The sequence below is a fragment of the Mustela nivalis genome (assembly GCF_964662115.1).
Source record: "Mustela nivalis genome assembly, chromosome: 16".
In the NCBI taxonomy this organism is placed as follows: domain Eukaryota; kingdom Metazoa; phylum Chordata; class Mammalia; order Carnivora; family Mustelidae; genus Mustela; species Mustela nivalis.
The window spans coordinates 587855-876212 of record NC_139035.1 but is presented as its reverse complement, the minus strand read 5'-3'; the positions used below and the strand labels follow the sequence as shown (position 1 = coordinate 876212).

The 288358-nt window shown below is 50.1% G+C and overlaps 3 protein-coding genes across 11 annotated transcripts in view; 1 reads left to right on the top strand and 2 right to left on the bottom strand.

Moving 5' to 3' along the window:
* Positions 1–61847: 61847 nt before the first annotated feature.
* XCL1 (X-C motif chemokine ligand 1) lies at positions 61848–233992 on the bottom strand. 6 transcript variants are annotated; one of them, XM_082702822.1, is made up of 6 exons: positions 233779–233992; positions 231397–231482; positions 229883–230015; positions 65716–65936; positions 63152–63266; positions 61848–62195 (listed from the first exon to the last, which is right to left on the bottom strand). In XM_082702822.1, the coding sequence occupies exons 4-6, from the start codon at positions 65774–65776 to the stop codon at positions 62033–62035; spliced, it is 339 nt and encodes a 112-aa protein (XP_082558948.1). In that variant the 5' UTR covers positions 65777–65936; positions 229883–230015; positions 231397–231482; positions 233779–233992; the 3' UTR covers positions 61848–62032. The 6 variants fall into 6 exon arrangements, with proteins under 6 accessions (XP_082558948.1, XP_082558949.1, XP_082558947.1 ...); XM_082702823.1 differs by lacking the exon at positions 233779–233992 and adding an exon at positions 232992–233038; XM_082702821.1 differs by lacking the exons at positions 229883–230015; positions 231397–231482; positions 233779–233992 and adding exons at positions 81170–81372; positions 83773–83900.
* On the top strand, positions 120274–127013 carry LOC309849827 (uncharacterized protein). Of its 3 annotated transcripts, XM_082702827.1 has the most exons (3): positions 120325–120774; positions 124070–124311; positions 126096–127013. In XM_082702827.1, exons 1-3 carry the CDS (start codon positions 120734–120736, stop codon positions 126173–126175), a joined length of 363 nt encoding a protein of 120 aa, XP_082558953.1. In that variant the 5' UTR covers positions 120325–120733; the 3' UTR covers positions 126176–127013. The 3 variants fall into 3 exon arrangements, with proteins under 3 accessions (XP_082558954.1, XP_082558953.1, XP_082558952.1); XM_082702828.1 differs by lacking the exon at positions 124070–124311 and having other exon boundaries at positions 120274–120774; XM_082702826.1 differs by lacking the exon at positions 126096–127013 and having other exon boundaries at positions 124070–124566.
* A 22500-nt stretch (positions 233993–256492) lies between the features above and the next one.
* TBX19 (T-box transcription factor 19) overlaps positions 256493–288358 on the bottom strand; it is a 45698-nt gene continuing 13832 nt past the window's right edge. The window contains exons 2-10 of one of the 2 annotated variants that reach the window (XM_082702754.1): positions 278773–279451; positions 269956–270220; positions 268648–268782; positions 266095–266156; positions 264673–264734; positions 262861–263049; positions 260643–260778; positions 257493–257774; positions 256493–257230 (exon numbers count right to left, since the gene is read on the bottom strand). In XM_082702754.1, the coding sequence (XP_082558880.1) occupies positions 257227–257230; positions 257493–257774; positions 260643–260778; positions 262861–263049; positions 264673–264734; positions 266095–266156; positions 268648–268782; positions 269956–270220; positions 278773–278969 (1332 nt within the window). In that variant the 5' untranslated portion in view covers positions 278970–279451 and the 3' untranslated portion in view covers positions 256493–257226. The remainder of the gene's footprint in view (positions 257231–257492; positions 257775–260642; positions 260779–262860; positions 263050–264672; positions 264735–266094; positions 266157–268647; positions 268783–269955; positions 270221–278772; positions 279452–288358) is intronic. The other variant, XM_082702755.1, reaches the window with a different exon arrangement.

Below are 288358 nucleotides of genomic sequence, written 5' to 3'. Positions count from 1 at the left end.
TCCACTGTCTCTCCGACTAAAGCAGCAGCATCCTGAATGGGGAGTTCAAGATTCCCTGTGTGCGTGTGTGTACATGTATGTAACATTCTTATGATACACATTACTATGGGAGTGGTCCCATAATATCATATCATGTGGGGGGAATGCCTGTGTTTCCGTGTGCGTGTACGTAATACGCACACACACTGCTTATTTCGGCCAGGGTTCCGTGTGCAGGACTCACAAGGGCTCTGCGAACCCTGCGGCACGTTCGTGTGGAGCTGCTCTCACTGGCACCGTGGCCAGTGCCGGACCACCACGCGCTTTCCCATTCTCTGCTAATGGGTTATCGTCCTGGTGTCCAGTTCTTTACTTTGACGACGACACTACCCGGGACATCCTTCCCCGTGTCTCCTCGGCCGTGCGTGCCTAGGGCCGCAGTTGCTGGGTCACAGATGGCGAGGCTGGGGCCAGGTGCTTCCCGCAGGGCCAGTCCCAGGGCCCGGCCCTAGACTCCTGCTGTTTGAGGTCTGCACCACTATCTGCTTTTACCAGACTCCAGAATTTTAGTGCATGCGTTTTTTCTAGAGATTTTATTTATTTATTGGCGAGAGAGAGAGCACAAGCAGAGAGCAGGGCAGAGGGAGAGGCAGAAGCAGACTCCCAGGGAGCAGGGAGCCCGATGTGCGGCTCCAACGCAGGACCCCAGGACCACGATCTGAGCCAGAGGCCGATGCTTAACGGACTGAGCCCCCCGGTGCTCGGCAGGCATTTATTTTTGAGGCTTAGAGAAATATTCTGGCTCAAAATGTTGCTGAAAGTGAGGTATACCTTTTGAAAAAAAAGCTGAATAATTTGCCGTCATTGACTTCACACTTGAAGCCTCAAGGCCCTCTCTCCCCTGCTCAGACCCTCCCTCCATCACCCCTTCCTACTGAGGTTCCTCTCCGCCTCCCCAGCGCTGAGCCATGCCCCCCCCCGACGACTCTCCCCTCTCTCCTGCCTCCCTGACCTCGCTGACCTCCTCCTGCCCTTCCGGGCTGCCTGGGTGGGAATCCCGGCCCTTCTGCTCCCCGCCGGGCGCCTACAGACAAACTCCCTGGCCTTGCTGGGTCTCTGTTTCCTTCGCTCTCCCCCACCTGCTGCACCGAGCATTTGAGGTCAGGCGCCCGGCACAGGCCTGGCACGTGTTCGGGGCTCACTAATGCTGGGGACCCTCGGTGCCTCCGCCTCAAGTCTGCTGGGCAGCAGGCTCGGAGAGCCGCGTGCAGCAGGTTTCCTGGGGAGTGTCTCCGATGCCAGCGCCCTGCAGGGCTGTCGGAAGCAGAGCGGGCAGAGAAGCTCGCCACAGGACAACAACGGTCTCAGCCAGTCCTGCCAGAGCTCTGCAGCTGGACGGCCTTTCAGAGCCCCCCAGACCACGGCCCGAGGTCAGGTCTGTCGTCCCCCGCATCCACCAGCCCCTGGGTGTCGGTGGCCTGGAGGAGGCACAGCTGGGCAAGGCAGCTCTCTTCTGTTTGGAAGGCAGATGCCGGAGGCGGCTCCAGCGGACGGTGCTCGGCTGCGAAGCTCCCGGCTGCGGAGAGACAGGGCTTCCGTCCTAGAGGGAGCTGGGTCAGCCGTCCACCGCAGTACCCACTATATTTCTTCTGTATTTTCTTCCGTGGAAACTACTCATGTTAGTTCTTGCTTTTAAACTGTATTCGACTTTTTTCTCCTCTGTCACAGGTTGCCATACGGTATCGAAAAAACGGATGTCAATTTTGGGGACAAAAAGAGTATACTTAATTTGGCATTTTAGGAACTGAAATCAGTTGCAGGTTGACAGCTATTTTGAAGTTGGTGGTTATTGTATGGAATTAGCCGAAGTCTCCCGTGCTGTGTGTCTATGCTGTATTCATCAACAACAAACAGCGGGAAAACATACAGGCCTTCGGCAAAGCTGCCCTTTACTGATGTTAAGCTACATCAGTCTCCAGTGTGTCTTCTCCGTCAACCCCCCCAGGCACCTCAGCAAAGAAAAGGAGGGGCTACTGGCAGCCCATGTTCTACACCTGTCAAAGGGCTGAAGTTTACCTACCTCGAAAGACTCTGTGGGGGAAGGTACAAAAAGAAAGTCCAACAGAGAAGGGACCACATTCGGTACAAGGTGTTAAATCATCAAGCATGTGACAGCCCTGCCTTTATTGCACATTTTTAAAGAAGAACTTAAAAATCTTGGCAATCCTATAAATCCTCAAAACCGTCATGACCACCAGCACGGGGGGCGACTGCCGAGGCCCCTCCGTGTCGAGAACTTTCAACCACCAGACTCATGTACTCAGCCTCGTCTGTGAAGGGAAAACCGGATGAACTGTCTTTAAGGAGAGGGCGGTTTGGATTCACAGCAGGTGGCTGGGGTACCCGAACGCCGAGTGGGTACCGGCTGCTTGTAACCCAATTCACCCTGTTCGCTCGCGTTTTGCGCTTCCTAAAAGCTGATCAATAAAAATGGACTTTGGGTTTTCGTGTGGGATCACAGGCAATGCTGGGACATACTCTGCTCCCAGACATGCCCGCAGACTCTGGCTTGCCGTGATCTCTACTGTACCGGGTGCCGAGCCTGAAAATAGCCGGAGGCAGAGAGGGAGTCCTCCCCAAGAAGACAGCGGGGAGCCTGTGCGTGGAGGGTGGGAGCAAGTCGGTAAGGCGGCAGGTCTTCCAAAGACTTCCTTCTACAAACCCCTGTGTGAATGGTGAAAAACAACCATGGGACGATTTCTCCTTCCTCTGTCTACATTAACAGGGTTTCTGGACATCACTTTCTCCTGTATTTTTTCTCTTTTCCCAATTTTCTCTTAAGTAGAGAAGAAAAATAAACTCCTTTTTCAACAAAACACAACACGAGGAACTGACAGATCAGAGTTTTCTACCCAAGAGCCTGGAAGACCCCTTTACCTACCTAAGGAGCTTATACCGGCCTCGTGGACCGCTGTCCGCACCCTTGCTTCCTGTCACAGTCACAGCACTCGATTCTCCTCTTTCCTGCTCCTTCTCTTTGCAACTGAACCAGTCCAGCGTCTCTTTGCTAAGTCACAAGAGGATACAACCAAAGAAGAGGCAATCGATGCCGCCACGTTGCTGAAAGGAGCCTCCCTTCGCCGGTGGTAAAGCAGGTGCAGACGTGCCGGACGCAAGCAGCACAACTACGACCACATTTCAAGAACCTGCTGAATCGTGTTCTGTTCCCTGTGTGATGTCCTTGTGACCACTGGGATCCTTTCGTCTCCCTCGACCGGGGCAGAACTCTACCTGGACCACTTGTATCTCACCAGACTACGCTCGCTACCTTATGCGAAACCTGTCCTACGTTCAGATGTCGCCTGCCGGCTCTGCTCTCCCATTCGGCCTCCGTCTCCACTCTGACAAACACCCCTAGGGGACAACTGACAGTGACAGGCAACACTGTGCAGGGACAAGTGATGAGAACTCTCCTAGAATAATTTGTTGTCTCTGCAACACGTGTCTTTCTGTGAAGACTCGGACAATTCTTCTTAAAGAAATAAATTAATCTTAAGCCTCACAACTGTCTGTCCGTTACCATTTCACAACATAATCATGATAACCGTTCACGGGACAAGCTGGCCCGAGGTGGCCCACTTAGGAAGTGGGGGAGCTGGGGTCTGATCTCAGTCACTGACTCTAAAGGCCACGCTTTCCCCACCACATGCTTTCTCTGTTATTTGCTATCAGTACACGAGAGAATGTAAATGAAGGGCCTTGCACATGCAGAGCTCACACGGACTTCTCTTCCGCTCCCCTGAATCGTAGATAGCAGAAGAGAGACAAGAAGCCCCAAATGCTTTATGAAGGCTTAGGTGGTCACTGAGGTTAGTGCAGGGACACGTGTGTGTTGTTGCTTTCCATCCTTAAACCAAGAATGTATTTAACTTAGCTTGATGTCAGAGATTAATTAAGGAATATAATAAGGGAAACAGGTATTCCTAAATATTTGTATTACTTGTTCTCAGTGAGTATATAAGGAGCTTTTCTTCAAGGCCAGGCTTAGTCTGCTCCCCAGTGATGGTAGTGATCATGATTAACTTTACTAAGCATGCATTATGAACCAGCTACGTCTGAGACATTCTACTTACTGTATCCAACTTAACCTTTAAATAAAGTCCTATGGGATCAGTTGTATCATCCCTATCTTACATAAGCAAACCTTAGGACTCTATAAAGGTAAGTGTCTTGCCAAAAATCACAGGAGAAGCAGATAGTGAAGGTAGAATCAGAACCAGATGTGCTTGAGACCAAAACCTTTCTTCTGTCTATGTTCCTCTCCTGAACCCTACACTCCGCTGGCTCCGGCGGCACCTGCTGGGTGTGACACGTCAGGCGAGGCCACAGGGATATCAGACTGAGCGACACCGGTCGGACGCCGGCCCTCACCGATTCTTCAGTCAGGCACCAAACCCATATGACAGACGTCAGCGAACACTGAGTGAGGCAACAGAGGCATACGGAGTGTTAGGAGAACGTGATTATAAAGAAACATCTAACCTGGTTTAGAGACTCAACGAAAACTGTGCTGTGAAAGAAACATTTAATTTGAGCCTGAAGAATGAGTGTGAGACAGCCAAACAAAGGAGAATGAGATACTATCGGGGCTAAAGCAACAGCATGATGGGAGCCTGGAAGCAAAAGTGATATGGCTCCTTGGAGGAACCGTGAGACCCGTGGACCCGGGGCCCAGGACCGCTCTATCACAGGCACTGGCGGGAAGGAGTCGCTAGCAGGGAACCAACGATGAAGAGTAAGTAGACACGGACCAAATCACGTGCTCGTCAGCCACAGGAGGAAACCGGCTTTTATGCTACGGACATCAGGGTTTAGAGGAAGAGCAGCTATGTGCTCAGAGGAAGGGTGAGAGCGGACAGAGGGTATTGTACAAAATCACAGAAAAGGCGAAGACGTTTTTCTCAAGGGACCTGGACTTTAAGGAAGGCTCTAATAGTAGGTAATATTTCCTGAGACCCTCATGCTGTCCACCCACTTCCAGATATTTACTGATCCCCTGCTTTGGCTCCTGGCCCTTTTGGGGCACTGAGGAGCCAGCAGTGAGCAAAAATGCACCCAAAATGCCCATAGTCATGGCACTTCCATTTGAGATTTGAGTACCAGGCGCTAAGTACTTGACAGACATTAACTGGTGGAGCCTCCCCCCAGCCTACAACGTGGGCTTCCCGATTATTTAACCTCACAAAGATGCAGGTGCAGGTGCTCCGAGACTGCCCAAGGTCTGCCTGCAGGTCTGTCTGGTTCTGGAGCTGTGGGATGGATGCAAGAGACAAGAACTCAGGGAGGGAAGCCGGAAGCGTGACACCTAGAGGGGCTGTGGCAGTGGGAGCAACTCGGGGTCCCGCAGACACCGAACCCGCAAGCTTTCATTTTTCAGTCTTGCAAAAGGTGATCTTAAAGTTTTCCATGACTGGGATGATGCTCAGTCCGTTAAACCTCCGACTCTTGGTTTTGGCTCAAGTCATGACCTCAGGATCGTGATCTCAGGGTCATGGGATCAAGCCCCCCATCTGGCTCTGTGCTCGGTGCGGAGTCAGCTTGTCCCTCTCCCTCGTTCCCCCTCCTTCTTTCTCTCTCCCTCTTTCTCAAATCAATAAATAAAATCTTTTTTTAAAAAAACTTTTAATCATCTTTTGTCTTGTTTTGCAACAAAACCATCACTGCCTTATAGTATTTCTTTCCATCAGTAAATTCCTTCTTCTGCTCGGTGGAAGACCACAGACTCCGCGGGCTGGTTCAGGGTGTGGCACCGATGATCGGGGCGTGGAGGGGACAGGCTGGCTGGCAGGAGGTCAGCGCCCACAGCTGTGCACTGATTTTCCTCCCATCCTGTTCTTCTTTCTCTCCACTGAGGCTTTAATGAAGGAAACTTTACTTTGCTTTAAAATCAGGAACCAGATTGCCTGTTTGTTCTCCCCGCATCGTGAGCCCCTTCACGATCAATGCCTCTTAGGAAGCAGGATCAGGAAGGCATCTTAGCATCGGCTTCTGGAAGAATGGATTTGGGACACTTCCCTCAAACTCCTAGTGACAGCGAATGGGGAATCAGACGACTATTGCGTCCATGAAGAGGCACAACCTGGTCTGGAAGAGGTTCCCCCTCCAATCTTCGGGTCCCTTCCTCCCCCCATCTTTTGCCCAGCTAAGTTGGTGTGGATTCCCTGACTTCGTTCAGGCCCTTTGGCCATGCCATGGGGTACTTGTGAGATGTTTTCAGTCTCAGATGAGCAAAAACCACTCCCTGGTTTGTAGCTAAGGAAATGGGGGGACTAAAAGGACAGACATTTCACCCATCCTTGCTGTGTCAGGGACAAAGCTGTCCCCTAATCTCATCCAAGTTCCCGTCCCCTGGCCTGTTCCCTCCCATTCAACCGTCAGCTCTCAGCCCCGGGTTTCCCTGAGCCCAAGGGGCGATTCTCTCCAGACCTTCGCTCTCACAGTCTGATTCCTTTCCTACACAACCCTTGGCCCTCCTGGTGTTCATGCGCGTGTTGTGAGATCCTGTCATCAACTCCGCGTCCTTCCCTCACCAGACCATGACAGCAGAAGGGTTTTCCCTACGCCAGTGCTTGATGATAAGAGAAGCTCAAAAATATTTGTTGAATAAATGAACGAAACCAGATTGTCAAAATGGGAGTTTATTTTCCAAAAAAAAAAAAGGAAAAGGCTTTAATTGGTCATAAGAAATGGGCCAAACTCCATGGGTCAGGGATGGAAGAGGGTCTCCCACGAGAGTCTAAGGACAAGAGGTAAGGACTGGCCTTTAATACGATCGGACTTTCTCACGTTCCCATGTGTCCCTTATGGTCTCCCCTCAGTTCGTGGGGACCAGGCTCTCCACTGTTCCCCTCCAAGCCAGGACAGGTCAACCTATGCTGCCAACCTCTGGGGAAAACCAGTCTGATCAGTTAGCTCAGGCATCAGTAGGCATTTAGCACGGGATCAGGTGTCCAACAGCCATGGAAATCCTGAAAGCGACTGTAGAGAAAGCGTCCACGTAAACACCGCCCCCCTCTCAAGGGGCTCAGTACAGCAAGTGGGCTTTAAGTCCCAGTTGGTTAACTTGTAGCTGGTTGGCTACAGAGTGTCCCTTCGTTGGGAATACAAACCTGAAACGTTTATTGAACCTTCCTATCCAGCTGACCAGTGGGTCCCGGGACAGCACCACGGCTTCATCTCTTAGCTTCCTGGATTCTGTGGCTCTTTGAACAGCCTCGTTTTAGCATTTAAGGTTAATGCCATTTTGTGTATAAATCTTTTACATCAAATTCAAGAACCATCTCCTCCTCACAAACGTCAGCGCTAGCTAGAGCTGTCTTTGCTTTGCCAAACGCCTGACTCTACACAACGAAGCTGCTGCCCACGCGTGGGTCAGCTGCTCGAGCTCACCGTCCACAGGACACGTCTAGGTTCCTGAGAGCTGTGGTGAGACCCACTGACAAGGTTTGCTCCCAGGCAGGTCTTCTCTGCACCGGCGGTCCCTGCCAGTCTCGGCCCCCTCAGCAGTCAGACCCTCAGCTTTATGCCGCTGCCCACTGATGGCCGTACACCTTCGCCTCAACCCTAGCACCCAAAGCCTATCAGCAGGTTTGGGTTCCTCGACATCATCTTTCTTCCAGAGTCAACATCTCCATACTTTCTGGGGACTGGGCTCTTGAAGGGAACATGCTGGCATCCTTCTTGGGCAGACTATCCCACATACCATTTTTTCCAATTCTGCCTCTCCTATTCAGGTGGTACAGGGCCTGTTAAGAATCGGCTGGCCAAGCAGAAACCAGCTGAAGAATAGAAGGTCAATAACTTTCTTTCATGCAGAAACTACCGATCTTGGCAATTCTTGGACAGTCTCCGTTGACCTTGACTTCAGGGAGGGACGCCCCTCCCACGGGCTGGAAGGGCCAAGTCTCTCCAGGAACTGGGCATCCCAAGGTGACTCTTCGCTGCTCAGTCCTCAGACCTTACTATACTGGCAGAGGGAGGAACAGAGGTTGGTAGGAGAGATGGGACCTGAGCTAGTACCTAGAAAATGATCTGACAGACCCTTGAATTTAGCATGTCCAGCACTTAGAACCCTCCACCACCTTTTTTCACCTTTGGGCTTTAGCACCAACTCTGGACTACAGAAAAGTTCACTCCATGTCTGGTCACATGGGCCATCAAAGGAAGATCACATAATGCATGTGGCCTTGAGTGAACCAGGTAACTAGTGGATCTGTCCATTTCCCTCTGTTCGTCCTTTCTCCACTCCCACTTCAGCCAAGAATAACGTTCCTCTTTCCATGGCTATTCCCTCCGCCAACCTGACTCCTTCTCCTTCAGTGAGAAGAGAAATCTCCTTCCCCAGGATCCTTGACTTCGCCCTCCAGCTATAGCTAACGTACTCCCACCGTCAGTGAGTTTTCAGGCGGGCCGACCTGCTAAATGAGCCGAGTGAGCTTCTCATATCTCTCTCCACTCTGACCCCAATTCTCACCAGCTTCCTAATCCCATGCAACACTCAATCCTTTTCCATTTCACTTCAAATTCTGCTACTCATCAAAGACCCTTCCCTTGAAGGTCCCGTGACCTAACTACCAAATTCATTTTTCCCTTCAGTCTGTAGGAAACAACTGAGAAAAATGGATGTAAATATAAAGGCTAAATGGGTCTAAGATGGGGCTGAGGGTTACGGTATTTCCCAAACCTCCCAGCTAAGTGGAGATGAGAACGGGAACAAAAGTAGGTCAGGAAGAAACAGGGACAGGCCCTAGGGAGGTGTCCGCCCGACCAGCTGGTGCCGGACTCGTGGATGTGGCCAACAAATACGAGTGCGCGTGTGGGTCAGATGGGATGGCAGAATGAAGAGAAAAGCGTCCTTCCAAGCCCTCAGATTCTCTGGTTCCTGTAACTCCTCTGCTTCTGGAGAATATTACAGAGGTCAAAACAGGATGAGATGCCACTACTCTGGTGACTAGTCATCATTCCACATATTTAAAAATCTAAGAACTTTATATCCTTGAATTTTCCCTCTTTACGAAAAATAGATGCAAGAAGTCCTTGACCAGTGTTTCCTAAAGTGTGGCCATGATATATCCCTATTTAGCAAGCCTCCTAAGGGCTGCTGTAATTCCTAGTGCCTAGAAAAGTCCCTGGCTCAGGCACTCCAAACTCCCTGTCCCATGAATAAAAGAATGAATGTTTCATACCAACATAGATACCTTCTAGTGTTGCTGTTTTTTTGTTGTTTTGTTTTGTTTGGTAAAGTTTGAAAAAAAAAAAAACTGGGTTAAATTGGAGGGGGGGACTAACCATGAGAGACTGTGGACTCTGAAAAACAATCTGAGGTTTTTGGAGGGAAGAGGATGGGGGGATGGGAGAGCCCGGTGGTGGGTATGGTGGAGGGCACGGACTGCGTGGAGCACTGGGTGTGGTGCATAAACAATGAATTCTGGAACACTGAAAAGAAGTTAAAAAATAAATAAAAATTTTTTAAAAACATTTCTTTGCTGCAGAGCAGCTTACAATACAGGGCACTTCTCAAATGTTTTCAAACATAACACCATTTCTCCCCACACAGCCTCCCAATGTATACCTTTTGAGAAAACATTGCTAAATATTGCTGGTAGTGCAGTGCCAGGGCCAACACCCTTCCATCTCCAGTTCACCTCCCCTTCTCCCTCTGCAAGTGTTAAGGGGCCGGCCAGTCTCTGGAGATGACCGATTCTTCAGAAGTACACGAAACACAACTACACAAAAGCTAAAGCAGGTGAATTCGAACAGTTGACTAAGGCGCTATCAGAACAAGAGGGTTTACATGAACTGCCAAGCTGGAAGAACCAGATCTCCTTGTTTCACTCCAAATATCTATGTAATAATGCAGCCTTGGACAAGAGGCCACATACCATTGTCCTGCCCTTAGCGAACTGCCAGTTACCAGCGACCCCCAAGACGCTTCAGACCCTACTCCTGGAGACAGGCCTCGCCGACACTCTAAAGCCGCTGTTTCTCCATCAAAAGTTACCGGGACCCCCGCCTATCTTTTAGGGTCTTGTCGTCAGCAATCTGACCGCTTGTTGCTCTCCGCCCGCCCCCCATTCCTTTTAAACTGTTTTCAGGAGTCCCAGACACATTTCCTCACCAAAGAAAGGCAGTTTTGCAAGCTCCTTGAAGTAAAAATGGCCTCGATTCAAAAATACATCTCATCTCTGAGTTTAGTGTGTGAGTGTGAGGCAGGCTGGAGAGGAAAACCAGGGAAGAAAATGTGTCCTCGAGGCCGGCTGGCCTGCACGCAGCACGTCCGCCAACACTGCCTTTCTCCTTCCTGGGCTCTGCAGGGTCTGCCCTTCTTGAACTAAGACTGGGCGACACAGCACATCAAATGTGTGACATGTGCGACAGCTGGAAAGCTGTGGGGACGGGTAAGGACAGATGAGAGATGCGGAACAGTCTCGGGACGGTCAACACGAGGCTGCAGCTGTTGGATGGCTCGGGTCCCCTACAGGACGCCACGGGACAGCAGCACACGCTGGGACGGTGCCATTTTGTTCTTCTCCGGGCTTCCTGCCCCCTCAGGTAAGCGCACCCAGTCACGGGCACCGTCTCCAGCCGTCCTACACCGGAAACCTTTTCCTGGCCTTCCTTAACCTTTGCTAATAGTCTCAAATATCTGGCAGTAACATGTTATTCAAAATTAGAAAAGGAACTCCGAACATTCCCAAGTGGGAAGCTGAACTGAAAACCATCCAATGTCTCCTTCCAGCTCTAAGACACCATTGTCCTTGCCGTCAGATTACAAGTTGCTCACGCGGCAGGCCCTGGCCGGAGCTCGCGAATGACCTGTAGAAACTTCAGCGCCTCTGTCACTAGACAGAAAAGCCACTGCTGCATCCAGGACAAAGGGGAGAAGGCGTGTGTGTGTCACTCTGGAAATCTCCAGAGAGCCCAGGACTAGTGATGCCCACTGTTTATTCTAAGGGAAAGTCCAGCAAGGTCGTGCGCGCGCGTACACACACACACACACACACACACACACACGGGTGTACCCAGAAGAAAGCAGGACAAGCATGACAGAGAAGAGTGAAGAGCGTGCTCTCTGTCTTGTGTTGTGCCGTGTGCACTTAGAGAAAACACAAGCAGCCAGAGCCGGATTTCTTACTCTAGAAACCTCTTTCGTCACAGTTGGACAACTGTTAAGAACTGGGCAGCTGACAGATTACACTAGTGCCATCTAGCTCTCACTACCCCAGACTCACAGCGTGCCCCAGCCTGCGGAGAAGGTTAGGGTTAGTCACGGCCCAGTGAAACTCAGCTCTTTACCACTACATGATGGTAAAAGAAAGCAAAACCCTCAAAAGAGATTTATGTTTAATAATAACTTATTTCTAAATTATTTGTCTACATTTCACCCAAGTTTCCACTAAAAAGAACAAGAGAGATCTTCCTTATTGAACACAGGTTAAATGTTGCCCTCAGTTAGTTTTATTAACCAAACTTCCAAGGACTTAATGTCGATGACCTCCTATCTTCCTTGGAAAGCTGTCAGCGGACAGCGTGACTGGTGATAGCTCTAAAGTCAACAGGTCACTTGTTTTGCATATTCCCAGGGCATTTATGAAAAATCTCTAAAGGATGGTGCAAAAATTTTATTTTAATTCACCCACATTAAATAACAGGACTGGAAGAGATTATGCTGAGTGAAATCAGTCAAGCAGAGAGAGTCAATTATCATATGGTTTCACTTATTTGTGGAGCATAACAAATAGCATGGAGGACAAGGGGAGATGGAGAGGAGAAGGGAGTTGAGGGAAATTGGAAGGGGAGGTGAACCATGAGAGACTGTGGACTCTGAAAAACAATCTGAGGGGTTTGAAGGGGCGGGGGGTGGGAGGTTGGGGGAACCAGGTGGTGGGTATTAGAGAGGGCACGGATTGCATGGAGCACTGGGTGTGGTGCAAAAACAATGAATACTGTTATCCTGAAAATAAATTAATTAATTTAATTTAAAAAATATAAATAACGGAGTTTTTCCACACAGTGTTTGTGAGGAAGAAATATGGGGACACCATACAAAGTAACAAAATAATAAGTGGGTGTCATTCTTGCAGAAGATCAAAGGTCCTTGTATAGGCATTATCTACAAAATGTCTAAGAGACAAGTTTTACAATGCTTCCAGATAACAAATTCTTTTAAAAAAAGACTTATTTATGTATTTACTCTAGAGGGAAAGAGCCCACAAGCAGGGAAAGGGCAGAAGGGGGAGCAGATTCCCTGCTGACCACAAAGCCCAACGAGGGGCTCAATCCCAGGGCCCCAACATCACGGCCAGAGCTAAGACCACGAGTCAGACGCGTAACCAGCTGAGCCTCCCAGGTGTCCCCAGACAGTAAATTCTCTACTGAAGTAAGCAATTGCCGGGAGTCCTGCTTACTTCCCCTCACTCGTGCTGACTAGTTGGAAGAGGGAGGCAGGAGAGGGACACTAAAGGTCCAGGGGCAAGACCAAAGCAGCACTGGATTTCTTCCCCCTAGTAAGTAGTGTCATAGCGAAAGGAGCACGACCTTGGCCGGGCTTTACAGACTTGGAATAAAATATTCACACAGGCACTTTCTAGATGTTTGGGGAAATTAGCCTCCCTGAGCCTTCCGGTGTTATTGTGAGAGGTAGTGGAGATAACGTGTGTAAAGTATCCTAAACCGCGTTTTGGATAGTCCGTATGACTCCACATCGATACTATTAAAACATCAAAGAGGAACCCAAGTATGTACTGGCATCCTCCTAGGTGTCATCAAAGAGCCATTAGGATATTTGTATCTCTCGTAATCTGGTTGTGATTTGAGTCAGTGATTTATGAGGGGCAAAACGTTCCCTATCACATTACCTTTCCTGCGCGTCATCTGACTTCCAAAAATAGGGACAGTGCATCTTTTAGCAGAAACAGATGTCTGGAATAGCTGTTAAACCGTCTGAGTGTCAAAGTCATAAGTACGAGGTAAATTAACCTGAAATAGAGTTGTAGCAGAAAAGAGTCAAGTGACTGTCCTCGGCAGCGGCGATGGCGCTGACAATCAGAATTCTTTCTGGCTCCACAGGAGTCAGCTGGGTCGGGAGACAAGCAACAGATGGCCCACCCCAAGAAGCCCGAGATTGTCACTCAGCCTTTCCATTTACCAGCCGGGTGGCTAGAAACAGATCTTTTCTCTTGGAAGCTTAACTACCTTGTGTATAAAATAGGAATTATATTTTTACCACCTGTCAAGGATTGTTATAAAAACCAAAGATCTACAGTATCTGGAAGTCCTTCACCGACCTTGTTTCCCAACTCGGGGATCAATCCACCCCACAGAGCAGTGTCCGAGCCAGAATCCAGCAGCTTCTCTCGACTCTGGTCTCTCTCTCCCACCACGTTCCACCTCCCACCCACGTGCAAGGTCCATTCACCTCTAAACATAATCCACGTCTGTCCACTCCTTTCTATCTCTAGTGGTACCACCCCCAGGAAGACGCCAGCATCTCTCACCCAGCTACCACCACAACCTCCTAACCCTAACTGAACTGCCTCTTTGTCCTTTAATCTCACAAAAGAACATTGTCCAAACAGCATTCAGAATGAGCTTTTTAAACTATAAATTAAGGGACAACCAAACGCTACAGACTTCCTTCTGGAAATATTCAACCACTTTGTAAAATACTCTTGACAAGTAAGTTCAACTTCCACAGCCCTGCCCACTTCCGTAGTGTCCAGCTCCTTACCGCCCCCTGCTGGGCTCCAGCCTTCTCCGCCAGACCTAAGGCCACTAGGATTTTCTTCTTTCTCCTTCTGAAAGTTTTACAAGTTTAACTCTTACTCTTAGCCTATGATTTTCCATATCAAACTTATTTTTATTTTAACTTTTTTAAATTTATTTTCAGCATAACAGTATTCATTATTTTTTCACCAGACCCAGTGCTCCATGCAAACTTATTTTTATATCTGATATAAGGTAAAATTTGAATCTTTTTGTTGCATACAGATATCAATTACTTTCACACCACTTATTCTAAGATTATCCTCTTCCCACTGAATTCCTTTGCCAAAATAAATATCAAAAAATAAATTGACCATATATATGTGGGTCTATTCCTCGGGTCTACTGTGTTCTCCTTGTGCTCTGTCCTTTTCTGTATATATGTTGACACCAACTTGTCTTGATTATTGCACCTTTATAAGTCTTGAAATCTGATAATGTTAAGTCCTTAAGCTTTAAACTCTATTCTTTTTCAAAACTGGACCACTTTCTTGTACCACACACAAAAGTAAATTCAAAATAGATTAAAGACCTAAAAGTGAGACCAGAAGCCATAAAAATCCTACAAGAGAGCGCAGGCAGTAACCTCTTTTCATGAACCCTGGCAACTTTTTACTAGTTATGTCTTCTGAGGTAAGGGAAACAAACATCAAAATAAAAAGTTTCTGTATAGAAAATGGAACAATCAACAAAACAAAGGTATCTTGTGGAGTGGGAGAAGATATTTGAAATGACACATCTGATAAAGGGTTAGTATTCAAATACATAAAGAACTTACACAACTCAACACCCAAAAAAACACTATAACCCAATAAAAAATGGACAGATGATATGAATAGATATTTCTCCAAAGAAGACAACCAGATGGCCAACACATGAAAAGATTCTCATCATCGCTTATCGTCGGGGAAATGCCAGTCAGAACTATAAGGAGATATTACCCTATACCTGTCCGCAAAATGGCTAAAATCAACAACACAAGAAACAACAGGTGTTGGTAAGGATGTGGGGGAAAAGGAACCGTGGTGGGAATGCAAATTCGTGCAGCCACTGTGGAAAATAGTATGGACATTCCTCAAGAAGTGTGAAATAGAACTATCTTATGAGCTAGCAAATCTGCTACTGGATATTTACTGAAAGAATACAAAAACACTAATTCGAAGGTTTATACACACCCCTATGCTCATAGCATTGTTATTTATAATCGCCAAGATTTGGAAGCAGCCCAAGTGTCCACTGACTGATGAATGGATTAAAAGGTGTATAATTTATATACATATGTATTTATATATAATATGTATATGTGTGTTATTATATATTTATATATCTAATTTTTAAATCTGTTTACATATAATAAATATAATATATAAATATATATGTATATCTATATATAATATATAAAAATACAAAAACAAATATATGTGTAATATATTATCCAGCCGTAAAAACAAATGAAATCTTGCTATTTGCAAGAACACGGATGGAACTAGAGGTATAATGCTAGCAAAGTAAGTCAGAGAAAGACAAATACCATACGATTTCACTGATATGGGGAATGTAAGAAGCAAAACAAATAAGCAAAGGGTAAAAAGAGAGAGAGACAAAGCAGGAAACAGACTCCACATTGTAGAGAACAAACTGATGGTTCCCAGAGGGCAGGTGGGTGGGGGATGGGTGAGACAGGTGCTGGAGGTCCAGGAGCACCCTGCTGTGAGGAGCACCGGGTGGCGTTCGGAACTCGTGAGTCAGTGTATCGGGCGCCGAAACGGATACAGTCCTATATATTAACTAACTGGACTCAAAATAGAAACTTTTTTAAAATTAAAAAAAAAAAAAAAAGCCTTAAGGGAGCGCCTGGGTGGCTCAGTGGGTTAAATTCTCTGCCTTCGGCTCAGGTCATGGTCTCAGGGTCCTGGGATCGAGCCCCGCATCGGGCTCTCTGCTCAGCGGGGAGCCTGCTTCCCTTCCTCTCTCTCTGCCTCTCTGCCTGATCGTGATGTCTGTCTGTCAAATAAATAAATAAAAATCTTAAAAAAAAAAAAAGCCTTAAGAATCCCCACCTTCTGTGCATTCTATCATGGGATAAGCTGGAGACCAACGAAAGCAGACTGACACAGACGGTTCCTCCCATGGTGGGTCGGGGTCTAAGTTCTTCAGTGGAGAAACTCAAAGCGCAGGCGGCGCCGGCATCTCCAGCAGTGATCACCCACGTCCCTGCCGGTGCAGTCCGTACGCAGGGGATTAAAAGAGAGGGGTCTATAGAACTTCCTTCAGCAGGTGGTCAGCAAGTCCTTTCCAGTATGAGGGACTCTGATGTTAAATTTTAATTTGGCTGAATTGCTTCTCAGGGACTTCCATTAATATTTTCTGTGGTGCCCAATGATGGAGCGCTGTCAGGATAACTTTTTTTTTTAATTTATTTATTTGACAGAGAGAGAGAGAGAGATCACAAGTAGGCAGAGAGGCGGGGGGTGGGGGGAGCAGGCTCCCTGCTGTGTAGAGAGCCCGATGTGGGGCTCAATCCCAGGACCCTGAGATCATGACCTGAGCTAAAGGCAGAGGCTCAACCCACTGAGCCACCCAGGCGCCCCAGGATAACGTTTTATTTGGGACCCATGGTTTCCTGGTTTGATCTGTTTCCTTCTGCAGGAAAAGGTCATACAGTCCACCTGCCTGTGTCCCTGTTCCAGGCTCTGGAGTGTCATACACCTCTAGGTTGCCTTAGTTGGCTAAAATCGCTTGATTTTCCTCTGGAACTTCTGTGAAGATGCGGTCTGAAGCATGTATGTAATTTCTCTTTCCTGGGTATAATTTAAGAATTGGTGATTTCTGGTTTGTGTCTCAAAGAGCTGGGTTTCCCAAGGTACCTCGACAGGTCTTGGCCACGGACGCTAGACTGCCAATATTACCAGTCAGATTCTCTCCCTGCCGTTACCCGTCATCTCTCCCTGGGGCCGGATGCATCCAAGTCTATTCTTCTACCATTGCCTCAGCTCAGGGCACACTGAGAATTCAGCTCTTGTGCTTACTAGGATGTGATACGTACATCCCTTCACCCCACGTCTGACACGTAAGATGTTGAGGCCTGGTATAAACCAGAAAGAGAATTCATTGGACAGAATGCTTGCTAAAGACGTTGACAAATACGGTTGGGAGGAATGGAGATCATACGTCATCCTTAGATCTTACCCAAAGTAAGGCACAGTGGGAGACACAAAAAACGAGACTTGAGTTGCTTCTGGAGAATAAAAAGCATTACCATTCCCATAAAAATATAACCCAGGTAAAATGTGATGTTCTGAAAACTAAGGTCATTTTCCCACCACAGGCCAAGGCCAACACGCCGAAAGCTCCCCCATACTGTTTACCCCAATCTCCTGTTCAGCCCAGAGACGCAGAGCCAAACTCGGCTCTTCAGCCCCCCCGCCCCCTGCTCACATGGACAAGTAGGAACGGAGGATTGTGAGAAGAAACTGAGTTTAACCCACTCTATGCCAGATACTATGCTAAGAATTACAGCAGGAATACGGACACAGGGTCTCTGCACTGGAGACATTTACAGTCTAATGAAGTAAATCCCATGATTCCACTCGGTAAAAACAAACTGAGACCCAGCCCTACTACAGGGTTCCTTTTGCATACCCCAAACCTCACTTGCGTCGAGGCGTCCTGAATGCTTCATTAAAATGTGTACCTTCCTGAGCCCCATTTGAAACGTCTGATTCACACTCTGACAGATGAGACCTGGGAATCCATAATCTAACAAGTCGTCTGCGTGTCTCTTACACCTGTTACACTTGGAGAACCACCAGTAAATGAACTCCTGAGAATAAGTTCCATAGAAGAACCCCACATGGTCCGTCCCTCTTTTGATGAGAACGTTCATCAGAGAACGTTCCGCTATCAGTAACAGAACCGTCTTATGAGTTCTGATGAGTCCGATGACGGTCTGATGAGTCTACGGGAGAAAAGAGTGAATCTAGGGAAGGACACATGCGCACTGCAGGCCTCCGAATGGTCCTGGAGAATTCAGGATGTCGCACGCGTCTCTGGAGTGAGAGTGACAGCTGCATTTCTAAAGGCCCGGAGAGAAGGCAGGCTTCCCCGGGATCCCGCCCCCACCCCGGCGCCTCCATACGTGCCGCTGCTGAGGCCTTTACTCCCTTCCTCTGACGTCACTGAGCCGTCTCTAGGGTCAGCTGCACGCGTGTCCTAGCACCTGGGGCTTGTACCTGGGGGACCTGTTGCACCTGTCCCCCCCCCGGCCGGCCCCTGGCAGCATGATGAGTCTTGGAGCAAATGCTGTGTTTTTACCCATTTATATTTCAGGGTCTCTTATTCCTCTTTATGGCTGTTTTAGTTTCTCAAACTAAAAAGAGAAGTAGTTTGATAAAGGATTTCACGTAAGATGTTAGGGATTTGATGCTCCAACTTCTCTCAAGAACATTAAATTTCAAGGAGGTCAACTTGAAGAGCTATGAGGGCATTTTAGCCACTAAAATGTGAGGCTGGAAAGCAAATCTGGTGCTTCCCAGAAGACACCTTCCTCCACACTCGGCTTTGCAAGTCACGGCCACAAAGGGTGGTTTAGGAAAGTGGTGGGAAAAGACAGAAACTGGCCATCTTTTGGCACCTCGAGGAAATATTCAGGATCTGGTGTCAGTGTTTAAGCCTGACATCTAGCAGAGGCACTTGCGGTCTGTCTCCGCCACTGCCCCCCACTATTGTTTTGTCTCCTAGAATAGTCATGCCCCTTCCTCATCAGCCCTTCTCACGGGCCTCCTGCCTGGTTCCCATGTCTCATCCCCAGACCGTGGGGCCAGAAGAGCCAGGCGTGAAGGGGCTCACCGTCCGTTGGGGGCTGACCAGGTGTCTTTCCCACCGCAAGGAAAGGGTGTTGGAAGGGCCGGGTGGATTTAAAGTGTGGAAGAGAAAGAAATGAGCAATCAAGCAGGATCTTGAAAGCAAAGGAGCCTCAGGGCTGGGAAGGTGGGGGGCTGGGCTCTTCATCTAGTTGTGTGTCTGATACGTGTTTACTCAAGATGGGGTCTCTGAAGTAGATGCTTCCTTGAAAGGCAAGTCTCCGAAATCAAAGCTCAGGTCAGACATCTGCAGCACAGAAAAGAAATACGATAAAACTGTCAGGGCTTACACGCCCAAATGATAAATTTCATTAGAGGTCATGATCCTTTTTTGTTTGGCCCAAAACATTTGAACCATTTACTAAGTTATTAAAAAAAAATCTACCCACAGTTCCTGAAATAAAAATATATATATATACTGACTAAATAAATATGACTAGATTTGAAAAAGTGATATTCATGTAATTGAAAAGACACCAAAAAGGTAATATTAATAAACTCTTTGACTTTCAGATATACCTGAGAAAGCTCCAGACCTGTCGCTGTCTCAAAATAATGTACGTGAATCTGGAAAGCAGAATACGTGAGGAGGGGAGTCCACGAACGGGCCTCCGGGAACCCACACACCCCTGAGACTGGGCACAATTAAAATGCACGCGCGCTGTTTTCATCCACGGATTTCCTCTAATTCTCAAGAACCCGACTTAGATGTTCCTGAACATCTTCCTTCTGGGACCTCTTTGATTCCTCTTTTTTTTACTAATCTAATCTTTATTGGTCCTACTGCAGCTGAATTTCAGTCCTAAACCATGACGCTGCTCCCCACCCTCTCCCGCAGCCCTTCCCTTTCTCGTTTCTGCTCCCCCTCCCCCATCTCCCTCCTTCCTTTCTGGTTCCCGATCTACCTGTTTCTCCTACCTTCAGGTTTGCCCACCAGTGACTCCCCTGTTCCTCTTCTCCCCTGATTAAAATCTCTCACCTAAATCTCAGTCAGTCCTTCTCCTCCTCCTCCTGTACTTTGGTCGATCAGCTAACTCGCATGCCTCCCCTCCAGCAAGTGCCTGGAGAGTCACACAGTGTGAGTCACTGTGAGATTAATAATGTCCTTTGTGTAGGAAGATGATGCCACTAATCTCCCGTCAGCGGGCCCTGTGCTCTTGAGCAATTTTCTCTACGGTACAAATGAGTGGGCACTGATTCTTCCCACACCCCAGCTCAGTGACCCTAAGAACAATTTCAAGAATTTTCTAAGCTGAGATTTGGGGTACAGAAGTGGACCCAGAATAGAAAAAAGCCAATTTACTATCTCTTGAGGTTTTGATCCAAGGCAAGAAGAATCTTAGGAGGCCCATGGCCAAAACCAGAAGCAGTCAGAACACTTCAGCTGAAACTGATGTTGTTTATGGTGAGTTGGTTTTGATTATTCTTCTCATCAAAAAGACCAGGTTGCTGGTATTAGAGTCCTTAACAAAAAAACTCCTGGTCAGTGAGCATGGGTGTGTTACATCATCTCTAACCCTCAACTGCCCTTGGCAAACAAAAATTCCCTGAGATTAAGTAACTTGCAAAAGCCATAGTGCTTGGAAGAGATTTGGGACTCAATCTCCTGGTCTCTCCATGACACCACACTACCATGTGTTATCAGACCCACAGTTCCCCTACACTTAGATGTTTCATAACTTGAGCCCAGTTGTGGCAGAAGGTCCCAGTGGAGCTTAGTAACACACAGTCCTCTGACCCCACCTTTAAAGTCACTTTCCACATCAAATCTGAGCCTCGCTCGGTCCCTGGAGATCCGGTGACTGACACCGGCCCGCAGAGTTTCAGCCGTATGTCTTCACAACATGCTACCTTACCCCTGGTACGGAAGAGGGGTCCATATTTCACCCGCCTTTTTCCATTCTAATTACTCAGATCAGCGGTCAGAGCTGCCTAAAACCGCGCCCTTCCGTTCTGCCATGCGCGGGGAGCGATCCTTCTTGGCTGGAGCCCGCTGTGCTGTCCTTGGGCTCCAAGATCAAGTGAGGGCTGGTAAGTACCATTCTGGGACCACGCTGCGGCGGGTTCTACATGTCCTCTTCCCTACTGAGATTACGAAAGGGAAAGAGAGTTGTGTGCTAGCGGTGATGACGGAGGCCGGAATAACAAGGACGTGATACATCGAAAGCGTCATGTCAGCTGCTTGCGGCGTGCCACGCTGGATGCTGTGCCGTTGCTGAACTGGGATTCCAGAAGAGGCTACTGGCTTCAGAGACCAGAGACCACACGACCCCTCACGACTCCAGAGTGTTCTCAAAATTCTTGCAGGAGAAATTCGGGAGAAGAGAGAAAGTAGATCAGAAAGTGAACTCCCAGGGAATACTCAGTGAATTGTGCGATGCCCGCTACATCCCGGCTGTCCTGCTAAATGGTAAGAAAACTCAGAGATGGATGAAAGAAATTCTGAAATCCATCTCAGAGACAGACATGCGAGAAAAAAGACTTCCAAGATGAATGGGGGGAGGGAAAGGAGGCGGGGTAGCAGGAGCCAGAGGAAGAGCAGATTTAAATCTGACCTGCAGAATCTGGAGAGGGTTCTGGTGGAGGCCGGCATGGAACTGGTCCTGAAAGCTAATGACTTCTGCACATGGAGCCGAGAGGAAGGGTTTTCCCACACAGGGAACCCACCAAAATTATCAGTGATCACAACTACCATTGTTGCGCATACTCTGTACCCAAAACCATTCACATCCCACCATATATACGGATATACTGAACCCTGATAACCACCTCGAGGGTAGGTGTTCCTTTCTTTAGCTCACACATCAGAAAAAGTGAGGTTCTTAAAGTTGAGTCCTTTGGCTCGGTGCCTCGGTGGCTCAGGAGTGCCTGGCTGCCCGCCCCACGTCGTCCCTCTGCCCAGCAATGCCCTCACATCACATTCATGTCCTATTAGAGAGAAGTGGATGTCATCTTTGTAGATGGCCAGATCAATTAATCTGTTAATTTTTGTTATTTAAGTAATAGTTTCTTTATGGTCTGCAAAAAGACACAGAAACAACAAGCTGTTCAGCCCCAGGCAAGCCCTAATGATAAGATAACACATAACATTATTACGTTTTCTAACACATATTGAGCTTTCCTATCTGCCAGATACAGTCTGGAGTACTTTATGGGTTCGGATGCCAAGCTAGTTCACAAAACAACCACACCCAGCCCACAGAGATGAGGGCACGACACGTATCTACACATCCAGTCACGGGCTAACCTCCTATCTCATTTACTTTATGCAGGGTTTATTTGGGAGAGAGTACATTTTCCCTGAAGCTCAATTTATTTAAATCATATACAAACTTTACTCCTCCCCAGCTTTCTCCTTCCCTGACACCCCTCTTCCCTTTAACAAAAACTCCAAATTTGTCTATCTCTGAATCCAATCTATTAGTGTTCCTGGGCAAGTGGATTCCGTTAGGCACAGACCAGACTAGGCTGACCCAAGATTCCAAGGGTCCCTTAGTCCCCTCTAGGGCAAAGGGAAATGGCAGGACGGCAAAGAAGGACTGCCAGTCTGGCTTGGAACACGTTTGGAAGCTTCAAATACCAGTGCCGTGGAAGGCCGGCCAGCCGGACGAGCGCTGGCCGGCAGGAAGGACAGACACTGGACAGACACTCCAAAGACAGGGCCGGCTCCCCTGAACCCCCAGCACCCCAGCTCTCACCTGGGATTCACCCGGGGTTCAAAATAAGTTGCCAAGAGCTTCAAGAGTTTTGTTTGCTGCAAGAAAAAAAAAGAAAGCGAGCTTATAGCCCGGCTGAGCCGACCCTGAGCCTGGCTGGAGAAGACACACAACCAGGCTAACGAGTGTCCCTTTCAGTGGAGAGCCGCTAAGCTCCCTGAGGCCCTTGGTGGTGCGCTCGCATCCCATTACATATCTCTGGTTCACCAGTCTCTTCCTGTCCTGGACCAGAATCTCACACCGTCTCCTCCACCGAAACCTCCACTACGGCTCTTGTTCTTGGCTGATGACATTGATTCTTATTTCCCGTAGAAATTAGAAACAATCAAAAGCCTTCCCTATGCTCCACCTACCAACCTACCAGCAGCTCTACCTGGATGAGCTGTCAGCTTCCCTCACGGTCCCAGCTGAAGTCAGCCCTGCCACCGGGGCTCTGGGACCCATCCCTCGTGCTTTCTCAACGATCTGGCTCCTCCAATGTTTCATCTCTTTCCTACATAATGAATGTTCTTATCTGCACACAAACATACCATTGTTTATCTTATTTTAAACCCATCTCTCAACCCCACTTCTGCCTTCAGCGACTGTCCTATTTCTCTGTTCCCTGTTATAGCAACAGTCATCACGAGTTGTCGACACACGGCATCGTCTTCCTTTCCATTCTTGGACTCACTCCAGTCAGAACTTCCTTCACCGCATGCTCTCATCAAAACCCCAAGCACAACACACATGAGGCTGAATCTGGGGATCAATTCTCACATTTCGTGTTGCCCGACCTAACAATAGCACTTGACCATGAGGCTCACGAGCTCCTTCCTGAAATAGTTATTTTCGGAACATCATTCTTGGTTCCTTACCTTCTTCACTGGCTGCTCTTAATTTTCTTTGCTGGTTCCTACTCATATCTCTCCCACCCAGGTGCACACAGGTCCAGGGCTAACCCTTCGGGTGTCTTCACCATCTGTCCCCACTGCCGTGGTGATCCCGTCCAGTCTCATCGATTTAAATACCAGGTCTGTGCTGATGATCCCTGGTCTACACCTTGAATTTAATCTACTCTCTAAATACCAGACTCATAAATACAATTTCCAGGTAATATTCCCCTGGATTTTTTAATAAGTATTGCACATTTATCATGCCCCAAAATTAAACTGTTAATTTCCCATTCAATCCCTAAATCTGCTTATCTCATCATCTTCCCCATTTCAGTAAATTGTAACTGCATTGTTCTAGTTGCTTGGGCCAAAACCCAAGTGTAATCCCTGACCCCTCATCACTCATCCCTCACATCAGCAAGCCATGCCACCTCCTCTCTCAGTTTGTAGCCAGAACCTGATCAGGTCTTAGCACTTCCACTGTTCCCAGCCAGGCCCTTATTTTCACTACATCTGTATCTTTGGGGTAAATACCCAGAAGTGCAATTGCAGGGTCACAGGGAGTTCTATTTTTAATTTCTTAAGGAATCTCCACACTATTCTCCAAAGAGGCTACACCAACTTGCATTCCCACCAACAGTGGAAGAGGGTTCCCCTTTCTCCACATCCCCTCCAACACACGTTTCCTGTCTTGCTAATTTTGGCCATTCTAACTGGTGTAAGGTAATATCTCAATGTGGTTTTAATTTGAATCGCCCTGATGGCTAGTGATGATGAACATTTTATCATGTGTCTGTTAGCCATTTGTATGTCTTCATTGGAGAAGTGTCTGTTCATGTCTTCTGCCCGTTTTTTGACATGATTATCTGTTTTGTGTGTGTTGAGTTTGAGGAGTTCATTATAGATCCTGGATATCAACCTTTTGTCTGTACTGTCACTTGCAAATATCTTCTCCCATTTCGTGGGTTGCCTCTTCGTTTTGTTGACTGTTTCCTTCACTGTGCAGAAGCTTTTGATCTTGATGAAGTCCCAAAAGTTCATTTTCACTTTTGTTTCCTTTGCCTTTGGAGACATATCTTGAAAGAAGTTGCTGTGGCTGATATCGAAGAGGTTACTGCCTATGTTCTCCTCTAGGATTCTGATGGATTCCTGTCTCATGTTGAGGTCTTTTATCCATTTCGAGTTTATCTTTGTGTATGGTGTAAGAGAATGATTTTTATAACGGTGGTTTGCAAAAGCCCAGGAGTTCAAAAATGGGTTCCAGTGAGTTAATTTTGTTAAAAATAGTGTTTTTTGTTAAAAATAGTATTTTCTTTCCATTGACATTTTAAAAGATCAATCAACAAATTACTTAAAGTTTTTTACCACAAAATGGAAGCTTAAGTGATATTTAAAAGCGATTATAAGCAGTGAGTGTAGTTCCCATGAGCGCTCTGATGACTCGTTCAGCTAGTTCATCCCTCGGCAGAGCAAGACCAGCGACTGTGCAGGGTTTCACTGGTATATGGAGTCACATTTGCCAGTTTTTAGTTGTATATTACTTTATTTATGCACATCATTGTGGTATACCCATAATCAACCATCATGAGGACAGGCTACTAAGTCACGCTAGGGCTGGAAGCTGAAAGCATGTGCAGTCAGTTACCAGGCAGATACAGAATTATAAGTAGTTTGTGAATTTCCCCAAGATGCTTTTCACCAGGTACACATGGAATGATTTTGACCAAAATCCTCTTGCATTCCCTATCTTGCCAAATGATACGTCGTCCATTCCATCTTTGCACACAGAAACCTTCAAATCTTTAGTCTCTTCTCTCTCTCAACCCCCATATCCAATCGATCGATCAATCAATCATGTCACCAAGACAGTAGACACTCCTCCCTTAACACCTGTAGAATCGGATCTTTAACCCTCCTGCCCGCCTCCCGCATCACTCCCCAGTACTCAGCTGTCCGTGTAATCCTCTCCGCCCAGAACCACGCTTCCTCTACTGCTCTGATTCCAATCCTTTGAGAGTTCCCTTGAGTTTTCAGGGTAAAGCTCAAACTCCCAAGTAAGACTAAACTGTAAGGCTCTGAGTGATGTGGGTATTGCCTCATTCTGACCTTATTCCTCCTCCTTTCCCACTTCTTATTTTATCTCAAGCTGTTTCTGTTTTATTTCAACCTGTTTCAAAAACAATAACAAAGGCTTAATAGTGCAATCGCATGACCGAATACACTTCCCTTCACTGGAATTTCTTCCTCCTCCTACATTTTTAGTTAACTCCTATTTATCCACCAGAGCAGAGTTCTGGACTTGATATAGGCTTTGAAGTGTCTGTTTCAGATTTTGTTTCCACGGCAGGAGTTCGTTTGTCCTGACATGATCCCACTCTTATATCTGATCACTCTTGATTTAGCAGTTCACATGTTAAAAAAAAAAAAATAAGGAACAACTGAATGCTTCTTATGACAGAGAAGTAGGAGTCATACACTGGAAACTAATATAAGACTATGGTAACTACAGGAATTAAATTTTCAAATAACAATAAAGAACTGTGAAGCGGTCGGGGTGAATGAAAGGTGAGGCTCACTGGTGGACCGCAGAGCCACTACTGAACGTCCTACTCTGATAAGACGTGACATGGATTCTTCCTCACGCCCCTACAAAACAATGCTGTTGGCTACATCCTAATAAGGAAGAATACCAAGTTCCTCATTAAGAAAGTGTAGATATAATGGTGCACACTTTTTTTGAAAGATTTTATTTATTTATTTGACTGACAGAGATCACAAGCAGTCAGAGAGGCAAGCCGAGGGGGGGGAAGCAGGCTCCCCGCTGAGCAGAGAGTCTGATGTGGGGCTTGATCCCAAGACCCTGAGATCATGACCTGAGCTGAAGGCAGAGGCTTAATCCACTGAGCCACCCAGGCACCCTGTACACACTTTTAAAAAGTAATCATAATGGCACAAAATACACAAGTCAAACAATAAAGAACACAAAGCAATCTTGCTTTGAGAATTCAGAAGACACTACAGATCTTGTAATGAAATCACCAGACTGTAGACGCTCAGAAGATGTCGGTTGATTGGAAACCTCCGGATGCTGGAATGGCACCCACGTACAGTATCTACATGAACAACAACTCGCTCACCCCATTTCAAAATGCAGACCAAGATTCTCGTCCTCACTTCAAACAACGCTCACTGGACTCCTGTTTCAGCCCCAGGCTCTCCATTTTGGAGTCTGAGGACGTACCCTCTCTTTTCTGGCATTAACTTGGGAAGGAGAGAGGCAACATGCTTCTTTTCTCAATTCTCAAGGTCCATCTCCAATGCTGCCTCCTCCACGGGGCCTTCCGGGCAGTGAGCAGCTGATCAGTGCGTAAGCTCTGTCTGTGAGCGGGCAGGAGAGGAACGCCAATTCAGTGTCTGCCAGTTCTCCTGGTGTAAATCACTCCCACCATGGCCAGTCTGAACCCACCAACGGCCTAGCAGGCAGCAGATGTTTCAGGACGAGCCCTCAGCTGCGGGCTCCGGGAAGCCCCACCGTCCCACGGCTGCCAGGAAGCGCTGCAGAGTTGGCCCCAGTTCTCGGGCGCTCTGGCTTGCTCTTGCCCCAGGCAACCCCCACCCCACAGCTCACAGTCACCACCTTATACTCTGACCGGTTGAGACCCGCCTGAGTCCTATGCTCCTGGAAAACAACAAAGGTTCAGAAACTCCCCCACCCCTTGGTTCTCAGAAATTCCCTGCCCTTTTGGTTTCTAAGACGGCTACCTGCACAGGACCACCTGGCCCCCAGTGTTCTAAATATTCTCAGGTGAAAACGTTCTCACGACTCTCATGTATTCGCCTCCGTAACGCCAGGTCACTTTCCTCGTCTTTGAGACCTTGCTCAGGACCGACGCTCTCCCTCCTGCAAGCGCCTGAATGAAATCTTCTCATTGTCGGGTGTACTTTCTCCCTCGCCTCTCCCTGCTGTCACTCTGCCGGTATCCTGAACCCTCCTCCCACCTCCCCTTTGGTTTATACCATTAGGACGGCCCCTCGGCAGTGGGAAAACTCAGGGCCCTCCACGCCAGCGCCAGCTGTGGTTTAGGGACCTCTGCAACACTGCTTGTTCTGATACAAGGAAGGTCTCCAGGTGGGACAGCGGGAGGAGCTCGGGACCTGAACTGAAACGCTTGGGCACAAACCTTCTTCCCCTCACGTGGGATCTCCCCTTCACGTGGGTTCAGTCCCTCAGCTGGCCTGCAGTCACGGTGGTGGTAGTGGGTTGGAGGAATGGGGACAGGGATGGTAAGTGAAGACCAGTCGCTTTCCTCTTTTCCCGACACCCCTCTCATAAGACCTTCACCTATGAACTTGCAGGCTTGGCCCTTGCGGCAATGTCTGGATTTGCGACCAGCTGGTCAGCCTGGGATCACCTCTGCCCGACCACTCTTGCCCCCAGAGCTCATTAGAAATGCAGGATCTGAGGCCCAGATACGAAGAATGGGAACTTTCATTTTGACAACATCCCCAGTGATTTATTTGCACATTACAGGGCCAGGGGGTAGTTTCTATACTGTGTGGCAGAGGAAATACTGTGTGCGGGCCAGGTTGCGGACTGGGAGCTCTTAATCCACTCTGAGTGGCCTCCAGGCGATTCCCATGAAGAAGGGCCTCCAAACTAGAGCCTTAAGATCCTGGTTTCCTGCAGGTTCAAGGGGGACCGGACAAGTGCGGCTGGACCTGCAGGCCGTGCTCCGAGCCTGCTTCCTTCCCTCCTCTCCCCCTGCCTCTGGCTCTCGGACTCATGCTCTGCTCCTTGGCAGCGTGCCTGGCCATCTCAGGCACCTGACACTACTGGGTAAGGAGAAAACCCCTCTGGCCCTGTGAATTCCCCCTTCTTAGAATGGCTTCCACCCTAGCGGAGAGCAAGCTGGTCTTTGGAAGGATTCTTCTCTACGTATCTCTTGGATACAGGGATGACTGATGGCGTTATGAATTGTATGCTGAGCTCTGACTCTTGCGCACTAAATATAGACTGTGCACACGCTGGGAGAGCTAAGTTTAGCAGCGCTGGCTGGCAAGGAGGGGAGGGGCCGGGGGCTCTCCCAGGACTGGATGGAAGGAACCAGCCCTAAGTGAAGGCCAGCAGCTGCTCAGCCCGCCCCGGAGTGACTTATCGCTCCTGCCAGGGAAGGAGGCGCCCTGGAAATTTCATCCCCGGCTGATCTGTCTATTGGAGGGGTTTGTTGAAAGTCATTTTCCTGCTTAAAAAAAAAAAAAAATGCAGATCAGGAGGCATCTCTCTGGCTCCATTTGATTAGTTTTCCCCCTTTTGGGTTACAGCATGGTGCTGTCCTCCTCCGGCCGAGTTCTGATCTCCGGGTGGGTCATTTCTAATTCTGGCCCGTGCTGCCCCAGATCTCCTTTGTTTAGTGAGATGAGCAGGCTCTAGATATTTAGAGCGAAGGTCAGGACGAGAGTGGATCTCTAATGCTGCCGGACTGCAGTGCTCCAAACGGCCCTTTCTGGTTAGGAAAGTCCCCGTGGCCTGGTGGACTGTGGGGAAAGCCACTGAGCCGGCAAGATCTTCGTTCAGGTCGAGGCAAAGGAAGGAAGAAGAAACAAGATCTCTTGACCCTGCCCTTTTCCAGCAGTGTGAAAGGGAGCCTTCGGGCAGCACTTAGCCTCCCTGGGCAGAAGGCGGGCAGGCGATACAGGGTGTATTGGCTCAGGAAGAGCCTGTCGGCTAGCTCTCCATGCCCCGCATTCAGGCCGGTGGCCATGTGTGGGCAGAGAAGCCCCAGGAAACAGGAGTCAGCCATTCTCCCGTTCATGGTCAAGAGTCTGTGTCCCTTTCCTCTGGCAAGATAGAGAGCGCTCATCTGCATTTTGATTGCTGTCTTTGGGCAAGGACGACTGAAAACAGGCTCTGAAGTCCCCATCCCATGACCTCTCATCAGATTCACTCACATGGCCCTAGTAAGGAAAGAGGAAGGGAACCTGTCTCCTCGCTTGCCCACGAATAAATCGTATTTGATCGACTCCACAGAGTCTTCCTCCACTTCTCCCGGATCAGGAGTTGAAGAAGCCCTACAGGACGTATGTCACAGCAGCATCACAAACAGAGGACCGCTCCCTCCTCCATTTCTCTCTCAGCGGCCTCATTCCGGGGCGCCTCTGAGAAACCGACCGGTCTCACCTCCAAATAAAGGAGATGAGGAAGAGTCTGACTCCCTGATTGTTTAAATGTCCTCGTGTTCACAGTTTGGGGACAACACTCAAAGTGGTTGCTCCCCAGGGGCTCCCAATCCGTGCTTCAAACAACACAGCTAGGGACTAAGGGAAAACTCAGCCATGGGTTTCTAGGAGAACTTTCTAAGAAGTCTCAGTCATGCTGATGCTCAGTGTTTTCTACCACCCCATGATTACATCCCAAGGAGTTGAGGAAAGCCTCCTGCTTCATAGAGGCTGAATGTGGTGCCTGACAGGGGTCACGGACGAACGGCAGACAGTGCCCGGGGGAGCCAGGAAGCCTGGGGCGCTTTGCTCAGTGGCCTTGTGTGGACCAGCCCACGGGGTCCTCCGGGCCCTCCCTCTGCCCCCACAGGCATCAGGCTCTGTCTCACTGCCTTGCAGACTTGTGGAGCCATTCCTGTCTGGAACAAGAGTGAGCCTGCCGTAGAGTGTCCCTGAGAAGTCTGCCGGCAGCACGGAGCCTCTGCTATCAGCTGTCCTGGTGTCACCTACCATGCCGGAACGGTTTCACATCTGAAGGAGGGTGGCCTTGGTCCTGGGGACCCACACTGGTGCATAAGGTAACATCACCAATGTAGGTTCACCTCATTTTACACCACCCGCCGACAAATCTCTCCTCTTTCCAAAGCACAAAGTACTTTATCGTTAGATTTATCTTTAATTATTCAGGACTTTCACTGGATACTCTTCCAATGACGACCCGACATGGACTCACAGACTCTCTGAGGGTCACTGGATTCTGCAGAATGGTGTGTCTTCTGGTGTTTCTACTCACTAGACAAGCTCTGTAGGAAGACAAGTTAAGCCTTGGAAAAGAGAGTAAAGCAAATGATCCTTGTCTACAGAAATACAAGTGCATTTCCTTGGCAGAGATTTGGTTGACTTCCATCCTATAAATGAGTTAACCCCAAACACTGTATCTGACTGCTGACTGCACTCCGGACCTGAACCAGGGCTGCGTCCATGAGCAGATCCATTGCTCTGTCCCTGACTGTGTGTCCGTGTGTCCTTCAGACTGTCCTTCCCACGGACGCCGGCATCTTGCTCATTCCCTAACCATTAGTTCAATAAAATGTTTGAAATTTATTCATTTTTGCATTTGTATGGGACTCACAATTTTTGCCTTTTTGAAAACTATACGTTAGCATGGCTTTTTAATTATAGTGCTAAGAGCTATGATATCATATTAATAATCATTCCCTATACCAGCTTTAGTTTCCGTTTTCTTAAAAGAAACGTGGGAAAAGAAGGAAAAACTACCTACTCACGCCAGACTTAATTCTGTGGTACAGAATGTTAGTACAGAAGCGTTCTTCTGTTGTTTCCTGACTCACTATGAGTGAAAGGAGAGAGTCACATGTATTCACATTTATTGTCCCGGTGCTTTTATGTGCACCATCTAATTTTATATATCATAGAAACCTTGTGATGAAATTACTGTTGTTGTCATTATTATAAAACACTCGTTCTATATCAGCCACTACTTTAAGTTCTGTGCATATGTTAGGATATTTAATCATTATTGCAATGCTAAGATGTATGTAGTATTAATATGCCGACTTCCCAGATGAAGAAACTGAGGCACCAGGAGGTTCAGCAACTTACCCAAAGTCATACAGTGAATGAGCGGTAGATTCCCATTTAAACCCAGGTAGCCTAACTTCAGAGCCTGTGTTCTTAACCGCTTTTTACAAAGCTCAATTTTGCAGTTGACAAAACTGACAAGTGAAGTTACTTGACCAAGGGCACAAAGCAAGTAAACGGCCGTGCCAAGACTCACTCCCAGGTCCGCCTGATGTTAAAGGCCAGCTTTCTTTGCCATCGCAAAAAGAGTGAAGTTTGATAAGAACCTATAGCTTTTGTCCTATTGACAACCTAATCAGATTTGCAGAAATCAGACAAAATAATCCACATTTTGGTCCTCCAAATCAGCTGGAAGGAAAGAGGTGCTGCGCCCGGGGGGTTCAGTAGGCTGAGGGTTTGGCTCTTGTTTCAACTCAGGTCATGATCTCAGGGTCTTGGGAGTGAGCCCCCCGTCAGGCTCCGTGATCAGCAGAGAGTCTGCTTGAAGATTCTTGCTCTCTGCCCCTCCCCCGACACTCACTCTCTCCCTCTTTCTCTCTCTCTTTTTCAAATAAATATTTTTTAAAAGGAAAGAGATTTAAGCATTTGAACCTACAGAAAAAGGTATAGCACTTTGTATCTCCCTCCAGGTTTGTAGGAACCGTGTGTGGCTCAACGCTGCATTTACCTGGGCCCGGCCTACTTCTCACCACTGACCTGCAACACCCAGAGGGCAGGAACATGCCCGGAAGGGCCTAACCTGGTTCCTTGAGCAGAACAAAGTCAAATAAATCCTGTGGAATTGCAGCCACCTGATTGCCCCAGCCTGGAGGTTTCTCCCCAGCCGAGATGCTGACTGTCCCCAAACATGAGGACCCCAGCAGAGCTTCTGCCAGTTACCGGAGCTGGGTGCTGGGGTGGGCGGCTGTGGGCTGAGGCTTGGGAAAGTCCAAGATGGGGAGGAGTGTGGCTGTGGGTATAGGGAAGAAAGAACTGTGGGGAGAGGCCCCAAGAGCAACCATGGTATTAATCAGTCACAGCGGTTTGCCTGCCTCCCTCACCCGACAAAGCCGCTCCACCTCCGGGCTCCTCCCCTCCCTTTTGTCTCCTCAGCTCCCTCCCATACTGCGTGCCCCCACCTATGGTCACAAAGGGACCCCGTGAGGCAGCTTTCCCCGCCACCCCGCCCTGCCCCATGAGCACTGCCAAACCAGCCCCAGCTCCGCTGCCGGAAGCTCCTGGGCTCCCTCCCCCACCCCGGCTGCCGGCTCCGCACTGCGGCAGTGACAGAGCCTCCAAGCCTGCTCTCCGCCGGGATCTGCAGTGCGGTGCCTGCCGGCGGGTCCCCACCCCCGCGTGGCTGGCCGAGCTCCCTGCGGAGCCGCTCCCCGCCTGCGGGTTACATAAGCCCCGTGCACGCCTGCAGTGAATTCATCTTTTCAGTCATCCAAACTCCTGCACGGACAGGGGAATCTGAAACGCTGCTGGGCTGCCCCCCCTCTGCCCTCCCCTCTGTCCAAGAGCCAGAAACAGCAAAGCTTTCTGACCTCAGAAAGGCAGCAATAGGGAAGTCTTCTTCCTAAGGAAACAGGAACACTTGGAAAGGGGATCCCTGCGAGTGCTCTGACCTCTTTGCCAGCACAGAGCCCGGCCTGACCTGCAGGGACAGCCTGCGGGGGGGGGGGGGGGGGGGGGGTAGGCACCCCGCCCCAGGGAGAGCCAGCCCAGAGAAAAAAAGGACAAACTGGTTTGTGCTCACTCTTCTCAAACACCCCTTGGCTAACTGACGTCATAAGTGGTTGCTCCCTGCCTGACTTTGCTAGAATGTTCTACCCTGGAAACAAGAATTTTCCCTTGGGTAATAGGATAGTCCTAATTTCCTGCAGGCACGAGTGAGGGGCTCTTTCCCCTCCTCTCACCCTGCATCGCCCAGAGCCACTCTCCGCCACCCCGAGGAGCTGCTCGAATCACCCCAGGAAGCCCAGGCCCCAGAGAGCCTGCCCTTCACCATCATGGGGCCTCTCCCTGACCTCCGGAGCATGGGGCTGTGCTGCCCAGTTCACCATCCTTCTGCCTTTGTTAGATGTAGGCAGCACCACGGAAGGTCCTTCTAGTGAGGACAAGGCATCTTGCGGGGTTCACGTCATAACCCCCAAGGCAGCAGGAGGAGCTAATGCAGAAAACCCTCCATGGAAGGAGAACCAACAACCCCCGTTTATCCTGAATTAAAGGGAGAACGTGAGACTTTGGGTGGAGAAAGTTCCGGACAGACAGACAAGTTGGTGGCCCGAGGCAGGGGTAGGGGATGGCAACACAATCTTTTCCTGATGACCTGACTCTGGACCAAAAGGAATGTTTTCCTTTCCAGAGTACAGGAGAGAACATGTGCTCCTTGAAGAGACGCACTGGAGAGGGCATCTCTTCGTGAACATGTGGGAAGCCGAATAAAGAGAACTTGACTGGGATGTAAAACAGCAGAGCCGTCTGGGGAAGGTATCAAGAGACCTAATGGGCTAATCATGTTCAGGACATTTAATCTTCAGCTATGCCTTGTTTATGCCAGTTGGAGTGGAATAAGCCATAAAAACAGACTCCGCATCCAGACGGCGGGTGGCATCCCCACAGCCTCCCTGGCTCCCCCACCCCCCAGCCCCCGACGGAAGCTGGGCCGGCCGCAGCCGTCCTCCGCGTGGCATTTTCTGGGCATTGGATGTGGGTCTCTTGGAATCAGGCCGCTGCAGCATAATGGAAAGAGCCCTGGCCCGAAAGTCGGGACGCCTGAGATCTATTTTCATCCCAGCCCCCCCGACCGTATGACCTGGGGCGGGCACTCAACTGCAAACTGAAGAAAGTAGCCCCCGCGTCCTCCCCCATGGATGTGAGGAGGCGCGGTTGTGACCGAGCATCAGATGACTGGAGGCGCGTGAGCTCACCAGCCATCCCCGGGCTGTAGGGAGCCCCAGGGTCCGAGCTCACCCACTTTTGCCCAACGTCAGGACTCATCAGATCCCCTTCACTGGACTTTGTGCGCGTCCGTTCCTTGTTCATCTGCGCACTCTGAAGTAGGGTTCCTTGAGTGCTGAGGATGTAAGTGAGGTCTCCTTCCAGACAGGCTTTGACTGACTTTACTCACCTTTAACAATAACCCAGTCAGACGGACAGACACCCAGAGCTAGGGGTGGGGTGGAAGCCGGTCTAAACCAGTGACTGGGGGCACCTGAAGACCCACCTTGGAAGAATATCCAGGGTTCGAATCCCTAAAGTCTGAGGGCTTGAGTACGCGTGCCCTCTCGGCGACTGACTCTAAACTCAAGTTCATCACTGTCGTGTCGACGGTGCACAGACTGTTTCATCTAGCGTACTTCCTGAGAAGAGTACAGTGCACGAGTGCGGGGCTCAGGAGAGGGAGAAGAAAACTGAAAACAGAGATGGGCAAAAGGGCAATAGAGAACCCTGGCCCTACCCCTCGGGCAGCAGGAAGACATTCGCCACGTGGTTTGGGATGAGAAACAGACTGAAGACCTCTGGGCTCCATTGCTCAAGCTACTGTCTGTTCTTTGCTCGAGTTCACTAATCCACAAAACTCACACCCAGTCTTAACTTACATGGCCAGTAATTTACGAAACCATATTATCTTAATTTCCGGCTGCTGTACACTTAGTGAGATGCACAAGATACCTACAGTTCCACGATGGGACCCTGCCTCTGTAAACTGCCGCGTCTACCGATGTCTTTCTTTCCACTAACGCTCCTCAGCCTGTCCAAATCGGGTTTTTAATTTGGATGATGGAGGCTGTATTCATCGCTCGTCACGCAGACCTGCTGTCTCTTTCTTCTCTCTTACTTTCTCTCTCTGCTTCCTGATGTTTTAGCCCATTTACACTGTTCTTTCATCAAGGAAAGAACAGGAAACAAACTTGCTGACTCACAGCCCCCCCGCCCCCCCGCTGCATCTGAGTGTCTACGCTCAGACCAGTCACCGTGAGACAGAGAGGCCGGGCTCACCAAGGAAGCAAAGCAAGAGAGATGGCAGCCCCTGAGGTCCAGAACGAGTCTGCAGCATCTCTGAGACGACAATGTATGTCAAAGGAAAAGCAGACTGTAAGTAAGAGAAAGAAAAACAACAGGTTCCTACCCACGGCGCTGTATTTTCTATGTGAAGGAAGAGTACGGGCTTTCCAGGAAATAAGTGAACCGTGTCCTGTAAGAGCAAATGTTCCATCTTATACTTCTGTGCCCTTGGGGCAGGGACAGAACTCATCTGATGTTGAGCTGGAAATGGTCCCTCGGAAAGAAGACTGTATTTCCCACCCTCTTTGCGGCTGAACTCGGCCGTCTCCCCACCTTCTGGGCAGCGAGCTCTAAGAGCAAGGGGTGTGTGAAACTTGTGCGAAGTATCTTCTGGAACGCAGGAGCATGCCTTCCCTTTCTGCTTCCTGCTGGGTAGAACGCGGGTGCCAGCGTGGGAATAGGAGGCAGAATGACCCCGGTTCAGCGAATCTCATGCCAGTTGAGATCCTGCGGAACTCCTGATTGTTGCTACGACAAAGAGAAACAACCGTATCTGGTTTAAAGCACTGGGATTTGGGATTTGGGTCACCACAGCTCAACCTACTCCTTCGTGCTACAGCCCTACAACTTGTGGAAGAACTTCTTGCACTCACTAGCAGTTAGGATTGCCACAGTTATGGTCATGGACTAAGATATGTTGGGGATGTTTCTTTCCTCAGATTTGGAGATTTTGGTTTTGGAGCTTCAAGGATATATGTGAGACAGAGCATTGGCCCATGATTCACTTTAACAGGGGGACTGAAGCAGCCCGTGGGAAACATATATGTATATTCTGACGCATGTCATAGAGTAAGATGTGTATAATACATAATCTTATATATTCATATACACATAAATATGGGGCGGTGTCTCCACAAGGACAAGCAGAGGCAGAGCACGCGCACTGGGCCCAGGTGCAGGGAGCCAGGATTCAAGCAGGGGCACTACCACTAGCTGGTGGCGTAGGAATCGGTAAGACTGTGTGGAACCGAACTGCCAATACCTACCACCACTTAAAAATGCTTAGTTTCTCTTACATAGCAATTCCGTTATTGGGGATCCAAGGGAAGAATGTGACAAACAGCGACGCCCCAAATTTCCCCTGTAGCCTGGGTGTGGGGACCCTAACCGTGTCCTCTGCACCAGCCGGTTTCCGCGGGGGCAGGAGCTTCCCGGAGGGGAGTGTGGCCTCGACTCCGAGCGCGGCCGACGCGGGTGACGCAGCCCCTGCCCGCACCGGGCCCGCGTCCGCCCCCTCCAGCGGGTGTACCCGCAGCGGCCGAGGGAGCTTTCCCCAGGAGGCCGGAGCCGGCCAGGCCGCGGCCGGTGCGGGAAGGCCGCTGACCGCCGCGCCGCGCCCGGAAGGTCGGCCCGGGAGACGCGCGCAGGCCGGGGGGCGCCGGCGGTCCCGCGCGGGCAGGTGCTGCCCTCCGGTGGCCGCGCGCGGGGACCCGGGCGGGGCAGGGCAAGGTCCGCGAGCCGCAGCGAGGACGGAGCGCGGGCGGGGGCTGTGCGGGCTGTGCGGGGTCTCCCTCTCCCGCAGCCCGCGCCGGACCACACGATCTGTCCCCAAACCCAGGGCGGCACCGTCCCTGGGCATCTCATGGCCTTCCCCGCGCAGCCCCGCCCGCCCTGACCGTGGAAACTACATTTCTCAGGTGTCCTTGGCTGCGGCGGTGCGGACATCAGCAGCCGACGGCGCCTCCCCAGCCCCGCACACCAGGAAGGACGCACGGGCCGGGGCCGGCCGCGGGAGCCGAGCCTGAGCCGAGCATCAGCAAGCGGCGGGGAGCTGCCCGCACACCTGGCAGGGCCGGCAGCCGAGCTCCGTCTGACGCGCCTGTGGCCAGGCCTAGGGCTTCCCGCATCACTGCTGGCTTCCAGTGGGAGGTGTGTACAGGCGGTATCAACCTCACACTCCCCGAATGAGAGCCCTTCACCCTGAAAAATGTTGAGGGGCTTCTGCTTGCAAAACCAGAACCTGACGGATAGCCGTACAGTCTGATGTTTAGCGACCGGGCCCTAGGATGGCTCAAACTTGGTTCAACCCACATTCTGCACTTAATTTTAGGGAAACCTTGAGCAAGTTCCCTGACCCATATTTGCCCAATTTCTTCATCTGCAAAATGGGTTAATAAAATCACCTACCCCAAAGGACTGTGACAGGGATCAACTACATGATATATATTAGCATCAATAAACATCAGCGGTCATCATCACGGAATATCAAATAACCATCAAATCAAAGTGGCATAGTCATCAGTATAATAGCAGGTAGAAAAAGAGGAAAAAGAAAGTCCATATGCAGTATAATGTCAACGAACCGAAACACACAAACAGAAATACACCAGCATGGGGCGCCTGGGTGGCTCAGTGGGTTAAGCCGCTGCCTTCGGCTCAGGCCATGATCTCAGGGTCCTGGGATCGAGTCCCACATCAGGCTCTCTGCTCTGGCAGGGAGCCTGCTTCCTCCTCTCTCTCTCTGCCTGCCTCTCTGTCTACTTGTGATTTCTCTCTGTCAAATAAATAAATAAAATCTTTTAAAAAAAAAAGAAAGAAATACACCAGCATGTTTTCTCTCTAGGTGATGGGATTACAGGTGATTCTGTTCTTTTCTGTATATCTTTATGGTTTTTAAAAATTATCTACAATAAACATGTATGTCCTACTTTATAAAAGGGATTAACTTATAATATTATTAAAATAGCCTACAGGGAAGTTACTTAAGTATATATTCAATTCTCAGTGTTGCTCACCAACTCAGTGTCCCATGGAAACATATCTAAATAATACTGTCTTCTTGGCATCTAATATTCACTGTTTTTTATTTTTTTAAGATTATTTATTTATTTGACAGAGATCACAAGCTGGCAGAGAGGCAGACAGAGAGAGAGGGGGAAGCAGGCTCCCTGCTGAGCAGAGAGCCCGATTCAGGGCTGGATCCCAGGACCTTGAGATCATGACCTGAGCTAAAGGCAGAGGCTTGAACCCACTGAGCCACCCAGGCGCCCCATATTCACTGTTTTTAAAAGTTCTTTTCTCATCAACCCAGAGATAAGTAAACATTGTGATAAATCCAGATCTGGGAGCAGTGAAGCCCCAGTTCAGGAAATTCACAAAAAGGTAAACCCTGCAGGTGGCAGAAAAGTTTGTGAAATTATTCTGGGAAAACTGTTTCCCTCTAACTGCAAAGGGAAGAGAATCTACTTCTGGGTCAGCTGTTTTTCAATATCCCATTGGGAATAGATTTCACGGGTTTGGGGTGTTTTGTTTTGCCCTTAGTTTCCTTCACTTAGACAGCATTGCAGGACTCGGGCGCCGTACCCCAACTTTACGTCTGCTGTTGTCGCGGAGTGATAAGTAATGAGCGTGTTTCCTTTTACAGCCAGAGCATCTCAGTGTACACGACAGTGTGTGTGTGTGTGTGTGTGTGTGTGTGTGTGTGTGTACTCTTTGTAAGACCGACCCAAATAGCAGTGAGTCAGATTTTAACAAATGTCTGTAACTAACAATATGGAGAGAATTGCTCCTTAAGTTAACTATCCAAGAAGGACATCTGGGGGGCTTGGGGAGATTTGTTTTTTGTTGTTGTTGTTTGGTTTGGTTTTGTCTTTGAAAAATTTGCTTGGTTTTATTTTTACTGGGGTAATCAACATGAAACATTATATCATTATACCAGAAGCTGATACAATGTCATATGTTTCAGGGTTTGATGAGCTTTCTGGCTGGAGAAGTTACAGATCAGTCTTCTGGTCTACCTGAGAGCCCTATACTTTGTATGTTTCCTTTCTCCAGCTAGGGTAAGTTGGGCCCCAAGGGTGCCTCTTAAAGCCAGTATTTGATTTAAGGAAATAGTAGTTTCTTGTGTATCCATGTTCCTATTTAGAACCATAAAACAGCCCTCCCTGCTAGGAAATTCCAAGCAGTCATATCAAATGTAACCTTGTAACCACGTCCTATTTTTCTCTGCAACAGGAGGGCCTAGCAGGAGCACTTGGTAGAAATGAGACAACCCAGACTGAAAATTGAACTTGCTGTGTTACTGATAGAGATGATGGAGGAATCCATCACTTGGGCTTATCTAATCATCATTTCTGTGTACGTGGTTTTCCAATCAACTTCTTGAAATATTGTTTCGGTTGGAATTTTTATTTACTTTTTAATTTCCTTTTTATTTCTTCATGGTACTTAGAACAGGGTCAGCAGAGAGCAGATGCACCAGTGAACTGAGTCACCAGGCTGGATCCTGGTGAAGATAAAAAATCATGAACACAGAGACACCACGTGTGAATTAAAGTGTAGTGCAGAAGATGAAATATATACACAGCATGTTTTTGGTTTGTTGGTGCATAATCTTGATAACCTGCAACACGTGTCTACATTTTCTCCCTGCTAACCTGTGTCTCCTTACTTTGCTCTGTGTGAGCTTGTGGGCTCCTTAGCTGCAAGACGGAGTACAAATTTAACTGACGAAGACCTATTAATGAGGAGCTGTAGGTGAAGGAGACAGAGCCCTATCCTACAAAGGGCTCAGACACTCATGAAAAGCTTAAGGACAAGACATTCTGAATGGCAAGTGCCAGATGAGTGCAGTAGAATCTTAGAGGAAGAAGAGATGAGACAGGGCTTGGAGAGACGAGGAGGAGTCTCTGGCAGGAAGTGAGTGTGAACTAGCTCTTGAGATGAGCGAGACGACCACACTATGCAGAGAGAGCCTGGGCCCCAGCAGAAGTTCCGGGACCCTGAGTGGGACACAAAAGCAGCAGTATAATCCCACTGCTGGGGAGAAAAGGGGTAAACATGGACATAGATGCTGGTATGCTGGTGTGAGCCGAGGACTGGGGGGACCCTTGCCCCAGGGTGATGGCTTCATTCTATTTCTTAAGTAGACTAAAGACCAGATGGTGATGGCAGTGGGGGGAGGAGACACCAAGGTGACTGAGAAGACACTGCCCTATCCTAGTTGAATGGGACTGGAAATTAACATGGACTAGAGATTGGAGAGCAAAAAAGCTGGGTTTCTTGTGCACTTTTGTTTGCAGACGGAGCTGTGCTAGTTGTGTGTCTGCAACCTTGAAACTAAGGAACTCCCCACCTGTTCGTGCCCCGGCCTGGGAAGGGGGCGCCTTTGTCTCCAGAGCCATCATCAGTCCTGCGGTACCTGCGGCTTATCAGAGACCGACTTCCAAGGGGGAGCTGTGCACAGAGCACCATGGGTCTGGATGCTTTCCTACCGCCGAAGTGAACGCAGTACAAACCTCCACCCACTCCAACCGGAGTTGCAAAGCTGGGCGGCAAATCTCAGAAAAGCAGAGCGCATGACCTGTCAGATGGTTAACTCGTCATTTGCCTCAGCTCCCCCTGAACGGGGTGGACAGTCTTCCCTGCCCTGCTTAATTTGACATCTCTGTTCCCCTCATAAGTGTAAAAGAGGAAGTGTTAGAGCAAACAAAAATTTCTTTTAATTTCTTTTAAATTTTTTTTAATAGTGGGAGAATGTGTGTTCCAGAAATCAGCCTACATGTTGCTTTGATTCATTTAGCCTACTGGCATTGTATATATAATCATTCATTTTCAAGAATCAATATATATTCTTTGTTTCTAAGAAAAGTTTGCATCCTTGTATATTTATTTATTTATTTATTTTTACAGTATTTATTTATTTTTTAATAGTCCTTTTTTATATATATATTTATTTATTTTATAAATTTATATGCCTGCCTTTCTTGCCAAAACCAAGCCGGTTAGCTAATTTCCTCCATGAAGTGGTCCGCGTCATGGAAGGTGCACTCGCCAACAGAGCGGAAGACCAGCAGGAATACGGAGCAGACACGCACTCGGCAAGTGTCCTTGGGTGAGTGAATAAAATTATCAAAGTGTTAAGGAAATATCCTCAATGAATCAACATAGAAAACAAAACAAGTATGGATTCTGAAGTTGCGTTGAAAACATTCATTTAATACTTTTTACCTATCAGGATTGTCCTAACTGAATTAACTCATTTAAACCGAACAAACGTTTGCCTCGCTCTCACCTCACACGCGAGGAAACTGGAACAGGGTGAGGAGGCAGTGCCACCATCACTCAACACAGCCAAGACTTGAAGCCTGGCAGCTGGTCTCCAAAGCTCACCAGACCACCTAGTGCGCAATGTTACGCTTTCCTGTTCTTACCACACAGAAATGATAAATGTCTAAGAGCGGACGACTTTATAGTAAGAATGAAGAAAAATGGGGAGGAGCCCGTGTAGACTCATGACGATGAAGGAGGAACAGGGTCAGAACTTGGAAAGCTGTCAGGTGAGATAGCAGAGGGGCAGAGACCACAACGGTTTACCAGTCAGACTAACTAGGAAGGCAGAATGGACTTCACGTATGGAAGACCCAAGGACTGAGGTCAGTGCAGGAATTCCAACGGGATACAGTGCAACAGACCAGGGATTAATAACATCAGAAACCCGGTCTACCCCGACCCTGGAATGACTAAGAGAAAGCAGTATCTTGGCTTGGATTCGCTGCCTCCCACCGGAACTCAGAGCCCGAGACCTGCGCCTATGGGCAAATACAACCAACTCAAACAGTGAAAGGTTTAGGGGCACCGACACCCAACCCACGTAGTCAAAACTCCAAGTATAACTTCCGGCTTCCTAAAAATTTAATTACTAAATTAATTTTACTACTTTTGACCAAAAACCTTACCAATAACAGTTGATTAACACATACTTTGTATGCTCTGTGTTATATACTGTTCTCCCAATAAAGCTAGCTAAAGAGAAAGAAACGAAACAAAACGAAACAGCAGCAGGACCAATCTGTTCTCCAACAACATGTTGTGAACATCAGCCTGGGAAATAGGCCGAGTGTCTTCATAAATCCCCCTTTCTCTGGTCTACTCAGTTCAAGTTACCTAGGGGTCATTTTTCAGAAATCTCTTGGGTAGAGACAAAAACCTTGCCAAAATTAGAATTGTTGAATAGCAATTATGATTTGGCCCTCTGCCCAGCACCTGGAGGTCCTGCAACCCACCCACCATAGCCCCTGGCCAGAAGGAAGGCAAAGGGCTTCCAGTGCGCGGAGGCGGGGCGGAAACGGAAAATGTCAGTTTGCGTCGTTCTGTCTTACTCTGTTCTTTTTCTCGTGGCTGTCGAGGAGACTACGGAGTGGGTAGGGGCTAGTCTCTGAAAGAGGCTTCCAGTGTTGGCTCAAAGGAAAATTCAGCAGTAGTGGCTGGTTTGTATTCGCTATACAAAAATTGCATCTTATTTTATATGTATTTCTTCAGTCAAATTAATCAATAGTAAGATCTTAAAGGCAGCTTGGTTTATAAACTTTTATTAATTTTTAGAGTAAGGCACAAAATAAATATAATCCCAATTGAAATTTCGAAAAGTCACAGGGGCAGAGGGAAAGCCACACAGAAATGGCAGCCATCCCGCAGCCTCCGCGGAGGGTAAAACGATAGATGGTGTTTGTTTTCTCCTTTTCACTTTTGTGTGTTCTCTAGGTTTACTATTATAATAAGTTTTACCTTTGTATGTTCTGGGGGGGTAAAGGAATTTGTGAGTGCCCATGAGAAAAAGAAATAATTTAAAACCACAGACTCTAATAATTGTGGCATACTGGGACCCAAGAACTGACCGGGAGGATGGTGAGTGAGAGCCGACACCGGAGACGTTCCACGGTCCACATCCGAATGAACAGACGGTTCGGCCCCGCTGAACTGACAGTGATAGAAAATGCAATGTTCCTAGGTTGTCCCCGTCCTTCGCAGAAGTCCGTATGCCGGTTCTGTGACTTTCCCATCAGCTTGTGCGTTTGTGCTTCGATCAAATCCTGTCATCGGATCTGACAGAACAGAGGCACGAGGGATGGCTGGCAAGGGCACCTCCTTCGTGGAGAGGACAGCACCCCTCCCCCACCCACAAGCACCCAGTGATTGATGACAATGTCAACGGGCGGAGAAGAGGGGTGCGAAATTGGGAGAAAGAAGGAAAAACATAGAGCAAATCCACCCTTGGCCTGAGATACATGCAGAAATTGCCAGCGGACCCCTCTGTTTTGACGGCCATGGGGGAGAGCCGTCCCCGAAGTCACACTGCAGGAACAGGGGACAGGTCCGAAATGAGAGAAGAAAGTTTGCCGGGATGACCAAACTCTCTGAATGGGAGGGAGTCATGACGTCGTTTTAAGAACTGGTGCTTGGAACTCGTGTGAGCTCAGCCATCTGGACGGACGTGCTCAGGGCCTAGGAGAAAAGGGAGCAAACCCACTGCACCCCTTCAACTTGTCCTGGCTGAGCAGCCGCCCTCCCGTGGGGCCTGCCCCAGCCCCACACACGCAGAGGCCGTGTTTTCATTCCTCCAGCCAAAGAGCATCACAGCCAGGTAAGCCGCCTGCACCACAAGGTGACAGAGACAAGCTAGAGAAACGGGACTCAGCTCAGAGCACACCTGTCAGCTCCCCAGACCGGGAGCTCTGCTGGCCATGAGGGCCACTGAGCACAGCAAGAGAAGCCACAGCAGAGAGGACCAGGGCTCCCACTGTCATTTTAAAAGCTGTCTTGGGGATCTCCAGACATACTGGGGGGAAAGGGGCTTTTGCAAGGGGCCCGGGTGCTGCATTCACAACTGCGGCTCGAGAGCCAGCAGGCCTGCTCCTAGGACCACATCCTAACTGAAGAGCTCATGCTGCCCAACGCAAACCAGACAGCAGAGAAGCCTCACTCGCGGGTCTGTGTCCCTTGAACAGTTACATAACTTCACATACAGAAAATGCAAGTCTGTAGCCGCGGAAGAACTAACTTTATCCAGCCATTCCACCGTCCGAGTGTGCAACTCTAAAGTGACAGGTTTTTGGCTGCTTCGTGCATATTCTTGAGGGCGTGTGCATGTGAGCGTGAGCATGTGTGTTTCACCTCGTCCCAAGACATATTTAGGTCCATTCAAAACAGAAGAGAACATGAACATGCCTTAAAGGAAGATTCTAAGTAGCGCGAGTGCCAAGCCCCCTTGGACAGAAGCTAAGCTGAATGAGAAGTTGGAAAGTAAAACGTGCAGGTCTGGAGCCCCTGCTGACTCCGAAAAGGGAGTGAACATTCTCGGAGACCTGCCCTGGGCCAGCCACGTGATGGCCATTTTGTTTCCTGCCCTTCAAATGCAGCTGGTCTGCATTTAGCCCTTAGGGACATGCAAGTTAAAATCACAAGATTGTGTCCCGTCTACTAGAATGACCAGAATAACAACAACAACAACAACAACAAAAGTTAGGAACAAGTTTGGGTGAGGATATGAAGAAACCTGGACTGTACAATGATACAGTCACTTTGGAAAAACAGTCTTTCCCTTTCTTGTATTTTGTGTGTAAGCTTATAATAACATCCAGAAACTCCATCGCTGGTATCTGGACACCACCAGTGTCCATCAGTTGGTGGACAGATCGATGAAATGTGGCATATTCATGCAATGGAATACTCTTTAGCCCCCAAAAGAAGTAAACTATGGCCGCACCCTATAGCCTAGATTTTCAAAAAGAGAGAGTGCTAAGTGAGAAAACAAAGACTCGAAAGATTACATGTCATATGACTCCTTGTATAGGAAATGCCCAGGAAAGGGAAGTCCAGAAAGCTTGTTAGTGGTTGCCTGGGACCAGGAGAGAGAACAGGAATTAAGTGTAAATGGGAACAGGCAATCTTTTAGGGTGATGGAAATGTTCTAAAACTGCATTGAAGTGACGGTTGCATGAATCTACAAATTTTCTAAAAATATGAATTGTGCATTTAAAATGAATGAGGGGCACCTGGGTGGCTCAGTGGGTTAAGCCTCTGCCTTCAGCTCAGGTCATGATCCCAGGGTCCTGGGATCGAGCCCCGCATCAGGCTCTCTGCTCAGTGGGGATCCTGCTTCCTCCTCTTTTTCTCTGTCTCTGCCTCTCTGCCTCCTTGTGATCTCTGTCTGTCAAATAAATAAATAAATCTTTTTTAAAAAAAAATGAATGAAATGTATGGTATGTAAATTATACCTCAACAAAGTTGTTCAAAAAACGGAAAACAATTCACCAAATAGGACCATTTTTCTCACCACCTCTCCTACTAATCACCTCAGACACTATTTCTTATTTAAAGATTTTATTTATTTATTTATTTATTTGACACAGACAGAGAATTCCCAAGTAGGCAGAGAGGTAGGCGGGGGGGGGGGGGCGGGGGGGGGCAGGCGAAGCAGGCTCCCCGGGGAGCCCAATGCGGGGCTTGATCCCAGGACCCAAGGATCATGACCTGAGCCGAAAGCAGAGGCTTAACCCACTGAGTCACCCAGGTGCCCATTTCTTATTTAAATTATTTTAATAATCTGGCTGAAATTTTTGTTTCCATCCTTGACACTTTAGAATCTACTCTTCATACAACCGACAGAAGGAGCTTCCAAAATGTAAAACAAACATCCTGACTGCTCAAAAGTCTATTGGCTCCTCACTCTTCTCACAGTAAAATCCCGGGTTCTGTGGCCCACACAGTGCCACATGCTTTGCTCTGTGAGCTCCCTGACTCCCCCTCTATTACTCTCTCTCATCAGTCTCTGTGCTCTTCAACATACCAATCCTACACCTGCCTCAGGACCTTTGCACTGACTCCTCCCCCGCCTGCAATGTTGTTTACTGAGATCTCTTCAGGGCCACTCTCCTTTCATGCAGGTCTCCCAGAGAGTACTAGAGAAGACATCCCTGGCCACACACTATTTGAAGAAGAGCGCCCCTCTATCTCATCCCTACCCTTTCATGCTCCTTTATTTTTCTGGGTAGTGCTCATTACTTCCTGACATTCTGACTGGGCTGTGCATACGTGCGTGTGTGTGTGTGTGTGTGTGTGTGTGGCCTAGAAAGGGAATTCCTTGAGGAGGGGGACTCTGTCTCACATCTGTCTTGCTCATCACTTTATTTGAGCCCCACCATCATGTCGTAAGCGAGGTTGTCTTATTTCCAGGGCAAGACGGTGGAGCTCACAGAGGTTTAACAGTTCAGTAAAAGTCACACACCCAACGGTTGTGCAAGCAGGAATTTGAGACCAGAGCTCTCTGACTCCAGCGCTACGGAGTCACCATCATGACAGACTCCCAGGAAAAACAATTAAACCAGATCCCACTGAACAAAGTTTTATTTATTCTGCTTCTCTTAAATCAGAGTCGAGGGTCTCAATGATTTTGAATTCTTTGAGTCTGCATACATCAAGACTACATAAAAGTAAGAAATGTAGCTGTGATATCTTAGGTTTTTCACATTTGCTCCAGCCTGTAAAGAAGTCAACCTTCTTATCTTAAAAGTTGAAATAAACACATTTCAAAAAAATCAGAAATTCAAGCACTTACATAAATCCAATCTAACATCAAGATTAGAAGGGTAGGAACGTGTAAGATAGATGACACCAATTCACCACAGAAACGTCCTTCCCCCGGAGCGTCATACATTACACAGCGTCATAGCGATCCACGGGATTTATTAGTGTAATCAAGGATAGAGATTCCTTTTAAAATTGTTTTTTTGCTCAAAAGTTGTACACACGAAATGTAATCAAGGAAAGAATAAAATACTTATTTACATCTAAGCTCTTCTCAATGTCAAGAGACTGTTTTTGCAGTTTTCTTGCCTCTATTTCTTCCTTTACATCTTAGAAATATTCCAAATATGCAGATGTACTTGTAGACATGGTGATGAAACAGAATGTTTTGAGCATATTGATCAAGGCCAGGGAGAAAAGAAAGAAGCAGAAAGGACAGATGGCCCCTGCGCAACGGGAGCCACTTCTCCTCCAAGCCCCACAGGATGTCCAGCCCTTTGGAAGTTCTGGCTGCGGAGATGGTGTCATATAGAAGACAGCACGTCCTCCAAAAGCGCACCCAACACTCGGAAAGACAAGCAGGATTACGCCGCCCCGTCGTCTCTTCAGACCTCCAGGAGGTGAAGGAGAGGAATTAGCATCTGGCCTAGGCAGAGGCATGACCATGATCACCGCTACGCGTGAAAGTAAGTACCCTGCAGCCAAACGACCCCAACCCCGTCTGGGGCTCCGCACAAACGGAACAGGGCGCTTTTAAAAATTCACCTTGACCCCATTGTGGCCCGAGAGGAAAAACCTGATTAGAATCCCAGGCTTCTGTTGTATGCCAACACAGGGAAGCGGCAAAAGAGAAATCAGCTTTTTCATCCCACATCTGCAGCTTTCCTTACAAAACAGTTCTAAGTGCCTCGCAGTAAATCCCTACGCAAGACCTAAGGTTCCTGCCCGGGATCCGCCCTGAAGCCTCCCGGCAATCGGCAGCAGGCGGACCGGACCAACCCCTGAAACCTCCGCGCGTCTCCGCGGCACAGGACGGTGCAAGCGCCGCGCACTCGTGCCGGGGGCCGCACGCCGGCCTCCTGGGCCCCCGCCTCGGCTGGCTGGTGGGGGATGGGGGTCCCCACGCGGCTCAGGGACTCCTGGGCCGCATTCGCGTCATCACGGCTGAGCACGGAGCTGACCCGCGTCTTACCGGACGACGCCGGTGCGCCAGGGGCCGCAGCTTTGCTCGTAACGACTGAGAAGAAAGAAAGAAAGAAACACCCAAGAGGGAAGGCAAGACGGCGGAGGGGCGGAGGCCCAGGAGCTCCGCTGACAGCCCCGACCCCCGACCCCCGACCCACGCCCGGAGACGGACGGACGCGCGGCGGCTCTAGAAACAGGAACGACCGCTTTCCGGACGGTCGGACGCGGGGAAGGAGCGGACAGACCGCGGGGAGCGGCCCCCGTCGCCACTTACCGGCAGGGAGAGCGGCGGCCGGAGTCCCGGCGGCCGGAGGTCGCTCCAGGGGCGCCGCGGGGTGCGGGCCTCGCGGGGACCGTGTGGCCTCGGGTCGCTCGGGGTCGCCGGAGGACGGCGGGTCGGAGTCCGGCAGAGCTCCCGGGGCCGGGCGGAGACGGGCCGAGGAGGGGCTCTCAGCGCGGGGTTGCCGTAAGCCGCGGCCTGAGGCGCCGTCGGGCCACGGGTCGTCAGCGGGGCCCCCACAGCGGCGGGGCCGGGAGACCCTCCGTCCTCCTGCAGGGGGAGCGGCGAGGCCGCGCGGCAGGATCCGCGGGGTCTGGAGGCGCCGCACGGGCCGCGCCGGAGACAGAGCCGCTCGGTCACCGGCCGGGGCGCTCGGAGCGCGGCCGAGACCAGACCGGGAGAGGGGAGGGACTGACAGCCTTTGTCCGAAGTCGCGCTGAGGAGCTGCCGACCTCTGGGTTCCTCCGGCGGAGACCGGCGGCCGCCATCTTCTTTCCCGTCGTCCACCGCGGTACGGAAAGCGCTCAGGGACCCAAAGCTCCGAGCGCGAACCCGAGCACAGCTTAGCCCGGCCCCTGCCAAGGGCGCTGCGGTTCCGCCTGCGGCAAAGACACCTGAGAGTCCGCGCAAGAGGCCCCGCCCCCAGGTCAGCAGGACCGTCCAGCCGAGACCAAGGTCACCGATCAATGAGCTTCAGGAAAGCAGCACATAGAATTCATGGCTTTTATACCATGATTCTTTAATCTTTCAAAGTTAAATGTTTTGAATTTTCATTACTTTTTCTATTTTTTTTTAATTTTCCTCTTTCTTATTTTAACCATGTTATCTTGTTAATACCTTTTTAAAAATCTCTTTAATTCTCATTTTAAAGTTATATTCTCTCCCTTCATTGTATTTAACTATTATTTTATACACACACACACACACACACACACACATTTTTCTTTCTTTGAAGTTTTGGGATACAGTTTCTTCTAACAGACCAAAATATATCCTAAATCTAGTAAATGCCTTTGTTCTAATCTCCAGCCTGATCACATTCTCTCCTTTTTTTTTTCCAAAATTTTTTTCTTTCTTTTTTCCACTAACGTCTCATCCTATCATTTCCTTTTAAAGATCTTTTAGCTTTCATCTTTACAATCATATCCATCTGTTTATCATGTTTACGCTTATTTTTGTATACATTTAAGTTTATATTACTTTTAAAATTTCAGAATGCAGTTTCTTCCAACAGACCAAAATACATGCAAAATCAAGTGTGTGGCTCTGTTCTAAACCAGCCTACTCATATTTTTTTTTTTCCCTTCTCCCCCCCCCCCCAACCCCGGTTTTGGGTTCCTTCTGTTAGTGTATGTTTTTAGTGGATATTTTCCTAGGAACATTGTTACCCTTTTAGCGCTTTGTTCTCTCATTCATCTATTCTTCTCTGGACAAAATGACAAGGTGGAAAAACTCACCTCAAAAAAAAAAAACCAAAAAACAAGAAACAGTACTGACTGCTATGGACCTGATCAATACAGACATTAGTAAGATGTCAGGACCAGAGTTCAAAATAATTATAAAGATGCTATATGGGCTTGAAAAAAATTATAATTATTATAGCAGTTATAATTATAATTATATATATAATTATATAATTATAATTATAATAACACAGCAATTATAAAGATGCTATCTGGGCTTGAAAAAAAAGCATACAAGATACTAGAGAATCCCTTTATGGAGAAATAAAAGAACTAAAATTGAACCAAGTTGAAATCAAAAAAGCTATTAATGAGGTGCAATAAAAAATGGAGGCTCTTACTGTTAGGATAAATGAGGCAAAAGAGAGAATTAGTGATATAGAAAACCAAATGATGGAGAATAAAGAAGCTGAGAAAAAGAGAGATAAACAACTACTGGATCACGAGGGATAAGTGATATCATAAGATGAAACAACATTAGAATAATTGGTCTTCCAGAAGAAGAAGAGAGAGAGATGGGGGCAGAAGCTATACTGGAGCAAAGTATAGTGGAGAACTTCCATAATGTGGGGAAGGGAACAGGCATCAAAATTCAGGAGGAACAGAACCCCCCCTCAAAATCTATAAAAATAGTTCAACACCTGATCATCTAAGAATAAAACATACAAGTCTCAGAGATAAAGAGAAAACCCTGAAAGCAGCCCAGGACAAAAGGTCTGTAACCTACAATGGTAGAAATATTAGATTGGCAGCAGACCTATCCACAGAGACCTGGCAGGCCAGAAAGAACTGGCATGATATATTCAGAGCACTAAATGAGAAAAACATGCAGCCAAGAATACTATATCCAGGGGCGTCTGGGTGGCTCAGTGGGTTAAAGCCTCTGCCTTCAGCTCAGGTCATGATCTCGGGTCCTGAGATTGAGCCCCACATCGGGCTCTCTGATCAGCAGGGAGCCTGCTTCCCTTCCTCTCTCTCTGCCTGCCTCTCTGCCTGCTTGTGATCTCTCTTTCATATAAATAAATAAAAATCTTTAAAAAAAATAAAAATAAATACTATATCCAGCTAGGCCATCATTGAAAATAGATGGAGAAATAAAAACCTTCCAGAACAAACAAAAAACTAAAAGAATTTTCAAACACCAAACCAGTCCTTCAGGAAATATTCAAAGGGGTCCTCTAAGCAAAGAGAGAGCCTAAAAGTAACAGACCAGAAAGGAACAGAGACAGTATACAGTAACAGTCACCTTACAGACAATACAATGGCACTAGAGTCATATGTTTCAAAATTACCCTGAATGTAAATGCGCTAAATGCTCCCAATCAAAATACACAGGGTATCAGAATGGATTAAAAAAACAAAACAAAAAAACCAAAACAAGACCCATTGATATGCTATCTACAAGAAAATCATTTTAGATGCAAAGACACCTCCAGATTTAAAGTGAGGGGGTGGAAAATTATTTACCATGCTAACAGACATTAAAAGAAAGCTGGGGTGGCAATCCTTATATCAGATAAATTAGATTTTAAGCCAAAGACTATAATAAGAGATGAGGAAGGACACTATGTCATACTTAAAGGGTCTGTCCGACAAGAAGATCTAACAATTTTAAAAATCTATGATCCTAACATGGGAGCAGCCAATTCTATAAACCAATTCATAACAAAATCAAAGAAACACATCAATAATAATACAGCAATAGTAGGAGACTTTAACACCTCCATCGCTGAAATGGACAGATCACCCAAGCGAAAGATCAACAAAGAAATAAAGTCTTTAAATGACACACTGGACCAGATGAACATCACAGATCTATTCAGAACATTCCATCCCAAAGCAACAGAATACACATTCTTCTCTAGTGCACATGGAACATTCTCCAGAATAGATCACATCCTGGGTCACAAGATAGGTCTCAGCCAATACCAAAAGACTGGTATCATTCCCTGCATGTTTTCAGACCAGAATGCTCTGAAACTACAACTCAACCACAAGAGGAAAGTTGAAAAGAACTGAAATACAAGGAGGCTAAAGACTGTCATACTAAAGAATGAATGGGTCAACGAGGAAATTAAAGAACTAAAAAAAAAAAAAAAAAAAAAAAAAAAAAAAAAAAATCATGGAAACAAATGAAAATGAAAACACAACTGCTCAAAATCTTTGGGACACAGCAAAGACAGTCCTGAGAGGAATGTACATAGCAAAACAAGCCTTTCTCAAGAAACAAGAAAGGTCTCAAATATACAATCTAACCCTAAACCTAAAGGAGCTGGAGAAAGAACAGCAAAGAAAGCCTAAACCCCACAGGAGAAGAAAAATAACAAAGATCAGAGCAGAAATCAATGAAATAGAAACCAAAAGAATATTAGAACAGGCCAACGAAACTAGGAGCTGGTTGTTTGAAAGAATAAGATTGATAAAACCCTGGCAAGACTTATCAAAAAGAAAAATGATCCAAATTATTAAAATCATGAATGAAGGAGGAGAGATCACAACCAACACCAAAGAAATACAATTATAAGAACATATTATGCGCAAATATACTCCAGCAAATTTGACAATCTGGAAGAAATGGATGCATTCCTAGAGACGTATAAACTACCATAACTGAATGAGGAAGAAACAGAAACCTGAGAAGACCCATGGTCAACATCAGTTGACATCAGGGAAATACAAACTAAAACCACAGTGAGATACCACCTCACACCAGTCAGAATGGCTGATGCCATGGAAATGACTGATGCTGGCGAGGATGTGGAGAAAGGGGAACCCTCCTACACTGTTGGTGGGAATGCAAGCTGGTGCAGCCACTCTGGAAAACAGCATGGAGTTTTCTCAGAAAGTTGAGAATACAGCTACCCTATGACCCAGAATCACACGACTGGGTATTTACCCCAAAGATACAAATGTAATGATCCAAAGGGGCACGTGCACCCCAATGTTTATACCAGCAATGTCCACAACAGCCAAACTATGGGAAGAGCCTAGGTATCCATCAACAGATGAATGGATAAAGAAGATGTGGTATATATATAAAATGGAATATTATGCAGCCATCAAAAATGATATCTTTCCATTTGCAACAAAGTGGCTAGAAATAGAGGGTATTATGCTAAGCCTAATAAGTCAGTCAGAGAAAGACAAGTATCATATGATCTCATCAATATGAGGAATTTGAGAAACAAGACAGAGGATCATAGGGGAAGGGAGGGAAAAATGAAATAAGATGAAACCAGAGAGGGAGACAAAGCATAAGAGATTCTTAATCTCACGAAACAAACTGACGGTTGCTGGAGGTATAGGGTCGTTGGGTGATGGACACTAGGGAGGGTATGTGCTATGGGGCATGCTCTGAATCGTGTAAGCCTGATGATTCACAGACCTGTACCCCTGAAACAAATAATATGTTATATGTAAATAAATAAATAAGTAAATAAATAAATTTTAATCCTCCCTCGCCCCCACATCTAACCTCAGAAAGCAAAGGATCTGGCTGGAAGTAGAGATTCAATTAATTAGAAAGGATTTGTGGATTCTCTTCACTGTCCAGGGCACCCAGCATTCTGCTTCATAGGGAATGGACACTCAATAAAAGGTTGTGGCTGCTTTTTGTGGGACAACCTTTATTCTCATCTATGCAATAAATATCTAATGTCGAATACTCAAAGAACACAGAAAGACAGAACTGAACCAGAGTCAGAAGCTCTGGCTGAGCTATTACCTAGGCTGTGCAGCCTACATTCTTCCTCATTTGAAACATTACAATTCCCACCTTCCTACCCTATCTCACCTGTCTTTTTCTCTGAAGCTTCAGTGAATTAATGCAAGTAAAAGTGTTCTAAAAAAGACATTTGTAAACAGAGGCATTTGACATTGCTCCTTACTTTCAAGACATCAAGATAATATTCCAGAGGTATACATCAAGGGTGTCCTGGGATCTTTTCATTTTTATGCAATTTTCCTCTGCTTGTTGCTCTTGCTTTTGACAAGAGAGATGGAGAAACACATCACTGGTTAGGAGGAAAATGATTTCCAAATCCTTAATGTTTCCTACAATGCTCTTCATTATTTGAATCACACTCGTGATTATGATTAATATCATATCAACTCCATGAAATAATCGTTCAAGGTGAATGTGAGGAGAAGTAGGCTACCTCCTTCCACTTCTAGTGTCCTTAAACCTTCCGCCATTAGAACAATCTGCTACCTCCACATTTTGTCCAAGTGCACTCGTGCAAATTCCTAAGGAATTTCAGCCTTAAATACGATGAAAAAGAAGGAACTAAATGATGACTTCTTTCAATTTTTTATTGAACTATAACACACATATCAAAAAATATACATATGTTAACAGCTAAGAGAACTTTCATGAACTAAGCACAGTGAAACAACCACTATCAGATCAATTGCTATCAGACCAGCCTCACTAAACCACTCATTCTAGAATCTAATGCTCATTCCCACTGTACTTTTTACTAAACATTACAAATCTATTACATGGAATATAAAATTTCAGTATTTGCACATTCAATCATGTAAATACAAATGCTAATCAAAACACACACAGAGAGCACTTTCCTTGACCAACGTGGAAGGATTGTTGGTCTCAACGACAGATAGCCCACCCAACCATTAGATTCCTCTGCTGCTATAATCAAAACACTGAAGTAATTGTGATTCCCAAACCCAAGACGTTTTCCAAACACACCACAAAATTTTAATACTGTGATGAGATAGCAAGTGAGAAAATTCCAGTCAAGGCAGAAAAATAATTGCAAAAGTGATGAAAACAACCATGACACTGCAGTAATGATGTTCGCCTCTTCTGTTGACAGTGAGAACTAAACACAAGGGCCTCTATTCTGCCCATGTGGAAAGGTAGTGACGGGTGTATAAATGCCCACTTTTTCTTTTAACCCATCTTGATGTGGACATGCATGGAGGCCTCATAGCCCGGCTCTTCCATGGAATCATCCTGGAGAATGACGTGAATCTTCCTCCAAAACCGAACAGCCACTCGTGGTGCCGTGAGAGCAGAAGAGAGAATCCATGGCCAGTTTCTCTGCTCGCGACCGTGTGTCCGGCTCTGCGGCCCACCTCCCACGAGGCCTGTTTGCTGCGACAGGAGAGGCTGCTCTTTCCCTGGGAATCTGAGGCACCAGAATATTCCCCCTCAGCCAAACAGCCCCAGAAATGTGTCTCGACATCCACACTTTGTTGAGACTTCAATTTCCTCCTGGTGCGGGTGCGGGTGTGTGATGCTGTGACGAGGTCGGTCCTGGGCATGGATTGAAGTGAATCACCTTCATCAGCTGTGAGCTACAGCCCTCCAATACCACGGACACCCCCATGGCACTCCAGCTGTCCCCTAAATAATACCAACTCTTCCAAGTGACTGCAAGATGAAGTGTATGACAGGTGTCCTCCGTGTCATCATAACTGTCCTGGCCACCCTCCCTGCTCATTTAGCACACACCAGCCTGGGGCTGACACGGTGCCGGACAGTCCTCCAGAGACTGATGTGCAGCCATGAGTAGCGCAGAACTTGATTTCAGAACATTTAGCAGCAACTAGAAGAGGCAAATTAATGAGGCAATCCAAAAAAAATCTTGATTTCTTACCCAACCACACCTTCATTTTTTTACATTGCTGCTCCTCATTGGTTTTTAAATCCTACTTCTCTTTCACGGCCCCGTAGAAATATCTGTCTGCATGGCACAAGCCTTCTGCAAGCAGCTCCCAGCCAGAATAACCTGCCTCTGCTCCGCTCCATGCACTGCCGACCACACCAGGGCCCCACGTCATCTGAATGCCACCAGTGAGCTCCTAACCCAAGGAAGAGACCAATAACTGACCACAGCCCTCTGCCCACTAGCCAAGAAACAGCCTCAGCTTCTCGTCAAATACAGAAATCCAGGCAGCCACTACCAGTCAGCCGGCGCTGAGCCAGTCCATCCCATTAACAAGGCGACGACCAGTCACCTCTATCTTCTGTTGTCATTATATCCTCCCGTGCAAGTATTACCCACAGATGTGATCTGAACAGCTCAGGGGATGGGGAACTTATGTTCCTTTCAACCGGTCCAATTCAGCCACTGCATGTCGAGCACAGACTGCGGGAGAGCCCTGCTGTCGGCTCTGCAGGAAGCACAGGGATGAATGAGACACGGTCCCGGCTGCCAAGAACTTCCGATTTTTTTTGAGGGATTACAAAGTTTACAAATCTCTACAATTTGGGGCAGAGTAAAATGAAGGGTGTAAGAAAAGCCTGGCGGCAGTGGCACCTGAGACGGAAAGCCATCGCTGCGGAAGGAAGGCGGAGGCAGCGTGTCGCCCTCCAGGCATAGCGCAGGGCGCACACAAAGCCACCGAGAGACGCAAGTTCAGACATTCAAGTACTCCCCTTTGGCCCCAAAGTACTTAGCGTGACATTTCATTCATAGCAGATATTCAGCGAGGGGGGGTAGGTGGGAACTTCGGGTAGAACCTGGTCAATGACAACATAAAGGAAACAAAGACTCAGCACTTCACATGCACATGAGCACACACATGCGCACGCACACATGTACACACAGATACACACACGCATGCACACACATGCACAGACACGTACACGTGTATGCACACATGTACACACACATACTCACACGCATGCACACGCATGCATAGACACATACGCACACATGTACACACACATACACACACGTACACACACGCACTCCAGATAACAGACCTTTCCAAAGCAGCACTGTCGCCTCCACCAGGTTACGGAGACGAGAAGTAAGCGGACCTGGACTTGATTCCTCTTTCTGGTCGTGGCGATGCTCTAGTGGGTTGTAGCTTTTTGCTTTCAACATTATGGACCTACGTAGGTGTTTGACCTCAAGGGTCGTGAGGAGTTTCTGTTGGGTAGGTGTTCCTGCGCTGTGAGTAAACTGTGTGTGGAGAGGAGGTTGGTTCCAGGATAACTTGAGGACACAGTGAGGTAAGTGGCCTTCGTCAGTCACCTCTCTCCCAGCACCCAGCACCTTCTCGGAGCCTCGGAGCAGCTAGAGCCATGATTCTCCAAGAGCACAGGGGATGGTATGATCATTTCCTAAATGCATTTGACCGTAGTCTCTTTTTTAAAAAAATGAAGATGCTCCTGGTTCAAGTACTCCATAGAACACTGTATGATTAGATGCAATTATTAAGAAAATATGGAAAATTAAATCCAGTTTTGCCTAAATGATGGCGATAGAGGCCTCGACCAGTAGGCATCAGCCTCCGGGAAACCTTGGAGATCCCCACGTGTCTACCCTTCTCCGTCTTCCTTCCCTTTCAGCCTAGCGTTCTGCACCCTACCCACTCGGATGGTAAAAGCTAACATCTATGGAGCCTTCACTTCGCGCCAAGCCCTGTTCTAACCGCGTCAGCCCTCGCAGTACTCTTCAGCACTGTTGTGATCCCAGGTTGAGGCACAGAGAAACTGGGAAATTTTCCTGAGCTCGCCTATGCAGTAAGCGGTAAAGCTCGTGTGCAAATCCAGACAGAACTAAGGCTCGGGATCACACGAGCATCTGCCCCGAGAGGGATTAGGTTGGGGAGAAGGGGGGTCCCATGAGGACCTCGGTCCTGTCTCTCCGCCACTGCTTCCGACGGGCTGGTCTGCCTGCGCGGCCCCCTCCGGCCGTCTTCAGGGAAACGGAGGCCCGTCGTCCCTCCCGGAGGGTTTGGTGGTTCTGATTAAACCACCTCAATCCGGCCGTGTGCCTTGTGTTTCCGTAGTCTAGAATGTGACACCTCCCCCAGATAGTTCATCCCGCATTCCGCCTTGATGGCAGAAACGGCAGGTTTGGGAAGGAGGCAGAGGCACAGCCTTAGCAATGACTCCCGGCGGCCGGCGGGGCAGAAACCGACCGGCGGCGCTTGGAGCGGCTGGACCTTCTCTGGGAGGCCGGGCAGGGCAGCTGCTTCTCGGCTGGGATTCCTGCTCACGCCTCTGTCCCTGCACCGCAGCTGCCGGCCCCAGGTGTTAGCTAGTGCCCCCCAGAGCGAGAAGAAAGAAACGTCCCCTCAGCCTCCACTCCCCGCTCTGTCTTCAAACACCGCCCCCCAGTCACCCCCAGTTCCCACTCAAAGCCTTTTCTCGTCCCTCCTCTCCGCTTCTCTCGTTAGGATTCATCTCTCCGCTCCTCTGCCGCCCACGGCCGTGTGACAAATCCCTCCTGAAATAACCCCGTGACTCACCGGCAGATACTGCATTCCGTTGATGCAGACCTTGGCCTCCCCAAGGGGCGCAGAACTTCACAGATACTCCGCGTTATTTTTACTTCGTCCTTGTAAAGAGACTGTCTGTCTGTCGGAGAGGAAGAAAGACGCAGCTTGGGCCTTTGTCTGCAGACCTGAGCATGAGGCTGGCACAGGCTTTTCGCCCCTCCAGGTCTCCTCGGTCGCCTCACCCCTTCCCCTTCGTGCTGTTTTTCCCTCTTTCTTCGGGATCTGTCAGTAACCACACCCGACATTAGACTAAAACCTTAACAGTCGGACGGAACCAGTGGTCCACGCGGGGAGCCTCCGAGCAGCCTGGCTTCCTCCACCCCCGCTGCTAACCGAGCCGGTCCTGCCCGGCCCCTCGCTCCCATCCCCACGCCGGCGACCGCATCCAAGCCCCCGCCCCTGCAGCCTGGCTCGAGGCTCGAGGTCGCCTCACTCGTCCGCCACCCCCACCCCTCGTCGGCGCTCCCTGAAGCTGGTGCTCCCAGCCCAGACGTCCGTGCTCCATTCAATGTCCTACCTTTTCCCGGGGCGCTTGGGCTTCTCAGTGTAGCCTCAGCTACCCGGCCTCTGTGACCTGCGTCTCCATCCCAGACGCCCCCCAAAATGAGACGTGTCCCTCGGCGACGTGCCCGCCTCCCCTGCAGGGGCAGCGCTTCTAACTTCTCCTCCTGGAAGGCTTCCGGGGTCCAAAGGCACAGTTTCTGTACCCCGTCCTGCAGAGCTCTTCCCAGCTCCCCCAGGGCCCTTGGAACCCCTCTCCCGTCGGCGTGCCTACAGCTTCTTATGATGACTTTGCGGTAGATGTATATGATACCGTACATATTCCACAAAAACTTACTGCAGGACCGTGGTGTCCCGGGAGCTATGCCAGGCCCTAGACACAGAGAAACCAAATTCACGGTCCTTACCCCAACGACCAAGTAGGACAACAAATGAAGAAAAGTAATTGGCATTTCAGAGCGAAATGAGGAACCACCGAGCTACGCCCAGGGGCTGAGTGGGTGCTTGAGAGGGCGGTCGCCCAGGCCGGGGACGTCACAGGGCTCTCTAGGGGAGGACGCCTGAGCTGTGCTGTCAGGAACATCCACCTTTGGGGACTGCGTGTTGTGCCCCCAGGTCCCGGGCTGTAACAGCGGACTAGACCCTGCGTCCCTTGGGCTCTACAAGTGCTCAACAGCACGCGGGCCACCGGGTAAGTCGGGAAAGGCTCAGTCTGTGGCCCTCTAGAACGCACGAATACCTGGTTTTCTGCTTCTCAACCTGCCTCTTCCTTCCTCTTGGTTGTCGACCACTCTTGGTCCCACAGACCCGGTCTGAGCCAATCAACAGTGCAAGTAACAGGGTGATGCTGCAAGCGCCGTTTTCCCCGCCCGGCCCTGGTCCCCACAGCTGCGGAGTCTGGAACGGCGCCGGCTGGCCCCAGGCATGTGGCGTGACCTGAGCCGCCACCAGGGTCGGGCCATCAAGCGCCGCTGATCCGCACGCTGGGTAAGCGGAAAAGGCCCGAGAGCGAACGGGAGAACGTGTCACACGCCGCGCCAGGCCACGTTCCAACGTCGCCGGGTCCAGCGCCTCCCAGCCCCTTCCCAGCCCCCACCTCAAGGAACTCCGTGCTCTCGGCCAAGACGTTCAGTCTCGGCGCGGCTCCTTTTTCTCAGCAATTCAATTACAGAGACGGCTTTAGACTCACCGTGTTCTTACCCCAGATACCTAGAGGAGCATAAAATACTGCACAAATATTATAATCACAGCGAGGAATTTCCTAGTGCAGAGACAAACAGGTAACAACATCTTTCCCCAAACCAACCAAAGGTGAATCTTCCAGGCATTTTTAATGAGTAATAATTCATAATTATACGTAAAATCAAAAATCCTTTCAGATCATTCCCAAGATAATCACTCCCTTTCCGCCATCTCTGTTTCCTGAACGTGTTTTTATTACTTCCTGTTCTAAGCCCTGTGCTGAGAGTCCCACCCACGAGCCTGCGAGTTCCGCAGAAACGGTGCTTTACTTATCCTGATATATCCGGAGCTGAACACAGTGCTTGCCCTGAAGAAAGTACCCCAAAATGTTTGCTGAACTGAACATCCTTTTTTTAAAAAAAAAAAAGCTTATTTTGAGGGTTCCTGGGTGGCTCAGTAAGGTGAGCATCTGCCTTCGGCTCAGGTCATGATCCCAGGGTCCTGGGATCGAGCCCCGCATCGGGCTCCCTGCTCAGCGGGGAGCCTGCTTCTCCCCCTGCCTCTCCCCCACTTCTCTCCATCTCTCTCTCGCTCTCTCTCTGTGCCAAATAAATAAATAAAATCTTTAAAAAATATTTTTTAATCTTTTAATCTTAATGAAATCTTTTCAAAAGATTTTATTTATTTATTTGACACAGAGAGAGAGCGAGAGAGGGAACACAAGCAGGGGAACGGGAGAGGAGGAAGCAGGCTGCCCGCTGAGCAGAGAGCCCGATGCGGGGCTCGATCCCAGGACCCTGGGATCATGACCTGAGCCGAAGGCAGAGGCTTAATGATGAAGCCATCCAGGTGCCCCTAAAATTTTTTTTTAGTTTATTTTGAGTTAAATATAATTTTAGAACTGCAGAAGAGTAAACATAGAATGAAGGAAAGACGGGAACATGTCTTCTTCCTCCACTCATCCAGCAGATATCAACGATGCCCTACAGCTCTGTCCTGGGCTCTGAATAATACACACGAGCAGTGTCTAATTGTGGGGAAGGGGAGGGGAGGACACAGAGAGCCAAGTGAGCAATTTCAGTACAAATTGGTACATTTTAGAGTAAATGTTAGTACAAGATGTCATCAGAGCAGAGAGTGGTGGCAGTCCCTAAAAAAAGAAAATAATATTGTGAGATCTCTTCTTACAGTATTTCTTCAAATTGAATTAAAATCCAAAAAACCACCAGATGACAGCTAGCAAACTCAGGTCCTACACAAATTCAAAAAATCCAGTCAATTCGTTAAAAGCTACGTGCCCCACGTGGCTGAAATCCCTTGACATCATACAGCAGCCCTAGGTGATACGGTAAGTTAACGAGATGTGCGTACCCGTATCTTCCATTTGTCGCATCATTATTATCTCATGGAACCCTCTAGGGCCTGGGACACATTTGGGAACTCAGCTACACACCTCAGTCCAGAATCTGTTCCCTTCCTGTCCTATGACTATGCCACGTGTCATCCCTTGTAAAGCAAGTATTTTCTTAGTGTTTTTCCTTCAAGACCAGCTTTGAAAATTATCGTGGGCAAACAGAAGCAGGAGAGGACAGATGCGCCCACCTTTGCTGGGGAGCAGCTTTCTAATGCTTCCACTCACGGCGACGGTGGTGAGCAGACCCCAGCCAGCTGCCCTCAGTTCTTCTCTGAAAGCCCTTGATACTGGTGACCAGAGAGTAGTCAGTACTCGCTCTTGCCTCGAGATGATCGGGGCACAGTTAGTCCTCACTAGTTAGAGTCAGAACCGGATGTGTGCACCGCGGCCCACTCGGACAGTATAGGCATAAACGTGAATCAAATTGGCGATTTAATGAAAATACAGCGGAGCATACATCTGGACTACTGAAGGCCCAGATGAACACTTGACTAAAACTGTAGTGCAAGCTGTGATCACGTTCAAGGAGGTCCCGGGTGGACAGGGGTTGAGGAGAGACGACCGACGGACAAGCACACCTAGAAACAGCAGTGACGATTACAGACGTCACAGAAAGGCAGCAAGGTCATGTCATGGCGCGCTTCAAAGAACACTGCCTGTTATTTGAATAAAATATCTTTTCACCGAAAGTCTAACGTTTGCTACCTTGACAAATCAGAGAACTGACAAGCCCTGTGTTTGTGTCCTTTCTTAGGAAAGGAAAGAAGCACAGAGAGGGACGAGAACCTGCTAGAGATCGAACACGAGTGAAGCCGCTTCTCGGTGGGGACCCGCAGGAGGGAAGCGCGCGACCGTCGGCCTCCTCCCCCATTGCGTCAACAGAACTCTACTATGAAGACAGGTGAAACAGATCTTAAATTGTTGCCACTGTCACAACTGTCACTTGTCACATTGTCACCATTGTCACTTGCAAGCTGGAACCTAAGAATGATGACTAAATAGGTTTCATCCCTGGTAAACAGCGGCCAAAATCTCTCCCATCACGCATACCATCAGAGGGACACACAGTTAGGAGAGACAGAACATAAATGATTTGTTACCTTTCCCAATATGTAGAGAATAGACTTTGAGATTATCCTTAATAATAAATATTTATTAATGAAACATCTAAGTGGAGAAAGGCATGAAAAATACAATACAGAAAGTAAGGTGGCTCACACAGCACTTTTATAAAAAGTGAATATAATCAAATTAGTCCAGGAGCTTTATAAAGGGAAACGAGCCGGCTGGCCAGTGACGTGAGCGGCCAGAAGGCCACTACGCGGTCGGGGTTACAGCTGTGCTGGTGGAATATTGGGCTCCTGTAGGCTTGGTCTGTTTCACGTTTCTCCTGGTGGACTTGTCCACACCCTCTATTGCCTTTTTCACCCAGTCAGCTTGTGGGTCAGCGCAGATTTTAAAGCCACGTCTGGTAATGAAGCTGCAAAGCAAGGAAAAGACAGAGTTAGTCACATCCGCACGCCTTGGAGCCAGGAGTTAAGATCAGACCAGATACAAGAGATTTCGTGCAGAAATTGCTCTCCAAACCTTGACACCAGAAATGAAAACCTTTCTATTGGAACACAAAAGAGAAATACGTCCAGGAAATACCCTGGTGCCTCTTAACAGCAGGACGGCTCCCTTCCCTCAGCCCTTGGTAGGGACAGAGAAAAAGCAAAAGGCTGTTGCTGCGGCCCTCCGGAGTCTCAAGGAAGGGGGAAGCCGGCCGCCTTTGCTCATCATGATTCTCAGACACCTCCGTCCATCCGAGCTGCCAACAGCTGGAACTACGCCGGAGCTGCCGGTCACCTCGTTCAGTGATTCCATTTCTCTTCCTTTTCACATCTGAACACACTTATCTTGTTTTCTGGACAGACGTGATTTCTTTATTTAATTTCTTTGGGTAAAATTGCAATCCTGTGTTGGGAAGAGCTGCTACTCTGAAAACGAGACCCTGGAAAGAGAATGGCACTAGGGAGGCTAGTTTTTCGCACATTCCCTTGAGATACGGTAAGGGATAAAACATGGCACTGTCCTTCACTCTAGCACACCCTAAGCAAAGGGAAGGGAGGCGCGGGGAAGGCACCGGTGCGGCCCTACGGTCCAGTCCCGAGTCCAGCCGGCCAGCTCCCGCCCTAACGCTCCGAACTGAGCACCACAGCCGTCCGCCCCAGTCAGGTGCTTCTGCTAAACCAAATCGAGAGGAGGATAACACTCCTTATTCGATTGTCAAATTTTTCTGGTAATTGTTATTTGATGCTACAGGAAGCCGCGGTTAACTAGAACAGAGGGGCGGCTGGGTCCCTTGAGGTCTCCCCCACGCCGGCTTCCTGAGGAGGGCGGTGTTTCTCCACAGCGGGCCCCATCCCGTCCCCGGCTCCGGGGACACAAACTCACATCACTGCTCTCATGGGGCCCTCCTTGATAGTGTAGGTCTTGATGTTTTTAATGGGCAGTCTCTTGGTCGTTAGACTCACACAGAAGCTCTTTTCCAGGACTTCACTCCCCACACCTGGCAAAGAAAACCGAGCAGACAAACCATAAATGATCTTTTCAAACAGCACGAACGCTACGGTGCTAAGAACAAAATAACAGAGAGTGATGTGGTGGGGAGTGATTTGGGGAAGGCAACGTCAAATGTCGGAGAAGCACGTGCTGTTGTAAATGTGAAGGTGCAAGTTCCACGACGGAGGTGGTTCTCAAACTCTCCCTCTTCAAGAGAAATCCACCCCCACCCCAAGAGGATTTCTAGACTTCAGTTCAGGGAGCCGTCTTGCCTTGGAGAAGGCAGCCTTGGGAGAACTGATAATATCAGAGGTTTGCTGGGATGTAATCATGGTTTCTAAGCGCTGGTTTTCTCCGGAGTAAAACAGTATTTGTCTCTCAGGGAAATGATGCTAAAAGCATGTACGGAATAGTTGATGAGGACCGAGTTTGATCTCCGCTGTTGCTGATACCAGACTTTTGAAATTTTTTTTAAAAGATTTTATTTATTTATTTGTCAGAGAGAGTGAGCACAGGCAGACAGAATGGCAGGCAGAGGCAGAGGGAGAAGCAGGCTCCCCGCGGAGCAAGGAGCCCGATGTGGGACTCGATCCCAGGACACTGGGATCACAACCTGAGCCAAAGGCAGCGGCTTAACCAACTGAGCCCCCCAGGCGCCCCAATACCAGACTTTTTTTAAACATGAAACTACATACAAGGTATCTGCCGGCTAGCTACGCCCCTCGCCGGCCCTGCTTTCCGGCGTTCCCAGTGACCCGTCCACGTGGCCTTTGCCCCCGTCTTTGCCAACGTATGTTTAACGCTGAGCTGTCTCTGAGCCCAGTGAAGGACAGGGATCTTTTCTTGCATTTTTCTCATTACTTAGGAAACAATATTTTTCTCTGAGAAGTACCCAACTTCTCTGTATCTCATTTTCTCTGAGAAGTACCCACCGTGGACTCCAGGACCCAGAGAATCCCACTCGACCCCAAAACCCCAAGCCACAGTGTTCTCAGGGAGGACATCACCTTCACGAACGTTGCAGAGTCGGAGCAGACATTGCTTTGCAGGCGTGCGTGGAGGCTAAGCCCCAGGGGCACGTACAGAGGTCATTCAGGGAGGAAGCTTGGGAAGTGACCCACGTGTCTGCGGTCCTCCTGTCTCCAACAGAGGGTCGCTGTCCCCACCCATGCCTGAGTTTCCACCAAACAGCAGACTTTTGGTCTCGGCAAAATGGCAGCCACATTGCAATATTTGGCTTCACTGACTAGCCTTAAAGTTGGTTTCATCAGTACTTATTTTGCCCACAGTGTCAGGGAACTGCAGACCTGCCACCTCTGTTCGTGGGCTCCCTCAGGGACCCAGGATCAGATCCCGATTTCCTACTCTAAGAAGTAAGGCTAGAAACGAGGAGGTTGAAAGGAGAGTTAACTGAAACACTAGTTACACTTGAGAGATAGTCTCTCTCATCGCCAGAGTCACAAGAACTATTCTTCAATCGGTTGGAGGAAAAAATGACCCTTGAAGACAATACGTGTCGGACAGTCCGGTGAGGCTCAGCAGAGCTGTCTGAGGTGGCGTCCTGGCAGGTTGCTCCGAACGCGTATGAGCCACTGGTCTATTTGTTAGCACCTGACATATGATCTCTTATAAATTAAAGAAGTTTGTCATTAACGGGAACAATGTTCATAGCAGTAAAAATAGACTCTCCCGTATACTCAAAGGTAATATTGATCTCCTGGGTATGAAGGCATGAGCTCCCAATCATTCTTTTCAATAGAATGATTGATTCTCTTCAGAATATACAACCTCCAACTCATCTCCACATTGTGACTAAACTTCCAAAAACTTTGAGAATTTATCAAGATTGATATCAAATAGGCAAAAACTACAAGGGCACAATCATCACCACCATTCCACAGCTCACATTAATCAAGAAATTATCGCTGGGACGCCTGGGTGGCTCAGTCGTTAAGCCTCTGCCTTCATCTCGGGTCAGGATCTCAGGGTCTGGGATCGAGCCCCGCATCGGGCTCCCCGCTCGGCGGGAGGCCTGCTTGTCCCGCGCCCACTCCCCCTGCCGTGTTCCCTCTCTCACTGTCTCTCTCTCTGTCGAATGAATAAATAAAATCTTAAAAAAAAAATTACTACTAGTGAGGAAATTCGATAAGTATTCCTAAATTGTTGGTTTTTATTTTTTTTCATTTTAATCCCAGGTGAGAGTATCTGTCATCATGTTCAACTTGTAAGTAGGCGTAGGTCCAGAGAGGTTGAGAAATTTACCCCCAATCACGTAATTGTGAAAATTAGGAGCCAGACTGTAAGCAAGTCCCCTGACCTCAGTTTTCATTCCCGTTTTGCTCACAGGCAGTCACAGGCTCCCCAGACAAAGCCGTTGACCCCAGTCCAACCCTGAGTCGCAGCCGGGCCGCGGGCCGCCGGCCGCACGCCTGCCCAGACGGAACCTTCCCGCTTACCTTCCACGAGGAAGTCCGAGAGGAGGCAGACCCCGAGCAGGGCCAGGAGGAGAGGTCTCATGGCGGAGTGGTGCGGAGCCGGGCGAGGAGGAGCCGGGCGAGGAGAGGCTGAGGAGAGGCTGAGGAGCCGCGCTTGCAGGAGCCTCTTTATGCGCCCGGCGGTCCACGCACTTCCTGGGGCGACAGGGGCCTTTCGGGGTGGGCGTGTGGCTGTGGAAAGTCTGTGCAGTAGAGAGGGTTTTTTCTCTAACATAAGTTCCTTTGCCTCCGCTCACACCTTGTGGCCTTTGCCCCCGCTGCTGTGGTTAAGGTGTCAATAAAACCAAATGTGAGCACAAAGGAACGTGGTTGTCGCATCTCCCACCCCCCGAAATACAGATCTTCCACTGCAGGCAGGCCCCAGGCCACATCACCCCACGGCCCACCCCGGGGACAGTAAGGAAATGGGGAGCGGTGGTCACTGTGGTCCTGCTCCCCCCCCCGTCCCATGTCACATCCGCTGTGACGTGAGGATGCCACCACCATGGCTCATGACCCCGCATGCCATCCAGACCAGCTGGGGTTCTCTTTGGGGGGGCCACAGGGACACTGCTGCCACTGGGAGCTTCTCAGCAATCTTTTTATTTATTTATTTATTTTAATTTATTTGACAGACAGAGATCACAAGCAGGCAGAGAGGCAGGCAGAGAGAGGAGGAAGCAGGCTTCCTGCTGAGCAGAGAGCCTGATTCGGGGCTCCATCCCAGGACCCCGAGACCATGACCTGAGCCGAAGGCAGAGGCTCGACCCCCGGAGCCACCCAGGCGCCCCTCAGCAATCTTTTTAAATCTCACCTCAGTGACTCCCGCTTTCTTATACATACTGAAGAAACAGTTAAATAAGTTTTTGGAGCATGTCCAATGCACGTGTTTGCTTTATTGCAACTTAGTATGTACCTTTTAAAAACCTGTGAGGGGCATCTGGGTGGCTCAGCCGGTTCGGGCTCAGATCATGGTCCCGGGGTTCTGAGATCAAGCCCACGTCAGGCTCCCTGATCAATGGAGAGTCTGCTTCTCCATCTACCTCTGACCCTCCCCTCTTCTTGTGCATGTGCTCTCTCTCTCTCATGAACAAATATAAAATCTTTTTTAAAAATAAAATAAAAATAAAAACTGAAAAGTTGTCCTCACATGAGCTTTATTTTGAAAAAAGAGAGAAAATTAACTATAATCATATCATTCTGACAGTTTTCATTTTTTAAATTTTTTTAAAAGATTTTATTTATTTATTCAACAGAGAGAGAGAGATGACAGGTAGGCAGAGAGGCAGGCAGAGAGAGAAAGGAGGAAACAGGTTTCCTGCCGAGCAGGGAGCCCGATGTGGGGCTCGATCCCAGGACCCCGGGATCATGACCTGAGCCGAAGGCAGACACTCGACGATGGAGCCCCCAGGCGCCCCATGACCCTCTTTTATTTCTTGCTACGTTACCACATAGTCTCACCCAACTGTAGTTTTGACTCGTGGTCTGGTAGTGGGGTCTGACCATATCAGCTGCATCTTCCCGGCACTCAGTCTTTTGTTGTTTTATCTGATTTTGTTTTCACAGGTCTCTATAACATGTATTTATTAAATATGTGTTTGTACAAGTGGCTCAAAGGATTGCCACAGCCACTGGGTACATGAGACTCATATTCTTATTCAACATATGTGTCACCAACAGGTTTTGCCATGGCTGTTAGAGAAACAAAAATGAATTCCTATACTTCCATGAAAATTATAGGCTAACCTCTAAGAGATTTTTCATTAATGGCATTTAATTCTCCAGCCAGACTTCACTCTGGACCTCAGCGTGGCTTCTTTGTTATCTCTACCTGGCTACACCATCGGTCCTTAACATCTGAATACATCTTTCCACTCAGAATACTTTTCCTCCTCTTGTTCCCTGACATTGAGAAATACACTATTTTCTTTTTTTTTTAAATTTTTTTAATTATTTTTATTTTTTTTAATTATTTTCAGCACAACAGTATTCATTATTTTTGCACCACACCCAGTGCTCCATGCAATCCGTGCCCTCTATAATACCCACCACCTGGTACCCCAACCTCCCCCCCCCGCCACTTCAAACCCCTCAGATTGTTTTTCAGTATGATGCCTCCATCAGAAAGGATGAATACCCAGCTTTTGTAGCAACATGGACGGGACTGGAAGAGATGATGCTGAGTGAAATAAGTCAAGCAGAGAGAGTCAATTATCATATGGTTTCACTTATTTGTGGAGCATAACAAATAGCATGGAGGACAAGGGGTGTTAGGAGAAGGGAGTTGGAGAAATACACTATTTTCTATCCAGTTTCCAAACACAGAAACTGGGGTCATCTTCGACTCAGTGCTATCCACTCATTCGTCATCCTCAACCAAGCCGAACTAAGTAAACCACCTCAGCAGCTCTAGTAGGCCTGATATTCACTTTCCAACTGCTCTAGGCAGGCCCTCGTCATCCCTGGTTAGGACCACTGCAGGAGACCAACTGCTTTCCCAGTGTCGGTTCTCCTCCCTTTCCTACTGTACCCATAGTATTGCCAGAGTAATTGTTCTGATGCCTTAATCTAATCATGTTATTTCCCTACTGAGAACCTCTTTGCCAATTTCCATTGCCTACAGAATTTATTTCAAATTTCTTATTGTCCTATGCAAGGTTGTTCAGGATCCAACACAGCTTTTCCTTTTAGCTCACTTTCCACCCCTCACACAGGCTCCCAAACCCACAGTCTCAACAAAGGTGTATGTGCTCGACCAAATACCCCATCGTCTCTGACACCCCCACATACCGCTTCCTTTACCCAGAATAACCATCCCAGCTCCCTACTATAAACTTCTCCCCGTCCCACGAGTTTTCCTGAGTCCTCTAGATAAAATTAAGTTGTGCCATCCTCTGTGCTCCCTTGGCAGTACGTCTCCGCCACTGTTCTATCTTATCTCTGATCTTATGTTTTTGCCAAACTCCGTTGTGTTTCTGCCTCTCCCACTATATGGTAGCCTCCTTGAGAGCGGGGATCTCGGTCTTCACCAGGTCCCTGGCATTAGAAGAATGTCTGCGTGCAGTAGTACAGTCACCAAATAGTTTTTGAATAAATGATTTATTTTTTTAAGTTTAAATGAATTATTTTTAAAAGACCAAATTAAGGGTGATGGTACATAAGTGAAGATTAACCACCTACAAACACAAAGCCAGGAGTTGTGCCAGTGGTTTTCTCTTATGTTTTCAATCAAATAGACAATTTGACTAACAGCTGAATAATGGCTTAGCATATGGAATTGGAATGTCTTAAACTCTCAGAATGAATTAGTTACTCCTAGCTTTTAAGAAGCATGACTAGACTCGCTGGTGATAAGAAAAATCATTAACTGGGGCGCCTGGGTGGCTCAGTGGGTTAAAGCCTTTGCCTTTGGCTCAGGTCATGATCCCAGGGTCCTGGGATCGAGCCCCTCATTGGGCTCTCTGCTCAGCGGGGAGCCTACTTCCCCCTCTCTCTTTGCTTGCCTCTCTGCCTATTGGTGATTTCTGTCTGTCAAATAAATAAATAAAATCTTTAAAATAAATAAATAAATAGAAAAGAAAAATCATTAACTCACAAAGAAATACAGAAAGAGGGGTCCCTGGGTGGCTCAGTCAGTTAAGTGTCTGACTCTTAAGCTCAACTCAGGTCTTTATCTCAGTTCAAGCCCCACACTGGGCTCCACGCTGGGTGTGGAACCTATTTTAAAAAGAGAAAGAAAAGAAAAGGAAAAGAAATACCGAAAGAGAGGAGGAAAGAGACAAGGGGACTCCAGGAAAAAAAAATTGGTATTGATAAGTCCTTAACCATCAATAATTTCTTTAAATGTAAATGGATTAAATTCTCAAATTAAAAGGCATAGAATGACTGAATGGATTTTTAAGAAACTACCCAGCTATGTGCTGCCTCACCTCAGCTTTAAGAATACATATCAGCTCATAGTAAGAGGATGAAAGAAGATGGTCCATGCAACTGGAAACCCAAGATGGCAGAGGTAACTATACTTAGACAAAAGAGACTTCAGGTCAAAAACTGTAATAAGAGGCAAAGTAGGTGACTATATAATGAAAAAGGGGTCAATTCATCAGGAGGATATAAAATTATATATGCACCCAAAGTCTTTACAAGAGCTTACAAATGCTTCCATGACCTGTGCCTTCCTCTCACTCCCTCTCTAACATCATCTCCTGCTACCCTTTCTCCCTTATCTCTCCACTGCAGTCACAATGACCTCTTTGCTATTTCTCAGACATGTCAGCCAGGCTCCTACCTCTGAGCCTTTTCACTTGCTGTTTATTCTGCTTGATGTTCTCATCCCACAGACATAAGCATAACTCACCCCCACTGCTTTCTCATTATAGCTTTTCCTGACGACCCAACTGAAAACTGCACTCCCATACCGATTCTGGTATCATTTGATCTCTCCTTGCTGCTCTATTTCCATGCACGGTACTTAGCACCATGTAGTATAACCATATAATTTACTTGCTGATTTTTAATATTTTCTATCTCCTTCCAGAAATTTTTGTCTTTTTCATTCCTCAGAGTCTAGGGCAATGCCTGATGCAGAGAAGGTGCTGGATTAATATACTGAGAATAAATGTAAATGCATAAGAGTATGCAAGCACAAGCAAACATAAACATTTTTTTAAAGATTTTATTTATTAATTTGACAGAGAGAAATCACAAGTAAACGGAGAGGCAGCCAGAGAGAGAGAGAGAGGGAAGCAGGCTCCCTGCTGTGCAGAGAGCCCGATGCAGGACTCGATCCCAGGACCCTGAGATCATGACCTGAGCCGAAGGCAGCGGCTTAACCCACTGAGCCACCCAGGCGCCCCGCAAACATAAACATTTATACTTGCCAAGTCTAGTACCCCAGAACATCAGTTCCACTTATATATGTGTGGCCACACAGTGGGAGGGTAGAATCCATTTTTGAAGGAAAGCATTCATTTTTGAGAGAAGAAGATATAAGTATGAAGGGTACAAATAAGGAAATACATCTTTTCTTTTTACTTTTTAGTCTATTTTGATTTATCTGAAAAAATTAATTTGTATTTCATCATACATAACAGATAGTCCACAAAAAAAGTCTTCTGTAGAATGCATGCTTGTGTAATAGTCCACTTTTGAGTAGTTTGTCATTTTAGTATCGGTATGTAAAAATTCTTTTTGTATTCGCCATACTAATTCTTTGTCAATTGCAGGTGTTGCAAATATTTTCTCCTAGTTTGTAGCTTGTCTTTTCACTCTCTTTACATGTCTTTGATAACAAACAAACAAACAAAAAATACTAATTATAATGTAATCAGATTTATCAATGTTTTATTATATAGCTGTTGTTTTTTGCACCTTGATAAATCTTTTCCTTCCCCAAAGTCAGAAAGACTGACCCCTACTAAAAGTTTTAGTCTTGTATTTGGCACTTAAATTTTCCACCTTTCCGGAGGTTATTTCTGTATGTGATGTGAAGTAGAGATACAAATGCATTTTTTTTTTCTCTTTGGATAACTGGATTTTCAAGCTCTGGTTATGGAAGAATATCTCCTTTTGCAACACTACTGTCATATGTCAAAGGTCCATGTATATGTGCATCTGTTCTAAATTCTCTAGTCTGTTCCATTAGCAATTTGGGTATCCTTGACTCACACAATTCTATGTTGATTACTGTAGTAATCAACGTTTATTACTCATGGCCTTAGAAACTGGCACAACACTTAGAAAAGCAGTTTATGTAAAACTAAACATCTGCATACTCCAGAAACTCTACTCCTGGTATACAGATAGATCTAGATACAGGAATAAGTATATAATTAGATACTATCAAAAGGAAGGAGCACAATGATACAAGTTATTTGGGACGTTCTAGTCTTTACACTGGGAATAGATCAGTGGTGGTACATTACACTGTCTAATTGATCGAATAAAACAGGGTAATATACAGACCAAAGAGGGTGACATTTAACAGTATAACTCAGATTAGACCGAGCTCGAACTCTCAGTGGCATCACATTGAAAAAGTTTACTATTCACTCACACAAAAATCAATGCAGAAGTCCCTGGTCAGTTGTCCCTCTCAGAGGTCCTCCTCGAAAAGGTGTTTCAGGAATCTAAACTGCTTCCACCTTTGGGAAAAACCAGCCCTTAAGGATCTGGGAGTCCTGTTCTTTCAGGGAAAAGACAGGGAACAAAAGATCACAGAAAAGACCCGCCTACTCTTGACTACTTGAACCTGGAAGTGCTACCTGTTCTTTGGTCCCGTTTCATGGGCACCAACTAGTTATCTGGTCCCATCTAGACACAAGGACAGAGCAGGAGACGGGGATGCATCTGGAAGATGTAATCTAGATCTGTGCCTGGAAAGAAGAGTGATCAAGGCCTAGCGTTCCTGGCGCAGCCACGCAGCTGTGATTAATCCAATGGTGCCATAAGATTCCATTTTTTTAAAGGACAAAAATAAAGGATGGATTACGGTGACCATTGTTTTCTTTAAAACAGTATGACGTCTCTTAAATTATACTTACTTTACCCCCCCAAACTAAAATAGCTTTTTATATTTTTTTCTGATAAAAATAGTATAATTGTTGTAAAAAAAATAATCAGACACTATAGAAAAGTTAAAAAAGAAAGAAAAATTCACCTAAATCCCACTGCCCAGAGATAACAATTTATTCACAGTTGATGGACCTTCCTCCAAACACCATTCTAGGTAAGATATGCCTGTGTATATTGTAGCCCTTTACCATCTTTCTGTACCATTCGATGGCTGGAGATTCACTGTACATTTGCAGTGTGGGAGGTTTGGGGCTAAGCACTTAAGGGCACTGGCCCATTTAATCACTAAAGCAACATAATGAAGTGAGTAGAGCTATTAGTTACATACTAAAGAGGAGCAAGTGGCGGCTAGGAGAGCTTCCCTGACTCACTCACAACTCCGGCTGAGTGATAATAGAGGGAAGAAGGAACTCAGGTCTGCCGGATTCCAAGCCAACTTTCAGCCAGTGAGAGATTCTCTGATGCTCAACTACTCCCCTATTGCTAGCCTCCGGGTGATTTCCTTTTCTTTCTTTCTTTCTTTTTATTTTTTTTAACCCTAGACCACATAGCAAGGAGAATATACATGTTTTCAAACTTTGTATACTTTTCCATGTATCTCTTTGTCATAAATTCCCTCCTGGAAATTGGTAAAAGATGGTCTCTTACTTTCAGACATTGTGCTTTCTTAAGAAGTAGTGCAAAGGTTGAATATGTAAAAATGAAACTGGCTGGCAAATTTGGGCTGCATATGACTCAGTGGTCATTGCTTGTCCATGGGTCTACAAAGACAAATTTGTTACATGAAAGTCAATGTATGGGTATTTATGTATAACATATGAAACTGCAACTTGAAACAAGGTCAAAGGGACACCTGGGGGGCTCAGTGGGTTAAGCCGCTGCCTTCGGCTCAGGTCATGATCTCAGGGTCCTGGGATCCAGCCCCACATCGGGCTCTCTGCTCAGCAGGGAGCCTGCTTCCTCCTCTCTCTCTGCCTGCCTCTCTGCCTACTTGTGGTCTCTTTCTCTGTCAAATAAATAAATAAAATCTTTAAAAAAAGGGGGGGGCACAAGGTCAAACTAGGAGCTGATATACACTCCCACTGGCGAAGCATTAAAGTACCTGTTCTCCCAAATCCGCTAGCACCGGGTTTTATCAACCATTTCTGCCACTGCAAACTTATGCCTGAAAGGTTAAAGATTATATCTTACTGCTTTTCAGTTTTAACTGCTTTGACGACTAGTGAGGATAATGATTTATGAATTACCTTCTATTTTTGTCCATTTCCATTGGAGTGTTTGTACCTTTCTTTTTTATTGGTCATGTTTATTACAACTATTTTTCTACTAAATTTCCTGACTATTGCAATGCTACTTATATATATAAAAGGTAAGGATCCTAGCTATATTTGTATTTATGAAGTTCTAATTTCTAATAGGAACGACACATACTCCCTACAAACTTCAAGAATATCTTTGCTAACAAAAAACCTCAGCTTAAAAATATGGTAAAACATTTTAGTTTTCTTATCTTGTCTGAGACCTGGATTAGGAGTTTTCTATGATGGGAAAGTACCTTGCAGTTCTGACACTTTCTTTAGGGAGTCTCACCAGGTCAATAATGAACAGAACACTACCCACTATTACTTCTACTGTGTGTTCCTTACTTAGGCAGGGGACTTATCACAAAGAAATACCACTAAAAAGGGAGTAAAATAAACTCTACACCGGGACTATCTGAAGAGTCCTACCACAAACTAGCTTTGAGGAATCAGCCATTCATTCAGGCCTTTCAGTGACTCAGTGCTCCCGGGTTTACCTCCATCAACCTCATGGAAATATGGTAGAAACTGTAATATTATGTCAACAAAATACTCAGATAACACAAAATTACAAGTCTAATTTGTAACCAGGTTCTTCCTCTTTTGCCACGTAAATTAGACGGCAGTCTATAAAACAATAATGCAATTAGGAAAATGACATTAAGAAAATTACACAGTTTGTGGATACATTTTTATCTTTAGGTTCAGGATAGTTAAAGAGAAGAGGAGAGAGAGAGAGAGAGAGAGAGAGAGCGTGCTAATATGTAATGAGGAAGTAGCCTGCCCAGGAGTTTCTGAGAAGTTTGGCTGGTGCTGCCAGCGAGTGCTGTGAAAATAAGTAAATAAACATACTTTGATTTTTGAATTGTCACCAAAAGTTCACTTGACCCAAAGCAATTCTCCCATCATTCTGATATATATATAAAATCCCACCATTAAAATCACTCACCCATGAAGTTATTTATTCATTCAAGAAAGATAGTTCTACTATGTGTAAGACACTGTCTTAGAAACAGGAGAAAAGAAAAGAACGAGGCATGAGTCATGATTTGGCAAGTGATTTCTCGCTCTACACATACAGACACTTGTCCTAATCCACCGCAACATGACAAGCGCTATGGCATATAGCGGTCTGATCAATGACTAGAAATGGAACATGGAATGTCCAGGAGCCACAACTAATCCTGGTGTAAATGAGGCATAGAGCCTCACTCTCAGGCGTGAACACTGAACTATGGCTGCTACATGACGTCATAGACTGTCACCCTGTGACACATAGAGGTGTCCTAGCTAGAGCCTGCCCAGGAGGTGGAGGGGTTGGAGATACTCTGATGGTGAATTCAACACAGGTGGAGACAGAGAACTTGACACTAGATGGAAATCCAACTGAATTATACATTTTTCAGTTGAATTCCCCAGCCTGCGGACAAATCTTGGCTCTGTGGTACTTTTCTCCCTGATTACTACCCTGCTTCTGCTCATTTTCCAATAAAATTGGATATCCTTTTCTCACAATTTACAAAAAGTATCTTATTCAGTCACCAGTTAACGCAGTAACTGATGCTGGTTACTTCCAGAAATCACTAGGAAGGGATTGCCTAGCTCTCACATGATGGGTTATTTCTTTCAATTTTACATGAGATACTGGGCGAAGATAATTTTTTCACTCCAAAACACAGAATTACATAGAATAAAAACAGCTATTTCCCTACCTTGGATTTTAAGTAGTCAAACCTATAAAATTAATAATTTGAGTTACTGAAGTTGTTTTTTTTAGTTAGTGACATCTAAAGAACTATGCTAGATAGATGTTACCTGTAAACGACAGATATTATTAACAGTAAATTTACCTCAATAGCATAACCCAGGGTTCAGTACAACACACCCATCTCATGTTTTGTAAATAAAGTTTTATTGGAACACATCGATGCCCACTTGCTCGCGTATCATCGATGGCTGTTTGCAAACTATGAGAGCAGAGTCGATGAGTTGCACGGTACTGAAGCCCAAGATATTTGCTGCCTTTAGCTTTATAGGAGAAGTATGCATCTCTGACTTGTATGCATAATTAAAACCAGCTATGTTCAATAGAATATCAAATATAAAACATACCGAGAAGGGGCACCTGGGTGGCTCAGTAGGTTAAGCCTCTGCCTTTGGCTCAGGTCATGATGTTAGTATCCAGGGATCGAGCCCCACATCAGGCTCTCTGCTCAGCAGGGAGCCTGCTTTCTTCTCTCTCTGCCTGCCTCTCTGCCTGCTTGTGATCTCTGTCTTTATAAATATATAAAATATATAAATATGTAAAATCTTAAAAAAAATACAGAGAAGGGGGAAAAAAGACTAAAGTACAGCAAAACATTTACGAAAATTCTGCCAAGTTATCAAGTTCATGGTCAGGCTGAAATCTAGTACGAGCTAGCTCCTGACATCTCAAACTTTGGTATCATTTATAGCTATTTTATCTGTTCTTTGTTAGTGAAAGTATGTGGTATTAATAGGCAGGAACTTTCTCACTGGGTGAGTTCATATCTGCCTTAGTTTCTTGATAAAAGGTACACAACCATCAAAAAAGAACTCAGAGAAATTTCTAAAAAGGTTGTAGCAACCAGCGGGTTAGAAACCACTGCTCTGCCCTACATAGACATGTACTATTCAGGGCCAGGAGTCCGCACGCTCTAGGTGACACAGGAAATGTTGCACACTGACCAGCACACACGAGTGGCATAAAAATAGTCTCCATTACATTGCTCATCATCCACAGGTTGGTGTGGAATCTTCCCTGAGCAAACCATAGAGTCGAAGCAACCAGCCATCCAGGAAAGGTGAGGCTGGAAAGAACAAAGGTACTTGCCCCTATGACACCAAGTTAACCAGTTGGCCAGGAAATTAAAGTCAATAAGCCAAGTTGTTTGGTTTTCGTTTTCGTTTTTCAGAAAGCTGTCATTTTGGCCATAAAATCTGCCATGAACTTAAAATCCTCAGTGGTGCAGAATTCAAGGTATCTCCAGATTTCCTTAATTGGACATTACTCAAACTCACCTGGAAAGAAACATGCACCGCTCAGCACAGAGGCCCGAACCCAGTGGCCAGTGGTCATCCGAAGGAGCCTCTCCTTGAGAAGCCACATACTACACTGGGAACCAGGAGCCATCAAACCAGGTCAGAAGACCTTATCCTTATTCTGGATTGGCCACTGCAAGTTGTGTGACACGAAGAGAATCACAACCCTCCCCGCTTCGCAGACATCAGAATTAGAATCAGAAAGTGCAACATTTCTGGATCATAACGGGACTCCACAGATGGCGGCAATTATACTCAAAAGGCAGACACTGCTACTGTCACAAAGTCTGGACCTGGCGCCAGGTCGGCCAGAGAGGCCCATGGACAAAGAAGCAGCGCGTGGTTTTCATCAGAGGTTATGATTTAATTTTTATGAATAATAAATGGCTGATTTTTTGGAGTCAGCCAAACCTGTGAATCTCTGCTTCCCTGTACCTGGCCTTCTCCCCGTATCTGAAGTACTAAAAGGAAGAAGGGTGCATGTCTCCAGACACCGCTAACCTCAAGCCAGAGGACATCTTCATCTGATCCCAAAGGATCAGTCACAAATCCAGGAGCTCTTTATGATGGAATAATGAGTGTTCATGAGTTCCTGATTATCTAATTAGCCAAAATGACTTTTTATTTTAATCTTTACTGAACATTTTCCAATTTTTTTGGACAGAGCAGAGTGATGATGACAGACTCAATTAGCTTGTACAGTGTTAGCGGCACGTCCGATAGCATATGGGGCAGAACCCAGCAGGATTCAAAGGCCACATGCATTACCCTGAGAGATGCGTGCTCCAGACTGAATGTAAGTAGGGCCCCGAGGTCGGCTGTAGAATCAAATGGACCCGATGCTGTCTTCTCAGAGGCCCACCATCAGCGCTCCCCACAGAGGAGCTCCTCACCCCATTCCCAAGATCTGCTGTCACCGGCTTTAACCCCTACCTCTTGCCATCACCACGTGGCATGTTTTCATGGGTGGCCTGGACATCGTTCTCTCTACTAGAATATGACGCCCATAGGAGCTCAGACTCTCTCACTACTGAACCCTCAGCACCTACTATAGGAATAAAATAAGTATTTACTGATTGAATAAATAAATACAAACTAGCTTTTCTTGTCATTTTATTCTTTTTTCTAAGAACTAAAAACTGAAGCTCTGTTCCATTTAACTCAGATCTAGCTCCTGGACCCTGCGATTGTGCCGGTATGACAAAGAACAGGAGGGGGGAAAGCCGAAGGGTATGGGGGCTATGAGAGATGTTAAACACAACCCAGCCAGTTCTCTGTCTTTATCAGTGGGGAAACAAATCCCAGTGTTGGACCACACCATGAACCCAATGCCTAGTCTGTCCCCTCCTTAGAAGGGGGCAGTGACAGAGCAAAGATCAACAACTATAAAGCAATGTGGGAAATCTGCAGAATTCTAGCACATTTACTTCCACCATTCTGTCACGACATGACTTGAGCAACAAAAGCAAGCCCTCTCTTACGCCTCCAAAATAACCTTATGAGACAGAAACCATCCCAATTTTCAAAAGAATAAACAGAGATTCGTCCAAGTTAGATGATTCCTAGTACCATGTAGTTAGCCAAGACTTAGATACTTAGTCTGTCATTTCTTTCTTGCATTACATAGTACCTTCCATGAAGACTAGAAAAGAGACAACTACAGTTGACAACTTCTCATCAGAAGCATACGCTGGTGGGCGCCTGGGTGGCTCAGTGGGTTAGGCCACTGCCTCGGCTCAGATCATGGTCCCAGGTCCTGGGATCGAGCCCCGTGTCGGGCTCTCTGCTCAGCGGGGAACCTGATTCCTCCTTCTTTCTCTGCCTGTCTCTCCACTTGCTTGTGATCTCTCTCTGCAAAAAAAATAAATAAAATCTTTTAATAAATAAATAAATAAATAAAAAAGAAGCATATGCTGGCTATCTATGGAACATCATTCTCTCCATGTGAGTTCTTCGTTGCAAACAACAGAACATGTTTTAGCTCAGAATAATTCCCACATTACACTGTGGGACTGCCTACAACACTTTTCAGAGTCAGAAGTTGGAGTCTTGGATGGTGCATGGGTCACACTCTCTAGGATAGCTGCTGTAACAATCCCTGAAAATTCCATGACTACACTAATCCAGACAATGTGGCATTCACAGAAGAACAGATCATTCTATCAGGAGAGCAAAACAGAGAGCCCAGAAATAGATCCATACAAATACAGTCAACTGATCTTTGACTCAGGAGCATAAAATTCATCAGAGCAAGTATAACCCTCCCATGATGGTGGACCCATCTCAGTTCCTTGTTTAGACTAGATATTGTTGGAAGAACCCTTTATGTCAGTTCTAGTTAGTTAGGAATGGCTGCACTGTGGAAATGTTCTTTCTAGAAACAAGGATAAAGTTATATGGACTATTTATTTCTGTTTTCTTACTATATGTCAGTTTAATGAACATTAATTCTAGAAAATTTTTTGGAAAACAGAAATGAGAAGTTAAAATGAAGTTAAAATCATCTACAATTCTACTATCCAGAGATGCCCAGACAGACTTCAATGTCATTCTTTCCAGAATATTTCCTATTTGGGAGACAGACAGATGATAGGTAGGGAGATAGGGAGGTAGATAGGCAGGTAGGTAGATAGATAGGTAGGTAGATAGGTAAGGAGATAGGTAGGCAGCTAGGTAGATAAGTAGGTGGGTAGGTAGGTAGGTAGGTAGGGAGATAGGGAGGGAGGGAGGTAGATAGGGAGGTAGGTCAGTAGGGAGGTAGATACGTAGGGAGGTAGATGATTGATACTGGTCCTTCGCCTCTTCTCTTTTCTCCTGAAATACCCATGAACATATTCCAGGTCCACAAACATAGAATTCTATCATTTTTAATGACCATGGAGAATCTCTTAAATGCATGTAACAAAATGTATTTAACTCATTTCCTACTGATGGACATTTAGATCATTTTAATGGGGAGGAAGGAGTTATTACCAAGACTGCAGGAAACATCCTTTCTGAATATTTCGGTGCAGTTGTCCAGTCATTTCTTTAGGCAAATTCCCAGAAGCACAGAGACTGGGTTAAATAAGTAATATCCATTCCTTTCTTAGTATCAGCTGTGAAGGAGAATCCTTGTGCCCCCAGAATCCACCCCAGCGAAAAGGAGTATCAATCTAGGATTGTGTTTCACAAAGTAGCACAAAGCCACGGGAAGAGCCTGACAATAGCAGCACCACAGCGGAAGCCCGAGGAGCTGCGGTGAGGAGGCAAATCTCACCACAACTGTTCTCTCGTGTTTCCTCCCCCTCCCTCTCTCTCTCCACCCCGCCTCCGTTCACGCATGCGCGCACCCGCTACCCACTCTAATCCACAGTGGGTCTCTGTGGTTTATTGAAAGTAACCAAAGCTGCAGTGAAATTTCGTCACTAGTGGTGGTGAATACTTTCAAAACCATTTGTCCGTGGACTCAGACCAACATGAGACATTTGTCAACGGCTAAACTTAGTCACATGAAGCAAACTTTCTCCAGTCACTGCTCGCTCTGTCTAATGTCAGGGAACCCAGGCCCGTTTTCTCAATTTTTCTTCCCCCTCCACATTTCTATAAATGCTGATGCTAGGCTACCGACGTAGAAGTTAAAACAACTTGCTCAGTGAAAAATTTTGCTTCTTGGGATGCCCGGGTGGCTCAGTCAGTGAAGTGTCTGCCTTCCGCTCAGGTCATGATCCCAGGTTCCAGGGATCCAGTCCCCAGTCGGGCTCCTCGCTGAGCAGGGAGCCTGCCGCTCCCTCTGCCTGACGTTCCCCTGCTGGTGCTCTCTATCTCCCTCTGACAAATGAATAAATAAAATCTTTACATAAAAAGAGAGTGAGAGAAGTTTTGCTTCTTTTTTGTTTAAGATTCTACTTATTTATTTGGCAGAGAGAGAGGGAGCACAAGCAGGAGGCGCAGCAGGGGAAGCAGGCTCCCTGCAGGGAGCCCGACATGGGGATCATCCCCAGGACCCCCGAGAACACAACCTGAGCCAAAGGGAGACCCATAACTGACTAAACCATCGATGTGCCCTGAAAAGTTTTGTTTTCTAGAAGGACAAAGGGGGAAAGAATTGGAGGATGCACCCTTATTTGGGTTTCACTGTAAAAGTCCTAAACTTAAATCCTCAGAAAAAAATGTAGCAGACCTAAAACCAAAGGAAATATTTCCGTAATTTTTACTCTTCACTGCCAAAAATTGGTACAGCAAGAGCAGTGCACACAGGATCACCATGGGAAGTCATGAGGACAGAATTTCCATTCCAAATTTCCAAGAGAGCTAGTGTTCTTGCAGTATCTCATAAAAGACCAAAATTTTTCATTTGAGCACATACTAGAGTCTTACGATAAGAAAATTTCTACAGACAGGTTTATGCCCGAGAACTCAAGCATGAACTAATTGTTCTTCATAACTCGATAGGAATGGCTGGAACAGCAGAGACTGTTTGAAACAAAGCCTAAAGAACCTCAGGAACGCAGACCGACCTTATCTAACCGGGGAAGGGTGACTGGAGAGGTGTGTAATTTACACACTCTGCTGGATCCACCAGGGTGAATGGGGGGAACCGGCGGAGAAGAACCAACGAGCAAACCCCTGAGCCTTCTTCAGGAGTCTCTCACGCCTTCAGCAGAAGACGACCGGTGTGCCACAACATGACCATGTCATCAGGCAGGCAGGATCAGGAAGTCTATTAAAGTTGCAGGAACAAAAGTAAAGTTTCAAACCCCAGAATACTCAGTTTACATGCTTTTAATGTAATATGGTTTTGTTTATATATGTCTCTCTCTAAGCATTGATAGATGGTAGTGGTTAAGAGCCAACAGACTGTGGTATTCATAGCCAGCTTGATCACTTAGTAATTGTGTGAATTTCAGCAAGCTACTTAATGCACTTACCTCTCTGTGCTTCAGAAGTTGTCCTCTCTATAAATAACAGAAGTGATAATACTAATTACATAAGGAGCTGTTGCAAGCATTAAGTGAGCTAGCACATGCAACGTACTTAAGAGTCGTTCGTGGCTGGTATTAAGCACTCAGTATGTTAGTGGGTGTTATTAATATAGCGTTAATATTATGCAAAATCTGATGTACTTGAGAGTGAAATTTCCTCAAAGAATATTTTAGAGTCCTGCTATGTGAGGATAACTACCTCCTTAATTCAGTAATGAGCAAAGAAAATGCTTGCTTTTGCTTAAATGATTAAATAAACATCTGAACGAGAGTTTTTCCCAATTTACCTAAATGCTCAGGCTTCCTATTCACTTTTTGTTTTTCAGATTTTCCATTTAAACACAGAACCCCGGCCAGGAAGACTGTGTTCCTGCATGATCTGTTGCTTTTTGAATAGAGAGGTTGAGAGAAGTATGTGTGGGCTCTGCTGCCTCTCCGAAGAGCCTGTTTCTGTATCAAGACTGGATTGAATGACCAAAGAAAGACAATTATCATAGGATCTCTCTGATATGAGGAATTTGAGAGGTAGGGCAGGGGGTCACGAGGGGCAGGGAGGGAAAAATGAAACAAGATGGGAACCCCACGAACATGATCTAAGCCAAAATCAGAGTCAGACGCCCGACTGGCTGAGCCATCCTGGTGTCCCTAGTTTTTAAAATACAATGTAGTCGACAGAAAAAGAACAGCTTCAATTATCTTCCCTTTTCTCTGGTAAGGGGAATGGTTTTAAGTGCCAAGGGCAGAGCACGCAGTTAAAAGAGTCCGTTGAAGGCAGGTAGTAAATAACAAGAGAAAAGCCAGACATTTTAAAAAGTTCAAGTCTCTGGACCAAGATGAATTATGTGAGCCTACTTCCCATGGTTTATTCTCTTCCCTTCCCATGTCACCACAGCCGGGACCATTAATTTTTCCCTTTGTAGGTACAGTCCCACATTTGGTGGTTAATAAATCTGGTCACCGAGCTTGGCTACCCAGCATCCACAAAAGTGTCCTGCTGGGCCAAAATCCAGGATTAAAGGAAAGAAAGTCCCTACTGCCCGCTATGGAAAATGGAGGAAGACACATCTCCCTCCTAACCACCTGGAAACGAGACAAATTTAAAATCAGTTGGTTTCTTCTCCCCAGAATTTTGCATCTGAGAAGTGGTTCAGGGACAGACGTTACTCGTGGTAGCGGAGCAGTAAGGTCACCGCAGTTGAGGGTTGGTGGCATCCAGCATCGGGCTGGTCAGCGCTCAGGGAGGAGACAGGAAACTGTCCCCGTGGCGCCATCTCGATTTTCCCTTCCTTGCCTGGGTTCTGATCTAGATTCTCCAGACGTCCCGACGATTCAGTGATCTGCCCAAGAGTCTTTTTTTCCTCTTATGTTTTCTAGAGTTGTCTAGCATCCTTGACTGCTGCCTGGAACAGTCCCAACCACGGCCCTCCCATACCAGAAATGCCCTAGTTTCCAGCGCAGATGTGCGTCCTGCTCTCTCACGCTCTGCGGCTCCTGCAAGACCTCACGCTGCGAACAGGAGATCTGAGTGAAACCCGTGCTCAGACACAGAGGTACGAAATGTCTCTCTGATTTCCAAAGGTGCATATACCAAGGTTCTGTGACATTCTGCCTTGCTGACCTGTCTGGGTCTTACTGCACTTGAGTGATAAAATTCAGGGGCCACAAAAATGGTGCCACAACGTGAATGTGGGTCCACACAGCCCGCCCACGGTTGAGCTGCTTCTCATGTCTTCTGTGTGTGCCCTGCTGTTACCTCAGGGAAACCCGCCAGTCTGGGCTACTAGAAGCAGGTCAGCAGTGTGGATAGGATCGGAACAATCATGGGGAAGTAAAAGGATACCGGAAGATGGAAAACAAGCAGGCGTCTCTGTTTGTGAATGTGAAGATACGGTAGACTCCGAAGCGAGACGAGGCGGAGTTTTGCCCAGCTTATAGGACAGATTAGTAATAAAGCATTTGTTAGTATTTAGAAAAAGAAGCCGCAGTTAGGAAAATCCAGTAGACTAAAAAAATCTCCCATCAGTCTAAGTACATGTATTTTAAATGGCAGATTTTCATCGACATGAAAATGGTTTCCTAGAAATGCCAAATAGCCTGAAAAGACAGATTATAATGAAAATAAAAGTTCTCTGACTTACCACCCACACCGCCGGGTTTGTTCCCAAGAGAAAACTGCGTTGAACTCTCTTGGCCGTTTCTTCTGTGCACACACTCGTCTCTCTATGTAGATACTGCGTTATTTTTCCCTCTTGTGCTTCGTCTTTCCAATAAAGGAATATAGATTGATTGAATAATCAACATTATATTATTACGAATTTGTGAGCATAGTTACTAAATGCGGAAAGCCACATTCAACTATTACATTTTTTTCCTTGTTCAGGTTTGAGTTTTCCTTGGAGTTTCTAGTTGGCCTTGATTTTAAATTTCTCTCGTCCCCTGTACAATCCATAAATCTGATTTTTCTGCCAAATGCGGCACAGGGCAGGTCGTCGAACCGACTCGCCCTTGATCCCGGAGGCCTCCTTCCCGGAGCCTTCTCCCCTCCCGCTGCCCACGGTTGTTTGGGACTTCCCACCACCCTGTCTGGGGTTAAATCCCTACTTCACAGGCCCACAGCCTCGCGCTTACTTTGCCCCCTTTGTCTTTCTGGAGCACATTCTTTTAAAGAAAGTTTTATAAGAAAAGACCTATGACGACGAGAAAAAGGACACATCGAACTTTCAAGCTCTTTTCACGGAGCGTCTCTGGACTAGAGCCTCGAAGGTCGAGCGCTGGTTAGCATGCCCTGTGTGGCCGGCGGTGCTGTCACAGGCCACAACAGCAAAGCGTGACGCGCCAACGTGTCGGCGCACTCTGTCGGCTCCTGAAATTAATGTAACGGTTTGTGTCAACTATACTCAAATCTAAAATTTTTTTTTAAAAAACAGTGCTATATGTAAAAGCAGTGGGACAGTGTGACGTGCTATGTACTGCTTAAACGTAAAATATTACCGGATGCCTGGGTGGCTCAGTCGGTTAAGCACCTCAGTCTTCATTTCCGTTCAGGTCATGATCTCAGGGTGGGGAGAAGGCGTCCCTCCTCCAGCTTCTGCTGGGTGTGGAGCCTGTTAAGATTCTCTCTCTGGCTCTACCCTCTCCCAGATACATAAATAAATAAATAAAGCTTTACCAAATTGCCAATTTCTAAGATGCCTGGTTTTTTTTTTTCCACATTTTTCACATTTTTAAAGTTAGAATCAGAGATTGTTTACCCTGAATGTGGTGGCACCTTTCCCCCCTGAAAATTCCTTTTAAGTGTCTTACCATTGCTTCTATTTTAGAACAGAAAAAATACAACATTTCTCAGTTAATTGCCCAAAAATGTTAACAGAATTGAGCTAAAAACCCTTTGCTGAAACAAAAGAATTAGACTCAAAATGGAGGCCAGAAGCCTCGGCCCGGAACAGGGCTGGGGAGGAGATTCAGTCCTACTGGGGCCGCAGTAACAGAAAACGGGGGAACTGGGGTGAGTGGAAAGGAGGGGTACTACAAGGATCCAGAGGAACTCACAGAACCATACGCAAAGATGCGCCAGGCCTGGGGGGCGACCCGGAGGCAGGCCTGCAGCGCCCAGACAGCCCGAGTCCCACTCCCCTCTCGGGGACAGCAGGAGCTCCTGGGCCTCACCGACGGCCCCACAGTGGGGCACAGCCGCCCTGGTCTCTCTTTCCTGTCTGAGTCCCAACCAGCCTAAACTGAAATCACTTAGACCCACACCCAAATTCCTGCCCAGAGTCCGAGTCGAATTCACTCCCGCATCGATCAGCGATTGCCAGGGGATGAGGACCGCATTGCAAGAACACGGTTTCTCTCATGCATGCGGTGGTGGGCGGCAGTTTCAGGACACGGGAAGGGAAACCAAGCAGACAGATGATTGATGTCCAAAATAATTAAGGCATCAAAGACCAAATTTTTAAAAAACCGTAATTAATTGATATTTTTTAAAAACGGAAAGCCAACAAGAACATCGGAAATCCAAAGGTTCAGCAAGTAACAGAGCCACAAAGCAAACTGCTCCTTTCCTTCTCTCTGTAAGACTGAGGCAATCTGGAGATGTGTTTATTCTAGGAAGAATCGAGGAATGCAATACCTTGCTGAGATTGTATTCTACGTGGGAGGAAGGAAGGGTCCAGAGGCAGAGGTAGGGGCGACTTCAAAACCTGGAAACTTAAACTCAAGCCCTGATTTTCAGGCACCTCTTCTTACAGGCTGACCCAAGGTTACACGGGTGCTGATTCTGAAGCACAGAATTCGTACAGTTCTCACGTTGCTCAGGACTTCTAGCGTCATTACCTGAACCCCGCTGCCTCTTCACACATCACTTCGCAGGTTAAACGCTGTTCGCTCGTTCCTCAGCGCCTTCTCACACGCTCTTCCCTCTGCCCACAACACTGTTCCCTTCAGTCAGGTCATGGTGGGGATGGTCTGTTCCACCATCTGTGCAGTTTCCCTACCACGGCCACAACCAAGACCGTAACTCACGACCCGGACTGTGACCCCTGAAGAAGTTGCCCCCTAACCCCAGGCAGGCCTTAATCGGGACTTGAAATACATCCTCTGTGTAGTAGTAAACGGTGTCTGCAGAGCCCTTATCCGGTTTCTTACGCTGCAAACTCTCGGTTGTTCCTTAAGGGAGAGAGCTGAGCACCCCTGCTTTGTTTGGGTTTTTGACCTCTGACCCCCTATCTAAGAAAGACAAAGTGGAAGGTATTTCGGCTTCGCTTCCTGTACCCAGAAAGCACTCAGTCCCCCTCCGGGGAACGATGCCCTAGTTCCTCTTTCCCTTGTTCACAATTTCAGCGCCCTGGAGTCCCCACCAGGGGCCAAGTGCCGTGCTCGTGGCAGGCTCAGGGTCTAGACGGGCAAGTCCCCGTCCTCAAGGGTCTCCAGATCACCCCGCTCACATGCAGACCTCAAGAGGCAGCGTGTTTGTCCAGAGCTTCTCCTCAGCTCCGTCCCCTCCTCACGCTGACCCTTGAACATCAAGGCGTTTTGGGGGGTGGGCGGGGGCCTGCAGGGGCCGAGTCTTCCTCTGCTTGGCGGAGAGCCTGGCAGGAAGGCCGGCGCTCCCGCAGCTCCAGGGCGGCGGCGGTGGAGCGGGGCTGGGCTGGGGGCGGGGCAGCGGAGAGGAAATCGCTTCTATTCTGAAAGCACTGCGTGGAGGAGAGAGAAAGACCGAAGAGGAAAATTCTGATCTGCTCCTCACAGCAGCCTCTGCTGTTTGCCGACTCGAAATCTTACTCATGAGACTTTCCGCGGGACAGACCCTACGGTTCTCGGGCCCCTCTTCTGAGCTAGAGATTTCCGCGGCTGAGCGACCCCCGGGGCAGCCACCTAACCAGCAGGCTGGGAAAAGAGCCGTCTCAGTGGGGTGGGCTGCTCGAGACGCCACGCTGCTCTGAGTGAGCTGCTGTGCGAACGGAAAAGCTGATGCTTGTTCCATTCTCCACCCGCAAGTGTCCTACTGGGGCTCTCTGTGATGTGTCACTGTGTGACTCTGCTTCACAGCATTCCAGCTGAACGTGTTCCTGTGCGCCGTGTTCTGTGGGGTGCACACGGCAAAGGCAAATTTCCTCTGATATCCATACACCCTTGTGATTCTGTTACTTTCAGTGGCCTTTGCTCATGCCTCTGGAGAAGCACGATTTCTTCTCTACAAGGGAGACCCTCAGCGTGTTCACTGTGTCAGGCTAACTAGGAAGCTCCGCGAGCCCCTGAAAGTATTTTGTCCATCTCAGTAGTCTTCAGAGGCATGGGGACCAATATGACAATGAAGGTTATGCCCCTGGATTTTCAATGTACGTGAGCCCAGGTTTCCTGTCATAGATTGCACACAGTTAAAATTGTTTTGCAATCGTTACTTCATATTCAATAACAGTTCACTCACATTTTGCTCATTCATGCAATAGGCGCTTTACTAAGTTTCTAGCAGTTCCAAGCCCAGTGATAAGACTGGGAACAACGGGTGAACCAAAAAAGAGCTGTAACCCAGAGTAATTATTCAGTAACTAAAAACAGCAAAGCGTTCTCTGGGAGCACAGAGAAGGGGCATCTCCCCCGGTGGGTGAGGGTGGGGCAGAAAGGCCGAAGCCGAGAGGCCTGATCACGAGACAAGTCTCAAAGGCTGAGTGGGCATTTCTAGCTAGAGCAGGAAGCTGCTCCAGCATTCTGGACGACGGAGAAGTCCGACGGCACAAAGAGGACGGAGAAAGCCGACATGCTGTAGATGCGGACAGAGCAAGCTGGCGTGGAGTGCGGGGCAAGAAGCAGAGGTCGGAGGAGGCCAGATGGCAAAGGACTCCACCCATTAACCCAACACACGCAGATTCCCCCAAAGGTGTTGGGGAGCCTCTGATGTCGTTACACGGGGTGGTAATGGAATCAGACACTAGATAAGAGAGTTCTGATGAGCTTGGCAGCCAGGCAACCAGACGGTGACCCAATCTTGCCTATTCCTCCCTCAGTGTCACATTCGAGCCCCCTGAAGAAGTCTTATTGATCGCACCAGCATTCTTCATCGCAGGGTCCGTTCCTTTGTCAGGCACCCATGGAACCGCGGGCGTTTTACCGTCCCACTGAGTGCCTATGAAAAAGAGCTTGAAGACTTCTTGGTGGTTTTCCACATCTCATTGCTGGCCGTGGAGGACCTTCCCAAAGCAATAGGAGAAGGGGTATTTGAGGCTGAGGTAGCTTGAATTCTCGCCAAGAACACCAACATCGCAATGAGTAGAAACCAGTCAGTGAAATGTGGTGAGGCTCTCACCAGCTGACAGAGCCAGTAGCACAGGAACATCAGGGGCTCCAAAGAGAACTGGGGAGACATCAGAAACCATCTGCGCTTCTCACTAAGCTTCTGTATCGCCTTGGACAAGTCACTTACATGACCCCCAGCTTCCCCTTGGAAAGAAAGGAAAAAATATCATATCAATCCTATCAATACTATCAAATATATTTCAAAATGAAGTAAAATATGAAGAAGTGTGATGTGTGCAGTAAGAGACTGTAAAGGACAAATCATGGACATTGTGTCTCTGCATCCATATGAAGTCACTCTCCGACATGTCAGAGTGATATTCTCATCACAATTTTTTTTTCCTTTTTTCTTTTCCTTTTTACTGTATCTATATGAGATGATGGGTGCCAACTACACTTGCCGTAGTGGTCACTTCACAGGGCATCTGAGTCGAACCATGAACTGCACACGTGAACGTATGCCATGATATACATCAATTACATCTCATGAGAACCAGAAACAGTTATGTTCCTCATGTTCTTGTCTCCTCTACCAAGCACGGCCTCCATTTCTATAGGAAGCAAGATGAGGAGGAACCAAGAGAAGCTGAGAAACAGAAAGAAAGAAGGAAGACCAGAGTCACGTGGTGTCCTGGAAACCAAGATAGGAGAATATTTATACAAAGACGGTGAGCAAGTTTTTCAAATGCTCGATATAGCTCAGCAAATGAGGACTTAGAAATGACGCTGGGTTTCCCACATGAGAACCACAGATGACCACGAGGGAGACGCTTCATGGGTCAGTCAGCCTCGCTGAGGAGGGCTCAAGAGGGCCTGCGAGAGGAAGGGAGGCAGCCCCCACACACAACTCTTTGAGAAGAGAGGTTTTAGACTACAGTCGTCTCACAAATGTCACAATAGGGGCTTGAAAAGAAGGACTGAAGCTTAAGGAGGAAGTTGGATGGAGATGGTGTTTTGTTTCTTTTGATTGTTAGAGGGAGAACTAATATCAAGTTTGCACAATGATGCGAATGATCCAGTGAGAAGCTTAACACTGAATGCAACACCCAAGGTATCAACCAAATATATTTAACCCTTCCAACAATCCGAATTTATAAATGCGTGTCCCCTAGGAACTGCTTAGGTGTTCCTGACCATGCTCCCAATCTCATTACTTCTACCAGGAACTAATCACATTAGCAATTTGATCTACAATTAAACTATTTCCTGGTATTTTCTAGAATCTCTACTAATTATGCTTTTTCAATAAAGATGCTATTTCATCAAAAGAGCCTCATAAATAAACATTAAACATAAATTATCTACTTTCATGTTTCAGCAATAAGAAAAATCACTACTCATACCAAAATTAAAAGGAAAGTCACGTCTGGGGATAGACTGAGCTGTCCCCCCACCGCTGTCCCAGGTCACCACTACTGAAATACTGATTAGTATTTGATCTAACTCTCCGTATGATCTAACTCTCCGTATTTATGGAGTCCCGGCGGCATAGAGTCAGCGGCTCCTCCGACCTGGATGTCTGGAGCCGGCGTCCATCCACCTCAGAGAGGACTCACAGGAGACGCTCCCCTGCCTGGCAGTCACCTTCCCAACATCAGCACCATCACTGTTCACACTGTTACAGTCACCAGTTCCTTCAACAGAATTCATCTTCACAGTTGTGGTTTCCTCCCCAAAGACAGCTTAACTTTTTAAATACAGCACCATTCAACCTTTCCTTCCTGTTGCTCCCACCCTTGTGGCAAGCCAAGAGTAGTGAAAACTCTAGTACTAACCCTGAGTCTCTCTCTCAGCTTCTGGATCCCTAATGTCACTCCAGACAGAATCCTTAGCAACAAAATGATCCCTAATTCTCACTGCAAACCCCCTTTACCTCCATTCTATTAAATAAGTAATCCCATCAGCCTATTCTTTATTCTTTTATAGCTTATTTTGGTTCTACTGAGACTATCTACCCTCCCACATTTGATTTTTTAATAGTTACATATTTTGAACAGAACAAATAATAGTCCTAGATTGCAGTTGCCTTTATGGGTACACACACACACACACACACACACACACACTTTCATATGCCAGATTATAGTGAGTATAGCTTAAAATCGTTTAGCATAGTAGCTAGCATTTAATAAGTACTTACTCCAAATCTGGCACTCTGTTAAGCATTTGGCATACATTATCCTAAATCCATAAAATGGATTCTCCATTTTATTCCTGACAAAACTAAAAATTAGGGGAGGTCGGGGCACCTGCCCTAAGCCAGACAGCTAATCAGTGATTGATCAGGGATCTGAGCACAAGGAATCTGGCTCCAGCACCCATACACTTAGCCACACAGCCAGAAGAGAACCATCTCGCAAGGAAAAGTGTATCCTCAGTGCCCCTACATCTTTTCTAGGACAGAGGACAGAGACACCTCCCAGGGGTGAGAAGTCTTGATGAGAAGGCACTGCCATACATGGCAAACGGGGTAGTTCCTTGAAGTCCCGTGAATTCTCTTCAAAATTCATGATAACTTTACATTCTGCTCCATCATATATCTGTCTTGTCTTAATATAAAAAATGTGATTTTATTAAAGGACACAGAAGACATATACCAATATTTATGAAGGAGATGACAAGTATTGTAAAGATGTCAATTTTCCCCGAAATTTATCTAGTATTCAAAGTAATTCTAATAGAAATACCCAAATAATTTTGGGAAGAAATTTTCTAATCTCATTTTTATTTTGTATCATACAAAGATATTCACAGACAACTGAAGAAAGTTGAAAAAAGAAAAACAGAGAGGAAAAAATATCCCTGTCCAGTATTAAGGCGTGAGACAAAGTTGTGTTAATAAAATACACTTTATACAAATTTAGGGAAGAACAAGTAAAATTAATAAGAAGCTCAGAATCATGGTTATGACATATATATGTATATTTGTATACCTGTATACATATATATAAATGATGACCAAATAAGGATAAAATATATTATTCACTTGTATTGTTGGAAAATTTTGCTTATTTTACGGAGAAAATGTTTCCTATGTTATAAATGTACAAAAATAGACTCCTGGTGAATAAAATGCCTAGATTTTAACAACCACTACATAAACTGAAAGAAAGAAAGAGAGAGAGGAAAGAGAAAGAAAGAAGGAAAATACCACAGAATATCTTTGTTACCTCTGGATAGAGAAATGACACCAAAACCATATTCCTAAAAAATAACTCAAAAGAAAAAACATCTGATATATTTCACTATTTCAAAGTCACAGATAAGCTTAGCGTGACTGTCTTTCTCACTGCCTTATTCATTTCCTCATGATGTTATCACTTTCTAAAATTATCTTGCTCGCTTATTTGCTTCTTGATTTTATACTCACTCAAAGGTAAGCTCCTCCAAGCACGTACTTCTACAGTGTTTACGTACTTCTGCAGTGTGGATACAGCACCTAGAACGGGGCCTTGCATAATGGCTGTGCAACAGATGGGTCATTTGTACATTGTTTTAAGGATTTTTTCAAGACTTATTTAGTTAGTTGAAAGAAAGAGAGAGAGAGAACAAATGAGTGGGGGAGGCGTGGAGGGGATGGAGAAGCAGGCTTCCCGCCGAGCAGGAGGCCCGATGCGAGCTGGGAGCCTCTGTCCCAGGACTCCGGGATCACAACCCTGAGCTGGCACCCCATGTTTTAAGGTTTTTTTAATGTTCCTATATTTTTACAGAAATCTGTTGCATTTCTATATACCAATAATGAAGTATCAGAAGGACAAAATAAGAAAACAGTCCCATTTACAATAGTACCAAAAATAATAAAACACCTAAGAATAAACTTAACCAAGGAGGTGAAAGACCTACACTGAAAACTGCAAAATGCCAGAGAAGGAAAACAAAGAGACTCAAACAAATGGGAAGACATCCCATGTTCATGGATGGGAAGAACAAATATTGCTAAGATGTCTATATACCCCAAATAATCTACATAGTTAATGCAATCCCAATGAAAATACCAATAACATTTTTCACAGAACTTGAACAAACAATCCTAAGATTTGTATGAAAATACAAAAGACCCCAAACAGCCAAAGCAATTTTGACAAAGAAAAGCAAAGCTGAGGCATCACAACTCCAGACTTCAAGTAATATTACAAATCTGTAGGAATCAAAACAGTATGCTACCGGCACAAAAATAGAAACATAGATCAGTAAAAGAGAATAGAGAGCCCAGCAGTAAACTCATGATTATGTGGTCAATTAATCTTCAACAAAGGAGCCAGAATATGCAATGAGAAAAAGTCTTTTCAACAAATCGTCCTGGGAAAACTGAATGGCCACAGGCAAAACAATGAAACTGGACCACGTTCTTATACCATAAACTCAAAATGGATTAAATGTGTAAATGTGAGACTGAAACCATAAAAATCCTGGAGGAGAAGATAGGCAATAATTTCTTTGACATCAGCCATAGCAACCTTTTTCTAGATTTGTCTCCTAAGTCAAGGGAAATAAAAGCAAACATAAACTATAAGGACTACATCCAAACAAAACAAAACAAAACTTCCGCAAAGCCAAGGAAACAATCCACAAAACTAAAAGAAAACTTACTGAATGGGAGAACATATTTGCAAATGGCTTATCTGATAATGGGTTAATATCTAAAATATACAAAGAGCTTTCACAGCTCAACATCAAAACCCCAAATAATCTAATTTTAAAATGGGCAGAAGGCCTGAACAGACATTTCTCCAAAGACATACAGATGGCCTGGGCGCCTGGGTGGCTCAGTGGGTTAAGCCACTGCCTTCGGCTCAGGTCATGATCTCAGAGTCCTGGGATCGAGTCCCGCATTGGGCTCTCTGCTCAGCAGGAAGCCTGCTTCCCTCTCTCTCTGCCTGCCTCTCTGCCTCCTTGTGATCTCCCTCTGTCAAATAAATAAATAAAATCTTAAAAAAATAAAGACATACAGATGGCCAGTAGACACATGAAAAGATGCTCAACATCTCCAACCATCAGGAAAATGCAAATCAAAACTACAAGGAGATATCAGCTCACACCAGTCAGAATGGCTAAAACCAACAACACAAGGAACACGTGTTGGCGAGAATGTGGAGTGAGAGGAACGCGCGGGCGCTGTTGCTGGGAACGCAAACGGGCAGAGCCACTGTGGAAACAGCATGGAGGTTCCTCAAAAAAATCAAAAATAGAATCCAGTAATTTCACTATTGAGTATTTACCCAAAGAAAACAAAAACACTAATTTGAAAAGATATATGCATCCCTGTCGTATTGTAGCATCATTTACATTATTTATAACAGCCAAGTGTCCACTGATGGAGGAACAGATAACGACAATGGAATAAGATCGCTCTACTTAGCCATTAGAGAAAAGACGGAAGTCTTGCCTCCTGAAACAGCGTGAAGGATCTAGGGAGGATGATGCGACGAGTGAAATCAGTCAGAGGAAGACGACACCATGTGGCTTCACTCTCACGTGGGATTTAAGAAACAAAACGAATGAACACACTAAACAAAGAGAGAGAAGCCAGAAAACAGACTCTTTTTTTAAATTGATTTATATATTTTCAGCATAACAGTATCATTATTTTTGCACCACACCCAGTGCTCCATGCAATCCGTGCCCTCTATAATACCCACCACCTGGTACCCCGACCTCCGCCCCCCCCGCCGCCCCTTCAAACCCCTCGGGTTGTTTTTCGGAGTCCATACAGACTCTTAACCGCGGAGGACAACCTTACAGCTACCAGAGGGGAGGTTGGGGGGTTGGGTAAACAGGTGAATGGAATCGAGGGCACAGTTAGTCGTGTGAGCTCTGAGTGCTGGGCAGAACTGCTGAGTCCTCTGTGGTACATCTGAAACCGATGGAGCACTGTGCATTCACTGTACTGAAACTAAATCTCTGTAGGTGTTCTCAGTGTCCTTACGGTTTGTCGATTCCGCTGCTCTCCATCCCGGATGCTCTCTCCTTACCGCCACGCACGTTCCACTGAACCTCCCCAAATGGAAGCCTCAAGGACATCTTTGAGACTGTTTAACTACACACACTTTATGGTTTCGACCAAGCCTGAGACCCTGATTCATCTCCGCAGACATCGTGAATCTATGATCACGGTGCCTCGTGGCTGCGTCGCCCGGGGCAGGTCCACGTCTGTGGAGAGATAATACCTTTAGGCTACAGCTAAGACCAAAGAATTGAAAATATACGGAAGCAGGTTTCAGCTATAAATTATCTTCTATAAATTATATATAAATTATATATTATATAAATCACAACTATAAATTATCTTCTCCCGGCCGGCAGGACCCTTTCCCCGGCCCTGGTGCTCACTGCCAGGAACCCCCAGGAGGGCCACGGGACTGTTCAACAGACAACCCAAGTGCTTCATGTCCTTGACCATGTTTGACCCTCCCAGGAGCCTTGTAAGAGAAAACAGAGCGCGTGTGGTGGTGTCCATTTTATTCATGAAGAGATAGGTGCTCACAGGATAGAAAGACTTGCCTGAGTCACCCCACTATGTGGCAGAGCCAGGCCTCGATGGAGTCCAGTCCACCAGAACCCCCACCTCATACAGTCCCCTCTAGAGCTCAGATTCCGTCAGGGGTCCCAGCCAAGGTCCTGTCTACCTCAGACAGAGGAACTCCAGGAGGAATGGTTACCTGTGCCCCATCTGTTCTGTGAAGAACGGCAGCCCCCCGAGTCCTCTGAAATTTCGAAGAAATGATAACACCAAAGCTAGACACAACTCCTTCCAGAACAGCTTTCCGCAAGAGATGCACCATCGTCACAGGTAAGCCCTGCCTGGGACATGACAGACACAGAGTGAGGCTGAGATGTTTAGCTCACCCCGTGATCTAGGGCACTAGCTTGCCCTAGATCAAGGAGTGGAGATGTCATCAGAAGAGAAAGTGATTTATCTCAGCTTTTGCTGTTGGATGACATGTGAAAGTGCAGTCACACCAACCACAGTTCCTGTGCCAGACTCAGAAGTGGGACAGGACACGGAGGCATCCGAGAGAAAACAGCATGGCTGCTGGCGACAGCTTCGGATGGGGTGCACACAGCGCCCCAGTGCCAGGGGCATCACACGGAAAGGACAGGACTAGAAGTCAGGGTTTGGTGGCTGAGTCTCCTGCATCTGAATTAGAAAACTGTTTTGATGCCACGTGACTTGCCTCCGGGGCTCGCGTTCAGACTTACTCTGCCGCAAACCAGATGCGCAGCCGTGGACGTGGGAGCACTGGAGGCCCTGCACCGCGGCTGTGAGGCCTGTCACACTGATCCTAGTTCCGTCTCCGGATGCTGATTTCTTCATCTTGAAGTGAGGAAGCTAAACATAATGATTTCCGTCTTTCCATTAAATTCTAAAAATCAAAGTCTTTTTACACATAGAAAATTATGGTTCAAACATCTTTTCTAAAAGCCTTCGGGTCCTACCATTTTAAAGTTCAGAAATACTTCTCCAAGTCATTTCTTTCTTGAGGTAAAGATATGGTCCCTAGTGTTTCAAGTGGTACCTTTGCAGGAAACATATGGAAGTTCTGTGGGTTGTACTCAGCTGGGTAAATGCTCTGGTCAGCAAGGTTACCTGTGAGTTCATACACCTCTTTCATGCAAACTGTCAAAAGAGATCCCCTCTGGACAGATTAGAAGAGGATGTCCTGCGCAGCAGCAGCCCCACAAATACAGGGCTGAAGGAGGTGTGTTTGGGCTGAGTTTCGGCTTCTTCTTCTTGCCACCTGAGTTGGACACTCTTGTATAGTGTACAACCTGTTCAGCTGAACATGGCAGCCCTGTTGGGATCTGAAAGTCTGAAGACATTTGTTTCAAGCCCAACTCAAACCTTCTTAGGGAAATTCTGAAAGGTTATCAGAGATGGCACTGTACAACCTGCAGGCGCTCTGAGTTTGACAAAGATTGTACTAAGGACTAAAGCTTTCGTGGTTGCAATGTTGCTCTTACTATTTATGCCCGGAAAGGTAAACACAGCACTCCTATAGCCTCTGATGAACTAACCTAGGGAGGAAATAGGCCACCCTCTGCTTGAAGCTTCTCTTCCAAATAGATTATAAATTCCTCAGGACGACTGTCTGCTTGTTCTTACACCTTCAGAACTGACTACAGCGCCTGGTACTGAGTCGTTGTTCAACGAACGATTGCTACAGACCTCGCTCTCTGGATAGTTGAGACAGGACATTCTGGACATAAACGAAATGTGATGGACTCAAAGTCACCCTGGAGCCGTAGCTCTCAACCCGCAGGTGTCATCTTCCCGTGCCTGCTGGTTCTAACCCATCTCTCCCACTCCGCCCCTGCCCGACCTTGAGAACCTTGAAAGGGTTGAGATTTTCCAGGACACTCACTGTGAGGTTCTCCGGAGATAACTTGCACGAGCCGAACCAAGTGTAGACATTTCTCAACCTCGAAGGGCAAAGGTGTTTATCAGCCCCCACTACTCCGGCAGCGGACGTCAGTGTCCACTTGCGTTGGCACGAGGCCCCCGGGGAATCACATGGTGGCTAGCCACTACCTGCTGGCGGGTGTCTTCGTTAAAAGCAAATTTCATAATCACGCCTTTCTTTACACATCTTTGTTTAAATAAAAAATACGTTCAACTTAAAGTACAGAGAACAAAATAACAATTTTCAGTGTACTTGCTACTCGGAGTTAAAAAGTAACATTGGGCCTTAATTCCTCCAGATGTTTTTCATAAATAACACAGCACAGTCTCCTCCCCACTTCTCTCCCACCCGCCTCACAGGGGCCAGCACTACCTTGCGCTTCTATGGTCCGTGTTTTACGTTTTGTCCCCAGGGGTGGAGTGTGGAAATTCTCATTCCCCGTATTCTCCCGAAACCTGGTATTCTCAGCATTTTTGCCAATCTGATAACTGTGAAATACCATTGAAACTTGCATTTTTCTGATGCCTAGAGAGTCTGAGCATTTTTCACACATTTGAGAGCCTTCCAAACTCCCTGTTCTATGAATGGCCTATTCATGTATTTTGCCCATTTTTCTATTAGGTTCTTGAATTTTTCCTATTGACCTTTAAAATTTACCTTAATATTCTGGATACGAATCCTGCAAATATATCTTCTCAGTCATAGAGAAGAAAATGGGAAGTTTTAAACTGAAGTCAAACTAATCAATATTCTCCTTTGTCCTTTTCCCTTTTTTACCTAAGAATATTCCCTTCAAAATATTGAATCCTATTTTCATCTGAAAAGTTTTTCACACTCAGCTATTTAACCTATCTGGAATCTGGTTTTGAGTATAATGTGAGGTCGGTATGTAGTTTTACATTTTTCAATACAAAAAGCTAGGTTTCCCCATACATTTATTAGCTAATATAACATTTTTCAGACTCTAGATTTGCAATCTGTTAATGAGACATGAAAACAATTTGGCGGGTCCTAACCACCATTTTCCAGAAAATTAAATCATATGGAAAATATCAGGCTAGGCTGCATGTAATAAGAGTAAATGGTGTTTCATTAAACACATGGACACACACATACATTATGTGGTTACTAGTTATGGGATAAACTATATTTTTTCTGTGGATCATGGCCAGAAACTATATGAAATAGACTAAAAAAATGTGGATCCTTCTTCCCACAGATTTGTAACACTGTCTCTATCATGCATTATGCTCTCTTATGTGACCGACTTTGTTTCTGGGCTGTCTGCTCTGTTTTTGTAGGTTCTTTGCTTAATCTCATGCTTACATCACATTTTACTTGTGTGGTCTATTAGGTCTGTTTTTCATGTTAATTTTTAAAATGGTCTTGGTAATTCTTGACCATTTATTATTACATGCGGATTTTAAACTCTGCTTGACCAAATAGAACAAAACATGGGTGGTATTTTTTTCATTAAAGCTACTTTGAATTCCTTCCTTGGTTTGGGGAAAACTGGCATATTTATAACAGAATTGGTATATATATATGATGTTGGATCTTGGTCCTAAATTTAGGTTTGCTTTAATGTTCTTCAGTATTTCTTCCACAGGGTCTTCTCATGTTTAGGTTCTCACTTAACAAACCTGTATATATACTATACCACTATTCCAAGTCCTTTATAAAATGTTCACTCGTTTTTATGATCTCTGTATGAGATAGAACCGTTATTCCCCCAAGCTTTATGTTACACACGAGAAGTCAAGCACAGAGAGATTAGCTAATTTGATCAAGCAGTGTTGGTTCACAACCACAAGAGCTCCCCAGGTGAAATCCAACACTGGTTCCCATACACGGAGAGCTGGGGAGACCACAGAAAGAAGCAGACCACTCCAGATTCGCAGGCCGCAGTTTTAACAAGCGAAGGAGCTTATGTACAAGGCCATCTTGGATGGCCAAACGACACGTCCGCACCCACTCAACAGAATATTAAAATTTATGCAGAAGTCTTAACCAGGTCCAGTCCCGTATTCACTATATATGGTCTCAATAACATGTTCTCTCAAGGCTGGGATGCTGGACCTGCTTCTACTAGAACGACGGACAGAACAGACATTTCAAGGTCAAGGGAGGGAGGGACGCGTCTTCCATTACCCAAGCCCAGCTCATGGGTCAACCAACAGTCACCTCCTCTCAACGACTTCCTTTAACGATCACACATACAGAAAACACCGCAGCCGGGATCTGCGTGCAGACAGCCGGGTCACAGAGCGCTTGTGCTCACCCACTGTGCTGTGCCGACTCCCCCAACATCTTGTCAGATTCGTTTCCCAGTATTTCACTAGGGATTTTTGGCCAACTCAATGAGAACATCATCATCGTCTTTATCTTCATACTTCGTCCTGCTCTTGGAGGCATAGGAGGATATCAGTAGTTCTTTCTAGTATATGTTTCTCTGGGACTGCAGTCGGTTTTAGAAGTATCCTATTTGGACTTGAAAGGGATACATAGTTCTTCTACACTGAGCACAAAATTAAATACGTGAGATCCAAGTTGTTATTTGTACTGATGTGTCTTCATATATATTTCCTCCTGCGCTTTACCACATGAACTAGGACAGAAGTCTCAAAATTTCTTACTAAGATTCTGGATTTGCCTATTGTTCCCTGTTATTTTCTCCCTGTGTCTCCCCATGTGTGGGCGTAGCTATGGGTGTGTGTCTGTGCTGGTGTTATTTGATGCATATTGGTTCATAGTTGTTAGTGTTTAGGCATTTTTCTCTCCTTTCATTCAGTAAAAATCACTTTTTCCTAAAATTCAATTTAGTCTGGCAGTTAAAATACCGTGGTGTTTAGGAATGGGGGCTTTGAAGACGCCCTCCTTGGGCTACATCCCAGCTCAGCCTGAACATGGGACTGCGGGGCCTGGCTCTGTAAATACTGGTCTTTCCAGATTGCTGTGGCCTCCTGGACTTTGACTTACCATGGACTTACTATGCTGACAGTGTATCTTCCCCATCACTTTTCCTTCAACCTGTCTTTACGATGTTTTAAGTGTGTTTATGAATGACATCGAGCTGAATATTACAGTCTACCTTTTAAATGGATAGTTTTCTTTCCTTTACATTGTAATTAATGACAAATTTGAATTTATTTATACAAGGGGTTAGCAAAGTATGGCCCTTGGGATTAATCTAACTCAGAACTTGCTTTTGCATATAAAGCTGTATTGGAACACAGCACCACCATTGTTTATGCATTATTACAGCTGCTTTTGCGTTTCAGTGACGGAGTTGAGTAAGTGCATCAGAGGCCAAATGGCCTGAAAAGTAAAAGAAATTATCATTTTGCTTTTTACCAAAAAGCCTGCTATTCCCATCTTATTTTTCTTCTACTCATATTTTTGCTTACTTCTTTTTTTACTCATCCAATGGAAGAATTCATTCCTTTCCCACCACTGACTTGAAAGTTACATATCCTATTCCTTTTCTTTTCATAGTCATTCTTAAATTCTGAAATGTACATTTTTGTTTCAAAAATTATGTGATGTATTAATTGGGGTACAATTAACATGCAACAAAACTGCCCATATTTAAAGTGTATAATTTAGTAAGTTTGACATATGCAGGTAGCCTTGAAGTGACGATCAGGAAAATGAGCGTACCCTCACCCCTAACGCTTGTTCCTATGTGAGTCTCCCGTCTTCCCTCCCTGCTTGCACGTCCGCACACTTCTCCCCCTGCTCTAGGGCACAGCAGCCGTTTGCTCTTCGTCATGGCTACGTGGCCTTCCACGACACGGATGTGCCTCTTTACACTTAACCCCTTCATGTCTTTAACCACTTACCTGTCGAGCTCGTCGAACTCAGCAAACCCACTTGAGTTGTCTCTGGTTTGGAACGATTATAAACAGAGTTCCTGTGAATACTCACGCATAAATATCTATGAAAACATACATCGATGAGTCTCTTGGGTAGCTATCTAGAAGCGGAATGGCTGGATGATATTATATCATAGCTAAGTTCTTAACTTTTGAGAAATTGCTGAGCTGCCACTTTACATCCTCACCACCAGCGGACGAGAGTTTCAGTCTGTCCGCGTCCCTGCCAGCATGTGATGTGGTGACCCTCTGCAATACTGGCCGCTCTAACAGGTATGTAGTGATATTTCACTCTGGTGTTCATCTGCATTTCCTTAGCAGCTAATGGTCAAGCTTCTTTTAATGGGCTTGTCACCCTTCTATCTAATTTTGTGACATGTCTGTTAAATCTTTTACCCATGCGGGAAGGGAAGCTTGTCTGTTTGTTTTATTTAACATGCATATTTTAAGACAATCTAAATTTTAGCAATTTCCTTGTAGTCTGCCCTCCTAACACAAAAATTTTAGAACTCTTTAATTCAGATCTTAAAACGCCCATCTCCTATGCTACCATTTTGTAGCATCTTAGCCCCACCTATAGTTTTTTTGCCATTTCTCTCCAAAATAATTAATCTTTTTTACATCTGTATTTACTTTGGAATCACCAGCTTATCACCAATGTCTTTATTTTCAGTTGGTTCTCACATCCCAGTCCTTCTGTCTGGTTTAATTTTCTTTCCCCAGAAGTACATACTTATTAGTTCTGTCACGGAGCTAAGTAGGAAATTAAATCCTTGCATGTCTGCAAATGTCATTATTTTGCCTCAAATATTTGTGTGACTGTGGAATTTTGGACTGACACAGGCTTTTTCTCAACACTTTGAAGACATCATTCCATGATAAGTCTAGTGTTTATTGTTGCTATAAAAAGTCCGTTGTCTGGAAATTGTTTGGTTACTTCCTAATTTGCCTTTTCTCTCTGATCGCTTTTAAGAATTTTTGGTCTTTGGGGCACCTGGGTGGCTCCGTGGGTTAAGCCTCTGTCTTCAGCTCAGGTCATGATCCTGGGGTCCTGGGATCGAGCCCCGCATCGGGCTCCCTGTGCTCAGCGGGGAGCCTGCTTCTTCCTCTCCCTCTGCCTCTCCCCCCTGCTTGTGGTCTCTCTCTCTCTCTCAAATAAATAAAAAATTACCAATGAATTTTTGGTCCTTGATGTTCTTCATTCCACTACAATGTGTCTGTATTTATAATTTTTAAATTTATTCCTCTTCAACCTAAAAACATCCTTTCAACCTGAAAATTCACCTCTCTCCTTAGTTCTGTCAAAGTCTCAGACACCGTCGTTTTGGGCTCTTGTCCGAGCGCCTCCGTCCTCCGCTGGTCCTGCGAGAAGCCCGGCTGCTCCTCCCTGCACGACGCTTGTCCTCTCTCCCGCGTTCCCCGCGCCGCATTCAAATCAATCTCTTTACCATCAAGCTCCTGTTTGCGGGTTCTCTTCTCAGCTGTGTCTGACTTAGGGCTCCGTCTACCGAGCTCGTAACCGCCCGAGGGACGCCCGCCCAAGGGACGCCCGCCCGAGGCCGGCGACGCCACCCGCTGTCCCGCTGCGGACGTCCCTCCAGCTCCCTTCGGGCGGTGCTACTAGGAAGGAGAGAGAGACAGACACTTCCATACCACGGGAGATTATTTTCTGAAGAAATGTGCTTCTTTTAGGCAATACAGGCCGGACTCAGCAGGGTAGATTTCAGTCTCCTTGATCGTGGAGGGGACAGGCACGCGGCCTCCGTCCTCCGAGCCTGTGAATGACAGCCCTGCCACAGGACGTCCTAAAAAGGTCACGGAAGAAAATGCAGGGGAGGCCGAGGAGAACATGGTGACATTTGCAAGGGACCCAAGGGCTGGGGCAGCTCAGGCTGAAACAGAAGAGGCCGGGCAGAGGAAGAGGGAAACCCACCACAACCGTCACAGTTACTGTTCTGTCCCCACCGCGATGACAGCTGCTCACACGTACAAGTTCCCGTTCACGTTGTCACACCCACAGGGGCCACCAGGGAAAGTCACAGGGCCTTTCACTGCGGCACCACTGCCCCCATCTGCCAAAGGACGGGTCTCAGTGGAGGAGCTGGGACCAGCCCCGTCCCCTGCCAGCCTGCAGAGCCTCTGACGGGGGGAAGGGGTGGAGGAGGGCCCAGCAGGGACACCTGCGAGGTCTCACAGAGCGACATTCACTTCTCAGTCTTCAGGAACTCGTGCTCAACCGTCTCCTGAGGACTAGGATTTCCCATTCCTTAAGGCGTCCTGGGACACCAGCAGACCTGCTCTGCCCAACAGCAGAACCTGAAACGCAGCAGCCACAGGAAGTCACACGTTTCCGGCGTGCCCCGTGCCAACACTTGCAGCCTGACAGTTCTGAGCCCATTTTGCAGATCAGCTCAGATCCTACCCGTGCTGAGATCACAAATAGGCGACACAGGGCCAAAAGAGGAGACAGAATGATCAAAAAGAAGGAAAAGATCCCCACTTCTAGAAATTACTGAAGCAGTTTTCTGTTCTCCAGCACCGTTTCTACTCACCAGGTGACTTTCAAAACTGAAGACCAGGAGTAACTGAGAAGGGGAGAGACGTGTGGCCTGCAGGCACGGCCACACACTCTCACCAGCAGCCAGCTGTGGGGGTGCAGAGAGGACCGCGGGGCATGCGGAAAGGAAGACGCGGTGAGACAGAGGCTCACGGCCGAAGCCGGAGAGAAGCCTTGGTTTAAACCTAGGCAGTTAGGAGCGTGCTGGGGAAGGGGCAGACCAAGCCCTCTGCCGAGCAGGACGAAGAGCCTAGAAACGGACGCACTTCACCTGTGGCTGACAGGACACGGCAGATAGCGGGGAAAGAACGGACGATTGAATCAACTATTCTGGAACCGCTGCTTAGCCAGATCACACGAAGTGAAATAAAATCCCTACCTCAGAACAATAAAGATCCAGGTGGATTAAAGCTTAAACGTGAGGGGCACGGGCTGGCTGAGTCGGAGAAGCGTCCGACTCTTGCTTTCAGCTCAGCTCGTGATCTCGGGGTCGTGGGACGGAGCCTGCACGAGGAGGCTCGAGTCTGCCGAGGAGGCTCTCTTTCCTCCCTCTGCCCTCCCCGGCTCTCGCTCTCCCTCTCTACAAAGGAGGAAAAAAGAAATGTGAAAAAAGTATGAAAGTTTTAGAATAAAATATCCTTTTGCCCAAAGCAAAGCACAAAAGCCAAAACCCTAAAAAAAAAAAAAGATTAATTACATTAAAATGAACAACTTTTGTTCATGTAAAGACATATAAAGAAGACGAAAACAGAAAGCACCATTTGGGAGAAATATCTGCTACACATATAACAAAAAAAGATTATAGTGCAGAAAAATATGTCTCCTATGGGGAAAAGCCCCCCCTCCAGCAACAACAACAACAACAAAACCCATAAAAATGGGCAAAAGCTATGAAAACCTATGAATGGGCATTTCATAGAAAAGGAAATGTAAAGAACCTATAAATTAAATGAAAACATGTTCGGCCTTAACCTCATTAGTACAGGATGAAGCAAATTTAAACTAAATGTCATACCAAGTCCCTCCTTCCAGTCGGGACAAACAGAAAGAGGCGAACAGTAGGAAGTGTGGGTAAATACACGGAGGAAAGGAGAATGCTCGTTCACGGTCTCTGAATACATACATTTACACGGGTACTTCGGAGGGTGGTTTGGCACGACCTAGTCAAGTTCAACGTGCACGTACCCAACGACTCAGAACTTGACTCCCCAGGCGATACCTAGAGAAGCTCGTGGGCACGTGTTCTAGGAGTCAGAGTCAGGAATACTCATAGCAGCTTTCTTTGTAACAGCAGACACGGGAAACACCACAAATGGTGTCGGCTGTAGAACGGGGAATGAAGAATGCCGCACCTGCTCACGGAAGATGGAACCCCAGCTACACAGATCAACATTTAAAAAAAAAAAAAAACCTCAATTAAAATTGTGAGAAAGGGGGTGCCTGGGTGGTTCAGTCATAAGTGTCTGCCTTAGGCTGGTCATGATCTCAGGGTCCTGGGATTGAGCCCCACATCGGACTCCCTGCTCAGTGGGAAGCCTGCTTCTCCCTCTTGCACTCCCCCTGCTTGAGTTTCTGATCTCTCTCTGTGTCAAATAAATAAATAAAATCTTTTTTAAAAGTTGTGGGAAAGAAGTACATCAGAAAAGTGCATTCTGTAGAATTCCATTCATGTAAACCACCCAGTAGAGTTTCTTTACATATATGAGCAACACGTTAAATACATGTGTTAAGTGATAACATTATAAAGTAAAGCAAAGGAGTGATTAACACAAATTCAAAAGAGTAGTTATCTCAGGACTAAAAGGAGTAAGACTGGGGAAAAAGTTCAGGAGAGCTTCTAATTCACTGTGAGTTTCTACTTGTGAGCCTATATGTGCATGGTTGCCCATTTTGTTAGGATTCTTTAAATTGAGCTATTATAATTAGGGATTTTTTAGTAATTTAAAAATAAGTATAAGACCGTACAGTGTACAAGATGGTTCACAAGCCAGCTGGAGACAACCAGGACTACCCGGTCTCACTATTATCTTTGAATTATTCTAACTCCATAAGACACATTTTTAATGGATAATCTTTTAAAAATTAAGTCCAGTTCAGAAAAATACCAAGAGGAGAAGGGAAATACACACACACACGTTCACGGCGTCTTTTTTCTGAGACTCTCATGGCTGGATCTCAAGATTGCCACGACCGAGTCGACCCAGTCGACAGCAAAAGAGAATGGAACCGAGATTTTAAGTCTGACCCGTGGGTTTGGAGTCGATCTGAATTTTGACTTTTAGATTTTTGATGAACTGACCCATGGGGGGCTTGGCCCACCCTTTCTCTGCGGTGTAGTGAGACCTCAAAATACCTTTAGCAGGTTCACAAACAACATTCAGACTTCACCTATTATCTCCAGCAACTGAAAGAGGGACTTCAAAAATGTTACCAGTCTCGCATGAGAAAGAGGAGCCGTTTAATGATATGGTAACAATAAAACCTCACTAAGCCAGGTTCATAATAGTCAAATGTCCAGTCTGCATGACCCAGAGGCCTACTGTATTAAACCCGAGTAGGCGTGGCCCTTACCCGTTATATAAAGGCAAACCAGGTGCTATCATCTAGTAGCCCTAATGAGCTTGTCCTAGTGAACGAAGATGATTCTGTCACCAAGAACCACACAGGTGTGTTTTCTCCCACCAGCAATTATCCGCCCAGACCACGGACTTCCAAATGCACACCTTCAGCTTTAGTAGAATTGGGAAGAAGGGGTAGGACCAGCGAAATCGATCCTTTATCCCACTTCCCCAAACTCGAAGAGAGTGTCCTTCTTCAATGAGCCTGGAATGCAGTCCCTTTGGAAGTAGATAAGAAGTTATTTTTTAGGATGGTAAAACAGTAAATATTCATGATTAATATTTTAGGAAGGGTATAAGGTATAAAGATCATTTAAATTGCACATAATCCTACCACCTAGAAATCACCACTGCTCATGCTTTGGGAGATTTTCTTTTGGTATTTTTCTTCCCACAACGTACACTTGTGTTCACATATTTGAGACCTATACTTGGTATCTTTTTTTCTTTTTCTGTTAGTATTCTATTGTCGTACTTTCCCAGGCCACAAAATACCTTTTGAAAATCATTTTTATAGTTATATAGCATTCCCCATGTGAGTATGATATAATTTTTTAAATTTTCTATTGGGGAACATTTTGGTGATGGTGTCATCTTTTTAAATCAAAGAGTCTATATAGTCCTTTTCTTCTTTTTCAGTATTTGATGTTTATCCCCCATGACTGCTGATGGGTACCAACTCTTGGACATCAGGAAGCTTGAATAATGTGTCATCAATCTCATTCTGTAAGGCTAGCAATCAATTTGTGGATTCTTTCATTCAATAAATATGTCTGACACGCAGCAACTGTTTTAGGTGGTGGGGTAAAGTCTAGAACAAAGGAAGATAAAGTCCCTGAGTTCCTGAGCTGATCCTACAGCAGAAGAGACAGAAGACAGATCGTACCATGTGGCTTTAAGTACCACAGATATAAACAAAGCAGGCTGAGGTGAACAGAGAGTGCTCTGGACAGTCATGGTGGTGGTGGTTTTATTGTGCAGAGGGAGAGCTGCCAGGAAAGGCATTAAGGTGACACTGAAATAGCAACAGGAGGAAGTGAGACCACAGGGAAACCCGAGAGAAGAGTGTTCTGGCCAGAGGAACAGCAAACGCAAAGACAGGGACGTGGAAGGGGCACATGCTCATGGCGCTGGAAGCACCAGGAGGCCAGCCCGGCTGTGGCGGAGCGGGAGGCTAAAAGCCCAGAGGGAGCAGGCCAGATGGCTGAGGGTCTCGCGGGCTGTCACAGGAATCACGCGGGCTGTGCTGTGTGGCCTCCGGACTCTGAGGGACGGGAGGGGCAGGGTAGAGGCCGGAGGACCAGCGAGCCGGTAACCAAAACAAGGAAGATAAAACCCGATGGTGGCCTAGACCGCAGAAAAAGTAGTAACAACAGAGAAAATGACTCTATTTTGGACACAGTGTGAGTTTAAGGCGGACATATTTGCTGCTGGGTTAGACTGGAACTATGGGGGGGTAGTGTAGGACTGGGAGGATCTGGACCCAAGGAGGAGAACCAGGCTGTCATTGACTGCGGAGGAGAGGAGGTCTGAGGAGAAAACCAGGAGCTGGCGTTTGATGTGCTGAGGCCGGTGTGTCTGTGAGAAAGCCACACGGAGACAGAGATGGAGTTCAGAGGACGGGCCCTGGCACCAAACACATACCTCTGGCCATCAATACTACCAGACTTTAAAGATTAGATGAGGTCATCAAAGACTGAAAAGAGGGGGCGCCTGGGTGGATCAGTGGGTTAAGAGCAGGGAGCCTGCCTCCCCTCCCCCCTGCCTGCCTCTGCCTACTTGTGATCTGTCAAATAAATAAAATCTTAAAAAAAAAAAAAAAGACTGAAAATAGAACAGAGGTTCAAGGACCCCACAGAGACGGAAAACCAGCTCCAGAGAGTGGCGAGAAGAAAGACTAGTGCCTGGGGTCGGGAAGGCAGCATTTCCGGAACAAGGCGAGATGAGCCGGTCAGGGGAGTAAGAAATGGGCATTCGCCCCTGGGTTGGGATGTGAAGGTTCTGAGTAGGTAAAATGACCGTATAATCTTTGCCCAAAACAGAACCTTTCTAAGAGTGAAGGAAGAAGCTCTTAATAAGTGAAATGTGCCCAGACAAAAAAGCCATAAACCAAGACTGATGTGAACTAAATAGGATAAACCGTCCTCCCAGCCATTGCTGACCTTGACACAAGTAAGCCTCAGTTTGTGAGGGAAAAAGACACTTGACTGTAATGTGTTCAAGAGAAGTGAGAAAAGAAGTGGAATTAATTAGTAGAAATAACTCTTTTGAGGAGTTTAGCCATAAGAGGTATAGAGAAATGGGCCAGTAGTTCGAGAGACATGTATGTTCAAGAGAAATTTGGTTTTGGTTGGTTGCTTGTTTATTTATTTATTTATCTGTGGAGGAACAGAGAGAGAGAGAGAGAGAGAGAGAGAGAGAGAATCTTCAGCAGGCTCCATGCCCAGCACAGAGGCCAACTCAGCACTTGATCTCACAACTCAAGATCATGACCTGAGCAGAAATCAAGAGTTGTATGTTTAAATGACTGGGCCACTTAGGTACCCAAAGAAATTTGGTCTTAGGCAGGAAATAGGACAGCATATTCGTTTGCTGATTATGGAGTCCAGAAGAGAAGGAAAGATGCAAGGGAGAGTAGAACCAAAGCTGAGAAGGGGATGGGGCCCGGGGCTCTGGAGGAGGCTTGCACCGGTGAGCATGGAGATGTTTCATCCAAAGGAGAAAAGGCAGATTGGGAGAAATGGTGGTGGGAGCAGGAGAAAGTCTCATCTGGTTATCTGTATTCTCTTGGTGGCTGTAGGAAACCAAGTCAGAAACCCAGCTACACAGAGAACCAGCTTCTTTATTATAAACAGAGAAGTAGACAAGCGAAGTCACTGTCTCCATTCTGGCTTCTGTGACTCCCTTGGGACAAGTATTCATATCACCAATGTAACATTAAGCAGAATCATTGGCGATGAGGTCCCTCTGCCCGTCATGCCTGGGGAGGAGACTCTACCTCCAGACAGGGCCGTAGAGGGCTTTCGGGTAGAATGGGACCCAGACCAAGCTCCGTGGGAACGGGATCACTCATCTGGCGCAGGAAAGAGAAGCAGCAACAGAGTGATATTCTCGATCAGGCAAGAAGGGGAGATGCAGCGCCCCAGAGGAAGGCTTCTTCCAATTCTAAGTTTCTATTTAAATTCCAGTACAGTTAACATACAGTGTAATATGGTTGTAGGTGTACAAGATAGTGGATCAACACTCCATACATCACCTGGCGCTCAGAGCAACTGCACTCCTTAGTCCCCATCACCTGTTTAACCCACCCCCCACCCCGCCCTCGGGTGGCCAGCCGTTCCTTCTCTAGAGATAAGGGTCTGTGTTTTGGTTTGCATCTCTCTCTTTTCTCCTTTGCTTGTTTTGCTTCTTAAATTCCACATGAGGGAAATCATATGGCATTTGTCTTTCTCTGACTGACATATTTCACCGAGCATAACGCTTTAGCTCTTCTACGTTGTTGCAAATGGCAAGATATCATTATTTTTTATGGCTGAATGATATTCCATCTCACACACACACACACACACACACACACACACACCACATCTTCTTTATCCACTCATCAACTGATGGACACTTGGGCTGTTTCCATAATTTGACTATTGTAGATAATGCTGCTGTAAACATCAGTGTGCATATATCCCTTTTAACTAGTATTTTTGTATTCTTCAGGTAAATACCATGTAGAGCAATACTGGGACATAGGATAGCTCTATTTTTAACTTTTTGAGGAACCTCCGTACTGTTTTCTAGAGTAGCTGCACCAGCTTGCATTCCCACCGACAGTGCAAGACAGTTCCCCTTTCACCACATGCTCACCAACATTATTATTTCTTGTGTTTTTTATTTTAGCCATTCTGGTGGGTGTGAGGTGGGATCTCACTGTAGTTTTGATTTGCATTTCCCTGATGATAAATGATGATAAATGATGTGGAGCATCATATGTGTCTGTTGGCCATCTGGATGTTGTCTTTGGAGAAATGTCTGTTCCTGTCTTCTGCCCATTTTAAAAGTGGATTATTTGGTTTTTGGGTGTTGAGGTAAGTTCTTTATATGTTGTGGATACGAACCCTTTATTGGATATGTCATTTGCAAATATCTTCTCCCATTCAGTAAGTTGTCTTTTCATTTTGTTGATTATTTATCTCAACGTGCAGAAGCTTTTATTTTTATGTAGTCCCAATGGTTTATTTTTTGTTTTGTTTCCCTTACCTCAGGGGACTCTATCTAGAAAAAAGTTGCTATGGCTAATAGAGAAATTACTGCCTATGCTCTTTTATGAAATTTTTATGGTTTGGGATCTCACATTTAGGTCTTTATTCAAGTCTGAGTTTATTTTTGTGTGTGGTGTAAGAACATGGTCCAGTTTTCCCAACACCATTTGCTGAAGAGACTTTTTCCCATTCCATATTTTCCCCTGCTTTGTTGAAGATTAATTGACCATATAATTATGGGTTCTTCTGTTCTTTCTGAGTCTTCTGTTCTGTTCTATTGATCTATGTGTCTATTTTTATGACAGGACCATACTGTTTTGATTACTATGGCTTTGTAATATAACTTAAAATCTGGGATCGTGATGCCTTTGTGATACTTTGCTTTTCTTTTTTAGGGCTGCTTTGGCTATGCAAAGTCTTCGTGGTTCCACACAAACTTTAGGATTGTTTGTTCTAGTTCTGTGGAAAATGCTATTGGTATTTTGATTGGGATTGCTTTAAATGTGTAGATTGCTTTGAATAGTATAGACTATTTAACAATATTTGTTCTTCCAATCCATGGGCATGGAATGTCTTCCCAATTCTTTGAGTCTTCCTCCATTTCTTTCATCAATGCTCTATAGTTTTCAGAGTGTGGGTCTTTTGCCTCTTTGGTTAGATTATTCCTCGATATCTTATGGGTTTTGGTGCAATTATAAATGAAATTAACCCCTAAATTTTTCTTTCTTCATCATTGGTGTATAGAAATGCGACAGAAGGGGTGCCTGGGTGGCTCACTGAGTTAAAGCCTCTGCCTTCAGCTCAGGTCATGATCCCAGGGATCTGGGATCGAGCCCCACATCAGGCTCTCTGCTCAGTGGGGAGCCTCCTTCCCCCTCTCTCTCTGCCTGCCTCTCTGCCTACCTGTGATCTCTGTCTGTCAAATAAATAAATAAAATCTTTTAAAAAAAGAAATGCAACAGATTTCTGTACATTAATCTTGTATCCTATGACTTTACTGAATTTGTGTTCCAGTTCTAGCAATTTTTTGGTAGTCTTTCAGGTTTTCTACATATAGTATCATGTCATTTGAAGATAGTGAAAGTTTTACTTATTCCTTACCAATTTAGATGAATTTTATTTCTTTTTGTTGTCTGAGACCAGGACTCCTAGTACTATGTTGAGTAACAGTGTTGAGAGTGGACGTCCCTGCCATGTTCCTGACGTTAAGGGGAAAGTTCTCATTTTTCCCCATTTAGGATGATGTTAGCTGTGGGTTTTTCATATAAGGTCTTTATTATGTTGAGGTATGTTCCCTCTAAACCTACTTTGTTGAGGGTTTTATCATGAATGGATGTTGTACTCTGTGAAACGCTTGTTCTGCATCCACTGAAATGACCCTATGGTTCTTACCCTTTCTCTTATCACTGTGATGTATCAGGTTGATTGATTTGTCAATACCGAACCGCCCTTGCAGTCAACCACAGCTCCTTCATTCAAGGCAATCCTTGAGCGCGCCCTGCTAGCTAGGCCCTGGAGACCCAGTGAGAGTCACCGTCCCTGCCTTTAGGAGGCAGTCGGATGATGAAGATAGAGAAAGAAAATAAGCAGTAAAGAGCTTGTCTTTTTGCTTGCTTTGTTTTGTTTTTGGCAAACAGGTGGGATTTTGCTAAATGATGCACTGAGGGAAGAACTTTACAAATAAAGGTCAGGATTCTGAGGCGCCGCGTCTCCGCCCACAGTGCTCTTTGGCATCAAGAAGCAACCTCCCCGAGACCTTTTGTCTCCCTTTGTGTGACAGACATCAAACCCGCCTCTGTGGTACACACCCTCTGCTCTCTCTCTCTTTAAACCCTCCAGCGCGTGACGGAAAGTGGCCCTTCCTCACAAGTGCACACCGTTCTTTGGAGCTTTGAAGTCCCTCAGTGCCCAATAGCACTTTTATTTTTAACGTATGTACAGAGCCACCCGCTTGCTCTCACAGACTCTGGTGGCCACCACAGTGATCCCAAATCCATTTGTTCTTGACGGAGGACAGACCTACCTCAGCAGTCTGTCGTGCTGAAGACAGCACAGCCTCTTCGGGCAGCGGGACACTGCTGACCTCCAACTGCCGTGGACTCACATGAGGCCACGAACCCCCACCAGCAAGTGAACTTGTGACAATGCCGGGGCCCTTTCAAGACAATTCCCCTCCCCCCTTCCTTCTAGGTAATCAAAGCCTCACGACTTTTTGGACATAGGAGATGGCCGTTAAATGACACATCGTGTCCCTTTAGTCAAGCCCCAACCCGCCGTGACATCAGCCACCTGCAGAGCCTCAGAGAGAGCACTGGAAACGGAGTCCGGGAAATCACAGCTGCCAACAGAGAATCCCACAGGAGGCGGTCAGAAACGGAGGGGGAACTAAATGACAAATTTGACTGTGAGGGCGAGGGGCGTGAGGTTTGTAAGTGTTTGAGATAAAATGACAGGATTTATAAGAGACTCTTAATCTCAGGAAAGAAACCAAGGGTTCCTGCGGGGGGAGGGCTGCCGGGAGGACAGTGCGGAGGGTACGAACTGCGGTGAGTGCTGTGAAGTGTGTAAGCCTGACGACTCACAGACCTGTACCCCGAAACCAGTAGTGCACCATATGTTAATTTTTTTTAAAAAATTAAAAACAAACGAACAAATGGCAGGATTTCCCACACTTTTCTTAACTTCATAAACTCGACCAGAAAAGCAACAGTTTTGCACCAGGGGTTGAATTAGAGTAATATCAAGAACTGACTGACCTAATGGGCTCTCCACTTCTGTTACCATCTCTCATTCTCAACCATGGAGACGTTCCCACGGCCCGCCCGAAGCCCTGGGCCCACATATCGGTTCACAGCGTGGACGGCTGGCTTGGGCTCACACCGTGGCTGACGTCCTTCGCACTCGATGCCTCGGGTTTCCTCATCTTTAAAATGGGAGCAAAACCAGGACGTAGGCCATAAAGCACGGGAAGTACCAAAAAGGCAACACACGCACCCTGGGCCACCCCGAGGAGCAGCACACTCGTCAGCTGGCTTTACCGCCGCTCGTGCGTCCTGACGCCCCTCGGCATCTCCACCTCGAATCCAACACGGTCCGGCCCAGCCCGAGTTACAGGCCGAGCCCCGAAGTCACGAGCCGCGAGTCGCCTCTTCGACTTCAGGATGTGGCCGCAAGCATGCACCTGAGAAATAAAGCACCTTCATTCCGGCCGATGGGGCTCCTGGTCTGAGCAGAGAGGCAGCGCAGGTCCCTATTAGGAAGGACGCCCCTGCGCGTCTTCACACCGGTACTGACCCTCCCGCAGAGAAGGGCACTGCCCCTCGCCGCGCCGCCACCACGGATGCCCACTTCAGCACCGCCGGGGACGCTCTTGCTCAGAAGCAGCTGCCAAGCCGCGTCCGAGAACTCGGAGACCCTGACTGAGCGGCTGAGAGTGCGGCCCAGGGTCGCCCACCACCCTGACGGGGAGTGGGGACCCTCACCCGTGCTCCGTGTCAGCGGCCCCCGCACGAGCCTCCAGCCCAGCTCGCAGCCCCAGGCAGGCGCCTGGCCAGACCGGGAGCTGCTGTCCTGCAGCCGCGGCTCCGTCCGGGCTGCGAGGTGACGGGTCCCCCCAACGCCCACCCCAGAGCTGCGTCGCCACCCGTTGTGGAACTCCATCTCCCCACCCTCGGGACGGAACTCAGGCCTGGGCACCCGGACGGCAGGTCACACGGGGTCACCGCGCGGCCCCACTGCCGAGCCCAGCGCCGCTGCCCTCCGGGCTGAGAGACCGGAGTCCGGGGCCTGCTCCGACGCCCTGAAGCTGTGGGACCCCCTCTTCTCTGACCACGGCCGTGCCCGAGGTGTGGATTCCCTGCGGGACTCAGCTCCGCTCCGCGCTGCTTCGGCGAGGACGGGAGGCGACTTCGAGTGTTCGGTCAACGTATTTGCTGGTTCCTGAGCGACGTAAAACCCAGGAGCTTGTCCTCCAGGGCCACGAGGAGAGCTTGTGGCTCCGTGTCTAGAAACTACGTAAGCCTCACACAGCACGACGCGACCGCTGTCACACTCGCCCGAGGCGAGAGGGCCCTGGCCAGACCGGCTATAAAGCAGGAATCCGGCCGTCAGAGACGCCGTGTCACGTAGCGTGGGAGCGTCCCCAGCACCTACCACACGGCCACCAAACGTAGAGGACTTGCAGCAGTTGCTGTCACTGGAGCCACTGAGCTGAAGGTAAAGGCAGTTTTCCTGAGGAAGCAGCCGGGGCAGGAGCACGTCTCTCAGGAAGGGGGACCAGAAAGATGCGAGCCGGCCGGCCTGACGCCTCGGACCCGCGCCGCTCACCGGGGACCACGGACTGGCACCCCCGCCCCCGTGTCTGCGGCGACAGAACCCAGAGAAGGGGACGTGATGGGAGAAGGGGCCGTGTGGGCTTCCCCTTCACAAAGGCCGGGAAGGACAGGAAGGGGAAGGGGGTGCCGAGCCGCATCCGCGGGGATGAAGGCCGACGGCGGAACGGCGCGGCTGCAGCTCGCCTGTGGAGACGGAGGAGCAAACACCAGCCACGGACCGGGGCGGCCCAGGGGCGACGACTCAGCCATGAAGACACAGGTCGTGAGCTCCTTGAAAGGCTGTGACCGGACGATCAGGACGGTCAGGAGAGGAAACGGCCTGAAGCGTGGATGACTTTACTGACCCCCATTTCACGGTCCGGATCAGAAACGGGCTCTGGCCAGGACGTCTCTCAGGGCTGCCCTGGAGCTGTGGGGCCGCTGATCATCCGGCACCAGAATGCCCCCCAGATGGAGCCATCGGAAATCAAACGTTCGAAAAGAAGAAGAAAAAGAAAAGGAGCCCCAAAAAGAAAGAAAAAAGTGGAACTATCTTTGGGGAATCACCGCTTTAACAAAACAACCAGATGACGCCCTGAGTGTACGAGGAGCCGGAGTAAACAACCCGGGGAATAAACCGGAAGCGGGCGGGGGATGGCCGGCTTGGAGGAGGGACGGTCCACAGGGACTTCGTTCAACACAAAGGCATTTCCTGATGAATCTGAAGCTGTTACGCTGCTCGAAATGTCACACTTTGTCGCCTTCGCTCCCAGCCTTCGGTCCTTCAGTCAAGTCTGCCAGATGCACAAAGCCCGAGTGTGTGTGCGTGTGTGTGTGTGTGTGTACGTGCACGTGCGTACAGGCACGTGGATGTGTGGTCAGAGAAGTCAGCTGAGTCCCCTTAGCCATGCTGACCGTGAGGAACGGAAACTGGACACACGGCACGATCTAGAAACTAAACTCACTCACGGGCTGCAAAAGCTCGGAGCTAGAAATAATGACAAAACATGAGCCTTTCATGAAAATGCAGAAATCCCGGGAGAGGCGCTGGCTTTCCACATCAGTGACTGGAGGGAAGTCGTGTCTGAAATCAGAGCTGACCCCGGGGTCACGCACGTGCAAGGAGCCCACTGAGAGGCCATGTATCTGTACATTCTGGGAGCAACTCCTGCCCCCAAACTTTTTCCTCCTTAAAAGAGCCCCCGAAGGCCCTTTGTACCTCTCCAGGTCTAAGGACCAAACAGGAATCTTCCCAGGGAGCGTTTCTCAGTCTGACGGACGAGAAAACCACACCTGCTTAGACCCACCGGCCCTACCGCCCGGAAGCCAATGTGTGCGGCGCTTCCAGACTGTGCTGGGGGTGACTGCAAGAACCCCTGAAAACTCTAACCGCACGCAGCCTGTGACAATGGTCCCTGATACCCATCACCATGCGCGCTGTCCACCCGGGGCGCCCACCTGCGGCGGGGCCAGGACACAAGCCTTCTTGGAGGAGAGCAAGATGAGCTCTCCTGGAACTGCCGGGGCGGGAGCTCGGGGTGACACAGTCAGGGCCACGTGCCTCCCTCGCTAGTAACCTACCACAACCTCCCTCTGTGCCCTACCACAAGGACAAAAACCCCTGCTCCCTCACTGTGTGTCCAAGGGTGGCCCTGCTCCTTTGGGGGTCGTTTGACCCCAGAGTGGAGGAATTTCACCACGACTGAGTCCAGGGCCTGGGGGGCTGTGTCTGTGTCACTGCACTCACTTACGGGATGTCTTATCTCTGAGTGATGGGAAGCTACGGCACATGGACTAACTTCCATGCGGACCATTCCCCTAGACTAGCAGAGGCCTGTGGGCTAACTCCCAGGGCCCTGAGAACGGTGTTTGGCGTCACTAACACAGCAAGGCCGACAGCCGCAGAGCACAGCTTTGGAGTCAGGCTACGCGTCTCATTTTCTAACACTCTGCCCCGCCCCCCCGCCCCGACCTAGGAAATGGGAGGCAGTGGGCAGCAGTAAAGAGAGCCACTGAGGCCCCTGGCTTCTCTGAAGTCCCGTGCGCCCGGGAAAGCCAGGGCTGTAGTGCCACCTGCCCGGACGGGGATGTGACATTCAAGCTGACGGAACCTTACGGTTCAGGGGCTCAATGTGCTGAGAAAATGTGAGAGATCAGGGGCAGGAGCGGCCGCCACCCAGGCCTCCCCACTGCTCGCCAACGTGCCGCAGCCGTCTGGATCCGAGTTCAGACACGATGGCTTCCTGGAGCCGGAGAGGCTGCGTGGGAGGAAGAACCACCGGCTTCCTGGTTGGAAAGGCCCACCGTGTTGATCGGACCCGACCCCTCGGTCCTGCGGATTAGGGAACGAGAGGCACGACCCCCTTACGTGAAGAGCCCGGGACCCCAGCCTCATAACCACAGGACCAGAGCTCACACCCGGGACTCGGCGTTCGGATCTGATGACGGGAATCCCACGATGCGGCGCCACAGCCAAGCGGGGAAAGCCTCCCCCAAATCCGATTCCCGTGAGGAGGGAGCGGAAGGCCGCTGAGGACAGAGCAGAAGCCGACTCCCAGCGACCTCCCCTACCCCCACGCTTGGGGGGGACACGGGTGACATTCTTCCAGGAAGCTCCCACCTGTGTTCACGCTAAGGCCTTGCTAGAGGAAAAACGACCTTAACCGGACAACGGCCGTCCTCCGGGGTCCGGGATCTCGCATCTCCTACGTCCTCTTCAGCAAGGAAAGTTCTTCTGAGACCTCCCTCTTCCCTACCCCTCCCACCCATCGGATACAACAGGCCGCCCATCTCCGCGTGGTGCAGATTCTCTTTCTGTCCAGGGGTCCTGTCTCCCTGCTTTAATAAAACCACTTTTTTGCACCAGAGGCATCTGAAGAATTCTTTCTTGGTCATCAGCTCCGGACCTCACTTCTATTCCAAAAGCTCATCACTATGTTTGAGGTAAAAACGTGTTTCAGATGAAGCTTCCCCAGCCTGACAGAGGGCCCTGGGAGGTCACTGTTCTCACTCTCAGGAAGCTGGCGGACAAGGACGGGCCCTCGTCCGACAGGCCAGGCATCGTGCCAGGCACTCTGCATGCACTGTTTCCTTGAACCTTCATCATAGCCAGGTCAAGTACGTACCCCTACAACCGACGTTAGATGAAAAGAAACCAAAGCATTTTGCCCACATTGGCATAGCTGCATCACTGGAGGAGACAAGATTCAAACCCAGATGACCTTCCTTGATGACCTAGTGTCGTCACCCTGCACAGCTGACAACAGGCTAACATTAAAACGTAGCATTTAAAAAACAAATTTAGCTGAGATACATGAAAAACAGCCAGCTGCAGGGAAGAAACATTTCATGTCTTTATTCATGGTTTGCCTTGTCTCCGGGACACTCGACATCTAAAGCGCCAGCCCATGGGCAACTGAGTGGCTCAGTCACTAAGTGTCTGCCTTCGGCTCCGGTCATGATCCCAGGATCCTGGGATCAAGCCCCACATCAGGCTCCCTGCCTAGCGGGAAGCCTGCTTCTCCCTCTCCCACTCCCCCTGCTTGTGTTCCTTCTCTCGCTGTGTCTCTGTCAAGTAAATAAATAAAATCTTTAAAAATAAATTAATTAAGTAAGTAAAACAAAATGCCAGCACTTTCTCTGTGTCCGAATCACTGTCAGGGAAGCTTTGCAATCCTGTCCTCCCCTGGCAATCCCTGCCTCCAGCCGTGACTCTGGAGAAGTCTGGGACATCTAGTGTCCTGAACCCATCCAGGGGTGCTTCTGCGTGGCGTGTGTTTGGGCTTCAGGGCACGTCAGGGAGCTGGGATGAAACCAGCCTCTGCTCTCCTCTCCCTTTCTCTACCTGGTCTGAAAGCAGAGCTTCAGGGACAGAGACGTGAGCAATCCCGACTGCTCTCCAGAGAGAAGCAGGAGAGGTCAGAGGAGCCGGCCGGGGAGCGGCTCCTCATGGGACGGGGTCAGGGGTACCGAAGGAATGTTGGTGCGCACCATGCTCAGTTTAAAGTTCCTTGGCTTATTTTAGGGTCTGGCAAAGATGTGATTATCGCAGCATCATGTATGTACGTATCTATGCAGGAGAATATGCCGCGGCCAGTAGGGTACCAGCCCCTCCGGGGTCCATTCTCAGATCTGCTGCCTGAGAAGCAGCAAGGACTTGGCCATGCAGGAACGCAGCCACGTTTCCCAAATAGCTTCTGCATATGTTAAGTAACGCCTCGGCTACCTCCGACACCAGAGAAAGGCTGCTAAGCCACAATTAGAAAGAAGGAAAAGCTCAAAGTCTCAAACTGCTGAGATCGACTTGTTTCCAGAAATAGCATCTCTTGGAGGGAGGGCCAAGAGGAGGGAGCAGGGATGGTGGTGCGGGGCTCAGCGGGGGGGGGGGGGGGGGGGGAGGACCACACCCACACGGGAGACGTGGGACTCCAGGGCCGGCGCGGCTGGGACCCTCCCACAGGATGGGACGGAGCAGGGGCTTGGGGCTGGTGGGCTGGAGGCGGTCGGGGAAGGCAGAGGCACAGTCTGGACGGCATGGATTATTTCTGCCTGGGTCACCAAAACGTAAAGCGATTTCACGCCCTGCTCTCTGCGCGCTCCCTACCCACGTGACCTTCACCAGGCCGCCCGCGAGAGGGAGGCGCTTGAAAGCTGCCTTGAGGGGCTCCTGTGGCTCCGTCAGTAGCACGTGCAACTCTTGATCTTGGAGTCACGAGTTTGAGCCCTACATTGGGGTAAAGAGTACATTAAAAAATTAAAACATTAAATCTTTAAAAAAAATGTCTTGAATGATTTGCTGGTGTAGCAGCCAAGGGAGCAAGTAGAGGCTGAAATCCAGCCCACACCCAGCTCGCCAACCTCAGCGCCGCCGGCCGCAGCGGGCCCCCGTCTCCGATCCGCACACCAGCCACACAGGCTCACAGAGGCCCACCGCCCCGTTTCGCGGCTATAAAATGAGACTTGGAGACGGTAATGCACGTGCACTGGGTCAGGACAGGTCATGGCAGAGTCACAACGCTAAAGCAGGTTGCTCTCTGCTCCCAACCACACTTCTCTTGCACTCTGCTGGACCGCCTTGGTATTTGGAGAGCAAGATAAAAAGGAAGTCAAGGAAACTCCTTTGGACCCATGGCCACATGCCTGCAACGATTTCCTAGACAGGAGGAGGAACTTCTGAAATGATCCTGCTCTGCGCAGAGCCACAAAAACAAGCGAGCGTGTACGACCATTTGATTCAACAGTCACGGATCCAGCATTCGGTAAGGGCCGAGCAGGATCTAGGCCTTCCACAAAGAAAGGAAAAAGGTGATGGTCCTGCCCTCGAGGAGCTCCCTGCTTGTCCCCAGAGACGGTCGGTGACACACGGAAGATCAAGGACAGTGACGAGAATTAATCCAAGAAACTGACAGCTGCTTGTGTCGGGCAGACCAAGGAAACTCAACAGTCAAGGTGTGACTTGAGCTCAGCCTTGAGGGATAAGAAAGTCTCTTTAGAGGCAGTAAAACCCAAAGAGGTAAATTTCCACTCCAAGACCTCGCAACCACTGGTCCCTGTGCTGAGCGATATGGCTGAAGCCAGGGCGGAAATGCCGGTGACCCACCTGATCTCTGCTGCGATTCCCAGCTAAAAAGACCCACGTCACAGGCTCTCGCCCACAACCTGTTGGTTGCAGGGACCACAGGCACCATAGACAGAAAGAAAGAAAAATAGCCCCGGGAAACCGAAACAGATTTCTATACTGTAACTTGACCGTCTGGGATTTCTAGGCACTACAGCTCACGTTCTTGGAAACCGTGGTCAAAACAAACAAGCCAGCTTCTCCCCTGCAGTGACTTGGGCACGGCTATGGGGTGTGACAAGGGGCCAGAGCCAGGGCCTTCCTGGGCGCAGCTTCAGAAGGCTGGGTTTTGAGGGGTCAGGGCGGGGGGTTGCTTGTCGGGAAGACGGCAACCTGACGGCAGACCCGAGGCCGAGCGCGGATCTCAGAAAGAAGGCAGTGGTCCCTTCCAGAGGTCCTGCCACTCCGCTGCTCAAGGGGAAGAAGTGGGCGTGAGCGGACAGCATTCTACTCAGCCACAGGCCACTGTTCCTCATTCTGTCCTGGGGCAAAGACATCGAAGAAGGGTTGGGTCCCCTGTCTACAAAGTAACGAACTGGGGTTCCGGCAGTTTACCCGGCTTGGCCAAGGTCACACAAGCCTTGAGGAACAAAGCCAGCCATGTAACCCCAAATCCCACGGACTTTCAAAAGTAAAGTTCTTTCTGTTTAATCAAGGCAGCTTCGAGGGATGGCCGAGAGTACAAACCTGGCTATCTGTGGCGCCAGCAGGTGAGTCCAGGGACCCAGCGGGGGTCCCGTGGGACCAGTGGGAGGGCCCTGGCTGCAGGCAGGGTAGAAAGCCACCCCAAGCGGGCAGCCAGGTGCTGAAAGCAGAGCTCACTGAAGGGAGAGGGAGCCCAGGTACAGACAGTGCCTGGGAGAGCCTGGAAAGGAAAGCGGGGAAGGTCTTTGTTAGGCCCAGGTGTTTACGGAGGTTTGTGGTCTAGTGCACGTGTCTTCACAGGCATGTAGGAACCAGCCAGAACAAAGACAAGCGCTGCGTGTGGCTTCTTGGGAGTCGCGCGGGCTCGGTACCTAGAGGTGCAGCACTGCTGGTCTGGAACGCACACAGGCGGCTTCATCTGCTCACTTCCACCTGGTCCTTCCTTAGACGTTCCCACCCTAAAGAAATGACCACTTTTCCCTTACAAGGAGGACACACACTGTCTGTGTGATGAGGCACGTGTAAAGTGGGGGTCAGGGCCTAGAAAGGACAGAAGCAGGAGCAGAAAGACAGAGAAAATAGAAAAGGAGCAAAAAGATCTTTTATGAAGTCCTTCAGTTTCTCTGTCTTACGTGGATGCCAAGGTCTGAAGCCCGCTGAGAGGCCCCAGAAATTGCACCAAACACCTCTTTGCCTCAGTTTCCTCCTATCTAAAATGGTATAATAACAGTGAGGACCAAGTGTCAGTAGGTGCAGCACACACAGACCTGTACCTGACGCAGAGGAAGTGTCACCCACTCGGGAGGGTGGCCCGACGTAGGAGCAGAAGTGAAAAGGCACTCTGAGAACTGGGGGAGGGAAAGGACTAAAAAGCACTGGGTGTGGGGAGAAGGAAGGGGACGGAGAAGACAACAGGGCAGAAAATGACCGATTTCTACTTCAGCCAAGCCTGGGGTCGTCCCCCCCCCCCCACTCCTCCTTCCCCGCTACAGGAGGCAGCCACGGCCACACCCAGTCTGCGGGGCTGCTGGAAACGGGGCTACAGATAGATGACTTGGGGTGAGAGCTGGGGGGGATCAGACGGACAGATCAGACAGGCAGACAGACGGCCTTGCAGGAACAGAGGCTCTAATCTTGAATGGAGATTCTCCTACACAAAGAAGACACAAAAACTGAACATTTAAGACCCCTTTGCTCCACTGCTCCCCATGGCTCAACAAAGAGCACAGCTCTGTTTGTATCTCACCTTCAAAGTCTGCAAAACTGTACGTACCCGTCATACCACGGGCCTCCTGGTCAGTGGGCTGCCAGCTTCACACTCTCTGCCTCCGTGGCCCCAGACCAAAGGAGGAGGAGCTCTTGATAACCACTGGGAACAGTGATCACGGCTGCCAAGGGAACATTCAGGTCACACCCAGCTACTCAAGGAGTTTGAAGGATAAAATGACAATAATAATGCAAAATTACCCTCCAGCAGGGGCGCGGTCACATGCCGTGGAAAGACACTCAAGTCAAAGATTTAGGACTAGAGCTCTGGCTCCATTACCATTAGCCTTGCTACACTAATCCCGTCATTTCTTCCTCAGTGTCACCTGTAAAATGAGGATAATATTCTATTTCCTACTGTTGTATAATGAAGAATTCTGCTGGTCTTTGTCCCAGGTGCTGGGACTGAGTATTCTGAGCCCTTGGAATTTCCCAATTGATGGAAGTGTCTGTGGTCCATGGGCCCCCTGGGCCATCTCTGAGTTTCTGCTAAGGAGATGACTCAGGCAAGGGGCTGACTTTGCCAGAAAGACCAGCCATGTGATTAGAGGGTTAGCACTTTGAGCCACGTTATCAGTCCAACCTTCCGGCCACTGAAGAAGGGCATTGCAGATTCAGTCTAATCACATGCCTTACGATTTAGCTGGCTGTGTCTACCTAATGAAGCCTCAGTGTAAAAAAAAAGGAACTCGGAAGAGCCTCGTGGCTGGTAACACACATAAGTGTGCCGAGGGGGACACTCCAGACTCCGTGGGAGGACAAAGGAGCCTTTGAAACCCTACCAGACCTCCCCTGTGTGTCTTCGTTTCGCTGGTCCTGATTTGTATCCTTTATAATGAAACTATAATTGTAATTGTGGCACTTTCCTGAATTCTGTGAGTCGTCTTAGTGAACGCCAAAAACCTGAGGGTGTCATAGGATTCCCAATTGGTGGCCAGTTAGTTATACAAGTGCAGGTGACCTCCGGCTCCCAGATTCTCAGCTAGCATCTTAAGTGAAGGCAGTCTTGCTGGGAACAAGGATCTTACCTTCTGAAGCCTGAGCTAATATGGCTAGGATCAGAATGATATTGCAGCATATGTGCCCGCAAATGCTACCGTAGGACAGACATACAACTGTATATGAGATAAGAGCTTACAAGTTGTGAAAGGTTAAGTAAATAATACATATATAATTTTCTTAAAGGTTGTATTATTAAGTTATTTTTTCCAACGATTCAGATGGATCATTGTTGTTCCACCAATAATCTCTTGCCTAACCCATGAAGGCTACGTTTATTTATTTATTTATTTATTTAACAAAATGTAATGGAAATACAATATGCACAAGACTCTGTCCTAGATGTGGAACTAGTGGCGAAATAGCAAAATGGAAAAGAAGTCATCTTATTGCCAAGAAAAACACAAACTAGCAGAGGAGATACAGCAACAAACTAAAAAAAAAAAAAAAAAAAGCAGGGAGTGTGTGCCACAAAAGCGGCACAGGTAAGCTAAAGAGAAGGATCCTTTCTGAGGGAGTCAAAGACAATTTGCAGAGGAAATGGCACTGAACCAGGCCTTGAGAAACGCCCAGTACGTAGACGTGGAGGAGGAAGAACAGGGACATCCGAAGGCAGGAGGCGGAAAGCCAGGGGTGTGCAGGGAAAGGCACATTCACCAAGGGGAGCAATGTCACAGCAGCACCGACGGTCACATCAGAACCAGCTCACAGCGTCGGGGGAAGCGTCTGTGACATCCCGTGGGCAAAAGATGTAAAATCCTGAACAATTTGGTAGCATCAGATACAACAATTTTATCCAGATGCTTTCACTCTTTTCTGTTAAATGTAATTTGGTTGAAAAGGCTGAAAAGCCCTTTTCCTCCTCATTTTAAGAAGAGAAACAAGGAGCCAGAGGTCCTGCGACAGGCCTGTGTCCCCGCGAACTCTTCCGCAAAGGTCAAAGCAGGGGGAGGCCAGGGTCACAAACTTCTAGCCCAGTTCTTCTCGCAAACACCTTCCCTCGGGCTTAAAGCTGCGCTTTCAAATTTGAATAGTTAATAATTCATGGGCCTCGTCTTTGGACTAAAGGGGACATGCCCTGCTTCTCTTCTGCAGACAGGGCGTGCGCCCGCTGCCTCCCCGAGGAGCAACAGCCCCGATGCACGAGGGCCCGGAGCAGCCCGAGGTCTCAGCACTGAAGAGCCGAGGGCCGCCCGCGAGGCCCAGACACAGAGCGGGACCCGCGAGCCTGGCCGCACCGGTGCCGGCCAGCTGCGGAGTGACACCGGGGGCAGCCACAGGACCGCCCGCGGGAGGCACGAGTGGCCTTGCCTGGCGACGGCCGGACCGCGAGGCAGGTAGAGCCAAACACAGCGCTGCCCTGCGCACAGCAGAGGGACAGCCGCGGCCGCCTGCAGAGAGCCGAGGGGCCTCCCATGCTCCACGGCCATGGTCGGCGACCTTTCCTCTTTGCTCAGCCTCTCCCCAACCCACCACAAGATCCGCAGCTCCTGCAGCCGGGGAGTTTCCTGACAGTCCTCACTGCGTCTGTGAGGGACGGGCAGGGAGAAGGACCCTAGCTCCCGCTTCGCCGGCGTAAGATGCCCGAGCAACCCCCCCTGAGCAAACCCCCAAGCAAACCCCCAGCAAAACCCCCCAAGCAAACCCCCCGAGCAAAGCCGCAGAGACCGTACTGCCCCGCTGCAGTGAGGGCTGATGTCAGGGTTTCCGGGTTTATGAGCGACCAACATGACACAATTTTTTAAGCTCCAGGAATCAAAGTAAATTTAATGTTCATCCATAACTGCATGACAATAAAGGATCCAGTCCTAGAGCCCACTTTCAAGTCCAGGGACATGGCCCCAAAAGACAGTCACCAAGTTGCCCGCCTCGTGGCAGGGAGACCGGCGTGGCCTTGCAGGTGACCCGTCCTCTGCGGCGGACCGGGGACTCTCGCTGTGAAGCCGCGGGCTCTTTCACCCGCGCTCGGCTGGAACGAGCTTTTTTCCCCCTCTCCCTCCAAACCACCTCCTGTTGTGTAGGTTCCCCCGCGGACGCCTCCCCAGGCCCGTACGGACAGAACGTCAGGGCATACTGTCAGCATCTGGGAGCTGAGCTGGCCGACCCAACCGTCTATGTTACCACATCTCAAGCTCGGTCTTGTGTCCTGGAGAGGGTTAATTCTCCAGATTAAGAATCTTCCCTCATTACTACTTGGCCACTAGCCAGAATTTCTCATCCACCCTGAAGAGGTGGGCAAGTGCCCATAATAACTTATCTTCTTGGGGGTTTTGGTCAGAATTTTCTATGTTTTCAGCTAAAAAAAAAAAAGTTTGTTTTCCCTGGAGTGTAACTACATACAACCTTCTTTTCTCTGTTCAACAAATATTTATTGTGCCCGGAACTGTTTCAGACATCCGGGACAGAACAGCTACTGGCCAAAACCCTTAGCCCCATAAAATGCAGCTCCAGTGGAGGGGCAAAGCAATGAGCAAGTAACAGAACACAAACATTCAGAGATGACCAGGTAGTGGTGAGCTCATGTAGAAGAAGACAAGACGGGGAAAGGCATAAAATCCGGGTTGGTATTACTCGACGTAGAGAGGTCAGTGATCGCTTCTTTAAGGGTGGACACGTGAGCTGTAAAAACATGAAGGAAGGACGCAGCCTTCCCATGGCGGATGCGTTTCCCTATACACGACTTGGATCTCCAAAGAGGACTGGAGGCACTTTACAATGAGACCCGAATCTTTTCTTTTTAATTTTTTTAATATTTGATTTACTTATTTGAGAAAGAGAGTGAACGAGAGAGAGAAGGAGAAAGGGGAAGTGCTGAGACAGAGCGGCAGGCAGAGAGAGAGGAGGAAGCAGGCTCCCCGCCAAGCAGAGAGCCCAATGCAGGGCTCAATCCCAGGACCCCGCGATCATGACCTGCGCCGAAGGCAGAGGCTTACCGACTGAGCCACCGGCATGCCCCCAGATCTGTTACTTGAACACAAGGACTCTGGCACAGGCACTCAGCGTCTAGCAGCCTGCACTGGTGAGCACGCAGTAAGCACTCAGGTGTTTGGAAAGTCGTCTGATAGAGTTAATTCAACTCTTTCATATTTTGCCGCCAAACTAATGATTGGGCTCTTTGCAGCCGCCCTGCCCTCGGGCCGCAGGAGCAGACAGACACACCGACGAAGCCGGGTGCCCGCGTCTCGCCGTCCGCTGACCTAAGCGAGGGTAGAGGGGACCTCACAGCGGCAGACTCTGTGGCGACCGGTGATGTGAAGAGTAAACGGGCCACGTCAGCCATCCTCTCGCCCCATTACAATGGGCCCCAAATTAATCAGACTGAGACCAGGGGCAACGCGCAGATAGAGCACCCGCTTGCCGACGGCCGCGCAGCCGGTCAGTGAGCGCCGGGACAGCACCGCGCGTCTGACCGCAGCGCAGCGGGGGCTCCTGCTCCAGCCGACAATGTCGGGAAGGACCGTTGCTTGAGAACATCGGCGAACGGATTTGGTGACACTGGCGCTACAATGTCACGGTAGCCAGGTACAAACTCTTGAGGCTGTCAGCAATATTGTTTTCCAAGACGGCCTCTCTCTCCAGAAGGAACCCTTGTCCCCAGTGTCCCCGTGTCCCCGGGTGATGGCCTTGCAGTCCCTGGGGTCTCCAGGCATGAGGCACGCACGTTCCCCGGAGGAGCTGGACAGCTCTACCAGGCAGAAAGTCGCAAAGTTAAGCTAAACAATTTTCTTCACTGTCTACAAGGGCATACACCATGATGAACTCAGATGACTTTATAATAGATATTTTATAGAAAGAGTATTTATATTCAATGGCTGGCCAGTAAAGTTATCATTAAAAATATATCTGCTAGAAATGTTAAATAAATGATCTGTCGGATTTGTTATTTCTGATGCCTCAGAAATGACCATTCTCAGAAACAGAAAGATCTAAGAGGTTGGACTTAAACAACTTTGCCACAGCCAAGACACTAAATCTGGGCTCTGTTCTTTAAAAAAGATACACCATAAAGAATAAGAATAAATGTAGGCTTTCAAAGGCAGACTGTGTGTGATTTTTCATCCTTTTCAAGCAAATTGTTAAAAGGCAGGAATCTGGAGTTAAAAGACACAAGGGTGAAGAAAATGGTCACCGAGCATACGGTGCTAGACTTAAATCAAGCAGACGCTAGAGAGCAGAGAAGTCTGTTTCTCTTCCCCAAGCCTGCGGAAATGCTACAAGTTCACTGGCGCCGTCAACGATACTGACTGGTTTTCTGCAAATGCTTACTTTTTCCTGGAAACCACAAAAGCGGAGGGATTGAGCGGTGTTCCTTCACGGACAAGGGTATGCACCCTGGTGTCCTCTCCAAAATGCACAAAACCAGAAGACCCACCTGGCTAGCAACAAGTCTGAACAACAAATTATTGTTTTAAAGAAATACAGTTTCATTAGTTTCACATACATAGAAAAGAGCACATCAGACTGACAAGTTACAATCTACTAACAGTCCTCTTAGAAATTGCTTTAAGGAGTAAGTAAAGATGATTTTCAATCAGCATATCCTTATTAGCATACAAGGACCTTGAGAATTCATTTTTCTCTTAAAATCACCATTTTCCTGGGGTACCTCTGTGGCTCAGTCAGTCGAGCGCCTGCTTTCAGCTCAGGTCATGATCTCTGGGTCCTGGGATCAAGCCCTGCATTAGGCTTCCTGCTCAGGAGGGAGCCTGCTTCTTTTTTTCTCTTTCTCTCTCAAAAAAAGAAATGAAATCTTTTTTTAAAAAATCACCATTTTCGGGCGCCTGGGTGGCTCAGTTGGTTAAGAGACCACCTTCAGCTCAGGTCATGATCCTGGAGTCCCAGGATCGAGTCCCGCATCAGGATCCCTGCTCAGCGGGGAGTTTGTTTTTCCCACTGACCCTCTCTCCTCTCGTGCTCTCCCTCTCTCTCATTCTGTCAAATAAATACATATAATATTAAAAAAAAAAAAAACATCATTTTCCCAAATCTTTTTTTTCTAATTTAAACTATTAATAAGTAAAGAGAAGATAATTCTTCTTCCACAGACCTCAAATTTTTAATCACCACCTTTTTAATTCTCACTTACCTGATCTTCACACACACACTGAAATGATAAAACACCGGAATATCCAAGTTTACTTCATTCTATCAAGACAGGTGGTCAAATGCAGAACTTTCAAACCCATTAAGGAAAATAATAATTAGGATATAAAATATCCCACCAAGATCTGCAATAAAACCAGTAATAATATTCTCCCCCAAAAGTTTTAGAACATAATCAATCCTTTTTTGATAATTTAATAATAATTATAAGAACATTCTTGACCTTATTTGAATAACTAGAATTTCAATATTTATAGCCCAAACCTAAACTTTGCTGCACAGTCATTGGCAATGGATTTCTGTAACTTTTTGACATTAAATATAGAAATGAAATTTATGTTACCACATGGCTTAGTTTTCAACTTGCCATTTGTACTAAACTTCAAAACCACTCTAAATTCCTCTTAATTTTTTATGAGTAGCATTTAGTGTCTGAGTATCGTTTTAGATATTTATACGGCTGACCTGACCTATATTTTAGAACTAATTCGGCAGAACTTACCAAGAGTATCCTTCCAAAGAGCCACCTTGAGTGTTTAGAATTTTCTACTCACTTTGACATCATAAAGATAGTGAAGTTTGGGATAATATTGTTGTCAAAGCAGTGAAAGAACATGAGAATAAAATTCATCTCTTAAAATGTCCCTCTGTCCTCAGGTCATGATCTCAGGGTCCTGGGATCGAGCCCCGCATCGGGCTCTCTGCGCAGCCGGGAGTCTGCTTCCTCCTCTCTCTCTGCCTGTCTCTCTGCCTACTTGTGATCTGTCAAATAAATAAATAAATCTTTTCTTTTAAAATGTCCCTCTGTCCTTCATTTCCACAAAAAAAATTTGTTGTTGGTGAACATGTAGGAGAGATCACTGGGGCTGAGAACCATGTGCCCGCTGAGCTGACTCCCACACCCAAAAAGGACTTCAAAGAGGACCTGGAAACCCAAGACCTGTGTCTCCCTTCCATGTCCGCCCCCCGGGGAAATGCAGCTCAACTAACTGCATCAGTGCAAGCTGCTGACTGGAGTCAAGACAGGTGGATTCACGCGTGTGCTCCTCACGGACCATGTTGTCTACAGCAGACTCCCTTCCCCTCCCCCATCTCATCCTGGCCCTCATCCCCACCCTCTCCCCGGCTACTCTTCCCGTTGGCAAACCTGCCGCTGTATGACCCCTTGCATGTGTTCTCCTTTCTTTGTTACCCTCCATGAGGGCAAGGACTTTCTCTTCCATGTGGAATCCTGGCAGCTAGAACAGTGTGCAGAGGTAGGACAGACCATAACAGGAGACTTTCGGTGGAAGCGGGGACAGAGAGGAGCCCACATCAACACCCACTCCGTGCTTGGAGTCGGGCACCTCTGGCCTTCGCAAGCCTGTCCCCCCATCATCATCACATAATAAGCGTACAGGGTAGGCTTCCACGCTTGCACAGACCAAAGACAGCAGGTCCCGAGAGGTGAGGTGAGCTGCTCAGAGTCTCAAAGCCTGTAAAGCCTGAAGGAAACTGTATCTGTCTGCTCCGAAACCACGACTTTCCCACAAAGCATTATAAAGTGTCAAGTGCTGTGCAAACATAGGCATTATCCATCATTCCCGTTTCATGCTTCAATTTTACTAGAGTCACTTGAAACAATGAGCAGTTATATGAATAAAGTAGGGCCTGGAGAACCACCCCATGTAGACTCTCAAAGACTTTCCAAACTGCACTTCAAACAACATTTTTAGTGACCTGCTACAGAACAGGAGGCCATGTGTAAGGACCTGGCCTAAAAATGCAAGGAAATAATGGGGTATTTAAATGTCTCTATGGACACAAGGCTCTAAAATGCTGTCTCTTGGGGATCAGGATCAGGGGAAGCACTAACTCATATTTGTATAAATGCTATAGAAGAGGGAATACACATCGAAATTTTTCAGTTGCCAACAAAGTATTCCTCACAACACAATGCCAAATCGGTGGAGAGAAACTGCAGACTGTTCTTCCCTAGCTGTGAGGAGCAGAGAAGCAGCGGACAGACACACAGAGCGCACTGCATTTACAGACTAATGGGTCCAATGCTCAGTTACAGCCTGAGAAAGGCACCTAGGACCCGAGTCTGCCAGAAGCCACACAGCCCTGGCCAGGTTCACCGGAGTCCTGGGCATGGCTGAAGAGATAAGTATACACACCAGAGAAAACATGAGCTTTATAAAAATGACCAGGTACCCCCATCTGGGACCTCTGACCCCATGGAGAATAAGGAAGGTCCCAGAAAGTTGTCATCAAAAAAACAATCAGTCATTGAAATCAGAGGAACGTTTGACAAGATAATGACTTTGCAGACCAAGAAACAGAAAACTGGAGAAAATGAAATCTTAAAAATATTTAAAATCGTGAAGACAGCATGACCCTGAAGTCTGAGAAAATGTCATTACAGGACTGCCTGAGTCCTGTTCCACAGTCCTGTTGGAGCTGCGGCTGCGGAGAACCAACTGGAGTGTAAAAACCCAGCAGCCGTCCCTTCATTCACTCAAGGGCTGTCACTTGTACGAGCAGGGCACTAGTCGTGCCATGCAAGGGACATATTAGTACACAAAACACAAAGTTCCTGCCTTCCCGAAGCCCACGTTCCCATGAGGCAACAGAGAGCAGGAAGTGCACATGAGGTGTAAGAAAACCGTGCAGCAGTTCTAAGTGGATAAAGACACGGAGCGGAGTGGAGCCGAGCAGGAGACTGCGAAGTCAGCAGTCGCAGTTTGAATACGGTGGGTACTGAGAAGGGGACCTTGGAGCAAAAACTTGAAGGAGATGAGTGTCGCGGTGGAGCTACCTGGAGAGAAACTTCTAGAAGAGCAAAGCGTGGTAGTTAACATTTACAGTATCATTATTAGCGCTCTCAACCCAAGAGGTGATCAAGATACAGGTCATGAATGAGGAAGACAGGAAATCACTGCCATTAATCAAATACTGACAAGATACCCTCCGTGTTTCTGAGCTGAGTCAGCGCAACAACCTAAGCCAATCTCCAAAGAGGCTAATGTGCATCTTCAAGTTCACAGGACACTTCACAGTGAGAACAGGGCTGCAGCCAGAACACCATCTAGAGTAGAAAAAAAGTCCTTTCTCACAAAAAGGATAAACTGAGGACAAATAAAAAAGCATGAAAACTTACCGACTCCAAACGATGGAAGGATGGAGGGTATTGGATATGGGATAAAAGTATAAAAATGATGAAGAAGTGGGGCAAGCGGGTGATGGGTATGAAGGAGGCACGAGTGGTGAGGAGCCCTGGGTGTTACACACAGCTAATGAGTCATTGAACACTGCCTCAAAAACTAATCATGTACTGCATGTTGGCTAACTGAACATAATAAAAAATAAATTAATTAAATTAAAAGAATAAGAAAGAATAAGGCAAACTCATAACCAACAGACACATGAGGAGAAATCAAGGGAGTTTAGGGTTGTTGGACTTACAGCCACTGTCCATTCTGGTTTATTGTCAGGAAGACACGAGAGTTAGACACAGAGTGACTCGGGTGCGAGATGGTGAGTGGCAGTGCGACACACACCTGTGCCAGTTTCCTGGGGACTTTAGTCCCTGAGGGCAGAGAGGATGCAGCTGTAGGAACAAGGTTTGCTTGGAACGTTCCAAGGAAGGCACCTTGGAGGAGTGGAATTGGCCTGATTTGCAAGTCTGTGCACACGGCTTCGTGGAGAGAGGGAGAATATTACAGAGCCATTACATCTGGCTCTGGAAGAGATTCAGCCTCTGCGGGGACATACAACATAGGGGTCTAAGTCCAGAAACACCACCTGAGGTCTGATGGACACGTTACTCCTCTGACATCTCATCTGGTGGATGACATGGGCAATGACAGCCCAGCAACTTCCACGAAGGGGGCAGCAGGTTGGAACAGCAGGGGTCAGACCAACGCAATTGCATCTGATACATTGATTGCCTGTCTGCGCTGCTACCTGCCAGGAGCCCCAAAATGAGCCAGTCGGACACAGCTGCTGCCCTCATCTAACTTCTACGCCATCTAGAGAGGGATCTAGACAAAGAGGCAACGTCAGCATGACAAGGGAAGTACTGTCATAAAGAGGAAAACTCAGGTCCAGTAAAATTTCTATGGAAACCTTGTCCTGCAAGAGATGTATGAGAGAGGCAAAGGGAGTGGAGACCAGGGAACGACGAAGGGCACTGCGGAGCCTCCGGAAGGACAGATAGCCCGGCCTTCCATACACCTTCCTGGAGAGCTGAGATTCGGACACCAGGGTCTGTGGTCACAGCCCTTTGTTAGGGCATCCGTGATTGGTTATGAGATTTGCACTGGCTACCACAGTGGTTGCCAAGGACCACCAGAGGTTAGAAAAGGCCGTAGGGTGAGGGGACGCAAGGAACAAACCCAACCAGATTTATTTCTGGTCTTCCCAGAGAGACTGACTTGACAAATGACACGGAAGCATATCACTCAGCCTCCTCCCCAAACACCACAACCAGATTACGTTTATATCACTGCGGCAGTGCAGAATTTTTAGCAAAAAACCAGATATCATATGTATATAATACCTATTATGTATATTATATACCATATCATATATGCCATAGATAGCAAATAGAGAAGGCAATTACGGGTAAGACAGATGATAAATTCAGTAGAAGACTATGCAAAGATGTGTTACATCCCAGCCATTCTGAACTAAGTAAGATTTCAAGAGAAAAAGACACATACATCATCTGAGTGGCCCAAGGCACGATCTGGGATGCTGATACTGATGAAATCTCAAGAAAGAAGTAAGTAACACACCATCACTACTCCTCTGATTCCCATCAGAAGGGACTATTTTTATATTCAGAGCTTCAGCCTGCACTTATTGGCAACTGGGAACAGGTCCTCAAATATGCATTTGCTCTGAAATCTTACACCTTCCGGGCTCTTTCTTGGGCCGGGCACATGAGATTAACTGGAGCAGAACAAGAAGCAACTCTTTGTTTTATGATGTCTCCAAATGACTTCATTTCTGGTTAATCATCAAAAAGTCCCCAAAATTATATTAATTATTGCTTCATCATTGCACACATGTGATGAGGAAAAGTTGTTAATTTGTTACTGTTAGTAACTGTTACTACTGGTTATTACTGTTAATCGTTACTGATTCCAACCGTGCTTTGGAACGACGCTGAAACCACCATTAGCAGAGACTTTTGAGAGCATGATCTCTCGGCTGACGGAGCTTTCTGGTGAACTAAGAAGTGGCTGAAACACTCTTCAGGGCTTCCTAAGCAATGCCCTATAGAACTTGAGAGTTCTGCAAGATGTAAAAACTGTTCTGCCAGAAAAAGCAGGAAGGAGAGAAAGGAGAGGGGAGGGGGGCGGGAGGAGAAGGCAGAGGAGGGGGAGGAGGAGCCGAGGAGTAAGAGAAAGGTGAGACGAGGGTTGGGTTGGGGGAGGGTGTCCATGCTCGAATTTGAGAAGCATTTTTTTAAACTGCAGAACTTCTGTACATTGTACACTGTAAATCTCCAAGGAAAAATTATGCATCACTTCCTAACCTTATATCACCAAGAAATTTTTCCCAAGGCCCCCTATATTATGGATCAGAATATTTTATAAAGCTTAAGAAACGCCGTTTGAGGCTACTTCTTGCGTGAGAAGCAGTGAGACGCTCTGTTCTCCGCAGCTCTTTGAACGTGGCTCGTCGCCCATTTGCTCGCCTGCAGTCTCTCCTGCTGCTCCCCATTCTGCCGGGGAACGATCCTCCACCCCCTGGCAGAAAGGAGGTGATCGGTAGATGCTTGCTTGAAACAGTGCGGATTCAGTAACTCTTTGTTGATCTAGTGAACGAACCCTTTGCACACTGCATCAAATATACTTTAATGAGAGCCTCTGTGACCTTGCAGGAGAGAGAGGTCTGTCCAGTAATCCCCAGGGACCCCTGCAACCCTGATCTTCCTGATTCTGGGACTTCTCAGCTCAGGACCATCGTGCCGAACGCTAGCACCCGACGGAATTACAAGGAGACTTTTGAAGAGGTTGATAAGTAAGATTCATCACACTTAAAGAATTCGCCCCAAAATGTCTCCTCAAAGTCACTGTCTGATACCAGTTTGGTCTTTTGCCTCGACTTCGCAAAAACCAAACATGGACATATACTTGGCTGCTAAGGGCTACGGCTTGTTTCACGTGAAGTCGCCCGTCCTGGCTGTAAGGTGCCTTCCATTTAGGCACCGAGGTCCGAGGCTTTCTCATCCCGGTTTCACGTTTCCGCCCTAACAAGCGGGCAGTGGGACCTCGCTGAGGAGGGGACGCGGGATGCCTAGTTACTCACAGGGTTTTCTGCTAGGAAGGATCAACTGAAGAGCTTTTCTGATTTTTTTCTAATAAAATTTTTCTCTCCAACCCCCTTAATTGTTGCATATATTATGTCTATCTTACTTATTATTATATCACTGGTTGAGAATTTATGTTTTCATTCTTCAAACAAAACAACAGAATGTCTTCTGAGAATTCAAGAAATGGGCAGAGGACATGAACAGACATTTCTGCAAAGAAGACATCCAGATGGCCAACAGACACATGAAAAAGTGCTCCATATCACTCGGCATCAGGGAAATACAAATCAAAACCACAATGCGATATCACCTCACACCAGTCAGAATGGCTAAAATCAACAAGTCAGGAAATGACAAATGCTGGCGAGGATGTGGAGAAAGGGGAACCCTCCTACACTGTTGGTGGGAATGCAAGCTGGTGCAGCCACTCTGGAAAACAGCATGGAGGTTCCTCAAAATGTTGAAAATAGAACTGCCCTATGACCCAGCAATTGCACTATTGGGTATTTACCCTAAAGATACAAACGTAGTGATCCAAAGGGGCACGTGCACCCGAATGTTTATAGCAGCAATGTCCACAATAGCCAAACTATGGAAAGAACCTAGATGTCCATCAACAGATGAATGGATTGAGAATTAAAGGGGAAAAAACGCCCATCCGGTTTAATCCCCGTTGTGCTAGAGAGGTCTAATTTGCAAAATATAAAACAACAGTATGAGTATTTTCTGTGCAGCCCACATACCACCCAGAGGTCTCGTGCTGTGAAGATTTTCTACTACGGCCTCGAACAGAACATCTACTCTAAAGCAACCAAGCGCTCGGTAGATGTCCTTCCTGGCGGTCACATCCCTGAGGAAAGAGACGGGTTCAACACGCTACTGCTCTCACTCCACGAAGGTGAACAATTTTTCAAGGTCACCCAAGGCCCCACCATGCCAGTGGTTCAGAAAGAAAGAGGGGCCTGGCTTCTAGCCAGCCTGGAGAAGTTGTTCTCCCCAAGTCATAGTTTCATTCAAAGTACACGAGAGCAAACAATTCAGTATCTGGTGTCACCGATATGTCACACACAGGAGGGGTGGTATGGCAGCGTACACCTGCAAGTTGCTCAATACAAAGTGTCTTGTCTTCCCGGCACGGTGCTCCCACCCCTTGGAAAAATTTGTGTCTACATGAAAAGAGTATGAAGTTACAAAGGATAGCATCTTGATCATGAATTTATTTTTTAAAATATTTTATTTATTTATTTGACAGAGAGAGAGACACAGCAAGAGAGGGAACACAAGCAGGGGGAGTGGGAGAGGGAGAAGCAGGCCTCCCGGTGAGCAGGGAGCCTGATGCGGGGCTCGATCCCAGGACTCTGGGATCATGACCTGAGCTGAAGGCAGACGCTTAACAACTGAGCCACCCAGGTGCCCCGTTCCCCTTCAATTTTAATGAAAGTAAATTAAAGAGGGTGCCTGGGTGACTCAGTCATTAAGCCTCTACCTTCGGCTCAGGTCATGATCCCAGGATCCTGGGATCGAGCCCAGGATCAAGATCCCTGCTCAGTCGGAAGCCTGCTTCTCCCTCTCCCACTCCCCCTGCTTGTGTTCCCTCTCTCGCTGTGTCTCTCTCTGTCAAATGAATAAAGAAAATCTTTTTTAAAAAATTGAAGGGGAAAATGGAGCTGTATCCCACTCTTAGGATTAACCCTCAGACTTTGGGGAGAAGGAAGAGAACAAATGCCCTTCAGGCAAATTGTACCAAGACACTTGCCCAAATGTCCTAAAAGAAATGACAGAACAACGCCGAAGAGTAACCCCAGAAAACCTCAGCAATTAGCCTGCGTCACTTCCTTCTCTCTTAGACCCAAAGCATCAGTTGTTAGAACCCAGCATGGAAGACTTTCCAGAAGCGGGCAAGCTAGCCAGTGGAAATGGGGGCCGCTATGTCATCATCAGCCATTCGAGGAACCACTCCCCATGCAGGGAGGAAGGGGAGCCAGGCCCTTCCTTTCTCCAGTGGTCTTTGCAGATGTTGTTGTGTCCGTTGTGCACAATGACGGAAAATCTTACCAGACAACATTCCCTTGAGCCGCTGCAATAGGTGAGGAAAGCAGGAAAAGAGAGACGCGACGCACACTCACCCAGCAAGACCAGAGCTCGTGGTCCCCGAGAACAGTGAGAAGAACGGTGACCCGCGCCCATTTAGTGCTCCCCCACTTTTAAATATTTTCCACCATCTTCTCATGGGTTCTCCATAGCAATCCTGTGTGGTTAGTAAGATGGATATTTTTTCTAACTTTTAGTTCTGGGAAATTCTGAACACAGAGAGACATACTGTTGATAACCTGAATACCCATCTCTCGGGTTTCACAACACGAGCACCCATAATATATCTTTTTTTTTTAACCAAAGTATTTCAGCAGATCACAAGCACCCTAGCATGTAATCTTATCACACTGTACAAAATTAATAGTAACACTCCAATGCCCTCTCCTACCACACTCAGAGAGCCCCAGGTATAAAATGAGTACTATTTTCTTATTTTCCAGATGCCATTTTTTTTGACATAACAAGGTGAACCAACAGGCTTGAGGACATACAGATTAAAAAAAAATCTAAGAACTCAGGTTTAAAAATTCTGATTTCTTGGTCCCAATTCTTCTCACTTCGAAGCAAAGTTCCATAGAAATGCTCCCAATCAGAAGAGAACAGAAAAGCCTCACGGACCCCTGTGTGACATATGAGCAGGAGTGATCTTAGCAAGATGTGAACTGAATACAGGATATGTATCTCTGAGTAGCTCTGCTGATTTGGGGGCCTTTCACAACCCTGTGCCCTCCCTCAAGCCTCTCCCCATCGTTCCGAGCCCAGAGCCCGGTCAGTGCCGCTGATCTGCTGGCTGCCCGAGTGCCTCCTCCGTCCCTCCCCGTCCCCACACAGAGCCAACGCCGTCCGCAGCCAACAAACATCTCAAGAAGGCCTAATGGACTCATCTCCCCGAGACGAGTTGTTACTCACTGTTACTGGCACCGTGAACCCCTCTGGGTATTCCTGGGCTAATAGGGAAATAGCAGCATTTTGTTGTCTCATGGAATCTTAAGAAATTACACTGAGGTCATAACTCTTGCAACATCAGGAGCATTGGCAGTGTATTCCCACACAGCTCATAGGTGTGCATTTAACTGATACAAAGTCCCATCTTTCTCAGAAAAAAAGTTCCTCTCCCATTTAGATCTTTCATAATCTCCCAGTTCCAGCCCTTCCCCCAACAACAACCACAGTGTGGGTGGGTCCTCAAGGCTGGATTCCGTGTCCTACCCACGCTTACCTCTAGTCTAGAAATGTTTGCGTTTTCTTCTTCTGGATTCTTGGCATCTTTTGACAATACCTACCAGCGACCACTGAAAATTTCCCAGACGGATGTTGGTATGTTCCCAAACTAAACATCAAAGGCATCTCTTAGATCTACTCACTTGATTCGCCTAAATGCATCAGATGAATACAAAAATTATATAAATTTCATGTCACTCAAGGGAAAAAATGCAAAACATTCTAAACAAAAGGAAGTTCTGGTCCTTATGAGGTAATTCCAGAAACGTGAGGAGACAAAGCCATGTCACACGCCCAGTTGTGGAGAACTAGAGAGGAGCACACGTGAGCAGAACAGATCTGATTCCAGGCCCAAGGTGTTTGGGCAGGAGCCCAAGTTCGCACCGCTAGATCCACAGAAGCCCCGTCACACGGTGACGATGATAACACTAATACCTGAAGACTTCACGTGCGCGAGCTCCCTTCCAGGGGCCGTGCGTGTCCGCGCACCAGGTGTCGGAGGACACCTCGCAGGAGCGGCGGAGCTGGGCTGCGGACCACAGAAGACAGCCCGGGAGACCTCCGCGGCTCCCCGGCAGCTGCGCCGCGGTTGCATCTGCCACAGCAACAAAACCCACTTGGTTAGTTTAGGAGAAAAAAAATAATTTATTAAAAAGATATTTTCACTCCCATAGTCATTGAACAAGCTGAAAAAATATATATATTAAGAGTTGACGCTTATAGGAGGAAAGTCCAAAACCAAAGAGAAACCACAGAGAACCGCCCAGTGGAGAAACCACCGTTGAGTACAAAGGCCAGGAATGGGGATTCTAAGCGTCCCCACCACCAGGGCCACCTGGCTCCTGTGACCAGGGAAAAGCTGTACATCTGTGCAGCCCCCGGCCAACAGCTCCGAGCCCCGCTCCGCCCCGCAGTGGCTGTGCCCCGTTGTCCACACCCGGACTGAAGCTTGGGCCGCTGTCTGGCAGGGAGAGTCCAGGTCCTCCCCTGCCACTTACGAGCACTCGCTGGGGCCAGGCCCTGTTCTGGGCTCGTCACAAGAACTCACTCTCCGCAGCTTCATAACAGCCCTGGGTGGTTTTATGATTATCCTTTCTTCTAGCAGAGGGAACTGTAGCACCTAAAAATTCTACCACTAGTCTGAAGTCACAGAGTTAAGATCTGAACTTGGACAGTCTGGCCCCAGAGCTCAGTCTTTCTTAATCTGTTTGTTTGGGGCTTTTTTTTTTTTTTTTTAAGTGATACCTTCACATGCTCGCATTCTAGCTGCATGGAAGTGTGAGTTCTGTCTTACACATTGGCTCATCTAGATCAATCGAGAAAGTTGTTCAAAGGCATGGGTAAGCATGAATAGGACGGACATCTACTGCAGATTTCTAAAAGAGGTAAGCCTGTCCTTCTTACACGCTAGTATCCCCTGCAAGTGCTCTCACAGTCCTCACTAGAAGCCCACGAATGTGGATATGTGTGTGTGTGTGTGTATGTACTGTTTCTTACATACTGTGACAGTCTCTAAAGACAGGCACCACGGCTGTCCCCACACCATGCACTCTGTTGGTCCTCCCATCAAAAGATAGGATGTTCTCCCAAACCCCTTGCATCTGGACTGACCTTGTGACCATCACTGATCAATGGAATGTAGCAGAGTGACAATATGCCTCACTTTTAGAAGCTGACACCTCCTGCTTTTGCTCTAGAGGAAACCAGCTGTCCTGTAAAAAGCCCAATGACCCTGAACCCACCATAGAGCCCCAAGCTAGCCACACAGGAAGGCCACACAGGGAACTACGGAGCCCAGTGGAGAGCATTAAGACCCTGGACATACGTTACCCACAGAACTATCCCAGTGAGCAGGTCAGATGGTTACAGTCCTAGGGGACTAAGTGCTGGGACAGTTACTCAGTAACAGGTAACTTAAGCACCAACACTGTATCCTCTACCAACTCTGTAAGTAAGGGACATGTTGCATCTCATTAAATATTCTTCCACAGCAGCGGTCAGCAAGCTCTTTCTTAAAGGGCTACATACTATTTTAGGCTTTGCAGGCCAAGAAGCAAAATTGAGACTATTATGTAAGTGCTTATATAACCATTTAAAATGCAAAAGCTTTTCCAGCTGAAGAGCCATAAAAAATCAGGCAGCTCACCAGACTTGGCCTATGGGCTGTGGTTTGCTGACCCCCACTCTAGAGCTCTATTTTTGAGAGATTGGCTTTAAACTTCTTCATAAGAACTTCTAGTGACTTATTTAATCAAATCTCTCTTCTCATGCCTTTAGCTCACAACTTTTCACTATATAGAAGTGATGCTTCCCCTTATGAGGGAAACAAGGTGTCCCAGAATGAAGCAGGGAGCTCCACGGGGCCTGGGGACACCTGAAACACAGCATGTATGGGACTGACAGCAGCAAGATTTCTGTGAGGCTTTCTGTCTGTAGAAAAAGGAAAGCCTGGAGGGGCGCCTGGGGGGCTCAGCGGGTTGAGCCTCTGCCTTCAGCTCAGGTCATGATCCCAGGGTCCTGGGATCGAGCCCCGCATTGGGGCTCTCTGCTCAGCAGGGAGCCTGCTTCCTCCTCTCTCTGCCTGCCTCTCTGCCTGCTTGTGATCTCTGTCTGTCAAATAAATAAATAAAATCTTAAAAAAAAAAAAAAAGAAAAGAAAAAAGAAAAAGGGAAGCTTGGAAAGACTAAAAGAACATATCTATATCTGGATCTTTACAAGTAAAAGTAGCAATTATATAGCTACGTGCCTACATGTCCATACACACACGGACACACATGGACACACATCACGTACACACGTGGTGCCAAAACACCCTCTAAAGCCGTGATGCTCTGTGCCAACCCGTCAGACACACAGGAGGGCTCTGCAGCATGTCATGGCCATCGGGAGGAATCGATTTTAGAAAACGGTCTGGACTTCATACCTTGTTTGAGTTTGAGCATAATGCGTCCCCCCTCCATCTGGAATGGTCCCTTTCTCCGCGGGTTTGCTGGAACGACCTCACTGAGTTCAGGCCATTACTGAAGCCAAGCTCACGACATCCTTAACGCGTTTCACAGCCCCAGCGCCCGAGAGGGTGCGGGGAGGAGGCTGCTGGGGCAGCTGGCCCGGCCCTCCCGACACCAGCTCCTCACCCGACCTCCTCCCTCTGCCCCCGCAGGAGGTGGCCGACACCGTAGCTCCGAGCGCCGCCCACGGTCATCGCAGACCCCTTCCGCAGCCGGGCCAGCGTCCATCCCTCCGGCCGTCCCCCGGCTTCCCCGAGCGCCCTGCCCGGCACGTGTTCTTCTCGGAGGTCTCGGCCGCCCACAGGCCCCCACGCTGAGCGCGGCAGGAGGGAGGACGCGCGGGCCCTGCTGGCACGGGAGTCGGTCTGAGCGGACGCGGCAGGCCATCAGGCCCTAACCCTGTAGCCCGCCTGTCGCGCCGAAACCCACGGCCCCCCACACCGCGGCCTCCGGTGTTTTTAACCTACAGAACCGCCATCACCTCAAATGCATGAAAACAGACACCTGGCGGAGCCCGTTTCTCCACTTCTCCTGTCCGTCCCCTGGTCTGGACAGCCCCCTCCGTCCTCCCCACAAACCCCATCCTACGCGTTCCTCAAGACGCTCTTCTCACGCCGCCCCCCCCCCCCCCCCGGGAAGCACAGCCTCCCCGCCCCCACCCCGTCCGTTCAGCTCCGTGGAAGAGCAGGCCTCGCAGTCTGTCCCTGGCCTTCTCGTCGCCCTGTGTCCCCAGCTTGTCACACACGCTATCACTGCACCGACGCCCGCCGTGGCCCTGCAGACGGACTGTCTCCTAAATGAGAGCTTGGAAGATTTCATCCTACCTGCGGCCCTTCACGCAGCTCCGAGGCACCGAGCAGACCGCAGACCGGCTGTCACGTTCGGGTTCCACCGAGGTGACCTCCAGGCCGCCCGCCCAGAGGTCCGAGGGCGCCATCCACAGCTTGCAGCTGGACACCGTTTCCACACAGGCCGGACAGCATGCGGGGAGACGGTCAACGCGGAAACGCATCGGATTAGGAAGCAAAGTCTGAAGGTCGCTACTCCCCCCCAACCCCATGGGTTAGAAACGCCATCTTCAGCTGCATGAAGAATGCCCACTGTGCGCTTCCGTTTATTTCTAGACGTTGTCCCTGCGTTGACTTGTCTCTATATTCAGGGACCAGTGCTAAAACGGTTTCATTATCTGCTGTGACTAAGGTCTCCACGCCCTTCAGCCCACCTTTTGTCAAGAGAGTCGTAACAACGTTTTCCTAAGAAGCGCACGTTAGAAACCCTTCTCGAGCAGCAGTCGGGAGACGGAGTGGAGACGGACAAGACTGAGGCTGTTACATTGATCCAGATGAGGGACGAGCAGAGGAGTGGGGGCTCCAGGGTAAGAGACCGCCCTCCCCCACGTGGCCCCCACCCCCATAATCTCAGCGAAGCTTCCCCCACCCCCAGGCTTTGATACTGAAAGTGCCTTAGTGTGAAGAGGCTGGGACAGATTCAAGAAGCATCCAGACACAGAAATACCAACTTTCCTCCTCCCTGGGTGGTGGCGATTAGTGAAACAGGGAAGATCTACAGATTCTGGCTCCGGCAGCCAGTGTCATTCCCGGTACCCACGGAAGGGAAGCTGATTTAGAGTGTAAGATGGGTGACTTGCATCTGAGACTTCATGGGCCTTTCAACAAGCAAAGTGTCAAGTTGTGGAGAAAATCTGAGGCTTGGGGTTGAACCCGCCAGTTCTCTCTGGATAACGGAGAACGAATTGCAGCTGCGAGGAAAGCCCACAGAGGAAGGTCTGGCGCACTGTCACCCACGCCCTGGGCTCTGACTGACCAGGAGCGGCTCTACCAGCCCAGACAGGCTAGACTGGGTCCACTGTGTACTCTGAAGCTGGACATCATATGGAATCTGATTTCGGTTCTGCTGGTACATCACCGAGAGAGCCCCGAGTCAGCCATGCAACGCTTCAATCTTATTCTCACTCATATCACGTGCTTGTCCCAGCGCTCCCAGGCTGGGTCCGTATTTGTTATTGATTTCGTCTACGTGAAAGCTGCTCAGAGCCTTGAAATGAGGCTTGGTTCTTGGATCATTTCAGCATAAATGACTTTGGAATATTTTTTCTGGCTGAAACAGCTAAAGACTTCATCAACATGTACTGACACAGAAAATCATCATCATTCCATGGTTCTGGCCCCACATCCTCATATTTAATACTTCCACCTGATTTTCCTTTCGGACATGTAGGTCTCCCTTCCTCCTTGCTGCAGTAAAGGACATTACCCTAGTCAAGTCTAGCGCGGTCCCTGGTACATGAAGACATCCCATAAATGTTTGCTGAAATGGGATAAAATACTGGGATCAGTTCTTACAGTACAGGGAATGGGAAATCATGGGGCATCGGTGTTGGTAACGACATTTTAGCCACAGTGTGAGCGGAGAGTAGGGATTCCATGTGCCTCTACTCTATGCCATCCACTATTACTACGGTGAATGAATCAAAACACGGAGATTACTAGGGCTGTTTTCTCCCTGGTTATAGACAGCTGGCACCCGCCATAGGAGGTACGCAGGGTCAGCAGAGGGAGGGATAGCTCCAATTACTTGGTGATTTCCTTGGGAAGAAAAGTACGTTGGGAACGATACTAGACTGTCTGGCTGAAACCAGCAGCGTTATTTGCTTGTGGGTGTTCGCTTGCTACGTCAGCCGTCCTTTCTAGGACCACAGGCATTGCAAGTTGCCTGCCCCTCTGGAAAACAGCTGTCCTACCCAGTTCCTCTAGTCAGAGCCTCGGAAGACTGAACTGAAGGTGTAAACACTGAACACATACTGGTCACTTATCAAATGTGCCAGGCATCGTTCTAAGCATCTAACACGTAGGAGCTTATTTAATCCTCCCAACACCCAGGACAGTCGGGGCTACTCCCCTCCCCACTCCCTGCCTTTTACAGATGAGAAACGGAGAGGCAGAGCAGCCCGGCTCTGAAGCCCGGACTCCCAGCCGTGACAGCACACACCTCCACACGCGAGGTGCCAAGAGCAGGTCTGGATGGGGTTTGGAGTGACTCATACTTGCTCCATTCGTCACCACAAGGCCACCACTTCCCCCTCCCTGTTTCCAGCCAGGAGCAGCATCAGAGAACCGGCTTCCTGCTGGGTCAGGGGCACTTCTATCGCTTGTGTGCTGGGGACTCTGTAAGCCCCTGAGCTCCCTTCTGAATCAATACGGATTGTCTGAGCTATTAAGAGCTTGAGGAGGAAATTCCACGACTTAACGACAGACCAGGACAGAAACAATTTGGTAAGAGACTGAGTCTTACTTGCCCAGAAATTGGCTCTCACTCCGAGAGCCGACATGTGCAAGCGTTTCGCTTTTTTCTCCACATAATGGGGTCTTCTGGTAGCAGCTTATCACGGAAGACATCCTCCAACCCCAAACTTTCACACTAACCGTGTGAGAGGTGGAAGGAATAGAAACATGGGCCAGCTGGGCTTTACGCAGCAGAAACAGATCCTCTTGGCTCTAGCGTCTCTGACTTTCCCGAAGCTCTTCTAACAAAAAGCAGGAACTCAATTTCACAAGTCTGACTTCTGTTCTGCATGTGTCACCACTAGGAGATCCTTGTTCTGAAGAAGAACTTTCCACCTTCCCAGAAGAAGACCAACATGTAAGGCTCACGTTGACTTACTGCAGATGGAATTCTCAGTATCTAGACTTGTGGTTCCCAACCTTTCCATCATAATAGGCTGGTTAATAATCAAGGTCAACCAGGTCATCTCTTACTCTACAGGCACGAGCACAGCTCCCCAGCTTCCCTCCACAGCTCAAAGCGTGGCTGATGGGAGGGTTTCCCGTTACTACCGATGAAGACCAGCACTGTTTCTTTCCGGCCGCCACCCCTTCCCATCAGTGTCGAGTTAGACACCATCCCGTCTTAGTCAGTCTGTTCCTGAGAAGACTGAAATAAGATGATCTCTTGGGACATCCCTGACCTGTTAGCGAAGAAGCTGAGGCCTAAACCCAGAGAGGACAGTGACTCTATACCCTTGACCACACGTTCTATGCATTTTGCTATAATATCTAGATAGGGCAGTGGGCAGCCCACAGCTCTGCTTTAACCTCTCATTGTCTGACTTATTCTCAAAACACATGTTAAAGACTGACGACTGTGTGGCAGGTGCAGGGGCAGGAGCTGAGGATTGAGAAGACTTGACCCCCGGCCCCACTGAATGGATGGCTGTGCCTCCCTCCCCTCCCCGCTCAGTATCCGACCCCTTCCTGCCTGAAAGATACCAGCATTACAACCCATCACCTGTCTGCACTGACGGTCTATTACCTGGGACTGAGATGAAGCAAGAAATGGCTTGGCCAGGTTCGGGGCACGATTCTGGGACATGACTCTAATTAATGACTTAATCCAATGTACCTGCTGTTTGTAGAGCCCTCCTGCTTTGGAAAGATGATCTCTTGTGTCTCTCTTAACAGCTTGATCCTTAGCCAGTAGGTAACGTCAGAATAAACCCCTCCTTGTGGTTTTTGGGTTTTTTGTCTTTCAGAACATTCCATTCTTTCAAACGGAGCCAAGACAGAGAATCCTATTCTTGACATCCTTCCCGTGACTGGCACCCAGTTAGGAATGCTGTCGGGCTTCTGTCTTCTTTCCCTTAAAAAAGGCTTCTGCAGATCTAAGCTACGATTCTGACCCCGTTGGATTAGGAAGAGTGTTTTCTGTAGATGGTTTGAGACAACTGGAACTTGAACCTTCGACCTTCTCTAAGATTACAAGATTGAATTGGATGACTTTATGGAGGTGACTGGGATGAAACCTGACCAGAATTCATGCCCCCCACCCCTGGCATTGCCTAGAAAATCACACTTGTATAGGTTTCCTTCTTTGAACAGAGCTAGTCCCAGTCAATTCCTAAAGGTGGAGGAGCCAGCTACTATATGCGTAATCCTCAAATTCTCTTCTTTTAAATTACTCCTGCTTTCAGTAATACCCCCACCGCCCAAGTTTCATGCAACTAAGTTGTGGTATGCCATACAACAGAGTACTACGCAGCCATTAAAAATCACATGGTGGAAAAGCCTTCAGCAGGATAAAAGAATGTTTGGGTACTTCCCCCAGCTCTCCAGTTCTCAATCAGAGTACAAAATTTGCCAAATATTTCGTTCTGGTCACTGTTTCCTGAGCATGTAAACCACACCATTTCCTGCACCAAGTCAAGGTTTACGGTCTCAGTTCTAAGAACTGGTTTATAAGTAATGAACCAGACTATTTCCTGTCAGACCAGCAATAAAGAAAGAGACCATAATAGTCCATTTCTTTGAGAAGCAGTGAGATGGATGTTTATGCTTCTGATGCAAAGTTCCCACTGGCATTTAGAAGACATCTGCTGGGAGGTGGCTATTAGTCAATACCTTTGTTTTAGACCAAAACATAAGCCCTGGATGTCCTGAACATGTAAGTCAACTCAGCCTCTCTCAGTTTCTGCATTGGTAAAACGGGACTCCGACAGTACGTACCCCCTAAGGTTAGTGGCAAGAGTCGACAAGTAACTCAGGAAGTTCTCCATAAACGCCAGGTCTTACTCAGGCCTCTCTAACTCTCTTCCCCTCCAGCCTAACCCTCCGGAGGGAAAAGGACGCCCGTCGGGACCGTCACCATCATGAGTCAGAGCAGAGCAGAGCACAGTCACCGTGAGCGAGGAAGTCAAGAACTGACGGTCGGTCCGTGTGTGACCCTCTCACTTGTTTCTCTCCCAGAGGAAGCAGGAAGAGGGGCTCTCGCTTCTCTGTGAGGCGCAGTGAGAAGGGACGGGTGGGGCACTTTTACCTGCTCTGTGCCCAGTCTTAGAGGACACTGAAGTAAAGACCACATGGATGGGGGCACCTGCGTGGCTCAGTTAGGCATCTGGCGCTTGGCTTCAGCTCATGTCATGGTCTGGAGGTTGCGGGATCGAGTCCCACAACGGCCACCACGGAGTCTTCCGGTGCCTCTCCCCCTGCCCTCCCCTCGCACGCGCACGCTCTGTCTCTCTCTCTCTCTCTCTCTCTATATATATATATATACATATATCTTAAATAAATAAATAAAATCTTTAAAAAGAAAAGAAAAGAATAGCAAGGGTGAGCTGAGAGGGGAAGACGAGGAACCGCCGGTGGCGACCACAGGGCCTTGGCAGTGGGAAGACATGGGCATCCTGAACAGGCAAGGATGGGCCTGAGCCGTGGACTTAGGCATGAGAGGGAGGCGGTCGACGTAGGTTCCTCGTATAACAACTTTTCCCCACTCGGAAGCCAAAACTACTCTTGCACTTGGCTAATTTCCTTGCCCATCAGGCACTCTGGCCAAAAGGGCACATTTAAGTCAAAGAAGTACCGATGCATGGCGAGTCCTTTCCTGGAGGAAGGTTGTCTGCAGGCCCTGATGCAGGAAGGCAGACGGACGGGAACCCCCGCGTGTCCGCTCGGAGATGAGAAGCCAGCCGCGCCCACAGCGCCTCCAAGTCGGATGATCCCCGCACCGACGGAGAGCCCGGAGTGCGCTGGGGCACGAGGGAGACAGCTCAGGAGAGCCGCCGGGAAAGGCGAGCCTGAGGAAGAGGCTGCCGCGACCCGGGCACGATCCAGCGGGAGGGCGCGGACAAGGAGGCAACGTTCCGCACAGCGTCCACAGCAAGAGCATCTCCGTTCCAGCGCTGCTGACCCGTCCTGGGCTTTTCGCCAGCTCTGACCATCACCTCTGCAGCAACTGGACAGAAAAGCAATTTCCCTCCCTCAGATGCTTGTTGAGTCGTTCTTCCTTCTTTGTCCCATTAGGTTTTACCTCCCTTTGTACTTTCCCAGAAATCACTACCCTGACCTCAACGGAACATAGGGATCGTCTGTCTTATCTCAGCTCGTCTACACGGAACTGGGGAGCGTCGGAATGATGACCACCACCGTGGGCTGGCGGGGCGTGGTGTGCACCCCTCTGGCCTGCCCTGCCCCACAATCTGACTTGGCTCCCACTGTGAGTGGCTAGAGGATTAGACTTGTCCACACTTCTCCTCAAAAAGCCTACACTGCTGCTCATGAGGTCAGAATTTTTTAAATTTTCTTTATTTATTTGGGAGAGAGAGTGGAGAGAGAGTGAGACACACATGCATGAGTTGGGGGCGAGAAGTAGAGGGAGAGAGAGAAGCAGACTCCTCGGTGAGCACAGAACCAAACACGGGGCTCCAGCCCAGGACCCTGAGATGGTGACCTGAACCGAAGTCCGGTGCTTAATGAACTGAGCCAGCCGGGGGCACCAAGGTCAGACCTTTTAAAACACAAGGATAAGCCGCCGTCTCATCAAAGCCAACTTACATACTCTTCTGAGAATGGAGTCTGGGGAAGGCTCTGCTAGCTGAGCTCTATACCGATCCGCATACTGGACCCCAGAGAAGAATTTCCTGGGAAAAAAGGAACATAAGCCAGGCAAGCGTCAGAAGATGAGGAAGAGGGTAATTGGCGGCAGGTCCTCCGCGGCAGGGTTCGTTCAACCCGTCCACATCGGCATATACCCACAAAGCATCCTCTGCAAGGTCACATCAAGGACGGGACACAGCCCTTCCCCCCAGGACACCACAGTCCACAGAGAGGGAAAGGCAACCAAAACGTCTTTACATAAATAAATAAATGGTCATGACAAGACAGAGTGTGCATCGTCACGTGGCCGAAGGCTGACGTGGCTGAAGTAACAGACGCGGGGGAGGACTCCCGGCTGTGCAGCGCGGGGAGGACTTCCGGAAGGCGGGCGGAGCCGAGTGAAGATCCGCGCTCTTCTCCTGTCTCCCTGGGCTGGCGCGCAGGGGAGGGAGGGGAGGCTGCAGATCCATACCTGAGGCAGCCAGGGTTTACCGGTCCCCAAGAAGACCCATCTCTCATTCTCGGCTTTCCTGCTCCCTCCAACGTGCTTCATCTGCCTCCTCCCGTCAGACCTGTACACCGAAGAAGTAAGCGCTGTCGACCTCAACGAGAATGGGCCAAAAGGCCCTTGAGACGACCTTGAGACGACCTCGAGCGACCTCAATAAAACCTGCCGACCGGTTGCTATGACCGTGAAGACGTTCCCTGGAACGGGACAGTGTCCCCCAGCCCCACCCGGCAGGGAAATGAAGCACAACCGCACAGAGACAGCCTCGCCCCACGTGCCTCCTCTCTCCCAGCTTTTGTCCTGACCCTTGGGAGAAAAGGGGACGAGACCTGCGTAGAGGCACGGAGAGAAAGTGCGCGGGGGGTGGACGATGCAGAAAAAGAACAGCGGAGACATGAGCAGGGCTGAAGTGTGCGCCGCTCCCCGGCTCTCGGAAAATGGCCCTCGGGACCTTCTTAACAGGAACTTTCCTCCGGGCCCTCCCAGGCCGGAGAGAAGGAAGGAAGGTACCAGCAGGACCCCGGACTCCAAAGCTCCGTGAAGGAGGAGGCGGCTGGGCGAGGAAGTTGCCCGCGGTCAGCTGTCTCTCTCAAGACCCCTCGCCCTGTGCCCCAGCCCTCCTCCTCCTGCCCTGGTCCGCTGTGTCGGGGCCTGCGGTTCCCCGCAGCCGTCCGCCTCCTGCTCAGACTGTCTTGTGTTCTCTGAGGACGGCTGCAGAGCCGGGGCCGCTCCGCCAATCCACTGCGGAGAGCTCATGGACCTGCCCGGGGCCGGGGGCACAGTCTGGGCCGCAGTCCATCTCTCAGAGGCTCCAGGCTGCCCGTTGGCCGCGGCAGCTCAGATCTCAGAGAGGAGGCCGGGCCAGCCTGGTGCGAGACGCAGACGACACGCACCGTGTCCTTCCTCCCAGCAGCGAGACAGCAGCAGCAGCAGGAATGGTCTGGGCCTGCCTTCCTCAGCCTCAGCCCCTCTCCCGCCTCTGACTTTCCTTCCCGCCATCGGTCAGCACTTCCCAGATGCCCTGGAAATGTTCTCAGCCTTTCGAAATAACGGTCCTGTCCACCGGAGGCCAAACTGCCCACCCGGTGCTTCTGTACTTCCCAGCGGCCCAGCAGGACAGAGACGACGCGCTCCACTTCCCAGATCACACAACCGAGGCTCGAGCTCGTGGGATTGCGGGGCCTGTGCTTTCCCCCGCTCGGAAGGGCTCCCTGCCCCCAGCGCAAGCACTTGGGGGGCTTCCTTGAACCTCTGTGACCTGGGCCTGGGAGGTCCTCAAAGCTCTTGTGGCCGGCGAGGAGGAGTCCGGCTGTGGAGGAAGACAGCGCGGGAGGCGGTCGCGGGCGCACAGCTGCCTCGCCCTCTGCAAAGTCAGCCTCTGCTCCGCACGCACCGTCTTCAGCAAGAGGCTGAGTTTAAAGCCGCGATAAAATAGGCAGTTCCCAGACAAAAGCAACTTAGATAAATCTCAGTCGATTTGCATTCTGCACTGAAGAGGCCTCGAGCCCCCCACACAGACGGGAGGGAAGGAGAACGGAGCCGGCCCTAAACCAGAGCCGTGTTTCCTGAACCTTTCCCGGCAATGACAACCCCGTGACCTTGCAGGGATAAGGAAGTCCCCGGCAATGCCACGTCTTAAGACTGTCCCTATGCAGCCAACAAGCCTCCTGCCGAGGAGCGAGGGATTAGAACTTGAGAAAGGAGCTACTTCCTATGTACGTCAGTCCCCTCAGTAATCTGAGGAGAAAAATGGGAAAAATAAATGAAGAGGAAGGTCTAGCAAAAACAGCACACAGAAAAGTGGTCTAAGACGCTGGGTCCTGACCCTGGCCGGCTTCCGCTCACAGTGTTATTTCCTCTGAAGACACCATGAGAGCACATGACCAGGTGCAACCCCCGGCCGTGACCCTGACCCTGGGCCGGGCCCCCGGGTCCTCCCGACACAGTGACCCACTGCTCTCCGTGTCTCGAGCTGCTGTCCTCTGACCTGAACATTCCCGCAGCTTTCATGTCAGAACACAGAAGTTTTCCTTAGTAGTACCCATGCCAGCTCCCCACTTCTTGAAGACCCTCCAAAGGGCACAAGCACATGTGACCCAGAGGCTGAGAGCGTGACCTTCTGAGTCAACAGAAACATGGCGGGTCTTGGGAGCTGGGGCCAGGTCAGGGGAGGGTCCTGCAGCAGCAGGACTCCCGCAAGGACCTACCTCCCTTGAGAGAAATCAAGCTTAAAGGAGTCAAGGAGACCATGGTTCCTAAATATCGCCCTTCAGATGAAACTATAACCTTTTCCAGCCAAGAGATACGCTGTGCGTTTCACTGACGTGCAGAGTCTGACCTAGAAGAATGGTCTTGGAGTAAGTTGGTAAAAGAAAAGCCAGACTCCACACCTGCCTTGTTTTCGTCACTCCCACGCAGCAATCCGTCTGTCGCGAATGCCCAGGTGTACACCGCCTAATCCCCACGGCACACGTCTCCTCCCAGAAGATAACGCAGTAGTGGAGACGGGCTGTGCCTCCCCACCGCTGGAGCAAAGGGAGGAGAAGAGGTTGACAAGAGAAAGGGTGGGTAAAGGGGCGCCCGCAGCTCCCGCGTGCCCAGCGCCCGACTGCTGGTGGCCACACAGAGACGTCCCACCACCCAAGGGCCTCCTGCACGGGACCCCGTCGGCCCCTGCGCACCAGACCAAGATGCGTCCCTCGCAGACCATGTTGCTACGCCTCCCCCAGGGCTCCTCAGAAACTCTTCTATCATTTTCCATCTTTAAATTCCAACTTAATGCAATTTTACTTACCCCTTTCGTGACATGTTAAAGTCTTTGCCTTGACACCTTGTCTTGACATAAGCATCAAGGTGATGTGCAGTAGTATTTCTGGGAAAGAAGCCCTGAGCTGTGATTAGGTTGGGAGAGTAGAATAATTAGTAACTGAGCACAAGTACTGTATGAGTCAGAGGCTTCAAAGAGGCTAAGGGAATTTGCCGCCCGTGTTCGATGACATCGTTGTCTCCAGAGTTGTGTACTCACTCCCTCTCACGAGTCTGGTGTCCTCTGTCAGCCAGATATGCCAAAGTCAGGTAGACATGTCCCCGGAGTGGTACTCCCCCTGCCCGTTCTCATAAACGCTGAAGAACACATACAGTCTGCAGAGCTGACCCACTGCTCCGATGCAACACTGCTCCGGGGCGTCAGACAGGACACAAAGGCAAAGGAGCCGATCAAGGGGCAGGAGCCTCTCTAAGGCTCAGCCACTGACCAAATGGGGCTCCCCGTGGCAACGGAAAGTCGTCGCCGGCCAGTCTCAACCGGGGTCACCATCCCATGGAGACCAACTGTGCCTCCTGCGGGCCCTGGCGGAGAGGGGTTGAGCCGGGTCTGTGGGGCTGCAAAGACGGCCAAACCCAGCCCTACCGCAGTGCTCACGGCTGAAAAGCCACGGAACACAAGGAAGGGAGACCTCGTGGGCAGGCCCGCCGCTCCAGAGCTGGTGTCTCCCCGCGGCCTGGGAGGCAGCACCCGCCACACCTGTGCAGCCCGGGGAGGGGGCCGCAGCCACATGGACCTTAGAGGAGCCAGACGACCCGCGACTGGGAGGGGTCCTCACGCGCCACTGGAGCATCAGGGAAGTGATACCAACATCCACACCCTCACGCCCTCCTCATGCGGGGGCTCCTGCAGCGACACCCCGAGCCACCCCCAGAGCGGAGCGTGCGGCGGCCCGTGCTGACCTGGAACGGAGTCGGCCGCCCACTGAAAAGCCCGTACACAAATGCCAATGCTAAGGACGCTAGGAATCCTGCGAAACGGGCCATGTAAGCCACTTTCTAATAAAAGCTGCCCAGAGTCTTTGGGATGAAAAACAAACAAACCAGCAAACACTCACACAGAGTCGGGCAGGCGTCAGGGAACACTCAGTCCCCTCGTCCTGCGGAAGCCCCTGGACGGCCTGTCCCGCCTCCTCGGGCGGCGCGCGCTCAGGCCAGGCCCGGTCTTTCCCGAGGAGCAGGGACTGGACAAGCACGTACCAGACGCTGGCCCGAGGATACAGCAGGGGCGCGTCGCACGCGGCCAGCAGCAGGGCCCGCGTCCGTGCTCGCACGCGGCGGGCGCGGCGAGGCCGAGGGTTCCGCAGCAGTGACGAGCCGCAGGGCCGGGGAGGAGGCGGCCGGAGCGCGGGCCCGCACACCCCGAGAGGCCGGCACATGGGGGTGCGGCGCGCGGGGGCGTCCCGGGAGAGCAGGGCCGGGGAGGAGGCGGCCGGAGCGCGGGCCCGCACACCCCGAGAGGCCGGCACATGGGGGTGCGGCGCGCGGGGCGCCCCGGGAGAGCAGGGCCGGGCTGGCTCCCGGGACGTGCAGTCAGGTGTGGCGGCTGTGCTGATGCCTTGGGGGGGGGGGGGGGCGGGGACCTTCTCCGGACCACGGGGCAGCCTCAGCCCCTCCTTACCCCCGAGTGCATATTATATGTGGAAGCCAAGGGGGAACCAGCGTCACTGACACAACAAAGGAATATGTAAACTACTCACAATTATCACTATCGGTTCCCTTAGAGGCATTATTTCTCACGATTTCAGCAGTTTCAGGAGGTGACAGGTCACGGCACAGAAGCACAGACTTTCCCAGCCTGAGCACACGGGGGGGGGGGGGGGGGTGCTCTTGTCCGTCCGCAGCCCGGGTCGGCTCTGGCCACAGCCAAGCTGTCCCCGGCCCCACACACCGGCTGGCGCTCACCGCCAGGCATCCTCTGACCCCAAGGCCGCCCCAGCGGACCCTCACGCCGTTTTATAATCTGTTTACTCAGGCGTATGATGGAAATGCTCTCTCTCTCTCGTCCACCTTTGATCACTAAGAGTGTAGAAATTTCTACCACAAAACATCATAGGTACTCAACTCTGGATCTCCTCCTGTGTCCAATATTTTCTTAGATCACTTAGAAAAACTTAGAATTCCGTTCACAGAAAAATCCCAATTAGAGTAAGACCCAAAGTCTTTCCACGACCGTTCTAGTTCCCCAACCACGGTCTCCCTGGCCAGTCCCCGTCCTTGAAGACGCCCTGGCAGATCCCTCCTTAAGTGCCTCTGCACCGCAGTTGCCTCCATCGGGAATCGCCCTCCACCACGTCTACGCTGACTGCCCCTCACTTACTTTTGAGAAATTCTCAGCTCCCTAGGAGCACTGGGTGTGGTGCAAAAACAATGAATACTGTTACACTGAAAAGATATTTTAAAAAGAGAGAGAGAGAGAGGCTCTTAACCACTGTATCCAAAACCTCACCTCTCCCTCCGATTCCCTTCTTCAAAGCATTTATCCCTACCTGATAATACATCCCCATCACTGGTTTATTGTCTCAATACTCCTGTAGGAAAGGAAATTTTTCAAAAGGTGGGAACTTTATTCTGCCCCCTGATGCATCTTGAGTGTGCGGGTAAGGGCGTGGCACATAATCCGAATTCTCCCCAACCCCTATCCCCCCAATAATGTCAAGTCTATTATCACCACCACATGCACAAGATTAATCCCCGCAGAACAACAGAAGAAGATAAGTTTATAGACTTTCAAAGTGAATCAGATTCACAAAGAGCCAGTAAAGCCTGAAAGCCGCAGAGAAGCCCTCCTCTCATCCTTTTTTAATTAAATGTGTTTTCCCTCAGACACTAGCAATTCAAAGTAAACATGGTTTAATCTTATTTTTTCTATTTTGTGTAATCTGTGGCCTGGTACCATCATGGTCTTAGTTATTAACTTCAAATACTGTACTGCAGTTGCATTGGGAAATATACGGGTCTGGGAGCCTGGTCACCGAGAACTACACTATCTCTATGTGAAAACAGTCCCTTCTGAGTTCCAAACAACCCACTTGCAAATGATGTTTTTATAACCATCTGCAAACTGGGAACAGTCTTAAGCATGCCGTTACCATTTTTTGGATCCCGGTTCATTTTGCCCTGAACTTCTCCACTCTACAGCAAAGGAAAAAAATAAAACGCCTGCAGCCAAATCAGCAAGGAGGGCTATCCGTGGCCCAAACACAGTTAGTTCCGTTAGGAAAGGGATTCAGAAGATCCGGCGCGAAGCCTGACACTTCTAGAAGGCTGTGCCCACGGGAGCAAGCCGTTCTCGCCTCCGGGGCCGGAGCAGGAGGACTCGCGGCGCCTTGCGCTCACGCAGTGAGGAACTAAGACTCCGTATCTCTTGCGCGGCTCCTGCCACACTGACCTTACCCTCGGCCAGCCACGCGGCCCGTGAGAAGTGGACAGCAAGGAAAACACCTTCCCAGCTGGTGATTCATGAATCACCTCAGTGTCAAAGAGCCTGTTTCTGTAGCCAAAGCTTTCCTGCATGGAGATGCCCAGGCTGTCTGAGTGCCCCCTCCTCGCTTCCGACACCTGAGACAGTGTCGTGCATGGGGCAGGGGTGGTGGCCGTGGGGGAGGGGCCCTCAGAGCCGCCTGTGGCCGGGCCGTGGCCTCACATCCTCCGGGGCCTCCTGTACAAAACCGTCTCCTCCCAGCTGGTCAGCGCTCCTGCTGCCCGCGCCGCGGCCGGTCGTCTGCTGGGCGAGTCCACTGTCGGGTTCTCTCGATCTGCCCTGAGCCTAGTGCACGTTCCTTGCTGACTCGGCCACTTCAGCTCTCGCCAGCACAGCGCGACCTCTGGGGTCTGGCGGTGATGGCCACGTGACGCCCCAGGCCGGGGTCTGCGATACAGCCCATGGCATCCTCTGTGGTTTCCACGTCAGTCAGCAGGGCAGGGAGGAATTTCTGCTCCCTTCACCTGGAAACACAGAAAGACCTCGGGGAGCTAAACTCAAGGCTTCCTGCTGCCTAACCATCCCGCAGTGTCACTCCAGGGTCATGGCCATGTCATGCAGGGGACATCCCGTTGGGTGCTTTCCTCTGAGTCCCAACAGGAAAATGCACCTGCTTCCGCCTTTCCCATCTGTCCACCTGGAGAAACCATAGCACACGCATCTCCATAATCACCCCCATAACCTTCCTCCTTCCAAGAATTCACCCGAACCCGAAGGGGGAGATTTTCATTTTGTCTCCTCTACAACGTATTGTCCCCAGAGTCACAGACCTTCACGCTCCAGTTAACTGCAGGAAAGTGTCCTCTGGACTCGCACACAAGAATCGCTACAACTTATCCCAATCGAACTGGCCTTTGATATGGGAAAGAGCTACAGACATTTTTAAAACCTCTTTGTCATTTGTAAAGCCTGTTTTCAAAACTAGCTGAAAAGTTTAAAAAACAAAATGTGTCTCCAGTGAGGGAGACACATCTAACTTCCAACCTACACAAAGTCAGGACAACCCAGCCGGGTTGTTTCAAGTCCCAGCCGTGACAGCAGCTACAGCAGACTAGCTCGGGGTGAAAGTCGCAGCCCTGGGACAGCCAGCAGATAACCGGTGCCCTGGGTAGGCTTCCACGATGCGGTAAAAGGGCACATGAACTCGGAAGGCTCCAGTCCGTTCCCAAAATCCGGCCACTTAACTGAGCAGTCGTCCCTCCAAAGCTCAGCTTCCACGCTCAGCTTCCAGCTCCGATGTCTGACTTTGTCTGACTCCCTCCTTCAGCCTCTCTATTTGCAGAAACAACCCCACCAGCCACTCTGCATGTTCCCCCTTCTCCATTCTCCCCTCCCAGGTTTACCAGATTCAGAACTTCAGAAGACCCCTTCCCCCACCCCCCAAAAAAGTATCACTCGATCCCTGTCTCCTCCTACCTCCTTCTGGCACACTTTTCCTACGTTGCCCTAAGAAATGGGCCCAGCACCCTCTTTGATGAGATTCTGCGTAACCAAGAATGTAAGAACGAGCTGTGTAGACAGAAACATCCCCTGGGGGAGCGTCCACCCTGGGACACCTCTGAGCACAGACAGCCAAGTGTGACCTGCCGGGACCCCGACGCAGGGAGGGCGCAGAGGCGCAGGGGCGGAAGGATGGCCGCGGGAGACACCTCCCGTGTCCACACGGATGTCGCGCAAAGCCGTCGGCCATCACACCGCTCCCAGCCTTTCTGCATTTTGATTTTGCAACCAGACAAGTGTCTGACCAACGCGATGACCTCAGCTCAGGGAGGCCTGACGGACAAGGGGCTCGTACTCTGACGGCAGCGGAGTCCCAGCCGCCTGAGACGACCCAGCAAAGGCAGGAAGAGGAGAAAACATGAAGGGGAGGCCCCCAGCTGACGCCTGAGTGGGCTTCGCTGAGGAGGTAAAGCTCCATTTAATGGACACGGACACGAAATCTATTTATTTATTTACTTTTAAAGGTTTTATTCATTTATTAGACAGAGATCACAGGCAGGCAGAGAGAGAGACGGTAGCACGTTCCCTGCTGAGCAGAGAGCCCGATGCAGGGGTCGATCCCAGGCCCTTGGGATCATGACCTGAGCCGAAGGCAGAGGCTTCAGCCACTGAGCCACCCAGGTGCCCCGACATGGACTTTAAAGATGCAAATACATTCTGGGGGGGGGGGGAGTTAATTCTCTGTTTTCTCCACTTGGCTACAAGCTTGTTTTAAACATGCGTGGAATGACTGCGTCCATTCACACAGCAGGACTGAGCTGAGTGTGGTGGCAAATCCAAGAGCGATGATGGACCCTGACCTCACGGGACTGACAGTGCGTGTGGGGAAACCAGGGACACAGCCTCAAATGCCGTAACAGTACTAGTAGCGGCAGCTTTCAGAACGCTCTTTTTAGCCATTTTCGTTTGTGGCTTCATGTATGGTTAAGGCCCAGAAAGCAGCAAATGAGTCTGCAAGATTTCAGAGACGAGAAATAAAGTAGGTCAGGCAGGGCCTGGAAGGCTGCCTGGAGGAGGGGACATCTGTATTAGAGCCTGAAGATGGGAGAGAGAAGCGGAAGGAAATTTTAAAGACGTGCAAAACCAGACAAGCAGAGCCTTCGTGACAAGGCTCGGGGCTGACCGTGGGGAGGCCAGTCTGGCCTGAGTGGAAGGCGGAGGAGGGGCGCGGCCGGATCTCAGAGGACTCTCACGCATCTCCAAACGCGTACGTGAGGGCCACTTCTGACACCACACAGGACCAAGTGCGTTTTTCCGAAGTGCCAGTTTTCCCTGATGCTTTGGAAAGTTCCATCTTCTAGCTGGTTTGAAACATTAGTTTCATGACAGTGCAAATGCTAATATAATCTTTTGCAAATTTGAATGAGTTTTTTAAGACAAAAACAACTCAAAGAACTTTGTCCCTTGCAGCAGGACCTCAAGCCCCTGAACGTTCATCTTTCTAGACTCGTCCTTCCCACTCACCGCCAGCCCGCCAGTTAGTAAGTTCAGTCAAGTGCAACCCCGGTCGCGCCCCCGTCCGACCCCTCCCCGTGCCGGCTGTCGCTGCCCTTCTTGGGTCCCATGCAGGTCACTGCCTTTCATCCCGGCTGGCCCTGTGCCTCTGCGACCGCTTCTCCCTCGCCTCCCACACTGCTTCTACGGGAAAACGGGACCACGCCAGCCCGGCGCTCAAACCCTCCCAGCCTGCCTCCCTGCCCTCTCACTCGGGCTCCAGCAACACCACTGCCGTGTCCCCGGCCCCCCCGGGGTTTCCCGCGTGGCCACACTGACTAATCCGGCCGACCGACATCTCTCCTTTGAGAGATCATTTCCTGCCCGTGTTCTTTGAGCAACCCATCTCTGAACACCACGCGGTCCTCGCAGAAACCAAAACTTCACCAAATTCTCCTAAGGAGAACCCCTTTCTCTCTGTTGCTGGGGTAGCGCGACCTCCTCCATGTTTGGTGGCCCTGGCTTCCAGCTTCCTGGAGAATCGCCGCAGACCCGCCAGTGTGGCACCATCTGAGAAAATATTCAGAGGTAAAGGAGAGACATTCTCTTAGATCTTGTGTCCTCCCGATGGCCAATTCCAAAGCACAAACTGTTTAAATGGCTCCGTGAGCCTTCACTGACTCACTCTGAGGCTTCGGGCATTGGTTCAGGAGCTAAGGACAAAGAAACGAGTGAGACCCGACCCGACACCGGAGAAATGAACAATTTTGTAAGTGTCTGTGTTGCAGGCTCATCCCTAGAACCGGTTCTTAGCTATGCGGGGACCGTGTTCTCACTCCTCACCGGAGGCCCCAGAAAGCAGGCCGAGGACCAGAGAATGCTCCCAGCTCACCTGAGCACACGCAGAGAATGCGCCGTCGCCAGCCCGCGAGCGAGGGTGGTCGTGTTCTGACACAGAGGGGCCCTGGGGTCGCTGCTTCCCTTTGAGGCTGCAACTCTGACAACCCTGCTCTCTCCAGGCCTCTTGCCGTACTGGTCAGGAACAGTCAGGTACTTAGGATCTAAAAACAACTTTATGTCTCTGAACAGTGGCCACTGAATCTAAGAGTATTACTTGGAATTATAGTTAAACCCTCTGCATTCCCTTGAGTGCAACAGAGGTTAACGCGGTTGGTCGTGAGTCATTTATGGCTTCCCTGGCCTGGGCTCAGACTTCTGACCCACTGCTCTCCTGTACCTACCGCACCCCCACCCCCACCCCTTTAACTATCCTCTTCCCACAGCACAGGGCCCAAGCGGTTGCTTTCGTGCACGAGGGGGTAAGTTTCTTTCTCCTTGGCCATCCTGGAAGTGCTCCTGAACTCAGGTGTCCCTTTGCAATCACTCCACCAGAGGAAGTTTGTCCAAGGCAGATATCGCGACCTGGTCTCACTCATCTCTTGCTCCCAGTTTTTAAGCTCCCAGAATCTCTGTGAGATGTCAGCCAGCTGGAGAGAGGCTGTCGGTCCCTGACACGGACGACGCGTTGGCAGCTCTGGGCGGAGGCAGGTAGACGGCATCAGTGCCCCCCGAACGGCAGGGAAGGGAGGAACGAGACAGTGCAGCACGATCCACGGGTCCAGACCTGGAAAGGGCAGGGAATACCGGGAACTGGGTCGAAGCACATATTCACGCCCCTGGAAATGCCTGTCTACCAGCCATGGGGTCAACGTGTTCCCCGAGCTCCGTGAGAGAAGTCACTGCGATGGCCGCCCAGGAGAACGCGCCATCTTGGACACCAGTGGGGCTCGGTCCTCCCGGGCTCGGTCCTCCTGGTCAGCCCCACCCCAGGGCTCAGCCGCACCTCTAAGTGAGAAGGTAAGAGCCTCCGAGTCTTTGCCGTTGGCATCCAGCGAAATGGCCTGTGGCTCCTCCTTAACGCAAGCACCGAGCCTCTGAAGATGGAACAGGACAGCCGCGGCCCTGCTCCCTCGTAGACCTGCTCTCTTTCTTCCATTTGGCTAGTAGCTCCAGGACTGACTAATCCTGTAAATCTAACTAAATTCCCAAAACGTCAAAACCAAACAAAAGTTAATTATCTTTTTGTGTCTTCCCCAGCAGCTAGAGTCATTGCAGGCACACCACGGCCTGACTGACGCTGCTCCAAGCTTCCTTCCCCACCTGACCGGTTCTCAGTCTGAGCCGCAGCCTTCTCTGAAAGTCCCTCCACAGCTCAGCCCCTGCGAGCACATCGGGACGCCCCTGCCCCACCCGGAGACGGACAGGGCTTTGTTCCACCCCCGGGTGAGCACTCAGGCTATAAACGTGATTCGGTCCTCCCCCGGCGTCGCCCGGCATTACCCGCCAGGAGCCACGCGCACCTCCGTTCTGCCTCCCCGGGAACGCTCCGCGTGGTGGCAAAGAGCTCTCCCGAGATCCGCAGGTCCCGGGGCGGCTCTGCACCTGCTCCACCAGGTGGGAAATAACGGCTTTCGCAGACTTGCTGTGAGACTGCGTCAGCCGGCCTGGGGCAAGGCTAAGGGTCAGCCGTCTAACAGTCCCCGGGGCGACGGGCCGTTCCAGTCCCTGTCCACCCCCCACCCCCCGCCGTAGGTCTAGGGGCAGGGCGGGATGTCTGATGCACAGGTGCGACTGCGCGGGGGCAGCCCCGGGGACGTGGCTCCCAGCGTGCGGCGTGCACAGCCGCTGCTGCAGGGCGCAGGAGGGCGGCTTTATCCCAGGGCTCTGACGCCTTGGCCTCATCGCGTCCTCAAAACCTCCGCTCAGGAATCCGAGCAAACAACATCCCCGGCCGGGCAGCCTGGGGACCGCGCGGACACCGGGACAAAGCGATGCAAAGGTGTGTCCCTCTGTCTGAACGTCACCCTCTTCACTCCTGACCGTGTCCCGCCAAGCCCTGCGTGGGGTGAGAGGACGTGGGCAGGGAGAACCCTTCGAGCCCGGCTCATCTGGGAGCCTTTGGGACCTAAACTTGCTTGTTGGAGCTGACGGGAAAACACAGACCCTGCGTCACCTCGGCAAGTCAGTGAGCTCCTCCAGAGCAGAGACAACGTAGGGTTCCGGCTGCGTTCCCCGCGCCGAGCTGGGAGTAGGTGCTCCGTTCCTGTGGCGGCCAAACCGATGGAGGAGTCGCAAGCCCGCTGAGCGGGGGTGTAACACTGCGCTCCCCCCGCCACCACCTGTCTCCCGGCCCGTCTCCTCTCCCCTCACCTCTACCAAACGCTGCCAGTGCCCCAGGAGTAGAGGAAGAGCCGTCCCCCTCCCCGCCGGGACTCAGTTTGTTGAAGCTGCCCCTGAGAAGCCAGAGGATGGGGCTTTGACGGGAGGCACGCGGCCATTCCAGAAACCAAATGAAGACCCGAAGCACGTGTCTGCGGGTCACGGCGCTTCTGAAGGAACTTCCTCAAGTCCCAGCAGCATGACAGCTCTTTTCTCATCGCTTTAATAGTTGAAATGGAAATCAGAGTGAGGGAGTGTCCTCCGTCCCCAAGAACGCGCATCTCTCTCTCTCTCTCTCTCTCTCTCACACACACACACACACACACACACACACACGCAGTCGAACAAGAAGAGACGTCGCCCGTAATGACTACTGCGGATCCAAGTGAGACAAGACGAGAGCTACGGAACCTGCCCGGAGCCCCACTGCCGACCAGGGACCTTGCCAGATTCCTGAATTCCAACCCACTGATCTTTTGACTTAATTATGAGATTACTCTGTGGTTTTGTTGTTTCTTTGCTTGTTTGCTCGTTTCTGCCTCAGACGTCTTCGAAGAAGATCCCACTTTAGATTTTCCTTCTCTCAAAAACTCAACATTTCCCGGGTCAAAGCCAGGCCCCCAGGTAAGGGCCTCCTTCTCCCAGAATCCAGCCGCCCTTACGTCCCCCAGAGACGGTGTCTCACCCACTGTGGCAGGAGCCCTTGGTGCCCTCAGTTGCCCGAGTGTGAGTGATGAACTGGTCACCACACCCAGAGAGGCTGTGACCCTCCCTGTCGGGACGAAAGCCCAGACATGCGCAGTGAGCAGCTGTGATGCTGACCGTCCCGGGCAGATGCAGCTCTGGCGTCGGGGTCAGGGAGGGGCTGTGCACGGGCGCCTCGGTCAGCGCTCCAGCCCGAGCCCACGGGGCTGTCCAGGCAAGGGCACAGCTCTGCGTGAGGGCAGTCCTGACCCGCCATTTTGCTGGGGTTCCTGAGACGCCCGGACACAGACCTGCTCCCCGCCAGCCACGGACACCAACCTGTTCCCGGAGAAAGGGCGCCACCTGCCGCCTCTGAGCTGCCTCTGCCCACAGCGGGGACGCTCCCCGAATACCGGGTGACGCTCCCCGAAAACCGCAGTGCTGTTACTCTCGCCGCTGAGGGTCTGAGGCCGGCAGACTTCCCCAACGAGAAGACAACGTGGTACCTCTAAACGTGGTCCCCATACCCCGTCAGACGGCGAAGCAGTCGCCTTCCCGGGGGAGTCCTGGCAGAGCCCCTAACACGTCTCTCTCCTCCCTGCTGTGTGCTTCCTCTGCTCCCACTGAGGACGGAAAGATGCCTTCGAGACTTCTGGTTCAGCTGTGGACCTGAGCGGTAAAGGGGCATGTCCACGGTCACACACTGGCCCCCGCGTATTCCAGCACGGACTCCCCTCACGCCAAGGAAAGGCCGGACTGAATGCACACGGTTCAGATGTGCGTCTGCCGTCCAAGTTCGGCAGAATTTCCTTCCCAGCGGCTCTGCTGATCTCACCATGCAGGCCCCACCTACGACCCCTCTCTCCTGCCTCAGGTTTAGTGCTGCGCCATCTGTCTTCACGTGTCACCTCCCTTCTCCCCTCACAGAGCCCAGGTCCCATGAAAGGAGGCTCGGTGGCTGAATCTTCGCGTCCCGGGGGACTTGCCACCGGCTGACTTCTGGAAAGCTCCACACCTGCCACTTTCCTCTTAAAGATTTCAGAAACGGATCACCCCCCCGCCCCGGCCTCGAGATCTTCCACAGTAACCTTGCTGCAACATACCCCGGGGTCAAATGCACGTGTCACACCCCTTACACTTACATAACGTGTTGATTCTATCTAAAAGAAAATAAATGTTTCAGCTGTCACCACCGACTGGTCTCCTGGGGCCCCATCTCCCCGGCTGACTGAAAAGGACACAAGCTTCTCCGGTAGTCCCTCTTCCCAACCCACTGCTCCCCCCCAGATCACATCAGCCATTATTAATTCAGCAGTTTTACTTCTGATCACCCCAATAAATACACAAGATAACAAACACAATGACTTCACCACTGTCGAAGTTTCCCCCAAAGCTTCTGAATGTTCATCTCTTAAAATAAAAAAGATCCAGTCATGAAGTCTGCTTCTTTTCTCTCATTGTGCCCCACCCCCCCGCTCGCCCATAAAGAATGTTGCCAGCTGAGCTGTCCCTTCACAGCCTGAGACAGGAAAAAGGCCAAATGCCACAACCTCCACCAAAGGAGACGCCACAGCCTCCCATAAGCCACATCTCACTGCTCTCCCTGTAAGATGGGCCTCATAGAAGTTTACTGATAGGAACGGGGAAGGATTAACTGAGACACGAAGGTTCTTAGACCCACTCAGCCCTAGACTGAGGTCAGCCATTATCACCACATTCATTCACTCAACAAACCCTGCGGCATCAGGCCCGCCTTGCCCCTCACTTCGGGCCCAGAGTGCTGCCTGACGAAAATGAGGTCCGCCTTCAATGGCTGCTTGCTTCCTCAGGCAATGCGTCTCTCAGAACCAGCTGCTGATAAAGCAAGCGGAGAATGAAGGACAGAAGTCTTGAAGGAAGGCGGCAGGGCTGCAGACCGAACCATGCGGGGGGCGCGCAGGGAGTCCCAGGAGGGGCGCTGCCTTGGGAAGGCTGGGGAGGGAGGGAAAGCAGCAGCGAGACCCCCGCAGTCCCCTTCAGTAAAGACGGCTCCAGGTCAGGGACAGTCGGCGGGGACGGGACGGCGCCTCCAATCCGCGGCGTGGGCAAAGCTGGCCGCCCGCGTGCAACCCCAGGATGCGAGCCCAGTCTCCTCCGCTCACCCAAACTAACTCCAGATGGATTAAAGACGGATGCTAAGATGTGACATTGTATCCACCTTAAACTTACACAGTGGCATGTGTCTGTTATTTCTCAGTAAAGCTGGAAAGAGTGAAAAAATAAAGTTTAAGCCAATTTTAAAGCTGGGCATGAGCGAGACTCACAGCCCTGGACTCTGCTTGCGAGTCCGGTCCGGGAGCCTCGAGCACGGGCCTGGGGCCGAGCCCCTCCCAGGAGCCCGGAGCCGGCGGCAGCCCGGGGGCGCTCCAGCGGGTTGGCGCATGCAGGCTCCCGGGCCGAAGGAGCCCCACTCCCGTGCCGCCCAGCGGCGGTGTCACGTGACCCCCGTGGGCTGGAGGCTGAGGCACAGACCCCACAGGTGGGCCACCCGGCCGGACGCTGAGCAGGACCACTCCCAGCCCTGGGTTCCCAGCCCCCTCCAGCGGATGCCGGTCTGGTGTCTGCCGTCCACACCGTCCGGACTGCCCTGGTCCCGGCCACCGCAGGGCCACCGCTCCACTCACAGCCACTGCTCAGACACGGAGGCGGCTGAGGAACAGGGGCCCGCGGGGTCCCGGGCGGAGTCACTGTGCCGGCTTAGTTGTTCAAGGGCCTCTCCTGCTGCGGCTGCTCCTGGTGGTGTGAACACGAAATGCAGTGGCCCCGACCCCTTATGCTCCCTCCCACAAGTCCGTCCACATGCCTCTGCCCCGGCCCCCAGACCCTAAATCCTTCCATCTCTTCCTCGGCGGGTCCCTAGCCAGCAGCCACGCCGTTCGCTGTTTCTCGTGAGTCTGCGGATATTCTTACTTGAGCGCATACTCATTCCACACGCAGCGGACGGCCAAGACCACCCCGCGAGGCCTACTGAGAGCTTCACCCCTCACCTCTGTCTACACGGGCCCCCGGCGCGGGCCGCAGGTCAGAGCGCTACACACAGAGTCCGGCCTTCTGTGACCCACACCCGTCCTCTCTTCTCCACCCCAGGCTGTCCCAGGTGGGGCTCGGTGGCAGCCCAGGCCTCTGCAGCTGGGGGAGCGGTGCCAGCAGTGATAGTGACAGGAGGTCGGAGCCACTCGCTTGAGCTCTCCGGTCCCGTCTGTGCTTGATCGGGGACAAAGCACCTGGATTTCACAGACCTGCCTGAAAGGGCTCGACCCACCTTCCCTCAGCGGCAAGCGACTCCTGACAAAGACTCAGCTGAGAGTCAGCGGCAGACAACACGCGGGCGGGGGGACCCGGACCCTGAAGGGGCCATCGCACGCGCGCCGCACGGTCCTCGCCGGCAGCCAGCCAGACCCTCCTGGAAAGGCATGAAGGGGAAGGAGACTTCTCGTACCGCGCAGGTAAGGAATGTGACGCGTCTCCAGATCAAACACCGTCCGTCGACGGCAAATCGATCCAGCACCTGGCGAGAGTCCCTGGACCCGCGCCGTCCCATAGAAATGTCACGTGAGCCGCAGATGCAGCTTCGGACTCTCTTCCCAGAGACACTAAAGACGGTAAAAGGAAACAGATGGGATTAATTCTCGTAATTTCTCGTCTTGAGCCCAAGACATGCAAAATATCATCGCTTTGACCTGCAGTCGTTACCACGGATCCACGACAGAGTTTCGTGCGCTTTTCACCATGCTTCGTCTTCGACATCTTACTCCCCAACTTGAGAGAGCCGCGCCGCAAGGGCTTGGCAGCCCCGTGTCGCTGGGGGCGACGGTGTGGGAAGCTGTGGTTTTGGACTCGATCCCAGTCCTTCTCTACCCTCCCTGAGATGCTCCTTTCGAACTGGCAGGACCACGAGTCTGGGAGGGACACGGTCAGGCAAGGATCCTGCCCCTGGGGCAGATCGCGGCCCCTGCCGTTTATGAAGCTTCCAGAGTCCCCACTCCTTTGGCACAACATGTCATTCAGCCCAATTTTAGCTTCACAGATGTGGGTACTGCTTGCTGGGAAGGTTCCGTTTGAAAAGAAAAGAAAAAACAGCAGTAGACAAATGTTTAACTCCATCTCTGCGTGTACCCTATAATTTAATGCTAAATCCAGCTCGACTTGGTTTCTGTGGCAACCACAGCTCGTGTGGCCAGTTACTAAGTGCAGGTGCCTACAACACTCTCAGCATCCCAAACGTCTGAGCTCCGGTGTTCTCAGGAGCCCCCGATTCTGAGCCTGATCCGCAGGTAAAGGGAACTTCTGTTAAAGTCTTTGCCCAACACCGAGTCTGTAGAAAAGGTAGGACCAGGCGGCTTTCCGTCCTAGCAATCTTCAGAAATGTAAAGTCTCTTCATCAGTCTGGAAGAACTTGGGAGAGGCGCTTTGTGAGGGAAGAGGAGGCGTTGTGCCTGCCTCATCATTGCTGACCCACGAGGCCCTAGCAGAGGCCCCTGTTCTGCATGGATGGGCCCTGGGGCCGTCGGGAGCCCCCACGAGCGAATGTGCGTTCTCCCGTCCCCTCCTCCAGCAGGCAGCATGCGTGGGAATCTGGGGGACAGGATTTATATCCTGGCTCCTGCGCTGACATACGTGCTCAAGATGCTTCTTTGTCTCCGGGCCTAGAGGTGAGAAGCCATCCCCTGCCAAAGCCCCGGGAATGGAGGGAGTGATTTAAGGGTCTTCTGGTAAGTCTTAGCGCCTCCCCTTGAGCACCAAGTCCGTTCCCACCCGCGCAGAACCCCAGAGCAGACCCGTTTCCTTGGAAGCCTGCGCATCAGCGATCTCCACAGTTTTCTGGCCACACTACACCACAAAATGCCATGGATCACACTGTGACCCAGGACACTGGTCTCGCCGTAGTCCCAGTGAGTTCCTGAACCCATTCTCCACGCTCACTCTATCCAAACAGACATCCTACCTACTGCCCTCGGGCTCTCCGAGGAACAACGCGCATTCCCCGCGCTTCAGAAACCCCGCAGGCCGCGGGTCCCACTGCCCGTGTACCCTCCTCTTGTACTCGGCCCCCGCACACCCTCACACTCCCGGGCGCCCCCCGCAGGCAGAGCGCTGGCTCTCCCCGCGCCCGCAGCACTCCTCCACCCCTACCTGCAGCTCGGCCAGCCCCACCCCTCCTTCAGATCCCGACTGACCCTCCTCCTCTCCCGATTTCTCCAGCCAGGCGCAATGTTTCCTTCGGGAACATCAGATGTTTCTCACTGGACACACTGGTCACACTGACCATGACTTGAAGTTGCTGACATGACAGTCTGAGGGACACCCAGCTCTCCCGCTGAACTCCAAGCTCGAAGGAGCAGGAATATTTTCTGATTTTTCCCAGCACCATGCCCCGGTGCCTGTTACACTGTTTGGCATAAGGTAAAAGCTCTATAAATATTTGTCACATGAATGAATGAATAAATGAATTTCAAGTGACAGCTCCTGACAATGGGTAAATTTTCATAGAAGTCTCTGTTGAAAAGATTCTAATGCTGGGGAGACCGGGCTCAGGCTCCGAAAGTGCCGTGACTGACTGGCGATGGCCAGCACAGGCCCTGATCAGGAAGTAGTGACATGGGCCCCAATTACTTGCCCTTCGTGTTCCAGAACCGGATTTCTGGGGTGGGACCAGACTCTGAGCAGTTTCCTTAGCTCGGCCGAGGGCTGGACTGCAAGACCCAACCCCATCCAGATCTTCTTGACATCCCCGAGAGCTCCTCTGTCCACTGTTTACTTCAAGTTCTGAACCTGAACTATCTTTTCACCGTTGGTCGCCAATCCTCCCTCCCAGGGAGATGGAGGCACAAGGGTCTAATCTTTCCAAATATGCTCCTAACGTGTGCAGAAAACTGATGTGTGGTCACAGACCCCCTGGACTAACTAGGGCAGGGCAGCCCAGCCCCAAGAAGGAAACCCCACCCTGAGGGAAAACCAGGACCAACCCCATGGCGTGACCCAGGGGTTCGCTCTGCATCCTCCATCTGCCCAGGCCTGGCCCGGAAAGTGTCCCCCATTTCCAGACTGGGAGGCCAGGTGTCTTCCAGCGACAGATTCAGCTCCCCCGTACTGCGCTTGGGACGGGAGAGTCTGCTGTCACGCGGTAGGGCGGCATTCTGCTTGGTTTTTCCCTCGCTCCCTTTTCTCACTGCTCTTCTCCGCACCCAGCTGGGCCAGCCCTTGGGCTTCTGCACAGCCCCGCTGGTTGCAGCCACGGGAAGTGAGGACATGGCAGCCCGAGGCTGGGAGTGGTAGGATGTGCCGCCCCGACACTCCCCGCCGCCCACGCTACTCGGAGCAGCGGTCACATCGGACCACTCGGGCCACCGGGGTCTGTGGCGCGCAGGAAGGCCGTTCTCCCGGCTGCTCCGCACGTTCCCAGCGGCTCTGACTGCAGCTGGGTGGCTCTCCAGATGACGGCCCTTCCTCTCCTACTCTGCCAACGCGTGGTTTGGGATCTGTTTTCAGTGGGGATTTTAAAAACCTACACGATAAAGGAGAATTACAACCACTCTGCAGGCCCCTGGAGCAGGGTGCGCGTCCACAACAGCCAGCGGGCGGCCCTCTACAACCATGACCGGGGAGCTTTATTCCAGCCTCCAGACCTGGCACAGAGGTGGTCCGATCTCCTGGTTTTGAGGCCTGGACAAGCCACCAGAGGGAAGAACTGGAACTTGGACTCGGGACCTGAAACACTCCCTTCCCTTCCTCAGCACACGAGCCGTCTCAGGCGGTGGCTGCAGTGGCCCTTCCCTGAAGGAAGCTCAGTCTGGGGACCAGAGGGCCTGAGAGGTCACAGCGCCCTCCAAGCAGCCGCCACCACTCAGACTCCGGGACGTGATCCGAGGCCAGGAGAGGGGGGCAGCGTCTGTGGTTTGGACAAGGGAGGAGCCAGGGCACCCGACAGCAGATGGCGTGGTCAATGGGCAGCGGTGGCCATTGGCCCCGGCTTGCTGGCGCTGTCCTCACGCCCGATGCCACGGGTGCCACTCTTACTATTCCCATCAGAGCTCCATCCCCACGCCGAGACGCGTCAGAATGTTCTTAGGGAAAATTCCCTGCACTTGGCGCGTCCTGTGAAAGGCAGCGGAGCACGGCCAGAAGGAACCTGGGCTCTCACAGTCAGGAAGACCCGGGCTTGAAACCTGGCTCTGCCTGCGTGACCGCGGGTTGCCACTCAGACCATCAGTCTCTTCATCCACAAACCATCACTGACAACGCTCTCCTCTGCCAGGTTATGCTGAAGGTTCCGCGTGACACAAAGAATGCCAAGAAATACCAAGGGCTCGGAGTGCCCTTATCGGTTTGTCTAAGTCTGTTTAATTCGACCTGAGATGCTGCTGCAGGACAGACACTCTCACCCTGTGCTGCCCAGACAGAAGAGGCTTCCGAGGCAAGGAGGTCACAGCCCGACAAGGGGGCCCGTGAGGAGCTGTGCGTCCGCATCTAAGCTTCGGCGTTTAGTTCATGACAGCGCGAGTCCCCCTCCGTGAGCCCCTCAGGGCTGAGCCCCTGCTACAAACAGCTCGGCGGACGGGATTCCCCGCTCCTGCCGCAGTACCAGCAGGGGTAGGCACGGCGCAAACTGTGTCCAAGCAGGGATTCCACGTGGGCAGGACCCACGGAGCTCTGCCCCTTCTCACAAAAGCTGTGGAGGGTCCCTCTGGGCTCGCCTCGCCGGGTACCGGGGACGCTCGCAGAGTGCGGTCCTTAGGTAAGGGCTGGAGCCCCGGCGTGGCACAGCTGTGACGGCGTGGGACGGCCGTGAGGAAATCACACCAGTGCCCACCTGCCAGGCTGGAACACGGCCCTGGGGAAGAGGACGGGCACCCCCTGAGCGTCTTCTGTGGTCGAGGACATGGCACGGGCTGCTCTATTTAGCCGTCTCAGAACTTCGAGGACAGGCCCTGGCTCTCCAGACAAGGCAGTGAAGGGCTGTGGGGGAGGGGCAGAGTGGCCGAGCCGGGAGTCTACCTCTGCCCCCCCCTCAGAAAACCGGAGTTCAATTCACTCCCGTCTCCTGGGCCCTTGAGGGCACCAGAGACCTGGGGTGCAGGGAGGGAAAGACGCATTGAAGTGCCTCGGGAAAGGCTGGCAGGAGTCCTGCTGCTGTCCCCCGCAGCCCTGGGGACACTCTGCAGGGACACTGAGCTTCCGCGCCCCTCCCCCGCCTGCACACAAGCATGAGGGCCTGTCTGCTCCCTCCCCAGGAGGCTGGAATGACTCCTCCGGGAAGGCACAGGCCGTGCCTCCAGAAGCTGCGAGGAAGAAGGACGCCGGGGGACCCTCCCTCCTGGTCACATGCTGACTTGGCTCCGAGCGATGCACTCGCACGCCCCCGGCCTTCCCACGTGTCCTTCCCACTGGACGTGGCCTTCTCCCCGTGCAGTGCAGCAATGCGTCTGCCGTGCTCACTGGGCAGAGTAATTCTGGACTCGAGTGTTTTTCTCTGCAGTGCAGGGCTCTCTGGGCTCCCAGCGGTCTTGGCTCGAAACAAGTTCCTGTGGGTCTGGTGTCCTGAAGGGCTGATCCCCGGGTAGATGCCCCAGGGCAGGTCTAAGCATAAACATCGGGTACCAGAATAAACATTTGCTGGAGGAGTTATTTCTCTCTCTCTTTTTCTTTCTTTCCTTTGGATTTGGTTTATTTATTTGACAGAGAGAGAGAGCACAAGCAGGGGGAGTGGCAGAAGGAGAGGGAGAAGCAGGCTCCCTGAGGAACAAGGAGTCCGATGTGGGGCTCGATCTCAGGACCGTGGGATCATGACCTGAGCCGAAGGCTGTCCCTTAACCAGTGGAGCCACCCTGGTGTTCCTGGAGGAATTATTTCTAAAAAGATTTAGGGCTAGGAACTCCTGGGCGGCTCAGTGGGTTAAGCTTCTAAAACAAAATTTGACGTGGCCGGACCCTCGCCCCAGCGCCCCTTCCTAGAGCTGCCCCTCCCAGCCCAGGCCCTGGCTTTCCCTCCCAGGCGACTCTCAAGCCGGACCCCATCTCAGGCTCAGCAGGCGCATCAGGGTCACATGCTTTCTCTGCCGACGTCCTGGGATTTAAACAGTTTCCGTGGACTCACACCCATCGTTGCTCTCTGCCGGGGGCACGAGTCCTTCCGGTCTGATAAGTTTCCGGACCAAGTCACTGACGCAGCGGGAACGGGTATCTGATAAAAGGCAGCTGTCACTTCACATCCTACAAAACGCTTCCACAAAAACGGCCCCAAATGCTAAAGTCCTGCGCGAGGGAGAGCTGACTCATGGGATTTGAAATGGGATTTCTGCAGAGCCGGATAACTCTGCTGAGCAGAACAGAGAAAGAAAAGCAAGGACTGACATCTTCACGTTGTTCCTTCGAGGACAAGTCAGGGCACATGGCCGTGGAGGCCCTGGATGGCCACGTGGACAAAGGGAATCAGAGAAGACACCCTTGTGGGGCCTGAAAGTCTCCGCGACAACGCACGGCTCTCGCACGCTCATGAGACACTCCCCAGGCAAGGACTGTGCAGCTGGAAGTCAAATCGGGCCCCTGCCGGCCCCTCAGAGACCAGAAGCTCCGTGAAACCGTGACGGTGTCTGTTTCGTGCCGTCAACTGAGCAAAATACGCAGTGACGATATCACCATCACCTCTCCGAGACACAGGACTTTAGATCTCATCCCTCCATGCTGTCCTGGGCACTTTACCGCATCGAGCCTTCTCCCTTATACGCTCCACTTCCTTCTGACAACTGGTTTCGTCCAGTTGACTTTCAATATCTAAACATTCGACAAGAAAAACGAACTTCACTCAACCTTTCCTTGGCCGGCTCCTCCTCCTCTCCCTGCCCTTCAGACATCCATCTTCCCAGGGGTCAATCCCCAGGACTGCGTGATTCTCTGCTCTCTTCTCTCTCTGGAAACCTCACCCAGAATCCATCGCTTCCAGCACCTCAGCGCCGTGCCCACCAGCTCCGGGCAGACACCCCAAAGGCACCTCCCAGTTTCAATCCCCCAGACAAAGAAACAAACACAAAGGCTAACGCTCTCTTTCTCATACCTCCTGACTTCTGGAATGAGGCCATCCGTAGCCACCAGCCCAGACACCATCCATGGCGTCCTTCTCCCTACTACTTCCCAAAGCCAAGCGATCATCAGACCTGGTCAATTCACCGACCCCCCAGGACACATATGTCTCCGTGCGTCAGGCCGTTACCATGCTGTCCCACTGCCTGGAAAGCTCTCCCCTCTTCCTTCTTGTCACCTGGATCTCAGGTCAGTGATCGCTTACTTAGGGAAGCTCTGCCGACATCTCTGTTGAGCTCAAGCCTCCCCTTCCGGCCGGACCTCCAGAGACCTCGTTCCTGCTGGGATTTTACATGTGCTGCCCTGGCGGTGCGACCGCTGTGTCCGCTAATGCCGGAAGCTCCCGGAGAGCAGCCTGAGCTCGTGCACCGCGGTCCGGCTCACACGCACCACCGCTCCCTCACACGCATTTGTTTGAAGAACAGATAGACAAAAGAGGTTTCCAAGTGGTTATGACTATGCCTGGAGTGATTTCCCAGCACACTGCCGCCCTCGGACCGCCGTCACCTGGAGCAGTGCTCATCAAAAACCGTTCTGTAAGTAAGAAGCTGAAGAAATGCTTTCTTCTTATTCCTCATACTGAAAGAAAGAAAGGGAGAGAGAGAGAGAGAGGAAGGAATAAAAGAAAGAAGGAAGGAAGGAAGGAAGGAAAAAAAATTCCTAAAAACTTCTTGAAAAATGCCAAACAAAATAGAAGGTGACTATGGAGGGCTTGATAGGAAAGGCAACACATGGCCCAGCACCAAGAAATGGCTGTAGAGACGTGTGCGCCTGAAGCCAGGCTGAAGAGACCCAGTTTCCTTAGGACCATGTTGACTCAATCTTGCTCAGTTTACTAAAACCAATTCCCAGAGAGCCAATCCCACAGACTGACGTTTGGGCAAACGGCCTTGTTTTCCGATTTCTCCAAATGTGGCCCACGCATTACCGGTGTGAGCGCCCCTGGAATGCGTATTAAAAGCACAGGCCATCCCAGATTTATGAGTGGGGGGCTCCAGGAATCTGAAATTTAAATACCCAGATGATTCTCATGCAGGTTAAGTCTGAGAGCAGGACTGTGGTTCTGGGGAGCAGACACCAATGATCGGCAAATACACTGAGCCAGCCTTTGTTTGTCTCTTGGCAAGCCCCAAGCAAGGACAAGAACCTGCCAAACACTGGAGTGAAAACCTCTCCCTGGGGACGCGAAGACATCCTGCTTCCTAAGATCTGTAGGAGCAGTTTGCTTTAGAAAAAGATCAAGTGGACACTGAGGAAGTTGGGAGAAGTTGTTCCTGCTGTGCAGTTGGGCCTTTCTTGCTTGTGGGAGCCCCTGGCCAGTGGGCTAGGTCCAGAGCGGACCTTGGAGATCAGGGCCTGTAGGCAACAGAGCCTTGCAAGGTTTTGGCATCCAGGTGTTAGGACAAAGCTTCAGCCACAGACCGCCTCGTGAGCCCGAGTGGCAGAACACTTCCGCATGGACCACGAGGGTCAGGGGATAGGCAGAGGTCGGGGGGAATGGCTTTGCTTGGAACGGGACAGCAAATAGCACCCTGCAGTAAACCCCTGTCTCCCATATGTTTCCACCGCCGGTAATAACATTCACACACACAGTTGTCTCCGCGAGGCACTCATCAGCGGGGCTGGAAGAACCGTCCATCATGGCGGTGGCTACCGGAACAACAGTAACAGGTCGTCTTAGTGGTGCGGCCACTCCGTGCCGGGAACACCTTCATGGACTGTAATGCATGTCCATGAAGAGAAGCAGGTGGGATTATGAGCACCACACAGAAAGGAAGAGAGTCTGAACGCTTTAGTCATTTGCCCAAGGTCACACCGCGAGAGGAGTGGGGCCGGGATCTGAACCCAGATCTGTGCATGTCCACCAGAACCAGGACAGGTGGTAAATGAAAGGTACGCAACATCACGGCTAACTCCCTTCCGTCCTCACTCAAAGTCTCCTCCGCAGGCTCCTGCGGTTCCAGCCTCCTCTCCTTCCTCGGCGCTAGACCTCTCAACCCTGAAGCTCTGCCCAGATCAAACCAGAACTCTACTGCCTTTTCTTTAACCCCAGCATTACTGAGATGTGACATATGACATTGAAGAAGTTTCAGGTGTACAGTGTGTGATGACTTGGTACCCGTCTATACTGGGAGATGATCGTCACCATAGGGGAACTTCACACCCCCACCCCATCCTGTAATATCTTTTCATGTGTGGGTGTTGAGAACAGCTAAGATCTACTCCCCCTCAGCAAATTTCAAGTATGTAACACAATACCAGTAACTGTAGTCATCGTGCTGTACATGGGATCCCCAGGTCTCATTCATGTTATTACTAGAAGTTTGTACCCTTTGACCAAAATAGTCCATTTCCTCCACCCACTGCCCCCACCAAAAAAAGCCCCTGGCCACCGCTATTCTGCTCTCTAGATAATGAGGGTCCCAGGCCTCTCAGACTATTTCTCCAGGACCCTATTTCCAATCTTCCCTTCACATGTCTGGCTTTTCCTTTCTTCTTCGCATGCAGCTGTACCTTTTCATCTTCTATATAGTCTTAGCCCATACCCCACAGGGAACATGAATCCTTGTAACCAAGACTTACATATATAGGTATCTGCTTTTTCAACAAGCACCACGTGTGTCTTAAAATACAAGCAAATATTTTATGTGTTGGGCACTGCCGTGTACGAAGTACCATTCAGAGATGTCAGAGACAAACTCTGCCCTCGAAAAGCATACCATCAAATGGGCATGGACGTAAGCAGCCCAAATCAAATGGAAAGTAGAAAGAATCACAAAAAGTAGAGTATTTCCCTTAGTTCCATTGTCACACCTCTACTCGAAATGTACATCATCCTGAAAAAACCCAATTACATCTTGGCCCACCTCCTCAAGACAAACCTGCTTCTTGCAAAATTCACAAAAACACCTCACCTGCCCTTGCAAACTTCGCCCTTCTCAAACACCTCCTCATCATCACGTCAAGTCCCCTGCCCAAGGACCTCTGACTGACCACTGCTGTTACTTCACCTACAGGACACTGGAGACCATCCTTGACTGACCGACGTCTCTTGCTAGTCTATGAGTGATTCTGGCGATGGAGCCTCATGAAAAGCAGAAAGAATATCGGTGACATCCCGGCTCAGCACGGTGAGCTCGCTTACCCTTGCTTATGCAGTAGATGGTCTTTGCCAGTCAACAGATGTGAAATTCCTTCAGTAAGTTAGGGTTGGGTTCTCCTTTAAGCAAACTCAAGACACTAACTGAAACAGACCAGTGATTCACAATGGGCTATGGTGAATGCAGCTGGCATCGTTCTGCATCCTGGAGAGGCTGTGCGCCCACTGTGCTCCGTGCGTTGAATCTAGTTTTTCCGTCAGTTTACACTGTGCTTCCTGGAGTCATTTTTCTCTTATCTCTCTCATTGGCAGAGCTTCTGTGACTCTGGTCTCAGTCTTCTTTCACCCCAGAACCATGGTCGCTGCTCACCTAACCATCTGTGGGTGCACCAAGACGAAGAGCGCACTGGAATCGTTGCAGTCAAGCTTGGACCAAGCGTGAGTCACTAACCATTGTGAATCACTGGTCTGTTTAAGTTAGTGTCTTGAGTTTGCTTAAAGGAGAACCCAACCCTAACTTACTGAAGGAATTTCACATCTGTTGACTGGCAAAGGGCAGAACCAGGCTGGTCTCTAGAGTAGCCAACAATTTAAGAAAAAAAAAATGGAGTTCCCACTTGGATCTTGTTTGAATAAACCAGCTCCTAAAGATATTTGGAAACCATTGGGAACTATGAATACAGACTAAGTATTTTCTGATATTGAAAAATTACTAGTAATTTTGTTAGACTAAAATAGCATTATAGGAGAATATGTTCCTTAAGATACATACTAAGTATTTAGGTATGAAATAAAATTGGATCTATAATTCCCTTCAAATTCTTCAGCAGCAAACAAGAAAGTAAGATAAGAAGGTAAAAAGATAAGGTAAATATGGCTAAATTTTAACAGGTGTTAGATCTAGATGATAGATATATGGGTGTCAACTTCACTATCCTCTTTCTACTTTTTTGTAGATTCAAACATATATATAACAGAAGCTTTATATTGGTACGAATATATATTATAACAGAAGCTTTTTATTGGTACCAAGGCAAGAAAAAATAATCTAATATTTATGTGCTAGGCCCTTTAGAAACACTTTCTCTTACTTTATCTTATCAAATATAATGATAACAAATGAAATACTAGCCCCATTTTACAACTGAGTAAAGATTGAGGCTTAATCAGACAACAAAGAGAAATAAAAGGTATCCAAATTGGCAATGAAGAAGTCAAACTCTCTCTCTTCGCAGGTGAAATGATAATTTGTATGGAAAACCCAGAAGACTCCACCCCCAAACTATTAGAACTCATACAGCAATTCAGTAATGTGGCACGATACAAAGTCAACATACAGAAATCCCATTGCTTTCTTATACACTAACAATGAAAATATAGAAGGGAAATTAGAGAATTGATTCCATTTACTATAGAACCATAAGATACCTGGGAATAAAGCTAACCAAAGAGGTAAAGGGATCTGTACTCAAGGAACTACAGAACACTCATGAAAGAAATCGAAGAAGACACAAAAAGATGGAAGACCATTCCATGCTCATGGATCGGAAGAATAAACATTGTTAAAATGTCTATACTGCCTAGAGCAATCTATACTTTTAATGACATTCCAATGAAAATTCCACCGGTATTTTTCAATTAGCAATAATCGCGCCTTGGATAAACCTCATTGGCTACAATACTGCTACTGCACAAAGCTGCCACCGGTATTTTTCAAAGAGCTAGAGCAAACAGTCCTAAAATTTGTATAAAAATTAATTAATTAGTTAATTAGTTTTTAAAAATTGTATGGAATCAGAAGAGACCCCAAATTGCTAAGGAAATGTTGAAAAAGAAAAACAAAACTGGTGGTATCACGTTGTCTAACTTCAAGCTTTACTACAAAGCTGTGATCACTAACACAGCATGGTACTGGCACAAAAACAGATACATAGACCAGTGGAACAGAGTAGAGAGCCCAGATATGGACCCTCAACTCTATGGTCAAATAATCTTCGACAAAGCAGGAAAAAATATCCACTGGAAAAAACGTCTTTTCAATAAATGGTGCTGGGAAAATTGGACAGCTATGTGTAGAAGAATGAAACTCAACCATTCTCTTACACCATACACAAAGACAAACTCTGGATAAAAGACCTCAACATGAGACAGGAATCCATCAAAATCCTAGAGGAGAACATAGGCAGTAACCTCTTCACATCGGCCATGGCAACTTCTTTCAAGAAATGTCTCCAAAGGCAAAGGAAACAAAAGCAAAAATGATCTATTGGGATTTAATCAAGATCAAAAGCTTCTGCACAGCAAAGGAAACAGTCAACAAAACAAAGAGGCAACCCATGAAATGGGAGAAGTTATTTGCAAACGACAGTATAGACAAAAGGTTGATATCCAGGATCTATAAAGAACTTCTCAAACTCAACACACACAAAACAGATAATCATGTCAAAAAATGGGCAGAAGATATGAACAGACACTTCTCCAATGAAGAAATACAAATGGCTATCAGACATATGAAAAAATGTACATCATCACTAGCCATCAGGGAGATTCAAATCAAAACCACATTGAGATATCACCTTACACCAGTTAGAATGGCCAAAATTAGCAAGACAGAAAACAACATGTGTTGGAGGGGATGTGGAGAAAGGGGAACCCTCTTCCACTGTTGGTGGGAATGTCAGTTGGTGCAGCCACTTTGGAGAACAGTGTGGAGATTCCTCAAGAAATTAAAAATAGAGCTTCCCTATGACCCTGCAATTGCACTCCTGGGTATCTATCCCAAAGATACAGATGTAGTGAAAAGAAGGGCCATCTGTACCCCAATGTTTATAGCAGCAATGGCCACGGTCGCCAAACTGTGGAAAGAACCAAGATGCCCTTCAATGGATGAATGGATAAGGAAGATGTGGTCCATATACACTATGGAGTATTATGCCTCCATCAGAAAGGGTGAATACCCAACTTTTGTATCAACATGGATAGGACTGGAAGAGATTATGCTGAGTGAAATAAGTCAAGAAGAGGGAGTCAAGTATCATATGGTTTCACTTATCTGTGGAGCATAACAAGTAACATGGAGGACATTGGGAGATAAAGAGGAGAAGGGAGTTGAGGGAAATTGGAAGGGGAGGTGAACCATGAGAGACTACGGACTCTGAAAAACAATCTGAGGGTTTTGAAGGGGTGGGGGTGGGAAGTTAGGTGAGCCTGGTGGTGGGTATTGCGGAGGGCACGTATTGCATGGAGCACTGGGAGTGGTGCATAAAGAATGAATTCTGATACACTGAAAAGAAATTTTAAAAATAAAAAAATAATAACAATAAAAGTAGGTAAAAAAAAATTGCAGCTTAAAGAGATCCATTAGCTGTACATTCAAAAGCATTAAACACCTGTAATACACCAGACACAGTTCCTGCCCTCAGAAGACTTACTCACCATCCAGCAGAGGCAATCGGCTATGTAAGGTACAACAACAGCCTCTGCCACTTCCGTTCGTGGTCACCTAGCGTGATGGGCACTTCCAGTGCCTCAACGCAATCTTTACAGCTACCTCCTGAGGTCAGCAGTATTAGCACTCCCATTTCATAGATGGGAAGACTGAGGCCCAGAGAGGTTATGGACATTACCCGAGATGTGCCACAAAAAGTATGATAAAGAATCATGGGTGCCATGACAGATAAAAATGCAAGACCCAACAGGATACAAAGGAGGAAGTGATCATTCTCCCTGAAAGGAACGCCGTCAGGAAGGGCAACAGGCAGAGGCCACGTAATGTCCACTCTGCCTACCAGGGACATAACAGGAATCTGGGCCACGGTGCACCCAACTCAAGGTTTCTCAGCCTCAGCGTTGCTGACACCTGGGACTGGATGACGATTTGTTGTGGGAGGCTGTCCTGTGCGTGGTAGGATGTTCAGCCGCCTCCCTAGCCACCACTCGCTGCCGGTAACCACCTCCTACTGTGGCAGACAGGAATGCTCCGGATATTGTCAAATCCCCCGTGGGGGACAGAAGTCAGACCATAAACTACTCTTTCATCTTTAGCTAAGTGTAAATGGGAACCCCAAACAATATCTTATCTCAAGGTCCTCCAAAACCACCATGCGGCTGTCATTCTCTCTAGCACAAATAGTATTGATCTGTGGCTTTTCTAACATAAAAGATGGGTATTTAGCCTTTCATTAAACTAATCTCAATCTTGACTGTGAAGGCATCCCTAGAGCTAGAGAAGAAAATCATTTCTACACAGAACCTGCCCATTGCCAGACTCCACTTTCTGGAGCTAAGTTTAGTTTTAGTCACAGGAGAAGTTTCCAAAGGTATTGTACCTATTTTCCTTCCTGAATTGTTATGCTTCTGAATGTTCCCAGAATTTGAGAAGAGGATTCTAGTTGTTTTCTAACTACAGTGTTGAAGAGGTCTTTTGTATATATCCAAGAGCCCTGACAAATTCTTTTACATAGATGGTGAAGGACTTTCCCATTGAATCAGACATCTTTTAGTAACTAGAAAGACAAGAGGCACAAAGAGATCTGGCCATCACCCCAGGCATTGAAATCATGAGCATCAAATATACTCAGGCTCCCTTCCGTTCTTCCCTTTACTCGCGTTAACTCACATGGACCTGCTCTTCAGGTGAGTGAGTGACCTTGCAAACATCCTGTACATGGGAATTTGCAGACTACGTGATTGGTAATGACAGTTCTGCAGGCAAGAAACCAACATGAAATACAACTTCCCAACCCCATTCCACTCACCAACCAACTCAAACACTGGTCCGTCCCAATAGCACCAAAGTTCATGAGATGTTAGAATAGTTCTTCTGAAATATGGCAGGCAGAGAAACATCTAGAAAAACTGAAAATCAGAGCCAGCCCAAGCTGACTCACATCAAGAATTCTATCATGATTACTGGCAACAGAGCTAAGTGGAAATAAGGCTACAGAATATTTCTTGCAAGACAGCTGTCTCAGGACGTGGACTTTATTTCTAATTAAGCCTGTCTTTCCATTAGAGTTCTCATCAGGCCTGACACAATGAAAAGGCGAGTGAGTGAGTGTTTGGATGGAGTGATACCCACGTGCTAAAAGAAGAACTTTGAAAAATACTTTTTTTCATCCCCTGACTGATCCCTGAAAATTTTTTAAAGCATAATTCCTTTGGTTTAAGGCTTTGGGTCTCTGACAAAATGAAACATAGAGAAAAACTCTTGGAAGTGGTTATCAGACATTTACACTATAGTGTGAATAAATTTCAGATACTAAAAAGAGGTTTGAGAGAGACTATAGCATTAAGATAGATAGATAGATAAACAGACAGACAGACACATGTATTTCCCAAACTATTTAGGAAGGAAATACCGGTAAACCTGGCTTAGAGCATTTGCAATCCCATTTTCTCCACCTCAGAAATAAGAACAATCATAAAACAAAATAAGAAGAATTTTCCCGATCATCTGAAAAAGAAGAAAAGACACCTTACTGATAACTTAACTGTGATGGATAGGGAGAGAAAAGAAGAGGGAAAGCAGGAAAGACAACTAAGTGTGCGTCCATTTAACAGGTTCTCCTAGAGACTACTCTAGATATCGCAGTATGTTTCAAAGACATTCCTGCACCAAGAATAAACATCTTACTGTGTTTAATAAGATAAGAGCCTGAGGCTCATGCTGTCACCCAAAGATACACAGTATGAATAGTACACATTTTTTAAATTTATTTTCAGTGTACCAGAATTCATTATTTTTGCACCACACCCAGTGTTCCATGCAATCCGTGCCCTCCTTAATACCCACCACCAGGCTCACCCAACCTACCACCCCCCACCCCTTCAAAACCTTTGGCTTGTTTCTCAGAGTCCACAGTCTCTCATGGTTCGTCTCCCCCTCCGATTTCCCCCAACTCACTTTTCCTCTCCATCTCCTCATGTCTTCCGTGTTATTCCTTATGCTCCACAAACAAGTGAAACCATATGATAACTGACTCTCTCTGCTTGACTTATTTCACTCAGCATAATCTCCTCCAGTCCCGTCCATGTTGTTACAAAAGTTGGGTATTCATCCTTTCTGATGGAGGCATCATACTCCATAGTGTATATGGACCACATCTTCCTTATCCATTCGTCCATTGAAGGGCATCTTGGTTCTTTCCACAGTTTGGCGACTGTGGTCATTGCTGCTATGAACATTGGGTAATACACATTTTTTAAATCTTTTTTCCCCACCAGCCCAGTTGTGCAATAAGTGTAATTTTATGATGTTGAACTTGTTATTAGGCTGAAAAACTGTGTACCTCTCCAAATTCATTTGTTGAAGTCTAATCCTAATAACTCAGAATGTTACTCTATTCAGGGATAGGGTGATTAATGTTAAAGGATGTCATTAGAATGGGCCCTAATGACTGGCGTCCTTGTAAAAAGAGTAAATTAGGACAACACACAGAAAGAAGACCATGTGAAGACACAGAGAAAAAACGGCCAAGGAGAGAGGCTCTCAGAAGAAACCCACCCTGCTGACACGCCAACAAACATCTATTATTTGAGCCCTCCATCTCAGTACGGCCCTAGGAAACCTATAAAAATTCCAAAAGGCTTCTCCCCTGAACTGACTTATTATTAACTAAGAACGCTGGCATGAACTTTATACAGGGCACAGGGTCCTGCTCCATGGGGTTACGGTCCAAAAAGTTCTGTGGCATCCATCACCAGAACTCCTCAGAAGTTAACCAAATGGAACACAGGGAAGCCAAACAGGCTTACAACGTCAAGAGGAACTGTCGCAGCCAGGTGTCGACAGAATTTGGCCAATGTGAGCTATTTCTCCAAAAACAAACCCAGAGAGTACTCGAGTCCCCAGGCAAACTCTCAGGCACCCAACTTTTTTTTTTTTTTTTTCAATGCTGTTTTACTTCTGGAGATACCCAGGCCGCTTCTTCTCATCCATCCTTTGCATTCTGGGTCCCTTGTACTTCCAGAGGTCAGCAGGAATTTCCTTAGTGACACTCGCACATGCACTGCCGGCAGGATGTAACAGAGCACAGCCGGTCTGCAGAAGGGTCGGACGGCTCCTCCAACAGCTAACCACAGAGTAGCGTTTGGCCGAGCAGTTCCATTTCTAAGTATACACCCAATAAAAACAAGAGTATATATCCACACAACCTAGACACAAACGTTCACAGCGACACGTTATACACAAAACCCAAAAGTGCAAGCGACCTGAGTGTCCCTCCGCTGATGAATGGGTAAACATGCGGTGGCACACCTGTACGAGGGAATGCTATTTTGCAATGAGGAGGAATTAGGGGCTGACATGTGCTGCGATGCGGATGAGCCTTTAGAACATGAAGCTAAGGTTAAGAAGCCAGACGTAGAAAGCCACATGCTGCACGATTTTGTTTGTATGACAGACCCAGAAGGGGCAAAGCTACTGAAGCCAGTGCGCGGCTGCCAAGAGCTGGGGGCAGGGGGACATGTGGGCTCAGGTTCTCCCGTGGGGGCGATGAAATGTTCTAAAATCAGGCTTAGTGACAGATGCACAACTTTGTGAATATACTAAAAACCGTGCAATCATGTTCTTTAAGTGGGTCAGGTGTATGCTGTAGGAACTCTACCTCCAAAAATCTGTTATAAATAAACAACATTTTCTCTTCCCCACTTCCTTCTAGTTGGGCTCCTCTTCCCAAACCCGACACGTATACCACAGGCTTCCTCCTTGGCAAGGCAACAGAAGAGGAGATTGAAGATTAGGGGCCTACGGTATACAGCCATAAGGCCCTTTTCAGACCTCAAGGATATAAAATATCTATAGATCATTTACTATATTATCCTACTGCCGCTATGACAACTTACCACAAACCTGGCAGCTTAAAACAACACAAACTTATCATCTTACAGTTCTAGAGAACGGGAGACCATTGGTTCTCACAGGGATAAAGTCACATGTCATCAGAGCCATGCTCCTTCTAGAACCTGCCAAGGGGAATCTGCTCCCTGTCTTTCCAGATTCTAGATGCTGCCTGCACCCTTGACACGCGGACGGTTCCTCTGTCTTCAAAGTCAGCAGCAGAGAACCTCCATATCCTCCTCTGGCGCTATCACCCCGGATAATCTGCTCATCTCAGGCCTTGACATAATCAAACATGCAAAGTTCTTTTGCCCTGTAAGGTATCATACTCAAAAGTTCCAGGAATAGAAGATGCATATCTTTAGGGAGCCATTAATCTGCCTACCACACCTACCATGTCAAGCAAGGGGCTACAGCATGAGAGGGGCCTGGGGGGTTGGTAGAGACCATGGAAGAGAGACAAAGCAGGATAACTAGGTCGTCCACAGTAAATGCCTGCAAAGATCACAGGCCTGGTTCAAGCCCACGCAGGCACACGATCGGCTCCGCCACCTCTCTCCTTGTGGAGGTAAGCAAACAATCAACAGAATAGTTTCAATTTTTCCAAAAAAGAGAAAGAAAAAAAAAATCCAGATTTGTAGTGATCCTTGAAGGAAACTTAAGAACCCTGAGGAAAGACAGCAGTGATCTCCAGGAACAAGGACTGGTCCATGAACGAAGACGGAACCCTGACAGTCACACCTTCCTTTTTCCTTTGAGGAGGACAGTCCAGTTGAGAAAAGGGAGATGCAGCATATCTGATCTACTTTGAAGTGCCAACTTGGGGAAATCTGGCCTGCAATGTAAGGCCGTTCTCTGCATAAACAATGGGCTAACCTATCTTTGTTTAAAGCATGTTAATGAATGGGCCGGTGAGTAATCTCGAATGAATCTCGTGAGTAATCTCTAGCACTGGGCCACAGCGCTGAGGTCTAACATTCTTATTGGCAGCTTAGAGGAACGACTTCACACTTGCAGATGATGGGAGCAGAAGGGACACCACGAACAGGAGGCCTGGGTGTGCAGGGGCAACGCGGTCGGGCTAGACCACGGGTGCGTGCCAGGAAGATAGGGCTAGGTGTGTGCTTGGGCCTGATCACCAGGGGAAGTGGCACGCACAGAACTCTGCTTTCGATGGTCTGTGACACTAGAAAAATAAAAGATACCCAAATGGGTAAAGACGAATATGAAAACACCAAAGTTCAAAAAGGTTACTGGACTTGGCCAATCGGGACGAGAGTAAGATGCTTACACACCTGGAAATGGATGAAGCTGTTGGGCGAGGCGCCGGCGGGCAAGGCAGCTGTAACAAGGGAAGACAGGAGGCATGACTGAGGAGTCAAACTTCAGGGAAGCTAAGAAAGGACAGGGCCAGGAGGACAAGTGTCGAAAGCAAACACAGGACGGGAGAAGGATTTGGTAAATTACGGCACAACAATCACGTAAGAAGTCCACAGCCATCAAAATGAGGTTCTCAGAGATATTTAATGGCATAGAAAATGTCCCGATAGAATATTTTCCAAGTGATCTTCAAATTAATATAAAGTAGAATCTCAATTTCGTGATATTTTTTCCTAAAGTATGGCTAGGAGAAAAACCAGAGGCTTTAACCTTAACAGCATCTGTCTCCGGGAAGTACGACTGTGAGTGATTTTGTTTTCCTTTCTCACATCTCCACGTTTTCCAAATATTCTGCAATGGACGTGCCTCCCTTTCAAGATCAGAAAAATAACTACAGAGCACAGGCAGGACGGTTGGCACTTAGGAGGAAAGCTGACTTTTCGTCTCCAACAATATAGGCGACGTTCGTGCTAAAAAAAAAACCTGTGTCGGAGCAGAAGTCGTCGGAGGAAGAGTGGGACGTGGTGTCAGCGAGGCGACTCGCGCCAGACGGATGTTTCGGGCAAATCAAGAAGGTGATATTCCTTAGAGAGCACTTCTGCAAAGAGGCAATTTTTCCCTCGAGTCAAGCAGACATTTTTATTTTGTGTTCATTTTGGAATTTTAGTGCCTTTTAAATGAGGAATGTCAGGGGGAAACGTGCTGAAATTAATCTACGGTCCAGCTTTTCTCGAAACTTAACGAAAATCCTTAGGAGCCCCGGGAGCCTCTGCAGGGCTGACCACCCACGCGAGCAAGGCCGAGTGGGGCAGGCCTCTCCGCGTCGCTGGTGACCGTGCCCGGCCACTGTGCCGTCAGCGGTCGCTCGCGGGCGGTGCATCCGTCCTGCAGGTTACGCAGTCAGCAGCAAGGAGGAGCCCAGGGCCCGCCAACGGTCCGTCGTCTGAAAAATGAAGATGTGCTTTCCACATCCGAGGGTGACACAGGAATACGGGAATGACCAGCGTGTCTCCCCTCTACGCCCGCTTACTGCCGCGGTCTGTGCTGGCCCCGGTAGGATGTTTCCTGCTGGAGTCTGGTTTTCTCCTTGTACACATCCTACCTTTCTGTCAAAAGAGTCTCTCAAGAGATCTGTGGGTCCAACACCATCACCTCACGCGTAAGGAAACTGAGGCCCAGAGCGAGCAGCTGGCTTCCCCAAACTGCTTTCCCAGCTGGCCGGTGGCAGGGGCCAGGAGAGAAACCGGCCCATGGACGCCAGGCTGCTCCTCCTGCTCCCTCCCCTCCGTCCCTCTGATCGCCCTTGGGAGAAAGGGGCACCGGAGGGTGCCCTGGGCCGCACAGACCTCATCCAGTGGGGGTGGGGAAGACGCCGCTGGGAATGCAGAGCGCGTGCGCAGGGGAGGCAGACAGTTCCCAGGGACGGAAGAAGAGGTGCGGACAGAGAACCTCGGTCCTGATGATGCAGAGTAAAACCTCTCGGACGAAGTCATTTACATACTGGATCCTGAGCCAGCAGCACCGCAAGCATTACCAAGGGCCACGTATTTACGACCAATTTTAAAACATAATTTAGTACCACTAGCAGTGTCCTTCCTGAGAACCACTGCCCTAGCATTCTCATCAACCTAGAGTATGAGCCAAAATAACAGTAGCAGCAGCAGCAGCAGCAGCAGCAGCAGTGAGAGTAAAAGGAATAGTAATAGAGTTCCCGACCACGTAACACCGATGGACATGCTGAGCCCAGACTAGGTGACATTTGACACAACCAAGACACCGGAGACTAAAAAACCTAAAACTTCAGGTAATCTGAGTATTCAAGGGAAGTGTTAAATTGTTAAAAAGAAAACCGCAGGCCCAAAATGTAGTCAGTCATGTCGGGAGCCCCACGTCAGCAACCGAGACTTCATACCTCACCTACCTGCAGGTCCACCCCCCACCCCGGAACGTGACCTTTCCCAGCCAGCATGGGAGCCCCATGCCTGGCACCAGGAAAAGGACCAACAGGTCCCTTGCTAGCACCAGAAGTACAACCCGGTCTCAACAATGCATCCTGTCCTCACGATCTCCGCTGCTCTATTTCCTCAGTGCCTTTAAAAACCTTTCTTTTCTTTAGCTCAAGGGAGCTCCTTCCCGTTTTCTAGATGGGATGCTGCCCGTTCATGATTGGTGGAATAAAGCCGATGTGATCTTCAGATTCACTCACAGGAATTTTGGTTTGTAACACGGCGAAATGGACGGCATGTTATTTCTCAGTTGAGTGTCTCAAATGGGATACCTAATTTTTTCCCTACAGGACGGCTTCAAAAATAAAAAGACATTATATATGTAAAGCTCTTAGCAAACTATATAACATTAAGTATTCAGTGAAAGTAACTACAATTATAACTACTGAAAGCAATCAGTAATTATGGTTTTAAGGAGACAGGGAAACCGGTATTAATTTTTCAAAATTTTCTATGCTTTCATTCCTTCCAGAGGAAACTTTTAGATACAAAAATAAATAAAAATAAATAAAAATAAACACAACCAGAATGACATTCCTGAAGCTTAGAGATAGATGCTCTGTTGTTGTTGGCCCATTCAAACCCCAGCATCAAATGGCATCAGTCTCGGGCTGGTAAATCTGAGTGCGCTTCCTTTCAGAGTAGCCTTTAGATGGAAGGAAGCAGACGGGCCCCCCAGGAAGTTACCTGTAGATAATCTGAACACCCTAGGCCAGGCCCTGGAGAGAAGCACGTGCCATACTCCACTGACCTGGTGTTTTTCTAAATAGTATTGAAGAAACCTATGGAGAAAAAGTGCTTTTTCATTTGCTCTATGGGAGTGTATCCACAGAATCAGGTTCAAGGGGTGCCTGGGTGGCTCCGTACATTAAAGCCTCTGCCTTCAGCTCAGGTCATGATCCTGGGGTCCTGGGATCCAGCCCCACATCGGGCTCCCTGCTCGGCGGGAAGCCTGCTTCTCCCTCTGCCTCTCTCTGTCTCTCGTGAATAAATAAATAAAACCTTAAAAAAAAAAAAAAGAAAGAAAGAAAGAATCAGGTTCAAAGTAAAAAAGACAATCAGCGGTCCCTGATGCCCTTTCAGGGCCAGGCGTATCACTGTGCTAAACAGCAACCCAGCAACGCCCGCTCCAGGGAGTCGGGGCGCCTTTTCCCCAGGCCTGCAGAGACACTGCAGCAAAACTCGGCCTGCGCCTCTCCAGCACACAGGAAAGCTCATGAGAGCATCGCCAGTTGGTCACAGCAGGAGACAGCTGACACTGGATACACTACACTGGCCTGAGGTCAGTGGTAAAATAGAGTAAAAAATTAAGGTATTTCCTACAAAACGCATACCAAAAGCTCCTGACATACTGTGTCACAGACGAATGGCTGATTGCTAAACTCCCCAGCCTTCCTCCTCCTGGCCTTGAGCACAAAGGCGCAGAAACACAGTAACATGGCCTTGAGAGGACAGTCCGCCTTGCGTCCCATGTTCCGAGAAGGATACACACAAACTCCTGCACTTCGTTTTCAAAATAACATTGCCAGAGAGGAATTATATATCCGTTTTTAAATTAGTAAAGGGAAGCCAGAGAGTAATTTGTTCAAGTCCCCATAACCACAAGCAGCACAGTAGGATTCGAGCCCACCCTCTGTCCACTCTGTCACACTGTCTTCCCCAGTGCCAGCCATGAAATCACAGCTTCTTTCACCAACTCAACCACCATCCACCACATGTTGGCTGAGCGGGTGTGTTGGGAATGGTGAAAGGTACTGGGGGATCCCAGATAAGGCACTGATGGACCGCAACTTCCAAAAACTCACAGTCTAGTGCTCGAGAAGCAGGCATGTACATAAATTATTACAATGCAAAAATGCAAGATTTGAAAAAATGCAATACTTGAAGTAGGGAAAAAAAAGAAAGAAACATTTAGTAAAACTTGAGGACATTTGATTTCCAGCCCACTGTTTCCTACAAACACATGTGCCATTTTAAAATGCATAACAGAGAGAGAGGCAAGATGGCGGAGGGCTGGCAGACTGAGAGGACATCAGGTCGCTGGAGTTCAGCCCAATAGTTATCAAACCGTTCTGAACACCTACAAAACCCAACAGGAGATCAAAGAGAAGAACAGCAGCAATTCTAGAAAAAGAAAATCGACCACTTTCTGCAAGGTAGGACTGCGAAGAAGTGAATCCAAAACCACAGGAAGATAGACCGCGGGGGGAGGGGCCAACTCCCAGCAAGTGGTGGAGCAATGGAGCACAAAATCCGAACATTTACAAGTCTGCTCCACTGAGGGATGTGGCTCCAGAGGCTAAGCAGGGGTGGAGCTCTCTCAGGGGCAGTGTGGTCTCAGGTCCCACGGGGTCACAGAAGGATCAGGGGTGTATGAGGGCAGCAGAGCCCAGGAGGAAAAGAGAAATCATAAAGATCACAGCAGAAATCAATGAAAGAGAAACCAAAAGAACAGTAGAATAAATAAAATCATGAATGATAGAGGAGAGATCACAACCAACACAAAAGAAATGCAAATAGTTATAAGAACACATTATGAGCAAATATACGCCAGCAAATTTGACAATCTAGAAGAAGTGGATGCATTCCTAGAGACAAATAAACTACCAAAACTGAACCAGGAAGATAAAGAAAACCTGAACAGACCCATAACCAGTAAGGAGATTGAAGCAGCCATCAAAAATCTCACAACAAACAAGAGCCCAGAGCCAGACGGCTTCCCAGGGGAATTCTACCAAACATTTAAAGAAGAATTAATACCTATTCTCCTGAAACTGTCCCAAAAAATACAAATGGAAGAAAAACTTACAAACTCATTTTATAATGAGGCCAGCATTACCTTGATCCCAAAACCAGACAAAGACCCCATCAAAAGATAATTACAGACCAATATCCTTGATGAACACAGATGCGAAAATTCTCACCAAAATACAGCCAACAGGATCCAACAGTACACTGAAAGGATTATTCACCACGACAAAGTGGGATTTATTCCTGGGCTGCAAGGTTGGTTCAACATCTGCAAATCAATCAGTGTGATACAATACATTAATAACAGAGAGAACAAGAACCATATGATACTCTCAGTAGATGCTGAAAAAACATTTGAAAAAGTACAGCATCCCTTCCTGATCAAAACTCTTCAAAGTGTAGGGATAGAGAACACATAGCTCAATATGATCAAAGCCATCTATGAAAAAACCCACAGTGAATATCATTCTCAATGAAGAAAAACTGAAAGCTTTTCTGCTAAGGTCAGGAACACGGCAGGGATGTCCATTATCACCACTGCTATTCAGCATAGTACTCGAAGTCCTAGCCTCAGCAATCAGACAACAAAAAGAAATGAAAGGCATCCAAATCAGCAAGGATGAAGTCAAACTCACTCTCTGCAGATGATAGGATACTTTATGTGGAAAACCCAAAAGACCACTCCAAATCTGCTAGAACTTGTACAGGAATTCAGTACAGTGTCAGGATATAAAATCAATGCACAGAAATCAGCTGCATTTCTATACACCAACAAGAAAGAAGAAAGAGAAATTAAGGAGTCAATCCCATCTACAATTGCATCCAAAACCATAAGATACCTAGAAATAAACCTAACCAAAGAGGCAAAGAATCTGTACTCAGAAAACTATAAAGTACTCGTGAAAGAAATTGAGGAAGACACAAAGAAATGGAAAAACATTCCATGCTCATGGATTGGAAGAATAAATACCGTGAAAGTGTCTATGTTACCTAAAGCAATCTATACATTTAATGGAATCCCTATCAAAATACCATCAATTTTTTTCAAAGAAATGGAACAAATAATTCTAAAATTTATATGGAACCAGAAAAGACCTAGAATAGCCAGAGGAATGTTGAAAAAGAAAGCCAAAGGTGGTGGCATCACAATAACAGACTTCAGGGGCACCTGGGTGGCTCAGTGGGTTAAGCCTCCGCCTTTGGCTCAGGTCATGGTCTCAGGGTCCTGGGATCGAGCCCCACATCGGGCTCTCTGGTCAGCAGGGAACCTGCTCCCCCCCCCCACCTCCTTGTGATCTCTCTCTCTCTGTGTCAAAAAATAAATAAATAAAATATTTTTAATAACAGACTTCAAGCTCTATTACAAAGCTGTCATCATCAAGACAATATGGTACTGGCACACAGACACACAGATCAGTGAAACAGAACAGAGAGCCCAGAAATAAACCCTCAACCCTATGGTCAACTAATCTTCAACAAAGCAGGAAAGAACGTCCAGTGGAAAAAAAGACAGTCTCTTCAACAAATGGTGCTGGGAAAACTGGACAGCCACATGCAGAAGAATGAAACTGGACCATTTCCTTACACCACACACTAAAAAAGGCTCAAAATGGATGAACAACCTCAATGTGAGATAGGAATCCATCAAAATCCTTGAGAAGAACACAGTCAGCAACCTCAGCCATAGCAACTTCTTCCTAGAAACATCACCAAAGGCAAGGGAAGCAAGGGCAAAAATGAACTATTGGGACTTCATCAAGATCAAAAGTTTTTGCACACCGAAGGCAAGTCAACAAAACCAAAAGACAACTGTCAGAATGGGAAAAAATATTTGCAAAAGATGTATCAGATAAAGGGCTAGTATCCAAAATATATAAGGAACTTATCAAACTCAACTGTTTGTCCCAAAGGACAAATAATCCAGTCAAGAAATGGTCAGAGGACATGAACAGACATTTCTGTAAAGAAGACATCCAGATGGCCAACAGATACAAGAAAAAGTGCTCAACATCACTTGGCATCAGGGAAATACAAATCAAAACCACAATGAAGATACCACCTCACGCCAGTCAGAATGGCTAAAATTAACCAGTCAGGAAACAACAGGTGTTGGCGAGGATGCAGAGAAAGGGGAACCTTCTTACATTGTTGGTGGGAATGCAAGCTGGTGCAGCCACTCTGGAAAACTGCATGGAGGTTCCTCAAAACATTGAAAATAGAGCTACCCTACAACCCAGCAATTGCACTACTGGGTATTTACCCTAAGATATAGTGATATAGTGATCCAAAAGGGCACGTGCACCCGAATGTGGCAGCAATGGCCACAATCGCCAAACTACAGAAAGAACCTAGATGTCCATCCACAGATGAATGGATAAAGAAGGTGTGGTATATACACACAATGGAATACTATGCAGCCTCCAAAAGAAATGAAATCTTGCCATTTGCAGCAACCTGGATGGAACTAGAGGGTATTATGCTGAGCAAATAAGTCAACCAGAGAAAGACAATTATCATATGATCTCCCTGATAAAAGGAATTTGAGAGGCAGAGTAGGGGGTTTGGGGAGTAGGGAAGGAATCAATGAAACAAGATGGGATTGGGAGAGAGACGAACCATAAGGGACTCTTAATCTCACAAACAAGCTGAGGGCTGCTGCGGGAGGGGGGTAGGGAGAGGGTGGCTGGGTGATGGACATTGGGGAGGGTATGTGCTATAGTGAGTGCTGTGAAGTGTGGAAACCTCACGATTCACAGACCTGTACCCCTGGGGCTAATAATAATGTTAATAAAAATAATTAAGAAATAAAAAATTAAAAAAAAATAAAATACATAACATTATAAAATAGCAATCCTTTGAAGAAAACTGGAGATTATGTTGCCTGGCCTCTCATTCTGCAACTCAGGAAATTCAGCCTAAAGAAGGAAAGGAACTGGCTGAGGTAGGCAGGGTTCTGACTCAGAGTCCAGTGGTCTGTCCAGTACACTGAATGCCATCTGAGGTCATCAGTGACGCAGACAGTGATGACTGACTTCTACCTCAGACAGGTAGAAGCCCATATTTCTCATCCACTCTTCTTCCATCTCATCCTCTCTTCAAGGGAAAAATGTATAAGCTAGCTTTTGGGAGCAATATGAAAAATTATAACCTTTGAGTGAAAATAAAATATATGGAAGTTCTGGTTAGTATCTTAGGAGGTGAGCGGAGAGAACAAACAGAGGAAAATATGGATCATGACATGCTAAGGGTACTGCTCTCGGTCAACACAAAAGCTTCAACTACCTTGCCTGAAACCCTGTTTTCTTTTGCTACTTTTGCCTTCTTCCTTTGAGGTCTACAGGCTTTGACAATTTTACTCTGCATGAATTTGGTTTTTGTTAAACTCCCAGTCAGCACCTGCTGGGATAAACATTCACACCTGTCCGTGGTCTAGTAAGATCCTTACAGGTTATGTGGCAGCCATGAGCGTGGACCTTGCAAACCTCCAGCTACACAGAGCACAGCTGAGAAAGGCCGTGGCTCCTGAACTTTGGAACCCACAGCATGCATTCATCACTCCCGGCTATGACTGAGTCGGCAGGGATACTAAAGCAGACTCACTCCTGAGAGACCTAGGACTCCTCAGGAGGCTGGCTTTGCCTTGAGGTCTCAAGAAGCCTTCTGGAACATTCCTTGGACTCACGGCAGTGTAAGCAGTTTCCTCCAAGCTTTTCTCCCCTTCTCCCTCACTTGGGGTCTGACCGGCATTTTGATTTGACAGATCTCTCAGACTTTCTGACTTCCTTCTCCTTGTTCCTCACAGGCATGTCCTCTAAAAAAAAGTCCTGGCACATTTTATCCTGCCTTGGCATCTGCTTCTTGGAGATGCCAGACCAACACAAGTTACCAGAGGGCATGCCCTGGACAAGCCGGGACAGGACCAGCCCACCATCAATCCCACCAACACTGCACCTTAGATTTCAGCCCCTGTTACCAGCTGAGTAGAGTCTTTCCAAAAATTCCTACGTTGTAGTTCTACCGTGCAGTGCTTCAGAATGTGGCTGTGTTTGGTGACAGCATCTTTCATTAGGTAATAAGGTTAAAATGAAATTGTTAGAGGGGCCCTAATGGAATATAACCCGTGTCCCTACGAGGAGAGATTAGGACATTAGGAGATTAGAGGGAGGGCCATGTGAGGACACTTGGTCATATGCAAGCCAATGAGAGGCCTCAGAAGAAATCAACTCTACTGATACTTGGTCTCAGACTCATGGCCTCCAGAACTATGAGAAAACAAGTTTCCATTGTTCAAGTCACCCAGGCTGTGGTACTTTGTTATAGCAGTCATAGCCAAGGAATATAGCCTCCTTGTATTTTATGGCCTAAATTGGGAGGTGCCTTCCATTTTCTTTGAAGCAGCCTGTCTCTCCAGTCCAGTCCTGTGTGGGACCCTTCATCAACCTAACAGGGAGCCCCTTCAATTTTTTGCACACAGAGGACATAAACAACACAGCCACCACCCTGATAATAGGACTTCACATTAAAGGGTCTTGATGATTTGTCTCCTATTAAGGATAAGAAAATGAAAAACACATTGTTTGCTGTTCCTGGCACTGAGGAGTCTACAACAGAGTTAAGAATGAAATTCAGGGGCGCCTGGGTGGCTCAGTGGGTGAGGCCTCTGGCTTCAGCTCAGGTCATGGTCTCAGGGTCCTGAGATCAAGTCTTGCATCAGGCTCTCTGCTCAGCAGGGTGCCTGCTTATGCCTCTCTCTCTCTGCCTGCCTCTCTGCCTACTTATGATCTCTCTGTGAAATAAATAAAATATTTTTTTAAAAAAAGAATAAAATTCAACACCATGCTGGCTTTACAATAAAAAAAATCAATAGGGCCATAGAAGAAGACTGGGGGAAAGTTGGCAATGGATAAGCAGAAGCTGAAGCAATATTCTGTCCTCTGAAGAGCCCCGGCTGAAGAGCCAGAGGGAATCCACCTGACTTCCGAGGACTCCGGGATTTCTGGGGAGAGCCACAGAGCGCACTTCTGAAGAGAAGGAAGTGCTCATCCACTCAAGGATCGATCCTGTCTGGGGACTTCATCACTTTCTAAAATGAATTCCACAACCAACCCACATCCACAGTGGCGAGTATGACTGTGTTTTGAAATTTGAGGAAGTCTTTTGGAATAAGGTTTTCCTGAAGAGTTTTAATTTCACTAAGGATTCTCTCAGAGTGGATGAATAAAAATGTATTTCTTGTTGGTAAAGTGGGGTTTTTTTGGAGGGGGGTGGAATCTCTTTTCCTTTTATGCTACTACTTAATGCCATCCTACCAAGGTTCCCAATGGCTATCAGCCTGTGTGTACAAGAGGCAAATTAGGTTTCTTCATGTGGCCGGCATCTCAGCCTTTCCCATTCTGAGAACACTGGCTTCTAGCTACACTCTCACCCTCTATGACCCTTCAGAAGCTAACGACCATCTCGTGCAGGAGAATGGCCTGCAGAACCACTTGTCACAGGTCTTCTGTGAAAATCATCAACCTGTCACCTTCAGATTCTGGCTAGGAGAGATCAAAGGAGATGTTCCCTGACTCTGCAACTCATATCTGGGCTCAATAAAGGCATTTATGGATTCTTAAAAGTGTGCATATAGATAAAGACTAGAAAGAAAAAAATTTAAATGCAAATAACTCTGTGATGGTAATGAGATTAAAGATGTGTGTGGTTTTAAAATTTTCTTTAATGTATAAATGCCTATAAGATCAAAAATGGATAAACTGGTGTAAAATAAAAATTCATCATTGCTGACTTGTTTCTTCTGAGCCAAGATCGGGTCTAGAATTTTAGTGGGACTAAAACTCTGGCTCTAGACTTCTTCTCCAAGGTCCGGTTTCCTCTTCTTTGCCACTCCTTTTCTCTCCAGTCCTTTTCTCCCCTTATTTGAGGTCATCCCTGGGGAATTCAAAAGTGCTGAGATAGGATAATAGCAGTAGTCCTGCTATTCACTTTTCCTGGAATGAAAAGTATCCTTCTTCCACCATCTTTTTTTTTTTTAAAGATTTTATTTATTTATCTGACAGACAGAGATCGCAAGTAGGCAGAGAGGGAGGCAGAGAGAGGGGGGGAAGCAGGATCCCTGCCCAGCAGAGAGCCCGATGCGGGACTCGACCCCAGAACCCTGAGATCATGACCTGAGCCGAAGGCAGCGGCTTAACCCACTGAGCCACCCAAGTGCCTGAGGTCTTCTCAAATGTCAACTTCTCAGTAAGGTCTTCACTGATCACCCTATTAAAATTTATAAATCATTCCCCAAACCCCAGCACCTCATATCCCCTTCTCTGCTTTTTTTTTTTCTTAGCTCTAAATGTATTAAGAACCAAGGTTTTTCTGTTTTGTCTACTGCTCTTTTCCCAACATCTAGAACAGTTCTCAGAATGTTCTTAGAGACTCAGTAATTATTTGTTGAATGAATGACAAGATAGTCTCTTAGTGTGGGAAATCTGATTGGGGCTTATTGTCTCTTTCAAAACTCAGACCACTTTATAGCTACTTGCTGCCAGAATCCCATCACGCAGCAAGGGACTCTTTTGGGTAAAATACTGGCAATCTCTCTCAAGGCTAACCAGCTTCCATGATACGTGAATGGATCTGTAGAAAATATATGCATCGGTAACAAAGACACATCTTCTTTCTTAATAATAAAAATTGCAAGTTTATCTGACCAAGAGAGAGAAAGATTATACTTACTAGCCTCTCTTACAGTTAAGAAAGGCCATATAACTAAGTTCTGGCCAATGAGATATATGCAGAAGTATTGTATGAAAACCCCAGGAAATATTCTCAGATAAGAGGAGTACACTATGCTTTATTTCTCTCTCCTTTTTGATGGCCAGAGAGAGAGCTAAAGTTTGAATAGCCATGCTAGACCATGAAGTAGAAACCTAATACCAAACATTTAATAGTGGTATGATAGAAGAAGCCTAAGTCCTTGATGATTGTGGGCCATCTGTACTACTACCTATATATTTTTCTAGACATGTATCTATTTCATCTAAATGGTAAAATCGGTTTGCATAATTGTTAATTATATTCTTATTGTCTTTAGAATATCTGAAGGATCGTAGTGATGTCTTCATTTTTATTCTTGATAGTGATTGTGTCCTCTTTCTCTCTTTTCTTGATCAGTCTTGCCAAATGTATATCAATTTTATTAGTCTTCAAAGATTTGATTTTTAGATTTGTTGATGATCCTTTCTATTGATATCTTTCCTATTACCCCTATAATTGATTTCTTGCTATTGAGGGAGTGTTATTTAGGTATTTTTTTGGGGGGGGGAATATAAGCCTTTCTCTAGATATCACTTTAGCCACATCTTGCAAATAATCATATGTCATATTTTCATTATAATTCATTCTATTTTCTAAATTGCATTTCTTGTTTTTCTCATAGGTAATTCAGAAGTGTATTTTTTAGTTTACAAAAATATGTGGATATTCTAATTATCCTTCTTGTATTTATTTGTAGGGAAATTGCATCGTGGTCAGATTTTATTTAAATATAATACCTTTCCACCCATTACAGAATACATTTTTAGAAATATTTTGTGTGTGTCTGAAAATTATTCTGCTTTTCTAAGAAATTGTGCTATAAATGACCATTAAATCAGGTTTGTTCAATGTATTATTCAACTTTTTTAAATTAATGATTTTTTTCTAATTATTCTATCAATTACTCATGGATGTGTAACAAAATTATCCACTATGATTGTGAATTTGTCTATGTATCCCTAAATTTTTGATAATTTTTGTTTTATATATATTGAGACTATGCTATTTGGAGTAAGTAAATTTAGAAATGTTTTATAAACCTGTTGAATTGTCTGTTTGTCAATATCTAGAGATATATTTATTTATTTTATTTTATTTTATTTATTTGTTTGAGAGAGAATGAGTGAGAGAGAGCATGAGAGAGTAGAAAATCAGAGGGAGAAGCAGACTCCCCAAAGAGCTGGGAGCCCGATGTGGTACTAGATCCTGGAAGTCCGGGATCATGACCTGAGCCGAAGGCAGTCGCTCAACCAACTGAACCACCCAGGCACCCTCTAGAGATATATTTATTTCTAATAATTTTTTTTAAAGTCTATTTTATCTGATGTTAATATAGCTATTTTGGCTTTTAGTTTTAGTTTTAATTTGTAGAATATATCTTTTTCTATGCTATTAGTCTTTCTGAATGTATTTTACCTGTGTCTCTTGTAAAGAGTATGTAGTTTCCTTTTTTAAAAAACTGCTAATTTTAATTAGCATATTTGCTCCATTTATACTTAACATAATTACTGATTCACGAGCACTTATCTGTCATTAAATGTTCCCTATTCGTTCTGCCTATTCTACATTTTTCCTATTTCCTGCTGCATTTGAATTGATTATATTTTAATCATTGTTTTCTCCCATCCAATGGTTTGTAAGCTATATACTGGTTTTGAATTCTTTCAGTGTTGCCCTTGAAATTATTGGATGCATGTAGTCTTATCAAAGTTTAATTAATTGATGTTAAATTAATACTCTTACCAACATCTTGACAATGCAAAGACCTTAAACTTTTTTAACTGCATTCTCTATCCTTTATCTAATACCCATTTGCATGCTCTTGCTGTCCTGCATTTAATTTCATATGTATTTTTAAATTCCAAAAGACACGATGATGATTGGTTTATGCAATATTCATGTATAGCAGTATTCACCTCCATTTACCCACATTTAACATTTTTATTTACCTTGAATTCTTCCTGCATTTCCAGCCTTTCATCCGGCATCATCTTCCTTTTTGCCTCAAGTTCACCCTTTAGTATTTCTTCTACTGCCGATGTGCTGGTGACAAATTCTCTGTTTCATTTTCTCTGGAAATGTCTTTATTCTCCTTGGCTATGTTCGTACTTTTCCTCTCTCAACATTTTGGACACATCAGTCCTCTGTATTTGGGCCCTCACTGTTGCAGTTGAAAAGCAGCTGTTGGCCTGTTATTTTTTTCAAGGTAATGCAAGATATGTCCTTGGTCTTTCTTACTATAATATGCCACGCATGGATTTCTTTTTATATATGTTCTGTTCAGAATATACTGGGTTTCTTAAAATGATGGATTAGTGTGTTTCATCAGTTTTGAAAAAATGCTCAGCCATTATCTCTTCAACTATCAATCCTGTTCCATTAGAAAAACTGACAAATGCAATATTTCCCTCCCCTTTCCAAGATTCAAATTAAATGATTGTCCTACATTCTCATTATATTCTGCATGGTTATGGAAGTTACTCATATATTGTTTTTAGTGTCTTCTTACAATAAGGACTGTCATTATTAAAGTTAGCCAACTGCATTTTTTAATTTGCACTTTTTCATTTTAATGTTTACTCCCAGACCACAACAAAGTAATTGCTTTAGCTGCTTTGAAATTACTATGCTTTTCAAATATTTATTCTTTTCATACCATTAACTCCTCCTCTCTCTAATGCTAACAACATTGGTCTTAGCTGGTCTTACCTGACCTTACCCAGATTCCTAAAGCCTTGCCATGTCCATGACCTCATTCTCCCTCCGAGAGTCTCTTAATCTTTAGCAAAAGGGCAACTGAAAAGAAACCTTAACATGTCTGGCTTAGGGAAAGGGAAAAAGGGGATACAAAAGGAAGGCTCCAATTTGCTCCTGTAAATTAAGACAAATGGTGGTGTTGTGTGTGTTTTGGGGGGGGGGTGCTATTTTTGTTTTGTTTTAAATTTTTGTTCAAATAACAAGTGGCCCATGTCTGAAGAGTGATCCATTCATGTGTTAACTCACAAGGGTGTGCTACTTTCTCAAATTCAGGATAGTAATCTCCTGAGGAGTGGGGAGAAGCAAGGAAAATGAGAGAAGTCAGGGGTCAAGTCAGTAGGTGTTGGGTGTCTGCAGACTGGAGAAGGAGTCAGAGAGAGAGACCAGAGGGGAAACGGCAGGAAAAGCTACGGCTGGGGATGATAAGGCAAAATGCCACACTCACTTCACCTACCCCCACCCTCCATCTCTGTGTCCGCAGCGCCCACACCTTTAGCACCCCTGAGGGCTCCTGGCCAGCCAACCTGCTTATCCACTCTCAGGAGGACCCTGTCTCTTCAATGACAATGAAACCCCTTCGTCTACTACCGCACCTCTCTCCTTCCCTTCCCCGCCTGAGTTCCTTGAGCCCCAGGTCCCCTCCTCTCCTCCTAGCTACTCCCTTCTGGGCTTCAGTGTCCACTCAACTGGAGGGAGTCTTCCCTGAGTTCCATACTCAATGTCCACTCACTTGTCATCTCCATTTGTATTTCTCAAAGGCACTTAACATCTTCCCCATTCTCTAAACCTGGGTCTCCTGTTATGTACTCTCCTTTTCAGTAAAGAGTCCCCAAAGGTCTCCCGTCCTATAAAGCAGAAACTGAGGTTCTTTCTTCATACCTACCATTCCTCTAGCCCATATCTGGTTCATCTTCTTAGGCTGACCCCCAAACTCCAAAACTTTTCTCAAATCTGTCTCTGTTTATCATCTTAGCCACCACCCAGTATCTGCTGACCCATCTGCCTGTAGGACTTTGCTGAGCCCTCCATTTCTACAGCAGCAACCAGGACCTCTATGAAAATGCAAGTCTGACTCTATCACTCCTTTGCTAAAAATGCATCAGTGATTCCTTAATGATCTTAGGAAAGAGAACCCAAAATCCTTAAAATAGTGTAGTAACAGGAGTCCTATTTTGAAACATACACACACCCCCACACACTTTTATCTTTTACCTTCCCAAAGAATCCAAGTATCCCTAGATGGCAAAGCATCTTTCTACTGGGTAGAGATTAAGACCAAAAAGGAAGAATGCCAAGAGAGGGGAGAGAGCAGATATCCACATTTTTAGTTTCAAAATGAAGTTTTGCAGCAAACCAATAGCCATGCAAGGGAGAATTTTCTGAATTCCTTTATCCTCTCTGTTGTCTTCATTCAGAATCAAGACTGGCTGTCCACATCACAGGGTTCTCCACAGCACAGGGACAGTTCCCCTTGCAAAGGCCATTTGGGGGAACAAAACAGAAACGCACAAGAGCTGGAGTCAGACTGAATTATCCAGGGGACAATTTCGGGCTGTAAACAACTTCAGGGAGGGAAGGAGAGAAAGGAAGGGGAGCAACTGTGAGGGGGGGTGGGGGGGATGGAGGGGGCCCCAGCTACACGGTGCGTGGGCAGCCAACACAGCCACCAACACCGGCAGAGCATACTGTGGCCAGGGAGACACGGGCACTGCTGCAGAGACCAAAAGAAAAAGAGGACAGTGCAGATTGCTTTAGGGCCCCAAGGTCCCTTTTGTCACTTCTTCTACAAGTACCAAGTAAGCCAAAGCCCACCCCGGTACCCTTGGGAGCCACCCGGAAAAGCTGCAAGGAAGGGTAGCCAAGTCTAAGCCTGTTTACTCAAAAAAAAAAAAAAAAAAAAAAAAAAAAAACTCTATTTTTATTTCACACTAAGTTTTGAAACTGAAATTCTTGCTCCTCAGCAGATGGGAGTCCCTGAGACCAAATTAGGTAACAATCCACACACACGCGCGCGCGCGCCGGGGCAGGAGAAGAAGGAGGGCTGGGCCTGGGAAGGGAAGGAGGAGAGGCAGGGGACGGGCAGAAGCCAGAAGGGGAGCGGGAGGGAGGGACCGGCGCGGCTCCGCACCTGAGCTGCAAGTTCCCAGGAACCCCCGCTCCACCTGCCTCACCCCTACCAGCCGCTTCTCACACCCCGGCTCCCTCACTCGTTCTCAAGACCCACTGGCCGCCCCCTGTCCTCACACCAGCCGGGAGCGCTCCCACCGCCAGCTGCGTCCCCACACCGCGTACTCCCTCTTCCCCGGCCACCGCTGCCTCCTGGCGAGCAGGACTCTTCGCCCCGGCCTCACTCTCTCGAGGCAGCCATCCCAGAAACCCCCCTTCCTGGCCCGCACCCCCAACTGCCCCAGCCCATGGCCCCAGAGCTCCCTGGACTTCTGCCCCTCGCCGTCTTCCCTGTTGGCAATCGCGGAGCTGTTGGCTTGTACCATTCACCCTGCCAACCCGGAGACCGCACGCCCCGCGCCGGGAGGACTGCTTTGCTCACCACCGCGCCTCCAGGGCCGAGCAGACGACGGGCATCCAGTCGCTCTTTACTGAGCAGAAGAACCGCTCAGTCAATGAAGAAAGAAGTGAACACAACCCACTCAAAAACGTACTGGGCTGCCTTGGGGGAAGCGGCCTCCCTGCCTGAACACTGCCTGGTGGGGGACGGCCATGGGGGACGGTCCAGCAGCACAGCCTGTACCGGGCGGATGGCCGAGGGCACACCCCTCGGGTCTCACCATCTCCAAAGCCTCATACTTCACTGGATCCACGCATTCCCAGAGCCCAGCGATTTCCTCAGGCCGTGAGCGGGTCCCAGTCAGAAGGGGCCCAACGTGTGCAGAAACCAGAGCACAGCTTCCTTCAATGCAGGATGCGGAGAATGACCGTCTGCCTCTGCCCCTGGTGGCTCTGCAGGCGGGTCACCTCAAGGTGGTGTGACGGTGTGGGGACAGGGAGCACCGAGGAGAAAGATCTCATGGACCTGAGCCACCGGCTTTAGTTAAAAAGCCACAGCAAGTAAAGGAACCCGGAAGGTAAACTAGAAGTGTCTACTTGACTTCATTCCCTTCCGACTGTCCGCGACTCCAGGAGAAAGCGCACACCCCAATCCCACTGGCCACGACCACGTTCTGCACGGCGGCCGCTGGACGTGCACCCGGGAAGTGAATGTGCGCAGACGACCTTCATCGGGAGATCTGTTACCGCCTCCCTTCGGCTGCCGCTCACGGTGGTGTGTGTGCGTGTGTGTCCATGGGCACCAAGTATACATGCATGCACGGGGGGAGGGGGTACAGAACGAGGCACCAGCTTGCATCCAACATGAAAACGTGTCAGGTCAGCACCAGCGGCGATGCGACCCTCTTACAGACTCAGCCCATGGCCTAATCCCCACTACATCCCACAGGCTCGTGATGTTTTTCCCTGAGTCTTAAACTGTTGTGCTTCTAACCATAGGAGACTCTTAATCTCAGGAAACAAACCGAGGGTTGCTGGGGGGTGGGGTGGGGGGCAGGGATGGGCCGTGGGGTGATGGACCCTGGGGAGGGCGTGTGCTATGGTGAGTGCTGTGAAGTGTGTGAGCCTGACCATTCACAGACCTGTGCCCCTGGGCAAATAATACATTATATGTAAATAAAAATGATTTTTAAAAAACGATTGTGTTTCTGAAAACCTTATTGAAATGAAAATGCTCTTGCAAGGGCAATGGCTTACGCTTCTATACTTGGCATTCCAGAGAGGACTGCGCTGGGTAATCAGGGAAGGGCTGGCACAGCAGACACCGGACGGACTGCGAGTGGGAAAACCCAGCATTCAGAGAGCTGCCCGCGGAGACCCCTCCTCAGCCGCCAGCATCGCTTTCACAACCTTGCCTGCGAGGCCGGGAGGGTAACTGCTTCTCCCCAAAGGAACACTCTGCCCATCTCGGAGATAAACAGACGTGCTCGGTTTGGTTTCGATTCAGAGAAAGAGTGCTGGACCCGCGTGAGACTTCTCTGCAGCATCCCGGACTCTGGCTTCCTGGCTGGGAGGGAGGAGGAGAGCCGCAGGGAAGCCGCATGGTGGGGGGGGGGCATGGCTGCACCGGGAGCAGGACCTCCATCCCCACCGCCCGCAGGGAGCCTGGGCAACGTCAGCCTTGGGGGGGATGCGGGGACATGGGTGTACGGGAAGAAATGAGGGACGAAGGGTTCAACAAAGAGACACAGGAGGAGGAGCGCAGGTTCCGCATCTGGAAAATTCCTGCCCTCGGCTTCTGCCGCTTCAGCGCCGGATGAGTCAGGAGCCGGTTGCCTGGACAACAGCCGGCGTCCTCCTCTGCTGATCAAGCTCATCTACACAAACGCCCCAGGAAACTGTGAGCTGGAGAGATAACACACCCGCGCCCCAGAGAGCCCTGCCCGACGAGGTCTGCATTTCAAGTGTTCGGGCCCAGACCTTGTGTATGCCTCACCGTCGTCTCTGTATCCCACCCCTGGCCCCATTCACACACACACACACACCCCTGGCCCCATTCACACACACACACCCCTGGCCCCATTCACACACACACACACACACCCCTGGCCCCATTCGCACACGCACACACACACACACCCCTGGCCCCATTCACACACACACACACACACACACACACCCCTGGCCCCATTCACACACACACACACACACACACACACACACACCCCTGGCCCCATTAGCACACGCACACACACACACACACACACACACCCCTGGCCCCATTCGCACACGCACACACACACGCAGCAATGAGCCAGAACAGGGGTCAGAAGTCCAGGCAGGAGGAGACCGTCACCTCGGCCCTATTGAGTTCATCCCAGGATCGTAACCGCCCGACCTCACTGTTCCCCTGAAAGACGGAATGGCTATATGGTCGTTCTCTCATTTTATGTCTCCAAACACTTCCCTGGATGATGAAACACAGGCACAAGGGCAGTCAGGATCAACCCCAAGGGTCAGAGCAGGCGACAGTGGCCACTGCCTCTACCCTGAGTCCTCCAAAAACATTGCTGTCACCTTCTAATACTTTCTTTTTCCCCCAAAACTTGTCACCACCTGCAATACACTAAATACGGAATTGCTGGGGCACCTGGGCAGCCGCCTTCAGCTCAGGCCCTGATCCCGGGGTCCTGGGATGGAGCTCCAGGTCAGCACCCCTGCTCAGCGGGGAGTCTGCTTCTCCCTCTGCCACACCCCACCCCTGCTCGTGCTCCCTTTTGCACACACGCTCTCTCTCAAAGAAATAAAACCTTTTAAGAAATAAAATAATAAGTTTACAAAGAACAAATACATACATAACTGTTTCGTCTTACCACTAGAGCATATGCTGCTTGGGGAAGGAAATTTACTTTCCCACTCACCGCTGTGCCCTTGTCTCCTGCCCTACCTCGTGATCCCGCACACAGCAGGTGCCCAGCACAAGTTTGTTGACTGAACAAAGGACAAATAAATGACCCGCAATGTGTTTGAGCCACCTCCCTGGTAAGGCTACCCTAGAAAGACACTCAATCAACAGCGCCAAACCCCCTTTTGAAGGTGCTAACATCCGTGGGACTTCTGCACCGTTGGCAAGACAACACCTACAGTACGACAAATCCCCATTGGCCCCACGCTGTCCAGGGCGTGAAGAACTCAGGGAAGACCCTGTCCGTGCGGCTGTCCCACAGCACAAAGCTGGAAGAGCTGCCGCGCCCATTCATCTGTCACCCGCGTTCTCTAAAGCATGACAACATGGCACGCGCGTGAGCGTATGTTTCGTTTGCTTCATCTTCACAACCCGGGTGATAACTATCTTATAACCCCCGTTTTACAGATGAGGAAACTGAGGCTGAGAGGTTCAGTGCAAACGCATCCGTGCGCACGTGCGCCCACCTGCAGCGTGTCACGTCCGGCACACGGCATCAGGCAGCACCAGGATGCAACCCCGTCTGAGCCTCAGCCACACCAGCTGTCACCTCTCTGCTTGCCGCATCCCTGCGCCTGTCCCTCTCCTTCCTGCAGTCAGATTTCCAGCCCTGCTTTCCCCTTCAAGCAGCCCAGAAGGTCAATTTTAGCCTGAAGAGTTTGCATTTTGTACTGTGCTCCCTAATTTTCCAAGTATCTTGGCATAAATTCTACCATTTGAGCTTCAAAACAATGCTGTCTGCTAAGCAAGGGCCCATCATCATTTCAGATGTAGAAAATGAGAAACAGAAAGGTGAGGTGACTTGACGACACTGAGATCTGCACATCAGTGTTCAGAAGCCACTATCTCTCCAGCCGAATGTGCTCTGGAAAACAGCAGCCACGGGTGCTCTCGCCGCGGTCAGCCTCAGGTCCTGCCTGCGCCCTGATTTGGTTCTGGGTCCCCACCAGTGCCCAGACCTGTCCCTGAGAAGCCTCAGGCCAGCAAAGACTGACCCACCTTGCCTGCCCATTCCAGCAGAGCCTGCCCCAGGGGAACCTTGGGGACTTCCGCTCTGCAGCAACAGGAAAGCAACTGAAGATTTCAGAGGAAACAGGAATATCTAAGAAGTCTAAATGCTGCAGCTTAATGTAGAAAATGGTGCCAGATACTGGGACTAACTCCATCCTCACTCTTTCTCTACCCCAGTGCTCTCAGCCTCAGTCTGCTCCCCACCCACCCCCTTTCCTCTTCAAAAACAATTAACATTGCATCGTCCACTATGCAGTAAAAATGCTTCAATTATAGCCCTATGGGCATCATTCTGAAAAACAAGGTGACAAAACATTCTTACCAGTTCTACCTGCCAACAGCGCCAGGCTAGGTGGGAATGAGTCATTAGAAGAAACACAATTTTACATTTTAATCCAAACTCTTATAAGATGCCCTTACTGGCCAGCAACCAAGGAGCATACAAAAGGAAACACACTAATGGTCACCAAGAGGACGAGTCTTGCTTTAAAGTGGCTTCTATGTCTTCCATCGCCTGCCAGAGAGGTTGCTCCTCTTCAGGAAGGCTTCCTTTCTCTAGGATTTGTCTCTAGGGACGACCTTCCCATCTGTATGGAAGCCATACAGATGCTCCTTCTGTGCCGGAATCCACGCGTTTTGTGCATCTCTGCGTGTCTGCGTCCGTGGGGGCTGGACTGAGTGAGGACCTCCGTGTGCCAGGCGCTGTGCCAGCTGCTTCTATAGGCAAACCCATCCCCCCTCCAGGGGCCTGTGATGAGAGTAGGGCCGCCGGCCTTCCTTTCCTTTGCAGAGGAAGAAACCGGGGCTCCAAGCAGTGAAGAATGTGCCCAACAACAGACAACAATGAAAATAATCCCAGCAGCCCCAGACAGTTCCCGGACAGCAGCACTAAAAACGGCCACACAGGCCGCACGCTCCCTCGACACTTGTATTTCAGCCTAGGACAGATCTCCAGGGACTCTCAGTGAGCTTCACCACAGCGTGACCGGGAGGAGAAAAGTCCGTTCATCTTTACTAAGTCTCTTCCCCCCACTTAATGAGATCAACGGTGACAAAGGAATGTTCATCTTAACCTTCTTTTGGCCAAAATTAATTCTCATAGTTTAACCCCTCAAAAGTACTATATAATGTGCCAAAATTATTTATAAAGTCAGAGACCTTTTTAGATTTTTCAAATCTACCTATCCCTTCAATTATGAGGGCAGGATGATAACTATGTTATTTCTAGGAATAGGCCATTACATTAATTCTAATCATGATACATGAAACCATACTGGAATATTTAAACAATTTGCTTGCCTTCAATGATTGAGCTTAAGAAAAAAAATTCTGGGGGCACCTGGGTGGCTCAGTGGGTTAAAGCCTGTGCCTTCAGCTCAAGTCATGATCTCGGGGTCCTGGGATCAAGTCCCACATCAGGCTCCCTGCCCAGCATGGGAGGCTGCTTCCCCCGTCTCTCTCTGCCTGCTTATGATCTCTGTCTCTGTCAAATAAATAAATAAATGATCTTTTTAAAAATTCTGATTAATTAAAAATTAAGTCTAGCTCCTTTTTTAAAGATTTTATTTATTTATTTGAAAGGGAGAGGGTAAGCAAGAGAGAGAACCTAAGTCTAATTCTCAATCAAGCCTTGCGTATGAACATATATCTGAAGAAAATCAGGCCTGGCCACAGGGAAATCATCCTGCTGATGTCTTCCTTAATTATGCATATCTGACCCACAACTTGAACATTACTTCTGTTATACTCTTGTGATGACTAATTAGATGCATCATCACACAGTCCATTAAAAACATGAGGATGGTTACTGGTGGTTTTATAAAGAACAAAATATTCTCAAATTACTTGTTTTTTCAATATTAAAATTTGTGATTAAAATCCTTTACTTTCTTTGGAGCTATGCACTTTGCCTTACTCTATAATTGTGGTCAGGAAGTTCAGTATAAATCATGATTTTATAACATAAAACATATTTTCCCCTTCATTCTTTTGTGTGTGTTCTCATTCACTTATGTGATTAATATATATGGGCAGTTTCCTAAAAAAAAAAAAAAAATCTTAAATATAAATGGCATAAATTTGCTATTTTTAAAATTTAGAATATTAAACATGATGACCTCAAGAAGATTTGAGAACACTCAAAGATAGGGCAGCAAGTTAGGACAAAAAGGAGCAAAAACAAAAACAAAAAAATCACTGGAAGCTGGGGTCTTGGCTAGGTAGTATTACTGGAGCAAAGGATATACGTGGCCAAATGAAGAGATACAAGGCTGCAGAGATAAGCAAAAGCCAGACCTTGAAAGGCTTTACCAGGGGCACATCCTGAGAAATCCACCAGACAGTTTTCATGCAGAGTGGCATAACCTGTTTGGACACGGACTCTGAGAAACATGACTCAACCAGCAGTATAAAGATGTGGGACTGAACCAGATGTGCTAGCCAGAAGCAGTGGAGAACTCATCCAGGCATGGAGATGTGGTGGTGGGTCCAAGAGACTTCAGAGAGATGGAGGCTCCAGGAGGCTGTGACTGACCCCTGGGAAACGAGGAAGTACGATGATGAGGAAGCCAGGCTGGAAGAGGACGATTAAGGACAACCACGTGCCATGCCACATACGAGGGTAAGAAACACTGGAGAAGCTGCATGTCTGGCCAGGGACTTAAAGGAACGAACTCCCGATGCTTGTGTGTGCCAGTGGAGAGAGCTCGGCAGGACTAGAACACCCGAGGGGAGTCTGCCTGGAGAGCGAGGGTACTCACTCATGGAAGCGGAAGCTGGCTCTGGGTGAGCTCGCTCACCATGTGGGTACGGAGCACAGAGGGCAACGCTGGAGTTTAGGCAGGTGAGTGAAGAGGCTTCCATGAAAACCATAAGGCTAGGAAGCCCCCCAAAATAATGATTACCTTGGAAGTTAAAGGGAAAGAGAATTTCAGGAAGGGAACGGCACACACAGTCAAAGCTGGTGGACATCAAAAAGTGCTCCTGGTTTTACAGAGTGCGGGTGACTCTACCTCAGTACAGAAGGGAGAACAGGAGCCAGAGTGTGACAGGTCCAAAAGCTGGAGTAGAGTGTGAATGCAGCTGCTGGCACTTTCAGGTTCATTACTGTCCAGTAAACAGGCTTTCAATATTTTTTTGTTATAAGACAATATACCCATATGATATAAAGCTTAGAAAATAAAGAATATGAAAAAAATTCACCTGTGATTTATATATAGGGACAAAACCACTTCACTTGGTCAATTTTCTCCCAGTCTTTAACACGGTGAATATACTTCCTTTCAAAATACTACCTCTTAAGAAACATGAAGGTGAAAACCTACAAAAATCCCAACATGTCCCCAAAATTTATCTATATTTTTCCCTAAATATCTGTCTTAATTCAAACCATCTTTGCAAGATGTGGCACTAAATGATGGGCCTCGAGATTAAAACTGGAACCGTGTGTTATTCATAATATATCCAAACTTAAAACTTATTTTCATTCCCCTAGAAGACTAATTCACTGGAAAGCAATCTAGAGTCAAACTTGGAAGCTCAGCCAAGCATTTCTCTGCCCACAGGAGCTATTCCAGGCTTCACCTGAAATGCACAAGTTGTATGAATTCGGGTCCCTGCGAATTGGAATGGAAGCAGGAAATCACCCCACGTCAGATAATTTACTCACCAGAAGCAACCTCTTTCTCACTCCATGCCTCATACCAAACATTCTCCAGTTTTGGAGGTCCTCAAAGTACACCTAAGTAGCTGGGTTTGCTCCAGTAAGAACCAGAAAGGTTCTAGTTTACTTAAGCTTGACCTCGCCCACAGGTCTGCCTGACACTGCAGAGGAGGCTGGGCTCTCTTAGACACAACACCTCTTCTCCTTCTCCGATACTCCTGAAAACAAAACCTCTTCCAAAATTTGCCCTGAATTGTTGGACAGAGACATTTTAAATGTCAGCATCCAGGCTCCATCCAGAAATTTTACACGGCGAGAGATAATGCTAGAAGTGGTGGTACGGATGAGTGGAGGTTTTAGATTAAAAACGTCTATGAATTTGAGCTATAGAGGTCATCCAGGAGACTAATAACTCTGGGGAATTAGCCACATACATATTAGCATTTTACTGGGAGCTCCCTGGAGCCACAAGTCAACCAAACGCAGGCATGCATCTTGAAAAGTGACAGTAGGAACAATCTGGGGACACCTCACCTCGGTGGCGTCCTTCCAGTAGCACTCTCTGTCTAGTGATCTATAGCTCAAACTTTTGGTATCCAGTGAAGGACAGTGTCAAAGAGCTTTTACAAGGACACAGACTCATGTCAAATGGGCCCCTCCAAGTGTTAGGCACTCGTGCTCTTCTGTCAGTTGATATCTTAGATAAAATACAATATTTTAAATAGACCAAAGGAGACCCACCCCAGAGGACCTCAAACCTCTTCCTATTTCTCAGGGCAGCTTGGCGAAAACCACTCATCTAATCCAATGTCCACGTCTTTCAGTTGAGCAAATGGAGGCCCAAAGAAGGAACACAATGTCCAAGGTCATACAGCTGGTGGTGAAACCAGGATCTGCTCACTTCCAGTGCTTTCTCCTACTCCACAATGGAGCTGCTAGTGTTTCCTTCTACTTTATGCCAACTACTCACTGCATGAGCTGTCCCTGAGAGACCATCAAGCCACTCCCACCCTGTGTCTAGGACATGTGTCCTCCAGGCTCCTTCTACATTCCCTGTCTACTTCCTGATTGGAAACTTAGAATTTAGGATTAAAATTGTAAACGGTCCAGATGAGCTGGGCAAGGCATCACTACTAGACAATGAAGCTCAATTGTATCTGGTCTTCCTCTGTCCCTCCTGAATTCATAAGCGGAGAGGTCTGTCATTCCTTTGCCCCTGGAACCAGAGAGAGCACCCAGAGGGGTCTGTGAGGCTCTCAGGAGAATAAGCCTGAGTTCCAGTGGGGACAACTTAGGCAGCATTTCTTCAGGGAGCATCTAGTGAGTGCCTACTGTGTGTCATTCCGGACACAAATACCTCTAGTCCCCAATCCTGGCCATGATGGGTCTATGTGGCCCTGTCTGCCCACAGCTGGATAAACTTGGATAAAACTGAATCTGTAGGCCCTTCCATCTGGAGTTCTTAACTCTAACCCAACCTTCTTAGGAACACTGCGATTATCTCTGATCCTCCAAAGGAAGGTAAGAGCCAACAGAACAAGGAACAAAAAGCCAATCTATGAATTCAGTGATTATGAGGTCAACAGGGCCAGTCCCGGCCAAAACTTCTCCTCTACCCTTTGATTCCTCCTTAGCTCTCTCCTGCAGGGACATTACAAAATCCCACACCCGGCACCCACCTCTCTGTCCCCCCTGCGCCCGCTCTCACTCGTTCTGCCCCGGTCCTCTCAAAGACATATGCTGTGTTTTGAATCAAGTTTCTGAACTTCTCTAAACTTCCAAGTACTCAGAGATAAAAATATTCATCTGAAAGGACTGTCAGAACAATTAAATAAGGCAATGAATAGAAGGCACCTATCCCACTAAATAGTTCTCCACAAATGTTGCTTGTTACCCTTACTGTTACTCATTTTGTTACGGTTGTTAGCCCTCCCCTTCCTGATACTACTTTTCCCTGGGGGGTCTGCTTTCAGTCAGAGACGAAGAGCCTTCGAATCCAAACAATCCGATCCCTAATGGTGGGGCTTCAGGTGGAGAGGAAGGGTGGGCAGGGTCCCTCCTGGCACCCTCAGTGCTTCCCCGTGAGCAGCAGCCCCGGGGGCTCAGGGAGGCTCCCCACGTCCCCGCCTCCATCGCGAGGCTGACTGTGTCCGCTGCCCTGTGCCCGGGCCCAAAGGGCTGTCGTGCACCAAGGTGCAGGGGTAGAATGTGCCTGGGCTCCCGCAGGGGCAGGAGCCACACACCGGGCGTCCGGATGCATCCGCCTTCCACAGAGAAGCGCCTCGCTTGCTGGCAACTAACTTCGCTCTGCCGGCTCTGCCTGAGTCCAGGACAGCCCGAGGTCAAGCACCGCAATGCCTCGTGCAGGCTCATAATGAGGTGCGCAGAGCAGACTGTGCGGCAGCAGGCGTCAGCAGAAAGCTGCCTCCGGGCACGAGGCCAGGGCGACGCGCCTCAGCACTGCGGCCGACCTCCCGGCTCTCTTCGGTCCCCGTCCTTCTCCCTACCCCATGGCTGCTTCCCTAACCAGCGCTCCTGTCCTCTCTCCCCAGGTAAATAACAAACCACCAACATTTACTAAGTGCTTTCTAGGTGCCAGGCCATAGACACGAAAGGTTTTATATGCAATTTCTCACCAAAACCTCAAAATAGCCCATGAGATAGAAATTACTTTTTTCTGTCTTACTGATAAGGAAAATGAAGGATGCTCAGGAAGGCAACTCACGTGAGCAGAACTTCTGCCTTCCTATCCCCACCCGTAGCCTCCTTCCCGGCCGCCTCTCGCCGTGAGGTCTGCTACCCACCACCAAGCCACAGGGGCGTCTGCCACAAGTCCCTCTCTCCACCGGCCCCTCTACCATCTACTTACAAGGATTCTTTCCTAAAACATGGATCTCACCATGCCATTCACATACTGAAAATCCTTCAAAGACTCCCCATTAGATCCAAATAAATTCAGGGTCCCCTTAACTGGCATTCCAGACTGTTCCCAACTTTATTCCCCTTAACTGGTATTCTAGACTTTTCCCCGCCTTAATCCAAGCCACCCATCTAGTCCCACCACCTACTCCCTCCCGCAAGAAGCGGTGAGCCGTCCACAAGAAGCTCTCCATCCTTCACCCCACCATCCTTGGTGGAATGTGGCTTCCCCAATCTTCTGCTTGGCAAACCTCTACTCCTACGTGAAGACCGGCTCAAATATCACTTTCTCCTGTGAAATCCTCCCCAAATCCCTCCGACCCGTCACGCTGTCCCTCTGGGGTCTCCGGGCCCTTCCCACCCTTTCCACTAACCTGCTACTACAGCAAACTGTATGTGATTCCTTGCTGGGAGCACACACTCCGGATGGGCTGGGAGTCTCCCAGGGCCGGGGGATCTTTTCATCCCGGGCCCGCACCTTCCACGAGGCCTGGACAGCGTGGTTCACTGCGCGTGTACCGCGTGCGGCGGCGGACTGATGCATGTACTCACCCGGCTGGCCGGCCGGCGGCAGCTGTCGGCCAGGCTGCCGTGAGTCAGCTCAGCTCAGCCACGCGCAAGGCATCGTTCTAAGGACGAGGGTGGCAAAGAATAAAAGCCAGCGCCCCCGGGGAGGCCGCAGGGTCTAATGCTTATATAACCCTGGGCTTTTATTGCTTTTTCTTGCCTCCCTTCCCAGAAAACAGATTGAATTGCAGAGCCTGCAGAACACCAACCCAATCCCATCGTAGTTCCTGTGGGCACCACTGCCAGCCATCCAGATGCCACCCGCTCCGAAAAGAAGAAGAAAAGCCCTCGTTGTCAGTCCGAATCACGGCTCTTGCAAACAACCAAGGCCGACCGTTCACCGCTTCCCGGGGATTCCAAATCCATCATGATGTTGGTTTCTGAAGTTCCACAAATTCAATCAACTTTTCTAATTAATAACGGATTAATTAACCAAACTGTGCTGATGAGAAAGAATTAAGGCCTAAGGTGGCTATTTTTCTAGAGATAAGTGCTCCCAACACTGGGCTGTACCGTTCCATTAGAATCAAACCGAAGTCTTTGCTCTCCGCCTCTCTGAGCTGTCTTGTCCTTTGATAATATGCGATTCAGTTCTCTAATTTTCTTCTATATGAGAAGCACCTCTGGGCAAGGATTCCCCCCGTGTGACCCCAGCCGGACCCGCCAGCACGGTGCTCCCCTCACACAGAGTCCGGAACTGAGAGATGCGGGACGTGGAGGAGAGCCTGGAGACCGTCTCATCCGGAGACCTCGTCAGACACAGGAAAGAAACGAGAGCCAGAGAGAGAAGCTCAATGACATGCCCAAGGCCACGAGGCTGAGCTGGGCCCTCGCCCAGGTTGCTTCAACTCAGCTAGTACCTGAGCTACGCTCACATCAACACAACATCTCCCCTTTGCTCATGGCCAGGGAGAGCCGCTGCTCTGGGGGCCGCGTGGGGCCAAACGCTGAGCTCGGGGCCAGTGACCAGCACCAGCGGCCTGAGAGACGTAGGACCTTGGATCGGAGTTCAGGGCTACCAAAGCAGCCCAAGTGCGAGGGATCAGATCCTTGCAAGAAGAGGAGTACAGAGAAGAGATTCCGGGCCTCTCTTGCTCTCCAGGCAGCAGCTGACCTGAGAGCAGCAGGCACTGGGCAAGAGGCTGCCTGGAAGGCTAAGCTTGCAGCGGACTCACGGAGCTACGGAGACGAAACGTGGAGTCAGAAATGCTCAGGGCCACCCTCGACACGTCAGCTGGAACTCCTTGCTTCCGTCTCCTATTGCAAATAATCATCACCACGGTAATGGGTTCAAAGAACACAAACTAAGTATCTTACAGTTTCGCAGATTAGAAGTCTGATACAGGTCTGGGTAGACTCAAATCACGGTGCTGGCAGCCCTGCCTTCCCTCTGGAGGCTCTAGGGCAGACCCTGTGCCCTTGCTTTTTCCAGCTCCTAGAAGCTGCTCATGGTCTGAAAGACCCTTCCCCCCAGTTGTTAACTAATTAACTGCTCTTTTGCCTTTCTGTAACCGCTTGGCTTTTAGGGTGTGACACTTGTCTCCTGTTTGAACAAGATACCTTCTGCTAATAGTCACGGTAGCAGGGGGCCGCATAGTCACGCAGGCAGGATGCTTCTCTGCTGAGTAATAAGGCCCAACTACCCCTCCTTACTCCCCCTTCCCGCCTTTCTCTTCGCGCGCGGGTCCTCCAAAGCCAATCCGCTAACACCAAGTATGCCTTTTTCAAATGTTCAAATTGTCAGCCAATCAGCTCCACCCCACCCAAAACTTGTTTGTACCTGTCTATAAAAATCCTGCACCACCCCAGCCTGGTGTGCTCAGCTAGCAGGAGCTGCTGACCACCCACAGGCGCGCGCTGACCACCCGCAGGCGCCTGCGTAACAATAAAGAACCTCTTGCTGTTTGCATCCTGTGGCAGTGTTGAATTCTTGGGTAAGGGGATCCGCAGGTCTTTTAGGTCCTTGGCGTGTGGCCCTGGCGCCGTCGTCAGCATCAGCAACAGCAGGTCAGTCCCTCTCGACCAGCATCACTCTGCTCTCTTCTGCCTCCCTTTCCCAAGGGCGAGGCCGCTGCGGCTCCGCAGGCACCGCCCTGAGAGTCCAGGACCCTCTCTTCATCTCAACGCAGCCGATTAGCAACTTAGCTCCGTATGCAACCTCCATTCCCCTTGGCCGTGGAACCCGACACAGGCATGGATTCCCAGCGAGAGGATGTCAGCATCCTGGGGCCTGGCCGGCTCTGTCGCTAGAGCACGCAACTCTTGATTACAGGGTTATGAGTTCAAGTCCTACACTAGGCGTAGAACCCACTTTAAAAAAAAAAAAAAAAAAAGGACGTGGACAGATTGGGGAGGGGGCAGTATTCTGCCAATACACCCTTGAAGGGTTATCTCCAGGAAGTCAAGTGAGTAAGAAACGAACAGTCCTCACAAAACTGAAACTCCGCTTGGAACCAGCTCCCTCCCAAACAGGATTAACGCAGTACACCCCCAGGATAACAGCCAGTCAGAGCAGAAATAACTCAGCTTTACTAACCTCTCCCATTAAATGTCCCGCACTTGAGATGCACAAATACGTCCATGTACACGACCAGATGACCACTAGAAGGTGAACTCCCGAGAACGGGATGTCCGATGTGTGACAACCAAGCCTTGTCCCATAAATCCCGATGCCCCTGCGAGAAAGCTCCACTTGCCCAGCCCCACAAGCCAACCTAAATAACAACAACAAGGAACAAAGGAAGCCACAGAGCTGATGGGGGGGGGGTGTCAGAACAGGAGGTTCCCCCACCCCCCAGGCGCGGAGAGCAGGCCAGCAGCGCTCACCTCACACCTGTGTCCTATGGCTACAGCCGCTCCCTCCTCATTCCCTTCCCTTATTCACCCTGACATTTTTCTTAAGGTTTCCGTAAGGCAGCTGTTCCAAGACACCTGCAGGCCAGTCGCTGAGAACCAAGAGACGGGGGAGGCCTGAGCTGGGCCTGGCGCGTGCTCTGAGGGCTCTGGGCCTCGGCCCAAGCTGCGGGCCCCGGGAGCCTGCCCAGGGCTGCGCAGGCCGGAGGAGGAAGCACCTTACTTCAGTTTGTCTGCAGTCGAGGCACTTTTCTCTAATTTGTGCAAAGGCTGAACATGTGCCAGGGTCAGCCCCGCACTGGACACCTTTTAAGAAATGCTCTAACCCAGAGACACAACCATCCGTGATTGCAGTGCCTATCACATGCCGGACAGGGTGCTACGCGTTTCCTGAGTGTTATTTACTCATCAAAATGACAAGGAGGGGAGGGGTGTGCCTGGGGGGCTCAGTGGGTTATAGCCTCTGCCTTCGGCCCAGGTCATGGTCTCGGGGTCCTGTGATCAAGCCCCGCATCGGGCTGCCTGCTTCCAGCCTCCCCCAGAGCCTGCCTCTCTGTCTGCTTGTGATCTCTGTGAAATAAATAAAATCTTAAAAAAACCAACAAATGCCCTGGAGCCGGAGTTGGTGCCATTCTACCAACAACAAACTGACGCTCGGTGAGGTGAAGCAATGAGTCAAGCTCACCGGGGGAAGCAGCAGAGCCGCGGGGTCGCTGGGATGCAGAGACCTGGGCCACCCCCAGATTCTGCCTCACCCGCACTCACAGTGTCTGCAACAGGTGCGTCCGGATGTCTCGGCCACTCAGAAGTGGGCACGGAAAGAAAGAGAATGTATTTGCTCACGACAGGTCTCCAAGAGGTAGGGTCTCCCCCTTCTCGACCGGGCTGGCACCCAGCGGTGCCCACCTCCGCCACATTTCCAGAACCCTCCAGTCCCACAGCAGGACTCTTGGGTAAGGGACCGATCCCATGATTTGGTGAGACTTTCCGTGTGAAACGGGCAGAAGGGAAGAACACTACTAGAGGGCAGGCCGGCAGCGTTCTTCTTCCGAAACATACGGGTTTTATGTAAAAAGAAAGAGTTCTTGGTCCCCCACGTGTCCTTCAGGTTGTCCCAGTATCACCCAACCCCTGGACCTGTCCTCAGCACCGGCCGCACCGAGCACGGGAGAGTAGAGCTCCCCGTGACGACGCTGCACTGGGGGGACAGTAAGGTTCGCTCCGAGCTCCTCACAAGAAGAGAGCCCTGAAATCCGCGCGTGTGCCCTCGGCGCTCCGTGATGCCGTTACCAAGGCAACGGCAGCCATGGCTGACGTCGCTGGCGGGAAGGACGTCTCCCCGGGAAAGTGGGCTGTCCCCTTCCGGATCCGGCTCCACCGTCCTCTCAGACTTTATAATCTGAGGCCTTTGGAGTCCTCAGAGCCACCGCCCAGCCCCAGCCGCCTCAGCACACACAGGAGGAGAAGAAGCTGCCTGGGTTTGAAGGCCTTTCTCTCCCTAGTCATCCTCCAGCCAAAATCTCTCCCTGCCTCCCTCTCTCTCTCTCACACACAGCCTGGAGGAGGAGTGCGGGACGGAGGTCCTGAATGGCTCCCAGGAAAATCTACCTGCGCCTTTGCTTCCAGAGCAGAGAGACTAAGGAGGGGTCCCCTCGTGTGCAGACCCCAGGCAGAGCAGGAAGAGAGGCAAGTCTGACCAAGGGCTCCAGCTCTCTCGTTCCTACCTGAAGCCTCAGGAGAGGACATCTCTGAGCAGAGCCTGCAGCCCAGTAAAGCATAAGGGCTCCCCCCAGAACAGAAGGGCAAGCACCGGGCAGGAGTGAAGCCGTTCTCCGCTCAGCCCCGTGGCAGACAGAGCCTACTGCCCCCCAAAGTTCAGCGCTCCTCTTGCATGGCGGAGAGCAGTTTCGGACGACCGGCCACCCACCCAGGACACGCTCCCGCGGCATCCTGCAGCTAGGCTCCGCGCAACCAGCTCCTACCAGCAGAAGGCGAGCAGCTGTGATGTGGGCCATTTACCGGTCAGATGAGGCCCCCGCCTCCTCTCCTGCCCCTTCTCCTGCCTCAGGTGAAGATGGCAAAGTTGGGGGCGAGAAGGAGCCTGTCCCCGAGTCGCCGCACCGAGCACGGTCCCGGGGCGGCTCTGCGCGTCCGAAGGAAGAGCTCTTGGGTTAGGCAGCTGGGATGCCGGAGCTGCTCTGCCAAGTCCTACACGCGACCACCACCACCACCGAGCCAATGAGACAAGACCTTGCACCAAGTTCTCGGGCTCTGAGGGGCCAGGCCAGCGGCACTCAGGACGAAAAGCTACCAACCAAAGTTAACACAACACGCGCTCTAACTAGCAAGACATACCACAGCAAAACCCCCCAGCAGGGCTGGTCCGGTCTCCAGGAACCAGAAGAGATCCCCGGGCAAGAAGCAGGAATGGGGAGTGAGCAGGGGCAGGGAAGCTGGGTTTGCAGACACCAAGTCCTCTGCTCCGCCCTTGGGCCATGGCGGTGTCTCCCTGAGCCCACGACAGGCCACTGACGGGGACACCCTGAGAGCCGCAGCCAGGAGTGGGGTCGGGGCAGGACACAGAGGCACACTGTCGAGGTCGCAAGTGGGGGCCGAGGCCCAGCCTGCCCTGTTCTCACCAAGCCAGGCTCTCTGGCTCAGAGCTGAGCTCACCTGGGGGAAGGGCGCCTGCTGCCCTTTTCAAATGTGCATGAAGGTGAACCCGTGACACCCCCTGCCCTGTGGCGGCCCGGCACAAAGGCTATACAGGTGACGGGTGGCCTTGACCCCTGCGGTCCTCCTAAGGCCAGGCCACAAAGCTCCTCCCTTCAAACCAGCCCAGTGATTAATCATGTTAAAAAAATAAAATAACCAAAATAAAATTCGAAAGGTGCCCACACGGCTGAAAGAAAAACCGGCTGTTCCCTCCTCGCCTTCAGCCTTCTTCCCCTCCACAGCCCAGAATCTGATCTGGGGGAATCCACGCCCCTGCCTGCAGGGGAAAGACAGAAATGCTCTTGCTTGCAAGGAGCTACCTGGGGCCACTCCAAGTTCACTTCCAGAGGCCCTGATGTCCTGCTGAAGACCAGAATCAGGAGGAAGCAGGTGGGAGCCAAGGAGACCCAGGCCCAGAGCAGCTGGAGAGAGAGAGAGAGGGGCTAGGACACGGAGCCTTTGGGGGCAGGCTACAGGGAGGACAAGACACGGGAAATGCCAAAAACGGGGCTTTGGAGATGCAGCGGAGCGTGGGGTCACTCTTACGAGGGTTTCTCCCAGAGAAGACAAGTGAGACTCTCACAGAAGGAATCAGGAATCACACAGCGTCCCTGGAAGGAATTATCACTCTTTCTTGCAAATCGCACCACAGAACAAGTACCGTCATTCATAACTGGTGGGAATCTTCCGGAGGCGGGAACAGACACAGCCCATTCTGGACAGCAACCTGAGTCTCTCTAGCAACTACTTAAACATTCAAATCCTTTGCTCTGGCAAACTTAATCGACAGAAGTGCTCCCACACTCCGAAACGGCTAGAGAAATCTGTACAAAGACCTTCACTGTTGAGAAGACATGCATGTTTGACTCGTTTTGCCTGTGGAATTTTTCACTCATCCTTTTATGAGAAACACTGTGCGTCAGTGAGGGGCTGGTTAGGATTCCTGACGTCATCTGACCTCGTAAAGGAGCCGAGACCTGGTATTTTACTGGTCTCGAAGCTGATCTCTACCAGTAGATGTGAGTCCCTTGAGGGCAGGGGCCACATTCTAACCACTCTTCCTCGTCAGACCGGCCACAGCCCCCAGCACCCACTCTACAGTGTGTGCGTGCTCAAGGGCTGCTTACGTGGGTTCAGGACCTCGCCCTCCTGAGCCCTCCAGAAGCCGAGCCGGTGCAGACCTCCCTCTCGCCGCGTCCTCCTGCCCGGCTTCGCGCAGTGGCCGCCTCAGGAAGGCAACGGGAGCGGCTCCGGAGAAGGAAGAGGAGGGCACGGCTGGCAGCGTCAGTTCTCAGGACGAAGTCAGTCCGAGTTTCCAGCTTACTGTCCGTACCGTGAACCTCCGAAATCATATGCAGCCCTTCCTGGGGAAACTGCGTGTGGCTTTCAGGAGCCTCTCGAAGAACGCACGTCCATGACGCTCTTTAAAAAGGGATGAGGAATCACTGAGCCGAGCTATTTTGACTCGGAAAAGCATATGTTCAGACGATCGCTGCCAAGCAGGAACGGAACCTGCGGGAAGAGGCCGGCCAGCGTCAGCAACAGAGCTTCATACCGAGGACTGCAGAAGAAGCCGTCACGCTGACGAGCCAGTTTTCCTTTCGCAACCCCTTACTCCGGTGTCTCAAGGCCCCACCGTTTTAAAGGGCGCTTGTCGCCATCCCCCCCGGCTGCTGCACTTACCTTAACGCTGTCGTCTGCCCCATGGACGTGTGAAGTGGTGTTTTCCGACTTCTAAGAAACTAAGAAGGAATAAAAGAACCTCAGAGAGGAACGAACCAACATTGCAAACATCGCCTGTACAACAAAACACGACCTGGGATGGTCCACACCACGCCCCGTGGTAGCAAAATCATGACTCAAAGGCTCTCGGGCAGGCCTCAAAAGCAGTTTTCTTCTGTGACAGCATTTCGTCAAGCTCAGCTCGGAATCGTTTTGGGAGTGAGTGAGGCACACTGTTAAGCCACTTCCTAAACCCTCAGAACACTCAACCTCTGAGAGCCTACTGCTCTCTGTATCCAGGCCCGCCGTGCCAGGCCGCCCGCCCCCACCCGATTCAGCCACCCGCCTCCTCCCCCGGCCACAGACGCTTCCTCACTGTCTCCAGACGCCACTGCTGCTCCCCTGCACCTTCGCTGGTGCTGGTCAACTCGTACAACACGCTCTAAACACGTCACTTCTCGCCCCTCAAACCCTCAGTGGCATCGCCCTGCCGACTGAACCAAGCCCACACTGCTCCCAGACAGCGCGGCACGCGTCTATGCAGGCAAGACTCGGCGATGTCGAATCCTGTCACAGCTGACCCACAGGTGACAGACGGAGAAACCACCTCTCCAAACCTCGTTCTCCTTCCCCGTTAAATGGGGATGTTAACAGGACCTACTTCATCACCTTCTTGAAAACGTTAAGTAAAATAATCTGTATAAAGTGCTCGACCCTCAGTAGACATGAGTGTTGATGAGGACGAACACGAAAAGGAAGAGGAAGACGATCCCTCCAAGACGTCCCTCAAACGGCCGCACTCAAATCTGTCTCACAACGGTCCTTTCTCACGCTCACTTCCAACCCGGTCGCTTAGCTGTCGCGCCCGTTAATGCACTGGATCTCCCTCTGCTTCGGGTCCCTTGCAACTTCCACAAAATCGCCTCCTCCAGCCCTCAAGGGATGGAGTCCTCCAGGACCTGCTGGCTGAAGTGAAGAAGTGAAGAGTCCAGTCCACTTACCTCAACACGGACGTGACCCGCTCCTACTTGTAAAAATCACCTGAACAAAACTTTATTAAAGACGCAGAGAAGAAATTTCATCTCCACTTGAGAAAATGTGGGACTCACCTTCCAACATCTTCCTACGTACTGTTAAGGGTGACATGCAGATACAGATACAGATAGTCATAACCGGTACTCCGTCCTTATGACCACGGCCAACCCTAACTTCCTCCCCAAACACATATTTATTTGTATTTATATTTTATCTATATTTTAATAATGAAAGACAGACTTAAAATAGTTACAAAACAGTATTCCCAGAGCACAGAGAATTAGTGGTAAGGAGTAGGAAATGCGTCTACGGCCATCCCAGCCTCAACGCGCCCGATCTCGGCTGATCTCAGGAGCTAAGCAGGGTCGGGCCTGGTTAGTCCTTGGATGGGAGTATGAGATTTGAGAGGCACCTGGTTGGCTCTGTTAGAAGAGCACGTGACTCTTGACCGTGGGTTCATGAGTTCAAGTCTCACATGGGGTGTAGAAATTACTTAATTAAAAACTTTCTTAAGAAGAGCATGAAATGTGAATTTAAACAGATATTAGATAAAAAGTCAGCTCTTCCCACTTCCTAGCTTAAGCTCCACTCAAGAGAACAGGACCCTGAACGTAACTAGGTGGCAGCGACCCAGATCCGAAGACCGTGCTTGCTGCCGGTCACTGAGTGTCCGCCTCCTCGTCTGCAGAACGGAGGTCCTGGCGTCCGGCACGCAGGCCACGGCGGGAAGCACGTGGCCCAGCTATAAAGGACCTGGACTAGGCCCCACTCCAGGCCGAGAAGGGAGACCTGCCCCCGCACTCCCTGCCCACGGTAACTGGTGTTCCGGGCGGGGGGGCTCTACCTCCGAACACATACCCGTCCTCCAGACTGTGTCACTGCGGGAACCAAGGGAAGAGTGACGGGAGGGCAGGGCCGCGGCCACAAAATAAGATGCGCTGAGGGCCTGGAAACCAATTATCTCTCACAGCTCTGGAGCCGGGACGTCCAAGGTCAGGGCGCCGGCAGGCAGATTAATTCTGAGGCCTCGTCTCTCGCTTGTTGGCAGCTGCCCTCTCACTGCGCGCTCACGCGAGCCTGCCTCAGCCCACACTCAGCCCACACTCAGCCCACACTGGCGGAAACGGCGAGCTCTCTGGTCTCTTCTCACAGGGCACTAACCCATCAGCCCAGGGCCCCTCGTGACCTCCTCTAACCCTAATTACCTCCCTAAGGCCCCTCCAGGCACCGTTACGTCAGGGATTAGGGCTTTGACATATTAATTTGGGAAGGGGGGGTACAACGCTGAGTCCACAGCAGCACTGACACCGCCCTTGGTCATCACGACGGCATCGCCAGTCTGCCTCCTAAGTCTCCGCATCTCTTTTGGGGGGTCCTCCTGGGATGTCTCCACACACTCACCAAACAGTCCTCTCAGCCACTGCCCGGCACCGGCCCGTTTTCTCTGAGGTCTCTGTAAGTCCCAGAAGTGCCGCCAAGCCATTCACTCTCCACGGAGTCCCCAGAGAAGGCCTTCAGCCACCACCAAATCTGCCACCTCCTGTCACAGCTTCCTCTGAGCTGCTGTGCCAGCCCCAAGACGCTGCTGGCGTCAGAGCGATCGACGTTGTCAGGGAATACCCACCACTCCTTGACAGTGTCCTCACCCGAAAACACCAGCAGAAGCTCCCCACGTTGGGGCTGGCTCTCTCACAGATCCCGGGCAAAAACCTTTCCTCAGGCTTCCCAGGATGCAGACATGCCCCACAGGACCCCCTGCCCGCTGCACAGAGCACGTAGCAGGCACCTCACTGAACTGGGGGTGGTCGGAACCACAGAGAGCGCTGCAGAACGAATACTGTCCTCAAAACGGACCCCACCTCTGGCTCCGAGGCATTATTCCTCGGTGAAGCCCGTGGGCCTCAGTTCTCTCCTGAGCAAGACAAGCTGCTTCCTCAAACCAGAGCTTCCTACCAGCAAACTGCAAAATGGGTCACTAATGTGCCAGGAGATAGCATTCCCTCCAAGTCTCCGAGGTGGTGGCCTGGGGGCCACAAATCACAGGCCGGACTGCTCCTGTGACCAGCAGCTCTCTCAGTTTCCCCCGGGGTGTCACACAATTACCAGGACTCTGTGTGCAGTAGTTACCGTCATCACTGTCCAGCATGCAGTAGAGAAGGCGGACAGCCCTTCCTCATTCTCAACGAGCCACAGCAGGCCTTCCCTCATCCTGTCATGAGTGCGCCCTAGGACAAGTCCAGTTTGGGGTCAAAGTGCCCTCTTCCACCAAAAAGCACTAGTGAAAATATCGTTTGCATCTGTATCCTCGCTTCTGCACGGGCACTGGTTCTCTCCTTTCTTCTCCTTCCTTCAAACATCCTCAAACTGGCCTGACCTCTTTGTCCAGTAACCTGCCCTCATCCTCCCCCCAGCTGCACTGCCATCATCCGCGGGTCCTCGTGGGTCTTCCAGACTAGTGATTTATTCCCCAACAACTGTTGGAATGGAATTCCTTAAAACTGTGTCCAAGGAGGAAGACCATCAAGATAACTTTGTATTAGGGGCAGTTTTTTAGCAGAACCCACAAACTATGAACAAAACTATGCCTACAAATTTGATAACCTAGATTAATAATATAATTCCTTGATGGCACAACCTATGAAAACTCACACAAGAATTAACAATCTCAATGGGCCTATGTCTATTAAATAAATGGAATTAACAACCAATAACCTTCAAAAACAGAAAGCACCAGGCCTATGTGGTTCACTGGTGAATTCTACCAAACATTTAAAGGAAAAAGTATACCAATTCTCAAAAAAACTGTTTTAGAGGGTAAAGGTATTTCTTTCTTTCTTTCTTTTTTTAATAGACCTCAACTTTTTTAAAAATTTATTTTTTATTTATTTTCAGCATAACAGTATTCATTATTTTTACACCACACCCAGTGCTCCATGCAATCCGTGCCCTCTCTAATACCCACCACCTGGTTCCCCCAACCTCCCACCCCCCACCCCTTCAAACCCCTCAGATTGTTTTTCAGAGTCCATAGTCTCTCAGGATTCATTTCCTCTTCCAATTTCCCCCAACTCCCTTCTCCTCTCTAACTCCCCATGTCCTCCATGGTATTTCTTTCTAATACATTTGATGAGACTAGTATTACACTTCTACGAAAAGCAGACAAAGACATTACAAGAAAAGAAAACTACAGACCAATATCTCTTATAAACAGAGATGAAAAATCCTCAACAAAATATTAGCAAATCAAATCTGATGATATTTAAAAAGAATTATACACCTTGGCCCAGTGGGACTTAACCAAGTCATGCAAGGTTGGTTCAATATCTGAAAATCAATTCATGTAATCCATCACATCAACAAGCTAAAAAAGGAGAATCACAATAGACCCAGATGAAATATTTGACAAAATCCAACACCATTCATGATAAAATCTCTCAGAAAGCTAGGAATGGAAGGAAACTCCTCGACCCAATAAATATCCTTACTGGTGAGGAACTTGAGGATTCTCTGCTATGATCAGTGTCGGGGTCACGCCCCTAAGATGGCGCCGGAGCAGCACGGACAGCCTAAAAAACATCCGCCCTGGCCACACGTGACCTCGTGCTCCTCACATGAACACCGCATGCCACCACTGCCTACGAGCCCCAGATACCTCCTGTTCACGTGAACACCTCTGTGATTGGCTGTTATGCCCTATATAAGGCAAGGGAACTTCCCCACAAGGGGAGGAGAAAGATCGACCAGGGAATAAACAAGAGCTTGTGCATCGACCTGTGTGCGTTGCGTCATCTCTGCGGGCAGGAAGAGCGCGACAATCAGAAAAAGACAAAGATGCTCCATCTCATCACCGTTTTCAGAATTATACTGGAAATACTAGCTGATGAAATAAGAAAAGAAATGGTACACAAATTGGAAAGGAAGAATTAAACTGTCTTTGTTCACAGACAACATGATTATCTGTTGAAAAACAATAACAACAAAAACCTGACTAAAAACTCCTGAGACTAGTAAGCGATTATAGCAAAGTTGCAGGATACAAATTAAAATATGTAAGTTAATTGCTTTTCCTTATACTAGCAATGAGCAAGTGGAATTCAAAAGTATAAACACAATATCATTTACATTAGCAACGTCTAAAAATAAAATACTTAGACATAAACATAAAAAATACGTGCAAGATGTATATGAGAGAAACCACAAAAATCTGATGAACTAAATAAATGGAGAGATGTCCCATGTTGATGGGTAGGAAGATTCGATACTGTCAAGATGTCAGTCCTTCCTAACTTGATCTAGAGTCCATGCAATCCCAATCAAAGTCCCCGCTGACTCTCGAGTGCATATACAGAAGCAAAAGACCCTCACAGCTGACTCAATACTGAAGGAGAAAAACAAAGTTGGGGGATTGATGCGACCCTACTTCAGGAAGCTACTGTGAAGCTATAGTAACAGAGACGGGGGTATCTGGAGGACTCAGCTGGTAGAGCACGTGACTCTTGATCCTAGAGTTGTGATTTTGAGCCTCATTTTGGGTATGGAGATTACTTAAATAAAATTAAAAAAAAAAAAAAGGACAGTGATGTATTAGTAAAAAGTAGACAAATAGGTCAATGGAACAGAATAGAGCCCAGAAATTGTAGGGGCACCTGGGTGTCTCAGTGGGTGAAGCCTCTGCCTTCGGCTCAGGTCATGATCTCAGGGTCCTGGGATCAATCCCCCCATCGGGCTCTCTGCTCCTCAGGGAGCCTGCTTCCCCCTCTCTCTCTGCCTGCCTCTCTGCCTACTTGTCATCTCTCTCTGTCAGATAAATAAATAAAATCTTTTAAAAAAAATAGACACAGATCTTACATCCTTCACAAAACATTAACTCAAAATGGGCCATAAGCCCAAATTTAAACGCAAAACTATAAACAAAACTCCTAGAATCTGACCTAGGAGAAAACTTAGATGACCTTAGGTACAGGGACCCCCTTTTTAGATGCGACATCGCGGACACAGTACATGCAAGACAATTACACGAGACTGACCCAATATCAAGACAACACATGAGACGCAATCACACCCGACGATGCGTGAGACATAATTAACATCACTAACATCTATCTGTTCTGTGTCAAGAGAATGCGACCAAAAACCACAGACTGGGGGAAAGTACGTGCAAAAGCCATCGGATAAAGAACTGGAATCCAAAGTACACGGAGCCGTCGCCAAACTCAACAAGAAGAAAACAAACATCGGGAGTAAATGTGGCCCAAAGTGGGCGCGGCAGGAAGGCGGACGAGCGGACCTGAATTTCGTGTGGTCCCAGGAGCTCCGCGGGGCAGTCACCGGACCGTCCCGAGCTCCTCCGGACCCGACGCGAGGTGACGAGAAGAACAGCGGCGACTCCCGGAGCGGACAAGCGACACTTTCCGGACGGACGCGGCCCGAGGTGAGGTTCGGGCGGACAGACCGCGGGGAGCGGCCCCCGTCGCCACTTACCGGCAGGGAGAGCAGCGGCCGGAGTCCCGGCGGCCGGAGGTCGCTCCAGGGGCGCCGCGGGGTGCGGGCCTCGCGGGGACCGTGTGGCCTCGGGTCGCTCGGGGTCGCCGGAGGACGGCGGGTCGGAGTCCGGCAGAGCTCCCGGGGCCGGGCGGAGACGGGCCGAGGAGGGGCTCTCAGCGCGGGGTTGCCGTAAGCCGCGGCCTGAGGCGCCGTCGGGCCACGGGTCGTCAGCGGGGCCCCCACAGCGGCGGGGCCGGGAGACCCTCCGTCCTCTCGCAGGGGGAGCGGCGAGGCCGCGCGGCAGGATCCGCGGGGTCTGGAGGCGCCGCACGGGCCGCGCCGGAGACAGAGCCGCTCGGTCACCGGCCGGGGCGCTCGGAGCGCGGCCCGAGACCAGACCGGGAGAGGGGAGGGACTGACAGCCTTTGTCCGAAGTCGTGCTGAGGAGCTGCCGACCTCTGGGTTCCTCCGGCGGAGACCGGCGGCCGCCATCTTCTTTCCCGTCGTCCACCGCGGTACGGAAAGCGCTCAGGGACCGAAAGCTCCGAGCGCGAACCCGAGCACATCTTAGCCCGGCCCCTGCCAAGGGCGCTGCGGTTCCGCCTGCGGCAAAGACAATTGAGAATCACGGCCACGGCCCCTCCTGCAGAAGATCAGCAAGAACGTCCAGCCAAGACCAGTGGGCAGAGGACATGAACAGACATTTCTGCAAAGAAGACATCCAGATGGCCAACAGACACATGAAAAAGTGCTCCATATCACTCGGCGTCAGGGAAATACAAGTCAAAACCACAATGAGATCCCACCTCACACCAGTCAGAATGGCTAAAATCAACAAGTCAGGAAAGGACAGATGTTGATGAGGAGGCGGAGAGAGGGGACCCTCCTACACTGTTGGTGGGAATGTAAGCTGGTGCAGCCATTCTGGAAAACAGCATGGAGGTTCCTCAAAACGTTGAAAATAGAGCTACCCTATCACCCAGCAATCACACTACTGGGTATTTACCCTAAATATACAAACGTAGTGATCCAAAGGGACACGTGCACCCGAATGTCTATAGCAACAATGTCCACAATAGCCAAACTATGGAAAGAACCTAGATGTCCATCCACAGATGAATGGATAAAGAAGGTGTGGTATATATACACAATGGAATACTATGCAGCCATCAAAAGAACTGAAATCTTGCCATTTGCAACAACCTGGATGGAACTAGAGGGTGTTATGTGAGCAAATAAGTCAAGCAGAGAAAGACAATTCTCATACGATCTCCCTGATATGAGGAATCTGAGAAACAAGACAGAGGATCATAGGGAAAGGAAGAGAAAAATGAAACAAGATGAAACCAGGGAAGGAGACCATAAGAGACTCTTAATCTCAGGAAGCAAACTGAGGGTTGCTGGGGGATGGGAGGGATAGTGGCTGGGTGAGGGACACTGGGGAGCGTATGTGCTGTGGTGAGTGCTGTGAATTGTGTAAGACTGATGAATCACAGACCTGTACCCTTGAAACAAATCATATATTTTATGTTAATTTTTTTAGATGTCCCAAAACCTTAACAGACTCTTCACTAAGAATATATACAGTCATAGGGGCACCTGTGTGGCTCAGTCGGTTAAGCATCCACCTTCATCTCAGGTCATGATCCCAGGGTATGGGATCAAGACCCGCATTGGACTCCCTGCTCAGTGAAGAGCTTGCTTCTCCCTCTGCTGTTCCTCCTGCTTGTGAGCTTGCTCGCTCTGTCAAATAAACAATGTCTTTAAAATCAATCAATCAATAACAATTTTAGAAAAAGAATATATACAGGTGCAGATAAATATATGAAAAGACACCCCATGTCATATGTCTTCCAAAAAATGCAGGTTAAAATAACAAGGAGCCACCACTGCACATCTGTTAGAATGGCCGAAATCATGAATGGCAGCTGCTGGCAACAAAAACTTTGACACGTTGCTGCTGGGACATGAAATGGTATAGCCGCTCTGGAAGACAGTCTGGTATTCCTCATAAGAGTGTGGACACCCTTTCATAACGCAGTAAACGCTTCCTTTGGTATTTACCCAAAGGCATCAAAAACTCACATTCACACAGAAACCAGAGATGCTTACAGCCTCTTCGTTCATAATCGCCAGAACTTGGGCACAACCGAGGCGTCCTTCATCCAGTGAATGGATTAATAAACTGGTCCATCCAGACAATGGAACATTACTCAATGATAAAAAGAAATGAGCTATCAAGCCATGAAAAGGCACAAAGGAACCTTAAATACCACTACTGAGTAAAAGAAACCAGTCTGGAAAGGCTACATATTGTATAATTGCAATTATATGATGTCTGGAAAGGGCAAAATGACAGAGAGTAAAAAACCAATGGTTTCCACGGGTTTGGGAAAAAGAAGGATGAATCCGTAGAACTCAGAAATGTTTAAGTCAGTGAAAATACTCTGTATGATATTGTGATCATGGTTACATGCCATTTTTGCTTGTCCAAACCCACAAGATGTACCGATACCAAGGGTGAGCCCGAACGAAAACTGTGGACTTGGGGCGATTATGATGTGTCGGTATGATTCCATTAGTGACCCTCAACACACTACCCTGATAATGTGGGGTAGTGCGGGGACACTGATAATGGGGGAGACCGTGCACCTGTGGGGACAGGAGATAAATGGGAAATCTCTGTTTCTTCCTCTTATGTTTACTGTGAACCTAAAACTGTCTAAAAAAATGTCCGTAAGAAAAGTCATGCTGTGGGCGTCTGGGCGGCTCAGTGGGTTGAGCGACCGCCTTCGGCTCAGGTCAGGATCCTGGAGTCCCGGACCGAGTCCCACATCGGGCTCCCTGCTCGGCCCGGGGTCTGCTCCTCCCGCTGACCCTCCCCTCCCCTCTCATGTTCCCTCTCTCTCTCTCTCTCTCTCTCAAATAAATAATAAAATCTTAAAAAAAAAAAAAAAAAAGAGCCATGCCGTAATATCAAATGTGGCCCGATTCACACTTGCAGGCAAACGAACGCTTGAGCCCCCCGGTCGCCGGCCCCCGGGTCAGCAGCAGCAGGAGGAAGGTGGGAACGTCCCGCCGGAGGACAGACGTGGTGCGTCGAGGCCTCGTCCGCGTCCCCAGGCACGACTCGCTCGTTCCGTCCCCAAAGGCAACGCGCCCGTCACCTCCCTGGACACCCGCCCTGCCTCCTGACCTCAAGCTTCCTGGGCTCCCGCCTGCGGGTCTCACGGACGCGGGACCCACACTCCGCATCCCAACCGCGAGGAAGGAGGGCGATGCGGCTTCTCTCCGGACCGGGCGGCGCGTCCTTCCCGCGCTGTGCGCTCAGAGGCGCCGTCGGAGCAGGTCCGCGCGGGGCTCCGGCCGCGGGGCAGGCACAGCGCGGGGCTCGCTGCGGTGGACAGGCCCGAGCGGCTCCGCCTCCGACGCTTCTGGAACCCGCGGCTTCCGGCCGTCGTGTCCGCGCTGTCCGGTCCTGCCGTGTCCGCGCTGTCCGGTCCCACCGTGTCCGCGCTGTCCGGTCCTGCCGTGTCCGCGCCGGCCGCCCCGCCATGTCCGCCCCCGGCTGCCCCGTCGTGTCCGCGCCGTCCGCCCCGTCGTGTCCGCGCCGTCCGCCCCGCCGTGTCCGCCCCCGGCTGCCCCGTCGTGTCCGCGCCGGCCGCCCCGCCGTGTCCGCCCCCGGCTGCCCTGTCGTGTCCGCGCCGTCCGCCCCGTCGACGGAGGCGAGAAAGGACACGGCGGAGCGCGCTTCCTCCCGCCCTCGCCGCAGCCCAGGTCCGACTCGGCCTCCCGCCCCCGGCCGCCCCCGCCCTTAGCCTCCGCCTCCGCAGACAGCGTCCCATCCCCCCTCGTCGGCTTCCAGTCTAAAGGGGTTTCAAGGGTCGGGGGTGCGGGTAGGACCGCGGAGATTCCAAGAGTAACAGCAACTAGAAGCGTTTTACCGGCGCTCGGTGTGTCACACGGTCTCTCCGCTCTGCTTCCAGAGTCCCGGTGTCCAAGGCAGGAGGGTCCCGGGTCGCTCAGCGGCCACTGTTCAACCCTCCGGCTTCATCAAGGCTTTTTTCTAGACTCGCCCTGGAAAGGAAAGGGTCCCTGGGACGCCGCGGTGGCTCAGTCGTGGGGCGTCTGCCTTCGGCTGGGGTCGTGATCCCCAGCGGCCTGGGATCGGGTCCCACATCGGGCCCCCTGCTCCGCGGGGAGCCTGCTTCTCCCTCTGCTCTCTGCTCCCCTTACTTGGGCGCTCTCTGCCAGATAAATAAATAAAGTCTTAAAAAAAAAAAAAAACCCACGGAGACGTTCTTTTAGGGATTATCATTTCCAGTTTCCATGTAAGACACCTGATGGCGTGAAATACTGACCTTCCTCCCCAGGAGAAAAAGCTGAACACAGACCTGACCCCCATCCCAGGCCGGAGCTGGCCAGTCAGTCACTCCCAGATGGTCGTGGGCCTCAGCTCTCCTGCCTTCCACAGCTAGCGCGGCCCTTGGTCTTCTGCTGAAGGATCCGGGTCCCAGGGACACTCACCTTCCTTGGGCCAGTTGCCTGAAGGGTCCTCGGCCCATCCACCCTGTCTTGCCCTGCCTGCCCCTCCACTCTGCAAGTTTGAAATAACAAGCCTTCCCTGAGCACCTACTATGCGCGAGGCCCAGGGCAGTTGGACATGGCCATGTAGGATTGGATCCAAAGGTCCGCCTCCCAAATCAGGACTCTCTTTTTCAGTGATCCACCAGAATCACCTGGATCTTTGGGTCAACAGTGAAAGTAGTAACATTAATGCCTAAAAGTCAGACAGAATCCAGGACGCGTAAGGTGCTCATCTGAGCATTTGCCGGACTAACTCGTCCCGTCCCCGAAACAGTCCTACGAGGTATTGCTCGTATCTAACAGATGACAAACGGAGGTGGAGTGGTGGCCTAGTCAGTAAGGCTACCAGCCAGGAAGTGGCAGAGGAGGCACACACAGGCAGCCTGGCTCCCGGGCCAGGGTCGAAAGCTGCTGGGAGCGGTGGAAAGGGAAGCGACATCCAACACGTATTCACTTGGCACTCACTAAGTGCTCAGACCAGGGACCAGAGAGAGGGAAGCGCGCCTCCGAGAAGGAACCTCCTTCCCTCACCTCCTTGCAAAGGCAAGGCCAGCGGTGCAAACGCTCCTGCAGCACAGACGGTGCCCTGGCAGATGGGGCCTCCCGCCTCGAAACCCACTCACCCGTTGTGTCTACCGTCCCTTCTCCCTCTCTGCCTCATCACCCCCGCACCCTGGTGCCACGGTCACCCGAAGCCCCCTTATTCCCATGACCCTTCGGTTCTGGGTCTCTAACTCTACTTCTCACTCCTCTGTGACCCGATTCTGACGGTCGCCCTCGAGCCTTCATGCTCCCTGACCCATCCCCCACCTAACCTGTGCTTCTGCCCACCCTGAGCCGCATTAAGATGCCGGCCTGGACTCGTACCTACCGACACCACGGACGTGCTGGCGCTGGGGCTTTCACTCAGCGTCACTCGCTTGCTCCCCCAACAAATGATGGCCGTCTACCATATGCCTGAAAACGTACAAAATGCTTTACTGGCATGTGTTATTCCTTGATACCCCCGAGGCCAGCATGGGCTTTTTATTACCTCCGTTCTTATATGGGGAAGCTGAGTTCTCGGCACTTCTATCACGTTCTTGGGAAATCATTTGCTAGGCTGGAAGCTCCTGGAAGCTCCCTTTCCCTTTGCTGCCCCAGCCCTCCAAGAGGCACTCAGCAAACAGTTGTTAAATTGCATTAAATTAACAAGCCAGCTGGGTGTTCCGGGCAGCCTGACTCCTGACGATACCCGGCAGAGACCTCGCGGTCCCGAAAGCCGTCTCTCACTCACGTTCACACAATAAAAATGGACCTGAACTCCCCCTGCTTTCCCAGCGGCCACCAGACGCGACCAGAGCTTTGCAAATGAGCTGTGGTTAGGAACCTCACTCTCACCACATCTCCCAGGGAACAGAACCCAAAGCAATCATCTGGGGGGAAGGGTGCAACTCCGCCAGCCCGGTCTCCTCTTGGGGAGGCGACTGCTCTGTCTGGGCACCTGGAAATACGACGCACACAATGTCTGCTCCTTGTTGCCCTGGAAACCTTGACAGATGTCAGCTGTTCTGACATGGGCTGCAGTAACGAGCCCACAGTTCCTCCTCAGGGTCTTGCTCAGTCATCAGACCCCGGGAGGATGCCATCTGCGGGGGGAGCGTGCCCAGAGCTTCTGATGCCCGGACGGCAGCCTGGGAGTCACGCCAGGCACAGAGGCCCAACCCCATACTGCAGGGTTTAGAATTCAGAGCCAACGGACCAAGTGTCCCCGAGGAGAAAAGCAAACGATTTTCTGCAGACAGTGGGACCTGCTGTTGCCTCTTAGGAACCCATTAATAAAATGATAATAAAACTAAAGTGTCATTAAAAGCACATATTTAGATCAATTGTTCCCTTCAGCAGGTCATAATTCCTGTAACTCTCAGGGAATAGCTTTGAGCTCTGCAGAGCGGCTCCCACGCAAGACACAATCTGTCTGCCGCAGAGGGAATGAGTCAGCCGACAGCAGGGAGGGGCAGGGACAGCCTGCCGCCCTCCGCACAGCAGCTCGGCAGCCCTGCTGGGTTTTCTTGCAAGGTGAGCTTTCCACCTGCAAAACGGGTCTCTTCTCTCTGTTTTAAAAGGAAAAGCAGCTAGGAGGCCTCCAAATCACGGCTGACCTCGGGAGGAAGGGCCTCCTTCGGAACCGGCGGCGCCCGCCCAACTCCTCCCCAGCCAGGGGTTTCAAAATGCAAAGCTCTACAGACCCTTGAACCCCTCATCTGTCTGTTCCTCCCGTCTTCCATACCCCCCCAATCAAATGACTTCGCGTGACGTCCTGATGGGTGCGGCAGGCGTTCACTCACCCATTCATTCATTCATTCATTCATTCATTCATTCATTCACCGATGCTTCCTGAGCACAATTCTACGCCACCTGCTGTATCAGGGGTCAGGGAGGGTACCGTAGCCTCCTGGCGCCCGTCCCCTCGGCCCTTTCTCTTACCCTCTCTTCCCACGGCAGCAACAAGGGAGGCAGGTGAAAAGCCAAGGCTCGACCCTGACCTGTCCTCCCCGGTTCCAGGGACTCCTGCCCGCTCCTGGCCCACTGCCTGCCGCTGCCCTCCCGAGAGTCACGGCCCCAGAAGCCAGGCCGCGCGAGAAGCCAGGCCCCGAGCTGTGGCAGCCGGAGTGCAGAGCTAAGCTGAGCAGAGCGGGCCTGCTCCCCCCACCACACCGCTGCACCCACAGCCTAGGCCCCCGGCTTCCCTGGCCACGGTGGGATCCTGCTGTCCGACTGGGAACTGTGCCTCCGACCCGCTTCCCCGCAGTCCGCAGCTTGTCCGGGGAGGGTGTGCGGACAGTCACCCGCCTTCCTTCTCTGCACCCCCACCTCCGCTTTCTGCCCACCGGGCTCCTTCCTGCACTTTCCACAGAAGCCTTCAGACACCGGACCCTGACCGTCACCGCCCCTTCTCTGCTTTCACTGGTCACCTCTGCCACTGAGCAGTGAGCGGCGGCAGAGGACGGCCCCCACGGTGTGCCGCTGTGACAAGTGGGCTGTTCGGAGCTGAAGGCGGTCAGGACCCCGCAGACTCCGGAAAGGTTCTTTTTGTTTGTCTACCTCTCCTCTCACCGCCCGCAAGAGCCGGATGGGGGCTTGTACCGGGAAGAGCGCTAACACCCAAGATGACGTTTATTCAGAAAGACTTGCGTGAGTGACGTGACAGGCGTCTCCCATCTTCCTGGGACTTGTCCCCCCACCGACGCCCCAGGCCCCGCCCCCTCCTCACCTCAGTTGCCTGAATGGCTCGGAGCCTCTCGTGTCTGTGGGGCTCCCGTGTGTCTGAGATTAAATCTGTTTTTATCTTGTTAATCTGCCTGATGTCCATTTAATTATCAGGCCAGCGGAGAACCTCCAAGGGAAGGGAACGGTGGACCAGCCCCACCAGCCCCACACACGGGCATCGACTCCAGCACCTGAAAAGGTCACCGTGGGGAGCCCTGTTCAGGGAGCTTCTGTGGCCTCCGGATTCCGGCTGCGGATGACAAACGTCCTCCTCCCCTCCAGCCCTCCACAAACACCGCTCCTCACAGCACACGCCGTCCCCCGCCCCGCACGGCCCTCACTCTATCTGGCCGTGCCACTTCTCTGCCTAAAACGCTTACAGGAGGCCACACAGCACCATGGCTGAGACCACGAATGCGAGAGCTGGCCTGTCTGGTTTCAAACCCTGACTATCCCGTTACGACCTAGGCGACCTTGAGCAAGTGACGTAACTCCTGGGTCTATGTTTCCTCATCTGCAAAGCGGGGATCCTGACAGCGTCTGTGTTTTAAGAGGTGCTTGAATGACTGAAGTCAGGGTTGGGCTAACAGTGTGTGGCACAGAGCGAGTGATCTCTCCATCCTTAATGCATAAAGAATGACTCCCTACTGCCTCGCAGTTAAAGTCCAGGCCCTAAAAGGTCTACAAGTGTGGTGGCCATCTGTTCCACCCAATTTTCTGGTCTCACGCGGCACCCCAGGGGCAGCAGGCAGCCAGCCCTCCAGACCCAGAGCCAAGTGCAGACCCTACATGTACCTCTACCCCATCTCCACCTCCCTCCCCGCCCCCCACCTTCCCTTGGACTTTCTTCGGTCTGGAAGATTCTTTCCCACTAGTTCCCGGTGTCCCTGGCCATCCTTCTGCTCAGCCGCTGGCCGCACCGGGTTCAGTAGCCTCTCCCTGTTTTCCAGTGCCCTCAAGGCACCTCCTAAACTAAATTCTCATCACTAGCTTCCCGCTAGCCTAAAAAACGAGCCATCTTCTCAGCATGTCACACCACGCTTATTGCCTAGTAGGGCTCAATAAATATTTGATGAAAGAACAAATGTCCGAGCTGTATGATGAATTAGTCATCAGCCGTATTTCCAACTCCCCAGTCATTCCAAATACAATCACTGTTTGGACTCTGCTGTCAGTGCCAGGAAGAAGGGTCTTCTCTTCTGAGGTTATCCAAATCCCAGACAGACAAGGGGGGAGGGCCTCCGGCAGGGAAGGGTACAGGCTGAGCCTCACCCCCCAAAAGTGGTAACTGTAACGTTCCAGAGAGCATGGGACCCTGAAGCATTGAGAAGAGCTCCTGGCCACGGGGTGGGATCGGAGACCTGACTGTCCCACTGACTCAGCAAATAGCCTCTCACCTCTCTGGGCCTCAGTTCCCCACCATTAAAAGAAGGAGCTGAACTTTGTGCTGAGGATTCCTCCAACTCTAAAAATAGTTGAGTCTATCCAAATAGTGAATACGACTTGACTCGAGCCAGGTCCTGTCCTCCATGCCCAACACCTTCAGTGGCTCCCCGGAGCCCTCAGAATCAAGACCCAGTGCTGCACCCGCAGCGGGACTGTGTGATCTCAGCCTGGCTTGCTCCTGCCCCACTCCCCACTCCCCCTTCAGGTGAAACTCCTCCGTGGCCTGTGAAACAGGGCCCGTCCCTGACCTCCCGAATCTCTCTTCTCTCCTCTCTGCCAATCTGACATCCCCCTTTTCAGAACCACGTCAGACCGCATTTCTTCATGCAGCTGTCCCCAGCCGCCCAACCCCCGGGGGCTTGACCTTCCTTGTGTCTACAGGTCGGGTCTGCACAAGTGTGTCGGGTCGCACGATCTGCTGCCTCAGGTCTCGCTCTCGTTGATTCCTACACACACGCATTTTCTCCTCGTTGCGAGTGGGGGCTTCCCAAGGAACAGGCCCCGTCTTCTTCCTTGTCGCCCTTCCTGCCCTCCTGCCTCAACCACCTGTGAGCCAGAGCAGAGTATCTGGCAAGCTGTGGTCAAATAAGCAACCTGCTGGCTGGATCCTACATCCTCCGCGATCCACAGGTGCTCAGAGGAGAGGGCTGGGTGCCAACGATGACACAAGAGACCCCTGGCTTATCCACCACAAAGACGGTTTCCAAAAACAAGCTGCCCCCGTGTACGCCAACGTCTCGTCAGTGACCAGCCAGTCTCCTCCCTCGTGTACCTGAGGCTCCTTCCGTGAAGAGACCCACACATCCCTACCTCGGCTTCCTGGGGTCTCATCAGGCCGCCCTACACCCTCGGCCCCATCCCCGCTGGTCCCAGGAAGAGCAGAGCTGAAAGGTGCCCCGCCTCCCCGTGGGCCTCCTGCCCAACGTCAGTCTGTCAGTCTGCTCCGGCCTCGTGGACCCAGTCTCCTTTTTACAACTCGTTTTTACCGAAAATGGACTCTCCTGACTGCTTATGTTCTTTTCTCCACCAAGAACACCAGGAGCCCTCGCCCAGCGCCGTCTGTTCTGAGGGATCTAGGGCTGCTGCTCCTTTCGGAGTCTCCCAAACATAGAAGAATCTGGGCCCACCTCCTCACTCCCTCCCTTCTGTGCTCGCGCCCCGTGCCGCACCCCGAATCCTCCCCCGCGGGCTCACCAGGGTCGGCAAAGCCCCTCACAGCCCCCACCGCCCTCCGGCGGAGAAGTGGGCTTGCCAGGAGCCCTGCCCCAAGCACTCCACAGCTCCCGATTCCCAGACCTCCACCCGCTGTCCAGGGACGGAGGGGCCCGCCGTGGAAGGGACAGTGTCCAGACAGAGCAGCAGGAAAGGGGCCAGGGGAGAGCCGTGACAGAGGGCAGGTGCAGAAAGATCGAAGTGACCGGTCAGCAGGGATAAGAGGACCCACGTAGAAACCTCTGTCTGCTTCTCTGGGTTTCATTTGCAGCTCAGGGTTTTCTCGGTGTCGCGATAAGGAGGAGTTGGGGAATGAGCACAGAAGGCGGCACTTCCTTTCCCTCAACATCAGATGGTGCCGGATGCAGATTTTTCAGGGCCCCAGTGGTCCGCTGATGTAGAGCAGGGCTGGAGCGCTCGGTGGAGGGGGGAGGTCACCCCCCTCTGACTGTGCAAAGGGACAGTTTTCCATTGGTGCGCCTAAATCAGCTTTACCAAAAAGACATTTCCCTAGAGAATCATTCTTATAAAGTGTGGCTACGTCCCAAAACCACCTGCAAGAAAAAAAAAAACAAAAACTATTTCCACTCAAAATGCAGCTGAAATAGTACACGCTCACAAAAAGAAAAAACCATTTCATGGAGGAGGTGGCGGGTGAGTGTGAACTGTGGAGAGAACACAAAGAAATGATTTTCAATAATGAGCAAAATTGGGTTGAGAGCTCCCTGAGGGCATGAGCTTTTCTTAGTGAATCATCCGTCTGTCTCCCAGGTCGCGGCTCACAACCCACCCCTGGGTGCTGTCGCTCCCTGAGTCCCAGTGCCCCGGAGCGAAGCCCGTTCCGGGAGAGGCAGACCCGGAGAGACCCGAGAGCTCGTGTGGATCTTCTGGAACGACTCCCGGGACTTCAGACCTGACTGCCCAGTCACCTCCCACCCTCAGATCGAGAATTTTCCCTTCCCCTACACAGATGCATTGGTAGCAATATCCACGCGTTTACTAATAATACCAAGAATTTGGGGGGCGGTTTCCACAAATGAGCTACATAAATTAAAAAGAAAATCAGGAAGTAGGTGAAGGAGGGAGTGTTTCCCAAGGAATCTGCGGAACAGTGTGGAAGGAAAAGAAACACTTGTAAGCTAGAAGCAGCCGCAAAAAGAGAAGAGGGCGGAGGACGAGGGACACGGAGGGACACGGAGGGACACGGAGGGACACGGAGGGGAGCGAGGAAAGGGAGCCAGGAAGGTGCCAAACATTTCCCGGCCTCAGGTAACCCACTCACAGATGGAAACCTGCCTTCCTCCGGGACGTGAGCGTGAAAAGAACAAGTCTAGCAGGCGGTCAGGCGCGGGGCTGGGCATCCGGCGTGTCCTCAGACACGGCAGCCGCCATTTTTGTTGCCACCCCTGCACTCTCAAGAGTGTCCCAAGACCAACAAGGTTGCAGTGAGGACTGTGTCACCTCGTGTCAGCCCTCAAGCGTGGCCCACAGAGAGACACTGCACATTACCCACCGGGATGACAAGGAGAGGAAGAAACCGCAAAGGCAGAGGCTGCTGCTGGGGACGGAGCCCAAACTCACGGCGTGAGCCAGGCCTGTAGGACCGGACTGTCCTCCCGGCGCCCGGAGCTCCCTGGGAGGAGGCCGTTCAGCGGTGGGGGCCCAGGGACTTCTGCCACATTGCGCGGTTCCCCAGCACCCAGCCTGCTCCCTGTTCGGGGGCGTTTCCTGTTTTGTGAGTTTCTATAGGAGAAAGGCCACGCCCTTTCACACTAGAAGGCAGTGCACCCTCTCAGCCCCAGTGATAACTAAGGCCCCTTGGGCTTCCAGCCTCATGAGCCCCAGAGCCCACCTGCTGCCCACCTGCTTGCCAAGTCGGCTTCTTCAGCTCCCAGAGCTGCTTCTTTATGGGTACCCAAGGGCGTCCCACCTGGCTCCCAACTCAGGGGATCTGCGCCTCCTGCCCAGTGATGGCCTTTGTCACCTCAGCAGGTCACTTCCTGACTCAGGAGCGGCAAAGCACCTTGAAGACCCACCATTCTAGCCTAAGCAGAGATGCTCTGCACCCCACACCCTAACTGGGGGCCAGCAGCCCCGCTTCCAGCATCTCCAGGGCCCCAAGCTCCTACCTCCCCGACCCCCCAATGGCCCTTCTGTTTTTGAAGAGCTCTGATCTGGGGCAAGTTCCCACATAACGTTTAATGCTCACAACCTCCCCATGAGGAGGTACAATTATCTTTCTCACACACACACATACATACACACACATATACACACGTATACACATACACACAAATACACAAACACACACGTATGCACGCACGCGCACACACATGCATATCCACACACACACACACACACACACACACCGTGTTATACATGAGGGGATGGAGTCCAGAGAGGTCAACAAACATGCCTGAGGTTACACACCCAGAAAAAAACAGGCCCAGGGGGGTGAACCTGCAGGCCGAAGCCACAGCCCAGCCCCCGCCGTGGAGTCCCGCTGAGACACAGCGATGGCGCAGAGACAGGGACGTCGCTGTTCGGCCGCTGACCCGTGCTCCGAGGAGAAGAGCAGCACAGTGTGGGAAGGGGGACGAAGGGACAAGGGTGGTGGCTGCCGTTCACGGGCTCAGGGGAGGCCTGCTGGAGCAGAGGGTGCAGGCCGGGGAGGCGCGGGGACCGGGAACCCTTCTGGTCCCTGGGGCCACCTGCTGCCCGTCAGTCCCGCCTCTGTGTGAACAACTCCCAGGTCCCTCTGGCCCTTCTCTGCCCCTCCTTTCTGTGTTTTGTTTGCTCTGGAGCCCACTGACCTCCTGGAGGGCTGCTCTGCCCGCCCCGTGGCTCACCACACCCTCCCCCGCGGTAGGGGTGCAGGCGGGCGGCGAGGTCCTCCGCCTCTGTGCCCCCGTGTCCCCTGGCTCCACCCAGGCCTCCCGCTCGTCTCTGAATTCTCTGATCTCTTCAGCCGCTGTATCGGTTACTCCCAGATCTTTTCCCAGAAACAGTTCGCGTTCTATATCTGGATCGTTGCTTTTCTGAAATCTGTGAAGTTCTAACTTCATCCTGTTAGTTTCAGGCCTGCTATTCCAGGCCACGGAAACCATTCTCCAGCCTCGGTCCTGCCGTCTCTGCCACGAGGATCTGCGGAGCTTTGTCTCACCTGCTGGATTATAAAATATGTCCTTCTTCAACGGAGGCATGACTAAGGTTTTTGAACAGGACAAAGCCAAGGTCAAGGACAAAGCCTTCTGCCTCAGCCAGAGACCATCCCCAGGGCTCAGCAAGGACGTGTTTCTTCCAGCGAGGCTGGAAATCCCGACAACAGCATCCACTCAAGGACGACACTCTTCTGCCTGGAGAGAACTAGAACACACTTTCCTCATGCCAGGCAGAATGGCAACACTGTATCCACAGCTCTCCTGAAACCCGCAAACTAATTGCCCTGCTTCTACAATCAGACTGATGTTCATTTCTTATATTTTGTCCGGTAGGAACTTACCTCTGCATCCATTTCAAAATACTCAACATCCTTTAAGAAATGGATTTTGAGGGGCGCCTGGGTGGCTCACTCAGTCAAGCTTCCGACTCTCGGTTTGGTCTCAGGTCACGATCTCGATCTCGGGGTTGCGAGATCAAGCCCCATGCAGGGCTCTGCACTTAGCGCAGGTTTCCTTGGGGTTCCCTCCCCACCATCATTCTCTCTCAAACAAGTAAATAAAACTTACTTTTAGAAATGGATTTTGAACGTGGCGGGTGTCAAGAGCTTGCCTCCCTGCCTGCAGCTCTCCGATTTCTCGGTGTTAGCTAGTGAGAGTCTACACGCTTCTTCGGGAAAGCTCACCGCCACCTAGTCCCAGGGGAGAGGGGCCTGGCTCTTTGTAATTGTCCATTCTCTCTTCTGAAGAAAAGCCAACTTGCACCAGACCCTCTTGAAACACATGGAGAGATAAACAAGCATGAGTAAACGCAGTAAGACAATCAGAGGAGACGATTAATTTTTTAATATTAAACCAGCTCCTCCACAGGGTGAGGATTTCTGGATCCAAGCAAGATTTCAGAAGCCTTTTCTCTTCTTTTCTTTTCTTTTAATTATTTTTATTAACATACAATATATTACTGGCCCCCGGGGTACAGGTCTGTGACTCATCAGGTCACACATTTCAAACAGCAGCTTGTAGAAGTCCGCCCTGGCGAAGCCCTTCCTGACGGGCTTTTCCCTCAGTTCCTGACGGGCTTTTCCCTCGGTCGGTCGTGTGTGTAAGACTCTCCCCCTTTCTTTCACGCTTCCTCCTGCAGGCAGCACCATGAGTGGGAGGGCCGGCGTGGAAGCCTGCACCCCAAGGTGCTAGACCTGGTTCCTCCCTGGCACGGTGCTGGTCTGCTTTGAGTCATGGCCCAAGTTCACACCATCACCCCAAACCCACCACCCTTCCCTCTGTACGGTCTGTCTTCAAGGAAATTGTTGGAGGTGTTAAAGCAGAGGGATGATATGAATCTAAGCCAATGGCTGACCACGTCCCCTCAACTCAAGGTAGGGAAAAAAAAAAAAGAGGACACACTACAGTACAGTGAAGAAAACAAAAATAGATACCTGATTAAGATCTGAGTGCTACTCAGGACCTGAGCCCCGCCGACTTCAAGTCAGCACACCCTGCTTTCTTCCAGCCATTCTAGACTTTGTAGGAAGTGAAATGATGCCTTTGAAAAAAAAAAACAAACAGTAAAAAAATGATCATTCTTAATGCTAATGGGCATTTATCAAAAGCTGTGTCCTTATTTGTTGCCTGTCCAAGCTAACTTGGCTCAATCATTCTGCATTGTTAATACAAAGCATGGATCAATAGGAAAGTCACACGCCAAGGAAGCTTATCCTTCCTTGGGCAGCACAAGTGCGTCACCCCTGCATAGTCCCAGCTAGATACTATGTACTCAGAGATATTTTTGAAAAGCTAAATAAATAAACCTTTCAAGAAAAAAAAAAGAGAGAGAGAACTAAAAACGCACCACCTATGAAGGCAAGAGACTGTAAGGTCTTTGGGACTCTACTGAAACAATCATTTTCAAAGTCATTTTGTCTGACACTTGGAGGGTTGGAGTGCCCGTGCCAGTGGGAGACCGTGAGCCTCCCTTAGACGGATCTCCCTTCTTGAAATTTAGTTACTTGGTTTGCTCTCAATAAAATGAAAGTTGAGTATCTACATTGCTCCTCGACTTTCACACCCTTTCTGAAGATGCGATTGCTCTCTTTTCCTAACCTTCCGGGGCTAGTTTTGAAAGTGTCTCTCAGGACTCTTCCCTTCCAAAAGGTCCCAAAAAGGAGTGGCCCGAATTCAGCATACCACCAAGAGAAGCCATTTGCAGGGCAGAGGCGCTGAGAGCAGCTGTCTCTTGGGATCGAGCAGCTCCGTGAAGCTCCTGGGGATCTCGGCAGGCTGCTGCTTCTCCCCAGAACACATGCAAAAGAACACATTTTTTTTTTAATTTTTTATTTCTTTTCAGCGTAACAGTATTCATTGTTTTTGCACCACACCCAGTGCTCCATGCAATCCGTGCCCTCTCTAATACCTACCACCTGGTACCCCAACCTCCCACCCCCCCACCCCCTCAAAAGACCATATTTTAAACAGGCAATAGCCAGGCTTTGTTAAACATGGAGGTGCCCGTGCCCAGAGGGAAAAATAAGTACACATCTTGCAGCCCAGGAAGAGTGCGCAAGAGAGAAGGGAATTCTTCCCAGCTCAGCCTTCATGCTGCTAAGAGGGCAGGTGATGAGGTGACTTGCACAGAGGTGACTCCCCGGTGGAGGACACGCACCTCCCACCCAAACACTAAGGAGCTCGCAGGAGGGCAGGAATTCTTCCGCTAGGCCACAGAGCCGGGCCGTCGTATAAAATCCTAGCATCTCTGATCAGTTGGGACATCGGGTCCACTCCTTGCTGTGGAGATTCTCTTCCTGCAAAGTGCCAGGCGTTGGACAGTTGTCACCTCCCTTGGATCTCACAACAGCCCCGCAAATTAGGTATTACCATCCCCCGCTCTACAGAGGGGGAAGCACAGACCCAGAAAGCTTTAAGAAAAACGTCAACTCACTCATCCCAGCAACGGAGAGCCAGACTTTCAAGCCAGGTCTGCCGAGCCCCCAGCATGGGGGCGGCTTTCACACTCCCCAACCCTATTTTACCCCACATGGGACAGAGGAGAACCTGGAGTGGAAGGAGAATCTGGTCCATAGCAGTGCCCCGCAGTTTGCTCAGAGCCCGAGAAACGAAAGACCTGGTCCCCTCTCCAGTCTCCCCATCACTGTCACTGGGTCCCTTGAATTTGTAGAGCATTCGTATGGCTTTTCATAAATAAGATTCCTCTTGTTCTACAATAAGCTTGCTAAGTTTGATATTCAGGGAAAAAAACAGTAAAACCACATTTAAAATTCAGAAAACAGAGGAGACAGTGGAGGAAACATCATAACAAAGTAACCAAGATACAATTTTCCGCTTGGTTTTAACCTGTCTTGACAGCCACATCTCCACCCGCTGTCATTACGAACATGTACCCAGGACCTAATGGTGTCGCATCTGGAACAGTTCACGACGCCTGGGCAAGGCTCGGAGCTCAGGGACCAAGGAATTGGACTGAAGCAGACGCTCTGATCCCGCAGAGAGCGCACACCTGCGCCCTCACCTCTCCAGACCGGGCACCTGCCGAGTCTGGTTTCTCACTCCTGAGCGGGCGCTGCGCGTGTGCACAACGGTGCCCCACCCCCGCCACGCTGGGACCTCACGGGGACCTCCAGACCCACGCAGCTCCTGCCCATGCACAACCACCTCCTGGGCCTTGTGCGCCCAGGACCCCGGGCCCCAAAGTCATTGCGAGGCCGCAGCTTTAAACGGGGTGACAGTCACCATTTGCCCCGCTGCGTGCTGCGACCCCCAGCTCACAGTCATCAGGTCTCGGGGGTCCCCTTGCAAGAGGCGCCCGCGCAGCGCAGACCCGTCCCGCTCTCCGCAGCGGCCAGAGCGCGGAGCGACCTCGGCAGCCGGCCTCCCCGGGAGCCGCTCTCTTCTGCGTCCACCGTTCCCCAAACCCGCGCCCTGGCTCGCACCTGCGCAGCACGCACCCCCTTGAGTGCCCGGAACTGCCGGGGCGCCCCAGGTCCGCGCGCGCGGGCCGGCCCCGCACCGCCGGCAGAGGCTCCTGAGTGGGAGGAGGCCCTGCGTCCTCCACCCGCATCTCTCTGAGGCGACCGCTGCCCTTTCGCACTTGAGGCACGGTGGGACCTGGAGCTTCTGCAGCCACTAGAGCTGTCCTGAGCCACAGGAAGATGCTCAGCGCCTCCCTCGCAGCCGTAGAGTCCCTCCAGCGCTGCCATCAGAGTGAGCGTGCGTCTCTCAGTGGGTTGAAGCTTGGAATTATGCGGATGCCTTGTTCACCCAAGAGGCCAGTCCTGCAAGCTGCCTCTCCTGGCCCGGCCGCGTCCCAGTCCCTGTCTTCCCCGAGCAGCCATACACATGCCCGCCGCCCACTGCAGCAGGTTATGCCTTGTGGCTCGGGGTAGACTTCGACCTTGGACAGCTGTGTCCTGTACCAGTGTCGTACTCGATCCTTCCAAGCCGCAGTTTCCCAGTTAAAACATGTGGTCTCTGCAGAGGTCCAGTTAGATAAAAGTACCTGGCATCACTCTGTAAGTCATAAAGCACCGAGGCCGTGAGTTTGCTCTATTTCATACGTGGATTTCCATGACATTCTTCTTGTCAACCTCCTTGTTCGCACGCTCTCTGAGACACGGCAGAGCGATTCTGGGGACACTGGAAAAATGCAAATTATGAGCAAACCCAGCATCCATCCTCAAATTTATCAAGAAATGCTTCCATTGTACGCAAAGAATTGATTCTGGTGAGGTCATACATGAAAATAGAAAAGTAGAACTTGCATGTATGGGATTCCACTCTCACTCATTAAGCCAAGAAGGCTTTCTGGAGAAGGAGGGATTTCAGGCTCCTTACAACTATCAGAAGGTGAACCTAAATGCACTTCTGTGGGTGAAGTGGTCCACTGACCTCTGACAGCACACGGATTTATCTCAGTGATCACCCGGCTCTTAGGAGAGCCCATGGGGTACACGGGCCATGTTCTCCGTCTCACTGAAGCCACAGGGAGACCTTGCCAAATGAGAAAGTCAACATGGCCACAGAGATGGCAGCATCGGGTTTCTCCTCCTCGGCAAACCTACAGCTCTCCACTGCCTCTGGAGCGGATGTGCACTTAGATGATGAAGACTCCGGAGGGGAGGCGCTCCCGCTCGCTCCGTTCCGGCTGCCTCCCCGCGGCCTTTTGAAGCCTCCCACCATCTCTGAGTGACGTCAGTAGCTTTCAGGCGAGCTGAAAACCCCGTCCTCAGCAAGAAGATCGTTTTCGCAAGTGTGACAAGCTCAGCTGAGACACGCTGGCTCGTTGGGGCGCCGGGCGGCTCCGTGGGATGAGCAGTGGACGCTTGGTTTCAGCCTGGGTCCGGGGGTGGCGGAATCGAGCCCCACCTCTGGCTGCAGGCTCGGCACAGTCTGCTCTGTGGGTTTCCTCCCTCTCCCTCCCCTCCGCACCCCTGCACCCTCTGTCTCTCTCCCTTCCCAAATAAATAAAACCTTTTAAAAAGAAAAAAGAGAGAGAGAACGGCTCCTGACAGCCCTCTAAAAAAATCCTGCTGAGGTCGTAGCACGTGTGGGAGTGGGGAGCAGGGGTGAGGGCTCGTTAAATGCTCGTTAAATGCTAAGAACAGTGTGGCCTTCGGGAGACAGGACTCGGGTGCTCTGGGCCCAGCAGAGCACGTGTGTCCACACACGCCGCCGCCCGCCCCCACGTGTCCTTGCCTTCCTCGGGATGCAGCCGGGCGCAATGGGGTCAGCCATCGGCTGTCCGAAGGCTCTGCCTCAGAAGCAGACGGAGCCTTTCTCCCGGGCTGACCCCTGTCGGTCAGGAAGCCCCTCTTGACACCGTCTGGGGCCACACACACCTCCAGGGTGCTCGCAAGCGCTGCAGGGCCCGCGGCCGTGGGTCAGAAGCGACCTCACTCAGGCGCGCAACGACCTCCTCCACGGCCAACAGATTTTCATGAAATGTTCGCGTTGAACGGCCGGGCTGCCGGGAGAAGGGGCGTCAGAGAAGCGCCCGCTCCCCGTCCTTGCACACCGCCTGCCCCCGGTGGTCAGCTCCGGGCACCAGGGCCACAATGGCGTGGACCGTCCCCAGACGTGTTCCATGACGAAACATAACGAAAAGCAGCTTTGGTCCCGGCGACAGCTCAGCCACCCCGACTGCTGTCTTCAGAGCTGCTCGTCTGGCCCAGTCGGTCCCTCTGAACCGAAAATCTGCAGACACCTTTCCTGTCGCTCTGCGGCGGGCGCCGGTGGGACGGGCTTTGCTGCCACCTGGTGTCCACCGTCGAGGTTGCATAGGGGAGAGGCAGGGGCTGCGGGAGAGAGGCAGGGGCTGCGGGAGGCCGGCCCTGCAGGCTCTCCCAGTCCGTGGTGGTTCCAGGTGAAGACTGGCCCCCGGGCCCAGGGCTGCGTGGAGACGGGGGTGAGGGACCGTGCAGAGCTCTGGGTCACGGCTGACTGCAGGAGGTCGACCCAGAGACAGAAAACCCAATCCTGCCCCCTGAGTCCTCGCCAGGGCGAAGTCAGGGTGGCCCTCACTCGCCCGCTCCCCACAGACCTTTCCTTTTTTTCATTACTGCAAATTTTTTTTAAGATTGTATTTTGTTTGTTTGTCAGAGCGAGCACAAGCAGGGAGGCAGCAGCAGAGGGAGGGGGAAGCAGGCTCCCCACTGAGCAGCGAGCCCGATGCCGGTCGATCCAGAACCCTGGCATCATGACCCCAGCCCAAGGCAGACGCTCAAGCGACGGAGCCACCCAGGCACCCACAGAACTTTCCAAATGGCCTCGGCGATTTTTTCTGCCTGAATCCCACACCCCACCTCCGCCAAAGGCTCCCCTAGTGAATGGATGAAGGGCAGAGGAGGGAAACCAAGTCTGTGATCCCCTCGGGGTTCCTCAAGCCCCTACACCGAGTTCTGAGTGGAATCGCAGTTCAGTCCATGCCCAGAAATCGTCAGGAGACACGGGCCATCCCAGTGATGCACATGGTTCCTTAGGAGGGGCTGGACAGGACCCGTGACCCAGCCACACACAAACACGCAAGGGAAAACACTAAAGCTGATTTAACCAAACATACGTCCGACAGTTGTTTGCGGTTCATCCGCCTGCGAGTCCAAAGCTCCAGGAGTGCCTGGTGTGTATTCCGTATGGAAACAAAACGGGGAACGCTCACACCAGACTTCCTCGAACCTTTAGCAATAATGCTCTGAACTTGACTTCCTCAGGAGGATCGGGGTCAGGAAGGTGTAATTCCATTCTCTAGTGAACTGAGAGTTAAGACAGAAATTGTCTCTTATCCTGGAAGATGGTTTCTGGTGGTTACAACGCTCACAGTCTGTGTCCTGTGACGACTTCTGTTCATACCTGGGAAGAAGACTGAGACGTGTTGACCAAATTTCACACAGCAGAGGCTGGGGAAGATGGATCACGGGTTCGGTGGCAGGACTGCATCCAAAAATCATCCAACAGGGGAAAATTCAGACTTCTCCGAGATGAGACTAGAGCCCGCTAATTTTAAGTTGATTGCACAAAGAAAGGGTGTGCAAACGTGGCTCAAAGCCCAGGTGTGGGCTGCTGCCCACAACTGACCTGGCACGGCTGGCAAAAATGCCAGAAGAGTCTTGGTGGCACCGACAGAGACAAGTGGCAAAGGTGAACAGAGGCAGACACTACCTGACGTGGCCAGGACGGACTGAACCAGGAGGGAAAAGAGTCCGGCACGAGCTGAACTGTCCTTCGACTTGCGCAGAAGTTACGGGGTGTCAGGGAATGGCAGGAAGGGTGAGCGGGGCCCAGGAGAGTCGGGGAAGCGAAAAGTGATGGACGGCTGCGGTGGTGTTGGTCCGTGGGACGCCCACCTGGGTTTGCTAACTGGCACCGCCTGAAGCTGGGCTCCCACCTCTCGGAGGCTGGTAGACGGGGCATTGCTGGAGAAACTGGAAATTCTTCGGACGCCTTGGGTTTTCCAGCACTTCTCCTACCTCATCCTCTCTCCGTCCCTCTGCCCCCTCCCAGCTGCCTGGATTTCTCTGCCTCCCTGTACGCGACACGGAGGACCCCAGGGCAGAAGGCCACCCTCCTCGGCCACAGGGTCACTGCTCTTCAGTTGAAAGACCTGGAGTTGAACCAGACCCTGAAGACTGAACTCCAGACGCACGGGAAAGAGGGCCCAGGGTCTGGCTTGCGTCCTGCCGAGGTGCTCAGCTGCACCGGGAGCGACGGAGTCCCGCACGGTGTGATTCACCCACACGGAGCGAAGGGCATGAGTTCAGCAATTTCCCCAGCAAAGGAGGGGGGTGGCAGCTGCCAGGCCCTTTGCCAGCCTCCTGCCGGGTGGTCAGGACCGAGGACCCCTTTGGACACCGTCTGAGGGAGAGGAGTTCACTGGCTCACATGTTAGTCGGACACAAATTTCCCAGAACTTACATGGGGGGTCTAAACCCCTCCTCAGAGTTTCAGGGCTGGGTGAGGCCCAGGGGGCGGTTCTGGGGAACCTCAGAGACCCCCGCAGCGCCTCTCTTCCCCCCACACATTTATTCCACCTGAGAACACGAGTCTGCTCTGAACCTGTGTCCTCACCGGCCTTTCCTGTCTACAGCTTATTGCATGGATGGTTCTACGGTCTTCCAGGTCAAATACCATTTTCTCTCAAAAACACGAACTTCTACAAGTTACGGATCAGCAAAGCCGATGCGTGTAAGCGTGTGGGACAGGACGTGGTGATGCGCACCGACGGGGAAGGTTCGGGGAGCGAGTTCAGGGCTTGTGGAGACTCTGGTTGGTTCTGCTTCATACTGGACAGAGATAAGGGGGCCGTGACCTGAATACCCAGGGCCCTCTGCTGAGAGACCGGAGATACAGGAATCCCCAAGACTTCTTTAAAGGGGGAGTGGGCTGCCGAGGAGAAGAAAATAGGCGGCATGACCAGAGCCAGCTTCCGGCGCTCCCAGAGGGCCCAGCAGAACGCGACGCGATCCGACACTGAGGCTGCGGGGAAGGTAACTCTGCCCCCTCTCGCAGGCTCGGAACGAAAGGTGTGAAATACAGGCGGGCCCCATTTCAACTCACATCACCCCAGAGTCAGTCTTTTCCTCTCATTACCCAACCGCCCGCTCCAGTTACGTTCCCCCCACGATCCTGCCCGTCCCGACTCTGGACCCGTGTGCGGGCCCCTGCCTGGCTTCGGTCTTGAATTTGTCTACGGAGACCCCACTTGGGAGCAGGCAACCAGGCGGTCTTTCCTCTGGAACACTGGGAAGCCACCTACTGGGTTGCCCCTCCGCCCTGTGCTAAGAGGCATCTTAGAGGCATCTTCTCCATGGTCCTGGACCACGGAGCCTCCCCAAATGTCGCCCACGCCTGGCCGCTGAGGAGCGCTGGGACCACAACATCCCAGAGCCCCGTGGCACTGGGGCTCAAGCAGCTGCGCCTGGAGCAGGGCTCACAGGCCAACGGCACAGCTGGGGAGCGCGTGCGGCTCTGCAGCAGAGCGTCCTCCTACCGGGAGAGCCCTCCTGGCAGGGCCTGGAGGCGCCACATCCTGAAACTGTAGAGACGTGATCCTGATCCACCAGGAGATCGGGTCCCAGGGACAGGTGTGCTCACTGGGAGAGGACAGCCAGCCAGGGTCGTACACAGAACGACGGGAGAAGCGTCTGCCGGCCGCGGATCACTTCATGTAGACCCCCCAACCGCCCTCTTGCTGCAGGAGGCCTTGAGGGATCACTCGGGGACAGCGCTGGCCCCAATCCCAGTCCCTTTCTAACTGCTTGACTCCTGCCAGTGGGAGCACTGGTCGCTTCTCGGGGATTCCTGGGAAAGTCCAGTCTGGCCTCGGCTTTGCTCTGGAGGATGCACTCCATGTCCTCCGGGTTTCACAGCGTGTGGCTGACGTGACGGCTGACAGCCAGGCTACGACGTCCATCCGGTGGCTGGAGGACTAGGGACAGATCTCGCTGTCACACACAGGGTCAGCCCCACCTGGTGAAGGCTTCCGGCTCTGCTCCCGATGTCCACGCCGCAGTCTCAGCGCCCACCGATCGTGCAGGCACCGCTGCAGTGCCAGCCCCACCTGTGTCCCTCCGGTGAGCAGACGCGCTGTCCCCACACCGCGCCTGGCAGGGCCTGTGCCCGTGAGCGTCCAGTACACACGTTCGTGAGTGTCACCGTCCTTTCCTTCTAGTTTGCGTCTACTCTGGAATCCAGGGCCGCTTCCCTGAAGAGGGGTCTCTGTTCACCAGATCCACTGCTGCACCCCCATGCCCTCAGGCGCCCCCCACTTGGCACGGAGTCCACGTCCCAGGTCCGCCTGGCAGAATGGCCAACCGCCCTGCAGTGGGGGAGGATGAAGACCTAGGACTGTCCACACTCGCGTGACTCTACCATCTGGGATGTTCCTGCCCAGGAGGACGAAGTGACAAGTTACATCCCCGCTTGCTCCAGATGCGTCCACGGGCGCCTGCGGGGCGCGCGGCTCAGATGCGGGGCGTCTGCCTTCGGCTCAGGTCATGGTGCCGGGTCGCGGGATGGAGCCCCGCGGCGGGCGCCCTGCTCGGCGGGGAGCCTGCGCCCGCCTCTCCCCGCCGCCCCCCTGCCTGTGCTCTGTCCCTCTGTCCCTCCCTCGCTCTGTCGCTGAGTCACATGAATAAATAAAATCTTCTTTAAGGAGCAGAAACGTCCTGAACATGCAAGCACCGGAGGGATCCGCGCGCGAGTCCGCGTCTCGGGCAGCCACGCCGCAGCCGCTCCCCAACCCGCTCCCGCCGCTCCGACCCGGTCCCTCGCGGCCTCGTCCGCTCCGGGGCAGACACCGCCGCGCTCCGGCCGCTCCTCCGCGGACCCGAGACCCGCGCTTGGGGAACCGGCCCGAGTCCGCGCTCGCAGCCCGTGTCCGCCCCGTCCGCGGGTCCCCGGGTTTGGTCCGACGGAGCCCGGCCCGGCCCGACGCCCCCGCGGTTCACGGTCGCGCTCCGGGTCGTCCGTCGGGGCGTCCGTCGGGTCGTCCGTCGGGGCGTCCGTCGGGGGCGCGTGTGGAGGCCGCGCGGCTCCGACGGTCGAAGGGCCTCGGAGCCCCGGAGCCGCCGCGGCGCGAGTCGCGTCCCTCGTGTCCCGGGACGTCCTCCCTCCAGCCGTGTCGCGGTCGTCGTCAGCTCAGCCGCTCGCCCCAGAGCCCGCGGCGGGGACACGAGTGTCCGGCGGCGCCGCTGCCGTCGGGATCCGCTCCGGAGCGGCGAGGCCGCGTGCGACGGGCCCGGGGGGCGGTGGGGCGCGACGGTCTCGGGCAGCGCCGGACACTCGGGCTGAACCGGCTGCGCGTCCAGGGCCCGGACCCTTGCGCGGCGGCGGGAACCGGCGTCCGGTCGGCTCCCCGCGGGGTCCGTGCGCTCGCGCCGGACACGGAGGGCAGCGGGCGCGGGACGCTCCGGCGGGAAAGGCCGTGCGTCGCCGGGGGAGACCCGAGGACGGACGTCGAGCCCGACAGCCCGCGGGGCGGCTCCGGCGGGAGCACAGGGACCGAGCGCGTCTCCGGCGAGGACAGCGGGTGACAGCGAGCGCGGCGGGACATGCGGCCGGAGGGAGCCCCGGGGGGCGGCCGCGCTCCTAGACCGTCCGGGTTCTTGCTCCTCACGTTTCCCTGCGGAGGCTCCGCGCCCGTCATGGAGCCCGACCCGGGGCTTGAACTCGAGGCCCTGAGATCAGAGCCTGAGCGGAGATCAAGAGTCCGAGGCTCCACCGACGGAGCCACCTGGTCCTCCTGAACCCTTATTTTCAATACACTCTCCCCTGCCTTCATCTGCCAGTCTTCACGGGTTAGAGGCACAAATTGCATCAGAAAGACACAGACCCCACAGCTTCGTGGACAGGACAACAGGCAGTGCCCAGCCAGGACGGAGGGGAACAGCCCTAGAGCCCCAAGCCCAGCACAATGCCGGAGGCCACAGCTTTTCGAAGGGCTCTCAATGCCGACAAGGGAGCACTGGAGGGAGGAGGTACGGGTACGGGTAGAGCAGCACGGGACGTGTCACCCCAAAGGGTCACAGGCCCAGGGACACGCTTCTCTACCTGCTACCCTGTAAGTGCCTTACACTGAAATACTGGTGTTTGCTGCTTTGCAAATACACAGAATCATATAAATGCTAAACTCATTACTAAGTTATTAGATAGCTACAGGCCTTTCTTGCCAGGAATGTCAGGGAGTCTTTAAACAACAAATAACTTTTTAAAAAATCCAAGATAAAATAATGCAGTCAGCAAGAATGAATGGATACTTAATAAAGGACAAAAGCAAGAGGTCAAAATAGAAGAAAGGAGCTCCTTCCCATTCAAAACCACTCCGTGAGCCTCTACCTCGAACGGTGTCCGTGTTTGTTGTTAGAAATACAAGGATGGATAGCCGCTGTTCTGGGGGAATCTTCTTCCAGTGCGGCAGAAAGATGCCTAAAAAGATAAAACTGAGGCAGTTATAGGAACCCTGACCTTCAAAACATGACGTTGTCCATGAAAGACAGAACTTGGGAAAGCCCACCGCTGGACACAGGAAGAACCGCCTGGAAGATGACCCACCTTTTCTGGTTTCCAAGTGGGAGAAACGTTCTCCCTTCATAGTTAAACCTTTGAGCTGAGATGTTGGATTTAGGGTCACTTAGTCTAAAACCTTGGACCTGAGACTCTGGACTTAGCACTGGTTCAACACTTGGGAACAAGCAAACCCCAACTGGCAAAAGCGATGTTCAATCAAGACTGGAGGGGACGCGGGGGCTCAGTCATGGGGCATCTGCCTTCGGCTCAGGTCATGATCTCAGGATGCTGGGATCGAGCCCCGCATAGGGTTCTGCTGAGCGGGGAGCCTGCTTCTCCCTCTCCCACTCCCACTGCTTATGTTCCCTCTCTCTGTCTTTCTGTCAAATAAATAAATAAAATCTTTTAAAAATAAATAATAAAAAAATAAAATAAAAACAAGACTGGGCTACTGTGGCAGGCAGGTCTTTTTCAATAAAGGCCACGTGTCACGCTCTCTTCTCCCAGCATGGCTGTGGCACGCCTACTCTCCAAAGGGAGCATCCACATTCCTTCCCCCTTAAATCTGGATTGGCCGGAACTAGAACCGGAACCCTGTGCTTATTGTCTCTGGGCCGCCAACCGCCCGCCAGGTTTCCTGCAGTGGCCGGTAACCTCTTCGCGTCCAGCCGACGTCCTTCTCTCAGGAAGTCCTTTCACTGCTGCTGACCAACCGGTAGTTCCTGTGGCCTGCAGCCCTGCAAGCAACAGAAAATTGACTTATTCACCACAGATAATAGTTACATAATAATCGGGGTTTTTGTCCTAACCCAAAGAAACACAAATTGGGGGGAAAACTGGAGTCGGTCAGGCTGCATACATACATACTTCGGGAGCCCTTCTTCACTGGCTTTCAGACCACCTACCACGACCGGCTGCACGCATCGGTGACGCCAAACCCGAGTCTTCTCTTCTGGAAAGAGAATCGGCCACTATAAATGCCTCCCGAAACCTTGCAACAATCCCACAAGAACCAGAAGGCTGCAGGGGTTGAGTTCACCGTGCGGCTTTGCCATGCGGTTGTCATTCGGGGGGAGGGAGAGAGAGAGCCTCAGCGAGGAGGTGGACCGTCTGTCTGCTCGTGGTCCAGGGAGAGGGTGGGAAACCACGGAAGAAAAATGCCTGCTTTCTCCCGGGCATCAGTCTTGGTTTGGATATCAAAGAACTGCACTATCTACTGAGGGTATTTGAACTGATGAGTGTAAGGACGATCTTGCAGAATGGAGGGCTGGGCGGGAGCCAGACGGGGCACCAAAGACACGGCGTTCAGACACGGACGAGTCTCTACCTCCGCCTCCCACCCATGAAGGTCAAGAGCTAGACTGACGCGCACCAGACTGACCAGCGAGTGTCTGTCTCGGGCTGAGCCTTCGGGGATGTGGAAAGGCTCTGTCTTGATCTCGTTGGGTGTTTTACAAGCAGATGTACATGTAAACCCTCATCAAGATGTACACTTGAGGTTTGTTTACTTACGGAGTCTTACATCTCAATACAAGTAGTTTCCCAGCAGACTCCCAGGATCGGAAGCTGAGTTCTAGCGAGTGCTCCGGATGGAGGGGCTTGTCATGCTCAGCCTCCCTCTGTGGGCACGAAGCCGTTAGGAAAAAAGGCACCACGGCTTGGTTTGAGGACCACTGCGCAGCGGTCACGCATCCCCCCCAAGCCGGCCCCAGAGCCCGGTGCAGCAGAGGCTGTGGTGGTCTGAAAGAGGCATCAGAAACCCAGAAGCTGCAAAATCTAAGTGCTGCTCCTCACAGAACGTTCTGCCTCCACTGCCAGCCGACGAGGATCTGTGTGCGCCTCTGCTGATGGAAACGGCGGTTTCCCTCACAGCCCCTTCTGCACACTGTGGTACTCGAGATCCAAGACCCTAACAGCACCTAAGAACTAAGATGCGTGAGGCATTACCAGGCAGACAAGCCGAGCAGTGGGACAATGAATGCGTCCCCAGTAGGACCCTGCGCGTCTCCATGGCACAGAGACAGTCTCCACGAGTCGGGGAGAGACGTCTGCCCAGCTGGAGCGGGACTTGGGCTTTGCACAGGATCTAGCCAGTATGTTGGATCCTCCAATGGGAAAGTCTTTACTTCATGGGATGATCTCTGCCCCTTTTCTAGGCTAGACCAGTCATGTGTGCTAACAAGCCTGGGTGGCCCACTGAGTGACTGGAAGCATCTGGAAGCACCTGGCCTAGGTATGCTGGGCTGAGGTGTTTGGTGACAAGGCTGACTCACCTGGAAAGGGGAGGGCTGGTGGAGCCACACAGACCAAACAAAGGTCCCACAAGGGAAGACACCTTCACAGACCGGGGACACCTTCAGAGACCAGGGGGACACCTTCACACACCAGGCTTGGCTCAAAGAATTGTATTAACTCTTTATTTCGTTGGTTTTTTTTTTTTAAAGATTTATGTATTGATTTGAGAGAGAGAGTGCAGGGGAAGGGGCAGAGGGAGAAGGGGAGAGCCCCCAGCAAACCCCACGCTGAACACAGAGCTGAAAGCAGGGCTCAGTGTCGCAACCCTGAGATCACGACCTGAGCCGAAACCAAGAGCCAGACGCTCAACCGACTGAGCCGGGCACGTGCCTCATTCGGGTGGGGTTTAAGTTTCTCTAAAATTCATGGCGACAGGCCTGGATCTCTGGCGTGGCATCGGTGTTGTCAGGAGCTGGGTAAAGTGAGCAGCTGAGCAAGGAGCTGGCACAAAGGCTCCAGAGTTGGTCTGGGACGTCAGAGGCTCCGTCAGTCATTACGATGACTTCAGCAACCAAGGGTTGCTCTCCCAGGCAGAAATGAGCCTGCACTATCTGGAGAAACCACCGTAAAGCACACTGCTCTGGCTGCACTGGGGACACCACGCAAGGAGAGGCCCTTGGGGCAGAACCAGCTGTCATGTCCCGTGTTTCACAACCATCACGGGTTCCTGGCGATGACACGCAACCACCCCAAATTCGGCTGAGGCTTCCGCTGTCGCTGTGCAGAGGACCCCATCCCCTGAGCAAGATGAATGGAAAAAGCAGAAGGTGATCAGCTTCTCTCTGCTCTGACCTGGGCCACGTTTCCTGTCCAGTCCTGGCTGTGAGGAGTGGGTCAGAAAGGGCAAGACGAGAGACCGGTCCCTGGACCTCACTGAGCTTGCTGAGCTGCGGGCGCATGACCAACGGCTTCCGTGACCAGGGCAGGGCCCTTGCCAGGCCTCCTGGGTAGCTGGAGGCTACCATTGCCTGAACTCCTAACAGACAAGAAACGGCCACTTTTGTAAACTTACCAAAATAGCATCTTGCAGAGGTGCTAATACATTAATATCTCAATGGCATCTTACGCTGTCACAGGGGAACCAGGGAACCGAAAACTCTCCTGCCACAGGGCATGCGGAGCAGGTCGCTTTTCCGAGAGCAGCGGTGTCAGTACTCTGGGCTCGGTCACTCGTCCGTCAGTTAGGGACCTGGAGCACTGGGCAGGCAGCCCTGAGAGCATAAAGCCGCTTCCCGGGACCCCACGCTGCTGGAGGGGCATTGTTTCCAGAGCTCCGTGTCCAAGAGTGGGCTGGCACCGGAAGACCAGACAGTGCTAGCCACAGCCTGGCGAGGTCCCTCGCCTGGGGAGAGAGCCAGGGACCCAGTGGCTGCCGTGTGGACACCCAGACTACGGCTGGGCGTGCAGTGGGCGTGCGCGGGCTCCCCACAGGCTCCCAGCAGAACCCTCTCCCACGCCTTCAGGGATGCCCCAGGGACCACTCCGTCCGCAGGCTGGTAACGGTCTGGGAGAGCCAGGCATCACGCAGGTCTGGACACTTCCCTCCGGGCGTTACCAGCACAGCCCGCAGCGGTACAAAAGGGAAAAGGCAAACTGAGGTAACCCTGACTTTGCGCACCGGGCCGGGACGGCTGTAGCACCAGCCCTCGCTGCGGTGGAGGCTGAACTCCCGCCTGGAGTGAGGCTCCTGCAGCACCTACCGCTCCACTTCTCTGTTCCAGGCAAGTCGGCTCCAAACCTGGCTCTGCGGCTGACCTCCAGGGCTCTTGTTGGCACGCGGATTCCTGGACTCGGACCCTAAAGATTCTTATCCAGGAGGGATGGGAGTGTGCCCAGAGCTGTGCTCCAACAGGTGCTCTTGGTCACATGGCACAGGGGATCCATGGAGCGGTATGTGGAAGGAACGGCTCGAGCCCACACTGTCTCCACAGCATCCATTGCTGGGACGGGCCGTGGCTCAGACAGGGGGCCTGGGGGGCCACCCAGCACGTTCTGGGCTCCCCACACTGACCTACTAGCGTGTGCCTGACACGCATCTCCGAGCTCTGCCTCCCCACGGGCCCCACAGCTGTCATTCTAGCACACAGGCACGGCACACCAACTGCACTCCGTTTATTGGGCACCTACTAGGGACAAGGCACAGTTCCAGGTGCTGCGGGGTACAAAGACAGAAGGCTAGCCCTCGCCCTCAAGGGCTCACAGTCTAGTGGGGAACAGACACGCTCACAGGCAAACAAAAACGCGGCCGGGGGGGGCGAGCTCCAGAAAGAGGCAGGACCCGTGGGAAGGCAGGCAGCCGGGCAAGGTCACGTGTGCCGAGGCACCCTGGGTGTTTGAACGGGCCCTCCGGCCAGTCCCCGGGGATGGGCAGGATTCACACGGACGGGGCTGACCAGAGAAGGACGTCTCAGGCACAGGGAAGGCAGGGGGGTGGGAGGGTCCCCTGACATGTCGGCCGCTCCCGGGATGACGGAGGGAACCGAAGCTGGGAGCAGGGGCTGAGGCCAGGAAGTGGGGGTGTCCTCCGAGTCGGGTAGGACTTCGTTCTGTGGGCCATGGTGAGTCACGGAAGGTTTCTGAGCAAGGGAAGGACATGACCTCGCTTTCTAAACTCCAGGCGTATTGCTGTAACGCGTGATGGCCTCTCTTCTCGGGAACGTCACTCCGGGGCTTGCACTCTTTCCTGGTGTCCAAGCAGAAACCCCGGGGCTGCAGAGACTTCCCGGGGCTGCCCACGGCCAGGAAGGCGCAGTGCAGGTAGACGCGGAGCTCACTGAAGAGCTTCGCACCACCTCCACGGAACAGCAAGCAGGAGGTGAGGCCTCCTAGAATCATCTGAAAGTAAGCAGCAGGGCCAAGGAAGGTGCCCTGTGAACCCCAGTTACCTAAGCATGTCACCGACGGGCTGCCGAGAAAACGGGTGTGGGACAAGAAACCAGAGAGCATCTCCAAACTAAACCACCTCCCGGAACCCCTCCACCCTGCGCTCACTGGGTGGGGAGACCCGGCTGTCTAACTCACTAGACGCAGAGGTGGGGCTTCTAAACGCTCTGTACAGACAGGGCTCTCCGCTGACCCTCCCCAGGATCCGGCTTACCCATCCAGTGAGGAGGGAGAATGGCGCCCCCCACTCCCCGGGCCACCCCAGCCCGAGAAGGGGTGTGAGGCCACCGCTGTCCAGGTGGACACGGCGATGCTGGTCAGCGAGGGCTCCCCCAGAACCTCGGCACCCGCTGAACTGGGTGCCTGGGCGGCGAGGGATGAAGTCACGGCTGGGCTCCCCAGAAGAAAGGTCCCCGGGGAGCCGGCGCGCACGTCTGGGCCGGGCCCGGCAGGACCTCCGCCGCCGTTGCTGATGGTCCACAGGCACGGGTAGGGGCTGCAGAGACACAGAACGCTGAGGACGCTGCCCGCAGGCCCGGCCAGCTGCCCAGCACGCACACTGCACCAGGAGGCCCAGGTCTAGGAAGACGATGCCTCCCCCACGGCTTTCTGGCTCTGACACAGCACAGCCCTGTTTCTGCGGAGCAGCGGAGGCCAGTGGTGGCCCGCCGCGGAAGGAGCATGGGATTAGGTACCCTGACCTGAATTTCCTCCGCCCTGCCACCGGCACGTTTGATTTTGAACACAGCGCTTCACTCCGGGAGCCCCGCCCTGCAGCCTGCGTGGACGGCTGGAGAGCCAAACGGGGGCGGATGTGGAAGGCCAGGCCTGCGAGGGGGACCTCAGACTGGCAAGAGGGCTGACGGGACGCAGCCGCCGGGACACACAGGCGTCAGAAGACCCAGGTCGGCCTCCCCGCCCTACGGCTTACGGCCTCCGCGGCCTCACCTTCAAGACTCAGGGTCGCACTCACACACAGGGCGCAGAGGCCGGCGTGCACTGGAGAAAGAGGGAGCGGGTGATGCCCGGCCCATGGCACCCAGGAAGGGCAGCGCTTGTAACGGACTCTTGGCTGCACCCAACGGCTCTGCTCCCAGCAGAAAGGCTGGGAACTAGACCACCGCCTCGGACCGCTCCCATTTGCAAGCCCTGGTCACAAACCTGGCTGTGCCGGGGAACCACGAGGCAAGTTCTGAAATAACACGGGTGCTGGGGCCTGCCGCCGCACACCCTGACGCGACCATCTGGCTTGTGGCCCGGGGATCAGGGCTTTTTAAAGCTTTCCAGTGGATCATAATTTTTTCTCCCGAACACAGACGAACACGCCCGCTGCTGCAGCAGGTGGGGTAAACGCCCACGCCCGCGGCCTTCCGTCGTCCCTACGTCCGGACGTTTAGAGTCCTGCCTCTTCTGATACGCCCGGCCTGAGAAGAGCTCGGGACACGCCGACCGTCCCGGGCACGTTTGCTGTTCTCTAGCAAAATCTGTACGGAGCCGGTCGTCGGTTAAACACGCTACTGAGGGAACAAGAGGGAGAAATGCCCCCTGTGCTCTGCAACCCAGCCCAGAGACCACAGACCTCATGGGGCCAGAGGAAACCCACAGGAGGCCAGGCTCTGGGGGTGTCTGTCTGTCTGGGTGTTAGCCAGCTCGGCTGGCTGGGATTTGAGGCCTGATCTCCAGAAGAGACGTTTCCACAACGTCGCTCAGGGCGGGCCCTTCCTGATGCCTCCCGCCCGGTGGGAGCCCCGCGCTCGTTACACACGCGGTGCGCGACCTTCGGGCCGCTTTTAATGCCTCGGAGCTGTAGTTCCTCCAGTGGTAAAACAGGGTCCAGCGCCAGCCTCGCGGACGTCTTGGATACTGTAAATGACTTCCGTGAGGGACGGAGGACAGAACTCGCCACGGGGCTACTTAACGTCTTCAGGGGCTCCCTGTCTGCCCTCCTATCACAACCCAAATCCACGCTCTTGCCTCAGATAACCCACTCGGGCGCTGTCCAGTAGATACAAGACGTGACCACAACTGCAGGGCTCTGCTGTCTAGCAGCTACGCATTTCAGGAGGGACGGAGGGAGGAAAAAGGAAGACGAAGCTTCTCGCTATATTTTATGGAACCAGAAATATTTAAATTATTGTCATTTCAACATGGTTTTGAGGTAAAAAGAGAAAAAAAAAAGAGTTGAGCTTTTTATGCTCTGTGTTCTGCTACATCTTCAAGCCAGTGTGTGTGTGTTTCCGGCACACACACCCCCTGGGACCCGCTCCGTCTCCAGGGCTCAGCGGCCGCCCGCAGCCGCCGGCAGCTGTGTGGGACAGCACAGCTGGACCCCGAGCACCAAGGCAGCATCAGCATCAAAACCACCAAGGCCAAGCGTACAACACCCACAGCCTGTCACAGGGCAGAATCGCAGGCTCCAACCCAGACCTGTCTCCAGATCCTGCATTTTAACGACATCCCAGGTGATTCTAACTCTCCTCCGAGCGTGAGCAGCCGTGCTGTAGACCCAAACGCTACCATCTCCTCACGTTTTCTAGACCGGCAAACCACAGCCATCCTCGGAATCTTCCAAGACCCACCGTTGAGTGTGGGACCCCTGTCTGGACCTTCTCACCATCGGCACACCTACGCGGGAAGTACAGCCGGCGCTTCTGCAGCGCATTACCGCTCACGAAGCATTTTAGTGCCTTTTCTCCTCCTGGGCTCATCACGACCCAGGGCAGCCCCTATAGTTTCCGCTTTAGCGACCAGAATGCTGGAGCTCAGTGAGGCCAAGAAAACTGCCTGAAGACGCGACATCAGTAAGGGACAGAAGCAGGACTAAAGCCCACGTCCACCAAATGCCAAGGTCCCTGTCCGTTCTCTCCTCTCATCTCCAGAAGTCCGAACAAAACGCAGGTCTCTGGTGTGCAGGCCACGCCGCGGCTCTGTCACCTGGGCTGTGGGCCAGACTCCCACAGCCTGTCCCCGGGTAGGACGGGTGGTTTATGACAACACGGACAACCCAGCATCTTGATTCTCAGTATCTACTGACACTTCCTCCAGCACCTCCCACGGTCGGTGTCTATCTGCCGCCACCACGGCTCACACCATCTCTGGCTGGTTCAGGACAAACAACTCCAGGCCATCAAGTCTTTTCCCTTTTCAAAACAGAACACCGAAGCATGCAGCGGAGCAAGTGCTTTCCCCTCCCTCGTCTCTGGGAGAGGAAAGTCCATCGTCTTGCTCCCTGCGCTTGTAGTGGCTTAAGAGTCAGGACGACGACTCCGCAGCGAAGCCACCGTCGGAAGAGCGGACAGGAGTCTCCGGCACCCGCATCACCCCCGAGACCACCGAGGAGCAAAGCTGCCGGTGCTGGTCTTACCTAGGCCCTGGGTTGAGCGGGCCGCTCGTGTGCGGGACGGGCAGGATGCTGGTGTGCGGCGCGGAGGACAAGGAGGCCCAGCTGTCCGCTGCGGAGAACACCTGCAGGTTGCTGCTCGAGCTCTCCATCAAGTTCACTTTGGGGAAAGGACAACAGTTGAGTTGACAGAGCGCAGAGAACAAAGACGGTGGCCGAGGACCCGTCTCACGGTGACACACCGTGGTCTGTGCTGCTGATGCCGGGAGTTTGTGGGTCCTTGCGGAGGGAAACAAGAGACGCGGTCTCCCAGACACACCGAGTGTCCACCGTAGGCCACACGGCGCTCACGTTTTAATTGTCACCGCAGCGACCTGACCTCCCCACAGTATAGAGGAGGCCCGGAGGGGAGGGTCGGTCCGCCGTGGGTGACCAGACCCGCCGGACGCGCACCACCCCGCGCTGTCCCGTGGAAGAACGGGCACGTCAGCGTCCCCTCAACACAGGCCGGAGGGCCCGCCGGAGCCCCAGACGGCATTTCTGAGGACCGGCCCCTTCCTCTTCTGAGCAACCCCAAGTAACGTGAAACCCCGCAAGCACAGAGTCTGCGAGCCTCCGCCTGCGTGAACGTGCAGACAGGAGGGGGAAGAGGAGGGCGAGGAGGAAGTTTCCGGGGCCTACGCCAGGCTGGCCCAGGCAGCCTCTCAGGACGGGGCCCTTGAAACCGCGTGAGCCTCAGCCCCGCGCCCCCCCACCCCCCCACCCCCGCCACCTCCGTCCCAGACCTGCCCCCCAGCCACCCCGGGCCTCTCTCCGCTGTGCCCCTGCCAGCACCACTCTTCCCTGGAGTGCCCTGGGCCTCTCCGGGGTCCGCTGCTGGCCACCTCACTCCCGCCCACTGCCACCGCTTTCCCCTTCTGCGCATCCCGCAAATCCCAGCTCCGGCCGGAGCCCCTGTGGGCGGCTCCGCGGCTCTTCCTCCCCCAGCACCGTGGCTGGTGAGTGTCACAGACTTGTCCCCCCGGGCCCTGGTTAAAGTGAAGGAGAACCCGAGAGCCTACACTTGTAACAAGCTGTGCTGCTGCCCCGGGTCCGAGCGCCACGGAAGAGCTCCTGCGACCGCGTGCCCCGCTCTGGCATTGACGTGTCCCGAGCTTCCTCATGCAAGAGCCTGTCCCCCCGTCCCATTCCCCCCGCCAGCTACAAGAGGGCCTGGCGCCCAGCGGGTGCTCAGAAGCTGTGTGTTCTGTGCTGACCGAGGAGGGACGCGGTGAGAACACCGCCCACTTTCTGATGTCACGAAGCTCCCTGTTCCGTCTTCCCGGCAGAGGCTTTCAAGGTTGCTGGGCGCAGCAGCAAAGGGACCCAGGCGGCGGGCAGGGCCTCTGCAGACAGCTCGGGCGGCCCGAAGGATGGGACCTTAACGCTTCTCCTCCACGTCCCCTGCCGCCCGTCTTCCCTCTCTCTGCGGTCTAGCGTCGCTCTCCCCACGGAGACCAGAGTCTCTGTCCGGCTGGGGTTTGTCTACTCCGCGCACGGACAGAACCCAGCACACAGCCAGCCCTCAGGACATCTCTGGGGCGCCCATCACTGAACGAGAAATCAGCCCTTGGCTTCCCTTCTCCCTTCCTGCCTCCCCACAGATCTAACAAGCAGGCAAGGGTCTGGGCTTCTGCAAGACCAAGGCCGGCTCGGTGGGGTCAGGGAGGAAGAAAGCGCACCAAGGCCAGCGGCGGCTCCGCAAATAAGCAGATAAGCTGCGGATGTGCCCGAGGCCGGCCCTGCGCCCCCAGCGGAACCACGGGGAAGTCTGGCTGCAGTCGCCCGGCTTCCTACAGGCCCTCCGGGACTGGGCCTGCTCCGCCCTGGGCAGAGCCGCGGCCTACGAGTGCAGAGAGGAGCGACGGGGAGGCGGTGAGCGGAGGACCCTGGGCGCCCCCCCGGCTTGGCTTTTGGAGACGCAGCTTGAGCTGCTGAGTCCACCGGCGGCCTGGGAGGAGGCCCGTCACACCTATCAGGGACCAGGAGATGGTCTTATGAAAAAATCATAAAACACGGAGGACGTCATGATTATATGCTCAATTGCTAGTGAGTAAAACAAGACGTTAAAATAACAATACACAAACCGTTGCGTATGTTAGATGACAGCGATGCCACCTTCGATACTTCTTGTTACTACGGGCTGTTTACTGTTTCCCAAACCAGCCCCACCCCCAGGGGCTTCATTAGCAAAACCACGCACCTGAGGGAGAATGGTTTCTGTGCATGTGGGCCGCAGGGTAGGGAGCCTGCCGGTGCCCCCGGAGGCCAGGGTAGAGCTCACGACCGTGGTGCGTGTGGGGCGCAGGCAGAGGCAAGGGGGCCGCATACTGGTAATTGGCGTTTCCTGCTGCGCACACTCCCTCCGGGTTGGAAAAGATCCAGCCTCCCACTGGAAGAGACGAAAGGAAGGCTCGGACCGACCCTGAACTTGCACACCAGAGGTCAGGTCTCCAGGCCCCTCACACACTGCGCCTCTGTGGGAGCGACCCTAAAGGTCTGCCCCAGGGAGACGGAGGCCACCCCGCTCACTGTGCCTCCCCTTCCACGCAGCGGCGTGGCTGGCTGCTTAGGACAAGGCCCGCATTGCTCTCAAGGCTCGGAAAGCCGCGCGGGGAAGGCTGGCACAGAGCTGTGCAAAAGGCCCTTCGAGTGAGTGAGTCACGGGAATGCACAAGTCAGGTTGCTTCTGACTCACTTGAGTTAAATTAAAAGTCAGTCTGAGACGGGGATGTCAGATGTCTGTGTCATCCCCAGCCACCAGGGCACCCTTAGTGTGCTTCACGGGAACAAGGGTCTCTCTCTGCCCAGGGGGAAGGTGTCTGCAGTTCTCACCCCAGCCAGAGCCACGATGGCTCCCCTCACCACCCCCCACCAGAGGCTTCTGGAAGCAAAACGTGGGGAGCTGGCTAGCACTAAGAATCTTGCAGAACATTCTGGAAGGTTATACAACAGTTCACAGAAATTTGTTTTTGAATGAAAAGGACAAGAAACAAAGAAAAGGCACCCGAACTGGAAAGAAAGAAAGAAAATGTTCTTGACGCAGGTGTCCAGTGGGCAAAGCCAGGCATGGGGTCTCCCGGAGCCAGGCTCCTGTGCCCTTGACTCTGGAGACATTCGCTGAGAAGATGACAACACGAGAGCTTAGTGTGGGGCTCAGCACACAGGGGCCGGTACAAAAGGTTCGTTTTTCCAGCTCGCTTTAAAAAGGGCTTTTCTTTCTTTCTTCCTTTTTTTTTTTAAGTGCTTTTCTGGGAGCTGTTCCCTTTCCACTCTGCAGTGGAACACGCGCCAAGGCTTACGGGAAGGAGCCAGGAGAGAACCCCAGAACCCCAGAGCAGGGCGACAGCAGAGTGCCCGAGCGAGTGAACCACTAAGATTCTCATTCAAGTTTCTCCGATGCCAGGGTTAACCTTCCACCCTGACCTCACTGGCCTGGGCCTCCGCTGCAGCTCCAGGGCCTTCCTCCCTCAGGGGGTCTCCCCCGCCATCCTGACATGGGGAGGCCAGTGCCTGGTGAGGGACCCCCAGTGTCTGTAGGGTCCCCAGCCGTGTATCACTCACCCCACCCTGTGGGCGTCCAGTCAGCCACCCAGAGTCCTCCCCACGGGCAAGGCTGGAGCCTGCCTGAAGCATTGTGGTGGGAACCAACTCAAAAATGGGCAAACACTAAAACAGGGCCAACCCAGGCCAGACCGCCAAGAGTGGAGGTGGAGAGGCAGGAGAGACTCCCAGAGTGCACTTGGGACAGTCCGTAGCCTCTGGGACATGAAAAGTCCAGTCTGAGAACGCTATCTCCTGCCCCAGCTTTGGTCCAGCCCCTCAGGAACACTGGTTCTCTCTGGGAATCCTAGAAGGGCACACACTGGACTTGAGTGGAAGAAGCAACCTGTTGAGTCTTGAGAGAAGCTGTGGAACAGTCCCCAAGCCTCTGCCACAGGGAGGGTCTGCGTGTGGTGGGGGGTGGCTCCCAGGGTCCCCAGGGAACCCCCCACCTGGCGTTCACCCGACTCACGGTGAGAGTAGGCCACGTGCTGGCTCTCGGACACAGCTTCAGGAGCGTCTCTGAGGTGACTCCTGGAACACAGGGAAGTGCGCCCGGGCTGTCCGGCGGAACACAAGTCCAGCGGGACATCTACCCCACGCTCCCTTTGGAAAGCAATCCCTTTCTTGAAATAAGGAAACCAGACACCTTTGGTCTCAGACGTCTCCCCCCTTCACCCAGGGTGCTTTATCTAGTGTGTGATCCCCCTCAGAACACGACCCGTGGTCATGCCGATTTGCCCTGTTTCCCGCTGTCCCACTTAGTTGGGTGTCTCTCGCTTGTGGTCACTGCTTCTGCCTGACGGAACTCCGGCGCTGACAGCAGCTGGGGTTTGCGCAGGACTTCGGGGCACGCGCGAATCTGGGATAGGCTAGACCCACCAGTAACCCTGCCAGGAAAATACTGCTAGACCCACTCAGCAGATGGAAAAGCGGGTCTCAGAGAGGTAGCATGACCAACCCCCAGGGAACAGCAGAGCCAGGACTCCAAGTCAGGACGACCTGCTTTTCCTGTTCATCTCACACCTGCGATCTCCCTTGGGCTTAGATATCTGAAATTAAGTTAAATTAAATACTAACAGGACAAAGTCCATCAATAGAAGTCAATTAGGTAATATTGTTTTATTTTTTTCTAGAATGGAAAAGGAAAACACGGAGCTGGGGAGTCGCTAGCCTAAGGGGCGGCGTCCCCATTCACCGTGCCGGAGCCTTGGAACTGGCAAGAGCAGAAACTACACTGATCTTAGCCAAAAGGCCCAGAAGAGATCCCTAGCAGTCTCTGAATGGTCTTCCCTCAGACCTGACCTACTTATACGAATCACTCACCTCTCCTGGGCTACATGGAGTTAAAAAAAACAATAATAATTGCAACTGTACCACTCAGAGAGAATTGGAGGAAGGGCAGAGTGATCATTAAAACTCAAAATCACAGGGCACCTGGGGGGCTCAGTGGGTTAAGCCTCTGCCTTCGGTTCAGGTCATGGTCTTAGGGTCCTGGGATCGAGCCCCGCATCGGGCTCTCTGCTCAGCAGGGACCCTGCTTCCCTCTCTCTCTCTGCCTGCCTCTCTGCCTACTTGTGATCTCTGTCAAATAAATAAATAAAATCTTAAAAAAAAAACAACAACACTCAAAATCACTTTTTTTTTTTTTTTTACATCTGCCTATGTTACTTTCAAGAATCAGTAATAAAAGAGAGCTGAGCAAACATTGCCAGTTAGAGGTTCCCCTGGAGCCCTGCTCCCAGGCACAGATGGTTAGGAGTTTGTTGAATATGAAATTAAATGTCACAAACCTATTTCTATCAAAGGTAATGCAAGTTCCTTCCAAGACGAGCATAAATCTCACATTTGCAGACGTCAGCTCATATGATTTTACTGAAATTTCTCTACTCACCTTTCCTTGGCATCCAAGAAGGCTTTGGCAAAAGGGTTGTACTTGATTTTGAGAGCTGTTATCTTCCATTTACAAAGACAAGAAGCGTTAGTGAAAGTGGAACATACATGAACAAACGGAACCTTTACCTTCACCTGGGAACTTCTGTAACATCGCAATAACCCCTCTCTCTTGCTCTCCCTCTCGTGTCTTTGCTCAGTTCTGCACGAAATTACTCATGCACGGCCTCTGACAGCACTGTGCTGTAGCCCGTGGTGAAAATGGGAAACACAGCGGGATATGAGCAAAAAAAGGGCAAAGCATTAGAAATGTGCAAAGCCTGAAGTGCTAACCCTAGCATTCCTTCTTTGTTTATTCATCTTTTTTTTTTTTTAATATATTGATCATGCCCCTCACATCAGCTACTCTTCTAAGAAGTCACCAGGAACACGGTCAGTCACGCAGGTTTGAGTCCATGTCTCCCGGAGAGCACGGTCCAGCCGCACTCCCTGAGTCTCCGTGATCACTTCCTCGGTGATCCGGGTTACAGAAACACACTGTACTGCTCCCAGCCGCTGGCACTGCATCCCATGGCCTTTGCCGGCTTCCCTCTTCAGAGCCGGCGGCCACCATATACAACGTCTATGAGCTAACGGCCTCTCCCCGTGGGCTATACGAACTTGAGGACAGCACCCACACCTGTGATGCCCACCGCGGTGTTCCCAGCAGGCGGTCCTCGTCAACAAATCTTTGCTCAATAAAAGAGCATTGGAAAGAATGTTTATTTCGGCAAGGGCCTGGTAGAAAGAAGAAAAGTTAAATAAAAGCACCACTCTTTCTGACCCGGGAACGGGGAAGAAATCAGAAGAGGGAGGCGAGCCATAGGGTCTGATGCACCTGTCCCGGTCTTTCTCCTGGTCTAAACCTAGAGAGGTCAAGGTGCACAGTGAGACCAGCACTGACCCACAGGCCTGCCCCCCTCGAGGGTGCATCAGCGTCGACTCAGCAGGGAGTGCTAGCAGCGAGAGAGGCTCTAAGTTTGGGTTTTCTTGGCTTGATTCCCACGGGGCATCATCAAGGCTGAAACAGGCCACCGGGCAGCTAGGACACAGTCTCCAGCACCCCCTGACATACACAAACATGCGCTCTCCAGAGTTGCAAAAGACACACCCCCCTCAAAGACCCAGACTCCCTCCAAGGGAGAGAAGCAGGAGAGGGTGGGCCATCTTGAACACAGCATGTTTTCGCCTGCGAAGACAGCACCTGCTGAAATGATCAAATATTTCACCTCTGTCCCCACCCGCCTGCTACAGGGGCTCAGCCAAGAGGCCAGACTACGTAAAGGAAAGAAATCACATTTTCTCTGCCCACCTGTGATTCGAGTTCAATCAACAGCTCAGTTTGACCTGGAGGCTCTCTAAGTTTCCAAGCCCAGGTGCTCATCAGAATCCTTTGGGGAGAATTTAGAGACTCTAGACCGCAAGTACCAGCCCTGGGGATTCAGACTCGGTGGGCTGGGAAGGAGCCCAAATTCTTTAAAAGCCTCCAAAAAAGAAATGCAGATGAAGGGAGCAACAAGACACCTTCTGGGTCTATTTGGTATGGGAGGTGCGCTTTGTTTTCTTCACCAGCAGGTTATCAAAGCTGCTGGGAACGGTGCGGCAGGAGAGGAGTACGCTCTCTGCCCCGCGATGTGGGGGTACCTAAACCCACGCTCTCCCTGGAGCAATGCCATTGCTAGGAGTTCACCCACGCAAGCCAGCGGCAGTGGATGGGGGCGTCCCGGGCCCACCCTGCAGCGTTATCTCCAACAGCCGATGAGACGACTGTGCGCGGCCTAATGCCCAGCAGTGGGCAGCTGACGGCCTGAAGCACGGATGTCCTCTGCGGGCACGTCAGGAAAAGAGAGAGGCCTGGAAAAAAGGAGAAGTCTGCAGACTAACATGCAGGACGTGAGCCGGTGCCTGCGAGGAAGCCCATTCTCATCTGTTACAGACGGGAATACCGGGCGCAGCACACTCGCCGCTCTCACGTGTCGTGTCCGCGGGACGGCTCGAGAGGCAGGAGAGAAAGGGCAGCTCTCCTTTTTCTTGTTCGCGGAACGTACGTCTGTGCTATTTATTTATTACACGGGCGTTTCTCTAATAAACAGGTATTATTCTAAAAAGAATTTTTTAAACTTGAGTCAGAAAGAGTCCGACCCACCCCGGCGCTTCTGCGTCGGACGCGCCGGCCCAGGACGCTCTCCAGGGAGCCGGGTCGTGGCGCCCCGGCCAGCGGCAGAGGCCGGGGCTGGCTCCTCGCCTCGAAGGGCAGGGGCTCCCCGCGCGGGGCGGCCGAGGGCACACGGGGCCCGGACCACGGAGCCCCCGGGCGTCTGGGGCTTCCGCGCGCGCAGGCCGCACCTTCGTGGGCCCGCAGGGGAAGCACCGGCCGCTGGCAGACAGGCAAGGGCGCGTGGAAGGGGCGACCCGCCGTCGAACCGCGTCTCCGCGAGACCTCGGAGACCCGCACAGCCGCCGGCCCCGCGCGGTGCCCTCCGGCCCCTCCCGCCCCGCGCCCGCGCCCGCGCACCTCCTCGTTCTGATAGGCCGTCACGGCGATGAACTGGGTCTCGGGGAAGGAGCAGTTCGCCACCATCCGATGCGCGCCCCCGACCCGCACGATGTGCACCTGCGGCTCGTACTTGTGCAGAGAATTCAGCATGATCTGTGGGGCGGGATAGCAGAGGACGGAGGCCCGCGGACGCTGCGCCCGGCCCGGCCCCCCAGGCCCACCGCCCCCGGCCCGCCTGACCAGGGCCGGCCAGAAAGCTGTCCTAAAGTCCGGCTCTCCCCCCGGCCCGGCTGTCCTTTCTCTCCCTCCCTGTTCTCCCAACAACGACCGTGGGCTTCGTCGTGAGGACATCCTGGTCTTCCGGGAGGAGCCCTGCCGTCTCCCAAGTCGCCACCTGCAGAGAGGGCGCCGGCCACCGCCGCCCCACGGCATGCGCTCGCGGTGGCCCCCGAGCCCGACTGCAGGACTCCCGGCGCGAGGCGGGGACGCAGGAGCTGTGCGCGGGTCAGCGTCCTGTTTCAGGAAAGGCCCGGAACCTCCCGCACGCTGCGGGGCGGCGAGGCGCATCTCCTCCTGCTGACGCGTGAGCTCCGGGGTCCCGCAGGCCAAGCCCGGGAGTCAGAGGAGGCGCGAGGACCCGGGACCCAGCGGCTCCCCACACAAACAGCGGGGGGCCGGCCAGCCTCTCCCCCAGCCACGGGCCGCCCACCCCCTCAACAGTCCGCGTCCTAACATAAATCACAGCTTTGCACGGTACATTCGCAGTCTTCCCAGAGAAAACAGAAGAGGGACAAAAGCCCCGAATTCTTATTTACTCTAATTGGAGACCTTAAATCAAACCTTCCTTATTTAAGGTCTGTTTGTTTTTCTGAAAACCCAAAGCCGCTCGGATATTCTACTGACAATTATCATAATGCCCCGCTGGAAGCCGCAATTATTTCATTTAGGAGCAGCTTTTTATTAAGGTTTTTGTCTACTGCCAACACGCCACTTACACCAAAGAGAGGAGAGAACAACAGAGCCGGGACCCACAGACATCTCCTCCCGGGGCTGGGTAAAAAGGCAGCACGCAGGCCAGCACTGCGGCAGGGCTGATGATTAAGGAAACCGCGCACTCCCGCGCGCTCTTACCATCAGGAAGTCCATTAAAAACTGAGAGCGGCCAATTAAGACCTGTTTATTCCTGATCACATTTGGGCTCCAGGGAGTAATTGGCTTCCGTGGGAGAAGAGGCCGGTGAGGACCCCTCTAATTGCCTAAATGCACCCTTGATATTTCTTGATTGGCGCTGTGGGGCGGCCGCGTGGCCGGGCGACCCGGTCGTACCTGCCCGCCTCCGTTGAGCCTGTTGGTGAGCTTGACTTTGCTGAAGGAGATGGGAGCTTTCATCCAGTGGGCCCCGAAGTTGGGGGAGTCTGGGTGGATGTAGACGCAGCTGTGGCTGGAGACCTCCGGCTTGCCCGCGGGCACCCACTCCCCGTTGACATACTTCCAGCGGTGACCGTCCGTGGGGACGAAGTCCAGCAGGAGGGAGTACATAGCATTGGGGTCCAGCCCCGTGACACTGATCTTGAGGACAGGGAACATCCGTCTAAAAGGAAAGGCAGAACTGAGTCACAGGAGGGATGTCAATGTTGGGGGACTCACCCAGCCGTCCCTCCGCGCTCGGGAGACCTGCCCTGGAGTGCCCCTGGGGCGCAGAGAATGCCCCAGGCCTGCAGCCCCAATTCCAACAGGGGCCTCTTCTTACAAGTGCATGTCATGGTGGGGTTTTTACTTCAAACCACTGTGTCTGTTTTAACGTCCGAAAGCCACTGATCTCATCATTTGACAGAGGAGGCTGAAGCCCAAAGTCTGTCATCAGATGCCACATTCTCAGAGACCTTTCTTCAAAGACGTCCTCCGGGAGCACACCAGTCTCCACACTAACGCCACCAACCAGCCCTTCCCCCACAAGGAACACCAGTGCGGAGCGACAGTAATAGCATGAACAGGGAGCAGGTGGTTTCACGGTTATGGTTAGACCAATTCCTTCCCTGCATGACTTCTCAGAGCCTTTAATATACTAATATACTCTACAAACCTCTGCAAAGGTAGGGTCTGTGCACACACTGAACTGGTATGACTATGGAACCTTCCTTTCACTGAGGGTTTTGTGGGAATTTGAGCTCAAGACGCACCGACCTGGACTCCTTGGTCCTTCTGCCGCGCTCTAGAACAGCACCAGCAAGTTTGGTCTCATGCATTTGCAGAGCCCCTCACTGGGCATCTCATTCCCTCTGATTTGTTTTTCCCTTGACAAATGTACTAAGTTGCTCCAAATTATCCTTAAAAGACCTGGTTTCTAGACATACCCCCACCCGAATGCCCGAGACACTGGCTTATTTGTCAATACCTCTTAACATCTGAATCCCCAAACTGAGAAGCTAACAGTCCCGAGTCTAGACACTTGCTGCCAAAGCGACCCCTGAACCAGCACCACTGGTCCCTGACCAGCTGGAAGGTCATTTGAAATGCAGAACCTCAGACCTCACGCTAGACCTGCTCGATCAGAAGCTGTGCTTTTCCAAAGTCCCCAGGCCAGTCACAGGAACATTAACACGTAAGATGTGTGGGTGTAGAGCATCTTTAGCTTTTGAGAAAAAAACTCGGGAGATATGCGAGGGAGTGAGGGCGGGGCTAGCTCACGGTCATTTGCAAGGAGACCCTGGCCTTGGGGCACCTGGGTGGCTCACTCTGTTCGATGTCTGCCTTCGGCTTGGGTCATCATGATCCCAGGGTCCCGCGCTGGGCTCCTTGCTCAGCGGGGGGATTTGTTTCTCCCTCTGTCCCTCCCCCTGGCTCTTTATTTCTCTTGCTCTCTCTCAAAAAACGAATCAATAACATCTTCTAAAAAAAAAAGGAGCCCCTGGCCTCGGGATTGTGCATGGGAATGCTGACGGCTGGCTCCCTCCCTCCCTCGGCTCCGTAGAGTCGTCTCTCTCCTCCCCCAGTCTTGGCTCAAGGAGAGAAAATCGAAGTAGGAGGCTGGACCCGTGCGAGTGCGTGAACTACAGGAGACTCCGACGGGAAACCTGCATCTCGAGTCCAGGTCCTGCCTGATGCTGCGTGACTCACCTCCTCCCTCCGGTCCCTTCACGACATGATGGTGACTTTCCTGTAGAGGAAAATGATGGTCCTCCCCCCGGGAGCGACCTGTGGCATCAAAATTCGTCCCCTTGCATATTCTTTTGCTCTTTCTTCAACAGAAGGAGTTCATCTATTCTTTTCTCGTCGTGTTTGACGAAACTACTCCCTTCCACAACATATTTTAACATTTTAAATTATTTTAATAATATTGGCCAAGTATAGAAAGAAGCAGCCCCCTGAAAAGCACAGATGCCGTTTGCCAAGAATCACCAAAGCAGACATCAGACATGACCCCACCGGCCACACTGGTCACCCTCACCAACGGGAGCCTGGCTCGTTTCTGTGAGGCACATGGAGAGACGGTCTGATTTCTAGTCTATGGCTTTTTCTGAAATGGTGAAATTGTTTGGTCCGGTGTGGTTTGGCTCAAAGAAAACAAAGAAATGAAATGTGTAATCATAATTTCACATATGAAGTTTAAAAGTACTGTAAGTTTTCTTGATAAGGATATGCAGTACATGTTAAAAAAAAAAAAAAAAAAGAAAGAAGGAAAGCTCATATAATGTATCTTCGTCACAGTGAACTGGCAGAGTAAGGACACAGCCCCTCAAGCATGTGGCATGGCCGCTATCTTCAGGGCATGAAATGTTAAGAAGTTTCCTACAATTCTGCCTTAAGACTGAAGAGATGATTTGGAGCACCTGAGCGGCTCAGTCGCTTAAACGTCTGCCTTCAGCTCTGGTCATGATCCCAGGCTCCTGGGATCGAGTCCTGTGTCCAGCCTGCTTCCCTTCCTCTCTGTCTCTGCCTCTCTGCCTACTTGTGATCTCTGTCTGTCAAATAAATAAATAAAATCTTTTTTTAAAAAAAAAGATTTTTAAAAAAGTAATAATAATAAATAAATGTAGAAGATAATTTTAAATTGCAAGACTGTTATGAAGGAACAACAGTGGGTGATGTCACAGAGGGGAATTAAGAGTGAGAAACTGCTCTAGATGGATCTTAGCAGGTCCAGGGGACAGTAAGCTAAGGCCAAGTAAGGAGAAGAAATGAACCCTACAGATGCCAGAAATGACTTCTATAAAAGCAACTGCACACGGAAAGAACAGCAAGTACATGGTCCTGGGGTCCAGATAAGCCTGGACCGTTGAGGACTACTGAGGAAAGAGAAGATTAGGGTGACTAAGGCAAAATGAGGGGGAAAACCTGATTTTCACTTGTGCTCTCTCTCCTAGCTGTGTCATGCTAGGTCTCACAAAGAATGTAGCATGACCTTTAATTCCACAATACGGGAATGTGTCATGGCTTTTCTCCTGTCGTGCTATGTTCAGGAGCCACACCTGATGTTCTCAAGAACCTGCGACCGCACGAAAAGATTCTCAACATCGTCAGCCATCAGAGACATGCAAACCGGAAAGTGCAGTGAGGAATCACTTCCCATTCACGAGGACGTCTGTGATTAAAAAGTGGACAGTAACAAGTGTTGCCGAGGCTGCAGAGAAACTAGGAGCCTGAACACAGCGGTGGGGATGCGGAACAGTGGGACCACTCTGCAGAACAGTCCAGTAGCTCCTCAGCCGGTTACAGACAGAGCTGCCATATGACCCCGCAATTCCACGCCTACACACACATGCGAGAGACATGAAAACACACAAAATCTTGTACACAAATGTTCACAACAGTGTTATTCGTAAGATCAAAGAAAGTGGACACAGCCCACGTGCCCATCCACTGAAGAATGGGTTAACAAAACAGGACCCACGTACACAAGTGAGTATGATTTGGCAATAAAAATGCTATATAGCACGGCTGAACCGTGAAGACATGACACTCATGGAAAGGGGCCAGTCACAAGGGACCACCAATTGCATGATTCCACTCGTACGAACTGTCCAGTCGGCAAATCCACAGACTGTAAAAGATCAGTGGGTGCCAGGGCCAAGCAGGACGGGGGGACTTGGGGCATGATGGCTAGAGTAGAGATGCAGGATTTCTTTTGTGGATAATGAAAATGCTTAAAACATTATTTGTGAGCATGTATGTATAACCCTGTGAATATAGCAAAAATCACCAAATTGTACACGCTTTCAGTGGGTGAGTTGTACGGCACATGAATGGTCCCAATAAAACTCTTTTTTAAAGTAAAGAAAAAAAGATAAAGAAACCATAGTCCTGGATTTTAGAAGGACACATCTGAAAAGTTACAGAATGGAGCCGGCTGGGTAGCTCAGTCGGTTAAGTGTCTGACTCTTGATCTCAGCTCAGGCCTTGATCTCAGGGTTGTGAGTGCAAACCCCGCACTGGGCTCCATGCTGCGTGTGGAGTCTACTTAAAGGGGGTAAAAAGTTTCTGAAAAGTTACGTAATGGTTTATTGCTTTATTCTCTTTAGTACTTGTCTACCAAGAATTTTATGATTATTTCTGTTTTATTACACAGCTACACCTGTGGTGAGCACAGCATAATGTATGAACTTGTCGAACCACTATGTTGTACACTTGAAAATCAGACAACACCATATCTATCTATTCAAATAAAAAAACTTATTTTAAAAATACTTTTGTTCTTTTATCGCCACACGAATGAACTAAGATGCTATGAATTTTTTAACCTCTATTATCCCAGTGAGGAACAAGGAGGTCCATCACCTTGTCATGAGTCTGGTAACCAGGACGGGAGCTCATCCCAAGTCTAGGCCTAGTCCAGACTCTGAGCCTCGTGTCCACGTCACCCCCACGTCACAAGGAGCAGGAGCACTGTCCAGGGGAGTCCGTGCCCTCACATGCGGGCAGCACGCGCCTGGCTTTGTCCTCCAGGGTGAACTGCACCTCTAACCCAGCCAGCTTTTCTTCTTTCCTTTCCAAGGGATGGCTAACCACAGAGGAGCCCCAGCGCCTCTGGGGAGCTGAGAAACATGTACACCGGCCCCTAATTCGGGGGTGGGGGGGAGGAGAGAGAGGGGGGAGGAGAGGGAGCTAGCACAAGGACCAGGAAAGCAGGCGCGGATGGAGGAACGAGCACTCCGCAGGTGGCTGGGTTCTGCTCCCTGCCACGGCGTCAGGAGGCCGGTCTCTGGCTTCTGCTTTCCTTGCAGGCGATCTCAGGAGCCAGGACTACTGACGGAGGCTATGAGGAGTGAGGTCTGCAGGAAGGAGGCAGCTTTTGCAGGTGAGAGGAGCAGAGATGGTTGGAGGTAAACTCACTCGCTCCTGTAAGCACCTTCCTTTGCCTCTCCCAGAATTGCAAGAGGCCGAAACAGTGGGTCGGAGGCAGGTCACGCAGACTCAGAGGACCCTCAGGGATCGTGCCCGTCAACCGGGGGGAAGTGTCTGGGGCTACAGGGCACGGAAATGTATTTGCCGGATGCACAAGCTCCGTTTTCTCCCCCTCTCTGTGCCCGCATCAGCTGGCTGCCCCGAATCGCTGGCAAATCCGACTTAGGATTCCCAGCGCATGTTTTTGGATAACAAACGGACGTCTCCGTGACATCCGAAATGCTTCCAACTTCTGAAAACCTGCTGGAGGCAAATCCGATCAGAACTGAGTCGAAATTATTCAACTGCTTGGAAATACCTGGGAAACAGGCCATCTTCCGCTAACGTGAAGATGTTTTAGTAAAGAAAACAAGAGGTGCAAGAGATTTCACAGATTTGTCTCAGAGCCTCAAATGAGTGTCTTTCCTTCAACCGACAATCGAAGTTCAAGTTCGCCGGGAAGGAAAGGGAGGATTCACCTCCAGACGCTCTGCCGAGGGTGCGAAGGGAGGTCGGCACAACTGCTGCTGCTGCATCGGAAACACACGTGTGGGAAACAAACCGACGTTTAAAAAGAGGGAAGGGAAAAAGCAGGGAAAGAAAAGGAGGGGGGGGAGCCAGGAGAGAGGGAGCGGGACGAAGGTCTCGGGTGCCGGCGTCTGGGGATGATGCGCAGGAGAACCCTCTTCCCACCTCCACCTGCCGGAGGCAAGCCTCCCCCTGGCATGCTCCGAAGGGTCTCCTTCTGAAACCCAGACTGAACTCTTCCATCAGGCCATGCTATGTTATTTCAAAACTTTCTCTTCTTTTCATTTTATTTAAAATCAGCTAATTCACATATCGTGCATTCCTAGTTCCGGAGGCTGAATCCGGGACTCATCAGTTGCGTGGAACCCCCAGGGCTCCTCACTTCCCATGTCCTCCTGAAGGCCCTCTCCCAGTTACCCTTCCCTCCGGCAGCCCTCAGTTTGTTTTCCAGAGCTCAAGCTCTTATAGCGGACAGGAACTATCTGATGACCCCCCCCACCCCGATGCTTCTAGAAATCCAGAGTCTGCCCACAGGGGCCGGCAGGCTATGTGAAAGAAAGGGGCCGGAGCCGGGTGTTAAGCTTCTCTGCAGAGAAGGGCTGTGGGGGCAGGTGCCCCGGGCTCAGGAGTTGGTGTGAAAGGCAGGGGTGAAGCATCTGGAGGAGACGGGTTGGGTCTGCAAGCAGAGGACAGTGGGTACGAAGGAGACATACAAGAATAGACCCATAAGAGAGGAGGGGCCGGAAACAAGAGCTTTCTGTATCGAGAACAGGAAGAAGTTGCTAACAATTTAAATCTGTGAAAATAAGAGACTGAGAGTAATTTCCGGCTAACCTCACTCATCATCAACACATCCATCTCTTAGACGAGCATCTCCCTTCTTTTATCTGAAGTGTAAAGGGAACTGTTTCCTGGCAAAACCTTGACCCTAAGGGGTTCAGGGGCCATAATGGAACCTAAGAGAAGATTCGGTTCACTGGAGAAGGGGAAACGGCCGCAGGGCCTCCACGCACAGCAGCAACCAGTTGACTGGGACGAGACGTTTTTACAAAGAATATTTTTCACATATTTAATATCAAAGGACATTAAACGGGAAGAATTTTACATTTTAAATAAGCAGAAAAAATGATGTAGGTGAACACGGGCAAGAGAAAGCTCTTCCTAAATTGTGAAAGAACATCCCAATGTGTCCTATCATTAACCTGGATCTTAAATGGCTTCAGAAACTGTATTTCTTCCTCACTGGACTAGACGGACTGTATTTTTACTTGGTGATGGTGCTTATTCCACTCTCACAGGTAACGCCTGGACAGCCGAATGGAGAGTGTGAGGCTGGACATTGGCACAAACACTATCCACTAAGCACAAGGGATGAACCACAGTCGCTCCCACCTACTACTGGACAGAACTTGTACAACTGCAGCGTCATTCAGCGTGAAAGGAAGGAAAGTAAATCCAACTAGAAACGTGGGGCTGATTCTTTGATATTAAAAACATTTTTGGGGCACCTGGGTGGCTCAGTGGGTTAAAGCCTCTGCCTTCGGCTCAGGTCATGATCTCAGGGTCTGGGATCGAGTCCCACATCGGGCTCTCTGCTCAGCGGGGAGCCTGCTTCCCCACCTCTCTCTCTGACTGCCTCTCTGCCTACTTGTGATCTTTCTTTCTGTCAAATAAATAAATAAAATCTTTAAAAAAAAACATATTTTGGGGGCACCTCTGTGGCTCAGATGGTTAAACCTCTGCCTTTGGCTCAGGTCATGATCTCGGGGTCCTGGTATTGAGCCCTGCATTGGGCTCCCTGCTCGGTGGGGGAGCCTGCTTCCCCCTCTCTCTCTACTGTTCCCCCTGCTTGTGCTCTCTCGCTTTCACTGCCAAATAAATAAATCAAATCTTTTTTTAAAAGTATTTTCTATTTCTTTCTACCCCAAATAATGTATAAATACAGATCAAGAGTAGGCACTGAGATCGTTACAACTGCAAATATTAAAAGTAACAAATCCGATATATGAAACAAGTAGGGGACCCATTTAGAGTCAGAAAACAGAAATATCAAGCTCGTTTGGTTGGTATTCCTAGCAGGTTTAATATCCTTTCTACTAGGAGTGATCACAATGTATTGAAATGCCCTGATTTCTGGCACACCTTCCCCTCACAGAGCACTTCAATGCCATGCAAAAGCGCTCGAGTTCACAATTCTCCCAGAGAGACAAGGGATGGTTCGTTTCTACGGTGTGGATTTTTTCTTAAAATAGGAAGCCAAGGCATCGGGAAAGGAAGCATTTTGCACAAAGTCAAAAGCTCGCCAGAAATCCCGCAGGCCTCAACTTTTCTCTCGTAGCAGAATTCCTCCTGAGGGCCACCGCCGGAGCCCTGCGGAAACGCGCCTTGCTGAGGCGCCTTCTGACCTCTGTACTTACTGACCTTGTGAGCCAAAGGGTCTGTGAGCAGCAGCTCAATGCCGGGAGCCAGTCTGGCCAAGCTGCGGGCAGCGAGACTGTCTTGCCGAGCATGTGCACTTCCTCTACAGAGCGAGCGCTCCCACCGTGACCTCGACAGCCACTTAGCAGGGCCGGACCGCACAGAATCCCAGAAAGGCCGGCAGAGACCGGTTGCTGCTCGTCTCTGATTTGCCGCCCTGAGAAAAAAGAAGGTGTCTTCCCTCTTCTCAGGCAGCGCATCACGGCCTCAGGCAGGTACTGTCCTTGCCACGGCTCTCAGGTCATCCCACACACAGTGTCCCACGAACACACACCAGGAAGCCGAGGGAGCGACGGGCAGCGAGATGACGTGTGCCCTTCGGTCCCCTTCTTCAGCTGGTCCCGAGTTTCTGGCAAGTTCGCTGTGCTTAAGAGGAAACACTCAGCTTCCAAATAAAGTTGACTTTCACCTTATCTGAACCCAGCTGGGGCTCAGGTCTGCTCCAGGACAGGCAGTGAGTCAGAAAATAACAATAATTTCGGGCTAATCTCCCTACCCCATGGGGCATGGCCCCGGGCGCTGCCTTCCCGCAGTCTGTCCGGTGAACACGCAGGCAAGCTGGCTCCACCCCTGCGCCTCTGCTGATCTCGGGAAATTGACTGAGTTGGCTGGGGAAAGCCGGGCGAGCCTGTCCCTCTGAGCTCTGCCATCAGCCCGCGCTGCCTCTGAGCAGAGACGGGCAGCCTCTCCGACAGTCGGGGGCTCGCCGCCCTCGCCGAGCCCTCCCAGCCCAAGCGGGCCGGCGGAGAAACTCACCTGCCGTTCTTGGTCACGATCATCTCGTTAGTGACTTCCTTGAATCTCTGCCAGAGAGGGGCGTCCTCCAGGACGACCCGAAGCTGCTTCTCCGTAGGGTCGCCTTTCTCCCTCCCGGCCTGCAGCTCGCTCTCCACCACGTTGAGGAGGCGAGACACGGTGCCGTCGCTGCTCTTCTGGCTGCCCGGCTCGCTCATGGCCACAGGCCCCTCTCCAACTTGGCTGAGAAGCGTCACCTCTCTCCTGCCACCACCTCCTTCCTCCCCTCACTTGCCGGCTTTTCAAACCCAGCTGGGCAGTGTCTGGGGAGCTGGAGAGAAGATGCCGGGCCCTTGCCTAAGCCCCTAGCATGACACCCCTTAAAGTCTCCAAATTATACCACCAACCTGTTAAGCTCCAGTGGGGAGGGGAGGGAGGGGAGAGGTAGGAAGAAAAAGCCCTCTCTTAATTACTCATCGGATCAGGTGGGAGACGGCCCCGCTCTCCCATTGGCTGCCAGGCACAGAATAGACATTTAAGAAGAGTACTCCATCCAAATTATCAGGCTTTTATCTTGTTGTACCTGAAGAGGTCTAATCACTGTTTTGAGGACCATTTTCCCATTAATTAAAATTGTTCCAGGCCCAGACTGCAACAATCAGGCAAACCATGTTTGTGTATAAATCGTGGCATGCGGCACCTATAGGAAAAGAAGTCCTGGTGAGAACCGGCAAACTTGATGCCAAAGCGGCTTTCCGGCCGCAGTCGAGAACCCAGACCCCGCCGCCGTCTAGCAGCCCCGGAGAGAAGAGCGTGCGCTGTGCCAGGAACAGGACAGCTGCGCCCGGGAGTGAAGGGGGGGGCTCTGTGCACCCCCACCCAAGGATCAAGATCCAGAGGAAAGGAAAGTGGACCTAAGGTCTGCTCCTCCCCGGCACCCCCCACTGCTCCTCTCCGCGCTGAGGGATCCTATCCGTGCACACGCTCGCCTGCTCATCCCAAAGGCCCTCAGCGTCTCCGGCAAATGGGACTCTGAAGCTTGTCCTTCCTCCCTAGAACCCAAATCCCCAATTTGCCTTTTTCTAGCCCTCGCCAGAGAGGAAAAAAACTCATTTAGCATCATATTACTCTTTCTCTCCAGAGGCATTCTTCCCTCCACGACTGAAAATAAGCTGCTGACATGACAGTGCTGAGAAACTTGGATCCAGAAGGACCCTCTGGCTTTCCTGGGAGACCGTCCGCGACCGACCTGGCATTCCAGGATGCGTTCCCCCATTCCCAGGTAATACACTACCAGCAGAAAATGCTTCTCTTACCCGGAACTCAGAGTAAAACCTGGGGAGGTGCAGGAAAGGACAGGGGTCGCGCGCTCTACCTTCCCAACCCAGAGTAGACCCTGGGGGTTAGAGCTTTTCCCTCACTACAACCACAAGAGCATCAAAGTGAAAAGGAAAAACAAAAGCAAAAATTAAAACATAAAGTGCACTGAGGAAAGACACTCAGTACTTAAAGTGTATTCGGGGCAGGGACCCTGGGAGGCTCTGTGGGTCTAGCTTCTGGCTCTTAGTTTTGGCTCAGGTTCTGGTCTGGGCGTGTGGGATCCGGCCCTGTGTGGACCCGAGGCTCCGCACTCAGCAGGGAGCCTGCCTGAGAGTCTCCCTCTGCCCCCCAGGCTCGTGCTCGCTCTAAATAAACAAATAAATCTTTAAAAAAACAAAAGCACCTAAAGATACTCTAACTGTATGACCCGGCAATCGCTTTCCTTGGTATTCATCCAAAGTTGTTGAAAATTTATGTTCATACAAAAACCTGCACAAAGAGGGTTTGGGTTTTTTTTTTTAGATTTTATTTATTTATTTATTTGTCAGAGAGAGAGAGAGCACCCACACGTGCACAAGCAGGCAGAGGGAGAGGGAGAAGCAGGCTCCCCACCAAGCAAGGACCCCGATGTGGGACTCGAACCCAGGACCCTGGGACCATGACCTGAGCCGAAGGCAGTGGCTTAACCGACGGGGCCACCCAGGTGTCCCACGGAGAGGTTTTTAGTAGCTTTATGCACACTTGCCAAAAGTTGGAAGCAACCAAGATGTTTTTTAATAGGTGAACGGATAAGTAAACTGTGGTCGGTCTATCCAGACAAAACAATATTACTCACCACTAAAAAGAAAGGAGCTATCAAATATGAGAAGACATGGAAAAACCTTACATTCACACTTCAAGTGAAAGAAACCCATCTGAAAAGGCTACGTTCCAGAGCCTGCGGCATTTTAGAAAAGGCTCAACTACGGAGCCGGAGCCAGCGAACTCTGGAGGTTGCCAGGGGCTGGGGAGAGAGAGAACAGGTAGAGCACAGGGGGCTTTTAAGGTGGAGAAGATACTCCGTAAGGTACCATAACGATGGATACACGTCATTCTACGTTCGCCCAAACCCACAGAACGTACAACACCAAGAAGGAACCTAATGAAAATCCTGGGGGCCGCCTGGGGGGCTCAGTCGGCGAAGCCTCTGCCTCCGGCTCAGGTCATGCTCTCGGGGTCCTGGGATCGAGCCCCAACTCAGACCCTCTGCTCAGTCGGGAGCCGCTTCTCCCTCTCCCTCCACCCCTCCCCGTACTTGAGCTGCCAAATGAATAAAATTTTTTAAAAATTTTTTGAAATTAATAAAAATAAATAAACTTTGTTTTGAAAAAAGAAAGAAAGAAAACCCTGGATGCGGAGTAATCATGACATGTCATTGTAGTTCATCAGTTATAATAAATTTACCGTTCTGGTGCAGGATGTTGATAGCAGAGGAGGCTGTGCGGGGGTGGGGGGCGCGGGGGCAGCAGGTAAATGGAAATCTGTATCCTCTCAGCTCAATTTTGCTGTAAAATTAAAACCACTCCAAAAACTAAAATCTACTCAGGGCAGGCAGTGAGGGGGCATCTGCACAGGTGACTATCCAGAATTACCAGGTAGGGTGCAGCGTAGTCACAGAAGTCTTTATATGAAGGAGCAAAAGGGTCAGAGCCAAACAGAGAAGGCGCAAGGAGTGAAAGCAGGCATCAGAGAAGAAAGAAGCCGCGCTGCCGGCTTTGGGGATGGAGGAAGGAGTTGCAAGCCGAGAAGAGTCAGAAGCCTCCAAAAGATGGACACACAAGGAAATGGATTCTCCCCTAGAGCTTCTGGAAGGAACACCTGCCGACACCTGGCTGTTAGCCCCATGAAACAGACTTAAGACTTTGGACCTCCAGAACTAGAAGATAAATGTATGTTGTATTAAGACACTAAGTCTAGGGTACTTTGTTAGAGCAGCAATAAGAAACTAATACAAAGACGACGACACATCCAGCCAAGGAGAGATTTCAAGACGGTGCGGCTTAGGACCATGGCATAAGCGTGGCTGGGAGCTTCCTCTTCCAAAGAGCGGGGGAGTAAAATCTGGCATAACTACACTGTGTTCCTAAAATAAAAAAACAAGCCATTTACCTGGGAGAAACTTTTCCCACGAATCTTTATAAAGAAAACACTGAATAATATAGTGAACAGTGTTTCCCCAGACAGTCCATCATATCACTAAGATGAGGGTCCCTGCCTTCAAAGAATTAAACAACCTAAGACGGAGAAAAGGGCATCTGCCCAGAGAACTTTAATACCGAGTGTGCAAAGTGTTTTGGAAGTACCGATAACGGAGAAAAGTAGGAAATAATAGTTTTGTTTCTTGTCAGTTTCATCCCAAATCGTGAGCTCCTGAAAACCAGAGTAGCAGGTCAGCTCGAGAGTCTCTTCAACCTGGGGGCCCGGGAGAGGACGACTCTCAGGGAACAGCACATGCAATGGCCACCCCAAGAGCGGGCCCCTCCCAGCATGGCCGGTGCACCCTCTCCTGGCCTTCACCCTGGCCTCTCTGGACAGCTGCTGCCCTCTCCAGGCAACACTTCCTCTGAGATCCGTCTTTTGTTAGATACTTCAGAGGGAACCACGTAAAACTGCAGCTACTCACCCTCTGTTTTACCTGAAAAAAACTAAACATTGATTTCCTATGGGTCAACCTGATTCTTGGGTTTGAAACTAATATAAAATGCCTTGACTGATATGTCTAAATAATGCCATTTTACTTTAATTGTTCTCTAGTTATTATCTTATTATAAATGACTCTGAGAAACATTAAGCAAGAAAATAAGAACCACCCACAATCTCAATACCCAGAGACGACTTCTGTTGACAAGTCTGGCATAGACATTTTTCACCTACAAATACACACATACTTTCTGCTTTATAAAGAAAAAATGGGATTTAGGGGCACCTGGGTGCCTCAGTGGGTTCAGCCTCTGCCTTCAGCCCAGGTCATGATCTCGGGGTCCTCGGATCGAGCCCCACATCAGGCTCTCTGCTCTGCGGGGAGCCCGCCTCCCTCTCTCTCTGCCTGCCTCTCTGTGTGCTTGTGATCTGTCTCTCTGTCAAATAAATAAATAAAATATTTTTTAAGTGAAATTTAAAAACAGCATGGCAGATGGAACACACGCTTTTATATCTGCTCCCCACCAATCCCCTCTAAAATGGCTCCAAGGAGGGCGCCTGGGTGGCTCAGTGGGTTAAGCCGCTGCCTTCGGCTCAGGTCATGATCTCAGCGTCCTGGGATCGAGCCCCACATCGGGCTCTCTGCTCCACAGGGAGCCTGCTTCCCTTCCTCTCTCTCTGTCTGCCTCTCTGCCTACTTGTGATCTCTGTCTGTCAAATAAATAAATAAAATCTTAAAAAAAAAAAAATGGCTCCAAGGAAATAAAAAATGTAAACCCACGAAGCTGAAGCACACAGAAGAGGAAATGGAGGCAGGAAAGAGATGTCAACCAAGGCTGGAAACTGACGAACTGGACTTCTGGGTGGTGACGGACGGGCAGATCTGAGAAAGCTAAATCTTGGCTCTGCAGGCAAAGGCCAGTGAGAAGCAAGCCAGTGTGTGCCACAGCACTCGGAAGTACATCACATACACCTAAAATAGAGGGTGGGTACTTCCGGCTCGGACCAACCAGGAAAGGTTTAGAGAAGAAACAGTTAACTTGTAGTTAGAGAAGAAGGTTTAGAGAAGAAAGAGAAAGTTCAGAAGTTTAGAGAAGAAACAGTTAACTTTTTTGAGATCCCCACCCCTCCGCCAGGCAACGATCTCTCCCCTGTTGCAGCAGAAAACAAGAGACTGACTTTCAGAAGAGAGAGGGTCTGAGGGGATTGGTACTCAGAGACAACAGTCACTGTCGGGGACAGCGGGGAGGACCATACTGAAAACAGAGGGCCAAGACACACGCCTTAGGCAACAGATCCGAGGAGTCCTCAGTGAAACGACCCATCCCCAGCCACTGCGGATGCCAGTCAGATGGGGAAGCCGACGTGGGTGAAGCCCTGCCCATGCACACGGGCATCCGTCAGCATTTATGTACCTCAGCCTGAAATACAACCACACACACCATCAAATTTCAGACATGCCAGTCAGACCAAAGGAAAAAAATAAATTAAGGAAGGAATCTGAGGAAACAGAGACCATTCTGTAATCTCACCTCAGACTTGGGTCCTTTTCCAACCTCATTCAGGTTGTTGGCAGAATTCCGTTCCTTCTGGTTGAAGGACTAAGGCTCCTAGAAGCCACCGCTCTCCATTACCATTTCAGAAAATTGTCCGTTTTCCTTTTTTCCTCCAGGCCAGCAGGAGAACATCTGTTGCTGCTTCATTCTGCTTTTAAGAGCTGAAATGATTCAGTCAGACCGACCCAAGATGATCTCCCTTATATTACGCCACAGTCAACTAATTAGGAATCTTAATTACATCTGCAAAGTTCTTTTTGCCATATAAGGTAACGTCATAACAGAGGTACCTCATCATCTTCAGAGGTCCTGCCGACACTCAAAGGGAGGGCATTACATGGGGCATGTCCACCGGGGACAGAAAGTTCGGCCTCCATCTTCAAATTCTGCCTCAGAGTACATTAAAAATAAACAAGCAAGAGAACAGTGGAAAATCTGAAGTAACTACAAACTACCAGGGAAAAAACAAGTTGTCCAAGAAAAAAGTGTAATCACAGCATACCGTGGCTTAACTGGAAACACAAGTAAGAACAAATATTAAATATTGATTTAAACAAAAATCATATTAAGATGACGAGCAAAGGAGAAATTTATATTGTAAGGAGAAGGGGCTGCTAAATTCTCATCTCCTATAGTGTGAAGATGGTAAATAATGTCTAAAGTTGAAAAAGCAAGAAAAAGCAGTATAGGTATGTCTAGAAATCCAGAAAAAACTGACAGAAATAACAGCAAAAAGAGAGGAAAGTGATCGCCTCTAGAAAAAGAGACGAAAGCATTTTCTTTCTTGTAGTAAGTTTTTAACCTTATGAGTAAATAAAACACTAATAAAATTTATTTTATAACCCAATTTTTAACAGTTTATAAGAATATTTTCCAATGTTATCAAATAATAGTTCACATTATTATTTTAAAGTTTATCAATCATTCCATCTTAGGAATGAATCATGTTTTATTTAACCTATTTTCCCTATCTTCTACTCTTTTCTTTTTTAAGATTTTATTTATTTCTTTGTTAGAGAGAGATAAAGAGCACAAGCAGGCAGAGTGGCAGGTAGCAGCAGAGGGAGAAGCAGGCTTCCTGCCGAGCAAGAGGCTGGATGCGGGACTCAAACCCAGGACCCTGGGACCATGACCTGAGCTGAAGGCAGCCACTTAACCAAATAAGCCATCCAGGCATCCCCCTATCTTCTACTCTTAAATATTTACAGGCTCTCTGGGTTTCTTTTTTATAATTTTAAACAATTTGACAAAATTTTAGACAATAAATATTTGGGAACATCCATGATTATTTTCTTACACTGTATTCTCAGAAATAATGTTAGTTGATGGAACAAAATATGCTGAGCAATTCATATGCACTATCTCATTTAATCCTTGCAACAATTCTATAAGGTCAGTGCTATGATTATATCCATTTCTGGGTGAGAAAACTGAATCTCAGAGTGGTTTTAAGTAATTTGCCCACAGGCATCTAACCTGTGAATAGTAAAGCCCATACTGGAGCCCAAGGAGTGGTTTATTCTTTTAACCATTATGTTGTACCAAGTACTTACTAAGTACCTGGCACTGCACGATATGCTTGTATATATGACCTCATATAATACTGATAACCTGGTAAAGAATCCTTGCCACCACCGTTTTGTTTTTTTTTAGACGGGGAGGGCACTCGGCTCTGAGGCATTACATATCCTGCTTATGACACGTACAAGGTAAACGGTAAAGCCATTTCAGTCCGAATTATCACTCTAAAGGCTATTGTTATTTTTATCTACTAGCAAGGGATCAATCATTATATATATTTAAAAAAAAAAAAAAGGCTCAGAATCCTTCATGGAATGCTTGTCTTGCTCCGAGATAACATGCTACTCTGGCTTTCCATTTGAGTGTGTTGCTGAAAATTATCCTCTAAGAGCCACTCTTTTGCAACCCCGGCATATTTTATAAGTAGGGGTTCTGGTCAAACATCTTAGAAAACAAGTCACTCATCTGTTCTCTCTTCAAGTGTCTCTGCAGCACAATGCTTTCCTAAAATGCAGAATTCAATCTTAGATAATACATGTTTCAATGTCACATCTTCATCATTTAAAAAGTATAACTTCATACCTGCATCTTGGGGCAAAATCACTGAACTAATTGTTTTCCTCCAGTGTCATTTGCCATATTACTTTTTACCTAAAACCAACAGCTAGCTAGAAGACCCTCTATAATTATTGTGTATTATTTAATATACCAAATGCGATGAGATAGAAACTGCTATTTAAGAAAAATCATTGTTTTTGCTTAACTATATGCTTTGAGAGGCATTATGATTTTTATTGAGCCCTTTTTAAGAGAAAACTAGTATTTTGTAAGTATTTTTTTCAAGAATATTTTTGTTTTTACAACATATTGCTATCTTTGACCTAAAGGTATTTTGATGGAAAACACTGAAAAGTAATACTCCATTAAGAAAGCTAAAAATAGGGGCGCCTGGGTGGCTCAGTGGGTTAAGCCGCTGCCTTCGGCTCAGGTCATGATCTCAGAGTCCTGGGATCGAGTCCCGCATCGGGCTCTCTGCTCAGCGGAGAGCCTGCTTCCCTCTCTCTCTCTCTGCCTGCCTCTCCATCTACTTGTGATTTCTCTCTGTCAAATAAATAAATAAAATCTTTAAAAAAAAAAAAGAAAAGAAAAGAAAACTAAAAATAGTTTCACAGGAAAATAATGAAAAGTAAAACTAGTAGCTTTTAAGTTATTATTACATGTAATAATTCTTCCTGGATTGGGGAATGCTGCACTTTCAACAAAGTATCAAAAAAAAAAAACAAAAAAGACACACACACACACACAACAAAAAAAAATTCAACACAATTAAAAATATAGATACTATTCCTGATCTGTGAAGAAGTGATTTAATATCAGAATGGAGATGAGGGGGAGTCTGGGTGGCTCAGTGGGTTAAGCATCTAACTTCAGTTCAGGTCATGACCCCAGGGTCCTGGGATCGAGCCCCATGTCTGCCTCTCCCCCAACCCATGTGCACATGTGCAATAAAATAAAAGGAGATGATGAACTGAGACATCACACAAAACCCTAAGCACCTAAAATCCTGGTCCCTGGGGCACCTGAGTGGCTCAGTGGGTTAAAGCCTCTGCCTTCAGCCCAGGTCATGATCTCAAGGTCCTGGAATCGAGCCCCGCATTGGGCTCTCTGCTCAGCAGGGAGCCTGCTTTCCCCCCCCCCTCTGCCTGCCTCTCTGCCTCCTTGTGATCTCTGTCAAATAAATAAAATAAAATCTTTTAAAAAGTCAAATCAAATCAAATCCTGGTCCCCTGCTAGCTGTGGAGACAAGCACCCGTCTGGAGTGCTCAGCCACACGTGTCACAGCCACAGTCCACCGACAGAACTGCTGCTCTAGCTCTCACCAACGCTTCCCAGCAGGTGCAGCCCCACACTCCTCGTGAGGAAACAGATACACAACCACACAACCCTCATGCCAAAAACTCCTTAGAGAGCCTTTGAGGTGTTACCAGGAAGCTTGCTGTGTAAGTAATTCTGTTGTGAGTTCTATAAAAAAGCAGAGACCTCTTTCTGCAACAATTCACCTGCCCAAGGGTTTCATGTCCATCTGGATTTTCACTTATGGGCCTACCTGGAAGTGGGCTTGGTGCAGGCTGTGTGCCCGGCACCACGTCTGACCTCCAGAGGCTCAGACCGCAGGAGACGGACAAGTTACCTGCAGGGCCAGTCTGGCAGGGAGTCCCCCCAGGAGGAGGAGCAGGGGGGAGGAGGAAAGGGAGAGCCAGGGACTCCCTCACAGAACAGGGACGCTTCGGCTGGGATTTTAAAGAAGAGCCGCTGTCTCGGGCACAGACGGAACGATACTCCAGGAGACAGACCATCCGACAAGGTCAGAGGAATAAAAACATGGAGAGTTTCCGTAACATCAAGGTTCAGCCCCCAGAACATCGGACCACTCGGGAAATGACAGTGGGCTCGGATGTGCGGTTTCCGTGAGTGAACGATTGTGGGTGCGGACTCACCCTGGTTATTATGACAGAGAAATGTGACCAGCA

Excerpts from the sequence above, each read along its gene's own strand:
- XCL1 (XM_082702820.1), bottom strand. The coding sequence starts at position 65,968 with ATGTTAGAGAAAAAACCCTCTCTACTGCACAGACTTTCCACAGCCACA. Across the intron at positions 63,267-65,715 it reads CTCGGACTTCCTCGTGGAAG|GTGTGGGGAGTGAAGTCCTG; the intron begins GTAAGCGGGAAG and ends TTTCTTTGCCAG. Across the intron at positions 62,196-63,151 it reads GGCCCCATGAGAGCAGTGAT|CTTCATTACCAGACGTGGCT; the intron begins GTGAGTTTGTGT and ends CTTGCTTTGCAG.
- LOC309849827 (XM_082702826.1), top strand. The coding sequence starts at position 120,734 with ATGGCCGAGAGTACAAACCTGGCTATCTGTGGCGCCAGCAG. Across the intron at positions 120,775-124,069 it reads GCTATCTGTGGCGCCAGCAG|ACAGGGCGTGCGCCCGCTGC; the intron begins GTGAGTCCAGGG and ends TCTCTTCTGCAG.